Source organism: Vipera ursinii (genome assembly GCF_947247035.1).
Source record: "Vipera ursinii genome assembly, chromosome: 4".
Lineage (NCBI taxonomy): Eukaryota > Metazoa > Chordata > Lepidosauria > Squamata > Viperidae > Vipera > Vipera ursinii.
Window position 1 is genome coordinate 77,091,444 of NC_139514.1, and position 288,358 is coordinate 77,379,801.

At 42.3% G+C, this 288,358-nt stretch overlaps 3 protein-coding genes and 1 pseudogene across 6 annotated transcripts in view; 2 read left to right on the forward strand and 2 right to left on the reverse strand.

The window, feature by feature from the left end:
* Positions 1-25,639: 25,639 nt before the first annotated feature.
* Positions 25,640-149,604, forward strand: LOC310640342 (arylsulfatase H-like; the record flags this gene model as incomplete). The annotated part of the gene is made up of 10 exons (XM_083362556.1): positions 25,640-25,716; positions 32,694-32,831; positions 49,997-50,118; positions 85,007-85,129; positions 85,959-86,376; positions 89,293-89,429; positions 108,724-108,858; positions 116,998-117,160; positions 117,475-117,596; positions 149,252-149,604. 10 exons carry the CDS (start codon positions 25,640-25,642, stop codon positions 149,602-149,604), a joined length of 1,788 nt encoding a protein of 595 aa, XP_083218682.1.
* A 3,676-nt stretch (positions 149,605-153,280) lies between these two features.
* LOC310640343 (arylsulfatase H-like) lies at positions 153,281-186,902 on the forward strand (annotated as a pseudogene). Its single transcript has 5 exons — positions 153,281-153,467; positions 178,894-179,296; positions 179,780-179,917; positions 183,400-183,446; positions 186,696-186,902. The product of its transcript is annotated as an arylsulfatase H-like (transcript).
* A 62,385-nt stretch (positions 186,903-249,287) lies between these two features.
* LOC310639540 (uncharacterized protein) lies at positions 249,288-269,747 on the reverse strand (the record flags this gene model as incomplete). The annotated part of the gene is given in 9 exon segments (XM_083361289.1): positions 249,288-249,340; positions 250,737-250,859; positions 252,745-252,783; positions 253,341-253,397; positions 254,624-254,704; positions 255,146-255,187; positions 259,448-259,486; positions 268,918-268,919; positions 268,921-269,747. Coding segments are annotated over 9 exon segments (510 nt in total). The 5' UTR covers positions 268,995-269,747.
* A 1,422-nt stretch (positions 269,748-271,169) lies between these two features.
* CD99 (CD99 molecule (Xg blood group)) overlaps positions 271,170-288,358 on the reverse strand; it is a 117,886-nt gene continuing 100,697 nt past the window's right edge. Inside the window, exon 8 of one of the 3 annotated variants that reach the window (XM_083361533.1) lies at positions 271,170-275,923. In XM_083361533.1, coding sequence (XP_083217659.1) covers positions 275,895-275,923 — 29 coding nt within the window. In that variant the 3' untranslated portion in view covers positions 271,170-275,894. The remainder of the gene's footprint in view (positions 275,924-288,358) is intronic. The other 2 variants (XM_083361534.1, XM_083361532.1) reach the window with 2 other exon arrangements.

A 288,358-nucleotide genomic window follows, 5' to 3' on the forward strand; every position in this document is an offset into this window, starting at 1 on the left:
TTTGAATTGAATTGGACTCGGAAACGGAATTAGTTAAAGATTGTATGATAAAGTGGGCAAAAAACATACAGGAACCAATTCCGTTGGATACTTGGGAGGTAATCTGGGCCAGAAATATTAAATTTACTCAGGCTCAAAATTTAAGAGAAAATTTTTATAAAATGTTTTATAGATGGTATTTGGATCCCAAAAAGTTGTCTAACATGTATCCTAACCTACAGTCTAAATACTGGAGATGTGGTAGTTTAGATGCTACTTATTTTCATATGTGGTGGACTTGTAAAAATATAAAAGCTTTTTGGATTAAAATTTGGTGGAACATTCAAAAGATTTTTAAGAGAAAGATAAAGTTTTCTCCACAATTGTTTTTATTGGGTATTATTGTAGATTGTGATACTAAAGAAATCAATTTGATGTTGAACTTGATAACAGCAGCACGGTTACTGGTGGGACAATATTGGAAGAAGGATAGTTTGCCTACTATAGAAAAATGGGTACTTAAGGTATCTAATCTTGCAGAAATGTCTAAGATTTCTGCTTATTTGAAGGATCACTCGCAAGAAAGATATATTTCAGTTTGGAGGAGATGGATAGATTATATTCAGAATAAATATGGGACTAAAAAGTTCCATTTAGCTTATGAGTAGATTTTAGATTGTTATGAATTTTAGTATTAGTATTGATTATATTTTTGTTTAAGTTATTACTATTATGTTTTTAATAATTTGAATGCATCTATGTTAAAGGGGAGTTAAAGCACATTATGAATTTGGTTAATTTTATAATGGATAATCTTAGTTAGAACATGATTATTATATCTATAACCCTGTATTCAGCTCTGGGAAGTGGGGGGAAGGGGGGTGGTTTAGGGTAGGTGGGTTTTGGGGATATGTATTGTAAAAAAAATTCTGTAAAACTCTTTAATAAAAAAAAGACACAGGCAGACAAAAAAGAACTGATCCCACACCATTCAGGGTAGGAGAGATGGTATATTTATCCACAAAATACCTGAAATCACTCTAACCCTGTAAAAAACTAGGACCAAAGTATATTGGACCTTTTCCAATTAAAAGAATCATAAACCCAGTAACAATTGAATTAGAACTACCCAAAAATCTTAGATGAATACACCCAACCTTTCACTGCAGTTTAATAAAGAGAGAACAACAATCACCCCTACGAACAAAAATCTCACCACCACCACCACCCCATCATGGTGGAAGGAGAACAACATTTTGAAGTGAAAGAAATCTTAGATTCCAGAAAACACCATGGAATGATACAATATTTAGTGGCATGGAAACACTTCTCCTCCTCAGAAAATGAGTGGGTTAACAAACTCCATGTGAAAGCACCAAAATTGCTTAAGAGGTTTCATACAGAATATCTGAACAAACCAGGCTAACATTTATATGTTTTCTTTTCCCCGCAGATGGACCCATCTTTTTTCTGAAAGTAGAGCTGATTGTCAGAATCCATTTATATCACATTTCATAAATGTATAGGTAAAATATTGTGCTTATTCTGGGGATCTCTCCAAGGGGGGGGAGAGGATGGTTACTCAGATTGCAATAGGCTGTCTTCAAAGACCAGGGAAGCTTTTGATCTGGGGGGGGGACAGGGGGAGAGAGAGATCTGGAATGCATCTCCATTTACAACTAAAAAGGAAGAAGCAATAACAATAAACACAAGGAAAGTTCCCTTTCCCACGAAAGGGCCTGACACCTAAGTAAATGATGGGAGCCTGACCAAATGGATGAGGGTAGGGGGCTGAAATGGGAATGCTTTATATAGGATTGAAATGTAACTCTGTTAGATCCCGTCTTGTATTACCACAACCGATCTCATCCTAGTAAACTTTTTCCTTTTGGACAACCCTGGCTCCAAGAGTTCTTATTTCCTAAGATGTGGATGGGGGTGGGACCTGACAGTATCTTTCTATTTCCTCAAAGATCCATTAACCATTGTAAACAATATTTAAATTTTAATCTATATAAACCCTGTATCATCCCACTATTCTACCTACTTTAATCCATAAACAGACTCTATTCTTTGAGAAAAGCCTCTGTAAATTTCTTTCTCATTAGTCATCTTGGTTTTTCCATCTCTGTCAAGACCATAACCATAAATAGCTAATCTTCAACATTTGCAGTTTATTTTTCCATTTCTGGGTATATAATAATCTTGTCACAGGGATTATGTACAACAGTGGTCTTCAAACATGGCCCTTTTATGACTTGTGGACTTCAACTCCCAGAATTCCTCAGCCAGGTGGCTGAGGAATTCTGGGAGTTGAAGTCCACAAGTCATAAAAGGGCCAAGTTTTAAGATCCCTGATGTACAACAATAAGACACTGTGATTTTTACTCAGTTCTTAAAAGTACAATTCTGGTTTCATCTGAAAGGGGTTTGCTGTCATTTCAACCAATGTCTTATGGATCACTGATGAAAATTTTTGGACACACTTCACAAGACTACCACATATGGTAATAATCCTCTTTTCTACATTTCTAACATTTACTTAAAATATTTTTATATATTTTTGACAGTTTCACATGTCAAAATTCTATTAAATATTTTCTCTCAATGTAATGCACAGAGTAAATTTAATATTTCAATCCATATTTTTTCCAAATATCCATGCCAAATACTGCACCAAAAATTTAGCATTTATCTAATATATTCTTTTTAAAAAAACAAGTTTTATTGGTTTTTCAGTTAAAATCTACATATTTAGAAAGCATCATGGTGGAGATTCAGTAACAGAGTTTTCAGTACATAATTCAGGTTACATTATCAAAACATCCTTCTCTATTTCCCTTAACATTTCATGCAACCAGTTTAAACTAATAAATTTCTAGAAATAGCATGGTCAGTTAAAAAATTTGTCATTCCAATTTCATTGAGATATAACTATGTCCTGTTATTAAATTTTACCTAATTTTAATTTTAAACTATAGCATCTAACATGTACACAGTGGCTGAGTAGCTATATTCTACCTAATAAACACTGTCTGTTTCACATCCTAATAGATCACACGTTACTGACAGGACCACAGCCTATGTTTATCACTCTACAACTATTTATACACAACCAGATTCTGTTTTAATTTTTAGCTAAATAGAATAATCAAACGTCTTTTAACATCAAATGTGGGATCTATAAATCAAATTTCCATTATGTCAGTGCACAAATTATAATGTCTAAAATAAGCCTAATAGATACATAAACACATTCTAGTTCTATCTTATAAATATTTTCTATTTTAGATCCTGATAGATCACTGATTACTAAAAGGATATCCTTTAATGGTTCTCTAAGAACTTACTTTTTAAATCTAACTCTGGCTTTCTTTTTTTGCTAATCAGGTTTCCAGACCAAGGCCTTTAAGTTGCCAGATAGGTCTCCCTTCACTTCAATACATATTATTTGAATCGAAAGAGGCCATCTATCCATCAGTGATCCACAAAATCTAAACCATTTATAATCATTATGTTGTTGCCCTGTTAGTTATTTGCTCTAAAAACTTTATCTTCAGCTCGGTCTGGATTCCTCTTCTGTCTGGGTTCATTTGCTTTAAGTAGAGAGTCTTATCCAGTTTTGTAATTAATGTTTGGCTATCCAGGCTTTCAGGAAACTGTCTTTGTTGATCTTTCACGTCCTCTATGTTAGCATCACTATCTTGCACATAGTATACTTCTAAAGTTATAGGCTCTTTTGATGGAGTCAAAAGTTGAGTATTAAGTTTTTCCATAGTTTGTTGTTGGTCCTTAAGGTTATTTGCCATAGTGATAATTCCTTGTACTTTTAGAGTTGTTGGTTCTTTGGATAGAGTCAAATTTTTTGTATTAGTTTTTTCAATATCTTGTTGTACCTTGTGTTCCTCTATCTCAGTAGTAATTTGTTCCAGTTTTGTTATATTCTGACTTGTAAATTCTTAAGTTGAAGTCTGGGTTACAGCGTGTAAATTGGAGTTGGCACCTAAATTTTCCAGCTTGGAGATAAACATCTCAGAAACTTTATGGATTGTTTCTAATATGAGCTTATAGTAAAGCGAGGTTTGTGGCTGATCAGTCTCCATTTTGAAGTAGTGGTAAATAGTCCTTAAACCTTGAGTTCACCTCCAGCTATTTCAGGTTTTTATCTTTAGCTGATAATGTCAAAGGCAGTTCCAAAATAAACAGGTTTATTTGCCAAAAAGGCCACAAGATGTCGCCAACATACTTAAAACCTTTTTCAGACAGAGAAAATTCAGTTTTGAGTACTTTTAAGTAACTTTTGAGTAGTTTTTTTTCTCTTTTCTCCCTTTTTTTAATCAAATAGACAGAATAGCCACTTTCTGTAAGGGTAGGAGTTTTGGGTCACCAAAAATAGAAAGGAAGTAAGTCAAATTAAATAGTATTATTCTGTTCAAGGTTTTCTTTTTGCTCCTGGCATGATCAAAAGCCACCCTTAAGGAGGATGGGGGAAAAAAACTCCCTTCCCTCTCTTCTTGCTGGGGGAAGCAAATTCAAGGAGCTTTTGGCAGGAAAAAGTAGATAATTGGGAAAGGAAGAAGGCAATTCTCACACAGTTTTCAAGTGCTTTCAAGTGCTTTGTTCTAATTTTGGCTTCGGCAGGAAATAGCTGAAATGATGGGCCATGGGAATGGCTGATCCTTTCTTTGTCAGTTCAGAGAGTTGCTCCAAGCCAACGGGAGGGCTTCCGCCCTTCTACCGCTGACTGGAGAGACCTCTCCCCCACTCGTCACCCTTCCAGGATGACTTTTGTCCCCTTTACAGGGGTCCCCCGATGAAGAAATCCAGACAACGTGGAGAGCATTCCCTCACACGTCTGGTCATGCCGAAAACCGGAACCAGAAGCCCTATCTAATATATTCTTTAACTTGTTCAGCTTCTGTATCATATTTTAATCGCAGTATCTCTATTACTGCTATTACATGTTTGTCACCTTTGCATAATTCTATTTCAGACTGATTCTTACTCCTGTACCTCTTTGTTTCACATCTTTTTCAATTTGGGTCTTTATTTGTGTATAGGCAAACAAGTCAAATATAAATTTTCTGTACTTAACTGTACTCTAGTCTTACATATAAGGCTGCCCCCTATACCGATAGTCCTTGACTTATGATCACAATTGAACCCCACATTTCTGTTGCTAAGTGAGAGGGTTGTTAGGTGAGTTTTGCCCTATTTTAGACCTTTCTTAACACAGTTGTTAAGTCTATCACTGCAGTTGTTAAGTTAGTAACATGATTGTTAAGTGAATCTGGCTTTCCCATTAACTCTGCTTGTCAGAAGATCACAAAAGGTGATCACATGATCCCGGGACACTGCAACAGTCATAAATATGAGTCAGTTGCCCAGTATCTGAATTTTGGTCACGTGACTATGGGAATGGTACAACAGTTGCAAGTGTAAAAAACAAAACTCACTTTTTTCAGTACTGTTGTAACTTTGAATGGTCACTAAATGAATAGTTGTAAGTCAAGGACTTATATCAGCATATATACATGAGTAAATCCTCATAATTTAAACATTGGGAAGGGGGCTGCTGTTCCTTTTCTATGAAAAGCTTGAGTTGAAGTGTATAATGACGTCTCTGAGACAACTTCTTATATTTATTCTAACTTTTAATAGGGTATCAAAACATTTTTGCAATTGTGGGAAAATGGAAGCTCTGTTTTTAATCTGAATGGAAGTACAAAATGTGAGTGTTATAATCATTTCCCCTTTATTGCATTAATGTTAACAATTGTGACAGTTTTTTCCATTTATGATCCTTCTGTATGTCTATTGTAGTAATCACACTCCTCCTCCCTGATTCTGCAACGGTGCTCTTGGCCTCCAGGAGACAGTCTGTTTATCCAAAATAAATAACCTCAAAAGGAAAGTGAAGATAAAAGGTTTGAAAAGACAGATTTTCCCCAATTCCTTTTGTTCTGTCCTCACTACATGTTACTCTGTGTGCAGCTTGACATGTAGCTAAATCCACCTGTTCTCCAATAAAACAGACTGTATGCATAGATCTGGATGTTTTATTAAAAGAACAGGATGGGTGAAACTGGAAAAATGGAAATACACACAATAAGAACCAAAATACAAAATAAGCAGTATTGAGTTGCTGGTGAACATAATAATTAACAGATACAGATAAATTTAAATCTCGCCAGTGATGCTGTGTGTATGCGAAGTGGATTTTGTCCTCAGATGCATACGTGCCACAGATTAGGCTGGATTCTTCCTGATGCTTCTGCTCTTCCAAATGCTAGTTTTGGGAGTGAAGGTTGATGGGTAAAAGGGGTGGATCAGCTTCCAAACAATACAGATTGGTATTTGGCCCCTACAGCTACTAGATGGGGATAGAGAGTGTGTATATATATATATATATATATATATATATATATATATATATATATATATGTATGTATGTGTGTGTGTGTGTGTGTGTGTGTGTGTGTGTGTGTGTGTGTGTATGTATGTATGTATGTATATATGTATATATGTATATATGTATATATGTATATGTGTATGTATATATGTATATATGTATATATATATATATATATATATATATATATATATATATATATATATATATATATATATATATATGTGTGTGTGTGTGTGTGTGTGTGTGTGTGTGTGTGTGTGTGTGTGTGTGTGTGTTGTTGTTAGCTGCGAAGTCGTGTCCGACCCATCGCGACCCTATGGACAACATTCCTCCAGGCCTTCCTGTCCTCTACCATCTTCTGGAGTCCATTTAAGCTCATGCCTACTGCTTCAGTGACTCCATCCAGCCACCTCATTCTCTGTCGTCCCCTTCTTCTATTGCCCTCGATCTTTCCCAGCATTAGGCTCTTCTCCAGTGAGTACTTCCTTCTCATTAGGTGGCCAAAGTACTTGAGTTTTAGCTTCAGGATCTGGCCTTCTAAAGAGCAGTCAGGATTGATCTCCTCTAGGACTGACCGGTTTGATCGCCTTGCAGTCCAAGGGACTCGCAGGAGTCTTCTCCAGCACCACAGTTCAAAGGCCTCAATTCTTTGGCGCTCAGTCTTTCTTTTGGTCCAACTTTCACAGCCATACATTGCAGCTGGGAAGACCATAGCCTTGACTATACGCACTTTTGTTGACAGGGTGATATCTCTGCTTTTTAGTGTGCTGTCTAGATTTGCCATGGCTTTCCTCCCCAGGAGCAAGCGTCTTTTAATTTCTTGGCTACAGTCCCCATCTGCAGTGATCTTGGAGCCCAGGAAAATAAAATCTGTCACTACCTCCATTTCTTCCCCATCTATTTGCCAGGAATTGAGAGGGCCAGATGCCATGATCTTGGTTTTCTTAATGTTAAGTTTCAACCCAAGTTTTGCACTCTCCTTCTTCACCTGCAACAAGAGGCTCTTTAGTTCTTCTTCACTTTCTGCCATTAGAGTGGTATCATCTGCGTATCTTAGGTTGTTGATATTTCTTCCGGCAATCTTAATTCCAACTTTTGATTCATCTAGCCCTGCCTTTCTCATGATGTGCTCTGTATATAAGTTAAATAGGCAGGGCGACAGTATACAGCCTTGCCGGAGTCCTTTCCCAATTTTGAACCAATCAGTGGTTCCGTGTCCAGTTCTCACTGTTGCTTCTTGACCCGCATATAGGTTTCTCAAGAGACCAATAAGATGGTCTGGTACTCCCATCTCTTTAAGAATTTGCCACAGTTTGTTATGATCCACACAATCAAAGGCTTTAGCATAGTCAATGAAGCAGAAGTAGATGTTTTTCTGGAACTCCCTAGCTTTCTCCATGATCCAGCGTATGTTGGCAATTTGATCTCTAGTTCCTCTGCCTCTTCGAAATCCTGCCTGCACTTCTGGTAGTTCTCGATCCACATACTGCTGAAGTCTAGCTTGTAGGATTTTAAGCATGACTTTACTAGCATGAGAAATGAGTGCAATGGTGCGATAGTTTGAACATTCTTTGGCACTGCCTTTCTTAGGAATTGGAATGTAAACTGATCTTTTCCAATCCTGTGGCCACTGTTGAGTTTTCCAAATTTGCTGGCAAATTGAGTGTAGCACTTTTACTGCATTGTCTTTTAAGATTTTGAATAGCTCAGCTGGAATACTGTCACCTCCACTAGCTTTGTTGTTGCTCAGCTTTTCTAAGGCCCACTTCACTTCACATTCTAGGATGTCTGGCTCGAGGTCAGTGACCACCTCATTGTGATTATCAGGGACGTTAAGCTCATTCTTGTATAGTTCTTCTGTGTAATTTTGCCACCTCTTCTTAATCTCTTCTGCCTCTGTTAGGTCCCTGCCATTTTGGTCCTTTATCATGCCCATTTTTGCATTAAAAGTTCCCTTCATTTCTCCAATTTTCTTGAAAAGATCTCTGGTCCTCCCTATTCTATTGTTTTCTTCTATTTCTTTGCACTGTTCATTTAAGAAGGCATTCTTATCTCTTCTAGCTATTCTCTGGAATTCTGCATTCAATTGGGTGTATCTTTCTTTTTCTCCCTTGCCTTTCGCTTCCCTCCTTTCCTTAGCTATTTGCAAAGCTTCCTCAGACAGCCATTTTGCTTTCTTGCATTTCTTTTTCTTTGGGATGGTTTTGGTTGCTACCTGTTGTACAATGTCACGAACCTCTGTCCATAGTTCTTCAGGCACTCTGTCTATCAGATCTAATTCCTTAAATCTATTTGTCACCTCTACTGTATATTCAACAGGGATATGATTTAATTCATACCTGACTGGCCTAGTGCTTTTCCCTACTTTCTTCAGTTTAAGCCTAAACTTTGCAAGGAGAAGCTCATGGTCTGAGCCACAGTCAGCTCCTGGTCTTGTTTTTACTGACTGTATAGAGCTTCTCCATCTTTGGCTGCAGAGCATATAGTCAATCTGATTTCTGTGTTGACCATCTGGTGATGTCCATGTGTAGAGCCGTCTCTTGGGTTGTTGGAAAAGAGTGTTTGCTATGACCATCGTATTCTCTTGACAGAATTCTATCAGCCTGTGCCCTGCTTCATTTTGCACTCCAAGGCCAAACTTGCCTGTTATTCCAGTTATCTTTTGGCTTCCTACTTTAGCATTCCAATCCCCCATGATGATAAGAACATCATTTTTTGGTGTTAGTTCTATAAGGTGCTGTAGTGCTTCATAGAACTGGTCAATTTCATCCTCTTCAGCACTGGTGGTTGGGGCATAGACTTGGACTACTGTGATATTGAATGGTTTGCCTTGGATTCGAACTGAGATCATTCTGTCATTTTGAGGATTGTATCCCAGTATTGCTTTTCCTACTCTTTTATTGACTATGAAGGCTACTCCATTTCTTCTGAAGGATTCTTGCCCACAGTAGTATACCTGATGGTCATCTGAATTAAATTCACCCATTCCTGTCCATTTTAGTTCGCTGATACCTAAGATGTCAATGTTCAGTCTTGTCATCTCTTGTTTGACCACGTCCAGCTTTCCTTGATTCATGGATCTTACATTCCAGGTTCCTATGGAGAAAAAATCTTTACAGCATCGGACTTTCCTTTCACCACCAGACACATCCACAGCTGAGCGTCCTTTCGGCTTTGGCCCAGTCGCTTCATTCTTTCTGGCGCTACTAGTACTAGCCCTCTGCTCTTCCCCAGTAGCATATTGGACGCCTTCCGACCTGAGGGGCTCATCTTCCAGCGTCATATCGTTTTGCCTTTTGGTACTGTCCATAGGGTGTTCATGGCAAAGATACTGGAGTGGGTTGCCGTTTCCTTCTCCAGTGGATCACGTTTTGTCAGAACTCTCTGCTATGACCTGTCCGTCTTGGGTGGCCCTGCACGGCATAGCTCATAGCTTCATTGAATTACGCAAGCCCCTTCACCACGACAAGGCAGTAATCCATGAAGGGGATATATATATATATATATATATATATATATATATATATATATATATATATATATATATATATATATATATATATATATATATATATATATATATACATACACACACACACACACATATATATATGTGTGTGTGTGTGTGTGTGTGTGTGTGTGTGTGTATACACATACACAAATTATATGCTGGGGTATGATATCTTTTTTCCTTCAGGAAATTAATAATAATAATAATAATAATAATAATAATAATAATAATAATAATAATAATAATAATAATAATAATAATAATTGTAGATATCCTAGACTCCCAAAAGACCTTTTTTGATTCCTATATTAAAAGTTACAAAGTTCTCCCTTCCTGTCTCTAGTGATAACATTTCTGCAATTGTAAAATCTGCTTTCCTCTGCCTGCAAAAGACCTTTTTGATTCCCATATTAAAAGTTTAACACTTCTGCCTTCCCCCCATCTGCAATTGTAAGGTCACATTCCTGAATCACATTCCTGCCTCTGGTGATAAAACTCTTTTACAATCACATTCCTGCCTCTGGAGATTCTTCATTTACAAGTATATATAACAAGACTTGTTTCATGTAATTGCCCATGCCTCAAGATATGGCTTCCTGTCTCCTGCAACTGTCTCTGCTTCAAGATTATGTCTTTCAAGTCATGCATTCCTGTGATAACTCTTGTCTTCTCTGTTAGCATTTGTAAATGATAAGCTATGCTTTATTGTTTCCTGTGATGACTTTTGCTCTCTTCATTAGCAGTTGTAACAATGAGTTATGTTTTCCTTTGACCTTCCTCATGAGTGTGTTTCCCCCTCCCTGATGAAACAGCCTAATAAAAAGAGGGTGTGCGAAGCTGTTCGGGGGCAAAAAACATCCACCCCAGGCACTCTGTGCTCTATCACCTTGAACAAACTTGTGTTGGTGCCTCAGTTTGTCCTAGGACTCTGTCCCTGAGCTATCGCAGTTCCCAAGTGTGACCGTTGGAACGTCCGGCACACTGGGTCAGTGGCAAAGGGCAAGATCCTTCCATATTCAAGGTGTTCACCCTTGCGAGGGTCCCTCTAAATTCTCACCCCTGTTACGGGGCTCTAAGAGTTGAGGCCAGAACCCTGATCAGTCGCTCAGCGCAACAAATAATAATAATAATAATAAAGCAGAATGATTATAGGTTAAGAGCATTTGCGGATGTCTCTGTCTCTGTCTCTGTCTCTCTGTCTCTCTCTCTCCCTATCTCTCTCTCTCTCACACACACACACACACACACACACACACACACACACTGTGAGATGGCCTCACGAGACCGATGGTTCATTGAGGTGCTTCCAAGAAAAAGGCAGCATGCAGGGATGCAATCAGATGAAGCTTTATTTAAAGATAAAGTAGAGAGAAAGAGTTCCCTGGCATGGAGGCATCCATGCCTGGATTGAGCCCATGGATCAGTCCCAGAGGGAGCTTGAACAAGAGCTAAAGAGCAGCCCCTGTGCAGAGGTTTTTATGGGGGTCCCCAGCCCCTCCCTTACCAATGAGAGTGAGGGGGCTGGAGGGACATTAACTCTCTCCAATGGGGCTGCAGGGACCAGAGACACCTGACCCACCAGGGCACCTTTGCTCCCATCTGATGACCTTTTGGGGAACTGCCATGGCTGGCACAAAAACATCTAACAATTCCCCTTCTTGCCAGCCAATGACAGGGACCAGTGAATGTATGTGAGGGGGCGAGCAGGTGTCATAGACATGCAGATACACGTTCAGAAGACCAAACACAAACGCTTACACAGAAGGTTGTGCCAGTCAATGGGTACAGGTTTGGTGAACAGGTCAGCTATCTGGTCAGTTGTATTACAATGCTCAACATGTATAAACCCCATTTTGGCAAGCTGCCTGACATTTTTATAGCGAATGTCTATGTGGCGGGACCTAGAGCCCACTGCATATGCCCCTGAGATTGCAATTGCAGCCGTATTGTCCTCTTGAATTTGGATGGGCAGAGGAGGAAGTGCCCAGATGCTCGTTATCAGAGCATCGAACCAAATCAAATCATTGGCCGTGTCCGACAGGCTGGCATATTCCGCCTCGGCCGTGGAGCAAGAAACAAATTTTTGCTGCCTAACATGCCAATGGATAGGACAGCCATTTAGCAATATGAGGAAACCAGAGGTGCACTGTCAACTCTTGGTGTCACCAGCCCAGTCTGCGTCCGAGTAAGCAGAGAGCTGGGCTGGCTTCCCCTTCTCTGGCTCCAGCACAAGGAGAGCATCGGCCGTGCCCCTGAGGTACCTAAGTACCCTCTTAACAGCAGTCCAGTGGAATTCCTTTGGGTGTTCCAAATGCCTGGACAATAGATTCACAGCTAAAGCTATGTCAGGCCTGCTCCAATTGCTGATATATAGCAAGGAGCCAATCACAGATCTGTAAAGCATATTATCTGTGAACTCAGGACCGTCCTCATGAGTGTGATTGTAATAGTCACTTTGTATTGGGCTATGCGTTGGGTTAGATTCTGCCATTTTGCATTTGGCCAACAACTCCTCAATCTTTCTTTCTGAGATAGGGCGAATCCTTTCTCAGTGGCCAAGAGGTGCACACCCAAGTACCTGTCAACCCACCCCAAGGACTTCAAGGTAAACTTTTCCCCCAGGGCCTTGGCAAACTCATCACACCCTTCCTTGTCAGGCCCTACGTATAGGAGGTCGTCCACATAAACAAACACCCGTTCTGTGGTACCCTTGGAGTTGCATGTGAAAACGCATTCATCTGCATGGGATGCCCTGAAACAAACTCGTTCTAAACTTTTTCTAAGGCAGTCGTACCATAGTTTTCCCGACTGCTTGTGGCCATATAACCCTTTTCGGAGCAGCCCATGTTTTTCCCCCCTCCTTCTGGTAGCCAGGAGGGGCCCTCACGTAGATCTGCCGGTCCAAGTTGACGTGGAGGTAAACCGTCTAGATGTCAAATTGGTAGACTTCCGCCCCTAGAGTGGCTGCAGTTACGAGGGTGGCCTTGACACTCTCTGCCCAGACGGTTGGAGAGTAGGTCTCCCGTAGTCCTCCATGTAGCGCTGGGCGAACCCCTGTGCTACCAAATGGGCCTTATACAGGTAGAGGCCATTGGCAAGTGGTTTGGCCTTGAAAACCCACATTGTGCCAATGATTTTCCTCTCATTTGGTGGTTGCTGGGGAGTGAAGACCTTGAGCTATTTCAGGCTCGCCATCTCCTGCTCCATCGCGAGCTGCCATTTCTCTTGTTCTTCAATGGGCAGCTCCTGGATCTCAGAAAAGAATTTTGGGGTGACCACAATGCTGTTGATGGATGCGATGTGCCCAATGTCGATTCTCTTTGGCGGGACCCCTTTGTTGGACCGCTTTGACCTCCTGACCTTCTGCCACTCACCGCCCTTTTCTTCTGCGGGTTCCTCGTCCGCCGGCATTTCATAATTGGGACGTGAAGACCCTCGGTCCCAGGTGCTGGGTATCGGGGGTCTCTGAGGCGGCACTGGGGGCAAAGACGGCGTGTCTTCCCCCTCAAGACTGGACGGCTCATCTTCCCAATCTGAACCAGGTAGGATGACATCTTCGTCTTGTTCCTCACTCTCGTCGGTGGCAGGGTATGTGGTCATCTCAGGTGATGTCGTGGTCGGTGTGTCCTTGCTGGGTCGGTTGACATATGGGCCCAGATCATTTGAGTGGATCTGGGTCCAATTGGAGTCCTCTTCGAAGGAGGCAGATTGGGAAGTCACAGTCCTACCCCCCTCTCCCAGGAAACGGTAGGCCTTGGAGCCAGGAGCATAGCCCAGGAACCTTAGTCTCTGGGAGACAGATCTCCCCTTCTTCCGCAGCTGCTTGGGGATGTGCACCCAAGCGTAGGAGCCAAACACACGCAAGTGTCCCAGACTTGGCTTCCTACTGTCAAGGTAAAAATCACCTTTGTAGAGGGCGAAGGACCGTGCTTCAGAGAATGCATGATGTGAATGCAGGAAGGCAATAAAAACACGACGCATAATCTTACTAAATACCTTTTACTTACAAAAATATAAAAACTAAATATATATTATAAAGAGAGCTAGCTCACTACATTCTAACGTAACAGACAGTAACAGCAAAGTGAATAAAACAATAAACAATAACTCTGAGAACTTTTTCTAGACATGCACACTAAACAGACTGAAACCATAACATAGCTAGTCATATGGGATTCACTATGGTTACTAGATAAGTTATCACAACAGGTGCAGAGAGCAGGGGAAAATATACAGTTAGAAATGAACTTTCTGACGAACAAAAAAAAACATGCAGTGACATTCCACTTCTTTCATCAGCAAAGTGAAGACTCCAGTAAGGCACATCTTCTCACGCAGATACTCATGCTGGGCTGTAGGAAGTGGTTTGTTCAGCATATCAGCAATTTGATCACGTGTAGGCACATACTGTAATGTCACAAAACCTTGTTTAACCAGTTGCCTTATGTTTTGATATCGGATGTCAATGTGTCTAGACCTTGAACCTGTAAAACGTGTTTCAGAAATATAAACCACAGATTCATTATCTTCTATCACTGTGTGTTGTGACTCAGGGCCAGCCTGTGGGTCCGACAGCCGGCTCCGATGTATCGGATGACTCAGATGAGGGGGAGGAGGGAGACGAACCGGCTGATGATGGTTTGGAGGCTTTGCAGAGCCCTCAGCCGGGGACCTCTTCTCAGCTGCGTGAGCCCGATAGTGCGGAGGATGATGACCCACAGCTGGCCCTGTTCAAGGACGCCCGACGCAGGAGGCAGTCGAGCAGGAACAAACAAAGAAAGGCTGTGGGACTCCTCGGGAGGAGGCACAGGGAGACCACGCCCTGAGCTCTCAATAACAGGAGTGTTTGGGGAGGGGCTGGTTGCTGAAAGCAACTCTTCCGCTTGAGGAGTCAAGCTCTAGTGTTTTTGTTAATTAAGTAATAAATCTTGGCAGATGCCTTTTAGCCTTGGACGCTCTCCAGTCTCTTCTTTCTGAATAGGGGTTTGCCTTACTACAAGGCCAGAAGAGGGCTGGTTCAGAACACTGTGATCAGTCGAATCGGATGTGTCCAGATATCTGTGACTAAAGCATCAAACCAGGTTAAAGAATTGCATGCATCAGACACACAAGAATACTCAGCTTCTGTAGAGGAACAGGAAACAAAATTCTGTTTACGCACATGCCAGTAAACAGGACATCCATTCAAGAACATCATGTAACCTGATGTACTTTTCCATGATTTCTTATCACTCGCCCAATCTGAATCTGCAAAACAACATAACTCTGCATAGTCAGTATGTGTTGGTTCCAACAACAACTTCATGTCTTTGGTGTGTTTTAGATACCTCAATAACTTTTTAACACATGTCCAATGAAACTGTTTTGCCTTGCCTACATGTCGTGATAAAAGATTAACACTAAGTGCAATGTCGGGTCTAGTCCAACTACTAATATATAGCAGCGACCCAATGACTGAGCGATATAGTGTTTGATCTTCGAACTCAGGACTTGGTTCATGTGCCAAAATGTGAAAGTGAGTTTGCATGGGTATACTCACAGGCTTAGCGTCCTCCATGTTACAGTGATGTAACAGTTGTTCAATCTTCTCTTCTTGTGTGAGACTAAACCCCTTCTGAGTTTTGGCAATTTGAACACCTAAATAAGTGTTAATACATCCTAAGCACTTCAACGTGAAAAACTTTTGTAAAGCTTTAGCAAAAACCTCACTCATCTGCTTATTTGGACCAATATAAACAATATCATCGACATAAACAAGAATTATCTCATACCTATTACCGGATCTTTTAGTAAACACGCATTCATCTGTTTCGGACTTAATAAAGCCCATTGAATTTAGTTTCTCAGAAAGACATAAGTACCACATTAAACCAGACTGTTTCAGACCATAAAGACTTTTGTGTAGAAACCAGGTATCCCCTTCTTGCTGTTGGAAACCTGGAGGACCTTTGACATAAATTTCTTCATCAAGATCAGCGTGTAGATAAGCCGTTTCAACGTCAAACTGGAAAATTTCCAGGCCAAGGATAGTTGCAGTGGCTAATGCAATTTTCACACTTTCAGTCCGCACTGTGGGTGAGTATGTATTTGTATAGTCCTCAGGATAACGTTGAGCGAAACCCTGGGCTACGAGTCTGGCCTTGTACAACGACTCACCATTCGGCTTCTTTTTGATCCTGTAGACCCATCGAGTACCAATAACTTTCTTGTTTGCTGGAGGGCTTGCAGGCGTAAACACTTGAAGTTTCTTTAGACTGTCCATTTCAGCCTGCATCGCCTCAAACCATTTATCTTGTTCTGAATCAGGAAGATGTTTGATCTGTGTGAACTTCTCAGGTGGAAGTGTAACATTACAAATCAAAGGTACAGGTGTTTTTGTTACTTGCCACGAATAACGTTTTGGAGGAATTCCCTTTGTGGACCTCTTGGAATGTCTCGGGCCAACCGTCCATTCTTCTTCTGTGTCGTCCTCATCTTCATTATCGTCGCCAGCAGCAACATCGGTGGCTTGCGAAGACGGAACAGTAGGTTGAGAAGAACTCGTGGAAGGAACATTATCCTGTGAATCTTGATCATCAGGTTGTGTGGCATCAGCAACATCATCTCTAGGAAAATAAACTCCAGGATCGTTAGAATGAATCCTGGACCAGTCAGCATCTTCCTCAAAAGTAGCAGATTCTGAAACCACAATAACATGATGAGAGTCAATGTATTTGCTCCATTTTGAATTATCATCAATGCCCATAAATCTCATCCTTTTTGCTGCAGGACCCCCTTTCTTTCTTTGGGCTAAAGGAATATTCACCATAGCATAGGAACCAAAAACATGGAGATGTGAGAGATCAGGCTTGTGTCCATACAACATGAAATAAGGGGTCTGATTTATCACACTACTCCATGTGCGGTTGATGATATGATTAGCATATTTGATAGCTTCACCCCAGTATGGAAGACTCAGGTTAGCATCTTCAAGGAGGCAACGCATCATGGTTTGCAGAACTCCATTTCTGCGTTCTGCCACTCCATTTTCAGCTGGAGTATAAGGAGCAGATGTCTGATGTACTATCCCATTCTCACGCATCCAGTCCTGGAAACGCTGAGACATGAATTCAGCACCGCGATCACTCTGGATTCTGGCAATGTTGACATCGAATTGGGTATAGACAAGACTAGCAAAGTCTTTAAAGATCTGAAAGGTCTCAGATTTTTCTTTCATAGGATATACATATCCATATCTAGAATAATTATCAACAATTGTCAAGAAATATCTTTTACAACCAAGTGTTGGTGCAAAAGGACCAACTATGTCAGTGTGTACCAAATCAAAAATGTGTGTTGACAGGCGTGTAGCGCGTTTTGGAATTGCTGCTGCCTTGGATTTGGCTTTCTTGCAGACAGCACAGTCCAAGAACACCTTACACCCCTTTAGATCCAAACCTCTTGCGAACTCTGGCATCTTCTTCAGAACACGGAAACTGGCATGACCCAATCTTCTGTGCCACTTATGGATACACCTGGAATGCAAAGGTTTACCTGTTAGTGAATTCTCAACATTAGCATTTTTATTAGGAACCCCAGGCTTGCTGTGAGCAACCTGTGTTTTTTTTGTATTTTTATCATTACAGTATTAGGAACCTTTGGAGTAGCAACAGGATCTCTCTCTGGGACGTCTCTCTCTGGGCCTGTGCTTTTTGGAACGTGTATACTTGCCTGCTCTTGCTGCTTAGACTTTGGTTTTAAGTAATAAACACCACCAATCAACATGGTTTCAGCAACAATATCTCCGTCTTTGACTATATAACTTGCTTTTTCAAGATGGTGGACCTGAAAATTAGAAAACCTAGACAAATGACTCTGACTAAGCAAATTACTACTGGCAGATGGAACATAGTAAACATTTGGAATGAGAGCACCGAGCTCTTCAATATAAACAGTTCCTTTTCCCATGACCTGAACAGGATGATTGGAAAAAGAGTAAAGTTCACGAAGTTCAGGCTCAGGCTCGTGCATCTCTGTGTAAAGCTCTTTTCTGTAGGTAACATGTAATGCTGCTCCGCTGTCCAAAGTCCAAAGAAGTCGTCTGTCGTACTCTGGTTGAGGCTGTGGATCGTTGGTTACAACCAATGTGGCAAGTGGAGCTTGTGGATCACGCTTGGAACCACGACCACGACCTTGTCGTCCGCCTCTACCTCTGCCTCCTCTGGAATCTGTTCCTCTGGGCTGGTATGTGACGGGCGCTGGAACTCGTTGGGGACAATCCCGGGTGGCATGTCCCACACGATTGCAGATGTAGCATCTTGGCATCCTTGGAACGTAGGTCCTTCCACGGAAGGCACGCCTCGCTGAAGCTCTTGATGCAGGTGGTTCCCTTAAATGTGGCGCAGCTTGCATAAGTGCCTCTTCTTCGGCTAAAATTCTGCATACATGATCCACTGTGCGTTGAGCAATAGGCACTTGATTGATCTTGGAAATAGCATCTTTCCACTCATGATTCAAAGAGTTAATGATAATGCTGATCATTTGAAAATCATCAATAGGATAGCCTTTTTCACCCAGTTCTTTTCTAATACCTTTCATTTTAGTCAAATGTGCTCCAATATGTTCACCAGGTTTTAATCTGGAACCATGGAACTCAGACAAAAGAAAACATCTAGACTCAATTGATGTAGGCTGATAACATGTCTCTAACTGAGTCCAAATTTGTTGGGCAGTTGCATCTTGTGAAAACGTGAGCTACAATTCAGTGTCCATTGACATCAAGAATGTTGTGCATGCTCTATTATCCAAGTCCCATATGTCAGGAGTCCATGGCTGGGCAGGAGGATTAAACACCATCATGTGAGTACCTTCTCTGCGTAACAAAAGTCCAACCTCACTGACCCATGCCCTGTAATTCTGTCCTGACTTCTTCAATTTTGAGTCACCAGCCAGTGGTACAATGGAAGGTGTTTGATGAGGAATATACAATTGGGGTACTGGCTGTGCAGGTTGTGCAATCCGACCATAACCTGCAGGGGGCACCAGTGGCGTCTGTGCCTGTGCCTGGACATGCGGCAGTTGCATTGAAGCTGCCGGTAGTCTTGGTGCTGGCTGTGACTGTCTTTGAGCTGCTATTCCACCCTGGCCAGCAGGAGGTGCTGGCGCTGGGGCTGGTGCAGTAGCATAACCTGCAGATGACACTGGCCTTCGCATATAAGAACCCGGTGGCAATTGCATGTGGGCTAAATATGGCTGTGTTCTGCCAGGTAGAGGGACTTGCATAGAAGCAATATTAACAGGAGAAGCAATAGTAATAGGAATCCTAGCACCATCAGGGGCTGGAGCCTCAGATAACGGCAGAAATCTTGTATCTCTGAGCAAAGACTCCTCCATAGACAATTGCGAGAGTGAAAGCTCCAATTCATGCCTTAATACAGCTTCACCAGTAGATGGTGCTATAACATTTGCTTCAGGCATCACTGTGGCTCTGTATGGCCTTTGGGACAGCCCATAATCATGTGACATAGGAGCCTCCGGTTCCCATTCGTCTTGCATGACACTCAATGATGGGCGTGACTTTGGCTTTGGGAAAGAAGGAGGCAATATGGCTTCTCCTTGTGGGTGTGGCAATATGGCCGGTTCATGCTCATAATTCCTCTCATATTGCTGAACCATTGACACATATTCCTTTGCCTGCTGCAAACGCCTTTCAAAACCCCCAATTTGTTCACAATAGCCTTGCATAGCCCTATCTCGCATAGTTTGCTTGGGGCTTGAAGGAGCAGAAGAAATTTTCTTCGGCTGAACTTTAGGTTTCGCTCCAAGCCTTTGAAATGCATCTTGAGCCCCTGGAGTATGAACATTTCCAAAAGCAGCTGCCAGGGAGCTTGGAAAAGTAGAAAAAGGAGTGACTGAGCTTGCATCGTCGACAGGAGCAGGTGCGTCTTCTCCAAGGTGTGTGGCCGAAGCTATCGGAGTTCTTAAGGTTGAAGGGAGCTGCCCCACAGATATACTCCTTTTTTAGCCATGGCTTCCTTCCTGACATGTTTCAGCAGTTAATCACCGCTGCCTCGCTAGCACTAACTGATAACAGCCGTGGAAACATGCATCTCCAAAAACATAAATCAAACCATGCTCGATACCAAAATGTCAAGGTAAAAATCACCTTTGTAGAGGGCGAAGGACCGTGCTTCAGAGAATGCATGATGTGCATGCAGGAAGGCAATAAAAACACGACGCATAATCTTACTAAATACCTTTTACTTACAAAAATATAAAAACTAAATATATATTATAAAGAGAGCTAGCTCACTACATTCTAACGTAACAGACAGTAACAGCAAAGTGAATAAAACAATAAACAATAACTCTGAGAACTTTTTCTAGACATGCGCACTAAACAGACTGAAACCATAACATAGCTAGTCATATGGGATTCACTATGGTTACTAGATAAGTTATCACAACAGGTGCAGAGAGCAGGGGAAAATGTACAGTTAGAAATGAACTTTCTGACAAACAAAAAAAAACGTGCAGTGACACCTACCGTGGACCAGGAAATATGGGGTCTGGTCCACAACACTGCTCCAGGTGCAGTTTAAGGTGTAATTGGCATATTTCACCGCCTCTGCCCAGTATGATTCCGTGACCCCAGCGTCCGCAATCAGACTACGCACCATAGTTTGCAGGATTCCATTTCTTTTCTCTGCCACGCCATTCTGACCAGAAGTGAAGGGCGCTGTAAGAAAATGGCAGATGCCCTTACGCCTTACCCAGTCCTGTAATTTTCGGGACATGAACTCAGCCCCGCGGTCGCTCTACAGCTGTGCGATCGTGGTCTTATACTGGGTCTCTACAAAGTTGTACAGTGATTTTATGGCATCAAAGGCTTTGGATTTTTCTGTGAGAGTATACACATGGCCGTACCGTGAAAAGTCGTCAACGGCAGTGAGAAAATACTGCCTTTTCCCTAGGGATGGTGTGAATGGCCCAACCAAATCAACATGTACTAGTTGGTACGGGTATTGAGTCTTACACAGTGACACCTTAGGGATGGGAGAAGCCTTCCTCTTTGCCCTCTTACAGATGGCACAGTCCAGGAACACCTCACAATCCTTGAGCTGGACTCCCTCGGCAAACTCTCCCATCTTCTTAACCACGGGGAAGCTTGCATGACCTAATCTTCGGTGTAAGAGATGGGTACACTTATCCGGGAGCGGCTTCCCCACTGACACCCTCTTGGCTCTGGTTGCATTGAGCGGTGCCGGCACCTTAGGCTCCTTTTTGGGCTTACCTGCTTTAGGTGCCTGCTGAGGTTCGGGTGTCTTGTCCACACTGCTCTTGGAAAGCCGTGGGGCTCCCATCCCTGAGGCGGCTTGGGTGCAACCGCTTCGGCCTTGCCCTCCTTAGACAGCCTTGGGGCTGGCTGTGGGGCCTTTCTCTCTTTCCGTGCGCAGGCCCCTTCTGAGGTAGCACCTGGTGGACTGTCCTCTGTGGCTGGGTCCTCAGGGGAGAAGTATAGCAAACCATTTATGATGGCAACACTCCCAATGACCTTCTCGTACCGAGTGACTTGACCTCCCCCTTTGCTAAATAAAACTTCCACCCTGTCATCGTCACATAATTTGATAATGCTTAATAGGTTGTTGGCAATGGAGGGAGCATGCAATACCCCTTCAACATTTCCCAGCCCCAGTACAGAGACAGTGCCCTCCCCAACAACCAAAGCCTTATCACCATTGGCCACCTTGACAGAGGAGTTAATTCTCTTTAACCTTTTAAAACCTTGTTTCATATTGGTAATGTGAGATGAAGCTCCAGAGTCCAGTAACCATAAGCCAGTGGGGCTATCAGCCTTTGTGGTGGGGGTGAGAGCACAAGTACACACAAAATTGCCCTTAGCACCACCTTTGCCCCCGCCATGCCCCCTTCCCTGCCCATTGCCCCTTCCTTGATTGGAACCATGCCTGGGGCCTTGCTGGTGATGGGGGCAGTCCTTCTTCATATGCCCCTCAGAGCCACAGATGAAACACTTAAGTAGAGCATTAACCTGCTCTGAGTTGTGGTGCCTCCTGCTGGCGTGCTGAGTGGTGGCTCTGGCATATTCTCCTACATCTCTATGCCTCCTGTCCTCCTCATTGAGCCTCCCTGTGAGGTAGGACAGAGTCATGGCTTCCTTCCTGGTCCCCTCCAGTGAAACAATGAAATTGCTCCAATTTTTGTCCAGGGAAGCCAGAATGACAGCGATCATGTTCGCCTCAATTACAGGGTAGTCTCTGAACATCAGTGCTGCCCTGAGCGCGTTCAATTTTCCCAGGTGCTCAGCCATGTTAGCCCCAAAACTCAGCTTGGTGTTATAAAACTGAGATGTGAGTCTGGTGGTCGAACCTGTTGTGATTCAGGGTCAGCCTGTGGGTTCGGCAGTTGGGTCGGATGACTCAGAGGAGGAGGAGGAGGAGGGTGTTGAAGAGCTTGCTGAGGGGGTTGGACAGCTTGATGAGAGCCCTCAGCCAGGCCCCTCTCATCTGGTCATGATGCAGACCCAGCTGTGTGAGCCTGACAGCATGCATGAAGATGACCCACAGCTGGCCCTGTTCAAGGACACCTGATGCAGGAGGCAGTCATTCAGGAGTAAACAGAGGAAGGCAATGGGGCTCCTCGGAAGGAGGCAGAGAGAAGCCACACCCTGAACTGTATTTAAGGGAGAATGCGTGGGAGGGCTGGTTTGATGAAGGCAACCGCTTGAAAAACTCCTGTTTCTTGGTTCGTGTCTTGTTCTATTTGTTTTTGTAGCAATAAATTTGGCAGGCATAATTCCAGCCTCTTGCCTTCTTGTAAAAGGGGTTGTCCCTGCTTATTCTGCACGGCCAGTAGCAGGCTGGTACAGAACAGTTTGCCTTCAGCCTCCCACCCCTTACAAATATTATGGAGCAGCTACGTGCTGAGAATGCCCAGCTCTCCCAGCAACTCACTTTGCTGGCAGCTCAGGTGGCTCAACTGCAAGCTCAGGTCCATGCTGCACCCCCACCATCACCCCCACCAAGGAGAAAATGCCAAGTTGCAATGCCGGATAAATTTACTGGCAATCCAGAACTGTTTCCTGCTTTCCTGGGACAATGCCAGCTCTTTATCAGCGTGAGAGCAGCTGATTTCCCCACTGACCGGGATAAGGTGGGGTTTGGTATCCTGGAACAATATCTGCGCTGCTACGTCAATCTGCAGCAAAACAATTGGGTGGACTATCTGGCCATAGCTGAGTTTGCATTTAACAATTCGCAGCACACCTCCACACAGATGACACCGTTCTTGGCCAATGTGGGATATCATCCCCGGTTTTTCCCCCTTTCTCCTGTGGACTCACTGGAGCTGGCAGCAAACGACTTCATGGCAGAGTTACAGGCGATCCATCAATTGGTGCGACGTCAGTTAGAGAAGGCCAAGGCCGATTACAAAAGGTTTGCTGATCGGTCAAGACGGGATACGCCTCCACTATTGGTGCGAGATCGGGTCTGGTTGTCCACCAGGAACCTACCGTCAACACGGCCAGTGAGAATGTTAGATCACCGATATTTAGGACCATTCCCAGTCGAGGCTGTCATCAATCCGGTCGCCTATCGCTTAACTCTGCCACGTTCCCTGCGCGTGCACCCAGTTTTTCATCGGTCTCTGTTGGTCCCCGAGCAACAGGCCTGTCCACTCTGCCGAGCGGAACCTCCCCCATTAGGACCCCATTAGGATGGAGGCAGAACCCCCGAGTACGAGGTCGCCAGCATCAGGGATTCCCGTTGGCTGAAAGGTCGTTTCCAGTACCTGATTGAATGGAAAGGTTACAGACCAGAGGACTTCACCTGGGAAGACGCGACCGCCGTTCATACCCCTGCGTTGGTGACCGCTTTTCATGAAAAATTTCCATCCCGACCGCATCCGGATTGGCAGACCCAGGGGAAGGGCCCTGCGGTGTGGGATAGTGTTGTGATCAGGGTCAGCCTGTGGGTTCGGCAGTTGGGTTGGACGACTCAGAGGAGGAGGAGGAGGGGGGTGTTGAAGAGCTTGCTGAGGGGGTTGGACAGCTTGATGAGAGCCCTCAGCCAGGCCCCTCTCATCTGGTCACGACGCAGACCCAGCTGTGTGAGCCTAACAGCGTGGATGAAGATGACCCACAGCTGGCCCTGTTCAAGGACACCCGACGCAGGAGGCAGTCAATCAGGAGTAAACAGAGGAAGGCAATGGGGCTCCTCGGAAGGAGGCAGAGAGAAGCCACGTCCTGAACTGTATTTAAGGGGGAATGCGTGGGAGGGCTGGTTTGCTGAAGGCAACCACTTGAAAAGCTCCTTTTTCTTGGTTCGTGTCTTGTTCTATTTGTTTTTGTAGCAATAAATTTGGCAGGCGTAATTCCAGCCTCTTGCCTTCTTGTAAAAGGGGTTGCCCCTGCCTTTTCTGCAGGGCCGGTAGCAGGCTGGTACAGAACAGAACCAATGCTGTCGCTGTTGAATAAATTATACAACCACCAAACTTCGCCAGCTGTGAGCCCGTCTGGAATGCTGGGGTACAAGTTAGTATCTAGTGAGTTCAGTAGAGTGGTATATGTTTTTCTATGATACCACTCTTCTTGGGGTCCCCAGGGAAGAGGTGGAGGATCCAGAACCATCTCTAGAGTCCCTTGCTCTAATAGGCATACCTGCACTTCTTTACTCCAACTGCTGAAATTCCCCCCCCCCCAAGATGCAGTTTTTTAAAAATATTTGAGAGGGCAGAAGCAGATGTAGGGCTGTGGGAGTAAAGGGAATTTCCCTCATCTCTTTGTCCATTTCTATACATCTGTGAGCTCTCCATTGAGGTGAATGGAAGAGGGATCCCTTTGCTGGCAGGTGTTGGTATTTTTGTCTGATTTTTAGATGGCCCCGACTGGGCATGCTCAAAATTCATTTGAGCCCAGGAGGTGGAGGGAGCGGATGTCTCTCTCTGCCTCTGGGCCAGGCCCAGGCCTAGGCCTGCAGGCCGGGATTTGGGCCTGAAGAGGGGCTGAAGGCCGCAGAAGCCCTGAAGATTCCTCCTGAAGCCCCCCGGCACTGGAACACTCACCGGGGGGTGAAGACTGCAGGATGGGGCCGGGATGGCACAGAGATGCCGAGGATCACCCGGAGGAGCCCATCGCTGGTCCTGAAGACCCTGGAGGTGGCTGAAGATGGTGCTGGAAGAGGGGGCCTTGTCCGGAGGTCCCCCGAAGACCATCTGGCAAGCAGGGCATCTGGGCGGTGGTGAAAAGTAGGCCAGAGGGCCCGGGGGTTCCCCAGAGGCCCTCTGGTGTTGCAAGACGTAGCTGGGAGGCTCCAGGCCAGACACCTCCTGGAAGTTAGGCCTTGGGGAGAGGGTCGGAGGCCCTGGAGCTCCTTCGGAGGCCCTCTGGAGACACCGGGTGTAGCTGGGGGGCCCCGGACTGGACGCCCCCAGCAGTCAGGCTCCTGGGGGTAGCGAGGGAGGCTGGCTACCCCTAATGTCGAGGACACAGTCATTGTGGCCTCCAGGGCCACAACCAGGGCCTGGATGGCTGTTTTAAGCTCTGTTGTGGCAGGCGCAGCTGGGCAGGGTTCAAGGCTATCATAGGCTTTGAGGCTTTCCGGTGGGGAAGACCGGGCAGTTTGCGTGCCACTTCGGCTGGATGCCACCGGTTGCTGGGCCTCGAGGCTTGACTGAGGCCTATCAAACCACATTGGTGTCCTGGGGGCTGCCATGTTGCTTCCAGTTGGCCCCGGAAGATGCAGATCACAGTTTGGTGGGAATTTCCTGCCAAAAGCTCCGGGGTCCTGGGGTCCCCCAGGGTGGCCAGTGCCATGTTAGGGGGCCTTGTGGGTGCTGGGGAAGGACTTACCCGGTGTCCAGAGGCCCCCTGCACTGGCATCCCTCATGGAGAAGCTTGTGGCGTCCTTTGTGCTGCAAGGAACATTTGGAGCAGCTCCCTGCATTCCCATTCAGTCATCTGGTCCACTCTGCGCTTGGCCCTGACCCGGGCCGCTTCCCTGGTGTCTGGGCAGTCTTGGATGGACTGCAGGCCTTCCATGCTTCCCTCCGTGGCTTGCGGCTGTAGGGAGGCATGTGAAGGGGTCCCTGGCTCCGCTGTGTCCTCTGGGGGAATAGAGGTCATCTGTATTCTCACCTGGACCAAAGCTTGCATCAGGGGCTGGATGCAGGGCTGCCGTCCTTGATTGAAGACTCCTGGTTACAATCGGGGATCTCCTGCCATCCGTCTCAAATGGGTTCTTGCTGGAACCTCCAGGCATCTTGCTTCTAGCTGCTGGCTTGGAAGCATTGCCTCAAACCATCCTCTGCTACCAATTTGTGAGATGGCCTCACAAGACCGATGGTTCGTTGAGGTGCTTCCAAGAAAAAGGCATCATGCAGGGATGCAATCAGATGAAGCTTTATTTAAAGATAAAGTAGAGAGAAAGAGTTCCCTGGCATGGAGGCATCCATGCCTGGATTGAGCCCATGGATCAGTCCCAGAGGGAGCTTGAACAAGAGCTAAAGAGCAGCCCCTGTGCATAGGTTTTATGGGGGTCCCCAGCCCCTCCCTTACCAATGAGAGTGAGGGGCCTGGAGGGCCATTAACTCTCTCCAATGGGGCTGCAGGGGCCAGAGACCCCTGACCCACCAGTGGGAGCAAAGATGCCTCTTTGGGGAACCTTTTGGGGAACTGCCATGGCTGGCACAAAAACATCTAACACACACACACACACATTCCAGTCAGTATTGACTCCTAGTAGTTGCTTGGTCAATTTTCTGTAGTTTTCTTTGAAAGATTTTAGAAGTGATTTGCCATTGTCTCCTTCCTAGGGCTGAGAGAGAGGTGCAAGATAACCTGGCTATATACCTAAAGTGGAACTATAACTCTGCTCTTACCATTTTTAGTCATTAGGTACTCAGTCAGCAAGTTACTGTATCAAACTCTACTTAAAAGTAAATGAATAACCAAAAATGTTTGGGAGACTCAGATAAATGACCCTGCTTTCCCTGCTAACACTCCAGATTAGAATTCCAAAGGTGAACATTTGGCTTTTAAACTTCTTGCCAATGAATGAAGTATGCTGTCCCTAAATATTTGTGTCAGTTTTTACTAGTAGTATTGTCATTAAGCCACAACCTATAAAGTAATCCAAGGTTGGGGAAAGTGATTTCAAAACAAGAAAGAAGTCCTGAAATCTCTTCTAGTTCTGCTTCTGGTTGCATTATGATGCTGCTTAACAGTGGAGGAAATGCCAGGTAAGAGAAGCCTTAAGCAACTTTGTTTCTGATACTCATTTTGAAGATGATCTTCCTTTTTACCACAGGACATATTGTTTGTTGTACTGCTAGATTCTTTAGTTATTGTTTCTATCTGTTTTTGTAATTATGTCTATGAGTACTTTTTCATATAATGGTGGCTATGACTGTCCTTGTAAATAATGGTATGCAAGAACAGTAGGTTGTGTTGACAGTTATCTTTCTAAGGCTTTTATATCCATAAATCCAGTTCAAACGACTTTGCATCTCCATAAGCAGGGATAGGATTATGCTAGAATTTATTTATCTGAGAAGAGTGGGCAGTTTTTCAGCAATCTGAGGAGACAGCTGGGGATGAGAACTGAAATTGAAAAGCTGAATGCTCCTTACAACCATTTTATACAGATAGTGATAGTTTCTGTGATGGTTCATTAATGCCTGACTTGTTTAGGAAAAGTTCTAAACAAGAAGATAATATTGTTAATCTAAGGCTGGTTTTGCAAACCACACTTAACCAAGTTTAAAGACTTGGTGGCTTCATTCACATATTATGCCAATCTTATTTTACCTAGATTTGTTTTGTGGTTTAGCATATTGTGAGAATGATTACTTTAGAGAATGATATCTCAGTGCAAAGGTCTTTGCCTGCCACAGGCCAGATTCTAGTGCAATTTATTGATTTGCATAGCAACATTGTTATACAGATGACTGAGTAAGGAAATTCTGTGATCTGAAAACTCCTGCCAATTATCTAAAAATAAGATCAGAAGGCAATTTTCTTTGGGTTAGTCAGGGAGGAACATAGCAATTCTCTAAGAAAAAAATAAATTTGTTATAATGAGTTTTTTATTGTATTAGACAGGAAGTATAAGATGCTTTGGGAAATATTTTAAGTTTGTAAAGGAAGGAAGGAAGGAAGGAAGGAAGGAAGGAAGGAAGGAAGGAAGGGAGGAAGGAAGGAGGGATAAAAGTATGGTCTCATCCTTCACTCCCAGTAATCTAAGTACTTGTGGCTGCCACTTTCTTCTCCTCAGTATTATTTTTTTCTTTTCCATACTCATGTCATTCTTTTTTCCTCATTTTTCATGACTATCAATTCTTCTATGGTTCATGTTTATTACTACATTTTTATTAAATTTAGACATTACATTTTAAACAGCCAGCTTTAAGTTGGCTTCTTAAATAAGAACATTTTATTTTTGTAATGTTGATATTACTTTTCTAATATAATTCTAATGTAATTAGAATTAAATGTACAATTATATATCTTTATTCATTCATTCATTACAATGATGTCACTGTATTTAGACTTACACCTAAGAAATTAAAACAGAAAAAGAAGAAACTCAGCTTCACCCTGAATAAAACATTTATTTATACTTACAAGAAACTGGGTGTCAAGACTGATTCACCCTTTCACCTACATTTTCTCCCTCCCTCACAATGTGACAAAAAAGGGAAGCATTTGTGGCATGGAATCCAAAAGTGTGGGGGTGAGGGGGGTATCTAGGCAACCAAGGCTTCTTTGGAAGTTTGCAAGGACAACAAGCCTGGCTGTTTTCTCATAACAAAATGAACAGAAGTGATTGGTGGATGTATTTGGCTGTGAGTGGCTTGGAGGGAAATGGGGAAATAACTATGCTTGTGTTTGCATGGGAAATCAGAGCTGGTTTCGCTTCTTCTGTGCCAGTATAGATTTTCAGTAAAGTACAGTATTATACTCTTGGTAAAATTATGTCCCAGGAGTTTTGTTTTGTTTTTTTGTTTGTTTTTTTGGAAATGACAACTGGACAGATTGTCATTTGTGGATCAGATTTATATCAGTAGAAACTAAAAAGGAGTAGCTCCATTAAGTAAGAAATCAATTGGAAGTTGATTATTGATGTGTTTTTATTCAATGGTTTTGATAAGGTTTTATAGCCAAGTGGATGTAAATCAGACATTTTGCACAAATGTTTTACAAATCCTACAGATGTTCCATAAAATTTGGGTAGGGTGTTTAATATAGTTTTGTAGCCATCAATAGATTGAAGTAAAGCTTCCAAGAAAAACTGAATACAGAGTTGCAGTAATATTTGGTATTCATAAATTTAATTTGATTAATCTATGGAGACAACTAAATATAATTGAATGCAGTGCTTTTTTTGTAAAAGAAAAAGGTGCCAGAACTCACACATGTCATACAACCCGCCTTGCCTACCCTACAAGGTTCCATCCAAAAAAGGTGCCAGAACTCTGTTCTGAGCGTTCTATGAGAAAAAAAGCCCTGATTGAATGTATTATAAAAATATCTTCATGGTACATATTCTTATCAGAATTTCAAAAAATATATCTATACCACATTACATTTGACTGAAAATTAATATCTGACCTTGCTATATTACTATTGTTTATTTATATTTGTATGCCTTCAAATTCTCAACAAATAAAAGTTCACCAAAAAAAAACCATTAAAACCAAGGAAAAATAAAATGAGTAAAAATAAAAAATAGAAGATGACAAGAATGAAGTTTTGAAGATTAGTATGACTTTGTTGTTACAGAAATGGCTTGAAATACTCCAGAAATGTAAAGCAAAAGATGGGGTTGTAACTTTTTTTTGTACTCTGCTGCACTGAAAAAAGTCAGGGTATGCCAAGTAGTTGGTCTTGTACCTTGTTTCTTACTTTCTTTCCCCACCGTGTTGCACAGACATCTTGTGATAAATAATTGTGGGTACCCATTCTGCTTGAATTGTTCACATAGATACCTGATCTCCAGCTGTTTGGCTTGCTGGGTACTACAGTAGTTCTCATCCTGCCATATAGTGTTCTGATACAATTCTTTTTGTGTGACAGTGGATGGTTGCTTCTGAAATTCACCATCTGTGGAGTGTTGGTGGCATTGCAATAAACTGTAGTTTCTAGGCTTCCATCCTCTTGTCTGTTGATAAGTACATTTAAAAATGGTAATTGCCTAGCTGTTTCTTTCTCCATTATGAAATGTATGTCAGAGAAGAGTTGAGTATGGTATTAAAATCTTTTAAGTGCATTTTTCTTGATGATGACAAATGTGTCATCCATGCAGCAGCACCAGAATTTAGGTGCATAGTTCAGAAACACATGGTGTTCTAGTTCATGGAGGACATTTTCTGAAATGACTCCTGATATTGGGGGACCCATGGGTTTTCTTTTTATTAGTTCATACATTCACTTTTGAATGTGAAGAAGGTGTGTTGACAGTATTGGAGTAGCTTCATGATTTGTATCCTGGTTAGGTTGTTCTGATCTGTGTTGTACTCTTCTTCTAGTTTCTATCTATTACTTCATATGCTAAGTGGGGAGGGATGGATGTAAATAGAGACACTACATGAAAGGGGACCATAATCTCTTCAGGAGCCACATTTAAGCCTTGTGGTTTTGTCAGAAATTGTATGGATGATGTGACTGTGCTGTTTGAGGGTTGGGTCAGGAAGCTTAAGTGTTCTGACAGCCATTTAGCCAGTGTCTCTTAGCACTATAATAGGTCTGAGAGGGACTCCTACTTTGTGTATCTTGGGGAGTCTATAGAATTTTGCTGGAGCAGCATCTGTTCCTCTCATTTTCCACCATTCCTTCTTCGTTATACAGTTGTTTTGTTGGAGTTGGCTAAAATAAGCATTCAGTTGGGTGATCATTGTTCTCATCTTTGAAGTCTTTGCAAATTGAATGCCTTCATTTCATAATCTATGCAGTTCATCACCACCATTGAGCATAATGATATCCTGATCTTGTTTCAGGTCTTTCAATGTGCATTGCTTTGGATTGAGTGTTTTGTTGGTTTGTGTGAGACCAGCATTGCCTATAATTTTTGTCTGATAGCATGTTTATCTGGCTCTTCTATCTCTACTTTGTTGAATATGAATTCCAATGTGGCTATGAATTCTTTTGGTTTGGCATCTTGTGTGTTGAATCCCTCATCATGTTCAAGTATGTGTAGTTCCTGCTGGCTTAATTGTTTGATAAATTAGGGACCAGGTTTGCACAGGTTTCAGATTTGGCTTAAACTTTTGACTTTTATCTTACAACTATTTCCTTTCTCTTGCCTATTTTTCATTCTCTAAGTGGGTAACTAATTCTTTAAGTTGTGATAGGCAATGCACCTTAGGTATATTGATAGCTCTGTTTATATATGCCCAATTGTAAATAGTAGTCATTGATTAAGACCTCTAACATATATTTGCTGAATGCTTTTGTGGTACATCTGCCCATCTCTGAGTTGAACAGAGGTCGGTATTGTAGGCTGCATGGAATGACCCCTTCTTGAGTGCATCAGTGTAGGAAGTGTAGCTGTTTGTAAATGGATGCCTTGTGTGCTGTGAAGGATTTCAAAAGTGAAACTATTTGAAGCGCTAGTTGCCCAAAGCTTTCACAAATGAAGGTGAATATATGTGTCCCAGGATTATGTTCCAGGATCCAATCTGGGTCAGTCACTGGGACCAGAGATTTTGTCTTCTGAGTTTTGGGATTCTTCAGGGAACTTCTCTCTAGCAAAGTGTGTGGTGTTCTGTGTATGGTATTGAAGGGTTTTGGAACAAAGAAAAATTGTTTAATCTAACTTTTGCTTTCTTGCTTTTTGTAATCAGCTTTTGGACCAGGGAAATCTCATGCAAGCTTGGGAAACATGTACATGGATGCGATATACTGAAGGAAGGATTAAGGAATGATTGATGTCTTCTTTATGATGTAATGGCTCTGTTGTCTGATTTTCATTGGCTTACAAAGTTTATAAAGCAATGCTATCAACTTTCTAAGGTGTACTGCCAGCATTCCAGATTTTTGGCCATCCAGCTGCTTAATTTGATCAAATAAAGTGCTGCTTGATCAAGAAGTCTCCGCTTGGGTTATCTGATTAGATTGATATGGTATCTCAAGTTTAAATAAGGGACTGGGACTGTTATAAGTGGCTTTTTAGATGTTGATTGGGGTGTGTTGATGGCTGGCTTTTAAGTGCTTACCGGTAGCTGTCATTTGCTTGTGCAGCTCAGCCCTTGCCTTCTAAGTACTTGATAGGCTGGTAGTAAATCAGCACTCTTGTTGATGCACCCCAATCAACATCTAAAAAGCCACTTACAGCAGGCACCATAAATACCACACACAGAACAGCATACATTCTGCTAGAGAGAAGTTCCCTGAAGATGGGCTCCAGCACAAGTCTGAAAGTTTGGAAGACAAAACTTCTGGTCCTGGTGACCAACCCAGATTGGATCCTACATTTAATAACTCTGCTCATTGAAAGTTCAGATGTGCTCAAATCCAGCTCAAATTCTCTACTGTCTGGCTGAAAAAAGCAACTTGTTTGTGCAAATTAATATCATATTTCCTGAATAAATATCACCATGGTCCATTTTCCAATTAAGAAAAGAGGCAACCAAAAGTTAGAGAAGAAGCTACAACATTTCATTAAAACTTTGGCATCAGAAGGTCTTTCATTCTGTATGTGATTTTGTTGAAGAAAACCTCTACCTGTGACGATTGTGGGACATTTTCTTTCTGAAAATTCTAACCTACTGGTAATATTGCTCTTATTTTTACAGTTATTCAACTGTTTTGCTTGTTTCCATCTTATTTTTCCAAATCTGGGTAACCAGCATGTCAAAACCTAACATTTTGATCCTAATGGCAGATGATCTTGGAACTGGCGATTTGGGATGCTTTGGAAATGATACTATCAGGTAAATGTTACAAAAAATAAATAAAAATAAAGTATATTTTTAAAATTAGGTTTAAAGAGTTTTTTAAAGACTATTCAAGAATAATGCAGTAATTTTTAATGGGGGATAATAAGAAAGCTAAATGAAGTGACATGAAAATATTGTCTATCAGTGCAAAATATCTAAGAAGCCATATAAAGGATACATATAGATTTAGGCCTACAATATGAATCATAGATACCTAGTACATGTCTCAGTGATATCACATGCATCATGATTGTTATATAATCATGAATATCTATTCAAATATGAATAGATATTTGAATTTAGGAGAGTGATCTCTTGTATTACTATGCCTGTTCACTTAGAAAAAGGGATGAAGAACACAAAAATAGAAGGCACACAACAGAAGCCCCTTAAGCAAAATCCATAGGCCATTCTTGTAGTCAAATTTTAGCCACATAAGGCAAGAATTTTCATAAGTAAACTTGACAAAAGAAATCATAGTAATTTGATTAAGTTATCCAATTATGCATTTCCAGCAGACTTCAAAATGAGCATCAGTTTCCATAACGTATCAGATTTCTTATAGCCCCATTCTCTTTTGCCATCTAGTGGCAACAACAATTGCTGATTAACATCTGACTTGCAAAGCTAAATCAGTCGCACATCTTTGACTTGAAGAAGAAAAAGAGATTATATTTCAGTCTAACCCCTTTCTTTCTAAATGCCGTGTCTCCTTTATATGACAGAGAGGCAGTCATCCACTGATGTCAATCAAATGTCTCCCCACATTCTTACATATTGTCAGGACCACCCCAATCCACATCTTAGGAAAGAAGAACTCTTGGAGACAGGATTGTCCAAGCAGGAACTTTTACTAAAACATGATTGTCAGTGGAAAATCTAGACAGGATCTGGAAACTGTGTTGCAGATTGATACTTTTAAAGTGTCCCTGAGTAAAAAAACCCCTCCCCTCGGTGCATTTGGTCAGTCCCAGATCAATTAAGGTTCAGGTGTTAAAACCTTCCATGGGAAAAGGGATGTTCCATGCCTTTACGACATTTATTTTTTCCACTTCAGATTCCAATCGGAGATACAAACCAGAATCTCTCTCTCTCCCCACCCCTTTCTTTGTTCTTCTCAGTTCAAAGGGTCTTTCTCTGGTCTTTGATGATGGCCTCCAGGCAGGCTGAATAAACAACCTTGCATCTAATAGATAGGGATGGCCAATTAACATCTTCTCTTCTCCTCCTTGGGAATGGCAGAATCCAGTGAGGGGTGAGATTTAGGGGTATACAGATAGGGATTTAGGAATGGGATATAAATGGATTCTGACAATCTGCTCTCCTTAAAAGAAAGATAGGTCCATCTGTACAGAAAATAAAATATAAATGTTAGCCCAGTTTGTTAGGATATTCTGTATGAAACCTCTTAAGCAACTTTGGTGCTCTGATGTGGTGTTTATTGACCCACTCATTTTCTGAGGAGGGGAAGTGTTTCCAAGCTACTAGATATTGAATTGCTCCATGGTGTTTCCTGGAATCTAGGATTTCCTTCACCTCAAAGTGTTGTTCTCCTTCCACCATGATGGGAGGTGGTGGTGGTGGGGTTCTTATTCGTAGGGGTGGCTGTTATTCTCTTTTTAGTAAACTGCAGTGAAAAATTGGGTGTATCTGCATAAGATTTTTGGGTAGTCCTAATTCAACTGTTACTGGGTTTATGATTCTTTTAATTGGAAAAGGTCCAATATATTTTGGTCCGAGTTTTTTTACAGGATTGTAGTGATTTAAGGTATTTTGTGGATAAATATACCATCTCTCCCACCCTGAATGGTATGGGATTGACTCTTTTTTTGTCTGCCTGTGTCTTGTATGCCTGTCTAGCTTCATCTAAAGCTTTCCTAACGATTGGCCAGATGTTTTCTAATTGAGCAATCCATTCCTTCAGTTCGGGAATTACCGGTTCATTTGGGGTTATTTCTGGCATGGGGTTGAAACTTTGACCGGTAGCTACTTGAAAACGAGTGTAACCTGTGCTGGAGTGGACTGCATTATTATATGCTACTACTGCGAAAGGCAGTAGGTCCGTCCAGTTTGTTTGCTGGAAATTAATAAAGCATCTTAAATATTGCTCAAGTTACATTTTTCACATTGACTGATTGAGGATGATGACTAGATGTCAGTCCCTGAGTAGTTCCTAAAAGGGATAAAAATTCTTTCCAAAATGCTGACATAAATTGCACCCCTTTATCAGATATGATGCGTTGTGGTGCCCCATGCAAGCTGTAAATATGCTGCATGAAAAGTTTTGCTAAGGCTTTTGCAGTCGGGATCTTTTGGCAAGGTATGAAATGCACCTGTTTGGAAAACAGATCTGTGACAGTCCAGACTACAGTGTTCCGATTGCTTTCTGGTAGTTCCACTATAAAATCCATGGCTATTTCTTTCCATGGGGCTGAGGGGTTTGCCACTGGTTGTAACAGTCCTGGCGATTTCCCTTGCAGCCTCTTAGCCATCACACAAATTTGACAGCTGCCCACATAGCTTTCTATGTCCTTTTTCATGGATGGCCACCAAAATTGCCTTTTAGTTAGGTGTAGGGTTTTTACAAACCCGAAATGTCCTGCTGATTTTGTATCATGGCACAGTTGCATGAAATTGATCCTCTGGGTAGTAGGTATGTATAACGTCTCACCCACCCAGGGTAGTCCATCTTTAATTGTGCACACATGTCTATTTTTCTGGACCCATTCATCGGTTTCCAAAGACTTTCGGAATTCTATTCCAGTTTGGCTATCCACCTTCGGCTTCATTTTAGCTTGGGCCCTGGTGGTGATTGGTGCTGCCAGTTGTTGTTTAGGCACAAGTGGCTTAGAGTCAGTGGCCCGTGTGCTGTTATATTGAAGCATGCAAGATAATGCATCCACCAGGAAATTCTTCCCCCCGATAAGTGTTTGAGAGTGAAATTGAATTGGTGAAAATGTTGGGACCAGCAGGCTTGCATAGGAGTGAGTTTCCTGAGTGTTTTTAGTGCTTCCAAATTTTTGTGATCTGTCCAGACCTGGAAGGGGATTTTATTTCCTTCCAGGAACTGGTGCCATGTAAGTAATGACCATCTCACAGAATAAGGCTCCTTTTCCCACACGGGCCAACATTGTTCTCTCTCTGTGAGTTTCCTGGATGTATATGCACATGGTTGCAAGGCCCCCTCATCATTTTCCTGTAATAATATGGCTCCCACCGCCACATCGCTAGCATCTGCCTGTATTACAAAAGGTTTATCGGGATCTGGGTATCTCAGGACAGGTTCAGCAGAAAAAACTCTCTTTAGCCTCTCAAATGCTGCTTGACATTGCATTGTCCACTTCAGAGGCTGGCTGGTTTTCATTGGGGACCCCCCCGCTCATTTTCAACAAGTTTGTGAGGAGCAGGGCTATTTGGGCAAATGAAGGGATGAATTGGCGGTAGAAATTTGCAAATCCCAGGAAACTTTGCAATTGCTTCCATGTGCAGGGGGGTGCTCATTCTAATACTGCCCTATCTTTCTCAGGGTCCACTTCGATGCCCTCTGGGGATATGCGATACCCCAGATAGTCTATTCTTTCTTGGTGGAATTCACATTTTGATAATTTGGCATATAGGTGGGCGGCCTGCAACTTTTTCAGGACTGCTCTGACTAGGTTAACATGCTCCTCTTTGGTCTCAGTGAAGATAATCCATCAGTGTCAAACCAACCTTCTGATCTAACTTCCACCTAGCTTGCAGTTGAGTATACTGAAACCAAGACTGTATGATATTTTCTTGTTTTAACTCAGCTAACAATCTTAATTGCCAATCATTCCCTACCAATCTAAGTAATTGCTTATAAGAAATCATATCCAAATTAGATATATACCTTGTATTTTGCTCTGGGAAGTCGGGGGGGGAGGGGGGAGGGGGGGAGGAGGGGAAGTAGAGGGGGGGAGGCAGGGGAGGGAGGAGGGAGAGGGGGAGGGGGGGAGATAGGGGGGAGGTTGGGAGGGGAGGAGGGAGGGGGAAGGGGGGTTTTTCAAAGGAAAATTGTATTTTAAAACTTTTCAATAAAAAAAAAAGAAATCATATCCAAATTCACACCCATAGATACACCCTCTATTGTGTGTCCAGGAATCCCCCAAATTGGTATTTTATAGTTCAACTTATAATAATACTTTTTCCAAACACACAATAAAGCACTTCTTAAAATATGATATTTTGTCAACTTTTTTATCATAAATCAAATAAGCATGCCACCCATATAATAAGTCCCATCCCTCAAGATAAAGTATACTTTTATTTGTTAAATTAAGCCCATCACTAACCAGTGTTAAAACCACTGCATCATAATATAATTTCAAATTAGGCACCTTAAGTCCTCCTCTTTCCCGTGCGTCTTGTAAAATCTTAAGTTTTTCAAAATAGGTATCATTTGAAACAAAAAGAGAAACTTTGGTAAAAACATTCATTTTAACAGCTGCAATTTTTCCCAACAAAGATAATTGTAATTTTTTCCAATTATCTAAATCCTTTTGTACTTTTAACCATAACATCTCATAATTATTCTTATATAATTTCACATTAGAAGCTGTAATATATACTCCCAAATATTTAACCTTTTTCACTATTTCATAACCTGACAATTTTACTAACATTTCCTTTTCATTCATGGTCATATTTTTAGATAATATTTTAGTCTTATTATTATTTACCTTAAAACCTGAAACTTTCCCATATTGAATTATAATTTCCATCAAATCTATAATCGATTGAATCGGTTGGGATAATGTATCAACCAAGTCATCCGCAAATGCTCTTAACCTATAATTTTTTAATTTTTTTAATTTAATTTATATAATCATTCTGCTTTATTTTTATTCCCTTTATTTTAGTTGATTCCCAAATTTTAATCAATAAAATCTCCAATGTTAAGACAAACAGTAATGGTGATAGGGGACATCCCTGTCTTGTACCTTTTTCAATTTTAAATGTGTCTGTTAATCCCCCATTAATTATAATTTGTGCCGATTGTTGTTGATATATGGCCTTAATAGATTGCAAAAATTTATCCCCAAAATTCATCTTCTCCACAACTTTCAATAGAAATTGCCAATTCAACTGATCAAAAGCTTTTTCAGCATCCAAAAATATCAATGCTGTGGGGACTTGGTTGTTCTTATCCAAATACTCAATTAAGTTAACTATTTGTCTTACATTATATTTCATATATCTTCCAGTTATAATTCCAGACTGATCAGTATGAACCATTTGTTTCAAGACTTGCATTAATCTATTTGCCAATATTTTTGCAAAAATCTTATAGTCTGTGTTTAAAAGCGATATAGGTCTATAATTCTTAGGCTGAGTAATATCTTGATCTTCCTTTGGGATCAATGATATAAAAGCCCTTCTCCAGGATGGAGGCACTTCCCCTCCAGCCTGGATATTTTTAAATAATTCCTTTAAAGGTTCTACCATCTCTGCAAGTAAGGTTTTATAATAAATTGCTGTTAAGGCATCTGTTCCAGGAGCCTTACCCACTTTTAACTGTTTAATTGCTAATATAATTTCCTCAGAAGTAATTAAACAATTCATCCCTTCAGGTTGTTCATATGAAAGCATAGGAATATGCGCTTCCTGTAAATATTTATCTATATCTAAGGCTTGTATATTCTCGCTAGCATATAACTTTACATAAAAATCCAAAAAACCCTTTTTAATCAAATTTTGTTCATATGTTTCTTTACCCTTATATTCTATTTTCTCTATAGTACATAACTTCTGTTTTTTCCTTAATTGATAAGCTAGCCACCTACCAGGCTTATTTGCGTTACAAAAGGTATTATGCTTCGCATATCGCAAATTAGTTGCAACCTGATCCACCATTAACATATTAAATTGCTCTTTCAACAAATTTATTGAAATCCTTAGTCTCTTGTCTGATGGATTCAAAATAAAAGCTTTCTCCTTCAATCTAATCTCCTCTTCCAATTCTTTACATTTTTGCATCTGCTTACGCCTATGACCGTTATTCATATGAATCAAAATCCCCCTCATATAAGCTTTACTAGCATCCCAAACCATTTCAATCGGTGTTCCTTTATGCATGTTCAAAACAAAAAACTCTTTCAAATAATCTTTACATTTCTCTGAAAGTACATCATATCTAAATAAATTTTCATTCAATCTCCAAGATCTTCTGATCCCATCTTCCCAAAATAGCTCCATCCATACAGGACTATGATCCGACAATGTTCTAGGAAAAATCTTGACATTCTTGACCCTGGAAATAAGATCACCAGTAATTAAAAAAAATCAATTCTGGAAAACGATTGATGCCTGTCTGAGAAAAAAGTAAAATCCCTGTCCTCCAAGTTTCACTCCCATCAAATATCTCTTAATTCCAAATCATCTTTCAAATAAAAAAAACTTTAGGCAATCTAGAATAGTTAGGAGAGTTTTTAGAAGATCCCTTCTTGTCCTTGCTTGAATCCAAAACACCATTCCAATCACCCATCAAAATAACAGATTTATAATCCAATTGAGTTAATTTATCATGTAAAAACTTATAAAACTTTCTTTGCTGTTGATTAGGAGCATATAATCCAACAATGAGAATTTTCTTGCCTTGTAACAATAATTCAATAATAACATATCTTCCCTGTGGATCAGACTCAATTAATGTTAGATAAATAACCATCCCACTCTTTTTATCTGGAGCAGATGCTATAAAATGTAATCCCAACTGGGAATTAATCAAATTCTTTTGATCTTTTGCACAAATATGAGTTTCTTGTAAGCAAACAATATCATTTTTATGTTGCTTCAGGTAGTGAAATACTTTCCTTCTTTTTTGTGGTGAATTTAAGCCATTAACATTCCATGTCAAAAACTTTATCGCCATTCTTAGCGACCTGGAGCCTCTGGAACACTGCCTGAAGATCCGCAGTTGGTCTCTTCAGTCGCGCCCCTCCCACCGGCTCCGTAGTAACAGGGCCTCGTATCATAGGCCTAGAGTCCATCTTCTGTTTCAGTTGCTCCTTTTCTTTATGTTTATGTGCAGCACACGTTATTCTCCGTTCTTTTGGATCACCCTTTAACAGCAAACTCTGTTCAGTCGATTCAGCCAATTGTGCCTCTCCAACAAAATGTGATGTTGCCCCTTCAACTTGTTGTTTATCTTCCAAGTCTCTTCTGTTCTTTTAAGTAATGGAGATGGTGGTGAACCTGTTTTCAGGACATAGGTATAAAAATCTTTTGCCTTTGCAATCGTATTAAGTCTATATTGTGTCCCTGCATAGTTTACCACTATTCCAATAGGTATCTCCCATCTGAACTGAATCTGTCGGTTTTTAAGCTCATCAGACAAAAAACCAAAATCCTTTCTTTTTCTCAACATTTTAGGAGGTATTTCTTTCAGAATTATAATATCTTGACCTGCAATTTCAAGTCTCTGTTGATAGAAGGCCTGGATGGTTGCATTTTGAAGTGACCTTTTAGAAAAATAAATCACCACATCTCTAGGTAAATTTTTCTGCCTCGCTATCCAGGAATTGACCCTGAAAATTTTATCCACCTCCCTTGATAGCTCCTTAGGATCCCATCCCAAGATGGGGGCTTAATCACCTCCTCTTGTAAATCCTCTCGAGGGTTTTCTTTCAACCCCCTTATTCTCAAAGCAAATTCCATTTTTTTATATTGTGAAATAATCACCTCATCCTCAGTTTTATCAATTTTATTTTCTGCTTTAGCAATTCTGTTTTCAAGTTTTTCACTATTTTCCACAACCTAATCCACACGATCATCTAAACATTCAATATGTGCAGCCAGCCCTTGAAGTGCAAGCAAAATGTCTTCTCTCTATTTTTACACTCAAGAAGATCAGCCACCTCTTCCTTTATTTGTTGAGCCATTTGTTGTGCTTGAAGCTTCAAAGCATCCTGCAGGTCTTTAAGTGTAAGTGCTGGTGGTGAAGGAGAAGGTGGAGGGGATATGGGCTTTGAAGTGGATTGCGTTGCAGGCTGTGTTACAGGAGAGGAAATTAAAGTTTTAGAAACAACAGGAATTGCCTGCCATCTTGAAGCCATTTTCCAACTTGCTACAATTCACTTTCTCTTATCACTTTCACTTTCCCTCTGCACTTCAGAATAAAAATAAAATCGAAAAAAAAAGAAAAAGAAAAAAGAGGAACCTTTAATAATAATAAAAAAATCTTTAAAACTCTATAATCCAATGTACTGTTTAGACTTTAACAGACTCTTCCCACTTTATTCTTTCAAAGAAAAAAAACATTTTGGCGCCATCTTTTCTCTTTCAAAGTCAAATTTGTGTATGGGGAAGATTAAAACACCCCGAGTTAAAGTTTTAAATACTTGCAAATTTACTCCTCCTGGTCAGCTCTGTCTGCTTTAAGATCAATCATAAATCACTACAATCCGCAGATGTGGATGCAGCGTCTGGCTTCGCCCCTGCTTCGGAGCAAAGGCATCCTGGACTCGAAGAAAGCCTCAGGCTCCGTGGGAGCTCTCACCCTCCAACCCCCAGATATTTCTGGGAGGCCTTGGGGAGCTCTACCTCTACCTGAGGGGGAAATTTATGAGCCACAGGACAGCTGATTGTTACCATCTCCACGGATCTAAGGAAGCCTCAGGACGGGCAGCCAGAGAAAGCTGCCATTCAGCATGGCGTTGCCACCGGAAGTCAATATAGTCACTGTCTTAAGGATGGGTGGAATGGATCCACTTACCAATGGATCTGAGCTGTCTTCCGAGGTGTCCATTGCCTCTGCGGTATAGGCCAGAATCCATTCCCAGTTCATGGCAGGGGTTGTGGACTCTACAGCTTCTTTCCCCTTCATGGAAGATTCTTTTGGGTTGCCTTGGGACTTCCTTAGTCTTTTTATTTTTATTTATTTTTATTCCATTTATATCCCGCCCTTCTCCGAAGACTCAGGGCGGCTTACAAGCTTAGCAGTAGCCTTCATTCTATGTATATGCCTGCTTATTAGGGCTTTCACACCCCAAGCGGCATTATTACAAAGTCAGCTTAATTGCCCCCAACAATCTGGGTCCTCATTTTACCTACCTTGGAAGGATGGAAGGCTGAGTCAACCTTGAGCCTGGTGGGATGCGAACCTGCACTAATTGCAGGCAGCTGGTGTTACTTAAGGAGGCATTAGCCCACTGCTCCACCAAGGCTTTTGGAGGGTGATGCCTCTGATTTATGCTGGGGGGAGTTTGAGCGGCATTCTGCAGCATGGTGACCCTCTCTCCCACATTTGAAACAGCCTGTTGATTTTTTAGCCGTGGACGGTGGTTTTTCCCCCTCGCGTGTTTGCTCGGTTGGTGGGTGGCCCGATGGTTTCCCCTGGTGGTGCCTCTTCAGTAGGTCTATCTTCACCTCCTCTGCCAGGACATACCAGTCGTTGAGATGGTGTGGGTCTCCTCGAGGCAGGCAAGCATCATACAGGTCGTAGTTTAGCCCGTCTTTGAAATGGCTAAGGAGGATGTCTTCTGGCCAGTTCAGCTTGCTGGCAATGACTTGGAATTCTTGGGTATATTCAGCCACCGGCCGTCTGCCCTTCCTCACTGTTTTTATTCTCTCCTGGGCCTTACAATCAGCCAAATGATCCTCAAACTGCCTCCTCAAGGATGACGAGAATTGGTTGAAGTCGTTGAGTTCTGGGGCGTTGGAGTCATGGAGGTTCACCACCCCATCTGCAGCCAGTTCATCCAAGGTGGATTGCACAATACGGATGCGGGCTTTGTCACTGGGGATGTCCCGTCCGTATTCTTCCATATAGCTGAGGACTTGGGTTAGGAAAAACCTCAAGTGTGGTGGCTCCCCCCTGAACTTTGCTTCCAGGGGCAGAAGTCTTTGAATGGATCATTGTCTGCACAACGGGTGGTATTGCCCCTTATCCTGATCCCCGTCTGTGGTTCTGGGGTGGGTGGGTACTACTTAGGCAGCAGCTCCTGTTGCAGCAGACGGTCCTGGTGTTGCAGGTACCGGAACCCCCCCCCCCACTGTCTCTCCAGTTGCAGCCCCAGGTGCTGCTGTGGCTGCAGTATTCAGCTTTCTCCTCTCTTAGTGAGCTAAGGGTTTTCTTCATCAGGTCAATAGTTCTTTCTAGGTTCCACTCCTCTTCACTGATGTGCAGGGAGCTCTCCATCTCTTGCCTCCATTCAGGTTGGTGGCTGCCCTGCCTCAGGGTCACTTTCCTCGATGCCTTTTCCCACTCGCTTTTCCTTCCAATGCCCATCGACCACCGCAGTTTGTGGTCATGCCAACACCTCTTCCCTGGAGTGATATGATGCTTCAGCTTCTGACCATTGGTGGGGTTTTGTTTGGGGGAAAAACTCCCTTTCCATGTGGCTTTCCTCCTCCCTTGCTTCATCATTAGACATTGTATTTTTTGCAAAGTCCCCCGGTAAGGTTTTTCCTTCCAGGTTGACTCTTACTGCAGATCCTGTCTAATGGCAGGACCCACCCCAATCCACATCTTAGGAAAGAAGAACTCTTGGAGACAGGATTGTCCAAGCAGGAACTTTTACTAAAACATGATTGTCAGTGGAAAATCTAGACAGGATCTGGAAACTGTGTTGCAGATTGATACTTTTAAAGTGTCCCTGAGTAAAAAAAAAAACCTCCCCTCAGTGCATTTGGTCAGTCCCGGATTAATTAAGGTTCAGGTGTCAAAACCTTCCATGGGAAAAGGGATCTTCCATGCCTTTACGACATTTACTTCCTCCCCTTCAGATTCCAATTGAAGATACAAACCAGGATCTCTTCCCCCCTTTCTTTGCTCTTTCCCTGGTCTTTGATGATGGCCTCCAGGCAGGCTGAATAAACAACCTTGCATTTAATGGATAAAGGTAAAGGTAAAGGTTCCCCCGCACATGCGTGCTAGTCGTTTCCGACTCTAGGGGCCGGTGTTCATCTCCGTTTCATAGCCGAAGAGCCAGCGTTTGTCCGAGGACGTCTCCGTGGTCATGTGGCCGGCATGACTAGACGCCAAAGGCGCACGAAACACTGTTACCTTCCCACCGTAGTGGTCCCTATTTTTCTACTTGCATTTTTACGTGCTTTCGAACTGCTAGGTGGGCAGAAGCTGGGACAAGTAATAGGCGCTCACTCTGTTACGCGGCACTCAGGATTCGACCCGCCAAACTGCCGACCTTCTGATCGACAAGCTCAGCGTCCTAACCCACTGAGCCACCGCGTTAATGGATAGGGATGGCCAATTAACATCTTCTCTTCTCCTCCTTGGGAATGGCAGAATCCAGTGAGCGGTGAGATTTGGGGTATACAGATAGAGATTTAGGAATGGGATATAAATGGATTCTGACAATTATGCAACCCAGATGCATGCAGGTGATTTATGAATGTACATGTAATGCATTTGGTTTCATATGAGCCAAAGCACCTTCTATCTTGCAGAAATTCAGATTCAGTGGAGTAGCTGACACCATGGAAATATGGGAGGGGAGGGCTTTTCAGGAATGATTATGTGGTAAATGCTTGGGATTAATAACAATTGAATAGGGATGATAGGATTGATTCAAATTCATCTTATTTATTACAAGTTAAATTAGCAACAAGTTAAATAAAATCAGGAATTTCTAGTGTTAATTTTATATAAACCTTAATTGTATATAATAATTTAATTGTATTTGACGATTTTACACATTCAGCAATGACTAGCTGCAAAAGAATGATTGCTTTGATAGATATGATCTTGGAAATCTGGTTTGAGATTGGCATTCCTTACTTTTTTTTAATGAAGAATGTAGACAATTGCTATCTTGCTTTTCCCTTCCTTCCCTTCCCCCCCAGTGCTTTCTTCACAGTAACTCAGTGGCCAGAGAAAAAGATATTTAACACATTTTGAAAACAATCGAGCTATCACAAAGGTTGAAATAAGAAATCACAGAGTCAAACTCTTAGGGCTTGGAAAGCTGTTAACCAGGGAGTAAAGAATTGCAGAGTTAGAAAATGTGAGATTCACGTTGATGATCAGAATGGTGATGTTCTGGACTAAGAACCCAGAAGAAAAGAAACACCTGTCCAACACTGCTCCAACAAGAAATCAACAAAGCTGTGATCTCCTCCATCAACCCCCACCCCAGATACTATGCAAAGGCAAAGGCAAAGGTTCCCCCGCACATGCGTGCTAGTCGTTTCTGACTCTAGGGGCCGGTGCTCATCTCCGTTTCAAAGCCGAAGAGCGAGCGCTTGTCTGAGGACGTCTCCATGGTCATGTGGCCAGCATGAGTAGACACCAAAGGCGCACGAAACGCTGTTACCTTCCCACCGTAGTGGTCCCTATTTTTCTACTTGCATTTTTTATGTGCTTTCTAACTGCTAGGTTGGCAGAAGCTGGGACGAGTAACAGGCACTCACTCTGTTACGCGGCACTCGGGATTTGACCCGCCAAACTGCCGACCTTCTGATCGACAAGCTCAGCGTCCTAACCCACTGAGCCACCGCGTCCCTTAGATACTATGAGTACCTATCAAATAAAAATTACCAAGTCTTCTGCTGATCATCAATCAAGGTTGTGAAAAGAGCAAATTTAGCTAATCCAGAAACTCCAAGTACATAATGTAAAGAAACACAATAAAAGATACAAAGGATAATTAGGCTGTTGTCATGGTTCTTTTTTTAATTAAAAAGTTTTAAAGTACATTTTTGAACATACAACCCACCCAATACCCCTAACTCCCCCACCCCCACCCCCCGACTTCCCAAAGCAAAATACAGGGTATTATTTTCACAATCTTAATCTAAATACTGCCGTATTTTCTGGCGTATAAGATGAGTTTTTAACGCATGAAAATCTTCTCAAAAGTTGGGGGTTATCTTATACGCCCAGTCGCCTTATACGCCGGAAAATAGTAAATCCTCGGGAGCAGAGACGTTAGTGGAAACAGACAAATCCAGCGCTCGAGAATGGCGAAATACGGCCTCCTCATAAATAAACTGACCAGCCCAACTGAGGCTGAGGCTCCAGCTTACTGGTGTCCTACGGCAGCAGCCCTTTTCTTTTTTTTTTTGGAAGGGAGCGGGAGTCAAGCGCGTGCCGAGCTGCTGGCGCTCCACGAGCACAAGAGCGTGCGAAGCCAGGCGGAGGCCAACCTGACATGTTCATGCAGAGCTAAGCTTCACCTGACCCTTGGAGTTTGACTTCAGGGTGTGGTGCCATGGCAGACCTACAGCAACACCCGCCCAGGAAGGTGCAGCTCAGGAATTGTGACAGGCAGACCGCAGCGGAAAGCTGGCACTGGGGCTTCAGCAGCCCAGGGTCGCCCCTCCACCCTGAAGTAGAAGGCGACCTTGGGGAGGGTGTGTGTGTGAATCTTAAACTTGTGGCGCAGGGCTGAGCCCGTTTCTTCCACCTCCACCACCACCCTGTTCATTAACTAACCTATGGAAAGAACCGCCTTCTTTCAGACCTGGTGCCTTCCCGAAGTGTTGGGCCACAATGCTCGTCGCTCATGGCTGAAACAGCCAGCGCATGTGGCTGAAGTAGAAGGGGGCGCCAAGGCGAGAGGAGATGAGGTTTAGGCGAGGCAGAGCAAAGCTGATCTCAAGGCCAAAAGCTCTTGATAAACTTTCACCTAATTGAGAAGCAGCCCTGACTTCCTACTTACCCATATTTTCCGGCGTATAAGACGACTTTTTAACCCATGAAAATCTTCTCAAAAGTTGGGGGTCGTCTTATACACCCAGTTGTCTTATATGCCGGAAAATACGGTAACTAACTATGATTACACTTTAAATCCAGTCGCGCTTTAACTCTCCTTAAACATAATATATCTCCATTACAAATATTCTTCACATATTCCAAATTCTACCATTTCTATCTGATTCAAAACTTTCAAAATCCATTCTTCTATAATAAACAAATCAGCCTTCTTCCAATATCTTAAAGATCTTACATATTCCACTAAATTACTTTAACTTTAAAAATTGTAATCTTTTACAATTCAACCATACATTGCATTATCACAACCACATCTTCAACATTTAGACTAACAATTTAAATACGTACATACTAATTTTTAAGATCTACTGTAAATACTATCCCCAAATATCCACCATTATTAGATCTTGATTATCCTACGATCTTTAACAAGTTCCATTTCTAAATCTTATTTCTATCAAAGTCCTCCATTAATCTCTACTGTTATTATTATTGTTGTTGTTAGTTGCGAAGTCGTGTCTGACCCATCGCAACCCTATGGACAATGTTCCTCCAGGCCTTCCTGTCCTCTACCATCTTCTGGAGTCCATTTAAGCTCATGCCTACTGCTTCAGTGACTCCATCCAGCCACCTCATTCTCTGTCGTCCCCTTCTTCTATTGCCCTCAATCTTTCCTAGCATTAGGCTCTTCTCCAGTGAGTCCTTCCTTCTCATTAGGTGGCCAAAGTATTTGAGTTTTAGCTTCAGGATCTGGCCTTCTAAAGAGCAGTCAGGGTTGATCTCCTCTAGGACTGACCGGTTTGATCGCCTTGCAGTCCAAGGGACTCGCAGGAGTCTTCTCCAGCACCACAGTTCAAAGGCTTCAATTCTTTGGCGCTCAGCCTTTCTTATGGTCCAACTTTCACTGCCATACATTGCAACTGGGAAGACCATAGCCTTGACTATACGCACTTTTGTTGACAGGGTGATGTCTCTGCTTTTTAGTGTGCTGTCTAGATTTGCCATGGCTTTCCTCCCGAGGAGCAAGCGTCTTTTAATTTCTTGTCTACAGTCCCCATCTGCAGTGATCTTGGAGCCCAGGAAAATAAAATCTGTCACTACCTCCATTTCTTCCCCATCTATTTGCCCATGCAGCCCATGTCATTCTTTGATTCTTAAGATCTTTAAATAAAACCAAGGATTGGACAGCTTCCGAAACTATTTCTTGTAACTGTCGCTCTCCTTCTTCCTTTCCTTTTTTGACTTCTGAGGATGATGGTAAGCCTGCTTTCAATATATTAGAATAAAAATCACGTACCTTCCATACTGTATTAAGACAATATCTTTCTTCAGAATAATTCACCACAATCCCCATTGGTATCTCCCACCTGAACTGAAGCTGTTGTTTCTTTAATTCATCTGTCAGAAAGAAAAATCTTTCCTTTTACTCAAAATTCTTGGAGGAATCTCTTTCAGAATCAAAACCTCCTGATTAGCCACTTTAAGTCTTTTATTATAAGAGATTTGAATGATCTCATTTCTAATCTTTCTCTTTGTAAAATACACAACCACATCCCTTGGCAGTTTCCTTTGTTTAGCAATCCAAGAATTAACACGAAATACTTTATCTATCTTCCCCAAAAAATCCTCAAGTTGAAACCCCAAAATAGGCACTAGGGCATCCACCAACGTCTCTTCCAGATTCTCCTGCAGATTTTCTTTCAAGCCTCTGATCCTCAAGGCGAATTCCATATCTCTATACTGCATCATCATCAATTCATCTTCAAGTTTTTCCATTTTATTCTCCACTTCATCTATTTTAGCCTCCAGCATCAGATTATTTTGTTTCACTTCTTCCACACATTCATCCAGATTCTCAATACAGCCTGAAAACACTTGAAGTGCTATCAAAGTATCCTCCCTTATTTTCTTGCTCTCCTTTCCAATAAATTCTGCCACCTTCTCAAATATTTTTTCAGACTGAATATTTAAGGCATCGTTTAGAGCATATTGTAAATCTTTTAAAGTCAATACAGATGCAACAGCTTCGGGAGGTAACTTCAAAGACTGTGTTCCAGATTGCTGAACAAACAATGCCTCCACACTTTTAAAAATGGGTCTATGTGGTTTGAGAGCCATTTTTGCAACTAATGACTTTCAATACACACTTTCACTTTCTAGTCCCTTTATTACTTTGTAGTTAAACTGTGAAATAACCAAATCTTGAAAATAACTTTTTAACACCTCCAAATTATAACTAGCTCTTTTAAGGTTTAAAAGTCCATTTTACATATTCCTACTCAGTTCAAACAGTCACTTTACTTTGAAGAAAAACACTTTCACTTCTTGTTAAAAAGAAAAAAATCAGTCAGGCACCATCTTCCCCTTTTTTCAAAATGATCGTTGGAGCAGGAAGAGAGTTTGAGTTTCAGAGTTAAAGCTTTGTATTTGATATTTATACTGCTCCTGCATCAGCTCTGCTGCTACCATCACTCAAGATGTCAATCTGATCTGGCAGGAGTGGATTCAGTGTCTTGTTCTGCTAAAGGAGAAGAGTCCTTCATCCAGAGCATTTCCAGGCTTCAGGTGTGGCTCTCACCCTTCAGGCCCCAGAACAAATGTTCTGGGGCTCTAGGGGAGCTCTACCCCTACCTGGAAGCTCCCTCTCCCCTCTTTGCCCGAGGAGAAGGGTTTTCAAGTGGCAGAACAGCTGATCATCAGCTATTCCGCCGCTTCAACGGGATCGAAGGGCCGGCAGTCGAATCCGACCGTCCTCGCCGCTGAAGCGCCACCCGGAAGTCTGCTGTTGTCATGGTTCTGATTAAAAAACACAACAAAGAGTTCAGCATGATTATTTATTCTAAAAAGTCTATAATGAACAGAAATGGAGCATCAGCACTCATGGATGGATGCCAGAATCTGAATTCTCCTTCCCTTTGCACAACATATTAAACACAATTAAATATACTTCTCTACTCATCTATTTCTGTCATGAATCATATTCTCCAATTAATTTGAAGAATCAGTTTCTCTTCTGTTAGACAACCTGCCAAGTTCTTATCTTCTCTTATTTCAGACAGCCTTGAGGTACAATCTTCCTCCTCCCTCCTCCTGGCAATAATCTAATTCTAACTCTTAAAAAGTAATACACAAGTTTAACACATAAAATAGCTGCTTCTTCATCTCTTGTCAAGCAAGAACATTAGATGCTAACAACATTGACAGCTGTATCACGTAATTTCTATATGTATCTTAACCATATTGAACTAGATGATGGAAAGTCACCAGGAATTAAACCTTAGTAAGACAGTGCATCATTGTTGAACCAGCATCAGTAGGCAATGTTGGGACTTGGCCCCCAGCATATCACTTGAGATAGTGCTTTAGGCCTTATTCTGAAAAGAAGCGCTAATGTTTTGCTTTGTTAGAATTCTTGAAGATGAGAAAGACAATTATATTCGGGTATCATTTTCACTCTCCTTTTTAGGACACCAAATATTGATCAGCTGGCAAAAGAAGGGGTAAAACTTACTCAGCATATTAGTGCATCATCTCTTTGTACTCCAAGCAGATCTGCTTTCCTGACTGGTAGATATCCCATCAGATCAGGTTGGTAAATTTTTGTGAAAATAGCAGACAAGAAGGTTGCTTACTTGTGGATATGCTATTCTGTTTTGAGAACTATATTAGATGGAAAGAGTAGCCAGACCTTCATACTGCATATTAAATATATTTACTGTGTAACAAATAAGTGTTTTGTTTTGTTTAAAAAAAGATTACCTCATAGAAAGAACTACATGCCATTAGCATTAGGTAAAGGAAATGCAGATTTACTATCAATACACAAAGAATAAGTGTTAATTTGCTCCATAATGGGCAACATATGAACACTGCTGTATCCTAGCTGATTATCTATATTTTATTTGTATCCTAATTCTGTTATTTGTCAAGAAGCACAAGCTTATGATAGCTCTTATTCATATGCTATACTATACTTATTCTTATGCTTTTAAGAAGAGATTGGACAACCATTTGTCTGAAGTGGTACAGGTTTCCTGCTTGAGCAGGGGATTGTATTAGACGACCTCCAAGATCCCTGTACTGTTCATGGTTCCTATGTGAAAAGTCTGAACTCAACATAGTATGTTAGCGCAAAAAATCATGTTGAGGTCTTACTAGGGAAACACTGCTATGTCCTCTATGTTAACACAATGGGGAGAAGCAGATTTAAGAGACCCATTTATATTGTAGATAATATAGAGGACTCATAACTTGGGGATATGCAGCTTCCATTTTTGAAATACATAGGAATTTACTTACTGTTTTGACTTAACCTTATATCTCAATGCTATTAAATTTCTATAGAAAAAAAATACTAGCATTAGGTTCAGAATCTTTTTGGGAATTCTCAAGATTTCATGAAAAAGGTACAAAATTCCTCTCAAGACTATTTTCTCTCCTCTTTCATTAAAACACCATATATTTTGAGTTTCAGCCATATTCTGTAGACATTTTGCTGTTGTTTACAACTAGAAATGCCAAGCTATCTTCTGCCAATTTTTACTGATTTAAAATGGATTGTAATGTGAACTTTTTTTCCCTCTGGTGAACATTACACAGTTCATATGGCAGTGGTATATACGGTAGTATCATTTCAAGATGTATGTATACTGTTGTATAATATTTATACAGATTCTACCTCAGTAGTTATAGTGTATACCTTTTTTAATGAAAATTATCAGCACTTTTCATCAGTGATGTCATCAAAGTAAACAAACCCACATGGTGTTTATTATGTCAGCAGATCATGGCCCTATGCGGAAGTAAGCGCCCTATTTTCAGATAAGGCGAGCGGAACTGATGTGTTGGCCTAAGCCCATCAAGATAAGCAAGAGTAACCCTAGCAACCCTATTTTCAGATAAGACATCTTGAACCTATCCCCCATCAATATGTCAAGGCAGTCAAACCTCTGGGTACATGATTAGCTTAACCCTAGACTAATTCTATGGACAGTCAAAACAAACAGAATAAGCTAAATAAAGTAAATAATTAACAGAGTCCGTGTTTTTGGGAAACAAGCCCTACTTTGGGGAGCTGTGAAATAATAATAATAATAATAATAATAATAATAATAATAATAATAATAATAATAATAATAATAATAATAATAATAATAATAATGCTTTTTATTTCTAATCATTCTAGCATAATGATGCTTTTAATTTTTGTGGAGTTTTAGAAATCAGCACCTCAAAAGCAGGGAAAAAAGGAGGCCCTAAAAGGCGGCCAGGGCTTGCATTTAACCCCCTTTTTTCTAAAAGGTATTTATTTCTAGGAAGTTTTAAAATCATTTTCTCGAATGCAGGGTGAGGAAAAAAAAACATTTAAAACCCGCAGCTGGTTTTTACCTTTGTAAAAATCTAAACACACATATTTTGTCAATTGAGCCCTCAAATCCACATGTACATGTAACTGTACGAAGCACGGCCTTAATAAAATTTATTCTGCACCCCGTACAGCAAAAAGACAAGGAATATTAACAGGAATTAAAATGCTCACAAGGGGCAACCAGCCAGGTGGGAAGTAGACTTGTTCGGGCATGTTAGGGCTGCAGATCCGGGCATGCATGTTTGTACCTGATAGTAAAAAAGGGGGTTAGGTCTTGTTTGGGACATGCCTGGGCGTGTCACACCCCGTGATTCTGGACAGGCGCAAGGCTCAAGGACATGTCATAGCATGCGCGTGGGAGATTGTACAGGCAGGTCTGAACAGCTAGCAATTTAATTCCAGCAGTCTTTTGAAGATGGCAAATACTGATGGAGATTTCTTTGATGTAAATTTGACCCCCAAACCTCCCAAGCGTGGGCGTAGAATAAGAAAAGGACCTGAGCTATATGGCTTCATTGAAGACAACAAACTTATAAAGCCTTTTTGTTGCAGATTCTGCAAAGCATCAAATGGTAAGTAAATATAAAAATTAATAAAACAGTATTTTGATTAGTTGAAACAGCAAGCCTAATTCTACCTTATTTCCTGTTTTAGAAACTGTGTAATCTCAAAATGTCAGCATGCCTCAGATTCTGAAAGCGTGTATCATTAAAATATTACACCATTGTTTAATGGGGTGTCTACAATCAGATGAAGACCATGCGGATGGTACCAGTGAAAGATAGCTTATTAACAGCTTATGCTTTAGATTTTTTATACCTCATGTTCTCTGGGTCATCATCAGTATTTCTGACAAAGTGAATAACTTATATTTCACCAGAGATTCCCTTGGTGAGCTCAAGAGATTCATACAGTGTATTGAGAAGAACAGTAAACCACTGTCATTAATGTCAAAGATTGAAGCCGAATTGCCATTGTCTCTGAAGAGGTTCATGTGTCAGAATGTAACAGAAATTAATTACAAGAAACTGTTAACGCTATGAAATTTATAATAAAATGTGCTTTACAAATCACATGAAAGATGTATTGTGTTTTTTTTTCTTTTGCTGGCCCTCTGTTTAACCTTGTTAGGTGTTAAACACAGAGATACAATTTAATCAAAGCTCATGTGATATTATCCAATCAGGTTTTCCTGATGAGGCAGGGGGGAAGTTTTGCAAAAGGTGAAAAGAACTCACTAACTCTGATGGGATTAATTTGTGACATCAACAGCCTGTATAAAAACATGGCCCTTACTGGGACAGTCACGTTTGATGGTTTCTGTCATACCCAGAGGCTAGAGCAATTTGATCTGCTAAGAAGAATCTTTTCAGAATGAATCCTACTAATGTAAGTAGTTTATGCCTAATTCTTGAAACACCTAGATGCAAAATGGGTTTGTAACATTCTTGTATGCTTGCTTGTTTGTCTGATTGCTTGTTTTCTTTCACTAGAATGAATTAACAGACTCAGAATGTTTGAGGGTATATGGAGGTATTTGTCTTTCATACTTTAATACATTTAGATTCTTATAAACATTTCTGCAACAATTCTGAATGTAGGGGTTTTTCTTTTCCTTCAGAATGGGAGGATGACCAGCCATTTGTGGATTTCACAATTCCAACAGAGCGCCAGCCAAAAGCCTTCCACAAGCTACGCAGCATGAATGCTATTAGGAGGTATAAAATCTAGCATTTCATCCAACTACAAAACCATTAGTATTTTTTTTTAGAAACTAAAGAGAGGAGGGGTGGTATTACATTATTAGGAATGTTGGTGATAGCCTTTTGTTTGTTTGTTTGTTTGTTTGTTTGTTTGTTTGTTTAACCAAAGCCAGCCTGCAAAGAAGCAAAAATGCATGGAGGTGAACTTCCCGCATCCCCAGCAGGCAGCAATAGTTGTGAATCTATGCCTGTATCTCAACCAGAAGAGGAGATATGTCATTCTATGCCCCCACTACAAGCCTCTAACTCTGCAAACTCTCAGAATATGAACACTGTTTATCTGGATATGGTACAGGCATGGGAGAAGCCTATCTGAAATTTCAGGGCTGTGGAACACTATCATCGATATAGATTTGATAATCTTGACCGAATCCAGTCTTTTGTAGATGCTATAGAGGCTATTCATAATGTGGTACAGACTCTTTTGAATAATGTTGCCAAGGACATAGGTCCAAATGATTTTGTTCAACTTCAGTTGGATGCAGAAGGTCTAAATCATCCTCTCTTTTCTCTTAGGAGGTGTGTGAATGATTTAAATGCTGATGATTTTCTGACCAGTGTTGAAAATCTGCTTCAAAGCAAGGCAGAGATATTGTGTGTGGGGGAGGGGGGTAATTTACTATTAGTGGTTACTATTGTGAAGAACAGGGAGGGGGTGGGCTTAGGAAGTTAAACACTGTACTGCTCAGCAGAGTGCTGAAGAAAAAAAGACAACACCTAGTAGATTTCAATGTGGAAGGTGAATTTCTGTGTTTTGCCAGCTGTTTGCTCTATCTGATTGGTGTGGATGATAGAAATCAAGAAATTATTACCAGGGCCAGGGAGCTTCACAGCAGGCTGGGTGTTTCCACAGAAAACAGGATTCACTTTTCTCAGATACACCTGTTTGAAGTAGATTTAAGGGTCACTATAAAGATCTTGTTTTGTGTGCAGGGCGGGTGGAGGTTTTTTGTCACAGGTATCCCACAGCAAGAAAAAATAGTGTTTATATTGTTACACAATGAGCATTACTATGGCATCAAAAATATCAAGGGCTTCCTGGGTGAACACTATTTCTGTAAATTCTGCCACACACCCTACCACCACAAATTTAGTCACGGCTGTCAATATATCTGCAGAGCAAGCCTCAAGCAAGAATGTCAGGAGGTGGAGGCAGAGAAGACGCACTGCTGTAGATGCAAAGTGCTTTGCCTGTCTAAGGTGTGTCTTGAAAGACACACACAACTTGCTAGGGAGGGGAAGGTTGACTGTAAGAATAAAGCATATTGTGAAATGTGTGGGGTTTACGTCTTTACCCCCCACAAAAAGTGCAAGGAAATCAAGTGTGGACAGTGCTCTGAGAAGATTAAAAGCTTGGATGGGCATTTATGCTTTCTAAAACTGTTGGTCTGACTGCGAATTGGCGAAAGATACATCATTTATGATTTTGAATGCTGTCAAGAGACAGGCACCCATATACCTAATTATGTCTATGCCAGGGATATGTTGAAGGAGTGGTATGATAAAGACGTTGTGAGTTGGGTTTGTTATGGTGTTAGATGCCTGGAACAGTTTGTAAAGGAGTTTATAAAACTTAAGTTTAAAGATGTACTTTTATTGCTCACAATTCCAAAGGTTATGACGGGTACCTAGTACTGAGACAGCTGATTCATGAAAAGGTTAGGGTTCAACTTATAAGTCAGGGGGGGAAACTGCTGTGTATTACCCTTCCGAATTATAAGATTCAGTTTATTGATAGTCTTTCATTTTTACCCCTTAAATTAAGCAAATTACCCAAAGCTATGGGGTTTCAAGGCAGCAAAGGGTATTTCCCCCACTTGTTCAATACAATGGCCAATCAAGACTACATGGGACCACTCCCTGAAGCCAAGTATTATAGCCCTGAAACCATGATGCCTGGGGAGAGAGAAGTGTTAGGCATATGGTTATAGCCTACCTGGTTGGGTTGGAAATATATAAACCATGATGTTATAACCTTAAGGTGCTAATTGGCCAATGGGTGTGTAAGTTTTTCCAATGGCCATAAGAGGGAGCTAGGAATGTGGCTTCTCTCTCTCTCTTTGCTCTCATTGTTTTGCTTTTTGGCTTACTACCGTGTTAAACCTTAGGAACTGTGTACTTGACCCTCAGACCAGTAAGAAGACATTGTATTTTGGATACTCCCTGGACTGTTGCTGTTGCTTATCTGTTGTTATTCATGTATGACCTGGACTGTTTATTCGGATTGTGTTTTTTGTTTTTACACCTAATAGTATTTTTCTGTTTATCACAACTCAGTGTTTCTGTGTGGTTACTGTGGGACTCTTACTATTCTCAGTACACTTTTGCCTGTGTAGGTTCCTGATAACTCAAGAAGCACTTTGCTAACATTGGTTATGGGCCTAGATACGTACTGAGAGTTAGTACACACAGTATCATAGCTGAGTTTGTGTTAGCTATCTGGTGTAAAAATGGCACAAGAACAGTTGTCAGGCATCTCCTTGATGGGACCAACTACGTTACATGGTCGACAAAGTGTTGCTTGCTGCTGCGCAAGGAAGGACTATGGGCTGTAGTTGATGATCCTCCAGATGTGATTGCTTGGGATCCAGAAGATGAGGACGATGTACAGAAGATAGCCAAGTTTAACCGTGACAATGAAAAGGCTCTATGCATAATTGGACTAACACTGAATGACCAGCAGCTTGTCCATATTCGTGGTGTGGTGTCTGCTGCTAGGTGTTGGGCCACTTTGCAACATATCTACATTCGTGATAGTGTGGGTGCACATATACACCTCACATGTAAACTGTTTAGGGCTCGTCTTCAAAAGAATGGGGATATGTTAGCCCATTTGAACTTCATGAAGACAACTCTGCTAGAGCTACACAAGAAAGAACTGATTTTTTCAGAGCTGCATCAGGTTTATATTATCCTGTCCTCCTTAGACGACAGTTATGATGCATACGTATCTTCTTTGGAAGTCCTGTCCAAAGATGAGATGACACTGCCAGGGATAACCGGAAGATTGCTGGAGGAGTCCAGAAGGAGGCAAGACAGAGACCAGCAGAAAGAGCCATCTCCACAAGAGAAACATCAGTATACTACTGCTTATACTGTTAAGAAATGCTATTCTTGTGGGGCTAAAAGGCATATAGCTAGGTTCTATAGGAAGGGTAGAAAACAGAATGCGGATAGCAGTAGGAAGACAAAGAAGGACATTGGTTTGGCTGTTTCTGGTGAACCAACAACCATATACAACGATCTGTGGGTGGTTGATAGTGGGGCTTCTCAATGTATCACCAAAGAGGGTTTTGTCCATATGAAACACAGCAATCAACATGTATCACTGGCTAATGGTTGGAGGATGTAGGCCTCTGGTGAAGGTAATGCATACTGTCCATATATTGACAAACATTTACCAATGCTGTATGTGCCGAAACTATGATTTAACCTTTTTTTATTAAAAAGTTTTACAGTACATTTTAAACATAAATTGATTCCCCCTCCCCATAAACCTGCCCTCCCCCCCAACTTCCCCCCACCTTTCCATAAAGCCCACCCTTCCCTCCCCCTCCCCCTGACTTCCCAGAGCTGAATACAGGGTATTGCATCTAACAAGCTAGAGCTAAAATATGCTAACTATCTATAAATACAGTTTAAATCCTATTGCACTTTAACTCCCATTAAACATAGCTAAATAACAATGCATCTTATTAAATTCTAATACTCATTCATATGCTAAATGAAACTTTTTAGTCCCATATTTATTCTGAATGTAATCAATCCATCTTCTCCATTCCGAAATGTATCTTTGTTGCGATTGATCTTTCAAATATGCTGAAATGTTTGCCATTTCTGCTAGGTTCGAAACTTTTAGAATCCACTCTTCTATAGTAGGCAGATCCTCTTTCTTCCAATATTGCGATACTAAAAGTCTTGCTGCCGTTATTAAATTCAACATCAATTTAGTTCTATAACAGTACAATCTGTAATAATACCCAACAGAAATAGCTGCAGAGAAAACCTTATCTTTTTCTTAAATAACTTCTGCATATTCCACCAAATTTTAATCCAAAAAGCTTTAACTTTTTTGCAAGTCCACCATATATGCATCATCACAACCACACCTCCAACAATTGGGTTGATAATTTGGATACATGCCTGCTAATCTTTTAGGATCTAAATGCCATCTATAAAACATTTTATAAAAGTTCTCTCTTAAATTTTGTGCCTGTGTAAATTTTACATTTTTTACCCAGATTTTTCCCAAGTATCCATCGTTATTGACTCCTGAATATTCTGGGCCCATTTTATCATACAGTCTTTAACAAGTTCCGTTTCTGAATCTATTTCTATCAATGCATTATATATCCTTCTTATATGCACTTGACTTTAATCTCTAATTTGTTTTACCAAATTTTCATCAATTGTTGTAATACCAATTTTCCAATCTTCTTTCCATCTAGCCTGTATCTGCCCATACTGAAACCAAGTTTGTACTATCTTTTCTTCTTTTAAAATATTAAATGGCTTTAGTTGCCATACATTCCTTTCCAATCTAAGAATTTCTTTATATGAAATCACATCATGTTTAAATCCCAAACTTATATTTTCTATCGCATGTTTAGGTATTGCCCAAATTGGTATTTTATAATTTAACTTATATTGATATTTTTTCCAGACTCGCAACAGGGCATACCTTAATATATGTGTCTTAAAAACATTATCCACCTTTTTATCATACAATAAATATGCATGCCAGCCATATAATAAATCACATCCCTCAATATTCAATATTCTTTTTTCTGTTAAATTAAACTAGTTCTATGGTCATATTTTTAGACAGTATTTTAGTTTTTTGCTTATTTATCTTAAATCCCGAAACTTGTCCATATTGCAAAATTATCTCCATTAAATCTATAACCAATTGAGTCGGTTGACTTAATGTAATAACCAAGTCATCCACAAACACTCTTAATCTATAATCTTGATGGTTTATTTTAATTCCCTTTATTTTATTTGAATCACATATCTTAGTCAATAATATTTCCAATGTTAAAACAAACAGCAATGGTGACAACGGACATCCCTGTCATGTACCTTTTTCAATTTTGCAAGCATCTGTTAAACTACCATTGATTATTATTTGAGCTATTTTATCTGTAAAGGCATTGGTTAAGGCTGGGTTTGTGGTGACGTTCAAGGGGGAGAAATGTATTATGGAGAGGAATGGAACCTGTGTTACTGCCAACCTAAAAAATGGTTTGTTTGTTCTCACTGGCAACCTGGTTAATACGACTAATGGTAACTCTATATGTGAGAACAAGAAGCCCCATGATGAGTGCATACATTTGCTTCATCGACGGTTAGGGCATGTGAACTTTACCGCACTATGTAGGACTATTGAATTAGTGAAAGGAATAAGACTGAAGCCGTGTAAGAGATACCTGAATTGCAATGCATGTAATCAGGAACAGAGCAAGGCAACTCCTGCAAACAGGTTAAACGGTTTCAAGACCACTGTCTCTTTGGAAATTGTATTTGCAGATCTTATCGGCCCCATGAAGCCTAGTTTAGGGGGAACTTATTTTGTCCTAAGCATCATGGATCATTACTCTCGTTATGGGTTTTGTTACCTACTTAAATCAAAGGCAGACATGTTCCAACATTTTTCAAACTGGCTTAAATTTGTAGAGAGAAAAACAAAGCGAAATGTTCAGTGTATAATAACTGATAACGGCACTGAATTCACAGCGTTTTGTAGAAATGCTACAATCAGCCGGCATTGAGCATAAGCATTTAGCCCCTTACAGGCCTCAACACAATGCATTTGTTGAGAGACGTGGGCAAACGTTACAAGCTATGATAAGAACTATGTTAACAGATTCTGGCTTAACAGATAGACTATGGGGGGAGGCAGCAAAATGTGCAAACCATGTCCTAAATGTCGTGGTGAACTCTTCTACCGGTAAAATACCATACACGTTATGGCATGGCAGAAAACCAGACCTGGGTTACCTGCACACGTTTGGCACCCCAGCATGGGTTCACATTTTTGCACAATTCAGGAGTAAAGGCCAGCATACGACAAGGCAATTGTTTTTTGTGGGATATGAATCCAACCATAAATCTTATCGTTTTTGGGAACAAGGCACCACTAATATACATTGTAGTGCAAGTGCCAAATTCCTTGAGCACGTTGGTTGGAGCAAGAAAGCAAGAAAATGTTAATACTGATCCTCTTGTATTTAAAAACTCCCCTGATAACATAACTAGAAATGTTAATACATCTTCTGTACCTGTAAAAGATGAAGATTTGATAGGGGAGATAAAGGAGGAAGAAGAGGAGACATCAATACAAAGCCCTGTACAACTTAGACATTCAACGCGCAACAGACGTCCACTGATCGCTATGAGGCCAGTGTGACATGCCAAATTGACTTAGAGCCTTCTAATTATGATGAAATTAGGATGTATCCTGAAAAGGAACAGAAAGCACGGAAGGCTGTGATGGATAGGGAGTTAAAGTCTTTGCAGGATCTAAAGGTCTACGAAAAAGCAAAACTGCCACCTGGTGAGCATGCAATAGGTTGCAAATGGATATACAAGGTAAAGAAGGGTGTAGATGGGACTGTTACCCATAAGGCACGATTAGTAGCACAAGGTTTTGCTCAAACCACTGAGGACTATGATGAGGTGTTTGCACCTAGTCTGATGGCAACTACTTTAAGAGCAGCTTTAGTGTGGGTGGCTAAAAACCTATATACAGTATATCATGTAAACGTGGAAATTTCATACCTACATGCTCCATTACAACACACCATTTATTTAAGAACACCACCAGGAGTGACCAAGGATATAGAAAACGATTGTTGGAAGTTAAAGAAAAGCCTCTATGGCTTAAAACAATTGAGTTTTGAGTGGAATAAGTGTATAGTTAATGAATTGGATGTGATAGGTTTCATAGCCAGTAATGCTGATCCATGTTTGTTTAGGAGAAAATATAACAGATGCAATAATAACAAAAACTGAGCAAGAAGCACAAAACATCATTTCAAGTTTGCAAAAGAAATTTACAATTAGAAACCTAGGGGAAATAAGCCACTATTTGGGGCTAGATATTGTAAAGACAAATAGAGGTTTCAAGGTTTCACAAGCCAGTAAAATAACTCAGTTGTTAAAAGGATATAACATGGAGCTTTGTAAACCAACAAAGACTCCGATGGCTCTGGATTTTAAGGACACTAATATTGAAAGTCCTGTTTTTGATAAAACTATATACCAATCCTTAATAGGTAGTCTTATGTATCTGAGTAATTGGACAAGACCAGACATTTCTTACAGTGTCAACCAATTATCAAGATACAATAATGAACCAACTGTCAGACACTGGCAAGCGGCTAAACGGGTATTGAGATATTTGAAGCAGTCTAGTCACTACTTGTTATATTTAAAGCCAAATTGTGAGTTAATTCTCACAGCCTATGCAGACGCAAGTTTTGCCTCTGATACAAGCACTCATAAATCAACTTCAGGGTTGGCTATAATGTTGGGTGATTCTATAATTGGATGGAAATTCATCAGACAGAAGCATATAAGCCTGTCTACAATGGAAGCCAAATTTTCATGTTTATCGGTTTTATGTATGGAATTGCTGGTGTACAAACAGTTATTGTTGGACATGGGCTTAACTGTAAAGGATCCATTTATTGTATATGAAGACAACCAAGCTGCAATAAAGATGGCAATTAACGCTGCTGTCAGAACAAGATCCAAACATACAGATCTTCGTTAATTAAATGTCAGACAATGTGTCAAGGACAAACTAATACAACTAGAATATTGTTCAACTGATATAAATATTGCAGACCATTTCACTAAGGTCCAAAGTGCTATTAAACACAAGGCTAGTTGTGAAAAGATTGGCCTAAGATTATAAGAAGTTATATATTAACCTACCCAAAGGGGAGAATGTTAGGCATATGGTTATAGCCTACCTGGTTGGGTTGGAAATATATAAACCATGATGTTATAATCTTAAGGTGCTAATTGGCCAATGGGTGGGTAAGTTTTTCCAATGGCCATAAGAGGGAGCTAGGAATGTGGCTTCTCTCTCTCTCTCTTTGCTCTCATTGTTTTTGCTTTTTGGCTTACTACCGTGTTAAACCCTAGGAACTGTGTACTTGACCTTCAGACTGGTAAGAAGACATTGTATTTTGGATACTCCCTGGACTGTTGCTGTTGCTTATCTGTTGTTATTCGTGTATGACCTGGACTGTTTATTCGGATTGTGTTTTTTTGTTTTTACACCTAATAGTAAAGTATTTTTCTGTTTATCACAACTCAGTGTATCTGTGTGGTTACTGTGTGACTCTTACTATTCTCAGTATGCTTTTGCCTGTGTAGGTTCCTGATAACTCAAGAAGCACTTTGCTAACAAGAAGAATTCATGAAATGGCATGCTGCTAATACAGGTACTGTGTTTAAATTAAAGAAGGCTCTGTGTTACTATTGCAGACAAAATGTAGATATATTAAGAGAGGCCTGTATTCGATTTAGGGAACAGGTGATGGAAATGACTGAACTTCAGTTTCTCAAGAGGAGTGGGGGCGATATTGTTGAGGAGATAGAGATTCGATGCATTGACCCCTTCCAATATATCACATTGGCATCTATCTGCATGGCACAGTACCGGTTCATGTATTTGAAGAGCGATACCATTGCATTAGCACCTTTGGACAGCTATCACAAGACACAGAAAAGGTATTCATCTCCAGCGATTCAGTGGTTGATGCATATAGAGCGCACTGAGAATCTCAGTATTCAGCACACTCTGAAGGGGAGTGAAAAGCAAGTAGGCAAATATTTTTTGGATGGATTTACTGTCATAAATGGAACTCCAACAGCTTTTGAATTTCACGATTGTTTTTTTCATGGGTGCCCTGTGTGCTACTCTGAAAAAGACTTCAACAAATTACTTGATTCAACATATGGTAGCCTGCACAACCGTACTAGGATTAAAGAAGAATACCTCAGGAGCCAGGGTTATGCTGTGCGCTGCGTCTGGGAACACGAATGGAGGGCCTTGGTGGAGGCTGACACCAATTTGAAGCAGTTCCTAGTTCAGAATAAGCTCCCAACTCCTTTGAATCCTCAAGATGCTTTTTTTGGTGGCAGAACAAATGCCACATGCCTGTTGTTGTTGTTGTTGTTGTTAGTTGCGAAGTCATGTCTGAGCCATCACGACCCTATGGACAACATTCATCCAGGCCTTCCTGTCCTCTACCATCTTCTGGAGTCCATTTAAGCTCACGCCTACTGCTTTAGTGACTCCATCCAGCCACCTCATTCTCTGTCATCCCCTTCTTCTATTGCCCTCAATCTTTCCCAGCATTAGGCTCTTCTCCAGTGAGTCCTTCCTTCTCATTAGGTGGCCAAAGTATTTGAGTTTTAGCTTCAGGATCTGGCCTTCTAAAGAGCAGTCAGGGTTGATCTCCTCTAGGACTGACTGGTTTGATCGCCTTGCAGTCCAAGGGACTCGCAGGAGTCTTCTCAAGCACCATAGTTCAAAGGCTTCAATTCTTTGGCACTCAGCCTTTCTTATGGTCCAACTTTCACTGCCATACATTGCAACTGGGAAGACCATAGCCTTGACTATACGCACTTTTGTTGACAGGGTGATGTCTCTGCTTTTTAGTGTGCTGTCTAGATTTGCCATGGCTTTCCTCCCGAGGAGCAAGCGTCTTTTAATTTCTTGGCTACAGTCCCCATCTGCAGTGATCTTGGAGCCCAGGAAAATAAAATCTGTCACTACCTCCATTTCTTCCCCATCTATTTGCCAGGAATTATGCCATGATCTTGGTTTTCTTAATGTTTAGTTTCAACCCAACTTTTGCACTCTCCTTCTTCACCCGCAACAAGAGGCTCTTTAGTTCCTCTTCACTTTCTGCCATTAGAGTGGTATCATCTGCATATCTTAGGTTGTTGATGTTTCTTCCGGCAATCTTAATTCCAACTTTTGATTCATCTAGCCCTGCCTTTCTCATGATGTGCTCTGCATATAAGTTAAATAGGCAAGGCGACAGTATACATGCCTGTACTACAAACCAAAACCTGGTGAACAAATCTTACACTACAATTTCACCAGTTTGTACCCTTTTGTGAATAAGACCAAGGAGTACCCAATCGGCCATCCACAAATCAACTATCAAAACTTTGGGGACATAAAGCAATATTTTGGGTTAGCCAAAGTCAAAGTGTACCTGCCAAGGAATCTCTATTTCCCTGTCCTACCTCACAACTCAGGGGGCAAATTAATGTTTAGTTTGTGCACAACCTGCACAGAAAAACTGCAAACTGCCCCCTGTAAACAGTGATGAGGAAAGAGCTCTGACTGGGACATGGTGTACTGTTGAATTGAATGTAGCTTTAGAAAAAGGTTACAGAATTGTTGAAATCTATGAGATCTGGCATTTTGAAAGAACATCAAATGGGTTATTTGCAGGTTATATGAACACGCATCTCAGACAGAAACAGGAAGCCAGTGGTTACTCTGACTGGTGCAAATCAGAACAGGATAAAGAGCAATATATTCAGGATTATGAAAAGATGGAAGGTGTCCGCTTACAATGTGACCACATTGAAGTAAATCCTACTAAAAGGCAGATTGCCAAACTCTTCTTAAACTCGCTGTGGGGCAAGTTTGGGAAGAGGACCAATAACCTGACCACATCCGTGGTAACAAATCCTGAGGAACTATTCAAATATCTTTTTGTAACCTATTACGATGTTTCCTCATGTGAGTTTGTGGATACAGAGACAGCTGTTGTGATGTGGAAAACAGCCAAGAACCACCCCACCAAAACCACATGTACTAATGTATTCATTGCCACCTTTACAACAGCTTATGCACGGTTTGAATTATACAGGCTACTGGATGGGCTGGACGATAGGTGCCTGTACCATGACACCGATTCAGTCATTTTTATAAGTAGAGAGGGGGTGTAGACACCTCCTTTGGGTGATTATTTAGTTCAACTGACAAGTGAGATTCCGCCAAACACTATGATAACAGAGTTTGTTGTGGCCGGACCCAAAATGTATGCTTATGCTTTGTCCAACGGTGAAGCAGTGCTAAAGGTGAAGGGAATCACACTAAACTGCGGTAATAGCAATAAGGTTAATTTTGACAGCTTGAAAGATTTGGTAGATGATTATTGTCTGTCTGGTGCAGAGAGAAAAAAAGAGATCAGGGTAGAACAGTTGGGGATTGTTAGGGTTAAGAAACAATGGACCCTAGAAATGAGAGTTCTCCATAAAACTCTAAAAGTAGTGTATAATAAAAGATTAATAAAGAGTGAAGATTACTGTATGGTGCCTTACGGCTATTAAGGATGGTGGAAAATATTGCACAATTTGTACACCCCTTCCCCTGTATTATAAGCGGTCTGTCCAATTCTGGCAAATCTTTATCAAACAAATGTTAGAACATGGTGATGTCGCGTTGTCTCAATTGTCTCAAAATATTGTATGGTTTTATAGCTGCTGCCAACCTCTATACAAAGAACTGCTTAATAAATTCCTGTTGTGATTCAGGCTCAGCCTGTGGGTTCGGCAGTTGGGTTGGACGACTCAGAGGAGGAGGGGGGTGTTGAAGAGCTTGCTGAGGGGGTTGAAGATCTTGCTGATGAGAGCCCTCAGCCAGGCCCCTCCCACCTGGTCACGACGGAGACCCAGCTGTGTGAGCCTGACAGCGTGGATGAAGATGACCCACAGCTGGCCCTGTTCAAGGACGCCCGACGCAGGAGGCAGTCAATCAGGAGTAAACAGAGGAAGGCAATGGGGCACCTCGGAAGGAGGCAGAGAGAAGCCACGCCCTGAACTGTATAAAAGGGGAATGCGTGGGAGGGCTGGTTTGCTGAAGTCAACCGCTTGATTAGTTCCTGTTTCATAGCTCCTGTTTCATGGTTGGTGTCTTGTTTTGCTCTGTTTTATCTTAATAAATTTGGCAGGCTTAATTCCAGCCTCTTGCCGTTTGTAAAGGGGTTGTCCCTGCCTTTTCTGCAGGGCTGATAGCAGGCTGGTACAGAACAGTTTGCCTTCAGCCTCCCACCCATTACTATTATTATGGAGCAGCTACGTGCTGAGAATGCCCAGCTCGCCCAGCAACTCACTTTGCTGGCATCACAGGTGGCTCAACTGCAAGCTCAGGTCCATGCTGCACCCCCACCATTACCCCCACCCAGGAGAAAATGCCAAGTTGCCATGCCGGATAAATTTACTGGCAATCTAGAACTGTTTCCTGCTTTCCTGGGACAATGCCAGCTCTTTATCAGCGTGAGAGCAGCTGATTTCCCCACTGACCAGGATAAGGTGGGGTTTGTGTTAAGCCTTCTTTCGGGTGATGCAGCTCGTTGGGGCACGCCTCTGCTGGCTCAACCTAGTCCATTGTTGGACAACTTTGTGGGGTTTTGTGATCATATGCATCTGATGTATGAGGACCCTATTAAGACACAGACTGCTACTCGACACCTGAAAGCTCTGAGGCAGGGTCAACGCCCCCTACAGGGCTATATCAGCGATTTTCAGCTGCTTAGCCAGGATCCCGCCTGGAATGAGGCTGCACTTGTGGAAGCCTTCCAGGATGGATTGTCGGAGATGTTGGATGAGCTGGCCCGTGTGGATATTCCCTCAGACCTGAATGGGCTGATCCATCTCTGCCTGCGGATCGATGCTTGGTTGCAGCAGCGAAGGAGTCGCCATGCCACCCTACAGACCCCTGCAGCCCCTGTTGTGCGTGAGACCCCAGTTCAAAGGGAGGAGCCAATGGAGCTGGGTGCCGCCAGGTCTCGTCTATCGGTGACTGAAATGAACAGACGACAATCGGGGCTGTTGTGTTTTTACTGCGGGGACCCTGGACATTTGGCTGCTTTTTGCCCAAAGAAGCGACAGCGGGCATCATTGACCGAGTCTGCCTCTAGAAAGTCCCCTACTTTTCTGTCGGGAAATGCCCCGAGCCCGATCTAGACGGTGTGATAGATCGGGCGTCCCACAACAACACTGAGCAACGTCTTTCCGATGCTGCCTGTGGACCTCCACGGCATCTGATATTGGAGGCACGTCTGATCCTTCCTGGCAAGCCAGAGGGGATTCCAGTCCATGCCTTAATTGACTCTGGGGCCACTACAAATTTTATGGACTCAGCATTTGTGGCCAAATGGGCTGTTCCCCAGTGCCCGGTGGATCCGCCCATGTTAGTGGAGACTATCGATGGTCGAGTGCTCTGGTCTGAGCCAATTACGGTCACCACGCAACCATTATGTATGGCCATCAGTTCCCATGTGGAGGCCATCCAGTTCTATATCACCTCAGAACTGCATTTCCCTGTGGTCTTGGGACTGGCGTGGCTCCGGGCGCATGACCCACAGATCTATTGGTCACAGAACTTGGTCACCTTCCCGAGCTTGCAGTGCGTGGACCACTCCCGCCATACCTGTGCCGGCCAGGTGGAGGGTTCCCCATAGGTTTCCTTGCCTCCCAAACTGTCCGACGTTGCTGATGTGTTCAGCGAGACAGAGGTGGATCAATTACCCCCGCACAGGCCCTATGACTGCCCCATTGATTTAGTCCCTGATGTGCCTCTCCCAGTGGGGTGTTTGTACTCCATGTCGGACCCCGAATTGGCTGCATTGTGGGACTTTCTGGAGAAGAATTTGGCTCGCGGTTTCATCTCGCCCTCGTCCTCGCCAATGTCTGCACCCGTGCTCTTCGTCAAAAAGAAGTCGGACAAATTGCGGCTTTGGTGCGATTATAGGAAACTCAACACCATCACGGTGCGCAATCGTTACCCGCTGCCCCTCATCCCCAAACTCTTGGACCGACTCCGGGAGGCTAAGATCTTCACGAAACTGGACCTGTGTGGAGCTTACAACCTTGTCAGGGTTCAGCTGGGTGATAAGTGGAAGATGGCGTTTGGCACTCACTATGGACATTTTGAGTACACGGTGATGCCGTTTGGCCTGACCAATGCCCCCTCCGTGTTTCAGCATTTCATGAATGACATTTTCCAGGATTTGTTGGATCATTTTGTCATGATCTACTTGGACGACATCCTGATCTACTCCCCGTCGTGTGAGGTGCACCATCAGCATCTCCATCAGGTCCTGCAGCGTCTCCGAGAACATCGGTTGTTTGCCAAGTTGGAGAAGTGCCAGTACTACCGGGTGATCATTGATTTCCTGGGTCACCGCATTTCTCCTGAGGGCATCGCCATGGAGCCAAGTAAGGTTGAGTCTTTGCAAAGTTGGCAACCCCCGCGTCGCGTGAAGGATGTTCAGCGACTTCTTGGGTTCGCCAACTATTACCAAACTTTCATCCCTGGGTTTCCTGCCTTGACAGCCCCCCTCACCCGGCTCCTGCAGAAGAAGACTCAATTCCAGTGGAACGCTCCAGAACAACAGGCTTTCCAGACTTTGAAGGAAGCCTTCATGAAGGAGCCCATCTTGAAGCATCCTGAACCGCAACGGCCGTTTGTCGTAGAGGCGGACACCTCTGACATTGCCATTGGGGCGACGCCCAGCGGTACCCTCTTCCCTTGCGCATACCATTTATGTAAACTGAACCCTTCGGAGCGCAATTATACAATCTGGGAGAAGGAGCTGCTGGCCATCAAAGTGGCATTCAAGGCCTGGAGGCATCATCTGGCGGGAGCGCGGCATCAAATCGAGGTCCGGACGGACCATAAGAATTTGGAAAGCCTGCAGACCGTTGGGAATTTTAACCAATGCCAGATCCAGTGGTCTCGTTTCTTTGTGAAGTTCAACTTCCGAGTTAGGTACATACCTAGCGGGCACAATCAAAGAGCGGATGGTCTGTCCAGGAAGCCCAAATATTCCCGAGTGGAAGACAAGCTTCTGCACAGAACAGTGATCCCCATTGAGTCTTTTGCTGTGGTGCGGGAACCGGTTGATATACGGGCTCGGATCCGGGAGGCACAGCAGCAGGAGGTGTGGGTGGCTCAGCAGAAGGAGGAGGTGGGGCCAGATTCTCCTTGGACGGTCACGGATGGACTCTTGTATTATCATGACCAGTTCTATGTTCCAGGAGGGCCACTCAGGGGACTCATCCTCAGCCAGTGTCACGATAACCCGGCGGTGGGGCATTTTGGCCTGTTCAAGACCCTGAACCTGGTCTCCCGTACCTTCTGGTGGCCCCGAGTCCGACATGACATCCAGTCCTATGTCACTTCCTGCATCCCATGCAGCAGGCCAAGTCAGTGACAGGGGCCCCACTTGGATTACTGCAGCCCTTGCCAACACCCAAAAGACCCTGGGGGGCTGTGTCCATGGACTTCTTGACAGATTTACCCCAATCCTCTGGTTTTACAACAGTGTATGTGGTGGTGGACATGCTGACCAAGATGGCGCACTTCATCCCCTGTCGCGGCTTACCGTCAGCCCGCGCCACTAGTCGTATGTTCATTCAGCAGGTGTTTCAGCTGCACGGCCTCCCTGATAGAGTCATCTCTGATTGGGGGACCCAGTTTACAGCCCGCTTCTGGCAGGAGTTGATGCATGCATTGGATATCAAGATTTGCCTCTCGTCCGCACATCATCCTCAAACTGACGGGGGAACCGAGAAGGTCATCGGTATCCTGGAACAATATCTGCGCTGCTACATCAATCTGCAGCAAAACAATTGGGTGGACTATCTGGCCATAGCTGAGTTTGCATTTAACAATTCGCAACACACCTCCACACAGATGACACCGTTCTTGGCCAATGTGGGATATCACCCCCGGTTTTTCCCCCTTTCTCCCGTGGACTCACCGGAGCTGGCAGCGAATGACTTCATGGCAGAGTTACAGGCGATCCATCGATTGGTGTGACGTCAGTTAGAGAAGGCCAAGGCCGATTACAAAAGGTTTGCTGAGCAGTCAAGGCGGGATACGCCTCCACTATTGGTGGGAGATTGGGTCTGGTTGTCCACCAGGAACCTACCGTCAACACGGCCAGTGAGAAAGTTAGATCACCGATATTTAGGACAGTTCCTAATCGAGGCTGTCATCAATCTGGTCGCCTATCGCTTAACTCTGCCACGTTCCCTGCGCGTGCACCCAGTTTTTCATCGGTCTCTGTTGGTCCCCGAGCAACTGGCCTGTCCACTCTGCCAAGTGGAACCTCCCCCATCAGGACCTCGTGATGGAGACAGCACCCCCAAGTATGAGGTCGGCAGCATCAGGGACTCCCGTTGGCTGAAAGGTCGTTTCCAGTACCTGATTGAATGGAAAGGCTATGGACCAGAGGAGTTCACCTGGGAAGACGTGACCGCCGTTCATGCCCCTGCTTTGGTGACCGCTTTTCATGAACAATTTCCATCCCGACCGCATCCGGATCGGCAGACCAAGGGGAAGGGCCCTGCGGTGCGGGATAGTGTTGTGATTCAGGGTCAGCTTGTGGGTTCGGCAGTTGGGTCGGGTGACTCAGAGGAGGAGGGGGGTGTTGAAGAGCTTGCTGAGGGGGTTGAAGATCTTGCTGATGAGAGCCCTCAGCCAGGCCCCTCCCACCTGGTCACGACGGAGACCCAGCTGTGTGAGCCTGACAGCGTGGATGAAGATGACCCACAGCTGGCCCTGTTCAAGGATGCCCGACACAGGAGGCAGTCAATCAGGAGTAAACAGAGCAAGGCAATGGGGCACCTCGGAAGGAGGCAGAGAGAAGCCACGCCCTGAACTGTATAAAAGGGGAATGCGTGGGAGGGCTGGTTTGCTGAAGGCAACCGCTTGATTAGTTCCTGTTTCATAGCTCCTGTTTCATGGTTGGTGTCTTGTTTTGCTCTGTTTTATCTTAATAAATTTGGCAGGCTTAATTCCAGTCTCTTGCCGTTTGTAAAGGGGTTGTCCCTGCCTTTTCTGCAGGGCCGGTAGCAGGCTGGTATAGAACAATCCCCTTATATTACATTTTTGCAGGGCCTTCCATCTTCTTTTGAAAATGATGATTTGTTTCCACCAAATCAAATTACTCTAGCCATGATAGATGATCTCATGGCGTCGGCCAGTGAGAGCGATCAAATAGAGAAGGCTTTTACACAGTACATTCATCACAGAAACCTGAGCATTATTCTCATACTACAAAATCTGTTTTTTCAAGGTAAGAAAATGAGAACAATAGCTCTGAATTCCAAATATTTGGTTTTATTCAGCAACCTACGTGATCAGATGCAAATTGTCACACTGGCCAGGCAGATGTATCCCACTAACACAAAGTATTTTTAGAAGTATTCCAAGATGCCACTCGCAAACCACACAGGTACCTTTTGGTAGATTTGGCAGCCACCACTCCAGAATACTACAGGTTGAGAACAGGCCTCTTCCCATCTGATTGGCCTACTGTTTACACAATGAAAAAGAAGTGTAAAAAGCAGTAGCCCGATTACCTTAGCACTAGTTCATTTAAGATGTCAGAGAGGGTACATAGAAATTGGGGGCTTTTAAAAATCTTAGTAAAGGCCGGACCAAGACAGAGAAAAGCCATCTTATGCAATGCTAATAGTGACGGTGGGGGCAATAGCAGAAATAGCTCTGAACACCCTAAAAGGAAACCTTCCTCTGAAACCTTCACAATTCCAGTCTCTAAAGACAAAGAAAGGTGTCATTAAAAAGTTGAGTGATAGAAAGGTCTCACTCAAAAAGAAGAAGCAGATCATACTTCAGTCGGGTGGTTTTATCGGTCCCTTACTAGGGATAGCTATTCTGCTGTTGACTAGCCTGTTAGCTGGATAAACCATGGATCATGCCGAGAAAATGTATCTGGTATCGTGTCATCAGATGGAACAACTACAGGGCAGGCCCCCTACTATGGGGGCTACAGCCACTAACCGTTTGGATGCTGAGATGCATGCCATTCTTCAGAGAGCTGATTTGTGTGAGGATGACAAGATTAAGCTCTGCAGTTCTGCATTGAAGAGGTATCTAAGACTAACCAGGCAAAATGAGTCTGAAAAGGACAGAGTGAATCTCATTTACCCACCGGAAGAAACTCAGCCACTTCCAACATTACCAGAACAGCCGCCACAGCCATCTCTGCAGGACACAGAGCGGTGTGAGTACCCGTTACAGGAAAAATGTGGAACTTTTGCTGAACAAAATGAAACAGCATCAGGACGTCTCAACCTGGCATGATCGCAGTACCTTTTTATACAAAGGGGTCCCTATTCCTGGTTCTAATATTTTAGACTTGGTGAAAGGAGCCTTGCAGCACTGAGCCCCTACTGAGAAGTGGAAACCTAAAGGCTGGGATGACTTTATGCATGCTATGGCTGAGGTGAATGTTCTGACCTCTGTGTTGGGGTCTACAACTGTTAAAGAGCAAATAGAAAAGTTGAAAGATTCTCTGGTTGTTAAGGATGAAACTGCTACTAGCCCCGACTCTGTTATGACAGCCCCTTTTGGGACTCAGAAGTCTCTGCTTACCAGTGCCCCTTCTAGCTCTTGGACATTAAACCCTAGAAGTAGGTTCAGGTTTGGTGACTGGCTCAATTTGTAAAATGAATAAAAACCCAGTGAAACAAGTAAAAACGTTTAAGTCTTTTTGTTTATTTTACAGTAAGGCAGGCATGTCTGCATGCACTGGTGACGGTTACAGGTTCTAAGTCCCCTTCCCACCTTTATAGTTTTTACAAACAGCTTTACCATTTGATCATTTTTATTATTGACATTGGAGTACGTCTTTAAAATATTTTCATAGTTTATTCCTTCAGTCCGGTTCAGTAGAAAAAACGCACAGTGTTGCCCGCAGGTCACAGCGCTGGGGTGTTGCAGTTGGCGTTGGTGAAATGTGTACTTCTCAGCTTGCTGCTCTAAAAACATCACTATGGAGCTAGGAAAGTCAGGGCTATCCGGCGGTCTTCCATAAGAATCAAAAAATTCGCCATACCTGGGAGATGGGAAGTAGAGGGCCAGTCAGTGTTCACCAGGCAGAGTGTGAGGGTGGGTATTTACAATTAATCCAAAAAGTCTTTTGGGGATTTGTGTCTGGGGTAGCAGGTCACAAGGGTAGACCCCTAGAAAGGCTGTATTTCCAGAGATCAAGTGGCGGAGTTGCAATGTGTCCATACTCACATATAATCAAAAAGCACATTCCTTGTGTGATTTACGTATTTCAATAAGGTTTTCAAAGATTGCATAGAGAATCATGTTGACGGTGTTGGGGAGGGGTTGTGGAAATCTAATTTCAGCTCTGAGGTTACCGTTCCTGATCAAAGAATAGTGCTCAGAGCACCCCTGATCAGGACTCAAGTCAAAACAACACAAAGTATACCATCGGTTAAACTCTTCTCGGATGATTAACAGCGACCTGTCTTTCATGCCTTTGCCTGTGGCCTGCACCATCTGCATATACTCTCTCACAAAAAGACCATACTCATAATCAGTCTGAAGAGGCTTTGCAGGAATCTGCTCACCATCACAATGCAAGGCGCAAAAATTGACATTGCAGTGTTGAAAATTGAATGGGTTTCTTTCATAATCCACACTAAAAGATGCATTGTTGACAAACCCAGTCTCTAATTGTTTAGGTAGCTGACCCAGAAATAGATTTTCCTGATTACATACAAGGCTACCTGCAGGAATGCTGTAAACCTTCATCCCCACTCGATCAATGGGGTATTTGGCATTGGAGGTGAGCAAAGCTTCTGCATGACCAAGGTGCACTCCTGGGGCTACTTTTACACATTTACAAAGAGAGAAGCCGCCAAAAGTTACACTTTGTAATTCTCATTGCCATCCTTCAGCACGCAAAAATCATTTCTGCTTCTTGTGAGTTTGACTTTCACATCAACGCCATTAATTATCTTGAAAACACAGATCACTATGCAGAGGCCCTAGCAGGTCCCATTTATGACTACCAGCCATGTGTCTTGCTCTCGCTTTGAAACTGGAGTTCCCAGTGGCTGTCAGTAGAGTACTCTCCATGAGGTCCAAGTCATCTTTGTAAAAACCACCAGCTGTAAATTGAGTACCCAGTGCATCACCACCAAAGTTCAGAATCAGTTCAATCATGGCCCGGTAAGAATAGCAATGATGGCTTTGTGTAATGAGCCGATCTCCCAAGGTAACATCCAGCTGATTAAACAGTGATGCTATGGGGTAGTTGGTCAGGGCCACCCTAGCCCTGTCATCAATATCCGATCTGTCAGCCTTTACAATCTTGCAACTCACATACAGCAGGGTGTTGTTTAAATCCATGTAATGCTCACCATGCCCTGTGATAAAAAAATTCCAGGGGATCATTGGGTGTCAGTGCTGATAAAGGTAGGATCTCGACATAGGTACTGTTTTCAATACTGGCCTGTGTAGGCACCAGTTGAAAAAGATCCAGTTCTGATTTAACACATTCCTCTGAAGCAGAATGAATAAATGCCATATTGTATTAGAATATGTCTTCCTTGTCACAGGGCTTCCTCTTCTGCACACGTCTCCTCTTGTTATGGTGGGGCTTTTTCACAAGTCTTCTCTTTTTAAACAGAATAGGAGGACCCAATGTGTAATTCTTCCTGGCTATTACAGTATCATCCCTGATCCATCCTGCCCCCTCTCAACAACACGGGATACAAGATGCTCCACAACATCTCTGGCAATGTTTTTGGCAGCAGATTTCACATGTGGCTTAATGATTTCTAATCCTCGCCTCAAAAAAGGCATTGCTTTTTGAAAAAGCCCATGGAACAGACCCCTTAAACCTGTCCCATACATAATGGGGGCTCCTCGGAAGCCTGAAGGCCGCCACCAGCTTGTGCCCTGTAGTAAGCCACGTAGTCTTGAGGGTTCCTGTGCTCCTTGATCACAACCATCCTTCACTTTTCCGAGGCCTAAAATGAAGTTTGGCAATCATCTTCCCATGATAAAAATGCATGTTTTTTTTATTGAAAAGTTTTAACATACATTTTATCTTTAACAGTCCCCCCCTCCCCCTCCCCTACCCCTCCCTCCCTGCCCCTCTCCCCCTCCCCCCCTGACTTCCCAGAGCTAAGTACAAGGTATAAAAACAAAAAAACCCAATCATAAACATCCATATGCTAACAACCATAAACTCTAAAATCTATCACTCTCTAGCTCATATAGGATAACTACAAACACTATTAATATTAAATATATAAAAAAAGAAAAAAGAAAAAAGAAAGGAAGACTTATTCAAATGCTACATGAAACTTTTTAGTCCCATATTTGTTCTGGATATACTCAATCCATTTTCTCCACTCCATAATATAACGTTCTTGCGAGTGATCTTTCAAATAAGCCAAAATCTTTGCCATCTCTGCCAGGTCCGAAACCTTTAAAGTCCATTCTTCTATAGTTGGCAGTTCCTCCTTCTTCCAATACTGACCTATTAAGAGTCTTGCTGCCGTAATTAAATTCAATATCAGCTTAGTGTCCACAACCGTAGCATCTGTAATTATACCCAACAAAAAAAGTTGCGGACAAAACTTTATCCTTTGCTTGAAAATCTTCTGCATGTTCCACCAGATTTTTATCCAAAAGACCTTAACCTTTTTACAAGTCCACCATATGTGAAAATATGTTGCATCTTCATCGCCACACCTCCAGCATTTGGGCTGATAATTCGGATACATACTTGCAAGCTTTTTACGATCTAGATGCCATCTATAAAACATTTTATAAAAGTTCTCTCTTAAGTTTTGAGCTTGTGTAAATTTTACGTTCCTCACCCAAATCTTTTCCCATGTGTCCATTGTAATAACTTCTTGGATGTTTTGGGCCCATTTTATCATACAATCTTTAACAAGTTCTGTTTCTGAGTCAATTTCTATCAATGCAAGATATATCCGTTTAATATGTGCTGGACCCTGATTTCTAATTTCCTTTATCAGATTTTCATCAGTCATTGTAAAACCAGTTTTCTGATCTTCTTTCCACCTGGCCCGTAACTGAAAATATTGAAACCAAGTTTGAACAATCTTCTCATCTCGCAAGAGGCTGTATGGTTTCAGACACCAGACATTTCTTTCCAAACTTAAAATCTCCTTATACGTAGTCACATCATGTTTAAAACCAACATTTATATTTTCTATTGCGTGTTTTGGGATTGCCCACAATGGTATCTTACAGTCTAACTTATGTCTATACTTCTTCCAAACTCTCAACAATGCCTGTCTTAAAATATGCACTCTAAACACATTATCTACCTTCTTATCACACAACAAATATGCATGCCAGCCAAACAACAAGTCGTGGCCCTCAAGATTTAATAATCTCTCTTGTGTCAAATTAATCCAATCACTTATTCCTGCTAATGCAGCAGCTTCATAATATAATTTAAGATTGGGCATTTTAAGACCACCTCTTTCACGAGTATCCTGCATAATCTTAAGTTTAACTCGTGGCCTTTTCCCTGCCCAAACAAATTTATTGATACCTCGCTGCCATTCCTCCAGATTAGAATCTTTCTTAAGAACCGGTATCATTTGAAATAAGAATAAAAATTTAGGCAGGACATTCATTTTCACTGCTGCGATTTGCCCCAACAAAGACAATTGCAATTTTTCCCAGCTCTCCATTTCTTTTTGAATTTTTCCCCATAATTTTTCATAATTATTTTTATATAACTTTGTGTTAGAGGGCGACAGAAGCACCCCCAAATATTTGACCCTTTTAACAATCTCAAATCCAGTTAATCCTTCTAAAAGAGCCTTTTGCGATACTGTCATATTTTTGGCCAAAATTTTAGTTTTTTGTGCATTAACTTTAAATCCAGAAACCTTCCCATATTGCATTATTATCTCCATCAAGTCCACAACAGAGGTCTCCGGCTGGGTCACTGTAACAACCAGATCGTCTGCGAACGCTCTCAATCTATAATCCTGATCTCTAATTTGTATACCCTTAATTCTTTCCGAGTTCCATATTTTTACCAATAATATCTCCAATGTTAACACAAATAACAAAGGCGATAACGGACACCCTTGCCTTGTGCCCTTCTCAATATTACATGCTTCTGTCAAGCTATTGTTAACTATTATTCGGGCACTTTGTTTTTGATATAATGCCCTAATTGGTTGCAAAAATTTATCCCCAAAATTCATTTTATCTAAAACTTTCATCAAAAATTTCCAGTTCAATTGATCAAAGGCTTTTTCAGCATCTAAAAAAATTAGCGCCGCAGGGATCTGGTTGTTCCTTTCCAAAAACTCTAACACATCAACTATATGCCTCACATTATTTTTCATTTGCCTACCACTAATAAACCCAGTTTGATCCCCATGAATCACCTGTTGCAGAACCCTCATCAATCTATTAGCCAACACCTTAGCAAATATCTTGTAATCTGTATTTAAAAGTGATATCGGTCTATAGTTTTTTACTTGAGTAGCATCTTGATCTTCCTTCGGAATCAAAGCGATAAAAGCAGTTCTCCAAGACGGAGGCACCTTTCCCCCTCTCTGAATTGTCTGGAACAGTTCCTTTAACGGTTTTATCAACTCTAATTGTAAATTTTTGTAATAAGCCGCAGTCAAACCATCCGTACCTGGCGCTTTGTCCACCTTCAATTCCTTAATTGCTATAAGAATTTCTTCTTCTGTTATCAATTGATTAATCCCCTCTTTTTGTGCTTGCGTAAGAACCGGGATGCTAGCATTATCCAAATATACATCAATGTCTTTTTCATTAATCTTCTCCTTAGCATATAATTTAGAATAAAAATCCAAAAAAGCTTCCTTAATAAGATCCTGTTGAAACACAACCCTTCCCTTATGCTCAATTTTATCTATATTAGAAGCCCTTTGCTTTTTCCTTAGTCTGTAAGCTAGCCATCTACGTGGCTTATTAGCATTGCCAAAAGTATTATGCCTGGCAAACCGCAAATTGGTTGCCACTTGGTCAGCCATTAGTTTGTCAAATTGTCCTCTTAATAGCTTAATAACCTCCTTAGTCTTCACATCCAATGGGTTCAAAATCAAAGCCTTTTCTTTTTCCTTAATTTCATTCTCCAATTCTTTCCTTCTGGCTTCCAAAGTACGTCTGTGTTTATTATTCATATATATCAACACCCCTCTCATATAAGCCTTGCTAGCATCCCAAACCATGTCCATAGAAGTATCCTTATTCATATTAATTTCAAAAAAATCCTTCATCCGCTGTTTACATTCTTCCACATTTCTCTGATTTCTAAACAAATTCTCATTTACACACCACGAGCGCCGATCTCTATTGTCCTTATTGATCTCTAACCAAACTGGACTATGGTCAGAAATAGCTCTTGCACAAATCTTTACCTTCTTAATCCTAGAAAAAAAGTCATTAGTCAGCAAAATAAAATCAATCCTGGAAAAAGATTGATGTCTATCAGAAAAAAAAGTATAATCCTTTTCATGCAGGTGTGTGTCACACCAAATATCTCGCAATTCCAAATCATCCTTCATTTCAAAAAAAGATTTAGGCAATCTGGCATGACTCGGAGCACGCTTAAAAGAACCAGCCTTATCCATCTGTACATCCAAAACACCATTCCAGTCCCCCATAAAAATAAACGATTTGTAATCCAACTGAGTAAGCTTTGTATGAAGTAAACTAAAAAAATCAGCTTGTTGTTGATTAGGAGCATACAGTCCAACTAAGTGTTTTTTTGCCTTCTAGCAACAAATCTATCATAACATATCTTCCATGCTTATCTGCTTCAATTAATTCCGCTGTTAAAGCACTTTTAACATAAACAACCACTCCATTTTTCTTATTCATTGCAGAAGCAACAAATTGCGTGCCCAACCTTGAGTTCGATAAATACTTTTGGTCCATAACCCTAATATGCGTTTCTTGCAAACATATAACATCAATCTTGAATTGTTTTAAATATTGAAAAACTTTCTTTCTCTTCTGTGGTGAATTTAGTCCATTAACATTCCAGGTTACAAATTTAGTTGCCATGCGTGGCATCCCGAAGCTGTTGGAGCACATCTTTAATAGCCCCTCTATCTCCTTTGGGCCGCGCTCCTCCCACTGCTTCACTGTAAGTACGCTGTGAAAGTTCCATAAACTTCTGCTGGTCTTGTTCTTTTATTTCTTTTGCTCGTTTTAAAGCTGCACGCGTCACCCTCTGCTCTCCAGCAACAGCCGACGAGGCTATAATTTGATCCCCTCCAGCACCATTCTCCTCTGTCTGTCCACCTTCGGCCTCTTGAGGTTTTCCTTCTCCAGATCCCTTTGCAGCTTCCAGAAGTGATAGACGGGTTGCTTTTAAAACATTATTGTAGAAATCACGCGCCTGTGTCACAGTAACCAGACGATATCTTTTACCTTCATGCATCACCACCAATCCGACAGGAATCTCCCATCTGAACTTTATATCACGTTGCTTAAGTTCCTGCACAAGAAATGCAAAATCCTTCCTTCTCCTTAAAATCTTTGGAGGAATTTCTTTTAAAACCAAAACTTCTTGGTCAGCAACCACAACTTTAGTATCATAAGCGGCTTGAATAACTTCATCTCTAGTTTCTCTCTTTGTAAAATAAACCACCACATCTCTAGGTAGCTTTCTCTGCCTAGCAATCCATGAGTTTACACGAAAAACTTTATCCATGCATCCCTTTATTTCAGATGCTGGCTGACCCAATACTGCTTCCAAAGCCTCAGAAATCAGCTGCTTTAGGTCTTCTTTAGTATTCTCTTTTAAGCCTCTGATTCTAATAGCATACTGCATCTGATGATACTGGACAAGACTCAATTCTCTGTCCATTTTATCCCTTAAATTTTCATTCTCCAGTACCTTTACTTCTAGTATAGCATTCTTTTGACTCAGGTCCTCCACTTTTTCGTCCAAACATTGCACACATTCAGCCACGCTTTCCACTGTAGACAAAATGTCTACCCTCATCGCACTGAACTTCTCTTCTATCCTCTCCTCCAGTTTCTCCAGTTTCTCCTCCACCTTTGCCAACTTATCACCCAGCATTTCTGATATTACCTGGGATTGTTTTTCAAGGGCATCTTGTAAGTCCTTCGATGTCAATGCGGCAGGAGGAAGCAAAGCTTGCAACGATGTCTGTTGCACCGGGGAAGTTCCTGCACTCCGAAGGGTTTTTGAGGGAGGTTTAGCCGCCATCTTTTTACTTTCACTTGTTGCGCACTTTCACTTTAAGTTTATAAAGTCCATTAAGCTAGAGAGTAAGAATAAAAGTCCTCTTCACCTTAACCTCCTGTACCGCTCTGCCTGCTCCTTTTTATTCCAGGGTCTTTCCTTCTGGCAGGGGTGGTCGCAAACGCCTGGCTCTGCTCCAAAAATCCCGGAGCAGAGACGCTGAACAGCTGGGAGCAACCCAGGCTACGGGGGAGTTCAATCCTTCAGCCGCCCAAGCTTTAAGCTCAGGCGGCCCCGGAGAACTCAACCCCTACCTGGGGCCTCACCCCTCCTCTTCTCCCGAGGAGGGGGCTTCAAATCCACCCGAACAGCTGATCGGCGCTGTTCCGGGTGAAAACAACTCAGCTGAGCAGCGGGCAGCCCGAAACGGCTGTCTTCGGTGCCGCGCCGCCACCGGAAGTCCCTCAAAAATGCATGTTTTTGTCCTGATAGCTTTTGATTTCTATGGTAATGGTATCAATGTGATGTTTGCTGACTGGTACATAATGTGGATGGTCATAGGTCATTGTGACGAAATCATTGTCTTGCCCTCGCACAGGCACACAGCACAGATAGTTGCCCACTATCTGGAGCTCTACAATGTCCGTGTAAATGTATAAGGTGCTGAATCCAGGGAACATACCTAATAGATGTCCAAGTTCTCTGCTAACTAGAATGGTATTTGGTTCATCTCCTTTAAGATTAATTGTTCAACCCACTGAATCATAATGTAGGGTTGTCTTAGGTCCGTCCTTGACGTTTGATATAAGCTTGTTCATATTTTCTAACAGATGTCAGATGCTGTTATAGTACCCACTTCTCAAAGAAAAATGCCATCTCTTTCTCTCATTAGCAATTTCAAAATATCCAGGTGAAGTTAATGTGTGCCAACTATGCGGATAGTGTATCTCTGTTAGCCCTACTTCCCATGATCCTGGAAGATCCAACGATCTTGCTAATTGAATAGTAAAACTAGATTTTTTGTTTTGGGGGAAAATTGCTGCTGATGCATTGCTGGGTAGGGTGATGTAAAACTCCTCCATATCAAAGATGTTGTACTTCAGTCTCCTTAACCCAACTGTTGAACTTCTCTGGCCAGCCAGTCCATTTGACTAGAAACAATCTGTGTCTCCCCCACCCTCTTTTTTGGATAATTTTCTCTATTCTGTATATGCGCTGTTGGTCAGCAGGAACCTTTTGGAGCTCCTCAAAGTAAAAAGCCCCCTTTACAGGGTCACCCGTGTAATCATTTAATCTATACACAACTCTTTCCCCCTTTGTCTCCAGTTCTTTGATGAAGAATATCTCATCTGTATAGGTTTGCTGATAGCCCTTTTCAAACTTACCCCTGAGTCTGGATACTCTGACATGATCTCCCACCTTAAGACATTTTTTTCTTTCCTTTACTTTTTAAAGCTACCCCATAAAGCCTCAACCACACATCCCTTTTGTTAGACAAATTTATGGTATTAGGAGCAGTCCCGATGCTACAATGGTAAATGCTATTGTACCCATATCTGCCAAAATGTCTACATACCGGTTTGTATTTCTAGTTGTGAAATATCTCCAGAGTTTGTTTTTTAAGGTTCTATTAAACCTCTCTATAACGGCTGCTTTAGTTTCACTATGAGTGACAAAATGATGAATGCCATAACATGCTAAAAGTTTCTTCAGAGGGACTTTCAAGAACTCTTTACTTGCATCTGTCTGTATTTTTCGGGGTGCGCGTCCTGTTTCAAAGATATTCTGGAAGGCAGCTGTAACTTCCCTCCCTGTTTTATCAGATAAAGGGGAGGCCCAGGCCTATTTACATAACACATGGATAACTGTTATGATGTACTTTTTTCCATGGTTCTCCTTAGAAAACTTGGAGACATCTATGAGATCAGCCTGCTATTGATGATCTAAGCCAGACACTACTGTTTTATTTCTAGGAAAATTAATTCTTGCAGGCTTATGAAGTGTATAAGCATCTTGCCCTGACAGCCACATTTTGACTTGTTTCATGGTGAGGTTTTTATCATGTTTTCTAGCTTCCTGAAAAAGGCTATTCACACCTCCATAACTACTTACACATCCTGGTGTATAATAAATATGGCTTAGAAACTTTTCATGCATCATTATACTGAAAGAAAAGTGACAAATGATCAAGCGTTGACATTAACACAGTCTTTTATTGGTTATACAGAGTTCAGAGGGGTGGCATGTCTCCACCATCAGAAAAATACCCCTCATCACCACTATCAGAATCAGAAGATAAACCCCCATAACATGCTATTTTACAATACGGTGACCCACCTGTACCCCCCCCAATCCATGTCCGCAGTCACAAGCAAGCCAGTCTTTAACTCACAGGGTTGGTAGCATGGTCTCTGGGATAACTCAGAACCCCAGTTATAGTCTAGATCAGAAAAATCTGCAGAAGCTTTGTGACTGCTGCAATTACCACAGGAATATAAAATCGGGGTGTCTTTTTTGCTGTCTAGGCATTATTAATTTGGAGTTTGCAAAATATAAAGCACATCCTGCTAGTGTCATATCAGCGCCAGCAGCATTTACATTAACATAAATAAAAACATATTTTACTTACCATTGCAGGGAGATAATGTAGCATCATTCATCATTTCACAGGTTGTATGGTAAGTACTCTGCACCTCACCATTAAAGTTACAACACACCATGCTACAGCCGGGCAAAACGGGTCTGAATAAAAAAATTTCTTTATCATAACCCCTGCAACAGATTTTGTCGCATTATTCCTGTGTACTGGCACGTTCACAAACAGAATTTTGTTTCTTGTTCATCTACTGAAGCTAAATATGCTTGTGTGTCAGATGCATGTAATTCTCTAACATGGTTTGATGCTCTAGTCACAGATATCTGGACACAGCTGATTTGACTGATCACTGTGATGGAAGATAATGAATCTGTGGTTTACATATCTGAAACACGATTTACAGGTTCTAGGTCTAGACACATTGACATCCGTTATCAAAATATAAGACAAGTAGTTAAACAAAGTTTTGTAAAATTGCAGTATGTGCCTACACATGATCAGATTGCTGATATGCTGAACAAGCCACATCCTGGGCCCAGCACGAGTATCTGCGTAAGAAAATGTGTCTTATCTGAGTTCTGCCTTACTGACAAAAGAAGGGGTTGTCACTGCGTTTTTTTAGTGTTTGTCAGTAAGCTCGATGCAGTCTGTTTTTTTCAAGCTGTATTGTTATCTTATCATTGTAACCATGGTGAGTGTCACATGTTCAGCCATGTTTTTTGTTTGGTTTTATATTTATTACTGTGTGCACATGTCCAAAAACAAAAGTTACTTTTTCCTTTCCTTTTCTTTGTGCTGTCCGGTGAGATAGACATGTAGTCATGAGTCTTTCTTTGCTTTTACAAGTTTATTTGTAATTAAAAGTTTTATAGTAGAATATATGCTTCGGGGTTTCTTTATTTTTACCTGATATTCACCATGCATCAAATGAACCACGGTTCATCGCCCTCTGATAGGGAGTTTTTGATTTACTCCCTGACATTGTGCCTGTCCAGAATCACGGGGTATGACATGCCCAGGCATGTCCCGAACAAGGCCTAACCCCCTTTTCTACTATTAGGCACAAACATGCGTGCCTGGATCCACAGCCCTAACATGCCTGAACAAGTCTACTTCCCACCTGGCTGGTTGCCTCTTGTGAGCATTTTAATTCCTGTTAATATTCCTTGTGTTTTTGCTGTAGGGGGTGCAGAATAAATTTTATTAAGGCTGTGCTTCGTACGGTTACATGTACATGTGGATTTGAGGGCTCAATTGACAAAATATGTGTGTTTAGACTTTTACAAAGGTAAAAACCAGCTGCGGGTTTAAAATGTTTTTTCCCCCACCCTGCATTCGAGAAAATGATTTTAAAACCTCCTAGAAATAAATACCTTTTAGAAAAAAGGGGGTTAAATGCAAGCCCTGGCCGCCTTTTAGGGCCTCCTTTTTCCCCTGCTTTTGAGGCACTGATTTTTAAAACTCCACAAAAATTAAAAGCATCATTACGCTAGAATGATTAGAAATAAAAAGCATTTTTATTATTATTATTATTTCACAGCTCCCCAAAGTAGGGCTTGTTTCCCAAAAACACAGGACTCTGTTAATTATTTACTTTATTTAACTTATCCTGTTTGTTTTGAATGTCCATAGAATCAGTCTAGGGTTAAGCTAATCATGTACCCAGAGGCTTGACTGCCTTGACTTATTGATGGGGGATAGCTTCAAGACGCCTTGTCTGAAAATAGGGTTGCTAGGGTTACTCTTGCTTATCTTGACAGGCTTAGGCCAACACGCCACCTCTGCTCGCTTTATCTGAAAATAGGGCAGTTACTTCCGCATAGGGCCATGATCTGCCTATGTAATCAAAACCACGTGGGTTTGTTTACTTTGATGACATCACTGATGAAAAGTGCTGATAATTTTCATTTAAAAAAGGTATACACTATAACTACTTACCTCTATTCAGAGTTGAAACCTCTCTCAGGCTGCCTTGACTTGGTGTCTGATGTTTTGTCTTCTGCCTTTTTGCCACAACCTCTTTTCCAAACTGATTCTGCCCACCCTGGTCCCAATGTTCACCACCTGAATGATTGCCAGGGTTGATTCAGCTAACCTGGCTGGCTAGACCAGGTGTCACCTTCTCACCACTCCATGTCCATCTTCCTGAAGGTGCATGCTTAGTGAAGGAGGACAACCAACCCAGACAGAAGTGTACAAATCTTCAGTCAAGGGTATATGATAGTTGCATTCCCCTGCTAGACCCTTCAAACAAGCTGCATCTTCCTTTGCCACTCAACTCTATCAATTGTCTTCTATGAGAAAGTCTTTCTACTGTCAGTTTTTGCTTATCAGCTGACTGTAACAAATGGATTCTTGTCTGCCTCAATGGAATCACACAGAAGTATGGCCTCCTATAGCCTGTCACATCAATATTACTAACACTACTCTCACCAAGATTTTCCTGGTTCACTTCCCAGTGGAAAGAGTTCCTTTTGATTGGAAAGGTTGGAGGGTTCTGAAGATTAGAATGGATATTCAGTTTAGTGGTCTTTTCTAAAGTTTGCAAAAGTCTTCAAAGGTTTGTCAAAGGCTTAAGAGTTTTTTTTTTCAAAATAAATCCTTCCTCCTACATGGATTGCATTTCCAATTCCACGAAGGACAAAGTGGGCATTCATTTATTCTCCTTTTGATATTTTAGGCATGGCAGCTACAACTGAGAGGCGTGTCAAGGCTGGTCCTGGTACCACAGGTGGACTGCCTATAAATGAAACCACATTTGCTACCTTATTACAGCAGCAAGGTTACACTACAGGCATAATAGGTAATGTGAGTTTTTCTCTATGTGTGTTCATAATGACTGGTTTCAGGGTTCAACCTCAATTCAGATTTAAATTCCTTTCCCCAAGTTTTTCAGATGAAAGAATAACATTTTAGGATGGAATAAGCTATATTTCTTTGGATCATTACAGATTTTACTCTTCATATTTGAAAGTATAAAACCTATATTTCCTATTCCAAACAAAAAAGTATACATATTTTAGGTTGATCTGTCCTGACAAAGTAACATACATTTTATTGATCCCAAAGCAAAATGCATAACAGTAGCTACTTAATAAAGGCATAATATTTTATAATCTCGTCTCTTCAGCAATAAAATTGTAACTGAATACAATATAGTTTATTTCACAGTATGCAGATTGCTGCAAAAAACAGCTCTAATGCTAGGTTGCTTCTGCTTCCATATGTTCCAAGAGTTTTCAAAAGTTGAAAAGTCAGGATTTATGGTTTCCCTCTTTAATTCATTTATAACTAGGCACAAAACTGGGGATGTTTTCCTTGGGGAAAATTCCCATGGAACTCAGTAAAATTTCTACCTGTGTCTGAATTGATTTTCATTAGGCTGGACAGCATGAATCCCTCTTAAGGTTGCTGACTTGGGTTGCCATAGCATCATTCAGAATTGGCTCTATTAGCTGTAAATGACAGGAATGGTATTTCTACAAATGTTCTTCACTTCACTATATTATTTTTTTCCACTTTTGAGCATGTGTCCTTTCTAGTAAATGGTTATTAAATTGATTATTATTTTTATACATAAATGTTGAATCTATTTTTGCTATTAACAATAATTTCTGTGTTTGTATTTTCAGGAAAATGGCATCAGGGTTTGAACTGTGAATCTCACAATGATCATTGCCACCATCCCTTAAATAATGGCTTTGATTATTTCTATGGTGATCCTTTCACTCTTGTGAATGATTGTCTGAGTTGGGAATATTCAGAGCTTGAACCAGGAAATAATAATCCATATTACGTTAAAATAGTTGACATTTTGCTCTTTACTCTTCTGGTTGGAAAGATTATTGGTTTGATTTCTTTGAAATGGAAAATAATTTTCATCATTATATTGTGTGGCATTCTCTATGTTACCTATACTTTTGTGCATTATTTATTTCTGAAATCCTGGAACTGTCTGATGTTCAGAAACCATGAAATCGTTCAACAACCACTGAAATTAGAGGATGTGGCTTTTAGGATAGTGAGGGAAGCTGTCTCATTTATTGAAAGGTAACTAATATCCAACTTCAGTAGAATATTCCCACAATATTGAACATGTGTTTGATTCCATCTATCCACCCATTCATTTGTTTGTTTGTTCATTCATTTATTCGTTCATTCAATATATATGTCTGCCTATCTCAAAAAAGTGATTTTCTATAAGAAACAATCATAGAATCAGTTAAGAAAATGCAATCATAACTTACAATCACATATTAAAGATTAAAGTCTTTAATATGTGATTGTAAGTAGCAGGTGAGAAAAATATCACAATCCATTGATGTTAAATATCACCAGAAATATGACCCTTCACACCCTTGGGACTCTGGGCCCAGGCACATAACCAGGTCTCCAAGGCCTTACAAAAGGCCTGTAAAGCCAGGACCATCCTACTCTCTGAAGGGAGGATGTTTCAAAGGGTAGACACAATTGCAAAAAAACCCACATCTCCTGGTCCCTGCCAGCTGATATTCCTTGAGTAATCTCTCAAGCCACAAAGGGCTTTAAAGGTGATAACCAGCACCTTGGATTTCACCAGAAACATACTGACAACTCACAAACCAGTGGGACTACATGTGCTGAGAAACTGACACCATTTACTACCCCTACAGCTGCATTCTGTAACAGCAGAAGCTTTCAAATGCTCTTCAAGGGCAGCCCATGTAGAGCACATTGCAGTAATTTAGACAAGAGATCTCAATGGCATGAATGACAGTGAACCGAGCCACTGTTGATGTTATTTTCTGTGTCAATGTGGAAGAAAATTCAAAATGTGCCCTATAGATGAATCTGTAGATATCTTGCCACAAGTAACGTACCCCTTGTATTTCAACTCAGGATCAGAAATATCCACATTAACTAATCTATACTACCCAATGTGTCTAATGTTGTCTTAGCAATTATTCTTTAAAAAATGATACTGCTACCCAACATAATAATGGAACCAGTGGTCTTAGGTTCTCTGGTTTGTTTTTATGCATTAACACATATGGATCATCTTGTTTGATTTCTGTGCACAATCTTAACAGGGTTGGCAACAAAATAAGATGTTTAAAATAGCTCCATGAATAATATTAATGAAAGCAAATATACATGTGCTAGGATACTGTTGCAGGATCCAATCTGAGGCAGTCAGCGGAACCAGAGGTTTATTATTCCAAGCTCTCATGCTAGAGCCCAAACTGAGTCTGAAAGCTTGGAAGAATAAACCTCTGGTACTGGTTACTGACTCAGACTGGATCCTGCAATAATATTAATAACCACAAAAACATTATACTAACAATGCCATACTTTTCAAGCAGCAGCACCCATCAAACCACTATAGTCTTCATTTTTGCATGTTCCTGAAAGCCTAACATTTCTTGAAAACTGAACATTGATAAGACAGAGAGTATATTCTGTATATAGATTTCTCTAGACCCAGACTTTGCTATGGGGAAATTAGTTTTGCTATAATATTAAGGATCAGAATGCTTTACAAATATATTGGTACATTTCAGCCAAAGATGTTCTTATGACCAGAGATATTTATCTATATCTATAACAAGGGTTCGTTTGAATTTGAAATATGGCTTTATCTTGCACTTTCCATGGAAAAAAGAGATGGAAAATCTATAATCTTTATCCATGTACATGTAGTCATAAGTTATGCATTACACAAATTTAATTTAAACCAGAATCCGCAACAAGGATAATTAATGCTTAGTCTAAGTTTATTTTATTTATTTTTTATTTTAATTCCATTTATAACCCGCCCTTCTCCGAAGACTCAGGGCGGCTTACAAACTTAGCAGTAGCCTTCATTCTATGTTACTAGTTACTAGTTACTAGTTACTAGTTCCGCCCCCCAGCAAGGGTTGTATGGTGACTCAGCAGTTAAGATGCTGGGCTTGTTGGCTAGAAAGCCAACAGCCCAGGTTCAAGACCTGAGCACCAGACAACAAGATGAATTCCTGTCCTTGCCCAGCTCCTGCCAATCTATGTGTGTGAAAGCATGCACTTTTGAGTAGATAAATAGGTACCACTTTGGAGCAAAAGTAACAACACTCTGTGATGTCATGCTGGGTATATAACCACAGAAATGTCTTTGGACAGTGCTGGTTCAGTGGCCTTAAAATTGAGATGAACACTGCCTCCTATGGTTGGCAACAACTAACGGAGTAAAATTCACAGGTATTCCTTTTTTACCACAGCAAAGGAGTAAAAAAATTAAAAAGGAGCATACTGTTAGGCAGACAGGACACTCTTTCTCCATGCTTTTGCTTGGGATCTGCCCTCTAAAACCCCTTCTAAGTGGAGGTGCAACATCCTAGCAACCAAAACATTTGTACGGAGGAAATGCTTTTTCACTGCTGCTTTTCTTTCATCCTTTGTCTCTTTGTTTCCCTATCTAGTTTTCAGCCTACAGCAATATAGCCCTCCATTAGAGAAGAGCAAATACAGTCTGATATCATATAATAGTGTCACCCTTTAATTCCACTTGGCTAAATGACATACAGGTAGTCCTTGACTTAAAACCATTTATTCAGCAACCATTCAAAGTTACAATGGCACTGAAAAAAAGTGACTTATGACCAATTTTTACATTTATGACCATGGTAGCATCCCTATAGTCATATGATCAAAATTCATATACTTGGCAATTGGCTCATATTTATGGTGGTTGCAGTATCCCAGGATCATGTGATCACCTTTTGTGAGAAGCAAAGTCAATGGGAAAGCAAGATTAACTTAACAATCATGTTATTAACTTAACAACTGCAGTGATTCACTTACCAACTATGGCAAGAAAGGTGGGGCAAAATTCACTTAACAACTGTCTTGATTAGCAATGAAAATTTTGGGTTCAGTTTGTCGTAAGTTGGGGACCACCTGTAGTTTTAATGAGAACACCGAGTTGATTTATTTTATCTTTGTTTTTCCCAGAAACAAAAACAGACCATTCCTCCTTTTTGTTTCATTCTTACATGTCCACACACCATGTTATAGCACCAGTCTGTTCCATGGAACAAGCAAACATGGCTTATATGGAGACAATGTTGAAGAAATGGATTGGATGGTTGGTGAGTAATTAAAATTGTTAACTTTCCTGGAACCCTTTTCTTTTTATTGATCTTCAACATCTTTACCATATTCATTTGTTTTTAGTTTTATACCTTATCTGCCAATAATTAGGGACAAAATATATAATTCCTCTTGTATACATACTTTTTAAGACAAAAATTTTTTGTATAGTGTTTCGTATATCAAGTTATTTCCTGTCAAGGAAAGAAAGAGAAATATAACTAAATCTAGTTTTTGCAGAACAAGTAAGAGGAGAAATACCAGGAAATGTTAGAAGCTGGATGCTTCATATTCTTTGGTCTATTGATATCACATTGTATGTTTCATTTATCAAACTTAAGAAGGAAACATGATGAGACTACATATAAGCAAATCTTAAGTTTAGAAAGGAATGTATGGCAATTAAAGCCATAAAATATTCTAAAAGAAGAAAAGATTGTACAAACTTGGTTCCAGTAAGGGCAGTTACAGGCAAGATGGAAAGAGGATCAGAAAGTTGGTTTTTCGATGATTGATGAAAATTTGGTAAAACAAATTAGAGATCAAGGTCAAGCACATATAAAAAGTATATATAATGCATTGATAGAAATCGACTCAGAAATGGAACTTGTTAAAGATTGTATGATAAAGTGGGCCCAGAATTTTCAAGAGGTTATAACAATGGATACTTGGGAAAAGATTTCGGTTAGAAATGTAAAATTTACACAGGCCCAAAATTTAAGAGAGAATTTTTATAAAATGTTTTATAGGTGGCATTTAGACCCTAAAAAATTAGCAAGTATGTATCCGAACTGTCAGCCCAAATGCTGGAGGTGTGGTTGCGAGGATGCAACGTATTTTCATATATGGTGGACTTGTAAAAAAGTTAAAGCTTTTTGGTTTAAAATCTGGTGGAATATGCAAAAGATATTTAAGAAAAGGATAAAGTTTTCTCCACAGTTGTTTTTGTTGGGTATTATTACAGATGCTACTGTTATAGACACTAAATTGATGTTGAATCTAATCACGGCAGCAAGACTTTTAGTAGTGCAATATTTGGAAGAAGGAGGAACTGCCGACTATAGAAGAGTGGACTTTGAAAGTTGGAAATGTTACAAGAAAATGAAAAATTAAAACAAGCTAATCAAAATCTAGAGTGAGCAGTTGCGATTCTGAAAATGGACAAGGCAGAACACTATTTGAGATGTCAAAATATCCCAGAGGAGAGAGAAGAAAACATAGCAGTTGTGATCATTGAGTTTCTGGCAGAAACTTTGAAAGCAGACAGAGCAGAGATACAAATGGAGATAGACGAAATATTTCAAATGAACTCAAGCTACACAAGAAAAAATAAACTACCAAGAGTACATGTAAGATTCATAAAGAAAACAACAAGAGATGAAGTACTGAGAAAAGTGAGAGATGAGCCATTACAATATAAAAATAAAGAAATCGTGGTTTTAAAACAGATACCTAAGAGAGTAAGAGACATTCGAAGATACTACCATTTCTTAACTACAAAGCTGATTGCAAAAGGCATAAACTTTTGGTAGTTAATGCCGGAAGGCTTCTTAATAAACTGGAATAACACAAGGTATCGACTGGATCCAATCTGGAAAGCAGAGGACTTCAAAGCAAGAAATCGAGTAATTCTAGATGAAGGAGTGCAACAATGACAAGAGGAGAGCAAGGAACAGAAACAAATAGAAGAGACAGTCCAAGGAGCAATTATACAAATAGGAGAACAGAAAGAGAAAGATGAACGAGAGGGTGAAGGTGAAGGAACTGCCAGAGAACAGAGGATTATGAGATTGACTAGACCTAAATATAAATAATGGAAATGGAAATGGAGAAAGAAAATGGAATTTTCTCAGTGAACGTAAATGGACTAAACTCTCCATCAAAAAGAAACAAAATGTTCAGGAAAGTACAGAAATTGAATATAGATATAATTTGTTTGCAAGAGACACATATAAAAAAACAACATAAATTATTGGAATATTCAAAACTTGGGAAACTTTATTATGCATCAGCACATCAGAAAAAAGAGACAATAAATTTATTGTCAAAGAGACAATAAATTCTAAAATGGTGTACTCAGATGAAGAAGCAAGAATTGTAATGGTAGAAATACTGTATATCTACACCAAAAACAAACATTGTTAGTAGCAATTTATGCAGCAAACAATAATTAAGAAGAATTCTATCAAAGCCTACATAGAAAAATAATAGAAATGCAGTACCAAAATATTTGTCTAGTAGGAGACTTTAATGTGATAGTAGATGGAACAATTGATTATAAAAGTAGTAAAACAGGGAAAACTGGAAGAAGATTACCTAGGACGTTTTTTGATATGACAGATGAAATTGGAATACAAGATGTTTGGAGGGAAATTAATCCAGAAAAATTACAATACATTTTTTATTCAAACAGGCAAAAATCCTGGTCAAGAATTGATATGATTTGGATGACATCTGAATTGAGGATGAATATACAGGAAATTGAGATAAAAATAGGTACATGGGCAGACCATAAAAGTGACATGGAGAGGAATACAAAAAAGACTAAGATGGACTTTAAATCAATCTATATTAAAAGAAAGAGAGAAAAGAAATGAGCTCTTCTTTAAAGAAAATAAAAAAGATACAACATTACAAAATGTATGGGATACAGATAAAGCATACTTTAGAGGCATAGCCGTAACATATATGGCAAAGAAAAATAAACAGAGAAGACAGCAGTACATAGTACTAAAAGAAAAATTTGGAAAATTAAAATCAGAATTACAAAAAAAATCTACAGAAAAAGACTTTGAAAAGAGAAATGGAAATAATAAAACATAAACTAAACTTGTTGGACTCAGAAAAAGTGGCAGAGCAGATAAAGAGAGCAAAACAGATTTTTTTTTTTGAAAAATGCAAATAAACCAGGAAGGTGGTTAGCTTATAAACTTAAAAAGCAGAAAGAGAAGAAAATGATATACCATTTAGTAGATGAAAAAGGCTGTCTACAATTTAAAAATGAAGAAATAAAAAAGATAATTAAGGAATACTACAAGGAACTGTATGATAAAGACGAAACTTCAAGAGAGAGAACTGTTCAATATTTAGAAAGAAATAATCTTCCAAAAATCCCAGATACATTTAAAACTATGTTAGAGGAAAGAATTACAATGATGGAAATATCAGAGGCCATAAAAAGACAAAAAAATGGAAAAACACTGGGTCCAGATGGGCTACTGGCAGAGCTATATAAAAATCTACAAGATATATTAAGTGAAGGATTTCGAAGAGGTAGAGGAACTAGAGATCAAATTGCCAACATACGCTGGATCATGGAGAAAGCTAGAGAATTCCAGAAAAACATCTACTTCTGCTTCATTGACTATGCTAAAACCTTTGATTGTGTGGATCATAACAAACTGTGGCAAGTTCTTAAAGAGATGGGCATACCAGACCATCTTATTTGTCTCTTGAGAAACCTATATGTGAGCCAAGAAGCAACAGTGAGAACTGGACACGGAACCACTGATTGGTTCAAAATTGGGAAAGGAGTCCGACAAGGCTGTATACTGTCGCCCTGCCTATTTAACTTATATGCAGAGCACATCATGAGAAAGGCATGGTTAGATGAATCAAAAGTTGGAATTAAGATTGCTGGAAGAAATATCAATAACCTAAGATATGCAGATGATACCACTCTAATGGCAGAAAGTGAAGAAGAACTAAAGAGCCTCTTGTTGCGGGTAAAGAAGGAGAGTGCAAAAGTTGGGTTGAAACTAAACATTAAGAAAACTAAGATCATGGCATCCAGCCCTCTCAATTCCTGGCAAATAGATGGGGAAGAAATGGAGGTAGTGACAGATTTTATTTTCCTGGGCTCCAAGATCACTGCAGATGGAGACTGTAGCCAAGAAATTAAAAGATGCTTGCTCCTCAGGAGGAAAGCCATGACAAATCTAGACAGCACACTAAAAAGCAGAGACATCACCCTGACAACAAAAGTGCGTATAGTCAAGGCTATGGTCTTCCCAGTTGCAATGTATGGCAGTGAAAGTTGGACCATAAGAAAGGCCGAGCGCCGGGGGCGGAGCCATCTGTCAGAGCGGGCGGCTGTGTGAACGGAGTTCTCTTCACACACAACCTCTCACCCAGTGTTCGCGGAGGCTTTTCGGAGCTTCAGGAGGTCCTGTAGGGACATCCAAAGTTGCAGGCAGCCCGGAGAACCTTCATGAGCGGCGGTTCGTGTTGGAGATCCGGAGAAAGTCTGATGCGAGCGAACCGGGGAGAAGGAGGCCAGTAATGGCCGACATGAAGATCTGACAGAGGGACGGAGCTAGCACGAACTCAGCGGGACAACGGTAGAGCGGAGCTGACGGAAAGTATATCCGAATATTTACTTTTGGAAATAATAGGAAGCGCTTGAGAAAGAGGTACTGGTTTGAAGTGGGTGCCTCACGGAGAGGGTACAAGCGGTGATAGAAGCCCCGAGGGAGGCGTTAGGCGAGAACGGCAAGAAGAGGAAACCGGAAAACCATATGACTGCATTCTAGCTGGGGATAAAATACAACAGGTCAAAGTCTGATCTTGGAGCCTTGGAGACTGAACTCTTGAATATCGGGCGTGGAAAGTGACCAGCCTGGTTTATCCTGGTAAATTTTGAACTTTTGAAACTTTTGAAACTTTTGAAACTTTACTCTACTTGTTGCGGGCGGCCATTTGACATAGCAATTTAGTAATTGGAGGTCTGTATAGTGGGACACCTACTGGTCTTTGACAGTAGAGGAAGACAAAAAAAGGTGTTAATCTCTGCGCCGGAAACGGGAAAAAAAGAAAGAACGTGATTTTGAATATATTCAGACATATATATTACAGAATTTTATTATATAAATTGCTTAGTTGGTAATAAATATCTGGTTGTAACTGTTATACATACTTTTTGTCATAGAGCTAAAAGGTTCATATAAGATTAAGGGTATTACATATTGATAAAACGCGTTTTACAACCGGGAAAACATGACAAGTATTTCGGAAGTAACTAAGCCTAGCGCTGGCAAGAAGGCGGCAACACAGGGACAAGGGATGTCCTCAAGTCCCTCCAATCAGAAATCTATAGAGGATATGTTGCAAAGGGAAAGATCTAACTCAAATTCTTTTAAAGAACTACATGCCCTTTTGCAAAACTTACACGAGGCAATGGCCAAAAATCACGAGGAGATGAAGAGAGAAATAGGCCAAATAAGAAACGATACTGGGGGGGGCGGAGCCAACTGTCAGAGCGGGCGGCTGTGTGAACGGAGCTCTCTCCTCGCACAACCTCTCACCCAGTGTTCGCGGGGGCTTTTCGGAGCTTCAGGAGGTCCTGTAGGGACATCCGAAGTTGCAGGCAGCCCGGAGAACCTTCATGAGCGGCAGTTCGTGTTGAAGATCCGGAGAAAGTCTGATGCGAGCGAACCGGGGAGAAGGAGGCCAGTAATGGCCGACATGAAGATCTGACAGAGGGACGGAGCTAGCACGTAAGCAGCGGGACAACGGTAGAGCGGAGCTGACGGAGAGTGTATCCGAATATTAAATAGGAAGCGCTTGTGAAAGAGGTACTGGTTCGAAGTGGGAGCCTCACGGAGAGGGAATAAGCGGCGATAGAAGTCTTGAGGGAGGCGTTTGGCAAAAACAGCAAGGGAAAGAAAGCCGAAGACTATATGACTGTATTCTAGCTGGAAAAAAGCTACAACAAGTCAAAGTCTGAGCTTTGGAGCCTTAGAGACTGAACTCTGGATTGTCGGGCGTGGAAAGCGATCAGCTTGGTCTAGTCTGGTCTATCCTGGTAAATTTTGAATTTGTGAACTTTTGAAACTTTTGAAATTCTACTCTACTTGTCACGGGCGGCCATTTGATATAGCAATTTAGTAACTGGAGGTTTGTTTAGTGGGACACCTACTGGTCTTTGACAGCAGAGGAAGACGGAAAAGGTGCCAATTTCTGCGCCGGAAACGGGGGGGGGGGGGAAAGAAGAAGAACGTGACTTTGATTATATTCATACTATAGAATTTTATTATATAAATTGCTTAGTTGGTAATAAGTATCTGGTGGTAACTGTTTTATATATCTTTTGTCATAGAGTTAAAAGGTTTATATAAGACTCAGGGTATTATACATTGATAAAACGCTGTTAAAATTGGGGAAACATGACAAGTATCTCGGGAGCAACTAAGCCTAGCGCTGGCAAAAAGGCAGCAGCACAGGGACAGGGGATGGCCTCAAGTCCCTCCAATCAGAAATCTATAGAGGATATGCTGCAAAGGGAAAGATCTAACTCGAATTCCTTTAAAGATTTACATGCCCTTTTGCAAAACCTACACGAGGCAATGGCCAAAAACCACGAGGAGATGAAGAGAGAAATAGGCCAAATAAGAAACGACACTGGTGAATTAAAGGGGAAAATCCAAGCGATAGATGATAAATTTGAAGGGATTCAACAGCAATTAGTCAAAAATGAACAAAGACTTCAAGATATGGAAGCTAGAATGGAAAAAGAGGAAAAGAGAGTAGATGATTTAAATGAAACACTCCTTCAGGCTAATAAGGAATTAGAAACAACAGTCATTTTTCTGGAAGCAGAAAAGGCTGCTCATTATCTACGCTTCCAGAACGTTCAAGAAAAAAGAGGGGAAGATCTGTTGGTCATGATGGCAGAACTGATGGCAAAGGCACTCGGTGTAGGGAAGGAGGAAATGCTGGCGGAAATTGATGAAACATACAGGGTCCAAACTAATTATGCGAGAAGGCACAACCTCCCAAAAGAAGTACATGTAAGGTTAGTTAAAAAATCAATTCGGGATGAGCTTCTGCATAGATCTAGAGAGGAACCATTAGAATTTCGGGGCCAACCAATCACCATCCTTAAACAGATACCTAAAAGGATGAGGGATCTGAGACGCGGCTATCAATTCTTAACATCCAAACTAATAAGAGAAAATGTAAACTTTAGATGGCTAACTCCAGAGGGTATTCTTGTTACGTGGCAGGATAGAAGGCATAGACTGGACACGATAGAGAAGGCAGAAGATTTTTACAAACGCCACTTCCATAGCCAAGAGGAAGTAGATTTAGAAGATCAAGATGGAAGGGAGGTAAGAGAAAGAGATACAATACGTGTGGCAATGGATGGGAAGATCTTAGCTACAGAGGATAGAAGGAACAAATCCGGTGAGTTAACAGAGAAACATGGAACTAGAGACAAGGAAGAGAGAGAGCCCCGAATCACGAGATCCACAAAAACCAGAAATAAGTAAGATGAAGGGAGGTGAGTGTAGTATTATGTCTGTGAATATTAATGGATTGAATTCGCCAGTGAAAAGGCGGAAATTTTTTAATAGGCTTATTCACCAACAATTGGATATCGTGGCAATACAAGAAGTCCATATAAAGGAACAACAAAAATATTTGTTAGTACAACCAAGAATAGGGAACCTATTCGTTTCCTTAGACCGACACAAGAAAAAGAGAGGAGTGGCACTATATGTAAACCCAAAATTGACTGCAAAACTAATTTATAACGATAAAGAGGGTAGAATACTGATAGTCGAGGTTATAATAAATCACAGGAAGGTCATGATGGTAGAGATATATGCCCCAAACCATAACCAAGAACAATTTTTCAAAACACTTCACAATAAGATATGTAGCATTGATTATGAGGAGATTTGTTTAATAGGAGATTTTAATGCTATCCTAGATATAAATTTGGATTATATGGGAAAGACGCTTAGGAAAAAGAAGAGAAGAACTCTACCGAGATCTTTCCTTAACTTGGCTGAGGAACTAAATATCCAAGATGTCTGGAGGGAAAGAAATCGTAAGGCTAGACAATATACATATTACTCCAACCGACATAACTCATGGTCTAGAATAGACATGGTATGGATGACGAAAGAAATTAGTTCAGAAATAGACGAGGTACATATAGCGACAGGTACTTGGGCAGATCACAATCCTATTAAACTTATCTGGAAAGGTTCCAAAAAAATATCCAGATGGACGCTTCAAAGAGCAATTTTAAAAGAAGACGAATTCAAATCTAAGATGGAGAGAGAACTAAGTTTTTTCTTTAAGGAAAATAAAGCTATAGACACCTCAGTACAAAACAATTGGGATACAGCTAAGGCTGTGATGAGAGGGGTAGCGAGGGCATATATGGTATATAAAAATAAGGGGAAAAGACAACAACGGGAAAGATTAGAAGAGGAATATAAGAGCTTAGAAGTTACACTCCAACAAGATCCACAAAAAGAGAATATCAAGCAATCTATGGATCTGATTAAACACAAACTTAACATTCTAGACAAAGAGAAATTGGCACAACAATTGAGAAACACGAAACAAAATTTTTTTGAAAATGCAAATAAACCGGGCCGGTGGCTCGCATACAAATTGGGAAAACAAAAGGGGAAAAACTGGATTCACGAACTACGAGATGAGGAAGGGAGAATATTCCACCAGGAGGAAAAAAAAAAAATTATAGCCCAGGAATTTTATGAACGTTTATATAAAGAAGATAGCCAGGCAAGTGTGGAGAAAATGGAGGAATATTTTCAAAGAGCCAAACTACCTAAGGTCACAGAAGATACCAGAAATATGTTAAACGAGGAAATTCGACTATCTGAGGTGATAAAAGCTATTAATGCACAAAAGAATAATAAAGCATCGGGACCCGACGGTCTTCCATCAGAGATTTATAAAGAATTACAAAATATCCTAGCTCAACCCCTAGTGGAGGTATTTAACGCAGTATTAGAAGGCGCAAGGACGCCTAAATCTTGGCTAGAGGCAAACATAACCCTTATTCCGAAAGATAACACAGACCATACATTAATCCAAAATTACAGACCCATATCACTTCTTAACTCGGACTACAAGATATTTACATCAATTATAGCGGAACGATTGAAACGATTTCTGAATGATTTCATACACGCAGATCAAAATGGTTTTCTCGCTAAGAGACACACTAAGCACAACATTAGAATAATATTAGATACATTGGAGTACTATGAATTACATAGCGAACAACAGATGGCATTACTTTTCTTAGACGCCCAAAAGGCATTTGACAATGTTAAATGGTCTTTTTTGTGCCAACAGCTTAGCTTTATGAATATGGGTGAAAAATTTATAAATATAATTAGGGCAATTTATGACAATCAGGAAGCAAAAATAATTATTAATGGGGAAGCATCTAGCAAGTTTCAAATTCAAAAGGGAACACGGCAAGGCTGCCCCTTATCACCGTTGCTGTTTATATTGACTCTTGAAGTATTAACGAGAACTATAAGAAACGACCCAAAGATAAAAGGATTAACCATTAAAAAGGAAACCTTTAAATTGCAAGCTTTCGCGGACGATCTAGTTTTTATTATGGAGGATCCATGTCAGACGGGACCAAAGCTATTGGAAGAATTATCTAAATATGGTGAGGTTGCCGGACTGCGAATAAATAGAAATAAGACCAAGATGATTGTTAAAAATATGACCAATAAACAAAAAGGTAATCTGGCCGAAATCACGGATATAGAAATAGTCAAGAAAATAAAATATTTAGGGATTAACATTACGGCTAGATGCACTTCACTCAAAAAGGATAATTATGATAGTGTAGTGAATCAAATAAAAGGTGACCTGGAAAGATGGGGAAACCTAAAACTCTCATTATTGGGAAGAATCGCTGTCATTAAGATGAATATTCTGCCTAAAATCCTGTTTCTGTTTCAGAATATCCCAATTCAACTCGACTCTAAATTTTTTCGAAATTTGGATAAATTATCACTAAATTTTATTTGGCAGGGGAAAAAACCAAGAATTAAATTGAAATATTTACAAGACACGAAGGAAAATGGGGGTTTTGGATTGCCAGACTGGGAATTATATTACCACGCCGCGGCCCTGAGCTGGATTAGAGAATGGGTAATCTTGAGAAATAGAAGACTATTAACTTTAGAGGGTCACGATTTGCAATATGGCTGGCATGCTTTCCTATGGACGGAGAAACAAGGTCTTTTCTCGCATTTTCAAAGACACCGGATCAGGCAAGCGCTACTCAATACTTGGAAAAAAATTAGATCTCACAATTACACCAAAATACCGGTCTGGCTATCCACCCTTGAAGCGATAGTTTACCCAAATCTGTTTGATTTGGGTAACATAATCTCATACAAGGATATTCTGAATGAGGAGGGGGAATTGAAACTTAGGAATGAACTAGAATTACAAGGTATAAAACTCGATTGGTGGGCCTACTTACAAATCCAATCGAGATTTAGGAAGGATAAAAATGAATGGGGGATATATACCTCTGAAACAGCATTGGACAAAATATTATTGGGACCGGACTCTAAACAAATAAGGAATTTTTATAAATTACTTTTGGGATATAAGCTGTTTGAAGAGCAAGTGAAAGACCCCATGTTGATCTGGGCTAACAATTTAGGACATAACATCGACCTAGATACTTGGCAAACAATTTGGGATAGGAATAAAAGGATAACACTGGCCTCATCGTATAAAGAAAATTTATTTAAAATGTTTTACCGATGGCATCTCCCCCCAGCCCGCTTAGCAAAAATGTACACAACAGTATCTCCCAAATGTTGGAAGTGTTCTGAAGAGATAGGCACATACTTCCACACGTGGTGGTCTTGCAGTAAAACACAAAAATTTTGGAGAATGATTTGGATTTGGCTGAAAGAAATATTGAAACAAGATCTGGAGTTTAGTCCAGAACTTTTCTTGTTGGGAATCACGAAAGAGAAATATCCTAAAGATGTGCTATACTTAACGATCCATATTATCACAGCAGCTAGAATATCATTTGCGCAAAAATGGAAAAAGAATGAGATCCCAGGACAAAAAGAGGTTATTAGGAAAATTTGGGATTGCGCTGAAATGGACAGATTAACTTTGGAATTAAAGAATAAAGATCAATCAGACTATTATAGAATTTGGAACAAATTGTATCTTTGGATGGATAAAAAGAAAGGTCTCTATTAGGTTTTACAGACTAGCTCACTGTTTTAAATATTGTGGTATTTCACCGATTTGTAATCTAAGTGTATTTAAGTGTATTTTTGATGTACATATATACATGTATATATATATATATTTAAACATTGTAGACAAAAAGGTTTGTCAGCTCGCTGGTACTGTGTCCAATGTTTTTAAATAATAAATTTAATAAAATAAAAAAAAAAAAAAAAGAAACGATACTGGTGAACTTAAGGGGAAAATTCAAGCGATAGATGATAAATTTGAAGGGATTCAACAACAATTAGTTAAAAATGAACAAAGACTTCAAGATATGGAAGCTAGAATGGAAAAAGAGGAGAAGAGAGTAGATGATTTAAATGAAACACTTCTTCAGGCTAATAAGGAGTTAGAGACAACAGTCATTTTTCTGGAAGCAGAAAAGGCTGCTCATTATCTACGCTTCCAAAATGTTCAAGAAAAAAGGGGGGAAGATTTGTTGGTTATGATGGCAGAACTAATGGCAAAGGCACTCGGTGTAGGGAAGGAGGAAATGTTGGCGGAAATTGATGAAACATACAGGGTCCAAACTAATTATGTGAGAAGGCATAACCTCCCAAAAGAAGTACATGTAAGACTAGTTAAAAATCAATTCGGGATGAGCTTTTGCATAGATCTAGAGAGGAACCATTAGAATTTCGGGGTCAACCAATTACTATTCTTAAACAGATACCTAAAAGGATGAGGGATCTGAGACGTGGCTACCAATTCTTAACATCTAAATTAATTAGGGAAAATGCAAACTTTAGATGGCTAACTCCAGAGGGTATTCTAGTCACATGGCAGGATAGAAGGTATAGACTGGACACGATAGAGAAGGCAGAAGATTTTTACAAACTCCACTTTCATAGCCAAGAGGAAGCAGAATCAGAAGATCAAGATGGAAGGGAGGTAAGAGAAAGAGATACAATACGAGTAGCAATGGATGGGAAGGTCTTAGCAACAGAGGATAGAAGGAATAAATCTGGAGAGCTAACAGAGAAACATGGAGCCAGAGACAAGGAAGAGAGAGAGCCCCGAATCACGAGATCTACAAAAACCAGAAATAAGTAAGATGAAGGGAGGTGAGTGTAGTATTATGTCTGTAAATATTAATGGACTGAACTCGCCAGTGAAAAGGCAGAATTTTTTTAATAGGCTTATTCATCAACAATTGGATATCGTTGCAATACAAGAAGTCCACATAAAGGAACAACAAAAATACTTGTTAGTACAACCAAAAATAGGGAATCTATTCATTTCCTTAGACCGACACAAGAAAAAGAGAGGAGTGGCATTATATGTAAACCCAAAATTGATAGCAAAACAAATCTATAACGATAAAGAGGGTAGAATACTGATAGTTGAGGTTGAAATAAATCATAGGAAGGTCATGATGGTAGAGATATATGCTCCAAATCATAACCAAGAACAGTTTTTCAAAACACTCCACAATAAGATATGTAGCATTGATTATGAGGAGATCTGCTTAATTGGAGATTTTAATGCTATCCTAGATACAAATTTGGATTATATGGGCAAGACGATCAGGAAAAAGAAAAGAAGAACCCTACCGAGATCTTTTCTCAACTTGGCTAATGACCTAAATATTCAAGATGTCTGGAGGGAAAGAAATCGTAAGGCAAGACAATATACATACTACTCCAATCGACATAACTCATGGTCTAGAATAGACATGGTATGGATGACAAAAGAAATTAGCTCTGAAATAGACGAGGTGCATATTGTGACAGGTACTTGGGCAGACCACAATCCTATTAAATTTAGCTGGAAAGGCCCCCAAAAAATATCCAGATGGACGTTACAAAGAGCAATCTTAAAAGAAGATGAGTTTAAATCCAAGATGGAGAGAGAACTAAGTCTCTTCTTTAAGGAAAATAAAGCTATAGACACCTCAGTACAAAATAATTGGGACACAGCCAAGGCAATAATGAGAGGAGTAGCGAGGGCATATATGATAAATAAGAATAAGGGGAAAAGACAACAACGGGAAAGATTAGAAGGGGAATATAAAAGTTTAGAAGTTATACTCCAACAAGACCCACAAAAAGAGAATATCAAACAATCTATGGACTTGATTAAACACAAGCTTAATATCTTAGACAAAGAGAAATTAGCACAACAACTGAGAAGCACGAAACAAAACTTTTTTGAAAATGCAAACAAACCGGGCCGTTGGCTCGCATATAAATTGAAAAAACAAAAGGAAAAAAACTGGATTCGCGAACTACGAGATGAGGAAGGGAGAATATTTCACCAGGAAGAGGAGAAAAAAACTATAGCCCAGGAATTTTATGAGCGTTTATACAAAGAAGATAGTCAGGCAAGTGTGGAGAAAATGGAGGAATGTTTTCAAAAAGCCAAACTACCCAAGGTTACAGAAGATACCAGAAATATGCTAAACGAGGAAATTCGGCTATCTGAGGTGATAAAAACTATTAATGCACAAAAGAACAATAAAGCATCGGGCCCTGATGGTCTCCCATCAGAAATCTATAAAGAACAACAAAATATTTTAGCACAACCCCTACTGGAGGTATTTAACGCAGTATTAGAAGGCGCAAGAACGCCTAAATCTTGGTCTGAGGCAAACATAGCTCTCATCCCAAAAGATAATATGGATCATACATTAATCCAAAATTATAGACCCATATCACTTCTTAATTCGGACTATAAGATATTTACATCAATTATAGCGGAATGACTGAAACGATTTCTGAATGATTTCATACATGTAGACCAGAATGGTTTTCTCGCTAAGAGGCACATTAAGCACAACATTAGAATAATATTGGATACGTTGGAGTATTATGAACTACATAGTGGACAACAGATGGCATTACTTTTTTTAGACGCCCAAAAGGCATTTGACAATGTTAAATGGTCATTTTTGCATCAACAACTTAACTTCATGGATATGGGTGAAAAATTTATAAATATAATTAGGGCAATTTATACTAACCAGGAAGCAAAAATAATTATTAATGGGGAAGCATCTAGGAAGTTTCAAATTCAAAAGGGAACACGGCAAGGTTGCCCCTTATCACCATTGCTGTTTATATTGACACTTGAAGTATTAACGAGAATTATTAGAAATGACCCACAGATAAAAGGATTAGCTATTAAAAAGGAAACTTTTAAACTTCAAGAATTTGCGGACGATCTGGTTTTTATTATGGAGGATCCATATCAGACGGGACCAAAACTATTGGAAGAACTATCTAAATATGGTGAGGTTGCCGGACTGCGAATAAACAGAAATAAAACCAAGATGATTGTTAAAAAAATGACTAATAAACAAAAAGAAAATTTGGCTGGAATTATGGATATAGAAATAGTCAAGAAAATAAAATACCTAGGGATTAATATTACGGCTAGATGCACCTCACTCAAAAAAGATAATTATGATAATGTAGTGAATCAAATAAAAGGTGATCTGGAAAGATGGGGAAATCTAAAACTCTCATTATTGGGGAGAATCGCTGTCATCAAGATGAATATCCTGCCCAAAATTTTGTTTTTGTTCCAGAATATCCCAATACAACTCGACTCTAAGTTTTTCCAAAATTTGAATAAATTATCATTAAATTTTGTTTGGCAGGGGAAAAAATCAAGAATCAAATTGAAATATTTACAGGACACGAAGGAAAATGGGGGTTTTGGATTGCCAGACTGGGAATTATATTACCATGCCGCGGCTCTGAATTGGATTAGAGAATGGGTAATTTTGAAAAATAGAAGACTATTGACTTTAGAGGGTCACGATTTGCAATATGGCTGGCATGCTTTTTTATGGACGGAAAAACAAGGTCTTTTTTCACATTTTCAAAAACATCGGATTAGGCAAGCATTACTTAATACCTGGAAAAAAATTAGATCTCACAATTATACTAAAGTACCGGTCTGGCTATCCACCCTCGAAGCGATTGTTTACCCAAATCTATTTGATGTGGGTAACATAATTTCGTATAAGGATATTATGAATGAGGAGGGGGAATTGAAACTTAGAAATGAACTAGAATCACAAGGTATAAAACTCGATTGGTGGGCCTACTTACAAATCCAATCAAGATTTAGGAAGGATAAAAAAGAATGGGGGATATATACCTCTGAAACAGCATTGGATAAAATATTATTGGGCCCAGACACCAAACAGATAAAGAAATTATACAAATTGCTTTTGGGATACAAGCTGTTTGAAGAGCAAGTGAAGGATCCCATGTTGATTTGGGCTAACAATCTAGGACATAACATTGATTTAGGTACTTGGCAAACACTCTGGGACAGAAATAAAAGAATAACACTGGCCTCATCTTATAAAGAAAATTTATTTAAAATGTTTTATCGATGGCATCTTCCCCCAGCCCGTTTAGCAAAAATGTATACAACAGCATCTCCCAAATGTTGGAAGTGCTCTGAAGAGATAGGCACATATTTCCATACGTGGTGGTCTTGCAGTAAAACACAAAAATTTTGGAAAATGATTTGGATTTGGCTGAAAGAAATTCTAAAACAAGATATTGAGTTTAGTCCAGAATTTTTCTTATTGGGAATTACGAAAGAGAAATATCCTAAAGATGTGCTATATTTGATGATCCATATTATCACAGCAGCTAGAATGTCATTTGCGCAAAAATGGAAAAAGAATGAGATCCCAGGAGAAAATGAGGTTATTAGGAAAATTTGGGATTGCGCAGAAATGGACAAACTAACTTTGGAACTAAAGAATAAAGATCAATCAGATTACTATAGAATTTGGAACAAATTGTATCTTTGGAAGGATAAAAAGAAAGGTCTCTATTAGGTTTTACAGACTAGCTCACTGTTTTAAATATTGTGTTATTTCACCGATTTGTAATTTAAGTGTATTTAAGTGTATTTTTGATGTACATATATACATGTATATATATATATTTGAACATTGTAGACAAGAAGGCTTGTCAGCCCGCTGGTACTGTGTCCAATGTTTTTAAACAATAAACTCAATAAAAAAAATAAAAAAAAGGCCGAGCGCCAAAGAATTGAGGCCTTTGAGCTATGGTGCTGGAGAAGACTCCTGTGAGTCCCTTGGACTGCAAGGTGATCAAACCAGTCAGTCCTAGAGGAGATCAACCCTGACTGCTCTTTAGAAGGCCAGATCCTGAAGTTGAAACTCAAATACTTTGGCCACCTAATGAGAAGGAAGGACTCACTGGAGAAGAGCTTAATGCTGGGAAAGATTGAGGGCAATAGAAGAAGGGGATGACAGAGAATGAGGTGGCTGGATGGAGTCACTGAAGCAGTAGGTGTGAGCTTAAATGGACTCCAGAATGATGGTAGAGGACAGGAAGGCCTGGAGGAATGTTGTCCATAGGGTCACGATGGGTCGGACATGACTTCGCAGCTAACAACAACAACAACATATTAAGTGAACCATTGAAAGTTGTTTGTAGTGGAGTTTTGTTAGAGGCTAAACTTCCACACACATGGATGGAAGCAAACATCACTCTAATACCAAAAGAAGATTCAGATTTGACACAGATTAAAAACTACAAATCAATTTCACTGCTTAATGTGGATTACAAAATTTTCACTTCAATAATGGCAGAGAGATTAAAAAATACTTAGTTGAATTCATACATCCAGACCAAAATGGCTTTTTACTAAAGAAACAAATAAAAAATAACTTTAGTGATAATGGATGTATTAGAATACTATGAACTACATCCTGAGAAACAATTGGCACTAATATTTCTAGATGCCCAAAAGGCATTTGACAATGTTTCCTGGCAATTCATGATTCAGCAATTACAAATAATGGACTTTGGACAGAACTTTATAATATGATAAAAACAATATATAACAAACAGACAGCCAAAGTGATCGTGAACAGAGATTGTACTGAGAGCTTTGAGATAAGAAAAGGTACAAGGCAAGGATGTCCACTATCCCCATTGTTATTCATTTTTACTCTGGAAGTTTTAAACAGAAATATTAGACAAGATACAGAAATTAAAGGACTCAAGATTAAAAGGTGAAGCATACAAACTACAAGCATTTGCTGATGATTTAGTATTTACCTTAGAAGAACCTTCAGAGATGATTCCTAAATTACTGGGAAAGATAGAACAGTATGGAGAAATGGCAGGATTAAAAATAAATAAATAAAAATCTAAAGTAATAGTCAAGAACCTCACAGATAAAATGTCAGAAAAAACAGAGTTACAGATAGTTTAAAAGGTTAAATATTTGTGTATACATTTATCATCAAGATGTTCAACAATAAAAAAGATAACTACATAAAATTATTGAATCAAATAAAGCTGGACTTGGAAAGATGGAAAAATTTGCAACTGTCAATAATAGGAAGATTTGCTACAGTGAAAATGAATGTGTTGCCAAAAAATTTATTTCTATCTCAAACAATTCTGATAAAACCTGAGAAAAAATTCTTTCAAGATTTAAATTCACTAATTTTGAAATTTGTTTGGCAAGGAAAGAAAGCTAGAATTAAAATGAAAACATTACAAGATGCTAAGAAAAATGGAGGTTTGGGGCTACCTGAGTGGGCTCTGTATTATCAAGCATCTGTTTTAACATGGGTGAAAGAATGGATAACTCTTAGAAACAAAAGATTGTTATATTTGGAGTGGCATGATTTACAACTGGGGTGGCACACTTTTTATGGTATGGGAAAAACAGAGTTCATAAGTATTTCCAAAATCACTATATAAGGAATGCATTGTTAATAGTATGGGGAAAAATTAAAAGTAAAATATACCTGAAAATTCCAGGGTGGTTGTCAACTATGGAAGCATTTGTACATCCAAACTTGGTAGACTTTGAAAATAATTGGACATATAGAGATATTCTAAATGCTGAAGGGAATTTAAAATCTAAACAAGAACTGAAAAATTATGGTGTCAACTCGTCGTGGTGGGCACATTTACAAATGCAAAATAGATATGAAAAAACTGTATGGATTTTATAAAGAACAAACTGTATTTGATAAGATTTTGTTAACTTCAGGTGAAAAATTAATCAAGATAATGTATAATTTTTGTTAATTCTGGAAATGGAAAGCGAACAAGTTAAAGAAACAATGATAAGATGGGCGAAAAATTTTGGATATAATATAGAACTAGAAAAATGGCAAAAATTATGGGAGAGAAATTATAAACTGACAATGTCAACTTTGTACAAAGAAAATTTATATAAAATGTTTTATAGATGGCACTTGCCATCAGCAAGATTAGCAAAAATGTTTAAAAACATTTGGATGTTGGATGTTGGAAATGTAAACATAACTCAGGCATGTATTCTCACGTTTGGTGGACATGTGACAAAGCAAAGAATTATTGGAAAAAGATACATACTTGGTTAGAAAAGATATTGGGAGAACATATAGACTTTAAACCTGAATTTTTCTTGCTAGGTATAATGCCAGAAAATATTAATAAACAAAGCCTGTATTTGATTTTACACATCACAACAGCAGCAAGAATAATATTTGCGCAATATTGGAAAAATGAAGGAATACCACCAAAGGAAGAAATAATTAAAAAAATACTGGAATGCGCAGAGATGGACAGATTGACTATGAGACTGAAAGAAAAAGAAGAAACAGAATATTACCAAACTTGGGACTTATTCTATCAATGGCTAGAGGGAAGAATGAAGGATTAAATATGTATTAGCATTTTTAAACCCAGACAGCACATTGATTGAAAAAATATTATATGTAGGTAAAAAAAAATCAATAAAATCTTATTAAAAAAGAAAGCAGCTTCCCTAATTCCTTCAACTGTGAAACAGAGACAATTTTATTTTGTGATTTTAGGACTGAGGGTTATACCATGTTTATTTAAAGTTGAACATACAACAGGTATGTTTATGGTCTGGTAATAAAGCTAACATGTGATGCAAATGACAAATTCTTTTTATTTGTAGAATAATTCATCAGTGGGGAAAAGGATTAAATAAGTTACTTTGATCTTTAATGTAGGGGTTAAAAATGGGATCCTTATTAGTACTTATTGGCAACTATTCCCCACTCCCTTTTTTCTTAATTCCAATGAAAGAAATGTTTTGTAGGAAAAAGACAGCTGGAGACTCTCCATATTTATTTCGAACTAACAGAAGCCAAAAATATTGATATGTACAATAGATAAGTGTATTACTTTTTTATTTGTTCAGATATTAATTTTATTGCTAAATCTCCTGTTTGGCAATAAGCTGTATTTTGCTTAAATTCTGCAGGAAACATTCTTGCTGCTCTCAACAAAGAGGGATTGAAGAATGATACTTTTACATACTTTACTTCAGATAATGGAGGAAGAATAGAGGTTTTTCAATGGGGTGAACGGCTGGGTGGCTGGAATGGTAAATACAAAGGTAAGAGTGTGGGCTGCAGAACTTTCAGCACTGATTGATCAGGTATTATTAGTGAAAAGTACTTCTTTAAAAATCATTCAAGGCACATAGGAAATTTTACAGTATTTTGACACTTCCCTGTAAAATATTGTGTACCATAAAGTAACAGCCGACTCCTGGTGACTCTACAGGTAAAAGCTCTCCAACTCTCCTGCCTCTTGCCACTGTACATAATTCTTGTAGATACTTAACTGTAGCTTCCAATATTTCAGTTATCCATCTCATGTGCTGTATCTTGTCCACTATTATCATCTTTTCTACCAATGCATCAGACCTCATGATGGTTCCAAAGTATGATCATTTTTGTTTCATATTCCTTGTTCAGTGATATTCAGGTTTCCCTAATACTGGACATTTGGTCTTCTAGATTGTCCAAGGAAGTGGCTTCCATCAGCTACTTCAAAGGAATATTTCAAAGGAATCAATCTTTTTCTTTGCACTTTTGCAGAATTCATCCCTCGTGCCATCTGTACATAGCAATAGGAATGACCGGTGAATTACTCATTCTAACTTTTGTTTCAATTGAAGCATCAAATTCTTTTCTGAGTTTATACAGATCCCCAGTTTGGTTTTTCCCATTCTTATCCTTCTCTGAATTTCTTGTTGGAATGTGTTGTTAGGGCTATTTTCCTATAATTAAAGCATTCCTATAAATCTTCCTTTTTAGACATTGGGATATAGATGTATATTTATATTGTTTATTTTCCCTATATTTGTTGGCAAAGGACTATGATGACTTTTGTTGTTGCCACATTGGCCTATGGGGATTTCATATATCCCTGAGGCTTTCCTATTTGCCAGTTGGTGTATATAACTTTTTACTATTTATTGTCCAAAAATTCTTCTCTCTCAAATGCAGTGTCACCTTCGTTGGCCTTCTTGTTCAGATTTTTGAATGCTCCTTCCATTTTTGGTTAACATTATGTTCCATCATTAAAACCTATTTATGCACGTTCATTATGACACTGCTGTTGATCTCCTCTGGCTTACAGCATCTTCTTTTCATAGCTATTTCTATGGCTTTGCTTGATTAACAAAATATACATATTTCTTAAAGGTAAAGGTAAAGGTTCCCCCACACATGCGTGCTAGTCATTTCCGACTCTAGGGGCCGGTGCTCATCTCTGTTTCAAAGCCGAAGAGCCAGCGCTTGTCCGAGGACATCTCCGTGGTCATGTGGCTGGCATGACTAGACACCAAAGGCGCACAGAACGCTGTAACCTTCCCACCATAGTGGTCCCTATTTTTTCTACGTGCATTTTTACGTGCTTTTGAACTGCTAGGTTGGCAGAAGCTGGGACATGAGTAACAAGCACTCACTCTGTTATGCGGCACTCGGGATTCGACCCGCCGAACTGCCGACCTTCTGATTGACAAGCTCAGTGTCCTAAGCCACTGAGCCACCGCGTCCCTCATATTTCTTACTGCTTTCCAACTTCTTTTTTATGATCATTTAGCATATTCCCACAATAGCCAAAACACTGTGTCCTCAAATGCAGATCTTTGAATCTGTTTTGAACCTCAGCTTTACATCTTTATTTTCCACAATATGTGTGAGTTTATATCTCATTGGGATTGGATGCTTTTTAATTTTTCCCAATTTAATGTTTAATTCTGTGATTTGTGGGTTATCGATCAATGTTGGCTGTATGGAGTTAGGTGAACCAATATTCTGATACAGGATAAGAAACTTCTATATTAATATATGTTCAGGTGATAAAAGGAAGAAGGCTTGGTTCTATTCAGGAATGGCCCCACAAAATAAGAAAAGAAAGATGTATAAAGAATCAGATCTATATTTGAATTATAAAAGAATACCCTATTGCAAAAATGATCTGAAATTTGGGCAAGTTTCCATTCTAATAAGATACATTAAAAGGTAAATCAAGAAGCAATGGATGGAAACTAATCAAGAATAGAACCAGCCTAGAAATGAGACATTTCCTGATAGTTAGAACAATTAGTCAATTGAATGTTTTGCCTCCAGAGGTTGTGGGTGTTCCAAAATTGGAGGTTTTAAGAAGAGACTAAACAACCATTTGTCTGAAATGGTTTCCTGCTTGAATAGGGGGTTAGACTAGAAGACCTCCAAAGTCCCTTCCAACTCAGTTATTCTGTTAAAATGTTTGCAATTAAACATCTTAACTGAATTAAAAAACAAACTTGCTTATTTGGTGGATGCTTTTGTTGGTTTGTGTATGCAAAAATTTTCATATTCAGAAGGAAAAAGACACTGGAACTAGTGGTCTCATTTCTCTTCCTTTTTCACCTGTCCCTGGAATCTAGGCTTTATATTAATGCATTGATGAAAGGAGAAATGTAATGGTCAATGCTGCAAACATTGGATGTTTTTGCTCTGACAATATAAGAGGCAGCCTTTTCCTTTAAACTGTTTTGCTTTGAATGAAATGAAGCTGGGGGGGAAGGAGAATGCTAACCCGATTGTTTTAATAAGATAAGGAATGGCACGCTATAGAAAGGAAGTGAAACTTTGCATATTAACCTAATTGGAGAATGTGATTTATGACATGTAAATTAAGGGAGGGAATTGTGTTCAGGGGAGGAGAATTCGGATTCTGGTATCCATCCATGAATGCCGATGCTTTGTTCTCATTATTATGGACTTTTTAGAATAAACAATGCCTGAATGTTCTTTGATCTGTCTCATTAGTCGGAATCATGACATCATGCCAGAATCACCTTTCTTTTCAAACAACCTGGGGGTCCTGTGCCCCAGCTGCTGTCTCTAGCCTTGAGAGAAACTGGCAAAGATTCAGGGAAAAATCTTAATCATGGGAAAAGAGAAATTGCTTGAAGATGGTGACCTGGCAGCTACTGACACCTCAGAGGAGGAAGTAACAGACAGCATGCTGTGGAAAGATGAGTTTGTGCAGGTCTCCCAGTTGTGGGGAGAACGCAAGTAGTTAGGAGAGCATATCTGGTCGTCAGGCTGGAAGCACTCCAGCGGAGACTCCAAACACCTCGAGAGTGCCCTGCCAAAGACTTCAAAAGCAGAATGGTGGAGAGCTACCAGATCATCTGCCACTGAGAATTTGGGTGAGTGGAAAATCCTGTCTGCAGACCAGACAGCCCACCAGCCCCAGGAGCCCTCTGCCATGCCCTCCAGAACCACAGAGAGCCCCAGCCTGGGGCCTGTGCAGCAATGGGAGGTTGGGAAACCCCCACAAGTGAAAGGCCAACAACCTCTGAGCTTGCCACAGGTAATAGAGGCCTTGCAACAGCTTGGGGTGGTGCAGAAGCCTGGAGATCAGAAGCTGGTGGGAGGACAACCACAGCAAGGAGATTGGTCACTGACCCCAAATGTACAGCAACCACTGAGTGGCCCACAAATGAGGGAGAGCCAGCAGCCTTCCCTCAGACAACCACAGCAAGGGTGGCAGCAGCAGGGCCCGAACATGCAACCCTTGGGCATACAGCAGCACCAATGGGGTCGCCAGAAACTGGGGGTTCAACAGCTACAGTGGGGGCCCCAGCAGCCATTGAATCAACAATCAGTTTGGGGCCAGCAGCAACTAGGGTCACAACAGCTGCAATGGGGCCCCCAGCAACAAATGATGGCCCCACCTTTCAGAGCAACCTTTGATGGGGACCCAGAGAAACTGATCTTTTTCCTCAACCAAGTACGCCCTCATTTGACTCACTGGTCCTATCTCTACCCGAATCCAGGTGCTATGGTCGATGTGATTGTGTCCAGCAAGAGGGAGAAGCATCCGAATGGTTAGATAATTTATATAATGAACAAGCCCCTGAATTGGAGGACCCACACCTGTTCCTCCTAGGGCTGAAAGAAAGATTTGAAGACCCATCCATTGCCCTCAAAGCAGAAGAACAAATCCACAAGATAAAACAAGATGGCCGTCCTGCCCTGGAGAGCCCGTCAGATAGAGAGATGGCCTGAGAAATCTATAATTCATCATTTCAGGGAAGGGTTGGATGACCAACTTTTTCAGGCCTGCACCTACCAATATGTACCTGACCAACTGCAAGAATAGTACCGGGCAGTGGTAAGATTAGATGTTCAGCTCACCCACTATAAGAAGCCTCTCCCACCTGAAGCCGAGCCGAGACCAGAACAACCGGAATGGTAATCACCCCCACGAAAATCTCCAACTACTGTGATGGCTGAAAGACCCAGGCCACCTGCAAGCCCGTCAATTAAGTGTTTCCAGTGCAGCGACTTGCCCAGTTCCCTACCCCCAATTGCAGAATAGACCAGGACCAGCAGCGAGAAAGAAACTTGCACAGTGGCTAATGGGAGATAAATCCAACTGGATGACACAGGAACCTGTTGACCAGGTCACATCCCCCACATGGGAGGACATCAGAATTCAGGCTGGGTCTGCCCCCCATTCTACCCTCTTTCACCAGTGATGATGAAGGAAAGAACGACCCAATGGTGAGCCGACACATCCCACCTTTCTCACTACCTGCCAAGCTCATAATCCCTAAGTCAGGTACGCAGGTAGATTTAAAGGGGCTAGTTGATTCTGGATGCTCTACATGCATTATTAGCTTGCCATTTGCCATGAAACGGCATACGAGCAAAACTGCTCTCCAAATCTGTGAGGTTCAAGCAAGCTGATGGCTCCCTGATGGGAGGGACTTTAGTCATGGAATTAACAGAACCCTTATGCCTAGAAATAGGTGAGCACTGGGAGTTTATTCACTTTCTGGTGGCCCCAAAAATGACTGAGGCTGTGATCCTAGGATTTGCCTGGTTGGACAAATGGAAGCTGTTTGTCTGGTGAGAGAAAGGAATGAGAACTGTGAGACTACCTATAAGGGCCTAAACCTCCCACTGATTCAACAGATGTGGCAGGACAATTTAGGCCACCAACTGAGCAAGTGCACATGGCTGCCTCACCACCACCAGGTGAACCAATTGTCACCAGTGAGTACCGGGAGCTGGCGGGGGCATTTAGTGAGAAAGAATGCAACATCCTGCCCCTCACAGACCCAATGATTGTTCTATCGAACTGTTGCCAGGAGCCAAACTCCCACGACCGAGAATGTATGCCATGTCCCCCCTCAAAATGGATATGTGGATAAAAACCTGGCAAGAGGGTTCATTGAGCAAGCCAAATCTACTGTGGGAGCCCCTGTGTTGTTCAAGGGGAAAAAAGATGGGTCTCTTTGTCTCTGTGTAGACTATAAAGGGCTTAATGCGGTGAGTGTGGAGAACAAATACCTCCTGTCCCTCCTGAAAGACTTGTTAACCCACCTAGCTAAGGGAAGCCTTTTCACAAAATTGGACCTGAGAGAGGCATACTACCAGGTGAGAATAAAAGAGGGAGATGAGTGGAAAACTGTCTTTAATTGTCCCTTGGGAAGCTAACAATTCAAAGTCATGCCATTCGGACTGCAGGGGGCCCCATCCATATTCATGCAGCTGATTAATGAGGTCCTACATGATCACTTACACAAAGGTGTTCTGGTGTATCTTGATGACATCTTGATCTACATCACAAATATGACTGATCATATAAAGCTAGCGAGAGAAGTGTTAAAGAAACTCTTGAAGGCCAAGCTATATGCCAAATTGTCGAAATGTGAATTTCATCAGACCCAATTAGATTATCTTGGCTACCGAATTTCCAATGAGGGCATAGAAATGGACCCAGCCAAAGTGAGAACTATAATTGAATGGCAGCCCCCAGAGACTTGCAAACACCTTTAGAGCTTTTTAGGTTTTGCTAACTTTTATCACCAATTCATCCCCTCCTTTGCTGAGATTGCCCTATCCCTTACAGAACTACTCAAGACAGGCAAAGGAGGAGGGAAACTGTGACTGGGCCAACCACTTGCTTGGACGAAGAGCTGTCAAAGAGCTTCTGAAAAGTTAAAAAGACTATTTGCGGCTGAACCAGTCCTAAAGCATCCATGCCCAGGGGACCCCTTCATAATCCAAGCTGATGCCAGTAACGTTGCAGTCAGAGCTGTTGGATACCAGTGATGTTGCAGTCTGAAAGCGAGAGGAGATGGGCAATCTGGGAGAAGGAGGCCTTCACTATTAGATGGACCCTGTTAAACTGGCAACACTATTTAGAGGGGAGCAAGGTGCCATTTGAAGTATAGACAGATCACAAAAACCTAGAGGCACTGAAGACCCCCCACAAACTGTCCCCCCAAAAAGTGCAGTGGGCACAGTACTTTAATCATTTCAACTTCACTTTAAAGTACATACTGAGAGGAAAAAACTTCTTAGCTGATGCGCTATCCCGATTGCCCTAGTACAAAAACAAATGCGAAGAGGTCTATGAGGCAATTATCCCTAGTTCATAACCTGCAGCACAACTCACACTTCACAGAAACCCTAATCCTGAAGACCTGGGAGCGAAGAAGATAAAACGAGAGCTCCTCACCGATCACTGGTTCAAAAATAACATGTAGGGGTGGTTTGGCATACAAGGGGGGGAAACTGTATCTACCTGAAGCCCTCTGTCTCAATGCTCTCAAACACACCCATGATGTAAAACAGGCTGGACACTTCAGATATTTAAAAACTCTACACCTAATCCGCCAGCAATTTTGGTGGCTGGGGCTAAAACGAGATGTGGAAAACTATGTCAGGAGTTGTACCATATGTGCCACCATGAAAACAATTTCAGCCAGGGAAGACCCCTCAGTTACCGCAGTCAGTGGCAGATCCTTCCCAACCATGGGAAGAAATAGCTATGGACTTTATTGTAGACCTACCCGAAAGTAGAGGAAATACTGTCATCTGGACTGTGATAGACCTGTTTTCGAAGCAGGCTCATTTTATTGCCTGCAGAGGACTCCCATACAGTATGCCCAACAAGTGACTAAATTGTTCCTGAAACATATCTACCAACTGCATGGCGCCCCTAAGTGAATAATTTCAGATAGAGGAGTGCAGTTCACAGCAAAATTTTGGAGGAGTTTTCTTAAATTAATTGGATCATCTCAAGGCTTATCATGTGCTTTTCATCCGGTACCAGTGGGGCTGCAAAATCCGCTAACAAAATGATGGAGCAATATCTCAGATGCTATGTTTCCTACCAACAGACAAACTGGACTGACTTCCTCCCTTTCACTGAGGTGGCTTACAATAATTCTGTTCACAGCAGCACCGGCTACATGCCTTTCAGAGTAGCCACAGGAAAAGAGTTCAGCCCAATGCCTGAATACCCTCAGGTGCCCTCTGCTTCCCAGACACTTGATCAGTGGGTAAGGGGGTGGGAAGAAGTTTGGAGAAACATGAAAATGGTGCTAAAAAGACTTCCAAGACTTATAAAAAACAGGCTGATAAAAATAACTCTCCCCAAAGAACATTCCAAGTTGGGGAAAATGTTTATCTGTCAACTAAATATTTATGCCTCAAATTACCCAGCAAGATTCTTGGGGCCTTTCCCCATCATAAGGATCATCAACCCCATCACAGTAGAATTAAAACTCCCTAGGCTTTTAGGGAAAGTTCACCCTGTCTTCCATTGCAGCCTGCTGAAACCTTTTCGGGACTCCACCTTAAGACCTCCCCCTAAGAAGGCACCTGGGCCCCTCGTAGTAGCAGGTCAGACACACTATGAAGTTAAAGGCATTCTTGACTCTTGAATTTTCAAAGGGAAATTGCAGTACCTAGTACAATGGAAGGGGTACTCACTGTCTGAAGCTACTTGGGTGAAATCCAGCGATGTGACGGCTGACTGACTCATCAAAAGTTTAATGAAAAAAACTTTATCGATGTGAAGGCAGCCTTTTTCTTTAAACTGTTTTGCTTTGAATCAAATGAAGCTGGTGGGGGAGGAAAATGCTAACCAGGTTGTTTTAATAAGATAAGGAATGGCACGCTATATAAAGGAAGTGAAGCTTTGCATGTTAAACTAATTGGAGAATGTGATTTATGACATGTAAATTAAGGGAGGCAATTGTGTTTGATACGATGTGTTCAGGGGAGGAGGATTCTGGCATCCATCCATGAGTGCCGATGCTTTGTTCTCATTATTATAGACTTTTTAGAATAAACAATGCCTGAATGTTCTTTGATCTGTCTCATTAGTTGGAACCATGACATCAAGACTGTAATTTAAGATTTAATGATCCATTTTTCCTCTACTGCAGGTGGAAAGGGCATGGGAGGTTGGGAAGGAGGAATCCGGGTGCCTGGAATAGTTAGATGGCCGGGAAAGATCGCTCCTAATACTGTTCTTGAGGAACCCACAAGTCTGATGGATATTTACCCCACAGTGGTGCATTTGGCTGGGGCATCAGTGCCACAAGACAGGTATGCAGTATTATTCTAAAAGTGATTGAGAGGTATTCAATTTTAACTGAGACAAATATGCAAAGTTGCAATCTTTATTATTGTCATCAGCAATTAGGTTAGTATAATCTACAGTATATGCACTTAAATTATATTTTTTACCTTAATAATACATCCTTGTCACTATTTAGCATTGTTCTCAGAGATGATGCATCAGTATGAGCAATATGTGTAATATTATATTTTTCTTCTGATCTGAACTTGTTCTCAAGGTATCACTGATCAAGACTGAGATTAATTCAACTAATAGACTTAAATTTTATTTCTTCTAAAAGGATAATTGATGGCAAGAACCAAATAGAATTATTGCTTGGAATTGTTCAGCATTCAGCTCATGAATTTATGTTTCATTACTGTGGGACATATTTACATGCAGTGCGTTGGCATGACAAGAAGAGTGAGTATAAAGCTGTTTTAGTTATTATTTTTTATCTATTTATTGTCCAATTTGCAAATAAATAAATAAATACTATTAAAAATATAATCAAATAGGTTGGTAAACACTGAAAGAATTGGCCAAATACAAATGCAAACAGAATATTGCCTTTCGATAACTTGATTGTTCTTAATTTATGGCAATTTGTGCATGAAACTGATACATATTTTGCATTTATGTAACTAGAAATAAAAAAATCAGATTTAAACATTAAGAATATCAGATGTGATCTGGAAAACTCTATTCAATTTAATTTAATTCAATTATTTTAAATGGACGTCACTTTTGGCATAGAGTATTTCTTGCTCTATTTGTTGCTTCAATTACAATGAGAACAATTTGGATTATTTATGGAATATATCATAATAGAAAGAGTGCCATAGTACTTTACTTCTATTATTCACATAATAAATAACATGATGTCCAAAATATAAAAATGCATGTTAAATTAAATGAAGGTTTGCACTTCCTCAGCTGACCTGAAAATGTCCATCACCACCACCCATTTGTTAATAAAATAAAATAAAATATATATGAAGATGTGGCGTATAGGAAGTAGGAGAAAGTGGATGGGCTGCAGGAACAAAAAAAATCAACAAAAGGTTTAGGGAGGAAAAAGCAAAATTTAAAGTTCCTGAGTTTCTCTTGATCTCTGAGTTTCCAATATTTTAATTAAGATGGTGATATGTAAACAAATTGATGCCTGTCCAGAAATACAACAAATTATGACATAACATACTAATGACAAACCAACATGTAACATATAACAGTTTATTTCAATGCAAAAATAAATCCCTTCAGAAATCTACCCTTTTAAGAAACTGTCTGAACTCATATCTATAGGCTCCCTTAGCCTTCCCCACTAATCCAATCCTTTCTTTCTTTCTTTTCATCCTGACTTGAATCTCACTTTCTTCTCTTCCTGGGTTCTGCCATACTCCTAGGGGGAAGGGGGGAGTGCTTGAGGGTTATTGCCTTGACTTTCTCTATCTCTACAATGTAACACTTTGCTTTCCTACATTATTCTTCTGTGAACTTTCTTGTCACTTAATGTCAGCTAGCAAAGGGAGGGAAAGAATGGAATGCAACCTCCGGCAACTGGTTTATCTCTGCGCTACCAGGTGAAGGTGCGAAAAGCCGCCAAAATATCGCAGCTACAACCAGAGACGGCCTGATATTATCTCCCCTTTCCCACGAGGAACCTAACACCTGGGGATTGGGTCATTTGAACTGACCGGATGAACTATGGGGTGGGGTTTTGCTTGGGACACTTTAACCTATCAATTTGAGCAGTAAATCTTCAGATCCTTTCTAGTATCCTTTCTAGTATGCCTGCTATCAACTTCTCCTAATAAAAGATCCTTTTGGAAGAAACTGCTTCCATGAGTTCTACTTTCTTGGGATGAGGTTTTGAAGTGGGCCCTGACATAAAAAAATCTCAAAATAGATAGAAACTGTCAAGGTATAGCAAATTAGGTTCAAAACTGAGAGATTTTAATACAGTTCACAAATCTATATTGTGAACCTTGAATATTTTTCATTATCTGTTTGGTCCACCCCTTACTGAAATAAAGTATTTTTCCTATTTATTTGACATAATGGAAGATGAAAATCAAAATGTACAATTATATACTTTCATACAAAGCTGATTATTTAGTTTTTCACATTAACTCTTTTCTGATTGCTTCTCTTAAACATGTAAAAGATGTTTAACTCTAGTTCTTAGAATCAAGTCTCAGGTGTCAAACCCCTCATGGGAAAGGGAGAACCATCAGTCCATTTGCAACATAATTACTTCCTTCCCTTCACATTCCATCCGGAGATACAAGCCAGAATTCCCACCATCACTTTCTTGTTTGATCATAAATCAGAGAGGGAAAGGATTCTTTTCATCAGCAAGAGCCAGAATTCTCCCCACCCCCTTTCTTAATTGCTCATAGTTCAGAGGGAGAGGGTTCCTTTCATTGGTCTTTTTGTGATGGCCAACAGACAGGCTGAATAAACAAAAAGTTACATCTAAGGGAAAGAGATGGGGCAATAAACTCCCCTGTCTTCTCTTTCCTCCTTGGGAATGGCAGAATCCAGTAAGGGGAGGTGTGTTCAGAGACCTATAATCCACACATAAATGAAGTGAGCCTTCCTTCTTCTCCCTGAACAGGACCAGGGCGGCCACTTTGGGTTTGGCAGGCTCAATAAATTCCCTTTCTAGGTTTTTTTTAAATTAATCTTTCCATCTTTGCTGTTTATTTGAGGCTCATGGAGTACATCCTGGGCTTCAGGAGTTTTGCCCTTGGTTTGAATTCTATAGCACAGTCTGTGGGTGAGAGGGAAGCTCATCTGCCCGTTCCTCGCTGAAAACTTCAGCAAAGTCCTGGTATTCTTCCAGTATTTCTGGTAACCCCTTCTCTTCCCCCACTAATCCTCTCTCCTCTCTTTGGGTTGTGGGGGTACTTTGGAGTTTTAATCTCCTATGCTCCCCCTCTGGGAAGTTGAGTTCTGCTGTCCTCCACTTTACCCAGGAGTCCCATTTCTTCCGCCATTCCAGCCCTAAAATCATTGGGCTTTCCATGCATGGGATCACTACAAATGTTATGTCTTCCTCATGGGTCCCCAGGGACAGGTGAACTGGTATGATGGCTAGGGTAGCTGGTACCCCCCATGCTATGGACCCATCTAGCTGGCCAGAAGAGATTGGTTGCTTTAGTCTCCTCACTGGAATGCCCAAATTTCCCACCAGCATTGGGCTGATGAGGCAGCGGGTGCAGCCAGAGTCTATTAGGGCTTTCACTTTAATGGCTTCGGGAATGGAGGAAGCTAATATAGTCACTGTCTTAAGGATGGATGGAATGGATCCACTTACCAAGATTTCTCCCTCTGAGCTGTCTTCCAATGTATCCACCGTCCCTGCAGTGTAGGCCGGAATCCCCTCCAGTCCTTGGCAGGGGTTGGGGACTCTACAGCCTCTGTCCCCCTCATGGCAGACTCTTTTGGTTTGCCTTGGGACTTCCCTGATCTCCTGGATGGTGATGGCTCTGATTTGCACTGAGGGGCTTTTGAGTGGCATTCTGTGGTGCAGTGGCCCACATTTGAAACAGTGTGTTGATTTCTTAGCCATAGTCGGTGGTTTCGCTGGCTCGCGTGTTTGCTCAGGCAGCGGGTGGGTCCATGGTTTCCCTCAGCAGTGCCTCTTCAGTAGGTCTATCTCTGCTTCCTCTGCTAGGACATATCAGTCATCAAGGTGGTGTGGGTCTTCTTCAGGCAGGCAAGCATCAAACAGGTCGTAGTTTGGCCCATCTTTGAAATGGCTAAGGAGGATGTCTTCTGGCCAGTTCAGCTTATTGACAATGGCTCGGAATTCTTGGGTATATTCAGCCACCAGCCATCTGCCCTGCCTCACCATTTTGATTCTCTCACGGGCCTTACAATCAGCTAAGGGGTCCTCAAATCGCCTCCTCAAGGATGACATGAACCGGTTAAAGTCATTGAGTTCTAGGGCGTTGGAGTCATGCAGGTTCACCACCCAGTCTGCAGCCGGTCCGTCCAGGGCGGTTGCATGATGCAGATGCGGGCTTTGTCACTGGGGATGTCCCGTCCATATTCTTCCATATAACTGAGGACTTGAGTTAGGAAAAACCCCAAGCGTGGTGGCTCCCCCCTGAATTTTGCTTCCAGGGGCCAGAGTCTTTGAATTGATCAGTGTCTATACCACGGGCATATTGCTGCCCATCCTGATTTGGGTTTGCACAGAGAGGCAGTTAGAAATGAAATATAAATGGATTCTGACAATACCATTCAGGATTTAAAAAAAAACCCTCTTTGGGATAGAACTATCTTGCTGCAACAATCAGAGACCATTAACAAGCAATTTACTGTTTCTGACAATATTTTTATAATACATTCTTGAAATGAAAAAAGTAGAATTCTACTGCTGTTGACTTCTGGTTTGACAAGTCAGCCGACATTTATTTATATATTTATTTATTTATTTTATTACATTTATATACCGCCCTTTCCCGAAGGACTCAGGGCGGTTTACAGGGTGATTAAAAACAAAAATACAAAAGTTAAAAACAGATTAAAAAAATTATATTCGTCCCTGCATAAGTAAAACCCCAGTTAAAATTAAAATTAAAACTAAAATTAAAATTCTCAGCCTGGGCCAGAGAGCTCGAAGAGCCAGGTCTTCAGGTCCCGGCAGAATGAATGGAGGTCGGGGGCACTCCTAAGCTCCACTGGCAGCTGGTTCCAAAGGGCAGGTGCACCCACTGAGAAGGCCCTATCCCTGGGTGTCATCCGCCGGCAATCTCTTACCGGCGGCACCGTGAGAAGACCCTCCCTGTGGGAGCGCACTGGACGAAGGGAGCTTGATGCTGGCAGCAGGTGTTCCCTCAGATATCCCGGTCCCAAGCCATTTAGGGCTTTATAGGTCATCACCAGCACCTTGAAACTCACCCAGAGGGCAACTGGAAGCCAATGCAGCTCGCGGAGTAGAGGTGTTACATGGGAGAATCAGGAAACCCCCATCACAACTCGCGCGGCCGCATTCTGCACCAGCTGAAGCCTCTGAGTGGTCCTCAAGGGCAGCCCCATGTCCTCAAGGGCAGCCCCATGTTGCAGTAGTCTAAACGGGAGGTCAGGAGCGCATGAGTGACTGTGCGTAGGGCATCTCGGTCCAGATAGGGTCACAACTGGCGCATCAGGTGAACCTGGGCAAAAGCCCCCCTGGTCACGGCTCCTATATGGTCTTCAAGACTGAGTCGTGAATCCAGGAGGACGCCCAAGTTGCGAGCCCTATCAACGGGGGGGTAACACCTCACCCCCCATCATTAGAGATGGAATAGTCTGGTTAACCCGAGATGCCGATATGCACAGCCACTCAGTCTTGGCGGGATTGAGACGAAGCCTGTTTCTCCCCATCCAGACCCGGACCGCCTCCAGGCAACAGGACATCACGGTGAGGGCATCGCTGGGTTGGTTCGGGGTGGAAAGAAAAAGTTGGGTATCATCAGTGTACTGATGATACCCCACCCCGAAACCACGAATGATCTCACCCAGCGGCTTCATATAGATGTTGAACAGGAGGGGCGAGAGAACTGACCCCTGATGAACTCCACAAATGAGAGGCCTCGGGGCAGATCTATGCCCTCCCATCAACACTGACTGCGAATGGCCCAGGAGATAGGAGGAGAACCACCATAAAACAGTGCCTCCCACTCCCAACCCCCTGAGATGCCACAGTAGGATACCATGGTCGATGGTATCAAAAGCCGCTGAGAGATCTAATAGGACCAGAGGAACAACCCCTGTCCCGAGCCCGCCAGAGATCATTCACCAGCGCGACCAATGCTGTCTCCGTGCTGTATCCGGGCCTGAAACCCAATTGGTACGGGTCCAGATAATCAGTTTCATCCAGGAACAGAGGAAGCTGATGCGCCACCACACTCTCAACAACCTTCGCCAAAAAGCGAAGGTTGGAGACTGGACGATAGTTATTTAAAACAGCCGGGTCCAGGGCAGGCTTTTTGAGGAGGGGTCTCACCACCGCCTCCTTCAAGGCGGCAGGGAAGACACCCTCTTTCAAAAAAGCAGTTATTACTGCCTGGAACCAGCCTCGTGTCTCCTCCCGGGCCGCATAAACTAGCCAGGACGGGCACCGATCCAACAAACAGGTGGTGGTGCTCAGCCTCCCCATGATCCTGTCCACATCATCAGGGGAAACAGGATCGAACTCAGTCCAGATAACATGCTCAAGACCGTCCGATTCCTCCACGTCAGACTCTGCCCAGTCAGAATCCAGACCGGTCCAGATCTGAGCGATTTTGTCCGCCAGATGATGACTAAACTCCTCGGCTCGTCCCTGTAAGGGATCCTCCCTCACCTCCTGATTAAGGAGGGAGCGAGTTACCCTAAACAGGGCAGCCGGGCGATTATCTGCGGACGCGATGAGGGCAGCGAAGTAGTTAGACTTCGCCATCCTTATCGCCGCAAGATAAGACCTTATAAAGGTTCTTAGCTGCAATTGGTCAGATTCAGATCGGCTGGACCTCCAACCGCTCTCTAGACCCCGTCTCTGATGCTTCATCTCCCGGAGCTCCGCAGAGAACCACGGAGCCCAGCGGGATCTGTGCCGGGCCAGAGGTCGCAAGGGTACAACACAGTCAAGTGCCCCGGCGGCCTCCCTTTCCCAGGCATCCACCAAGGCATCGACTGGGCTGTGGGTAAGGGTGATGGGTATAGACCCAAGCACCATCTGGAACCGTTCCGGGTCCATTAGGCGCCTGGGGCAGAACCACCTGGTCAGTTCCACAGCCCAGCGGCGGGGGGTGGCATAACGGAAGACCAGCCGCAGGAGATAATGATCTGACCATGACAGGGGAACAATGGTTGGTGAACCCCCTCCCAGATCATCCAACCACTGTCCAGACAGGAACACCAGGTCGAGAGTATGATCCTCCACATGAGTTGGGCCCTCAATAACTTGGGTCAGGCAGATGGCCATCATGGAGGCCATGAACTCCCGAGCTAACTCAGACGACCCTCCCAGTGAAGGCAGGTTGAAGTCACCCAGAACTATAAGCCTGGGGAACTCCACCACCAACCCTGAGAGAGTGTCGAGCAGCTCGGGCAGGGCTGATGCCCCACAGCTGGGCGCCAGGTATGTGAGCAACAAGCCCAACTGAGCCCGAGGACCACATCTCAGGAGGAGGGATTCACTCCCGGCCATCTGGACAATGGTGGTCTCCCGCGGGCATAAAGTCTCCCGGACAACCACCACCACCCCACCACCCCTGCCCTGAGCCCATGGCTGGTGTAGCACATGGAAACCTGGAGGGCATAACTCGGTCAGAGGAACCCCTCCCTCCGAGCCCAACCAAGTCTCCGTAATGCACACCAGATCTGCACATTCCTCCTCAATCAAGTCATGAATGAGGGGAGCCTTGTTAATGATGGATCTGGCATTAAAATAAACCAGCCTAAGCTCAGGGACCTGATCACCCTCATCCCCGGGCAAAAGGGTGCTAACTGGAGGGTCGGAGCGCGCCACCACTCGGAGACAGTGGGGGTGCGATCCCAGATGTTGATATGGCCCTCCGTGTAACCACCTGCTGCCATTCCTTATCGTCGTGGGGATTTAAAGCCCCACCCCAACATTCACAGAACCAGCAACCACCTCCCCCAACCCCGTCCCGTCAGGACCCCTAACAGGCCCAGACTGAGTGCCAGTTAATGATTCCCTCCCCACCCTCCTATCCCTTCCCCTCCCTAACCTTTTAAAATAACCGGCTAAAAATGTATCAGGGGCCTTTTAGCACGTCTCAACTCGAGGCCCCTATCTAAGCCCAGCCACCTCTCAGAGTCCCAACAATTGGGCTCGTCATTAAGGGGAGTGTGGAAACAGGCGGTTGGTTGTGCCCAGGAGGGAGAAACCCCCCTGAGGGCATACAGATCAGCTCCAGAGTAATGGAGACAGACCATGCAGCAATAAAATGTCCACATAGGGCAGATGTTATAAATATTTCCAATGGGTAGTTTGATGGAGTATTGTTATTTAGATGAAGTGATATTGAGTCCAGTAGGCATGTCTCTCGATCCACTAGACCAGCTCAGCTCTCACCTGAGATGGCAATCAAAAAGGAAGCCCCAGCCGTCCTCTCACTCCGGCTGAGGAGTCCAATCTGGGTTGGAGAGAGAAGGGAGTCCTGGGCCAAGCCCACCCCAACTGGTCTCTCACACCAGTGAGGTGGTCAATAACCAGTCTAAGACCGTCCTCCCACCACGGTCAAGTCCCAAGACCAAACTGGAATGTCAATGGGGAGGTCTTGATTCCAGTTGGGCATTGAGATAGCCATACTACCTGCCTGCCAGCACAGGAAGCAAGCCAGGCCGCTACCAATCTTCGGGCCGCTGGCCGCTGGCACCAGTCTGGGGGGGAGGGCAAAAAACATCCTCTCCCCCAAGCGTCCACCCGCCAGTCCAAACGATGATCCAGCGGCGAGCAAAGGCATTCCTGGCAGCAATCTAATATCCAGGCATTCACCAACAAATCCACCGAGGCCGATGTCCAGGCCCACAATCCACTGCCGCCATCTGGAAGGAGAGGGAGGGCTCTGCGCCGCCGAAAATGGTACCTGCCAGCTGATAACAATCCTAACTCCCGATCGAATCTCCAGCCGGTGGAATCATCGTCGCCACCCCTCCGCACAAGCAGAGGGTATCCACAATGAGAAGACAGGAAAAGGACGCCCGCAGCATTATAGTATTGCTCTCCAGGCCGGCAGGCCAGCAGGCCGGCGACATCCGAAGCATCGCTATCCGAAGGGGGGGCTCAGCGCCGCCGAAAACAGCACCCAGCAGCCATCTCTGCATCCACCACCCCCCGGAATCGCCCTACCATACTGTGCCACGGCTGGGCCTTCCTAAACTGACCCATTTAGAGCCCTTGTGGAGCGCCCGAAGCTCAAACTGACATAGACATCTGGAGGATGGCTCTCGTCTTCCATGTCAAGTTTCACATCGCTGGGGGTTCCTAAAAGGGCCGAAGAGTCACCCTGGAGGGGTGACCAGAAAGAAGGGGCTTTTGCAGAAACTCAGGGGAGCTACAACCCCCCTGTTGGTGCCTGCATTCCCTTCGTACTGGTGGATGAAAGTAATATGGCCAGTTCTAGGCTGCAGACAGCCGAAATCAAACTTACCATCAGGAAACATTAAAGCAGCGTGAAAGAGACGGGGGTAAGATTCCTCTCTTATACCTTAATCTTCTTTTCACCTAAATAAGCTGCTAAGTACCTTCCCCCCTGTGGAGAGGGAGGGGGGGAATTCAACCCTTCCTTCAAATAAGCAGTGAGCAAGCCCAGGGGTGTTTTTTTAAAAAACGTTGAAAAAAGAAATGGACTAAAAGAAAAGAATTTTCAAAGAACTTGGGGGACACCCAGTGGCTAAACCTGAAATTGCAATCTGATTTTCTCTAAAAATATCAAGAAAATATTTAAGAAAAACAAGATAAGATTAACCTTGAACACCATATGTGAAACTTCACTATCGAAGAGTTTCAAAAACAAATCTATGCTATGTGGGAAATATCTTACCAAACTTATCAGTTCCTTTCTTCAGCTGGAGATGAAACAAGAACTTTTGTAGAAGAACTAGAAAGCATCTCAAAGAAACAAACTCAAACTGTGACTACAACTAATATTTTATTGGGACAGAACTTAACAGAAGAAATTGAAGAATCAAATACATTGGCAGAAGAATTAAATGTTCAACAAATACAGACTTTTGACGATTATAATGGAAAAAAGGTGGGGAAAAATCTATTCAAACCAGGACAATTATATCAAGAGGTGAAAATAATTAAAAGATTTGTGGCTATTAACAGACTCCTCAATCCTTCAAAAGTGGAGACTGGAGGGCCACTTCAATATGATATAACAACACAAGAATGCTTTGATGATCCTGAGGCAAAGAAGTGAAAAATGACATGACAAAGGAAGAAAGCAAGAATAAGATTGAAGAAATATGGACATTCTTAAGAGGCCTGAAATAGATAATACCAAAATAGACAGGATTGTACTTGGATTACAAGAGATTGTTTTCATAAGTAGATAAAAATACTGACTAATAAAAAAAATAAAAAACACAGATGTATGAATACTAACATTGAAATATTGAGTTCTTTAAATGATATGGATTAAGATGTATATATGTTAAAAATTATAGAATGTAACTAATATACTTGGATGTAGTGACATGGGAGGATGTATGAAATATTGAAACGGAAGAAATTTTGGTTAATTTTTAATATGTGGAAACTATAAATGAAAAACAAGAATATTATATTGTCCTCCTCCTCTTTCTCCTCCTTTCAATTGGTATTCTAATGACTACTATTCTAATATTGTACTACTAATGTTGATACGGAAATGAGATAAATAAGAAGTGTATATTACATTACTAGGTATTGGAGAAAATTGTGTAAAGGGAAAGGAGGTTATTTGTTGTTGTTGTTAGCTGCGAAGTCATGTCTGACCCATTGTGACCCCATATGGACAACGTTCTTCCAGGCCTTCCTATCCTCTACCATCTTCTGGAGTCCATTTAAGCTCACACCTACTGCTTCAGTGACTCCATCCAGCCACCTCATTCTCTGTCGTCCCCTTCTTCTATTGCCCTCAATCTTTCCCAGCATTAGGCTCTTCTCCAGTGAGTCCTTCCTTCTCATTAGGTGGCCAAAGTATTTGAGTTTTAGCTTCAAGATCTGATGGGTTTGATCGCCTTGCAGTGCAAGGGACTCGCAGGAGTCTTCTCCAGCACCATAGTTCAAAGGCCTCAATTCTTTGGTGCTCAGCAATTTTTATGGTCCACCTTTCACTGCCATACATTGCAACTGGGAATCTTCTGTACTAGCCTACTACCGGCCCTGCAGATAAGGCAGGGACAACCCCTTTTACAAGAAGGCAAGAGGCTGGAACTAAGCCTACCAAATTTATGAACACAAAAGCATATAGAGCAAAACAAGACACGGACCATGAAACAGGAACTATTCAAACGGTAGCCTTCAGCAAACCAGCCCTCCCACGCATTCCCCTTTTAAACAGTTCAGGGCGTGGCTTCTCTCTGCCTCCTTCCGAGGTGCCCCATTGCCTTCCTCTGTTTACTCCTGATTGACTGCCTCCTGCGTCAGGCGTCCTTGAACAGGGCTCTCATCAGCAAGATCTTCAACCCCCCCCCAGCAAGGTCTTCAACACCCCCCTCCTCCTCCTCCTCTGAGTCGTCCGACCCAACTGCCGAACCCACAGGCTGACCATGAATCACAACAAGGGAAAACCGGGGGTGATATCCCACATTGGCCAAGAACGGTGTCATCAGAGGATGGGGGTAAATCCATCAAGAAATCCATGGACACAGCCCCCAAGGGTCTTTTGGATGTCGGCAAGGGCTGCAGTAATCCAGGTGGGGCCCCTGTCACTGACTTGGCCTGCCTGCCTGGGATGCAGGAGGTGACATAGGACTGGACATCGTGTCGGACTCGGGGCCACCAGAAGGTACGGGAGACCAGGTTCAGGGTCTTGAACAGGCCAAAATGCCCCGCCGCTGGCTTATTGTGACACTGGCTGAGGATGAGTCCCCTGAGTGGCCCTCCCGGAATGTAGAGCCGGTCACGATAATACAAGAGTCCATCCCTGACCGTCCAAGGAGAATCTGGCCCCACCTCCTCCTTCCGCTGAGCCACCCACACCTCCTGCTGCTGTGCCTCCCGGATCCGAGCCCGTATATCAACCGGCTCCCATACTACAGCAAAAGACTCGACGGGGATCACTGTCCTGGGCAGAAGCTTGTCTTCTACTAGGGAATATTTGGGCTTCCTGGACAGAGCATCCGCTCTTTGATTGTGCCCGCTAGGTATGTACCGAACCCGGAAGTCAAACCTCGCAAAGAAAAGAGACCACCGGATCTGGCATTGGTTCAAATTCCGAGTGGTCTGCAGGCTTTCCAAATTCTTATGGTCCGTCCGGACCTTGATTTGATGCCGCGCTCCCTCCAGATGATGCCTCCAGGCCTCGAACGCCACTTTGATGGCCAGCAGCTCCTTCTCCCAGATTGTATAATTGCGCTCCAAAGGGTTCAGTTTTTGTGAATGGTATGCGCAAGGGAAGAGGGTACCACTGGGCGTCGTTGCCTGGAGTAACACCGCCCCAATGGCAATGTCGGAGGTGTACGCCTCCACGAGAAATGGCCGTTGCGGGTCAGGATGCTTCAAGATCGGCTCCTTCATGAAGGCTTCCTTCAAAGTCTGGAAAGCCTGTTGTTCTGGAGCGTTCCACTGGAATTGAGTCTTCTTCTGCAGGAGCCGGGTGAGGGGGGCTGTCAAAGCAGCTAACCCAGGGATGAAAGCTCGGTAATAGTTGGCGAACCCAAGAAGTCGCTGAACATCCTTCACACGACATGGGGGTTGTCAAGGTAAAAATCACCTTTGTAGAGGGCAACGGACCGTGCTTCAGAGAATGCATGATGTGCATGCAGGAAGGCAATAAAAACACGACGCATAATCTTACTAAATACCTTTTACTTACAAAAAATATAAAAACTAAATATATATTATACAGAGCTAGCTCACTACATCCTAACATAACAGTCAGTAACAGCAAAGTGAATAAAACAATAAACAATAACTCAGAACTTTCTCTAGACATGCGCACTAAACAGACTGAAACCATAACATAGCTAGTCATATGGGATTCACTATGGTTACCAGATAAGTTATCACAACAGGTGCAGAGAACAGGGGAAATGTACAGTTAGAAATGAACTTTCTGACGAACAAAAAAAAACGTGCAGTGACATTCCCCTTCTTTCGTCAGCAAAGTGAAGACTCCAGTAAGGCACATCTTCTCACGCAGATACTCATGCTGGGCTGTAGGAAGTGGTTTGTTCAGCATGTCAGCAATTTGATCACGTGTAGGCACATACTGTAACGTCACAAAACCTTGTTTAACCAGTTGCCTTATGTTTTGATATCGGATGTCAATGTGTCTGGACCTTGAACCTGTAAAACGTGTTTCAGAAATATAAACCACAGATTCATTATCTTCCATCACTGTGATCGGTCGAATCGGATGTGTCCAGATATCTGTGATCAAACCAGGTTAAAGAATTGCATGCATCAGACACACAAGCATACTCAGCTTCTCTAGAGGAACAAGAAACAAAATTCTGTTTACGCACATGCCAGTAAACAGGACATCCATTTAAGAACATCATGTAACCGACTTCCGCTGGCGGCGCGGCGCCGAAGACAGCCTCCCCTGGCTGCCCGCGGCTCAGCTGTTTGTTTTTTCGCCCGAAACAGCGCCGATCAGCTGTTCGGGCGAAATTGAAGCCCCCTCCTCGGGAGAAGAGGAGGGGGTGAGGCCCCAGGTAGGGGTAGAGTTCTCCGAGGCCGCCTGAGCTTCGAGCTTGGGCGGCTGAAGGATCGAACTCCCCCGAAGCCTGGGTTGCTCCCAGCTGGCCGTCGTCTCTGCTCCGAACTTCCTGGAGCAGAGCCAGGCGTCTGCGACCATCCCTGCCTGAAGAAAGGACTATGATTTAAAGGAGCAGGCAGAGCGGTACAAGAGGAAAAGGTGAAGAGGACTATTTTACTGTACTCTCTAACTTGTTGGACTTTTTAAACTTTAATTGAAAGTGCGTCATAATTGAGGATTAAAAGATGGCGGCTAAACCTCCCTCTAAAACTCTTCGGAGTGGAGGATCCTCGCCGGTGCAACAATCATCACTACAGGCATTGCACCCTCCTGAAGTGCTGACATCGAAGGATTTGCTAGATGCCTTGGATAAACATGCCCAGGTACTTTTGGAATCAATTAATCAATCAATTGCTGATAAATTTGCACAGATGGAGGAGAAATTGGAGAAATTTGAGGAAAGAATGGAAGAGAGGATGGAACAGAAGTACAGCGTGATGAAGGTAGACATTTTGACTTCAGTGCATAAAGTGGCGGAATGTGTGGAAGATTTAGATGAAAAAGTGGATGATTTGGCTCAAAGGAATGCTATACTAGAAGTAAAAGCACGGGAGAATGAAATTGAAAGAGGCAAGTTGGAAAGGGAGTTAAGCCATGCCCAATATTACCAGATGCAGTTTGCTGTCAGAATTAGAGGCTTAAAAGAGATTGTTAAAGAAGATTTAAAGCAGCTGATCTCTGAGGCTCTCGAAGGGGTATTGAACCAGCCAGCATCTGAAATAAGAGCAGCTATGGATAAAGTGTTTCGGGTGAATTCATGGATTGCCAGACAGAGAAAGTTGCCTAGAGATGTGGTGGTTTATTTTGCAAAAAGAGAAATTAGAGATCAAGTTATACAAGCTGCCTATGATGCTAAGGTTGTGATTGCTGAACAAGAAGTCTTGGTTTTAAAAGAAATTCCTCCAAGGATTTTAAGGGGAAGAAAGGACTATACATTTCTTGTGCAAGAGCTCAAGCAAAGAGATATAAGGTTTAGATGGGAGATTCCAGAGGGGCTGATGGTGATGTATGAAGGTAAAAGGTATAGGCTGACTACTGTGAAACAAGCACGTGATTTCTACAATAATGTCTTAAAAGCAACCCCATTAACGCTCCTGGAAGCTGGAAAGGGATCTGGAGAAGAAGAACAACAAGAGGAGGAAACAGAGGAAAATGGTGCTGGAGGAGATCAAGCTACAATCTCTTTGGATGATCCTAGAGAGCAAAGAGTGACGCGTGCTGCTTTAAAACGAGCAAAGAAAATAAAAGAACATGATCAGCAAAAGTCTTCAGATTCTTCACAACGCATTCATAGCCAAGCTGTGGGAGGAGCACGGCCTAAAGTAACCAGTCCTATCAAAGCTGTGGTCCAAGAGCTTTTCGGGGATATACATGGCAACTAAATTTTTAACCTGGAATGTTAATGGACTAAACTCACCGCAGAAGAGGAAGAAAGTTTTTCAATATTTAAAACAATTTAAGATAGATGTTATATGCCTGCAAGAAACGCATATTAGAGTTTTGGATCAAAAGTATTTATTGAACTCGAGGCTGGGTACGCAATTTGTTGCTTCTGCAGAGAATAAGAAAAATGGAGTGGTTGTTTATGTTAAAAGTGCCTTAACAGCGGACCTAATTGAAGCAGATAAGCATGGAAGATATGTTATGATCGAGCTGTAGTTTGAAGGTAAAAAGACGCTTTTAGTTGGATTATATGCTCCAAATCAACAACAAGCTGACTTTTTTAGTTTACTTCATACAAAGCTTACCCAGTTGGATTATAAATCCTTTATTTTTATGGGGGACTGGAATGGAGTTATGGATGTACAGTTGGATAAGGCTGGAGCCTTTAAACGCATTCCAAGTCACGCTAGACTGCCTAAATCTTTTTTTGAAATGAAGGATGACCTGGAATTGCGAGATATTTGGCGTGAGAGACATTTGCGGGAGAAGGATTATACATTTTATTCTGATAGACACCAATCTTTTTCGAGGATTGATTTTATTTTGTTGACTAATGATCTTCTTTTGAGAACTAAAAAGGTGAAAATCTGCGCAAGAATTATCTCTGATCACAGTCCACTGTGGTTGGAGATTGATAAGGAAAGAGGAGATAGACGCTCATGGCGCGTAAATGAGAATTTGTTTAGAAATCAGAGAAATGTGGAAGAATGCAAACAGCGGATGAAGGATTTTTTTGAGATGAATATGAATAAGGGTACCTCTATGGATATGGTTTGGGATGCTAGCAAGGCCTATATGAGAGGGGTGTTGATATATATGAATAATAGACGTAGACGTGCAGTGGAAACTAGAAGGAAAGAACTGGAGAATGAAATAAAGGAAAAAGAAAAGGCTTTGATTTTGAACCCAGAGGAGGTGAAGATCAAGGAGGCTATTAGACTGTTACGAGGACAATTTGATAAATTAATGACTGATCAAGTGGCGACCAATCTGCGGTTTGCTAGGCATAATACTTTTTGCAATGCTAATAAGCCAGGCAGATGGTTGGCTTATAGACTGAGGAAAAAACAAAGGGCATCTAATATAGATAAGATTGAGTATAAAGGAAGGGTTGTGTATCAACAGAATCTTATTAAGGATGCCTTTGTGGATTTTTATTCGAAATTATATACTAAAGAGGACATTAATGCAAAAGATATTGATACGTATTTGGAGAAGGCTAGCATCCCGGTTCTTACGCAAGTACAAAAAGAGGGGATTAACCAGCTGATTACAGAAGAAGAAATTTTTACAGCAATTAAGGAACTGAAGGTGGATAAAGCACCAGGCACTGATGGCTTGACTGCGGCCTATTATAAAAACTTACAATTAGAGATGATAAAACCGTTAAAGGAACTGTTCCAGACAATCCAGAGGGGGGGGAAGGTGCCCCCGTCTTGGAGAACAGCTTTTATCTCTTTGATTCCGAAGGAAGACCAGGATGCTACTTTAGTTAAAAATTACAGACCGATATCGCTTTTAAATACAGATTATAAGATATTTGCTAAGGTTTTGGCTAATAGACTGATGAGGGTTCTGCAACAGGTGATTCATGGGGACCAAACGGGGTTTATTAGTGGAAGACAAATGAAAACTAATGTGAGACATATAGTTGATGTGTTAGAGTTTTTGGAAAGGCACAACCAGATCTCTGCTGCGCTAATCTTTTTAGATGCTGAAAAGGCTTTTGATCAATTGAACTGGCAATTTTTGTTGAAAGTTTTAGACAAAATGGATTTTGGGGAAAAATTTTTACAACCGATTAGGGCATTATACCAAAAACAAACTGCCCGAATTATAGTTAACAATAGTTTGACAACAGTATGTAATATTGAGAAGGGCACAAGGCAAGGGTGTCCGCTATCGCCCTTGTTATTTATATTAACATTAGAGATATTATTGGTTAAGATTCGGAATTCGGAAAAAATTAAGGGGATACAAGTTGGAGATCAGGATTACAGATTGAGAGCATTTGCAGATGATCTGGTTGTTACAGTGACCCAGCCAGAGAACTCTGTTGTGGACCTGATGGAGATAATAACACAATATGGGAAGGTTTCTGGATTTAAAGTAAATATACAGAAAACTAAAATTTTGGCTAGAAATATGACAGTTTCGCAGAAGGCTCTCCTAGAAGGATTAACTGGATTTGAGATTGTTAAAAGGGTTACATATTTGGGGGTTATTTTGTCACCCTCTAATACAAAGCTATATAAAAATAATTATGAAAAGTTATGGGGGAAAATTCAAAAAGAACTGGAGAGTTGGGAAAAATTGCAATTGTCTTTGTTGGGACGGATTGCAGCAGTGAAAATGAATGTCCTGCCCAAATTTTTATTCTTATTTCAAATGATACCGATTCTTAAGAAAGACTCTAACTTGGAGGAATGGCAGCGTGGTATCAATAAATTTGTGTGGGCAGGGAAAAAGCCACGAGTTAAACTTAAGATTATGCAGGATACTCGTGAGAGAGGTGGCCTTAAAATGCCTAATTTTAAATTATATTATGAAGCTGCTGCACTAGTAGGAATAAGTGATTGGATTAATTTGACACAATCGAGGTTATTAAATCTTGAGGGCCATGATCTGTTGTTTGGCTGGCATGCATATTTGTTGTATGATAAGAAGGTAGATACTGTGTTTAGGATGCATATTTTAAGACAGGCATTGCTGAGAGTTTGGAAGAAGTATAGACATAAGTTAAGCAGCAAGATACCATTGTGGGCAATCCCAAAACACGCAATAGAAAATATACATGCTGGTTTCAAACATGATGAGACTACTTACAAGGAAATTTTAAGTTTGGAAAGGAATATTTGGTGCTTGAAATCATATAGTTTCTTGCGAGAAGAGAAGGTTGTTCAGACTTGGTTTCAATATATTCAGTTACAGGCCAGGTGGAAAGAAGACCAAAAAAATGGATTTGCAACGACTGATGAAAATTTGATAAAGCAAATTAGAAATCAAGGACCAGCACATATTAAACGGATATATCTTGCATTGATAGAGATCGATTCAGAAACAGAGCTTGTTAAGGATTGTATGATAAAATGGGCCCAAAACATTCAGGAAGTTATTACAATGGACACGTGGGAAAAGATCTGGGTGAGGAATGTAAAATTCACTCAAGCTCAAAGTCTAAGAGAGAACTTTTACAAAATGTTTTATAGATGGCATCTAGATCCTAAAAAGCTTGCAAGTATGTATCCGAATTATCAGCCTAAATGTTGGAGGTGTGGTGATGAAGAGGCAACATATTTTCACATATGGTGGACATGTAAAAAGGTTAAGGCTTTTTGGATAAAAGTCTGGTGGAACATGCAGAAGATTTTTAAACAGAGGATAAAGTTTTGTCCGCAATTTTTTTTGTTGGGAATAATTGTTGACGCTACAGTTGTGGACTCTAAGTTGATGTTGAATTTAGTTACGGCAGCAAGACTTTTGATAGGTCAATATTGGAAGAAAGAGGAACTGCCGACTATACAAGAGTGGATTTTAAAGGTTTCCGACTTGGCAGAGATGGCGAAGATTTCGGCCTATTTGAAAGATTACTCGCAAGAACATTATATTATGGAATGGAGAAAATGGATTGAGTTTATCCAGAATAAGTATAGGGTCAAGAAGTTTTATCTAGCATTTGAATAAGTCTTCTTTCGTTTTCTTTTTTCTTTTTTTATTTTGTCTTCTATATATATTTAATAATGCTAAGTTTTGTTTGATCCTATATAAGTTAGAGAGTGATGGATTTTAGAATTTATAGTTGTTAGTATATGGTTGTTTATGATTGCTTTTTTATATATATATACCTTGTATTTAGCTCTGGGAAGTCCGGGGGGGAGGGGGGTTGGGGGGAGGTGGGGGGGGAGGAGGGAGGGGGGAGGGGGGGAAGGGGGGAGGTAGGGAGGGGAGGAGGGAGGGGGAAGGGGTTTTTTTAAAGGAAAATTGTATTTTTAAAACTTTTCAATAAAAAAAAAAAGAACATCATGTAACCTGATGTACTTTTCCGTGACTTCTTATCACTCGCCCAATCTGAATCTGCAAAACAACATAACTCTGCATAGTCAGTATGTGTTGGTTCCAACAACAACTTCATGTCTTTGGTGTGTTTTAGATACCTCAATAACTTTTTAACACATGTCCAATGAAACTGTTTTGCCTTGCCTACGTGTCGTTATAAAAGATTAACACTAAGTGCAATGTCGGGTCTAGTCCAACTACTAATATACAGCAGCGACCCAATGACTGAGCGATATAGTGTTTGATCTTCGAACTCAGGACTTGGTTCATGTGCCAAAATGTGAAAATCAGTTTGCATGGGTATACTCACAGGCTTAGCGTCCTCCATGTTACAGTGATGTAACAGTTGTTCAATCTTCCCTTGTTGTGTGAGACTAAACCCCTTCTGAGTTTTGGCAATTTGAACACCTAAATAAGTGTTAATACATCCTAAAGACTTCAACGTGAAAAACTTTTGTAAAGCTTTAGCAAAAACCTCACTCATCTGCTTATTTGGACCAATATAAACAATATCATCGACATAAACAAGAATTATCTCATACCTATTACCGGATCTTTTAGTAAACATGCATTCATCTGTTTCGGACTTAATAAAGCCCATTGAATTTAGTTTGTCAGAAAGACATAAGTACCACATTAAACCAGACTGTTTCACACCATAAAGACTTTTGTGTAGAAACCAGGTATCCCCTTCTTGCTGTCTGAAACCTGGAGGACCTTTGACGTAGATTTCTTCATCAAGATCAGCGTGTAGATAAGCCGTTTCAACATCGAACTGGAAAACTTCCAGGCCAAGGATAGTTGCAGTGGCTAAAGCAATTTTCACACTTTCAGTCCACACTGTGGGTGAGTATGTATTTGTATAGTCCTCAGGATAACGTTGAGCGAAACCCTGGGCTACGAGTCTGGCCTTGTACAACGACTCACCATTCGGCTTCTGTTTGATCCTGTAGACCAATCGAGTACCAATAACTTTCTTGTTTGCTGGAGGGCTTACAGGCGTAAACACTTGGAGCTTCTTTAGACTGTCCATTTCAGCCTGCATTGCCTCAAACCATTTATCTTGTTCTGATTCAGGAAGATGTTTGATCTGTGTGAACTTCTCAGGTGGAAGTGTAACATTACAAATCAAAGGTACAGGTGTTTTTGTTACTTGCCACGAATACCGTTTTGGAGGGATTCCCTTTGTGGTCCTCTTGGAACGCCTCGGGCCAACTGTCCATTCTTCTTCCGTGTCGTCCTCATCTTCATCATCGTCGCCAGCAGCAACATCAGCAGCTTGCAAAGACGGAACAGTAGGTTGAGAAGAACTCGTGGAAGGAACATTATCCTGTGAATCTTGATCATCAGGTTGTGTGGCATCAGCAACATCATCTCTAGGAAAATAAACTCCAGGATCGTTAGAATGAATCCTGGACCAGTCAGCATCTTCCTCAAAAGTAGCAGATTGTGAAACCACAATAACATGATGAGAGTCAATGTATTTGCTCCATTTTGAATTATCATCAATGCCCATAAATCTCATCCTTTTTGCTGCAGGACCCCCTTTCTTTCTTTGGGCTAAAGGAATATTCACCATAGCATAGGAACCAAAAATATGGAGATGTGAGAGATCAGGCTTGTGTCCATACAACATGAAATAAGGGGTCTGATTTATCACACTACTCCAAGTGCGGTTGATGATATGGTTAGCATATTTGATAGCTTCACCCCAGTATGGAAGACTGAGGTTAGCATCTTCAAGGAGGCAATGCATCATGGTTTGCAAAAACCCATTTCTGTGTTCTGCCACTCCATTTTCAGCTGGAGTATAAGGAGCGGATGTCTGATGTACTATCCCATTCTCACGCATCCAGTCCTGGAAACGCTGAGACATGAATTCAGCACCGTGATCACTATGGATTCTGGCAATGTTGACCTCGAATTGGGTATAGACAAGACTAGCAAAGTCTTTAAAGATCTGAAAGGTCTCAGATTTTTCTTTCATAGGATATACGTATCCATATCTAGAATAATTATCAACGATTGTCAAGAAATATCTTTTACAACCAAGTGTTGGTGCAAAAGGACCAACTATGTCAGTGTGTACCAAATCAAAAATGCGTGTTGACAGGCGTGTAGCGCGTTTTGGAATTGCTGCTGCCTTGGATTTGGCTTTCTTGCAGACAGCACAGTCCAAGAACACCTTACACCCCTTTAGATCCAAACCTCTTGCGAACTCTGGCATCTTCTTCAGAACACGGAAACTGGCATGACCCAATCTTCTGTGCCACTTATGGATACACCTGGAATGCAAAGGTTTACCTGTTAGTGAATTCTCAACATTAGCATTTTTATTAGGAACCCCAGGCTTGCTGTGAGCAACCTGTGTCTTTTTTGTATTTTTATCATTATTAGGAACCTTTGGAGTAGCAACAGGATCTCTCTCTGGGACGTCTCTCTCTGGGCCTGTGCTTTTTGGAACGTGTATACTTGCCTGCTCTTGCTGCTTAGGCTTTGGTCTTAAGTAATAAACACCACCAATCAACATGGTTTCAGCAACAATATCTCCATCTTTGACTATATAACTTGCTTTTTCAAGATGGTGGACCTGAAAATGAGAAAACCTAGACAAATGACTCTGACTAAGCAAATTACTACTGGCAGACGGAACGTAGTAAACATTTGGAATGAGAGCATCAAGCTCTTCAATATAAACAGTTCCTTTTCCCATGACCTGAACAGGATGATTGGAAAAAGAGTAAAGTTCATGAAGTTCAGGTTCAGGCTCGTGCATCTCTGTGTAAAGCTCTTTTCTGTAGATAACATGTAATGCTGCTCGACTGTCCAAAGTCCAAAGAAGTCGTCTGTCATACTCTGGTTGAGGCTGTGGATCGTTGGTCACAACCAATGTGACAAGTGGAGCTTATGGATCAAGCTTGGAACCATGACCACGACCTTGTCGTCCGCCTCTACCTCTGCCTCCTCTGGAATCTGTTCCTCTGGGCTGGTATGTGACGGGCGCTGGAACTCGTTGGGGAAAATCCTGGGTGGCATGTCCCACACGATTGCAGATGTAGCATCTTGGCATCCTTGGAACGTAGGTCCTTCCACGGAAGGCACGCCTCGCTGAAGCTCTTGATGCAGGTGGTTCCTTTAAATGTGGTGCAGCTTGCATAAGTGCCTCTTCTTCGGCTAAAATTCTGCATACATGATCCACTGTGCGTTGAGCAATAGGCACTTGATTGATCTTGGAAATAGCATCTTTCCACTCATGATTCAAAGAATTGATGATAATGCTGATCATTTGAAAAACATCAATAGGATAGCCTTTTTCGCCCAGTTCTTTTCTAATACCTTTCATTTTAGTCAAATGTGCTCCAATACGTTCACCAGATTTTAATCTGGAACCATGGAACTCAGACAAAAGCAAACATGTAGACTCAATTGATGTAGGCTGATAACATGTCTCTAACTGAGTCCAAATTTGTTGGGCAGTTGCATCTTGTGAAAACATGAGCTGCAATTCAGTGTCCATTGACATCAATAATGTTGTGCATGCTCTATTATCCAAGTCCCATATGTCAGGAGTCCATGGCTGGGCAGGAGGATTAAACACCATCATGTGAGTACCTTCTCTGCGTAACAAAAGTCCAACCTCACTGACCCATGCCCTGTAATTCTGTCCTGACTTCTTCAATTTTGAGTCACCAGCCAGTGGTACAATGGAAGGTGTTTGATGAGGAATATACAATTGGGGTACTGGCTGTGCAGGTTGTGCAATCCGACCATAACCTGCAGGGGGCACCAGTGGCGTCTGTGCCTGTGCCTGGACATGCGGCAGTTGCATTGAAGCTGCCGGTAGTCTTGGTGCTGGCTGTGACTGTCTTTGAGCTGCTATTCCACCCTGGCCAGCAGGAGGCGCTGGCGCTGGGGCTGGTGCAGTAGCATAACCTGCAGATGACACTGGCCTTCGCATATAAGAACCCGGTGGCAATTGCATGTGGGTTAAATATGGCTGTGCTCTGCCAGGTAGAGGGACTTGCATAGAAGCAATATTAACAGGAGAAGCAATAGTAACAGGAATCCTAGCACCATCAGGGACTGGAGCCTCAGATAACAGCAGAAATCTTGTATCTCTGAGCAAAGACTCCTCCATAGACAATTGCGAGAGTGAGAGCTCCAATTTATGTCTTAATGCAGCTTCACCAGTAGATGGTGCTATAACATTTGCTTCAGGCATCACTGTGGCTCTGTATGTCCTTTGGGACAGCCCATAATCATGTGACATAGGAGCCTCCGGTTCCCATTCGTCTTGCATGACACTCAATGATGGGCATGACTTTGGCTTTGGGAAAGAAGGAGGCAATATGGCTTCTCCTTGTGGGTGTGGCAATATGGCCGGTTCATGCTCATAATTCCTCTCATATTGCTGAACCATTGACACATATTCCTTTGCCTGCTGCAAACGCCTTTCAAAACCCCCAATTTGTTCACAATAGCCTTGCATAGCCCTATCTCGCATAGTTTGCTTGGGGCTTGAAGGAGCAGAAGAAATTTTCTTCGGCTGAACTTTAGGTTTCGCTCCAAGCCTTTGAAATTCATCTTGAGCCCCTGGAGTGTGAACATTTCCAAAAGCAGCTGCCAGGGAGCTTGGAAAAGTAGAAAAAAGGAGTGACTGACCTTGCATCGTCGACAGGAGCAGGTGCGTCTTCTCCAAGGCGTGTGGCCGAAGCTATCGGAGTTCTTAAAGTGGAAGGGAGCTGCCCCACAGAAAGACTCCTTTTCAGCCGTGGCTTCCTTCCTGACATGTTTCAGCAGTTAATCACCGCTGCCTTGCTAGCACTAACTAACTGATAACAGCCGCAGAAACATACATCTCTAAAAACATAAATCAAACCATCCTCGATACCAAAATGTCAAGGTAAAAATCACCTTTGTAGAGGGCGACGGACCGTGCTTCAGAGAATGCATGATGTGCATGCAGGAAGGCAATAAAAACACGACGCATAATCTTACTAAATACCTTTTACTTACAAAAATTTAAAAACTAAATATATATTATACAGAGCTAGCTCACTACATCCTAACATAACAGTCAGTAACAGCAAAGTGAATAAAACAATAAACAATAACTCAGAACTTTCTCTAGACATGCACACTAAACAGACTGAAACCATAACATAGCTAGTCATATGGGATTCACTATGGTTACCAGATAAGTTATCACAACAGGTGCAGAGAACAGGGGAAATGTACAGTTAGAAATGAACTTTCTGACGAACAAAAAAAAAAAGTGCAGTGACAGGGTTTGCCAACTCTGCAAAGACTCAACCTTACTCGGCTCCATTGCGATGCCCTCAGGAGAAATGCGGTGACCCAGGAAATTGATGGTCACCCGGTAGAACTGGCACTTCTCCAACTTGGCAAACAACCGATGTTCTCGGAGTCGCTGCAGGACCTGATGGAGATGCTGATGGTGCACCTCACGCGATGGGGAGTAGATCAGGATGTCGTCCAAGTAGATCACGACAAACTGATCCAACAAATCCCGGAAAATGTTGTTCATGAAATGCTGAAACACGGCAGGGGCGTTGGTCAGGCCAAATGGCATCACCGTGTACTCAAAATGTCCATAACGAGTACCAAACGCCGTCTTCCACTCATCACCCGGGCGAACCCTGACAAGGTTGTAAGCTCTACGCAGGTCCAGTTTCATGAAGATCTTAGCCTCCCAGAGTTGGTCCAAGAGTTCGGGGATGAGGGGCAGCGGGTAACGATTGCACACCGTGATGGCGTTGAGTTTCCTATAATCGCAGCAAGCCGCAATTCACCGGACTTCTTTTTGACGAAGATCACGGGTGCAGACATTGGCAAGGATGAGGGCCGGATGAAACCACGAGCCAAATTCTTCTCCAGAAAGTCCCACAATGCAGCCAATTCGGGGTCCGACATGGAGTACAAACGCCCCACTGGGAGAGGCGCATCAGGGATTAAATCAATGGGGCAGTCATAGGGCCTGTGCGGGGGTAATTGATCCGCCTCTGTCTCGCTGAACACATCAGCAAAGTCAGACAGTTCGGGAGGCAAGGAAACCCCTGGGGAATCCTCCATCTGGCCGGCACAGATATGGCGGGAGTGGTCCACGCACTGCAAGCTTGGGAAGGTGACCAAGTTCTGTGACCAATAGATCTGTGGGTCATACGCCCGGAGCCACGCCAGTCCCAAGACCACGGGTAAATGGAGATCTGAGGTGATATAGAACTGGATGGCCTCCACATGGGAACTGATGGACATACATAATGGTTGCGTGGCGGCCGAAATTGGCCCAGACCAGAGCACTCGACCATCGATAAGTCTCCACTAACATGGGTGGATCAACCGGGCACTGGGGAACAGCCCATTTGGCCACAAATGCTGAGTCCATAAAATTTGTGGTGGCCCCAGAGTCAATTAAGGCATGGACTGGAATCCCCTCTGGCTTGCTTGGAAGGATCAGACGTGCCTCCAATATCAGATGCCATGGAGGTCCACAGGCAGCATCAGAAAGACATCGCTCAGTGTTGTTGTGGGACGCCCGATCTATCACACCGTCTAGATCGGGCTCGGGGCATTTCCCGACAGAAAAGTAGGGGACTTTCTTGAGGCAGACTCGGTCACTGATGCCCGCTGTCGCTTCTTTGGGCAAAAAGCAGCCAAATGTCCAGGGTCCCCGCAGTAAAAACACAACGGCCCTGATCGTCGTCTGTTCATTTCAGTCACCGATAGACGAGACCTGGCGGCACCCAGCTCCATTGGCTCCTCCCTTTGAACTGGGGTCTCACGCACAACAGGGGCTGCAGGGGTCTGTGGGGTGGCACGGCGACTCCTTCGCTGCTGCAACCGAGCATCGATCCGCAGGCAGAGATGGATCAGTCCATTCAGGTCTGAGGGAATATCCACACGGGCCAGCTCATCCAACATCTCCTCCGACAATCCATCCTGGAAGGCATCCACAAGCGCAGCCTCATTCCAGACGGAATCCTGGCTAAGCAGCCGAAAATTGCTGATATAGCCCTGTAGGGGGCGTTGACCCTGCCTCAGAGCTTTCAGACGACGAGTAGCAGTCTGCGTCTTTATAGGGTCCTCATACATCAGATGCATATGATCACAAAACCCCACAAAGTTGTCCAACAATGGACTAGGTCGAGCCAGCAGAGGCGTGCCCCAACGAGCTGCATCACCCGAAAGAAGGCTTAACACAAACCCCAGCTTATCTCAGTCAGTGGGGAAATCAGCTGCTCTCACGCTGATAAAGAGTTGGCATTGTCCCAGGAAAGGAGGAAACAGTTCTGGATTGCCAGTAAATTTATCTGGCATCGCAACCTGGCATTTTCTCCTGGGTGCGGGTGATGGTGGGGGTGCAGCATGGACCTGAGCTTGCAATTGAGCCACTTGAGCTGCCAACAAAGTGAGTTGCTGTGCGAGCTGGGCATTCTCAGCAAGTAGCTGCTCCATAATAATAGTAAGGGATGGGAGGCTGAAGGCAAACTGTTCTGTACCAGCCTACTACCGGCCCTGCAGATTTTTTTTTATTATTTTAATCCCATTTATATCCCGCCCTTCTCCGAAGACTCAGGGCGGCTTACAATTTAAGCACAAACCAATGTGCTTAGCAATAGATTTCATTCTACGTATATACCTGCTTATTAGGGCTTCCCCCCCAAGCGGCATTATTACAAAGTCAGCTTATTGCCCCCAACAGTCTGGGTCCTCATTTTACCTACCTCGGAAGGATGGAAGGCTGAGTCAACCTTGAGCCTGGTGGGATGCATTCCCCTTTTAAACAGTTCAGGGCGTGGCTTCTCTCTGCCTCCTTCCAAGTTGCCCCATTGCCTTCCTCTGTTTAATCCTGATTGACTGCCTCCTGCGTCGGGCGTCCTTGAACAGGGTCAGCTGTGGGTCATCTTCATCCACGCTGTCAGGCTCACACAGCTGGGTCTGCGTCATAACCAGATGAGAGGGGCCTGGCTGAGGGCTCTCATCTGCAAGCTCTCCAACCCCGTCAGCAACCTCTCCAACACCCCCCTCCTCCTCCTCTGAATCGTCCAACCCAAATGCCGAACCCACAGGCTCACCATGAATCACAACAGGGAAGACCATAGCCTTGACTATACGCACTTTTGTTGACAGTGATGTCTCTGCTTTTAAGTGTGCTGTCTAGATTTGCCATGGCTTTCCTCCCGAGGAGCAAGCGTCTTGTAATTTCTTGGCTACAGTCCCCATCTGCAGTGATCTTGGAGCCGAAGAAAATAAAATCTGTCACTACCTCCATTTCTTCCCCATCTATTTGCCAGGAATTGAGAGGGCCGGATGCCATGATCTTGGTTTTCTTAATGTTAAGTTTCAACCCAACTTTTGCACTCTCCTTCTTTACCCGCAAAAACAGGCTATTTAGTTCTTCTTCACTTTCTGCCATTAGAGTGGTATCATCTGCATATCTTAGGTTGTTGATATTTCTTCCAGCAATCTTAATTCCAACTTTTGATTCATCTAACCCTGCCTTTCTCATGATGTGCTCTGCATATAAGTTAAATAGGCAAGGCGACAGTATACAGCCTTGCCGGACTCCTTTTCCAATTTTGAACCAATCAGTGGTTTCGTGTCCAGTTCTCACTGTTGCTTCTTGGCACACATATAGGTTTCTCAAGAGACAAACAAGATGGTCTGGTACTCCCATCTCTTTAAAAACTTGCCACAGTTTGTTATGATCCACACAATCAAATGCTTTAGCATAGTCAATGAAGCAGAAGTAGATGTTTTTCTGGAACTCTCTAGCTTTCTCCATGATCCAGCGTATGTTGGTAATTTGATCTCTAGTTCCTCTGCCTCTTCGAAATCCTTCCTGTACTTCTGGTAGATCTCGATCTACATACTGCTGGAGTCTAGCTTTTAGGATTTTAAGCATAACTTTACTAGCATGAGATATGAGTGCAATGGTGCGATAGTTTGAACATTCTTTGGCACTGCCTTTCTTTGGAATTGGAATGTAAACTGATCTTTTCCAATCCTGTGGCCACTGTTGAGTTTTCCAAATCTGCTGGCAAATTGAGTGTAGCACTTTTACTGCATCGTCTTTTAAGATTTTGAATAGCTCAGCTGGAATACTGTTTTCATGGCAAAGATACTGGGTTGCCATTTCCTTCTCTAGTGGATCACGTTTTGTCAGAACTCTCTGCTATGACCTTTCCGTCTTGGGTGGCCCTGCACAGCATAGCTCATAGCTTCACCATGACAAGGAAGTAATCAAAGAAGGGGGGAGGTTATTTAGCAATATGAAAATGAGAAATTTTAAACGTTTAATTTTAATATCAATGTAAAATTAAAGCTAGAAAAATATATAAGGTGTTTGATGTTTTAAAGATGGAATGTTAAAATATAAAATATACTAAAGTATTCATAAATACAAGAAAACTATTAAATGACTGATGGATAGCAATGAGAAATATGTTAATTTAGATAAGAGATAGTATGTATTAAAGGAAAAAAGAGAGAGGAAGTATTGGTTACAACAATTTGGAGATTTGTATGGTAAAGTGGGCTCAAAATATTTTTTTTTATTTAAAAAGTTTTACAATACATTTTGACTTTAATCCCCCCCTCCCCCACCCCTATCCCTCTCCCCCACTCCCCCCCCCGACTTCCCAGAGCTAAATACAGGGCATAAAATCAAAAAACAAACATAAACACCCCTATATTATCAACAATAAACTATAAATTCTATCTCTCTCTAGCTCATATAAAATGAGTACAAACAATATTAATATTACAAATAAAGTAGAAAAGAAAAAGAGGAAAACAGAAAAAGATCTTTACTCAAAATAAATTGAGAAAAGAAAAAAAAACTTTCACCTGCTATTTGCATTCTCCCACCTTTCTCTAATTTCCAAACAAATTCTCAGTTACGCACCAAAAGCGCTTATCTCTATTAATCTTAATAATCTCCAACCAAACTAAACTATAGTCAAAAATAGTTCTTGCATATATCACGCCAAATGTCTCACAGTTCCAAATCATCCTTAAGTTCAAATAAAAGTTCAAATAAAAAGAGTATATATATAAAAAAAATTAGGCAATCTCTAAGACAACTTGTTGTTAATTAGGAGTTTACATACCCACTCTTAGTTCAACACATACTTTAAGTCCATAACCCTAATATACTTTTCTAGCAAGCAAATAACATCAATCTTAAATTGTATAAAATATTAAAAAAAAGAAAAAAAACTTTCTTTCTCCTCTATAATAATTTTACTCCATTGACATTCTAATCTAAAAATTTAATCAGCAATCTTAACGCCCCAAAACCTTTGGAGCACCTCTGTCATGACCCCCAAAACTTCTTTAGACCGCTCTCCTCCTACATCTTCATTGTAAGCACACTTTGAAGATTCCATAACTTTCCGCTGGTCTTGCTCTTGCTCTCGTCTCGCTCTTCTTAGGGCGGCACACATCATCTTCTGGCCTCCTGCAGCAACCGATGAGACTGTAGCTTGATCCCCTCCAACACCATTGTCCACTGTCTGTCTATCTGCAACATCTTGAAACTTTCCCACACCGTATCCTTTTGCAGCTTCCAAAAATGATAGGGGGGTTGCTTTTAACACATTACTATAAAAATCACGTGCCTGAGCCACAGTAACCAAACGAAGTCTTTTACCTTCGTGCGTTGTCACCAACCCAACTGGAATCTCCCATCTAAACTTAATATCACGTTTCTTAAGTTCCTGTACTAGAAATGCAAAATCTTTCCTTCTCCTTAAGATCTTCGGAGGAATCTCTTTTAAAACCAAAACTTCTTGCTCAGCCACTACCAAATTAGTATCATAAGCAGCTTGAATGACTTCATCTCTAATTGCTCTCTTTGTAAAATAGACCACCACATCTCTGGGTAACTTCCTCTGTCTTGCAATCCATGAATTTACACGAAAAACTTTGTCCATATTTCCCTCAATTTCAGATGCTGACTGGCCCAGTACCCCTTCCAGAGCCTCAGAAATCAGCTGCTTTAGATCTTCTTTACCATTCTCCTTTAAGCCCCTAATTCTAATAGCATTCTGCATCTGATTATACTGAACAAGGCTCAATTCTTCGTCCATTTTATCCCTTATATTTTCATTTTCTAATACCTTTGCTTCTAATATAGAGTTCTTTTGACTGAGATCCTCCACTTTTATATCCAGCTGTAGCACACATTCAGCTACGGATTCAACCATAGACAAAATGTCCACCCTCATTGCTCTCAGCTTCTCTTCCATCTTCTTCTCCAATTTCTCCATTTTCTCCTCCATTTTGTTCTCCAATTTCTCCTCCAGCTTTTTCAACTTTTCATCCATCATATCAGACATCAGTTGTGCGTGCTTTCCAAGAGCATCTTGTAAATCCTTAAGCGTCAATACCGGGGGAGATGCAGGAGGAAGCAAAGCTTGCAGTGAGGTCTCTTGCACCAGGGAAGACCCCGCATTCCGAAGAGCTTTAGAAGTTTTAGCCGCCATCTTCCCCCACTTTCACTTATTACGCACTTTCACTTTAAAGCTATAAAATCCATTGAGCTAGAGAGTAAAGATAAAGAGTCCACTTCACCTTGACCTCCTGTACCGCTCTGCCTGCATCTTAATAATCAAAAGTATTTCCTTTTGGCAGGGGTGGTTGCTAAGGCCTGGCTCTGCTCCAAGAATCCCAGAGCAGAGGCGCTGCGCAGCTCGGAGCAACCCAGGCTTCGGGGGGGCTCATCTTTCAGCCGCCCTAGCTCTCAGCTCAGGCGGCCCCAGAGAGCTCAACCCCTACCTGGGGCCTCACCCCCTCCTCTTCTCCCAAGGAGGGGGCTTCAAATCCATCTAAACAGCTGATTGGCGCTGTTTACGATGGAAAAAAACAGCTGCGGAGCGGGCAGCCCGAAAACGGCTGTCTTTCGACGTCGCGTCGCCACCGGAAGTCCTGGGCTCAAAATATTCAAGAACCGATATGGGAGGTAATTTGGGTTAGAAATGTAAAATTTACCCAGGCCCAAAGTTTAAGAGAAAATTTTTATAAAATGTTTTATAGATGGCATCTGGATCCTAAAAAGCTGTCTTGTATGTATCCCAACTTACAGCCCAAATGTTGTAGATGTGGTAGTTTGGATGCTACTTATTTTCATATTTGGTGGACTTGTAGAAATATAAAAGCTTTTTGGATTAAAATTTGGTGGAACATTCCAAAGATTTTTGAGAGAAAGATAAAGTTTACTCCACAATTATTTTTATTGGGTGTTATCACAGATTGTGATACTAAAGAAATTAATTTGATGTTGAACTTGATAACAGCTGCAAGGTTATTGGTAGGGCAATATTGGAAGAAGGATTGCTTGCCTACTATAGAAGAATGGACGCTTAAAGTGTCAAATTTAGCAGAAATGGCTAAGATTTCTGCTTATTTGAAGGATCATTCACAAGAAAGATACATTTTGGTTTGGAGAAGATGGATAGATTATATTCAGAATAAATATGGGACTAAAAAGTTCCATTTAGCTTATGAGTAAATTTTAGATTGTTATAGTTTATTATAATGGAAATTTTTCTTTTTTATTATTAGATTTAATTATATGGTATTATTATTGCATTAGTATAATTTGGATACTTTTAGTTTGCTTGTATTTCTGTTATAGGGGAGTTAAAGCACATTATGTATTTGGTTATTTATATAGTTGGTTAATGTTAGTTAGATTATGATTATATATCTGTAACCCTGTAATCAGCTTTGGGAAGTGGGGGAGGGGAGGGGGGCTTAATGGTGGATTGGGGAGAGGATAATATTGTAATTTTTTATAAAACTTTTCAATAAAATTTTTTGGGAGATTTGTAATAATATGTATTTGTCTGAAATGGAACTATTGTAACCCAGACACCACATTGCTTTTTAAAGATACTATTGTAATATTGGAAAACTAATTTAAAAAAAGAATCCTGCTGCTCTTTAGAAAGAAATAGTTCCAAGCTTGATTTAAAATGGAAAAGCTTTAAGAAAGCTGACATATTTAATCAAGCTAATTTTTTATTTTTAATTGTTTTCTGTCTTTCTTTCTTTCTCCCCCCCTAACAAAAGGTGGAAGTCTCTGGAAGATTCATTATATGACTCCAAACTTTCAACCAAATGGGGCTGATGGATGTTATGGAAAGATTATGTGCCCATGTTCAGGAGACAATGTAACCCATTATAACCCTCCTTTGGTTTTTGACCTCTTAAGAGATCCTTCAGAATCCACCCCACTTTCCCCAACTTCTGAATTACATTTTGACATCATTATAAGGCAAGCTGAAGAAGCAGTGAGAGAACACCAGTTGACTGTTATTTCTGTTCCTAATCAACTGGATCTTCCAAGCAATCAATGGGAAAAAAATCTGCAACCATGCTGTGGAATTTTCCCTTTCTGTTGCTGTGATAAAGAAACCAATTAATTCCTGATAAAACTGTCAAAGAAACAATGTTGTCTATGTATTAAAACATTTTGGATATCTTGAAATCATGTTACCAATGGTTATTTATTTGCTTAAAAATTGGTGAAGAGAACAAAAAAATCATCATCATCATTGGCATCCTTCAGTCTTGAGAGACTATGGTATCATGCTCTGGAAAGAGGTCCTAAAGCAGCATTTGGTGTGGCTAAAAGGGCCAAATCAAGAGTGGCAGTCCCTTCCACACTGAGGGCAGATACAATCTGTCCCCTGTTGAGCCCTCAGATTTCACTGGGATTTCCTCTTTGCCTCAGCCTGCAGCACAAGTGTCTCTTCAAATTGGAGAAGGACATGCTGTGTCTTTAGCCTCCAAGCTGAGTGATCAGAGGTCAAGGTTTCCCAGCTGTTAATGTCCATTCCCAAGGCCTTTAGATCCCTCTTGCAGATATCCTTATATCACAACTCTGGTCTCACTCTGGGCGCGTTCCCTTCACTAGTTCTCCATAAAGGAGAACTTTCAGAACAAAAAAATATTTTATTTTTTTAAAAAACTATAGAATTATGTTATGTTACATTACATTATATTATCATTTAAATTTTAAATGAAAGAGGGATCAATGTTGGTTACTTTTAGCAGCAGAATTTAATTTGCTTTCTCTGTTTCTAAAACATAGTAAGATATAAAAAATCACAACTTGCAAAAAGTTAGGAAACCTTGGAGAACAGAATTCTAGAGGTGGGGCCAGTGGTGGGATTCAGATATGTGAACAACAGGTTCTCTGAGTAGATGCTGCTTCCAGAACATCAATCTGGGCCTGGGCAACAAACAATTAGCTACTGGTTTTGCCAAAGTGGTGGGAACCAGCTGAATTCCACCACTGGGTGGGGCCATCACCAAAAAAACAAGGTTCTTACTCATTGTCACCTTAGGAACACCTGCACTGGAAATTAGACTATCAGCTAAACCCCTAAGCAGGAATGACAAGAGGCATATTTTTTCCCAGAAGGTTTTTGGTCAAGACTAGCTCTTGACCCTTGAAGTAATGTCTTGGTGTTTCTCAGTGCTACAGACTGGATTTCCCCCTAGCCATCCAAATCCTGGAGTGATAGGGTTCTATACCATGTGTTGCTCTGTGGCAATTACTAGGTAGAAGTAAAAATATATAATTGTTATACTACCCCTTGCATTTAGAATGTCAAAGCATGTGACTGGAATATCAGACCTTCCCCCTTGGAAATAAACTAGTGTCAAGGAATAAAGTTTTTTTACAAGAAAAAGATAAATTGATGAGAAAGGAACACATAAATCTAATGAATAAATAAATAGAAATAAAATAAAAATGAATTGTATGACAAATACATTAAGTATTAAACGTTAGAATGCAGGTTTCAGTGCTGGAAAAGACTATATTGTACCACTGAAAGTCCTTTTAGGTTGTGTCAAGGGATAAATGTGATCTGCAACTTCCAATCAATGGAAAAAGAAACAAGATCCAACTAAATACATTAAAGTAAATATAAGAAATCCAGTAGACCACAAGATGGCACAGATTTGCTACTAAGAAGGAGAAATGGTTTTTAAGAGATCTGAGACAAATACCTCTTACAGGCCAGAGGAAATAGAGTAGTAAGAGTAGTAAGTATGCAACCACAGGTGGTGGTTCTCAAATCTTTCTATATATAGGCACCACTAACTTAAAACACACACAGGAGGGAAACCATCAAGACAGAAGTGATTCTATAACAGTTTTAATCAAGCACCTTTCTGTGAACAGAAAGTATACTGAGAATTACAGAAGTTATCACATATCTACATCTATATAATTAAGATTACTTTGTTAACCTCCCAATCTAGTGTGGTTCTTCAGCCTACTCTGACAGTCTTTACTGCCAACAGAAATCTGAAATTCATGTCAATCCTTGTAATGCAGGTATTACCTCATTACCTCAGTCAGACTAAATGATGATGATAACTTTATTGTCACTTTGAATGTACACCAATCGGCATACATCAAAATGAAATTTCGTTGCATACAGCTCTCAAAGGGTCACCACCTCCAATATATGCATGGCATATGGCTTTTTTAAAAACAAGTTTTATTAGTTTTCCAATTTAACATCAAAATATTTAGAAAGCATTATGGTGAATGGATAATCAAAGGTTCAATAACAGAGTTTTTAGTACCTATCTCATGTTACATTATCAGAACATCCTTCTCTATTTCCCTTAACATTTAATATAACATGCTTAAACTAGAAAATTTCTAACAAGCTCAGTTAAAACAATTATCAGTCTATTTTTAGTTATACATATCCATATCCTGTTTTAAAGTTTTTCCTAATTTTTAATTTTGATTATAGTATTCAAATGTAGCCTCTAACATTCATAATAGCATACATAACCCAAATGTCCTTATTTCACTACACAAAATTTATAACATCTAATATAAACCTAATACCTATATAGGTAACTTCTGGTTTTACTTCATAAACATTTCTGTTTCTCATCCCGATACATCACAGCTTACTAATACAATAACCTAAATTTGTCAATCTATTTTTACTTATGCATATCCATATTCTGTTTTGAATTCTATCTAATTCTTTTTTTTTTAATTGAAAAGTTTTAAAATACAGTTTTCCTTTAAAAAACCCCCCTTCCCCCTCCCTGCTCCCCCCCCACCTCCCCCCAACCTCCCTCCCTCCCCCCCTCCCTCCACCCCCCCCTCCCCCCCGACTTCCCAGAGCTAAATACAAGGTATATATATATAAAAAAGCAATCATAAACAACCATATACTAACAACTATAAATTCTAAAATCCATCACTCTCTAGCTTATATATGATAAGACACACCTTAGCAATATTAAATATATATAAAAAACTAGAATAGAAAAAGAAAAAAAAACGAAAGAAGACTTATTCGAATGCTACATAAAACTTCTATCTAATTCTTAATTTTTAGTTAAAGTATTCAAATTTAACCTTTAACATCCATATCATCCATAACACAAATTTCCATTGTTTCTTTACACAAATTATAATATCTAAAATAAGCCTAGTAAATAGATAAACATATTCTAGTTTTATCTCATAATGCTTTCTATTTCATAACCTAATAGATCACTATTGCTATTGCTATTGCTATCAACTCGGTCTCTAAAAGGTTTGCCATCACTGTTCTAAACCTTATTTGCGCATGCCCAAGATAGTGGACGACCTTGCTCAAGCTCCGTGAGGGGCTCTGGCTTTTTGGCGACCCTGGAAGTTACAGAGAGAGACTTTTGCTTTCTTTTGTGGGGAGATGGAATGAGAGAACTGGAGAGGACAGGAGAGAACTGAAATGAACTGTAGAATGACTCTCCATACCTAAAATTGCCTCCGTGAGATCGTCGTTCGCCCCGGAGGACCCGGAAGAGCCGCGGCTTGGGTTGGCTCCTATCAGCTGGTTTTTGGCGGATAATAGCCTGACCAGCTGATTTTCGGAGCCGATGGAGCCACTGCTTAGAACAACGAGGAGGAGAGTTTCACCGAAACAGCGTGCGAAGGGAGCGTTTTGGAACGTTGAACTGAGGAGCAGCGGAGCAGCGGAGGTTCCCGAGGACCCGGAGGTTTGTCCCTGCGAGTTCTGGTGACCCTCGGAGGGGCCTTGGCTGGGCCCAGAAGATCCCGGAAGAGCCATGGCTTTAGCGGTTCCAACCCGCTGGTTTTGGGCCCGTAATGGCTCCGACCGGTGGTTTTTCGGAGCCGTTGGAGCCGTGGCTCGGAGCGACACGCGGAAGAAGGGCATGTGTGATTTGGTTCAGCAGAGTGGCAACGGGACCTGCAGCTGTTTCCCTGAGCTCCGACGACCTTCAAAGAACCCTGGTTGGGCCCGGAAGATCCCAGAAGAGCTGCGGCTTGTAACGGCTCCGACCAGCTGGTTTTGTCATGCTAGGACTGTTGCTAGCTGATTCTCGGAGCCGGTAGAGCTGCGGCTTGGTACGGTCAACACGACTTGTGGAATGGTGGCAAGGTATGGATTAAAATCCTTACATCGGGGACGCCTGCTTATTCTACCATCTAGCAGGCTTTTATATCTACCCCAGTGACTGTCTCTTTGGTTCTCCCTCCCTTTTGAAGACTCAGAAGGCCCCAGGTGTTGTGCCACTGTGAGAGAGTGGCCCGGAACTACCATCTACTACCCCCCTTGAGGTGTCAGCTCAAGGGGGGTAGTAGATGGGGGGGTATCCTGGATGTTTTTTCTATTCCGCTTCCCGGTCATGGCCAGCAAACCGTTGTGAGAGGATGGGGCCTGGCCTGCTCAGCAGTTATCCAACTCTAGTGGCAGTAGAGTTGGTGTGGCGGTTTAGACATTTATTTTCCTCTGTTTCAAGACTTCTTATTAACTATGGGTCTGCCCTGCTGGACTCTCATAGACAATTACGGCTCGACTACGCTACTCCAGCAAGGATTTCTTTGCTCTCAGGGGTGCCCCCCCTTCCTGGGAGCCACCCGCCTGTCTTCTGATTTCTCCTCTTGATGACGGGCCCAATTGTTGGGACCCCGAGAGATGGCTGGGCAGGGACAGGAGCCTCTCTTCCAAATTTAACAAGAGGCCCCTGGTGTGTTTTTTAGCCAAATGTTTTGAGGGGTTAGGGAGGGGGGTGGGTTTACTGGTTCGGTTGGAAACTAGGGGGGTTCCACCAACCGTTTCTCAGACCAGGTCAGGGACTGATCGTGCCGTGGTGGGGGCTGGGCTGGGGGCCTACGGGGCCCCGGGGTGGGGGGTGGGATTATCTATTCCCACGGCGGTTGGGAATGGCCGCAGGTGTAGGAACAGAGGGCCACATCAATACCCGGGGGTACATCCCCGCTGTCTTCAAGCGGTGATGCTCTCCGACCCTCTGATTTCAGCACGTGGTACCGGGAGCGAGGATGAGCAGCCACCTGAGCTCAGGCTCGTGTATTTTAACGCCAGGTCCGTAATGAATAAAGCACCTCTCATTCGTGATCTGATTGAGGAGGAGCATGCGGACCTGGCTTGCATTACGGAGACCTGGTTGGGCCCAGAGCGTGGGGTCCCCCTGGTTGATCTTAGCCCACCAGGTTTCTGGGTGCTGCACCAGCCTAGGGCTCAGGGTAGGGGTGGTGGAGTGGCAGTTGTTGTGAGGGAGACCTTATGTCCGCGCGAGGCCACCATAGCCCAGATAGCCGGGTGTGAGTCCCTCCTCCTGAGATGTGGTCCCAGAGCTCAGTTGGGCTTGCTGCTGGTGTACGTTTCACCTAGACACGTGGCAGCAGCCCTGCCTGAGCTTCTCGATATCCTCTCAGGGTTGGTGGTTGAGTTCCCCAAACTTATACTTTTGGGTGACTTCAACCTACCATCCCTGGGGGGATCATCTGAGTTAGCTCGGGAGTCATGACGGCTTCCATGATGGCCATGGACCTGAAGCAGGTTATTCTGGGCCCAACTCACGGGGGGGGGTGTCACACGCTCGATCTGGTTTTTCTATCCGGACGGTGGTTAGATGATCTTGGGGGGGTTTCTCCAATTAATTCACCCCTGTCATGGACCGATCATCATCTCCTGCAGATGGTCTTCCGTTTTGCCACTCCCTGTCGTGGGGTTGCTGAGCCAACAAGATGGTTCCGCCCTAGACGCCTTATGGACCCTGAGCGGTTCCAAATGGCGCTTGGGCCCCCACCTGCCTCCTTTGCTCACAGCTCGGTCGATGCCCTAGTGGAAGCCTGGGAAAGGGCAGCCACAGAGGCACTCGACCAAGTTGTACCCATGCGGCCCTTGACCCGACGCAATCCCAACGGGCCCCATGGTTCTCCATGGAGCTCCGGGAGATGAAGCGTCGGAGACGGGGCCTAGAGAGCTGTTGGAGGTCCAGCTGATCCGAATCTGACCAGTTACGACTAAGGTCGTTTACGAGAACTTATCTCGCAGCCTTGAGGGTGGCTAGGTCTAACCACTTTGCCACCCTCATCGCATCCGCAGATAATCGTCTGGCCTCCCTCTTTAGGGTAACTCGCTCTCTTCTTAATCAGGAGGTGAGGGAGGAACCCTTGCAGGGTCGAGCCGAGGAGTTTAGTCGATTTCTGTCGGACAAAATCGCTCGGATCCGGACCGGTTTGGACTCCGACTGGGCAGAGTCTGACGAAGAGGATACGGGCGGCCTTGTCGATTTAATCTGGGAAGAGTTCGATCCTGTGACTCCTGAAGAAGTGGACAAGATCATGGGGAAGCTGAGCTCCACCACGTGTTTGTTGGACCCGTGCCCCTCCTGGCTGACTTATGCAGCCCGAGATGGGACACGAGGCTGGCTCCAGGCAGTGATTACTGCCTCTTTGAGTCAGGGTAGTTTTCCCGCCACCTTGAAGGAGGCGGTGGTGAGACCCCTCCTCAAGAAGCCTGCCTTGGACCCAGCAATTTTAAACAACTATCGTCCAGTCTCCAACCTTCGCATTTTGGCGAAGGTTGTTGAGAGCGTGGTGGCGCAGCAGCTCCCTTTGTTCTTGGATGAAGCTGACTACCTAGACCCGTACCAATCGGGTTTCAGGCCAGGGTACAGCATGGAGACGGCATTGGTCATCTGAATGATCTCTGGTGGGCTCGGGACAGAGGTTGTTCCTCTGTCCTAGTCCTTTTAGACCTCTCAGCGGCTTTTGATACCATCGATCATGGTATCCTGCTGCGACGTCTCAGAGGGTTAGGAGTGGGAGGCACAGTTCTCCAGTGGTTCTCCTCTTACCTTCTGGGACGTTCGCAGTTGGTGTTGGCAGGGGGGCAGAGATCGACCTTGAGACCTCTCATTTGTGGAGTTCCTCAGGGATCGGTTCTCTCACCTCTCCTGTTCAACATCTATATGAAGCCGCTGGGTGAGATCATCCGTGGTTTTGGAGTTGGGTATCACCAATATGCTGATGATACCCAGCTTTTTATTTCGACCCCAAACCACCCCAGTGATGCCCTCGACGTGATGTCCCGTTGCCTGGAGGCGGTCCGGGTCTGGATGGGGAGGAACAGGCTTCGACTCAACCCTGACAAGACTGAGTGGCTGTTCGTGCCGGCATCCTGGGAAATTCCGATTATTCCATCATTGGCCATGGGGGGTGAGCTATTACCCCCCGTAGATAGGGCCCGCAACTTGGGGGTCCTTCTAGATTCACAGCTCTCTTTGGAAGAGCATATTGGAGCTGTGACTAGGGGGGCCTTTGCCCAGGTTCGCCTGGTGCGCCAGTTGCAGCCCTATCTAGACCGGGATGCCTTGCGCACAGTCACTCATGCGCTTGTGACCTCTTGTCTGGACTACTGTAATGCTCTCTACATGGGGCTGCCCTTGAGTCCACCCGGAGACTCCAACTGGTCCAGAATGAAGCCGCGCGAGTTGTCTTGGGAGTTTCCCGATACTCCCGTGTTACACCTTTGCTCCGAGAGCTGCATTGGCTACCAGTTGCTCTCCAGGTGAGGTTCAAGGTGTTAGTGATGAGTTACAAAGCCCTTCATGGCATGGGTCCGGATTACCTATGGCAACACCTGCAGCCGGCGTCAACTTCCCTCCGTCCAGTGCGCTCCCACAGAGAGGGCCTCCTCAGGGTGCCGCCGATCAAAGAATGCCGATTGGTGACCCCCAGGGGGAGAGCGTTCTCTGTGGGCACGCTAGACCTCTGGAACCGCTTACCGGTTGAGCTCCGGATGGCCCCCGACCTTCGCTCCTTCTGGCGCGATCTCAAAACTTTCTTTTTCGAACAAGCTGGCCTGGTCTGACGGGATGGGGTTGGGTTTTTATAAATAGTTTTAATTTTAATATGTATTAATTTTATGGGCATAATGTTTAATGGCTTTTTAATTGTTGTATTCTTTTTTATTGTGTATTTATTTATTTTATTTATTTATTTATTAGTTTTTATAAACCGCCCTTCTCCCGAGGGACTCGGGGCGGTGTACAGAGGAAGGAAGGTATACAGACCGAACAATAAAATAATAAGAAACACTAATGAACACAAACTGGGACCCCAATTAACGCTATCATGCCAGGCCAGCCTGCTGGAACAAAAAAGTTTTTAAGTCGCGACGGAAGGTACGGAGGTCAGGGGCCATCCGGATTTCGGTAGGTAAGGTGTTCCAGAGGGCTGGCGCACCCACTGAGAATGCCCTCCCCCTGGGGGCCACCAGCCGACATTCCTTGAGCGGTGGCACCCTGAGGAGGCCCTCTCTGTGGGAGCGCACAGGACGGTGGGGTGCTGACATCGGCAGAAGGTGCTCCCGTAGGTAGTCCGGACCCATGCCATGTAGGGCTTTGAATGTCATTGTTAGCACCTTGAACTTCACACGGAAGGCAACCGGAAGCCAGTGCAGCGCACGGAGGAGAGGTGTGATATGGGAGTATCGGGAGGCTCCCAAGAGTGTCCGTGCCGCCGCACTTTGCACCAGTTGAAGCTTCCGAGTGGATCTCAAGGGCAGCCCCATGTAGAGAGCGTTACAATAGTCTAGGCGAGATGTCACAAGGGCATGGGTGACTGTACGTAAGGAATCCAGGTCTAGATAAGGCTGTAGTTGGCGAACTAGTCAAACCCGGGAGAAGGCCCCCTTGGTCACAGCTCCAATGTGGTCTTCCAGGGAGAGCTGCGAGTCTAGGAGGACACCCAGGTTGCGGGCCCTATCAGCCGGGGGAAGTAACTTGTCCCCAATGTTAAGCAGTGGGACGTTCTGAATCTCCTGGCTTGCCGGTACGTACAGCCATTCAGTCTTGTCCGGGTTCAGTTGAAGCCTGTTTCTCCCCATCCATTCCCGGACCGCTTTCAGGCAGCGGGACATCACGTCTAGGGCATCACTGATATTGTTAGGAGTTGAGATAAAAAGCTGGGTGTCATCAGCATACTGATGGTACCCTACTCCAAAACTGCGAATGATCTCACCCAGCGGTTTCATGTAGATGTTGAACAGGAGAGGCGAGAGGACCGACCCCTGAGAGACTCCGCAAGCGAGAGGCCTCGGGGTCGACCTCTGTCCCCCTGTCAGCACCGACTGCGAGCGACCCTGGAGAAAGGAGGAGAACCAACGCAGAACCGTGCCTCCCACTCCCAGTCCCCTGAGGCGTCGCAGCAAGATACCATGGTCGATGGTATCGAAAGCCGCCGAGAGGTCTAATAAGACTAGGACAGAGGAATGGCCCCTGTCCCGGGCTCTCCAGAGATCATTCATCAGAGCAACCAATGCCGTCTCCGTGCTGTAGCCCGGCCTGAAACCCGATTGGTACGGGTCTAGATAAACCGCTTCATCCAGGATCTGAGGAAGTTGGTGCGCCACCACGCTCTCAACAACCTTCGCAAGGAAGCGAAGATTGGAGACTGGACGAAAGTTATTCAAAGAGGATGGGTCCAAGGTGGGCTTCTTGAGGAGAGGTCTCACCACCGCCTCCTTCAAGGCAGTGGGGAAGTGACCCTCACTCAGAGAAGCAGAGATGACCGCTAGGAACCATCCTCGTGTCGCCTCTCGAGCTGCATAGGCCAGCCAGGAAGGGCACGGGTCCAGTAAGCATGTGGAGGAGCTCAACCTTCTCATAATCCTGTCCACTTCCTTAGGAGTTACAGGATCAAATTCTTCCCAGATGACGTCGACAAGACTGTCCATGTCTTGTTCTTCCATCTCAGCCCAGTTGGAGTCCAGACCAGTTCGAATCCGAGCGATTTTATCCAGCAGATATTGACCAAATTCCTCGGCTCGACCCTGCAAGGGTTCCTCCCTCACCTCTTGGTTTAATAGGGAGCGAGTCACCCTAAACAAGGCAGCCGGGCGATTATCTGCGGACGCGATGAGGGTGGAAAAGTAGTTGGATTTTGCCACCCTTATCGCAGCGAGATAAGACCTGGTAAGGATTCTTAGTCGCAATCGGTCGGATTCGGATCGACTGGACCTCCAACGGCTCTCTAGGCCCCGTCTCCGACGCTTCATCTCCCGGAGCTCCTCGGTGAACCATGGGGCTCGCTGGGATCTGCGCCGGGTCAGAGGCCGCAAGGGTACAACTCGGTCCAGAGCCTCCGTGGCTGCCTTTTCCCAGGCTTCCACTAAGGCTTCCGCCGAGCTGTGAGCAGGGGGTGCATGCGAGTCCCTAAGCGCTGCCTGGAACTTATCAGGGTCCAATAGGCGCCTAGGGCGGTACCATCTGACTGGCACCGTGCACCCACGGTGGGGGGTGGCAAGGGGGAAGTCTAGCCGCAGGAGGTGGTGATCGGTCCATGACAGGGGCGTAATAGTTGTGGCACCCCCACCGACATCATCACGCCACCGTCCAGACAAGAACACCAAGTCTGGGTTGTGGCCTCTCTCATGAGTCGGCCCAGAAATTATTTGCAACAGGTCCATGGCCGTCATGGAAGCCATGAACTCCCGAGCCAGTTCGGACGATCCTCCCAGGGACGGTAGATTAAAGTCGCCCAAGACCATGAGTCTTGGGAATTCAACCACCAACCCTGAGAGGACATCGAGTAGCTCGGGTAGGGCCGCCGCTGCACGATTAGGTGGTAGGTACGCCAGCAGCAGACCCAACTGCGCCCCTGGGCCGAATCTCAGTAGGAGAGACTCACACCCGACCATCTGAGGGACGGTGGTCTCTCGCGGGCTAAGGGATTCCCTGATGATAACTGCCACTCCCCCGCCCCTCCCATGAGCCCGGGGCTGGTGCAGTACCTGGAAACCTGGCGGGCAGAGGTCAACCAGAGGAACACCCCCCTCTGGGCCCAGCCAGGTTTCCGTGATGCAGGCCAGGTCCGCATGCTCACTCTCCACTAGGTCACGAATGAGGTGAGCTTTGTTAGCTGCGGACCTTGCATTCAGGTAGACCAGCCTTAGCATGGGAGGGTGCGCACCTTTGCTCCCGGGTCCTCCGGGGGAGAACAGAGGGTCGGAGCGTCTCACCGCCTGTACAGAGCGGAGATGACACTCCCGGTGACGATACGGCCCTCTGTCTGTGCACCTTCTGCCATTCCCCACCATCCTAGGGATGGGACGTTTGTCAGTACGCCACTGGGTGTTACCGGCGACTGGTCCTCGTTGTACGCCGTCGTGAACGGCCGTGGGCCTGGCATGCGTTATGGTGGCTGGAAGGCGTGCCTTCCCCGCGCAACCATAGTCTCCTCCCTCCCCCCTCCCTAACCCCACAAAAAACTTAACTAAGAACTTAATCAGGGGCTTCTTGTTGGGCTTATGCTGGAGGCCCCTGACCCTGCCTGGCCATCTGTCAGAGGCCCAGTGGTTGGGCCCGTCATCAAGATTGGATGTAATGCAGGCGGGTCGCACCCAGGAGAGTGGGGAACCCCTGAGGGCGTGCAGTGCTATGCTAGAGTATTGAACGAGCATAGTCACAGGTGGTTCCGGGAAGGCTATCCCCTGGATGGTGAATTTGCAGGAGGGTCGAGTCGGGTAGGTGCGTATCTGGATCGTCGCCCTGCCACTGCCACTTGGCCGGGCGAACCCCCAGAAGCAGGCCACTCCTCATCCACTCACGATGGGTTGTGTCTCTGCTTCCGGAGGTGGTCCAGAACGTACTCTGGGTGAGGCATACCCCATAGAGCTCTCACCTCTATGGGGTAGCAGGTGTAAGGCCCAGCCACTCTGCCACTGTGGCTAGCACCCAGGCCCGTTATGTCCTGTGGGGAGAGAATGGGCAAAGATGGGTGAGAGTGGGCAGAAGGCAGGATGGAGGGATCCATTAATTGGCGTCAGCTCCGGTGGTTCAGCCGCCCCAAACAGTTCCCTCCCTGATCCTCTGGGCGTTGTTCCCGGCCGCAGTTCCATGGCCCCTATTGGTTGAGGACCGTCCAGAGCGTGGCCTCCCAGAGGCACGGGAGTCCCTGGTGTCATGCCCCTGGTGTTGCCGTCTCCGATCAAGGTGTCTCGAGGAGGTGGCTCGGGCCGTCGCCTCCATTGTCCAGCGTCTCCTTTGGTGTGAATCTTTCGGAGGCACCGCCGTCCAGGGGCAGCCCACGGTGGTCGAGACGCCGCACCGCTGTTACTAGCGTCTCTGTCAGGGCCTCTGTCAAGGCCCCTCGGAGGACGGTCGACCAGGGCCCAGAGCAGCTGCCTCACCGCCCATGTCTTCGTCGCTGCCGCTACCGTTGTAAAGCTGGTCTGCGGCGTCTCCTTGAGGATTGTTGCAACGGCCGTAGCGGTACAGGGGGCGGGTCGAAGATGCCACGCCGTCAGTGCTACCGCCGCTGTCAAGGCCCCTGGGTGGCGAATGACTAGGCCTGGAGAAGCAGTCCCGGCCGCGGTCGTCTTCGCTGCCGCCTCTTCCACCGCCCAGCTGATCCGCGGCGCCTCGTCTGATCCTCGGAGACGCCGCCGCTGCCCGTTGCTGCTGCTGTTGGTTTCGTTGCCGGCGCCTCCGCCGCACAGCTGATCTGCGGAGACGCCGCCCTTGCCCGGTGATCGGCATCGGAGGAGACCGCAGACCAGGGCTCGCTGGGCTCTCACCGCCGAAGATGCCGCCGCCACCCGGGAGCCGGTCAGGGGCAGAGCAGAGCCTTCGGCCCCTCCTGTATGGCTGCGAGGGCTGCCGTGGTCCAGGGCTGTCGTGGTCCAGGGGCGGGCCTCTCGACGCCGATGCCGCCGCCTCCGCCACCCAGCTGGTCCAGCTGGTCCGCGGCGTCTCCGTCGATAGTCCGGAGACGCCGCCGTCCCCGGGAGCCGGTCAGGGGGCCGGGGCAGAGCAGAGCCTCCGGCCCCTCCTGGATGGCTGCGACGGCTGTCGTGGTCCAGGGGCGGGTCTCTCACCTCCGGCACCGCCGATGCCTCCGCCTCCGCCACCCAGCTGGTCCAGCTGGTCCGCGGTGTCTCCGCTGATAACCTGGAGACGCCGCCGTCACCCGGGAGCCGGTGGGGGGGGCCGGGGCAGAGCAGAGCCTCCGGCCCCTCCTGGATGGCCAGGGGGGGCCTGGAGACGCCCCGCCGCCACCGCCATCGTCATTGCCAGGCTCCCTGGATCAACGACCAGCCTGGGGGCTTGAAAATCATCGCCGCAGCCGCTGCCATCCTTTCCGCCGGGGCCTCCGCCGCACAGCTGATCGGCGGAGGCGCCGCCCTTGCTCGGCAGTTGACAAGCGGCAGAGGCAGGGCGGGGGGTGCTGGCTTCGTTTATAACGGTCGCCAGCGGCCCAGGCGGCGGGGCAGGGATGTGCTGGCACCCCTGCAGTTGTTTCGGGAGGCAGCGGGCGGCATAATTACCCAGCTCATTTGCCCGAAATTCTTGCCCCACCCCAGGGGTCCATTGACGTCCCTGGGGGGCTCCTGGGGGGACGCCTTACTGTTGGGGGCTACGGAGCTCTCCCCAGCGCGTCCGCCATCTTCGGAGCCGGCAAAGATACAATACAACAGATACAAATATGGATGCTACCATTTGCAAGTAAGACTTTGTTAAAAAGTCTTACTTGCAAATGGTTAAATGTAACCAAATAAGTAAAGATTAGGGAGAAAAATGTCAAGTAAAGTATCCTAAGATTACTTTTATATTGCTTTAAAGCTGGTTAAGCAGTTGGCAGTGTGCTTCATTTTAAACTCCCCATATAACTCTTTGAAATATTTTCAATATACAGTAAGATGCCCATAACAGCCTATATCTCCAATTCCAAGATCATCAGCCAACTGCTTAACCAGCTTTAAAGCAATATAAAAGTAATCTTAGGATACTTTGCTACCATTTGCAAGTAAGACTTTGTTAAAAAACCATATAACTCTTTGAAATATTTTCAATATACAGTAAGATGCCCATATACAGAATCAAATGAATTTTGTAATAGATTCACTAAAGTTGTATGCATGTGTTTACTTATTTGTCAAATTTATATGGCCACTGTACTCACAGGGGAGTTTAAAATGAAAGGCTGTTATCATAACAGCCTATATCTCCAATTCCAAGATCATCATTAGTGTTATTATAACAGCCTATATTTTAAACTCCCCTGTGAGTACAGTGGCCATATAAATTTGACAAATAAGTAAACACATGCATACAACTTTAGTGAATCTATGCAGTTAGTTTTAAGATTCAACAATAGAATCATGTTGCTAAAAGACAGTTGTAAAGTATTACAAAATTCATTCATGTTGCCCATATATAGAATCAAATGAATTTTGTAATACTTTACAACTGTCTTTTAGCAACATGATTCTATTGTTGAATCTTAAAACTAACTGCAGATATGTAGAATGGATGCAGTTCTTGATTCTAAGCCAAATATCATTCTAATGTTGACAACTGTCTTTTAGCAACATGAATGCCTGTTAAACAAGCAAGATGCATGTACTTATTCATTTGATTCTATATATGGGCATCTTACTGTATATTGAAAATATTTCAAAGAGTTATATGGTTTTTTAACAAAGTCTTACTTGCAAATGGTAGCATCCATATTTGTATCTGTTGTTGTATATTGAAAATATTTCAAAGAGTTATATGGTTTTTTAACAAAGTCTTACTTGCAAGAACTGCATCCATTCTACAGGTATGAAGCAATATAAGAAAAACCAACAGGGTCACCAAGTAGATTCTGAAATCAAAATTAAGGAAAGCAAATAATATTTGTAAAAAGATGTCAAGTAGACACATACAAACACCCTAGAGAGTACACCAAGTAGATTCTGAAATCAAAATTAAGGAAAGTATATGCATCTTGCTTGTTTAACAGGCATTCATGTTGCTAAAAGACAGTTGTAAAGTATTACAAAATTCGTTTGATTCTATATATGGGCATCTTACTGTGAGTACAGTGGCGGTTTTTCTTATATTGCTTCTGCAGTTAGTTTTAAGATTCAACAACAGATACAAATATGGATGCTACCATTTGCAAGTAAGACTTTGTTAAAAAACCATATAACTCTTTGAAATATTTTCAATATACAGTAAGATGCCCATATATAGAATCAAATGAATTTTGTAATACTTTACAACTGTCTTTTACTTGATATCTGCAGTTAGTTTTAAGATTCAACAACAGATACAAAGTCTTACTTGCAAATGGTTAAATGTAACCAAATAAGTAAAGATTAGGGAGAAAAAAATAGTTAAATTGAACAAGTACATGCATCTTGCTTGTTTAACAGGCATTCATGTTGCTAAAAGACAGTTGTAAAGTATTACAAAATTCATTTGATTCTATATATGGGCATCTTACTGTATATTGAAAATATTTCAAAGAGCAATATAAGAATAAAGTTTAGTGAAACATCTGGATAGATTCACTAAAGTTGTATGCATGTGTTTACTTATTTGTCAAATTTATATGGCCACTGTACTCACAGGGGAGTTTAAAATGAAGCACACTGCCAACTGCTTAACCAGCTTTAAAGCAATATAAAAGTAATCTTTGGATAGATTCACTAAAGTTGTATGCATGTGTTTACTTATTTGTCAAATTTATATGGCCACTGTACTCACAGGGGAGTTTAAAATGAAGCACACTGCCAACTGCTTAACCAGCTTTAAAGCAATATAAAAGTAATCTTAGGATACTTTACTTGACATTAGTGTTATCATAACAGCCTATTTAACCATTTGCAAGTAAGACTTTGTTAAAAAACCATATAACTCTTTGAAATATTTTCAATATACAGTAAGATGCCCATATATAGAATCAAATGTAACCAAATAAGTAAAGATTAGGGAGAAAAAAATAGTTAAATTGAACAAGTACATGCATCTTGCTTGTTTAACAGGCATTCATGTTGCTAAAAGACAGTTGTAAAGTATTACAAAATTCATTTGATTCTATATATGGGCATCTTACTGTATATTGAAAATATTTCAAAGAGTTATATGGTTTTTTAACAAAGTCTTACTTATGAAGCAATATAAGAAAAACCAACAGGGTCACCAAGTAGATTCTGAAATCAAAATTAAGGAAAGCAAATAATATTTGTAAAAAGATGTCAAGTAGACACATACAAACACCCTAGAGAGTAGGTTACATGAGAATCTAGGTTTTGGCAAACCAAAATTTATTTTAGTTGATTAGTACAAATATTATTTGCTTTCCTTAATTTTGATTTCAGAATCTACTTGGTGACCCTGTTGGCAAAGTCTTACTTGCAAATGGTAGCATCCATATTTGTATCTGTTGTTGAATCTTAAAACTAACTGCAGATATCAAGTAATTGTACTAATCAACTAAAATAAATTTTGGTTTGCCAAAACCTAGATTCTCATGTAACCTACTCTCTAGGGTGTTTGTATGTGTCTACTTGACATCTTTTTACAAATATTATTTGCTTTCCTTAATTTTGATTTCAGAATCTACTTGGTGACCCTGTTGGTTTTTCTTATATTGCCGCACCGCTGTTACTAGCGTCTCTGTCAGGGCCTCTGTCAAGGCCCCTCGGAGGACGGTCGACCAGGGCCCAGAGCAGCTGCCTCACTGCCCATGTCTTCGTCGCTGCCGCTACCGTTGTAAAGCTGGTCTGCGGCGTCTCCTTGAGGATTGTTGCAACGGCCGTAGCGGTACAGGGGGCGGGTCGAAGATGCCACGCCGTCAGTGCTACCGCCGCTGTCAAGGCCCCTGGGTGGTGAACGACTAGGCCTGGAGAAGCAGTCCCGGCCGCGGTCGTCTTCGCTGCCGCCTCTTCCACCGCCCAGCTGATCCGCGGCGCCTCCTCTGATCCTCGGAGACGCCGCCGCTGCCCGTTGCTGCTGCTGTTGGTTTCGTTGCCGGCGCCTCCGCCGCACAGCTGATCTGCGGAGACGCCGCCCTTGCCCGGTGATCGGCATCGGAGGACTTCACCGCCCTGAGTCCTTCGGGAGAAGGGCAGTATGCAAATTAAATTATTAAATTAAATTAAATTAAATGTAACCAAATAAGTAAAGATTAGGGAGAAAAAAATAGTTAAATTGAACAAGTACATGCATCTTGCTTGTTTAACAGGCATTCATGTTGCTAAAAGACAGTTGTAAAGTATTACAAAATTCATTTGATTCTATATATGGGCATCTTACTGTATATTGAAAATATTTCAAAGAGTTATATGGTTTTTTAACAAAGTCTTACTTGCAAATGGTAGCATCCATATTTGTATCTGTTGTTGAATCTTAAAACTAACTGCAGATATCAAGTAATTGTACTAATCAACTAAAATAAATTTTGGTTTGCCAAAACCTAGATTCTCATGTAACCTACTCTCTAGGGTGTTTGTATGTGTCTACTTGACATCTTTTTACAAATATTTGCTTTCCTTAATTTTGATTTCAGAATCTACTTGGTGACCCTGTTGGTTTTTCTTATATTGCTTCATACCTGTAGAATGGATGCAGTTCTTGATTCTAAGCCAAATATCATTCTAATGTTGGCTGATGATCTTGGAATTGGAGATATAGGCTGTTATGATAACACTAATGTCAAGTAAAGTATCCTAGAAATGTAACCAAATAAGTAAAGATTAGGGAGAAAAAAATAGTTAAATTGAACAAGTACATGCATCTTGCTTGTTTAACAGGCATTCATGTTGCTAAAAGACAGTTGTAAAGTATTACAAAATTCATTTGATTCTATATATGGGCATCTTACTGTATATTGAAAATATTTCAAAGAGTTATATGGTTTTTTAACAAAGTCTTACTTGCAAATGGTAGCATCCATATTTGTATCTGTTGTTGAATCTTAAAACTAACTGCAGATATCAAGTAATTGTACTAATCAACTAAAATAAATTTTGGTTTGCCAAAACCTAGATTCTCATGTAACCTACTCTCTAGGGTGTTTGTATGTGTCTACTTGACATCTTTTTACAAATATTATTTGCTTTCCTTAATTTTGATTTCAGAATCTACTTGGTGACCCTGTTGGTTTTTCTTATATTGCTTCATACCTGTAGAATGGATGCAGTTCTTGATTCTAAGCCAAATATCATTCTAATGTTGGCTGATGATCTTGGAATTGGAGATATAGGCTGTTATGATAACACTAATGTCAAGTAAAGTATCCTAAGATTACTTTTATATTGCTTTAAAGCTGGTTAAGCAGTTGGCAGTGTGCTTCATTTTAAACTCCCCTGTGAGTACAGTGGCCATATAAATTTGACAAATAAGTAAACACATGCATACAACTTTAGTGAATCTATCCAGATGTTTCACTAAACTTTATTTGATTTACTTAATTTATTTAATCTACTGCATTAAGTCTTATTTGTGACTATCGTTAAGCATTAGGCTTAAATAGCTTCATGTATGATTATTTAATCTGCTGCATATTGCCTTGGTGCACGGGTCGGTAACCTGTGGCTCCAGAGCCACATGCAGCTCTTTCAGCTGTCTCCTGTGGCTCCCAGTCCTCCTCCAACATGTGCAGTCCAAAAAATAAAAGTGGGACTAAAAAAGTTCAACCAATGTATTCAAACTTCTCATGGAAAAAACCTTCCTAAGTTTGAATTGATTGGTTGAAGTTCTTTGGTTTGTGGGACTGCCCACAAACCACTTTTCTTCTTCGGACTGCACGTGGCTGCAGCGGAGGAAGAAACAGGAGGACTGCTGTAAAGGTGAGTGCTGCCTCCTTCTTTCACCCTTCTCTCTCTCTCTCTCTCTCTCTCTCTCTCTCTCTCTCTCTCTCTCTGTGTGTGTGTGTGTGTGTGTGTGTGTGTGTGTGTGAGAGAGAGAGAGAGAGAGAGAGAGAGAGGCACTTGCACTCATCCTGCTCAGCCTGCTGCTTCTGTGCATTACCAAGTGATTTTTTAGTGTTTGTGTGACTTACAGAACAAGTGAGCGACACAGAGAAGTGACTATCAAGCAAAGAGAAGCTACATATACTGGGCTTCACTCTTCTGCCGCTTGCAAAACAGCACTGAGACTGAACTTCTGGCGAACTGGGGCACTGTAGCAGAGAAAGTGTCCCAGAAAGCTGCAGCGCCTCCCAGTCCATTGGTTTACCAGCGAGCCACTGCCTCCTCCTCATCTCATGCCCTTGCTGCATTTCCAGTGGAGACGCGTTTGTGTCTCTCTGTGTCTCTCTCTGCCACTCAAAGCCATCCTGCAGCTCAATCCTTGAAGTGGTTTCAATCGGCCCCTTCATTGCCAAGAATCCCCATGGAAGTCAATGGAGGTTTGCGGTGACTCAGAAGGCCAGAGGACCCACCTGGCTGAGTTTGGACAAAAGATCAGGCAAGGTCCCATTCCAACCATAGCTACTTTGGCCAGGAGAGACCTGCACTCTGATTAGCCAATCCTTCTGCTCAGTGGTCTGTGTTGATGCCAAAGCCAAGGAGGAGGAGGAGGAGGAGGCGGTGGCTCACCGGTAAAACCAACGGACTTGGAGGCACTGTGGCTGGCCTTTTGAGTCGCTGTGGCCCTCCACTGACTTTCATGGGGATGTTTGGCAATGAAGCAGCCAATTGACACCGCTTCAAGGATCGAGCTGCAGGATGGCTTTGAGTGGCAAAGAGAGACACAGAGAGATGCAAATGCATCTCCACAGGATATGCAGCAAGGACAGGAGACAGGAAGGAGGTGGGAGTGGCTCACTGGTAAACCAGTGGACATGGGAGGAGCAGTGGCTGGCCTTTTGAGTTGTTGCGGACCTCCACTCACTTCCATGGGGACGCTTGGCAATGAAGGGGCCAATTGAAACCGCTTCAAGGATTGAGCTGCAGGATGGTTTGAGTGGCAGAGAGAGAGGCAGAGAGACCCCAAAACGTCTTCACAGGAGATCCAGAAAGCGCAGGAGATGAGGAGGAGTCAGCCTATGTCTGTGCACATGCACAGACTTAAACAGAGGCTTCCAAACCTGACGTGCATACACATGTGGATGTTTGCAACTGGTTGTTGCAAAAAATAGGAAAAAAAGGGGGAAAGGGCATGACTATTTAAAGACACCCACTTTTCCTTTCCTTCCTCCTCTTCGGCAGTGTTGACTTCTGCTCCTCCAATCCTGGCTGTTCCTCACAGTCCCTGCCTGCCAGCTGCTACATTTGACTTTTCTTTCATTTGCTTGGCAGACTGGGGAGAGAGGTGCTCCCCCACTTCTTTTGACTCCTGCCATGGCAATTTCTGAGAGCGGGGAGCAGCTGCCTGCTGGGCAAGCCCCGAAAGCTTTTTTCCTCTCCCCGATCTTGCCTTTCTTGCTCACCCCGTGATGTAGGCGTCTGCTGGGTTTCCTCAACTTTCCCCCCCCCCATTTTATTTTAATCCCACTACCGCCTCCCTCTTTTGCAAAGTTGACATTCTGGGGACTCGGACCTCACTTCGCTCCCAGAGTCACTTGGCAAAGCTTGAAGGAGAGGCCACCTGCTCCCACCTCCCATGAAGCAGAACTGCTGCTTCCTCACCCTCCTGTCCTTTCTCCCACTTTCTGCTTCTCATCCTCTCTTTTCCAAGCACCCCTTCCAGAAACCAGTTGGTTTAGATTGCAAACTCCTCTCCATTTTTCCCCTTTCTTGCCACTGGTTCTGGGTCTGTGGATTCTGGCTGGGTTTTCCTCCATCCTTCTGCCAAAGAGGAGGAACAGAGTATCCCTCCCAGAGCAAGCCATAAGCCTCAACTCTGGCCTACCGCAGCAGGCTGAGATAGGTGAGCCAAACGGCCGTCTGCTGCCACCTCAGAAGATTTGTCGCAGCAGCTCCTTCTCCCCATCAGCCTCCTCCTCTGCTCCCTTTGAACCTTTGTGCCAAAAGGTAGAAAGAAGAAAGTCCCAGAGAGGGAGAGCACGGGGCGGGGGGACAGCAGTCTTTTCTGAGGGGAGGAGAAGCCAGGATGGCAGAGCCATCCAAACCAGAGCTGGATAGGGGCAGGGCCAGTGCATGTCTTGCCTTAGGTTCCACTCTTCAATCAAGCCCCCTGTTCTGCACGCACATGCGCACACACATTTTGCGGCTTCCATTTTTTTCTTTTGTGAGGGAAATGGGGGTCCAAGTGGCTCTTTCAGTGTTTCAGGTTGCTGGCCCCTGCCTTGGTGTATCAGAGCTGTCACTCTTAAGTTTTGTTATGCATAAAGTCTATACACAACCTACAGATCTCCTAAATGAATACCCTTTAGATATGTTTGATTTCAATTCCAATTGCACATGAGAGCACCTGGAATCATGGAATCCAGAGAGCAGCAGGGAACATGGCTTCAACCTTCTCAACTTATGCAGTTGCTCATATTTTGTTTTGCTATAATTAATCCTCTTTCAGAGCTTAGGATTTTTATGAATAATTTATGAATAATTTTCAGAAATACTCCTATAAAATTAAATTTCAGCCAATTTAAAGGTTTTAAGTAGATGCCTATTTTTTTACAATATGCTAGTTTATACCTTTTACGCTCTGACTCATGGAGCCAGCCTGATTTTGAAATACTAAACCATAATATGTTTACATATCACACGAACTCAAAAAGGATACTGTGATTTTAAAAGATGTGTAACCCAGTACTTTAAATCTCTCTTGAAACATTGTCTTTAACAACTGTAAGAAAAACAGGAGTTGTTTTTAACCTGTATTTTTAGTACACAAATCAAACAGAGTAGTTTCAGGCCCTTTTTATGTGCTCTAACAAAAGACCTTCTTGAGTGGTGGGAGCTAAAAGCAATTTAGGACAGAGCTCACCAAAGTGGAAAATCATTTTCCTTTCTTTTTTGCAGTTTTCCCCCCTCCATTGTCCTTGATATGCTGATATAATTTATTTAATTTCCCCAAAAACATACTCTGGATTTTTCCAACCAACTGCCATTCCCACTACATTTTTCTCTTTTTCTCCCTTTAAAGCTATAGATGGTGATACAGCTGGATGCTGCCATATGGAGAATTTTCCAAAGACAGCGCACTTCTTCCACTATAGACTTTGTACTCCGTAAGAGGCTAAATACATGCTATATCTTACAGACTCTTCCTTTCTAAGGGATATACATTCGATACATAGATAGCAGAAATGTAGATCTTTTAGAGTAGCAATCAGTGAACCAACCCCACATAGATAGACACAACCTAGTGGACACTTCAGCAGTTAGAGCATCTCTACATACATTTTTCATTTTTTTCCTATGACTAGCTCCTTTTTAGCTATCTACTTATATTAACATTTCATACTTTTATTGTATGACCCCCAACATTGACCAACTAGCTAAGGAAGGAGTGAAACTTACTCAGCATATTACAGCTGCCTTACTTTGTACCCGAAGCAGAGCAGCTTTACCAGATCAGATCAGATCAGGTAGAGAGTTTTTTCATAAAGTTGTATGAATGAAATTACATAAACCAAAAGGTGATATAAAGGAAATAAAAATGGGGCTACCATAACATTTAAAACAACTGGGAAAGGGAAAATGTATTTGATGCCACAAAAACTATGATAACAGATCTGTGGTGGCACAGTTGTTAGAATGCAGTATTGCAGACTAATTCTGCTGACTGCCAGTGGTTCGATCCTGACCAGCTCAAGATTGACTCAGCCTTCAATCCTTCCGAGGTCAGCAAAATGAGGACCCTGATTGTTGGGGGCAATATGCTGAGTCTGTAAACCACTTAGAGAGGGTTGTAAAGCAACGTGAAGCAGTGTATAACTCTAAGTGCTATTGCTATTGCCTAGCAAACAATTATTAATTATTTATCTAAAGGCCAACTTTCTTACTCTCTACAAATGATAGAATGTACATAACCATATTTAAATAAGAACATAGAAAAAACTGTTGTATAAGATTAAAAGCAGTTCTGGTTCCCACCAAGATCAACAAGATGCTGCTGGGGAATCCATAAGGTAGATAAAAAAACAGCTTTCCAAACCTCTTAATTATCTATATTAGGACAAGGCAAAATTTATATACTTTCCTCAACCTGCAGCAGAGTAATACATTAACAACTGGCCATAAGCATAGAGGCAAGACAGTTTCAAGTTTCACATGTATGGATATGAGCATTGTGAGGAATAAGGATAAATTCTATAGTTTTTTTTTATTGAAAAGTTTTAACATACAATTTTTCTTTAAAACCCCCCCTCCCCCTCCCTTCTCCCTCCCCCCCTACCTCTCCCCCCTCCCCCCTCCCCCCCCGACTTCCCAGAGCTAAATACAAGGTATATATTAAAAAACAATCATAAACAATCATATACTAACAACCATAAACTCTAAAATCCATCACTCTCTAGCTTATATAGGATAAAACAAGCCTTAGTAATATTAAATATATATAAAAAAACTAAAAGAAAAAAGGAAAAAAAAAGAAAGAAGACTTATTCAAATGCTACATAAAACTTCTTAACCCTATACTTATTCTGGATAAACTCAATCCATTTTCTCCATTCCATAATATAGCGTTCTTGCGAGTGATCTTTCAAATAGGCCGAAATCTTCGCCATCTCTGCCAGGTCGGAAACCTTTAATGTCCACTCTTCTATGGTCGGCAGTTCCTCTTTCTTCCAATACTGACCTATCAAGAGTCTTGCTGCCGTAATTAAATTCAACATCAACTTGGTGTCCACAACTGTAGCGTCTGTAATTATTCCCAACAGAAAAAGTTGCGGACAAAACTTTATCCTCTGTTTAAAAATCTTCTGCATGTTCCACCAGACTTTTATCCAAAAAGCCTTGACCTTTTTACATGTCCACCATATGTGAAAATATGTTGCATCTTCATCACCGCACCTCCAACATTTAGGCTGATAATTCGGATACATACTTGCAAGCTTTTTAGGATCTAAATGCCATCTATAAAACATTTTGTAAAAATTTTCTCTTAGATTTTGAGCTTGTGTAAATTTTACGTTCCTCACCCAAATCTTTTCCCACGTGTCCATTGTGATAACTTCCTGGATGTTTTGGGCCCATTTTATCATACAATTCTTAACAAGTTCTGTTTCTGAATCAATCTCTATCAACGCAAGATATATCCGTTTAATATGTGCTGGTCCCTGATTTCTAATTTGCTTTATCAAATTTTCATCAGTCATTGTAAAACCATTTTTCTGGTCTTCTTTCCACCTGGCCCGTAACTGAGTATATTGAAACCAGTTTTGAACAACCTTCTCTTCTCGCAAGAGGCTATATGATTTCAAACACCAGACATTTCTTTCCAAACTTAGGATCTCCTTGTACGTAGTCACATCATGTTTGAAACCAGCATGTATATTTTCTATTGCGTGTTTTGGAATTGCCCACAGTGGTATCTTGCAATCTAACTTATGTCTATACTTCTTCCAAACTCTCAGCAATGCCTGTCTTAAAATATGCACTCTAAACACATTGTCTACCTTCTTGTCAAACAACAAATATGCATACCAGCCAAACAACAAATCATGGCCCTCAAGATTTAATAATCTCTCTTGTGTCAAATTAATCCAATCACTTATTCCTACTAATGCAGCAGCTTCATAATATAGTTTAAAATTGGGCATTTTAAGGCCACCTCTCTCACGAGTATCCTGCATAATCTTAAGTTTAACTCGTGGCTTTTTCCCTGCCCACACAAATTTATTGATACCTCGCTGCCATTCCTCCAAATTAGAATCTTTCTTAAGAATCGGTATCATTTGAAATAAAAATAAAAATTTAGGCAGGACATTCATTTTCACTGCTGCAATCCGTCCCAACAAAGACAATTGCAATTTTTCCCAACTCTCCAATTCTTTTTGAATTTTCCCCCATAGTTTTTCATAATTATTTTTATATAACTTTGTATTAGAGGGCGACAAAAGCACCCCCAAATATTTAACCCTTTTAACAATCTCAAATCCAGTTAATCCTTCTAAGAGAGCCTTTTGCGAAACTGTCATATTTCTGGCCAAAATTTTGGTTTTCTGTGTATTAACTTTAAATCCAGAAACCTTCCCATATTGTGTTATTATCTCCATCAGGTCCACAACAGAGTTCTCTGGCTGGGTCACTGTAACAACCAGATCATCTGCGAATGCTCTCAATCTATAATCCTGATCTCTAATTTGTATCCCCTTAATTTTTTCCGAATTCCGTATTTTAACCAATAATATCTCTAATGTTAACACAAATAACAAGGGCGATAACGGACACCCTTGCCTTGTGCCCTTCTCAATATTACATGCTTCTGTCAGGCTATTATTAACTATAATTCGGGCAGTTTGTTTTTGATATAATGCCCTAATCGGTTGCAAAAAATTTTCCCCAAAATCCATTTTGTCTAAAACTTTCAACAAAAATTGCCAATTCAATTGATCAAAAGCTTTTTCAGCATCTAAAAAAATTAGCGCCGCAGAGATCTGGTTGTTCCTTTCCAAAAACTCTAACACATCAACTATATGCCTCACATTATTTTTCATTTGCCTACCACTAATAAACCCCGTTTGGTCCCCATGAATCACCTGTTGCAGAACCCTCATCAGTCTATTAGCCAAAACCTTAGCAAATATCTTGTAATCTGTATTTAAAAGCGATATTGGTCTGTAATTTTTAACTTGAGTAGCATCTTGGTCTTCCTTCGGAATCAAGGAAATAAAAGCTGTTCTCCAAGACGGTGGCACCTTTCCCCCCCTCTGTATTGTCTGGAACAGTTCCTTTAACGGTTTTATCATCTCTAATTGTAAATTTTTGTAATAGGCCGCAGTCAAACCATCCGTACCTGGTGCTTTATCCACCTTCAGTTCCTTAATTGCTGTAAAAATTTCTTCTTCTGTAATCAATTGATTAATCCCCTCTTTTTGTACTTGCATAAGAACCGGGATGCTAGCATTCTCCAAATATATATCAATGTCTTTTTCATTAATTTTCTCCTTAGCATATAATTTAGAATAAAAATCCACAAAAGCGTCCTTGATAAGGTCCTGTTGAAACACAACCCTTCCTTTATGCTCAATCTTATCTATATTAGAAGCCCTTTGTTTTTTCCTCAATCTATAAGCTAACCATCTACCTGGTTTATTAGCGTTGCAAAAAAGTATTATGCCTGGCAAACCGCAGATTGGTTGCCACTTGGTCAGCCATTAATTTATCAAATTGTCCTCTTAACAATTTAATAGCCTCCTTAGTCTTCACATCCTCTGAGTTCAAAATCAAAGCCTTTTCTTTTTCCTTTATTTCATTCTCCAATTCTTTCCTTCTAGCTTCCACAGCACGTCTATGTTTATTATTCATATATATCAACACCCCTCTCATGTAGGCCTTGCTAGCATCCCAAACCATATCCATAGAGGTACCCTTGTTCATATTAATTTCAAAAAAATCCTTCATCCGCTGTTTGCATTCTTCCACATTTCTCTGATTTCTAAACAAATTCTCATTTACGCGCCACGAGCGCCTGTCTCTATTCTCCTTATCAATCTCTAACCAAACTGGACTATGATCAGAGATAGTTCTTGCACAAATCTTCACCTTTTTAGTCCTCAAAAAAAATCATTAGTCAACAAAATAAAATCAATCCTCGAAAAAGATTGATGTCTATCAGAATAAAAAGTGTAATCCTTTTCCTGCAAATGTCTCTCACGCCAAATATCTCGCAGTTCCAAGTCATCCTTCATTTCAAAAAAAGATTTAGGCAGTCTAGCATGACTTGGAATGCGCTTAAAAGCTCCAGCCTTGTCCATCTGTACATCCAAAACACCATTCCAATCCCCCATAAAAATAAAAGATTTATAATCCAACTGGGTAAGCTTTGTGTGAAGTAAGCTAAAAAAGTCAGCTTGTTGTTGATTAGGTGCATATAATCCAACTAAAAGCGTCTTTTTACCTTCTAGCAGCAGCTCTATCATAACGTATCTTCCATGCTTATCTGCTTCAATTAAGTCTGCTGTTAAGGCACTTTTAACATAAACAACCACTCCATTTTTCTTATTCATTGCAGAAGCAACAAATTGCGTACCCAACCTTGAGTTCAATAAATACTTTTGATCCAGAACTCTAATATGCGTTTCTTGCAAACATATAACATCTATCTTGAATTGTTTTAAATATTGAAAAACTTTCTTTCTCTTCTGTGGTGAATTTAGTCCATTAACGTTCCAAGTTAAAAATTTAGTTGCCATGCATATCCTCCCAAAGCTCTTGGAGCACTGCTTTGATAGGACTATCTTCTTTAGGCCGTGCTCCTCCCACTGCTTGGCTGTAAGTACGTTGTGGAAGTTCCAAAGACTTTTGCTGGTCTTGTTCTTTTATTTTCTTTGCTCGTTTTAAAGCAGCACGTGTTACCCTTTGCTCTCTAGGATCATCCAAAGAAGTTATAGCTTGATCTCCTCCAGCACCATTTTCCTCTGCTTCAACCTCTTGATGTTCTCCTTCTCCAGATCCCTTTGCAGCTTCCAGAAGTGTTAATGGGGTTGCTTTTAAAACATTATTGTAGAAATCACGCGCTTGCTTCACAGTAATCAGCCGGTACCTTTTACCTTCATGCATCACCATCAACCCATCTGGAATCTCCCATCTGAACCTTATATCTCGTTGCTTGAGCTCTTGCACAAGAAATGTAAAGTCCTTCCTTCTCCTTAAAATCTTTGGAGGAATTTCTTTTAAAACCAAGACTTCTTGATCAGCAATCACAACTTTAGCATCATAGGCAGCTTGTATAACTTCATCTCTAATTTCTCTTTTTGCAAAGTAAACCACCACATCTCTAGGCAACTTTCTCTGTCTAGCAATCCATGAATTCACACGGAACACTTTATCCATACCTTCTCTTATTTCAGATGCTGGCTGCTTCAATACCACTTCGAGAGCCTCAGAAACCAGCTGCTTTAAATCTTCCTTAATATTCTCTTTTAAGCCTCTGATTCTAACAGCAAACTGCATCTGGTAATATTGAGCAAGACTTAATTCTCTTTCCATTTTGTCTCTTACATCTTCATTCTCCCGTACTTTTGCTTCTAATATGGCATTCTTTTGAGCCAAATCATCCACTTTTTCATCCAAATCATCCACACATTCCGCCACTTTATGCACTGAAGACAAAATGTCTACCTTCATCACGCTGAACTTCTGTTCCATCCTCTCTTCCATTCTCTCCTCCAATTTCTCCAATTTCTCCTCCATCTGTGCAAATTTATCACCCATTGATTCCAAAATTACCTGGGCATGTTTTTCAAGAGCATCTCGTAAGTCCTTCGGTGTCAATACATCAGGAGGGTGCAATGCCTGTAATGATGATTGTTGCACCGGAGAAGATCCACCACTCCGAAGAGTTTTAGGGGGAGGTTTAGCCACCATCTTTTACTTTCAATTGTGACGCACTTTCACTTAAAGTTTAAAAAGTCCATCAAGCTCGAGAGTAAAATAAAATAATCCTCTTCACCTTTTCCTCTTGTACCGCTCTGCCTGCTCCTTTTAATCCATAGTCCTTTCTTCAGGCAGGGGTGGTCGCAGACGCCTGGCTCTGCTCCAAGAAGTCCGGAGCAGAGACGCTGGCCAGCTGGGAGCAACCCAGGCTTCGGGGGAGTTCAATCCTTCAGCCGCCCAAGCTCCAAGCTCAGGCGGCCCCGGAGAACTTGACCCCTACCTGGGGCCTCACCCCCTCCTCTTCTCCCAAGGAGGGGGCTTCGAATTCGCCCGAACAGCTGATCGGCGCTGTTTCGGGCGAAAATCACTCAGCTGAGCCGCGGGCAGCCCGAGAAGGCTGTCTCCGGCGCCGCGCAGCCACCGGAAGTCTATAGCTTTTATCTTATTCAGGTAGGCATGGTCATGATTCAACAAAAAGAGAGGAAAAAGAGGGACAGGGACAGACCAAGAGGTAGTTTCTTATACATTTCAAAAAAGTTTTTATTAGAGGTTAAAAATAGATATGTATGGATATCATCCAAATAAATTGCTTAATGCACAAATCTGCAAGGATAATTTACATGTTTTCTTTTGCTGGCATAGTAATATGAGATATGTTGCAAGAAATTTCACTAAATGCAAACATAATTCTGGGAAAATATTTTAAAAAACCTGTAACTGGTTTATGTTTTGAACTTAATCTAAATTCATCAGATTTAGCATTACCTAAATATAATATTTATCATAGAACTTCTAGAAATATATATCTTTCCAAGTTTTGTCTGTTTTGATTTTATATTCTTGTCATCTGCATAAAAGTGAGTATATCTTTTAGAAGTGGACACTGTAAAACGTTCACTGTCAGTTGCATCATGGAACAACAAGATCATCAAATTTCCCCTGATAATTTCCAGTACAAATATACCTTGTTTACAGGAAATCATGTAAAGGTAACATAGTAGGTTTAAATTATTGTTAAAGGATAATAGAGAAGCAATGCAGTGAGATCATTTCTTCAAGAGCACAGTCCCTGTCATTTTAAATTTAGATTTAAATGGAGAAGGAGGATATTTTCGGAGTACTGTGCTTTGAGGTTATCCCAAAGAACATATTGGACTAAGTAATACTTTCCATTTTGATTTTCAGGGAAATGGCATCAAGGTATAAACTGTGATACTAACAATGATTATTGTCACCATCCTTTGAATCATGGCTTTGATTATGTTTATGGCATGCCCTTCATATTTCTCAACAACTGTCAGGATAACAAATCTCCAAACCTAGATAGAGCCTTTCAAGCTAAACTATGGTTCTATTCTCAAGTCATTATTTTTTCAGTACTCATTGGAAAAATTACTGGGCTGGTGTTCACTCCTTGGAAAGTGGTCCTCTTCCTTGCTTTGTTTTGTTTTGTTTTTTGCTTCATGGTACTCCAGCTATGGCATTGTGAAATACTGAAACTGTGTCTTGATGTGCAACTGTAACATCATTGAACAATGGAAAGAACAACTTTTATTTTACTAAATAAAGCACTTTCATTTATTCAGAGGTAATAAATAGATCTACCGAAATATCAAATACCAAAAGTAGAGGTAATCCTCAACTTAAAATGGTTCATTTAGTGACTGTTCAAAGTTACAACAGCACTGAAAAAAGTGACATGACTGTTTTTCACACTAAAAACCATTGCAGCATTCCCATCGTCATGTCATCAAAATTCAGATGCTTGGCAACTAGTTCATATATTTATGATGGTTGCAATGTCCTGGGATCATGTAATCCCCTTTTATGACCTTCCAACAAGCAAAGTTAATGGGGAAACCACATTCATTTAACAATCGTGTTACTAACTTAACAGCTGCAGTGATTCACTTAACAACTGTGTCAAGAAAGGTCTAAAATGGGGCAAAACTAACTTAACAACTGTGTCACATAGCAACAGAAATTTTGGGCTTGTAAGTCGTAAGTCAAGGACTACCTGTATTGAAATTTGTTAAATGGAAACTAAATACAATCATTTTATTTGTTTAAGCAAGAAACACAAGCCATTTCTCCTGTTTGTTTCATTTCTGCATATCCATACACCTCTATTTACAAGTGAAAAAAATTGTTGGAAAGAGCAAACATGGTATACATGGAGAACAGGTAGAAGAACTGGACTGGTTAATAGGTGAGTTTTCTTCTCCTGCTACAGAACAGAGTTAAACCATTCTCAAGAAGGATTAAAATATGGTTAATCTATGATAATACAATGTTGTGTCCTGGGTTCGTTGCGCAGGAATGAAGACGAGGTGAGTGAGTTCAGCAAAGGTCATGTTTTATTGCTTGCAGAATCTGAAGTAGAGAACAGGGCTGCAGCTGCAGCAATTTATACCCTGGCCCCTAGGCAGCGGCCAATAGGTTTGAAGCAAACTATTGCCGCCCTAGGGGCAACCAATAGCAACGCTGGAGACAGGTTGTCTGAGGAGCTGGGAGCCATTAGCTAGCTTCCCTGCTCAAACAGCCTCCCAGCAATTACCACGTGGTATTTAACAAAACAAGCCCAATACATTACACCCCTCCCCCCTAGAATGAACAAACATTATAGCAACAACAGAAAGTAATTACAGCAATACAAATTACAAAAGGTTTAACACTGGTGTGAAAACAGGTTTCCTCTTAGCAGCACAATAGGGCACTTACAACATCACAGCTTCATTGTTCAGGACAATCTTGTAGGTCAGCAGTCAGTACAAAAAGGTACATACAACATTATAGCTTTATTATTTCAGGACAAAATCTTGCAGATAAGCAGGAGGTTTGCGAGCCCTTGTGGAATGCCTGGGAGACCCAGGCACTTCCTGGCCTACCAGCTTGCCCGCTGGGCTGGGTAGACCAGTGTCTCCCAGTTCAAGTGATTCAGAATGGCTCGGTGCTCTCTGGCTGGCCTTGTTCTGAACCAGCCTGCTACCGGCCTTGCAGAAAGGCAAACCCCTGTATAAACAGTAGAGACTGGAGAGCGTCTGAGGCTGGAAAGCGTCTGCCAAGATTTATTACACAAACAACAGAACAAGAAACAAAACACTGGAACTTGAATCCTCAAACGGAACGATTGCTTTCAGCAACCAGCCCTTCCCCAAACACTCCTTTTATTTAGAGTTCAGGGCGTGGCCTCCCTGTGCCTCCTTCCGAGGAGTCCCACAGCCTTTCTCTGCTTGTTCCTGCTTGACTGCCTCCTGCGTCGGGCGTCCTTGAACAGGGCCAGCTGTGGGTCATCATCATCCGCACTCTCGGGCCCTGGCTGGGGGCTCTGCGAAGCCTCCAAGCCATCATCAGCAAGCTCGTCTTCAACACCCTCCTCCTCCCCCTCATCTGAGTCATCCGAGACATCCGAGCCGGCTGCCGGACCCACAGGCTGGCCCTGAATCACAACAGGCCTTTCCAGGTTGGCCCACCCCAGAGTCAGTTTGTTCAGCAGAGTTAGCAGAGTGGCTGTATAACTCAGGTTGACTTTGTCAATCAGGGGACCTGTGTTACACTTACAGACTTCCCTCCTCTACGGCCAACTCCCTGTTGCTTTGACTGTTTAAGCCTTCAGAGTCTTTGCATGGACTGGCCTGGCTGCCAGTTTGCAGCCCTTGGTGAGGACTTATGATGAAGTCCTCACTTTGTGGCCATTCTGGGCAACGCTTCCTAAGCTGATTGATGTGGCACCGGACAACTTGCCTGCCCTCTAGGCCCACTTCGTAAGTGAGAGGGCCTGACATTTTAGTGATTTTTCCTGGCACCCACAAATTCCCATGCCCATAGTTCCTGGCCCACACCCCGTCACCCGCTTGCAGCCCCCTCAGGGGTTTTGGATGAGAGGCTTCTGCTGCCACTCAGTCTGGGTGCAACCTGTCCAGTTTCATCATCAGTCGCCTCCCCCAGTGCAGCTCTGCTGGGCTTTTCCCTGTAGCCGTGCATGCATTGGCAAAGCAAAAAATCTGCCAGTCTGTGGTGCCAGTCCCCAATCACTATATGCTTCAGTGACTCTTTTGTGGTGCAAACCATGCATTTGGCTTGACCATTAGTAGAAGTGTGAGATGGCCTCACGAGGCCGATGGTTCGTTAAGGTGCTTCCAAGTAAAAGGCAGCACACAGGGATGCAATCAGCCAAAGCTTTATTTAACGATAAAGTAAATAGAAAGAGTTCCCTGGCATGGAGGCATCCATGCCTGGATTGAGCTCATGGATCAGCAAGTAAGCAAGCAGAAGAGAGAACAAAGAGAGCAGAGAAGAGCAGCCCCTGAGCAGAGGTTTTTATGGGGGGTCTCAGCCCCTCCCTTACCAATTAACTCTCTCCAATGGGGCTGCAGGGGCCGGGGACCCCTGACCCACCAGTGGGAGCAAAGATGCCTCTGATGACCTCTTTGGGGAACTGCCATGGCTGGCACAAAAACATCTAACAATTCCCCTTCTTGCCAGCCAATGACAGGGACCAGTGAATGTATGTGAGGGGGCAAGCAGGTGTCATAGATATGCATATACACGTTCAGAAGACCAAACACAAACGCTTACACAGAAGGTTGTGCCGGTCAATGGGAATAGGTTTGGTGAACAGGTCAGCTATCTGGTCAGTTGTGTTACAATGCTCAACATATATAAACCCCATTTTGGCAAGCTGCCTGACATTTTTATAGCGTATGTCTATGTGGTGGGACCTAGAGCCCACTGCATATGCCCCCGAGATTGCAATTGCAGCCGTATTATCCTCTTGAATTTGGATGGGCAGAGGAGGAGGTGCCCAGATGCTCGTTATCAGAGCATTGAAACAAATCAAATCATTGGCCGTGTCTGACAGGCTGGAATATTCCGCCATGGCCGTGGAGCAAGAAACAAATTTTTGCTGCCTAACATGCCAATGGATAGGACAGCCATTTAGCAATATGAGGAAACCAGAGGTGCTCCGTCTACTCTTAGTGTCACCAGCCCAGTCTGCGTCCGAGTAAGCAGAGAGCTGGGCCGTCTACCCTTTCTCTGGCTCCAGCATGAGGTGAGCATTGGTCGTGCCCCTGAGGTACCTAAGTACCCTCTTAACAGCAGTCCAGTGGAATTCCTTTGGGTGTTCCACATGCCTGGACAGTAGATTCACAGCTAAAACTATGTCAGGCCTGCTCCAATTGCTGATATATAGCAAGGAGCCGATCACAGATCTGTAAAGCCCATTATCTGTGAACTCAGGACCATCCTTGTGAGTGTGATTGTAATAGTCACTTTGTATCGGGCTACGCATTGGGTTAGATTCTGCCATTTTGCATTTGGCCAATAACTCCTCAATCTTTTCTTTCTGAGATAGAGTGAACCCCCCCCTTAGTGACCAAGATGTGCACACCCAAGTACCTGTGAACCCGCCCCAAAGACTTCAGGGTAAACTTTTCCCCCAGGGCCTTGGCAAATTTATCACACCCTTCCTTGTCAGGCCCTACATATAGGAGGTCATCCACATAAACTAACACCCGTTCTGTGGTACCCTTGGAGTTGCATGTGAAAACACATTCATCTGCATGGGATGCACTGAAACCAACTCATTCTAAACTTTTTCTAAGGCAGTCGTACCATAGTTTCCCTGACTGCTTGAGACCATATAACCCTTTTCGGAGCAGCCATGTGTTTCCCCCTTCCTGCTGGTAGCCAGGAGGGGCCCTCACATAGATCTGCCAGTCCAAGTTGGCGTGAAGGTAAGCCGTCTGGATGTCGAATCGGAAGACTTCCTCCCCCAGAGCAGCTGCAGTTACGAGGGCGGCCTTGACACTCTCTGCCGGGATGGTTGGGGAGTAGGTCTCTACGTAGTCCTCCATGTAGCGCTGGGCGAACCCCTGAGCTACCAAACGGGCCTTATACAGGTAGAGGCCATTGCAAGTGGTTTGGCCTTGTAAACCCACCTTGTGCCAATGACTTTCCTCTCCTTTAGTGGTTGCTGAGGGGGTGAAGACCTTGAGCTTTTTCAGGCTCGCCATCTCCTGCTCCATCGTGAGCTGCCATTTCTCCTGTTCTTCGATGGGCAGCTCCTGGATGTCAGAGAAGGATTTTGGGGTGACTACAATGCTGTTGACAGATGCGATGTGCCCAATGTCGATTCTCTTTGGCGGGATCCCTTTGTTGGACCGCTTTGACCTCCTGCCTTCTGCCACTCACCGCCCTTTTCTTCTGTGGGTTCCACGTCCACCGGCATTTCATAATTGGGACGTGTAGACGCTCGGTCCCAGGTGCTGGGCATCATGGGTCTTTGAGATGTCACTGGGGGTGAAGACGGCGTGTCTTCCCCCTTAGGACTCCCCATCTGAACCAGGTAGGATGACATCTTCGTCTTGTTCCTCGCTTTCGTCGGTGGCAGGGTGTGTGGTCATCTCAGGTGATGTCGTGGTCGGTGTGTCCTTGCTGGGTCGGTTGATATTTGGGCTCAGATCATTTGAGTGGATCTGGGTCCAATTGGAGTCCTCTTCGAAGGAGGCAGATTGGGAAATCACAGTCCTGCCCCCTTCTCCCAGGAAACGGTAGGCCTTGGAGCCAGGAGCATAGCCCAAGAACCTCAGTCTCTGGGAGACAGATCTCCCTTTCTTCCATAGCTGCTTGGGGATGTGCACTCAAGCGTAGGAGCCAAACACACACAAGTGTCCCAGACTTGGTTTCCTACCGTGGACCAGGAAATATGGGGTCTGGTCCACAACACTGCTCCAGGTGCGGTTTAAGGTGTAATTGGCATAGTGCACCGCCTCTGCCCAGTATGATTCTGCGACCCCAGCATCCGCAATCAGACTACGGATCATAGTTTGCAGGATTCCATTTCTTTTCTCAGCCACGCCATTCTGAGCAGGAGTGAATGGCGCTGTAAGAAAATGTCGGATGACCTTACGCCTTACCCAGTCCTGGAATTTTCGGGACCTGAATTCAGCCCCGCAGTCGCTCTGCAGTTGTGCAATCTTGGTCTTATACTGGGTCTCTACAAAGTTGTACAGTGATTTTATGGCGTCAAAGGCTTCGGATTTTTCTGTGAGGGTATACACGTGGCTGTACCGTGAAAAATAATCAACGGCAGTGAGAAAATACTGTCTTTTCCCTAGTGATGGTGTGAATGGCCCAACCAAATCAACATGTACTAGTTGGTACGGGTATTGGGTCTTACGCAGTGACACCTTAGGGATGGGGGCAGCCTTCCTCTTTGCCCTCTTACAGATGGCACAGTCCAGGAACACCTCACAATCCTTGAGCTGGACTCCCTCAGCAAACTCTCCCATCTTTTTAACCACAGGGAAGCTCGCATGACCTAATCTTCGGTGTAAGAGATGGGCACACTTATCGTGGAGCGGCTTCCCCACTGACACCCTCTTGGCTCTGGTTGCCTTGAGTGGTGCTCTAGGTGCCTGCTGAGATTCGGGTTTCTTGTCCACACCGCCCTCGGAAAGCCGTGGGGCTGGCTGAGGTGGCTTGGGTGCAACCGCTTCGGCCTTGCGCTCCTTAGACAGCCTTGGGGCTGGCTGTGGGGCCTTTCTCTCTTTCCGTGCGCAGGCCCCTTCTGAGGTGGCACCCGGTGGACTCTGTGGCTGGGTTCTCAGGGGAGAAGTATAGCAAACCATTTATGATGGCAATACTTCCAATGACCCTCTGGTTCCGGGTGACATGACCTCCCCCTTTGCGAAATAAAACTTCCACCTTGTCATCGTCACATAATTTGGTAATGCTTAATAGGTTGTTGGCAATGGAGGAAGCATGCAATACCCCTTCAACTTTTCCTAGTCTGGATACAGAGACAGTGCCCTCCCCAACAACCAAAGCCTTATCACCATTGGCCACCTTGACAGAGGAGTTCATCTTCTTTAACCTTTTAAACCCTTGTTTCATATTGGTAATGTGAGATGAAGCTCCAGAGTCCAGTAACCATAAGTCAGTGGGGCTATCAGCCTTTGTGGTGGGGGTGAGAGGACAAGAATGCACAAAATTGCCCTTGGCACTACCTTTGCCCCCACCATGCCCCCTTCCTTGCCCCTTGCCCCTTCCTTGATTGGGACCACACTTGGGGCCTTGTTGGTGATGGGGGCAGTCCTTCTTGAGATGCCCCTCAGAGCCACAGATGAAACACTTAAGTAGAGCATTAACCTGCTCTGAGTTGTGGTGCCTCCTGCTGGCTCGCTGGGTGGTGGCTCTGGCGTATTCTCCTGCATCTCTTCATCTTCTATCCTCTTCAATGAGCCTCCCTGCGAGGTAGGATAGAGTCATGGCTTCCTTCCTGGTCTCCTCCAGCGAAACAATGAAACTGCTCCAATTTTTGTCCAGGGAAGCTAGAATGACAGCGACCATGTTCGCCTCAGGTACAAGGTAGTCTCTGGACATCAGTTCTGCCCTGAGCGCCTTCAATTTTCCCAGGTGCTCGGCCATGTTAGCCCCAAACCTCAGTCTGGTGGTGTAAAACTCAGTTGTGAGTCTGGTGATCGAACCGATGGTGTCACTGTTGAATAAATTGTATAATAACTGCCAAATGTCACCAGCTGTGAGCCCATCTGGAATGCTGGGGTACAAGTTGCCATCCAGTGAGCTCAGTAGAGTGGTATATGCTTGTCTATGATACCACTCTTCTTGGGGTCCCCAGGGAAGAGGTGGGGGATCCAGAATCATCTCTAGAGTCCCATCCTTCAATAGACATACCTGCACATCTCTACTCCAACTGCTGTAATTCTCCCCCCCCCCAAGTTGCAGTTTTTCAAAATTATTTGGGAGGGCAGAAGCAGATGAAAGAGAATTTTTCTTAGCTCTATGTTCATTTTTATATATCTGTGAGTTCTCCATTGAGGTGAATGGAACAGGGATCCCTCTGCTGGCAGGTGGTGGTATTTTTCTCTGATTTTTGGATGGCTCCGACTGAGCATGCTCAGAATTCATTTGAGCCTGGGAGGCGGAGAGAGCGGATGTGTCTCTTTCTGTCTCTGGGCTAGGCCCAGGCCTGGGCCTGTAGGCCGGAATTTGGGCCTGAAGAGGGGCTGAAGGATGCAGAAGCCCTGAAGATTCCTCCTGAAGCCCCCCCAGCACTGGAACACTTACCGGGGGGCGAAGACCGCAGGATGGGGCCGGGATGCCACATGGATGCTGTGGATTGCCTGGAGGAGCCCATCGCTGGTCCTGAAGAACCTGGAGGTGGCTGAAGACATTGCTGGAGGGGGGGCCTTGTCCAGAGGCCCCCCAAAGACCATCTGGCAAGCAGGGCGTCTGGGCAGCAGTGAAAAGTAGGCTGGAGGGCCTGGGGGTTCACTGGGGGCCCTCTGGGGTTGCAGGACATAGCTGGGAGGCTCCAGGCTGGAGCCCTCCCAGCAGTTAGGCCCCGGGGAGAGGATTGGGGGCTGTGGAGCTCCTCCAGGAGCTTCCTGGGGGTAGCGAGGGAGGCTGGCTACCCCCGATGTTGAGGCTGCGGTCGTTTTGGCCTCCAGAGCTGCAAACAGGGTTTGGATAGTTGCTCCAATCTCTGCTATAGCAGTCTCAGCTGGGCAGGCTTTGAGGCCATCATAGGCCTTGAGGCTTTCTGATGGGGAAGACAGGGTGGTTTCAGTGCTGCTTCAGCTGGATGCCACCGATTGCTGGGCCTCGAGGCTTGGCTGAGGCCTATCAAGCCACGTGGGTGTCCTGGGGGCCGCCATCTTGCTTCCGGTTGGCCCTGGAAGTTGGAGATCACAGTTTGGCAGGAAATTTTGCGCCAAAAGCTCCGGGTTCCCGGGGTTCCCCAGGGTGGCCGGTGCCATGTTAGGGGGCCTCGTGGGCGCTGGGGAAGGACTTACCCGGTGTCCAGAGGCCCCCTGCGCTGGCATCCCTCGCGGTGAGGCTTGTGGCATCCTTTGAGCTGCAAGGAGCCTTTGGAGCAGCTCCCTGCATTCCCGTTCAGTCATCTGTTCCACGTTGGGGGTGGACTGGTCCCTGGCAGCTTCCCGGGTGTCTGGGCAGTCTTGGGTGGACTGTAAGCCTTCCATGCTTCCCTCTGTGGCTTGCAGGTGTGGGGAGGCATGTGAAGGGGTCCCTAGAGCGAAGCTTGCATCAGGGGGTGGATGCAGGGCTGCTGTTCTTGATTGAAGACTCCTTGTCACAATCGGGGATCTCCTGCCATCCGTCTCAAATGGGTTCTTGCTGGAACCTCCAGGCATCTTGCTTGTAGATGCTGGCTTGGAAGCATTGCCTTAAACCATCCTCTTTCTACCAATTTGTGAGATGGCCTCACAAGGCCGATGGTTCGTTAAGGTGTTTCCAAGTAAAAGGCAGCATGCAAGGATGCAATCAGCCAAAGCTTTATGTAACGATAAAGTAAATAGAAAGAGTTCCCTGGCATGGAGGCATCCATGCCTGGATTGAGCTCATGGATCAGCAATTAAGCAAGCAGAAGAGAGAACAAAGAGAGCAGAGAAGAGCAGCCCCTGAGCAGAGGTTTTTATGGGGGGTCTCAGCCCCTCCCTTACCAATTAACTCTCTCCAATGGGGCTGCAGGGGCCGGGGACCCCTGACCCACCAGTCGGAGCAAAGATGCCTCTTTGCTCCCATCTGATGACCTCTTTGGGGAACTGCCATGGTTGGCACAAAAACATCTAACAAGAAGGGTGAAACTGGCCGACGTTGCATGCCTAATGAGGTTCGTTCTCAAGAACACCTGAAATTCTGCCACAGGAAATTGGGCTCCGTTGTCGGACACTACGACGTCCGGCGGCCCATGCGTGGCAAAGAGTTTCCTAAGCACCTGGATGGTCCTATCAGTAGTCTGTTTGCAACTGGTATTACTTCTAGCCATTTATAGTGGCTGTCGACCACTATGAGGAAGAGCTGTCCCTGAATGGGCCCAGCGAAGTCTATATGAATTCTAGACCAGGGAGTGTGAGTCTCCTCCCACCTGTGAACTGGAGTGTGTGGCATTTCAGGCCTTGATTGCTGGCATGTGTAACAGCCATGCATCTGGGCCTCAATGGCCTTATCTAATCCTGGCCACCATAAGTAGCTTCTAGCTAAAGCTTTCATACAAACAATACCCGGATGGCCTTCATGCAGTGACTGTAAAACCCTGTCTCTTAGTGAGGTAGGAACTATGACCCTGTTCCCCCAAACAATACAACCCTTGTGAGCTGATAGTTCATGTCTTCTTGTAAAATAACTCTGAAATTCAGGTCCTGGGCTTTTATCCAGCCACCCTGTGTGTACCCAAGAAAGCACTCTTCTTAGTGTCTTGTCAGCCACCATTTCTGTGGCTATGTCCCCTGCATGGAGGGGAAACTCTGGCAATTTCTGAATGGACAAAACGCAGACCACTGGGGCTGGATCTGGTTCGATTTGTGGCACTGGAAGCCTGCTCAGGCTGTCTGCATGGACCATCTCTTTGCCAGGTTTGTGAATCAGCTTAAACATATAAGCCGATAAAAAAATAGACCATCTCAGCATTCTATGGGATAATATATGGGGTGTATGTCTGTCTGTAGTGAATAACCCCAATAGTGGTTTGTGGTCTGTGAAGACCATGAAGTCCCTGCCATATAAGTAGTCGTGGAATTTTTTAACTCCAGCTACAATGGCCAATGCCTCTTTGTCAATTTGAGCGTAATTACGCTCTGCAGATGACAGTGTCCTTGAATAAAAAGCAATTGGAACTTGAGTTCCATCTTTCTCTAAGTGACTCAAGACTGCACCCACCCTGTATGGGGACATGTCACATGCTAAGCAAACTGGTTTAAACTCTTTGAAATGAGTGATGGTGGAACTGACTGACAGAAGTGCCTTCAGTTCCTGAAAACATTTTTCATGAATGCTGGTCCACTTCCAAGAAGCATTTTTATCTAGGAGCCTGTGAAATGGCTCTGCCACTGTGGCCTCGTTAGGAAGGAACGCGTGGAAGAAGTTGAGGAGGCCCAAGAATGCTTGTAGCTCTCCTTCTGTTTTAGGGCTAGGTGCCATCTGAATGGCTCTTACTTTAGACTCAGGGTGGATGCCATCAGCATCAATGCAAAACCCCAAAAATTCAGTTGAAGGGACCCCAATACTGCACTTGTTCTTTTTGAGTTTGAGGCCTGCTTCTTGCAGTCTTTGTAGGACATCTCTGAGCCTCCTAGCTAACACCTCAGTGGATTCTCCAGCAATAAGCACATCATCAAAATAGGGGCAAACCCCTGGGATGCCCTTGAGTGTGTGTTCCATGATGCCCTGAAAAATTCACGGGGCTACACTGACCCCAAACTGCAGGCACTTTACTTTAAACGCCCCCCCTGTGGGTCACAATGGTTTGCACCATGGCCGTGGCCTCATCAACAGGCAATTGCTGATAGGCCTGAGCCAAATCTAATTTCACAAAAATGGTGCCACCCTGCAAGGATGCCAGGATGTGGCTTACTACTGGGACTGGGTATGCGTGTTGTTTGAGGGCCTGATTAATTGTGCATTTATAATCTGCACAGATTCTGACTTCCCTATTGGCTTTAAGTGGTGTTACAATAGGAGTTTCCAACTCCCCACCATCTACTGGTTGCAAAACGTCCTGTTCCACAAGTTTGTCTAATTCTGTGCCTATTTTGTGCTTGAGGGCAATTGGGACCTTACGAGGCTTAATCCTGACTGGCACTATCTTTGGGTCTAGTTTGAATGTTATAGGTGGGCCCGTGTATGTTCCCAGAGCTGAATCAAACACATCTGCAAATTCCTCACATACTGTCACTAGGTTTGCAACTTGTGTCTGGTTGATTGCAGTTACTTGGATGCCTAGCGCATCCAACCAATTGAGTCCAATTAGGCTCGTTCTTTGGCCTCCTACTACAACATCCAGGTGCCCTGAAAACCCCTTAAATTTAATGGCCAAAGTGGCTTCACCCTTGACTGCGACTCTGGCATTCTGAAAATCAGTTAGAATGATATCAGAGGGCCTCAGCTTAGCCCATCTCTTACTGCGACTACAAACGAAATTAAATGTTTCAAGGGAAATAATGGAAACGGCAGAGCCTGTGTCCAGCTCCATCTTACAGGGGACCCCTTGCAGCTCCACCTGAAGTCTATACTTGGGCTTAATCAGGTGATGGGCCCCGGTACGGCAGATGCTTCTGTGGCTTGAGCAAAACCTCATACTGTACAGACCCAGGGCCCTGGTATCTCTCCTAGTCGGATCTTCTGACTGGCGATTCGCTGGCCGGTCCCTCTGGCGATGTCTGCAAATGGATGCAATGTGGCTGGTCTTTCTGCAGGCCCAGCACATGGCTGTCCGGAACCTACAGTCTGAGTGTTGGTGGCGGCCGCCACAACCGGAACATCTAGGCAAGGGATCTGCCTTGTAAGTAGTCTCTTGTTGCTTGCTGCTGCGGTGCTGTTGGTTGGGTTGTCTGTGCAATTTGTTGACTTCAGTTTCTTCTTCGGGGCCTTCTGTGTGTTCTGCATCCTCATAGTAGACAGCTTCTTCGCGCTGCGCTGTTTTGGCAGGCTGGATAGCTCAGACGGCTCCTCTGGCAGCTTTGTCCACCATGACTTCCTTTTGTGTGTCTGAAAACGATAGCACCGCTCTGGCAAATAGTTTCTGCTGTAGCTCTCAGTTGCAGAGGCCACAGACAAGCTGGTCTCAAAGTCTCTCTTCAACATTTGAGAATTGGCACAGGCTTGCAGCCTGCCTCAAGGCTGCGATGTACTCGGATGCGGTCTCTCCCAGTTGCTGTATTCTTTGCTCGAAGGCGTAGTGCCATGCAATCACTGACATCTTTGATTGGAAGTGTTATCTGAGTTTCTTTTTCAATTCTGCGTAGGAGACGGACTCCAATGGCGTTGGTGCGAACAGGTTCTCGGCTAAATCGTACGTCACTGGGCTGCACACACAGAGTAGCGTGGTGGCCTTCAGTCTGTCCTCGGTGACCTGGTTCGCTCGAAGGTAGTTCTCGACCTGGGACCAAGGGCCACTCTTCTGGTTGCTTGATGTTAAATTCTCGCAGCCTTCTGACCTTGGGCATTATGCTGGTCTTCGCAGTTGGTTCTCAGCATCTTCAAATCCTGCCTCTCCATTGCCCAGGGACTGGTCCTCTGAGCGTGTGGTTGCTAGCGTGTCTGAGCTAGCCAAACATAGGGGGGGATTTGCTTTTCCCGCCAGGCATGCTCTGCCTCTCCCCTAGTGACTTTCAGCTTCGACGGAGAAGCAGGATCTCATCCTCGTCGCCAGTGTTGTCTACTAGGTTCGTTGCGCAGGAATGAAGACGAGGCGAGTGAGTTTAGCAAAAGTCATGGTTTATTGCTTGCAGAATCTGAACTAGAGAACAGGGCTGCAGCTGCAGCAATTTATACCCTGGCCCCTAGGTGGCGGCCAATAGGTTTGAAGCAAATATTGCCACCCTAGGGGCAACCAATAGAAGTGCTGGAGATGTGTTGTCTGAGGAGCTGGGAGCCGTTAGCTACCTTCCCTGCTCAAACAGCTTCCCAGCAATTACTACGTGGTGTTTAACAAAACAAGCCCAATACATTACAGTTTGCCCTTTGCTTATAAAGTGATATAATTGCAGACAAAGGTTCAGCATGACATGTTTATGGATAGATATAGCAAAGTAATAAAGAAAGAGACATGGTGGATGGTTGATGGAGAGGAGGGAGCGGTGGTGAACCTATGACACACACGCCAGAGGCGGCATGCAGAGCCCTCTCTGTGGGCACACATGCCATCACCCCAGCACACTTGGTCTCTAAAATGTTCACCATCACTGGGCTATTCCCTGCCTGCTGCACCTGACTCTGGTCCCCATCTTCCAGGAATCAGCTGCTCCCCCACCCCCAGTGACACTGCCAAAACTGCACATGCCCCTCTCACTGCACGGGGCTGCTGTTGTTGCTGCCGCTGTTAATGACCACTCCATGCACACATACATGCATCAGCTGGCCTACCGCTTCCATGTCTCCATTGCTAGCCCACTGGTCCCACCCCCCTGTGACAGTCTCAATGGAAGCAGTTTTTTTGGTGCCTTGAGAGCAGAGGCAGGGCTGGAAAAGCCCTGGCTGGGTGGGGTAATATCTGTGTGCTCTTCTTCTTGAGGAGTTTCTCTCCGAACACTCATACTTCCATGTCACCAGACCATGTGTGAAGGCACACACAGGCTCACTTCAGGAGAGGCGCTGCCCATGAGGGAGGTGGGAGAGTTTCATCATCATGGACATGGAAGCAGTAGGCCAGCTGATGCATGCATGGAGTGGTTATCAACAGCCATAGAGGTGAAGGTGCCAGGCAGCTGGGTATTTCAACGTGCCCATTTTTGTTGCTTTGGCTGCCACTGTGACATTGGACATGTTGCTAGAGAACTGCGGCATGACAGCCAAAGTATTTTGTGGTCCATAGCAGGTAGTCTTTGACTTACAACTGTGGGAAGAATCCAGAGAAAGAAATATTCTGGGAAATATTAAAAAGGCAGAATGCATTTCCCCAAAGGATTTTAAAGGCAGAAACCAACTCCCCCCTCCCCAAGTCTCTCTGCCCCAGACAGAAACCAGGTCTGCAGAAATGCAGATGTGATAATATTGTCAGAAAGATTGGAGTCAGGAAGCTGGGATTAGAAAGAAAGATCCTTAGAATTAACAATCCCTCACACCAAAAATTCCAACAGTCATCAGCCACAGCCACATGGAAGCAGGATATGACCTTTGAGACATAATAGAGAAGGGGAGGACCTCCCAGAAATGATGACGGACTTGCTAGCAAGGGCCCTAGGGACAGGGAAAGAAGAGATGGCAAATGAGATAGATGAGATATATAGAATACACACAAATTACGTGAGAAGAAATAACTTACCGAAGGAGGTACATATCAGATTTGTTAAGAAGTCAATTAGGGATGAAATTTTGCACAGAACAAGGGATGACCCAATAGAATACAGAGGTAAACAACTAACTGTCCTCAAACAAGTCCCTAGGAGGGTAAGAGACCTGAGAAGGCCCTACCAAAATATTACATCAAAATTAATAAGACAAAACATTAATTTTAGGTGGCTGATGCCAGAAGGGATTGTGGTGACCTGGCAAGAAAAAAGATATAGGTTAGATTTGATTGATAAAGCAGAAGACTTTTTCCAGCAGCATCTAGGCCAGGGGTAGGCAACCTGAATTGGTGAAAGAGCCACTTGGAACCGGTTCTCTCACTAAAAAAACCCTGGGAGCCGCAAAATACGCATGCGCATGCGCACGTGCGCGCACGTGCGCAGAACAGGATTTGATTAAAGTGGAGCTTACCTAAGCAAGACATACACGGGAGAGGAGGCCGAGCAAATTTCCCCCGCCTTGCCAGGCAGGCAAACGGAGGCTTCAAACACACACACACACACACATACACACACACACAAGGAAAAGGTGCAGAGCCCCACCTGCACCTCCTTACCCAGGTTCTTAAGGTAAAATCCTTTTTAAAAAGCCAGCCTTGCACACAGGTGGCTGTGAGCAGCTCCAAGACCATTTCCCCTCAGCTGCTTCGGAACAAGTAAACGCCCCTCCCATTTGGTGACTGTTATTATTCATTTATAAGCAAAAGAAGAGGAAAAACAGAAAAATCAAAGAGATAAGGGGGGAAAAAACAAAATACACCTTTGAAAATCTGAAAAGGAGGGAATGGGGAAGGGGTTCTCTGAAGGATTCCGAGCATGGGGGAGGGGGGTGCAGACGGAGAAGAACGGGGAGACACCAAGAAGGGGAGATGAGAGAGAGAGAGAGAGAGAGAGAGAGAGAGAGAGGAAGGGGGGAAACACCCAAATATCCCCACGGGGTTACGGAACCTCTTTACAGATCGAGGAGGGGGCAGGGGGCTGGGAAAAAGGGGAAGAAATATACACTACGCGGGCCTCCCACCCACAAGCCGGCCTGTGCGCCTCTCCGGTCTATGTACAATGTATGTGCGCGCGCACACGCACACACAGAGATCCCATGTCAGCTGCCAGGACCACCCAAAGCCATCCAGCCGAGCCTCACAGCCTGATCCAAGAGCAGAGGGTGAGAAGGAGGAGGAGAAAGAGAGAGAAAGAGTGAGGGATGGAGCCAAGGGTCTTCCTGCCCCACTCCCGAAGCCCACCAAGCAAGAGAAGCTGCAATTCCATCTCTTGGGGGGGGCAGGGGGAGAGGAGGAGCTCCCCCTGCAGAGTCTGAAACATTTATTAGAGGGTTGCACAATCTGTGTGAAATATAAAGTCCCTTATAAAATACTCGGTTTGCAGCTCTCTAGAAATCCCTTTACCAACTCAAGACCACAATCCCAAACAAGGATAACCTCTCTGCAATAATAGTGGTAACTTGCTCGTAAGGTCTGCTCTAGAAGCTTCACAAGATAGGAATTTTATAGCTATGGAAACACTTGAAAACTGGACCTAATAAAAATATCAATCATATAACATTTGGATTTAAGATGTTAAGAAGTAGGTCCAGTGACCCAAAATACCAATGGAAAAGCTTTTAAGAATAAATGTGCTTTAGCTATACAACTAAATATCACAATAAACAGAAGGGAGGAATTAAAAGTAGTAAAGTCAGCTCAAGATCGGCTCCAAATATACATACAAATTTAATACAGTAATTGCACAAAATGAAAAAGCAATGTTAGCTGCTTATGATTATCAAGGTTAAAGTTACATGCTTCACAAATGAAGTTTAAATAAAACTCTTAAAATTTGGATATGTCTTCTTTGCTTCCTTAGTGGAAAACCAAGTGCAGAACATTTTTATGAAGCTAGAAACTAATGTGCAAACTTGAGATTAATGTATTAGTTTTTGTGAAAGAGTCAAGTAATGATTCAGTTGCATGTTTATGGAGGAACTGTTTCAAGCCTCGCAGAGAGAAGGGGAGGAAATCGCCCCTTCCTTCTCCTTGCAGAGGCTGCTAGCCAGGGCAAGGGAGAAGGGGGGGGGGAGAAAATCGCCCCTTCCTTCTCCTTGCCAGGCTGCTAGCCATGGCAAGGGAGGGGGGAGAAAATCGCCCCTTCCTTCTCCTTGCCAGGCTGCTAGCCATGGCAAGGGAGAGGGGGGGAGAAAATCGCCCCTTCCTTCTTGCTGAGGCTGCTAGCCATGGCAAGGGAGAAGGGGGGGGAAATCGCCCCTTCCTTCTTGCCGAGGCTGCTAGCCACGGCAAGGGAGAAGGGGGGAAGAAAATTGCCCCTTCCTTCTCCTTGCCAGGCTGCTAGCCACGGCAAGGGAGGGGGGAGAAAATCGCCCCTTCCTTCTCCTTGCCAGGCTGCTAGCCACGGAAAGGGAGAGGGGGGGAGAAAATCGCCCCTTCCTTCTCCTTGCCAGGCTGCTAGCCATGGCAAGGGAGAAGGGGGGGAGAAAATCGCCCCTTCCTCCTTGCCGAGGCTGCTAGCCACGGCAAGGGAGAAGGGGGGAGAAAATCGCCCCTTCCTTCTTGCCGAGGCTGCTAGCCACGGCAAGGGAGAGGGGGGCTAGAAAATTGCCCCTTCCTTCTTGCCGAGGCTGCTAGCCGCGGCAAGGAACAAGAGGGGGAGAAAATCGACCCTTCCTTCTTGCCGAGGCTGCTAGCCACGGCAAGGGAGAAGGGGGGGAGAAAATCACCCCTTCCTTCTTGCCAAGGCTGCTAGCCACGGCAAGGCAGAAGGGGGGGAGAAAATCGCCCCTTCCTTCTCCTTGCCAGGCTGCTAGCCACGGCAAGGGACAAGAGGGGGAGAAAATCGCCCCTTCCTTCTCCTTGCCAGGCTGCTAGCCACGGCAAGGGAGAGGGGGGGCTAGAAAATCGCCCCTTCCTTCTTGCCGAGGCTGCTATCCGCGGCAAGAGAGAAGGGGGGAGAAAATCACCCCTTCCTTCTTGCCGAGGCTGCTAGTCACGGCAAGGGAGAAGGGGGGATAAAATCGCCCCTTCCTTCTTGCCGAGGCTGCTATCCGCGGCAAGGGAGAAGGGGGGGAGAAGATCGCCCCTTCCTTCTTGCCTAGAATGCTATCCACGGCAAGGGAGAAGGGGGGGAGAAAATTGCCCCTTCCTTCTTGCCGAGGCTGCTAGCCGTGGCAAGGGAGAAGGGGGAGGGGGAGAAAATCGCCCCTTCCTTCTTGCCGAGGCTGCTAGTCACGGCAAGGGAGAAGGGGGGATAAAATCGCCCCTTCCTTCTTGCCGAGGCTGCTATCCGCGGCAAGGGAGAAGGGGGGGAGAAGATCGCCCCTTCCTTCTTGCCTAGAATGCTAGCCGTGGCAAGGGAGAAGGGGGGGGACAAAATCGCCCCTTCCTTCTGCTTGCCAGGCTGCTAGCCACGGCAAGGGAGGGGGGGAGAAAATCGCCCCTTCCTTCTCCTTGCCAGGCTGCTAGCCACGGCAAGGGAGAGGGGGGCTAGAAAATCGCCCCTTCCTTCTTGCCGAGGCTGCTATCCACGGCAAGGGAGAAGGGGGGGAGAAAATTGCCCCTTCCTTCTTGCCGAGGCTGCTAGCCGTGGCAAGGGAGAAGGGGGAGGGGGAGAAAATCGCCCCTTCCTTCTTGCCGAGGCTGCTAGCCGCGGCAAGGGACAAGAGGGGGGAGAAAATTGCCCCTTCCTTCTTGCCGAGGCTGCTAGCCGTGGCAAGGGAGAAGGGGGAGGGGGAGAAAATCGCCCCTTCATTCTTGACGAGGCTGCTAGCCGCGGCAAGGGACAAGAGGGGGAGAAAATTGCCCCTTCCTTCTTGCCGAGGCTGCTAGCCACGGCAAGGGAGAAGGGGAAGGGGGAGAAAATCGCCCCTTCCTTCTTGCCGAGGCTGCTAGTCATGGAAAGGAGAAGGGGGGGAGAAAATCACCCCTTCCTTCTCCTTGCCGAGGCTGATAGCGAGCCTTCTCCCATGGCGAGGAGAAGGAAGGGCGGGAAAAACTCCACCCTACTCACCTTTTTAGTTCTCCCGTCTCTTCCTCCACTCTGCCAAGTGCAGTTAAGAAAACAAAGAGGTTTGTGGGTAGTCCCACAAACGGTTTGTGGGTAGTCCCACAAACGGTTTGTGGGTAGTCCCACAAACGGTTTGTGGTCCGTCCCACAAACCAATCAATCAATTTAAACTTTTCAAGTTTTTTTGTTAGAAGTTTAAATTGATTAATTTTTTAGTGCCACTTTTTTTTCAAAAAAAAAAGAGGGAGGAGGCCTGGGAGCCGCATGGGACGGCTCAAAGAGCCGCATGTGGCTCTGGAGCCACAGGGTGCCGACCTGTGATTTAGGCAATGAAGATGAACTAGAGGAAAGAGAATTAAGAGAAGAGAACAATACAGAGAGATATAATAGAAAGACATGGGAATCACAAGGTAAAGAATGGGAAATGGAGAGAAGAGAAAAAAATAGAATGAACTATAACAATGATGATGAGAGTAGACACAAAGAACTCAAGGAAGATAGACCAACAAAGGCAACAAGATCAAAACAGAAGCAGTAATGTAGAAACATTAACAGTATTATCATTAAATGTGAATGGACTAAACTCCCCAGCTAAGAGAAATATAATTTTGAATAAGCTCAGTAAGAAAAACTTAGATATAACAATTCTACAAGAAACACATATAAAGACTCAAGATCAGGATTTATTAAACTACCCTAAGTTAGGAATCAAATTTGTATCGCTTTCACAGCAGAAGAAAGGAGGAATTGTGATATATATTAAAGAAAGAATCCCAGCAAGACAAATCTATCAAGATGAGGAAGGTAGAATACTGAGTATTGAAGTTTCCCTGAATTACAAAAAGGTCGCCCTGGTGGGAATTTACACCCTCAATGAAAAACAAAGACATTTTTATAAGAAACTGCATAAAGTTATTGCTGATATGGAATATGAGAACATTTGTATAATTGGCGATTTTAATGCAATTATAGACAGAGAATTAGATTGTAAGAGTGAGGAAGTAAGGAAATGAACCAGAAGAATATTACCTAGTACTTTTTTTAAAATGGTGGAAGAATTAAATATTCAAGATAGTTGGAGGGAGAGAAATTTGAATGAAAAGCAATTTACATACTATTCAGGGCGGCATCAATCATGGTCCAGAATTGATATGGTCTCGACAATGAAAGAATTAAATTCAGATATTGATGATATAATAATAGACATTAATACTTGGGCAGACCATAATCCCATTGTAATTAAATAGAACAGAAGACAACAACAAGGAGTGGACTCTAAAAAAGGCAATCCTAAACCAAACAGAATTTAAGCATAAGATGGAGGAACAAATGCGGACATTCTTCCAGACAAATAAGAAAGAGGAGACTTTTTTCTCTTCTTTTTTCTTTTTTTTTCTTTTCTTTTTTTTTTAAAGCTGGAGTCCGAGATGGCGCTGCCTTGGGAGGAGAGGCGATAGACGGCCGAGCCTCTTGTTGTTTTTCAGGCCTCCTGCGGTGATATTCTGCCATTTCCAGCCCTGGAGAGGCTGGGAGAAGAGGAGGAGGCATCCTTGGAGGCGAGGTGTGATGCAATCACCTCGCTGGAAAAAGGAAAACACCCCGAGGATCCGGAGCCTTGAAAGAGGGCCGCAGTTTGGCAGCCCCGAAGCCAATGACTCGGCAGTTTGAAAAAAAGCAGGGAAGTGAGAAAGAGTGGAAGTGAGTTTAAAGACTTTCTGAGCAGGCGCGCCGGCGGGATGCTAAGCAGAAGTGAAAGGAGCAGCAGCCAGTTATCGGGGGTGGTTTTGGCAACAAATATTTTTTTCCTTCTTTTCTTTTCTTTTTTCTTTTTTTTTTTGTTACCCCTTTTGTCTTTTGCTGCCGTGAATGCTGATTAGAGGCTTAAATGGACTTGTCTACAAATATGACATAATTGGTAGAAGCTTTCTCTTCCCTGAAAAAGTTAGTGTATTGCTTTGCGGACTTATAGAAACTGACAGATATTGATGTGACTCCTTCTTTCTTTTTTTTCTTCTACCTAAAGAGCGGAAGTAAAATTATTAGAAGGAAGTACGGGGTTTGTGATAAAGTTTCTGGGAAGGAGTCAACCTGTGGTGTACAGTAGTGTGGCGAAACCTCCTGGGACAAACTGAAATGTCTTTAACGACAACGTCAACTAAAACCTTAAGGAAGGCCCCTACCTTGATAGCAGCGGCCTCTCCGGTTACAACGCCACCAGGGGTTAGGAAGTCGATGGAGAACCTACCAACGACAGAAAAATCTGCTACAATTCAAGGGATTTATACAATGTTACAAAATATGCAGGACATAATGGAGAGGAATTTTGACAGCTTGAAGGCTGAGTTGGGGGACATGAGACAGCAGATGAAGGAAATGAAAGGAAAATTGGGTGCAGTCCAGGTGAAAAAGGAAAAGGACTCTGAGAATATGGAGAAGCGGATGGAGAAATGGGAGCACAGGTGCACGCAAGCATCCAAGAAGCTGGAAGATGATATGGTGTACCTGGAGATGGAGAAAGCGGCCTTTTTTTGCGCTTCCAAAATGTTATGGAAGACAGAGAAGAACAGCTGGAAGAAGTGGTAGGAGAAATGATTGCAGACCTGGTGGGGAAAGAGAAAAAAGAGGTTCGGTGCAATATTGATGAGGCTTTTTGAGTTTATACCAATTATGCCAGGCGATACAGCCTCCCTAGGGAAGTGCATGTTAGGTTTACCAAAAAGGTGCTTAGAGATGAAGTGCTTCATAGAGCTAGAGATCAACCAATTCAGTATAAAGGCCGTCCGGTTACAAATCTTAAGCAACTGCCAAGAAGGGTCCGAGAGCAACGTCAACGCTATCAATTTGTTACTTCGCAATTGAGGAAAAAAGGTGTGACATATAAATGGCTGCTTCCAGAGGGGCTCCTGGTGATGTGGGAAGACCGAAAGATAAAGATTGAGAGTCTACACGACGCACAAGATTTCTATAAAAAATTTTGTGGGACTAGTGATCAGGAGAGTGATGGAGAAGTGGAGAGTAGAAGTCAGAGGGAGGAGAGGAATCTGGGGGGAGTGGAGGGGGGAGGGGGGTGGAGAGGGAAAGGGAGAAGAATATAAGAGGGTAATTAGACAGACTACCAAATCTAAGGCCCCACGTAAGTAAGGATGTGTCAAGGGGTGAATTTTTTGACAATCAATGTTAATGGTCTCAATGCTCCTGTTAAGAGAAAAAATATCTTAACTAGATTAAGGAAATGTGGAGCTGATGTATTATGCCTTCAGGAAACTCATATTAAGAAAAGCCAAATTAATTTGTTGAGTTACTCTAAACTAGGGAAATTATTTGTAGCATCTGCTGAGGAGAAAAAGAAAGGTGTAGCAATGTATGTTAAGGAGTACTTGTGTCCTAAAGAATTATGGGCAGACCCGGAGGGGAGAAGCCTGATGCTGGAGATAGAAATGGTGGGAAGCAAAGTGTTACTGGTAGGCATATATGCACCTAATAATAATCAGGAAGACTTTTTCCAGAAAATATATCGGAAAATATTAGATCTGGAGTATGAGCAGATGTGTCTCTTGGGGGACTTTAATGCGGTGGTAGATAGGGCTAAGGATTACAAAACAGGGAGGGTTGATTTGAAGAAGAAAAAAGGGAAAGATAGGAGGGTCTTACCCAAAGTATTTAGGGATATGTGTGAAGAATTTGGCCTTAGGGATATATGGCGTGTGATTAACCCAGCCTCTCAACATTATACCTACTACACCCCTAGGCATAACTCATGGTCTAGGTTGGATATGGTATGGTTGTTGGATGGGCTGATACCTTATGCAAAAGATGCCATGATTTTGACGAACGAATGGGCGGACCACAACCCAGTGGCTATTACATTGATAAGGGGGAGTAGAGTGAGGAGTAGATGGATGATGAGCCTGGAGACCCTGAAGGATACGGTTTTTGTACAAAAAATTTAAACAAGAGATGAGTCTGGTTTTTTTAGAAAATAGGACAGAAGGGATGTCCCTACGAATAGTTTGGGATACAGCTAAAGCTTATTTGAGAGGCTTGATAATAAAACAGATGGCAGTTAAACGTAGGAAGGAGGAGGAAAGTAGGAGGAAAAATGTTGAGCAACTTACTAAGGCAGAGAAGGCTCTCCAGGTAAACCCACAGAAAGTTTACGGGAAGGAGCAGGTGGATTTTTGGAGGCATAAACTCAACCTTGTGGACCAAGAGAAAATAGCACGTCAAATTAGGGTGGCGAGGCAAAACTATTTTGAATATGCCAATAAACCAGGGAGATGGCTTAGCTATAGAATAAGGAAAGAGAAGGAAAGTAGAAGAATTGAGCAGTTAGAGGATAAGAGGGGGACACTGATAGTGGATAAAGAAGGGATAGAAAAGATAGCAATGGAGTTTTTTACAGAATTATATCAGGAAGAAAAGGTTCCTGAGGAGAGGATTAAACAATACCTGACGGAGTCAGACCTTCCTAAGTTATTTCCTAATGAGAAAGAGGCCTTAGATCAGGAGATAACAATAGCAGAAATTGAAAAAGCGGTCAGACAACAGAAATGTCAGAAAACCCCAGGCACTGATGGAATGCCTGCAGAATTGTATAAGGTATTAGTGGAATCATTGGGAAAACATATGAAAGATCTATTTAATGAAATTTTGGATGAGGCTATAGTCCCGCAAACTTGGTTGGAGGCAAATATTAGTTTGATTCCTAAGGATGACTTCCCTTCAAAGCATATTAAAAATTATAGGCCAATATCCCTTCTTAATTCAGATTATAAAATATTTGCAACAATAATTGCAGATAGATTAAAAATTTACTTAAACCAATTCATACATACAGACCAGAATGGGTTCCTTCCCACTAGACAAATAAAAGATAATCTCAGAATTACATTAAATGTTCTGGAGTATTATGAAAGCCGACCAGATAAACAATTAGCTTTAATATTTATCGATGCTCTAAAAGCATTCAATAGGGTTAATTGGGATTTCCTAATGTGTCAGTTGGAACATATGGAGTTTGGGGCTAAATTCCGTAATATGATTAAAGCAATCTATACTAAGCAGGAAGCAAGACTGTTGATAAATGGGAATTTAACTGACAAATTTGATATCTGTAAGGGCACTAGGCAGGGTTGTCCACTCTCCCCACTTTTATTTATCCTAACCTTAGAACCCCTACTGAGAATAATAAGGAAAGATGAGGAGATTACTGGGCTTCAGATAAGAGACCAAATTTATAAACTGCAGACATTTGCTGATGATATGGTCTTCATTTTGGAAAACCCTCTGGAATCCAGCACGGCATTACTAAAAAGGATTGAGGAATTTGGAAACGTGGCTGGTCTGAAAGTAAATAAAGATAAGACAAATATATTGACGAAAAATCTTTCAAATAGAAGTAAACAGATGTTAGAGGACACTACAGGGTTTAAAATCGTGAAGAAGTTGAAATATTTAGGAATCTGGTTGACCGGAAGATGTTCACGTATTAGGGAGGATAATTATTCTAAATTACTGATACAAACAAAAATGGACCTGGGAAAATGGGGTAGGATACAGTTGTCATTATTAGGAAGGGTAGCCACGGTGAAATCTTATGTTATGTTTTGCCGAAATGGAATTTTCTTTTTCAGACAGCACCACTTAAACTTTTGCTGAAATTTTTAAAAGAGTTAGAGGGGGTAGTTTCTAGATTTGTTTGGCAGGGGAAAACAGCCCAGGATTGAAAAAAAAATGATGCAAGAAATTAAGGAAAGAGGGGGCCTTGGCCTACCGAACTGGGAACTTTACTATCAGGCTGCCCTCTTAGTTTGGGGCAAGGAATAGATAAGTCTAAGGAATTGGATTGTTGAGTTTGGAAGGATTTGATTTGCTGCAGGGATGGCATGCAGCTCTTTTGCGGGAAGGTACTCCTCCAAGCAAACAGTTTACTTGCCACTACATAAGGGATATACTGATTCGGAATTGGGATAAGATAAGGGCTACGTACTATGCGCAAATTCCATGTTGGTTATCAACTTTGGAAGCCTTGACTCATCTGACCCTACTCAAGAAGGGAAGAAGACCAACTTATAAAGAACTTTTAGATAGCAGGGGAGAACTCAAAACACGACAAGATCTGGCTCAGCAAGGGTTTCAATTGGAGTGGTGGGCCTACCTGCAGATCCAGTCAAGGTATAAGAAGGATAAGGAAGGAAGGGGTATTTATATGAATCTGCAGGAATTAGATAAGATTCTGCTGGGTCCAGAGAAAGGGATGATATCTAAGTGCTATAAATTGTTGCTAACTAGGGTAGTAGGGGAGGATGTGGTAAAAGATGCGATGATTGCCTGGGGGAAGAATTTTGGTTATGCACTTCCACTTGAAAAATGGGAAGAGATTTGGTGGACTAATATGAGGCTGGTGATTTCCACATCATATAAGGAGAACATATACAAAATGCTTTATAGATGGCATCTCCCTCCGGCTAGACTTTCCAAAATGTTCCCCGGATTGTCGGCCCATTGTTGGAAGTGTGGTGAAGGGATTGGCACATACTATCACTTATGGTGGACATGTCCGGAAGTGGTTAGATATTGGATGAGGATCCAAAAATGGATAGAGGAAATCACAGGGTGTTTAGTTGATCTTAAACCAGAGACGTATCTGCTTGGCTCCAGGCCTGGAAATATTAAGAAGGAAATATGGTATTTGGTTTTACATATCTTAACGGTGGCAAGGATGGGGTATGCTCAATTTTGGAAGGCAAATCATACCCTGCCGGATGAAGTTATAATTAGGAGAATACTTGATTGTGCAGAAGCAGACACATTGACCAAGAAGTTGAAAGGTAAAGAAGAGACACCAGCATTTCTATCATGGAATAAATGGTATATTTGGATGGATAAAAGATTAAAGAAATGAGGGTGGCTTGGAGGTTGGTCAAAAATAAAGTGATATAGTCTTTGTTAATGAATAAGCTTCGGAGTTGAATAGTTATAAGAGACTTAATGAGTGGAATATAATTGTTAGTTTAGAAGTAGATATGTGAAATTTTTGAAATGGTTTTCAATTTTTTGATTTCTTCGTTTTTGGTATATTGTAATTTTTTTTGTCTTTGTTGGTGTATGGTGTGTTTTTAACACGAAATGTAAATAAAGATTCATTTATAAAAAAAAATATGGGACATGGCCAAGGCAGTTATGAGAGGAACTGCAATTGCATACGTGGCCAATGAATATAAAAAGAAAAGGTAATATCGAAAAAGTTTAGAGGAAGAACACAAAAAATTAGAATTAGAACTACAAAAAAACCCACAATGTAGAGATCTAAAACAACAGCTAGATTTAAATAAGCATAAATTGAATATTATAAAAAAGGGAGAAATGGCACAAAAAATAAAAAGCATTAGACAAAAAATTTTTGAACAGGCAAATAAACCCGGGAGATGGCTGGACTATAGATTGAAAAAACAAAAAGATAATAGATATTGTGTAATCAAGCAGGGGAGATAGTACATCAAAATGAAGGGAATAATGGGTGATGTATGAATTCTATAAAAATCTTTATAAAGAGGATGAAATGATTACTGAGGAAAGAATATCACAATATCTTATGAAAGCACACTTACTGAAGGTTTCAGAAGAATTTCAAAATATATTAAATAAAGATAGAACAGTCCAGGAAATTATGGAAGCCATTAAAAAACAAAAGAGTAATAAAACACCTGGCCCTGATGGATTACCGTCCTAAATATATAAAAACCTCCAAGAACTTTTGGTCCCAACCCTATTGGATTTATTTAATGAGGTACTAAACACAGCAAAAGGAACACGGTGGCTCAGTGGGTTAGGACACTGAGCTTGTCGATCAGATAGTCAGCAGTTTGGTGGGTCAAATCCTGAGTGCCGTGTAACAGAGTGAACGCCTGTTACTCGTCCCAGCTTCTGCCAACCTAGCAGTTCGAAAGCACGTAAAAATGCAAGTAGAAAAATAGGGACCACTACGGTGGGAAGGTAACAGCGTTCCGTGCGCCTTTGGCGTCTAGTCATGCCGGCCACATGACCATGGAGATGTCCTCGGACAAGCACTGGCTCTTTGGCTTTGAAACAGAGATGAGCAGCGGCCCCTAGAGTTGGAAACAACTAGCATGCATGTGTGGGGTAACCTTTACCTTTAAACACAGCAAAAAGTCCAAACTCATGGAAAGAAGCAATCATCTCACTAATCCCTAAAGAAAACTCTGATTTGACCTGTATTAAAAATTATAGGCCCATTTCTTTACCGAACACAGATTACAAGATTTTCATGACTATAATGGCAGAAAGATTTAAAAAATATTTAGCTGAATTTATCCATACTGACCAAAACGGCTTCTTGCCTAAAAGACAAATTAGACATAATGTCAGGATCATACTAGACATCTTAGAATATTATGAATTACACAGCAAAAAACAAGTGCCATTAATTTTTGTTGATGCTCAGAAAGTGTTTGATAATGTCAAATCTCTTCCATTGCCTCCAGGCTCTTTCTCCTCCATACATTCGCACATTTCCCCCCCCCCCCCCCGCATTCGCTCCAAGCTCTCTCTTCCATTCCCTCCAGGCTGTTTCTCCTCCATACATTCGCACATTTCCCCCATTCACTCCAAGCTCTTCCGTTCCCTCCAGGCTCTTTCTCCACCATACATTCACACATTTCCCCCCCATTCACTCCTAGCTCTCTCTTTCGTTCCCTCCAGGCTCTTTCTCCTCCATGCATTTGCACATTCCTCTGTTTGCTCCAAGCTCTTCTGTTCCCTCCAGGCTCTTTCTCCTCCATACATTTGCACATTCCCCCCCCCCCGTTTGCTCCAAGCTCTTTTGTTCCCTCCAGGCTCTTTCTCCTCCGTAAATTCGCACATTTCCCCTGTTTGCTCCAAGCTCTCTCTTCCATTCCCTCCAGGCTCTTTCTCCTATGGGGGGAGGGTGAGCGCTGGGCCACAGAGCCCAGACAGCCAGCAGCGATGAGTGAAAGCTGGGCCATCTCCTTGCCACCACCCGGTGGCCATCCAGGGGTTCCAGGCATGGGCCACAGCATGGTGAGTAGCCACCTGTGCAGTGGGTGCAAAGATTGTTGCCCCAAGCTGCCACACAGATCGCCGTGCTGCCGCTGTTCCCACTACCCACCACATGGATCTCCTTTCCCCCACCGCCATTTCTCCCCACACTGCACGAATTGCCGTGCCACCACTGTTGTTCTCCCCCACCACACAGATCTCCTTGCCACTGCCACCACCACCTTTTCTTTCCCCTGCACAAATCACCATGCCACCACTGCCATTTTCTCACCCCCACCCCTTGCACAGATCGTCCTGCCTTCCTTCCTGAGCTTAAATCCACAGCCACAGGGCAATTTTGCAGCACCCCAGCGGCCCAATCTGAGCTCCATAGGCTTGTAAAAGGCCTCTGCTGCCCGGATTGGCCCCCGCAAAATCATTCTGCAGGCTTACTTGGACTCACGCTGGCAACTGCTTCCAGGATCCAGCCCTGATCCGCCCAGCTCTTGCACCTGCTCTGACTCAAGAGTGCAGAGAGAGAGAAAGAGAGTGCAGGCACACGTGGAGAAGTGGAGGGGAGGAGCCTGGCCCTGCCTCCTTCCGGGGTGATGGCGTGCATGCCCACAGGGACAGCTCCACATGCCGGCTATGGCATACGTGCCATAGGTTTGCCATCCCTGGCCTAGATGCTGCTGGAAAAACTCTTCTGCTTTGTCAATTGAATCTAGCCTATATCTTTTTTCTTGTCAGGTCACCAGAATCCCTTCTGGCATCAGCCACCTAAAATTGATGTTTTGTCTTATTAATTTCGATGTGATATGTTGATAGGGCCTCCTCAGGTCTCTTACCCTCCTGGGGACTTGTTTTAGGACAGTTAGTTGTTTGCCTCTGTATTCTATCAGATCATCCCTTGTTCTGTGCAAAATCTCATCCCTAATTGACTTCTTCACAAATCTAATATGTACTTCCTTGGGTAGGTTATTTCTTCTCGCATAGTTTGTGTGGAATCTGTATATTTCATCAATCTCATTTGCCATCTCTTCTTTCCCCATCCCTAGGGCCCTTGCTAACAAGTCCATCATCATTTCTGGAGGTCCTCCCCCTTCTCTTCTTTCACGTTTTGGAAATGTAGATAATGGTCTGCTTTCTCAGTTTCAAGCAGGATGAGTTTTTTTCTAATTCTTTGTTTGCTTGCAAGAGTTTTTCATTCATTTCATCTACTCTTCTTTCCTCCTTATTCATTCTGTCCTCCATTTCTAATAATTTTTGTTCATTTTTCAATATTTGTTGTTGGAAACATTCAAATTTTCCATCCATTGCTCCCATCTTCTCTTTAAGTTCTCCAGTATCATTCCTTATTTCACCTATTTCTTTTTTTAGATCCTCATGATTTCTCAGCATAACCTCTTGCATAGATTGTAGCATTGCTTGTAGGTCTTTAAGTGAGCCTGCTCTCTCCCATGGCATCATCTCTTCTATGGATCTTTGCCCTGTTGGGGTTAATTCTGCCGATGAGGCTTGGGTTATCTGCCTTCTTCCAGTCCCAACTCTTGTTAGATTTGGGATGCTTGTCATCTTTCTAAATGATGTCAACCAACCCTCCCACTTATATACCATCTTTGTCTTTTCCTCCACCACACCTGGAGAATTTATTATTCTTCCAAGGTTATAATATGCTAAACTGCTAAGCTTGTAAGCTGCCCTGAGTCTTTGGAGAAGGGTGGAATATAAATGGAATTAAAATAAAAAATAAAAAAATAAAAAAAATCACTAGTGCCTTATATCTTAACAATGATATATTTTGTTACTAACACAATATGAACCCTATTACACTAACACTTCTAATACACAGTAATCAATATTAATCAATTTCAAGTGTTTATATTCCACCACAGTCCTAATTTATCTATATAATAACATGTAGCAATAATATAAGCATTAAATTACCTCAATATTGTAACTAGTATTCAGTTCATTAGCAATAAAGACCAGGTTTTACAGACAATCCCTTGACAGTTATAAATATTATTGTATTCAACAAGAAGACAAGTAAATAAATTTTCTCACCCTCCTTGGGCATTCAACCTTTTATTGCTAGTTAGCCTCCTCCAATTCAATCATACAATAGGTTATGTTCAATTAATTCTTATTGGTCTAAGCTCTCAAATCAATTACAATTTATCCCTTTTGCTTTAGAAACTTTTTAAAGCAATTAATTCACTTCTTAAGTTATGAGTATCACTCTTCCCTCATTTAATGCTAATTGCTCGTCAGTTCTTATTCAAGATGTCCACTCTCTCTGCTCAGTCCACACTGTCACTCTTCAAGTTTATTTTGTTTTTTGTTAAACTTCTTGTCTTTGCTGCAAGAGCCCTTGATCAGAAGTACTTACAGCCTGTGAGTCTGTTACTTTAAGGTCAGTTCTCTTTTTTCTCCTGTCTCCTTTTCACCGCTATCTGACAGGGGAGGTAATTTCCCCCTTTCACTCTGGAGCTTCTCCTCTTTTCTTCTCTCTTTTGAAATTCTCTGGAATGATTCCACGATCCAGAACACTTACAAGAGTTCACTGAGTGTTCACTCCACCAGGTTAGTTGAATTCCCATCCCACTGATGCACCGCTATTTCTGACAGCTGTCATTTCTTCACGGCCGCCATAATGGGCTGTCTTCTTCACTAGCCTGCTGCCTTCTGTACCAAATTGGCTATACTTATTTACTTACTGTTATGTTTGGGTGAAAGTAAATCCACCATATTAAAATACATATTCATTTTTGTAAACAAAAGTTTCATGACAATATTTCAAGTTCCTAATTAAAATAAAGCACAAACTCTAAACATGGACTAAAGTAATATATTAAGGACTAAATTTACAATTCTTGTAATGTAAGCTCATTCTGAATGCAGAGTTACAATCTAAGTTACAAAATAATCATATGGAATGAAAGAGATCTATCATGTCATAAAAGTCAGTCAATCCTTCCTACCAAAACTGTTTTATCTCCTTTTGCTGGATTGGAGGCTCTTGCCATTTTTCCAGTAATGGCAATGTCAGAATCCATTTCTATTTCATTTCTAACTATCTCCTCTGTGCAAAAACCAAATCTCATCTTCCCCTGGATTCTTCCATTCACAAGGGGAAGAGGTAACAGGCATGGGGCTTTATTGCTTTCACTTCCTTCATTTTTTTTATTCCGTCTGTCTGCTATCCATTACAATGTAACCAATTGCTTTCTTACTAGGCATTCTCTTTGAACTTACTGGGCAACTAGAAAAGGGGGTGGGGGGGGAAAGAATTATGACCCTCCAGTATCTGGTTTGTTTCTCTGAAGGAAGTGTGAGGAGCTGTGGAAATGATTGTGCTGCAAACAGATTGTTATCTTTCTTTTCCCACGATGGACTTACCACCTGGAGAGTGGCTTATCTGGAACTGACCAAATGAACTGTGGGGGGAATTTGCTTAGCGGCACTTTAAAATTATCAAGATGTAAGAGAATGCCTCAGATCCTGTCTATTATGCCTGCTATCTCCTATTTTTTAGTAAAAGATCTTGCTTGGAAAACCCTGTCTCCAAGAGTGCTGCTTTCTTAGGAAGTGGGAAGAGGTGGGTTCTGACATTAGACAGGATCTGCATTAATAGTAAACCTGGAAGGAAGAACTTTACCGGGGGACTTTGCAAAAAATACAACATCGAACAACGAGGTAGGGAAGGGCGAAAGCCCTATGAAAAGGGAGCCTTCCCCACCACTGAGATCCCACCAGCTATTGGGATCTGAAGCATCATATTGCTCCAGGGAAGAGGTGGTGGAGATGCGTGACCACAAACCATGGTGGTCAATGGGCATTGGAAGGAAAAGCGAGTGGGAAAAGGTATTGAGAAAAGTGACCCTGAGACGGGGCAGCCACCAACACGAATGGAAGCAAGAGATGGAGAAATCCCTGCACATTAGCGAAGAGGACGGGGTTATGCACAAAACTCAGACTGGATCCTAGAGAAAACTATTGACCTGATGAAAAATACCCTCGGCTCTAAGGGAGGAGAAACCTGAGCCTCGAAGCCACACTAGCAACTGGAGCTGCAGCTCGAGAGACAGTGGGGGGGATCTGGAACCTGTAACACCAGGGATGTTCGCTGAACTGGTAGCTACCACCTCAGCAGCCCCCACCTCCTGCTGACCCACAGATGGGGATCAGGATGGGACACAATACCCTCAGCAGCAAAGGCACTGATCCATTCAAAGACTCCCGCTACTGGAAGTGAAATTCAGGGGGGAGTTGTCACACTTGGGGTTTTTCCTAACTCAAGTCCTCAGTTACATAGAAGAATACAGACAGGACATCCCCGGCAACAAAGCCTGCATCCATATAGTGCAATCCACCCTGGACAGACCGGCTGTAGACTGGGTGGTGAACCTGCATGACTTCAACGTCCCAGAGCTCAGAGACTTCAACCATTTCATGTCCTCTTTGAGAAGGCTATTTGAGGACCCCCTGGCTGATCACAAGGCCTGTGAGAGAATCAAAATGGTGAGGCAGGGCAGATGCCGGGTGGCTGAATATACACAAGAATTCAGGGCTATTGCCAACAAGCTAAACTTAGCCATTTCAAAGATGGGCTAAACTGTATGATGCTTGCCTGCCTCAAGGGGACCCACACCACCTCGATGACTGGAATATCCTGGCAGAAGAGGAAGAGATAGACCTACTGAAAAGGTACCACTGAGGAAAACCATGGGGCCGCCCACCTCCCAAGCAGATGCGCGAGCCAGCTAAACAACCAGCTATGGCTAACAACTCAACGGGCTGTTTCAAATGTGGGAGAGAGGGCTACTGCACTGTAGAATGCCACCCAAAAGGCCCTCAGTGCAAATCAGACCCATCACCACCCAGGAAATCAGGGAATTCCCCATCCAAACCAAAAGAGCCTATCATGAGGGGGAGAGAAGCTGTAGAGTCCCCAACCCCTGCCAAGGAATTGGAGGGAATTCCGGTCTACACTGCAGAGGTGGTGGACACCTCGGAGGACAGCTTGGGGGGTGAAACCCTGGTAAGTGGATCCATTCCACCCATCCTCAAGACAGTGACTATATTACCTCCCTCTATGCCCAAAGCTGTTAAAGTGAAAGTCTTAATATATTCTGGCTGCACCCGCTGCCTCATTAGCCTGATGCTAGTGTGGAACTTGGGCATTCTGGTGAGGAAACTAAAACAACCAATCTCCTTTGGCCAGTTATTTATTTATTTATCTATTTATTTATTTATTTATTATATTTTTATACTGCCCTTCTCCCGAAGGACTCAGGGCGGTGTACAGGGCAATAAATATGAAAACAGGATACAAAAGTTAAAAGCGATTAAATAAATGCCCAAGGTTAAAACAATAATTAAGATGTATTAAAACCCCAACCCTAACCCATCAGACCAGGTCAGACTGCTCAAATAGATACATTTTTAGATCGCGCTGGAAGGAGCGAAGATCGGGGGCTGTCCGGAGCTCAACCGGCAAGCGGTTCCATAGGTCTGGTGCGCCCACAGAGAACGCTCTCCCCCTGGGGGCCACCAATCGACATTCTTTGATCGGAGGCACCCTGAGGAGGCCCTCTCTGTGGGAGCGCACTGGACGGAGGGAAGTTGATGCTGGCCGCAGGTGTTGCCATAGGTAATCTGGACCCATGCCATGTAGGGCTTTATAAGTCATCACTAACACCTTGAATCTCACCCGGAGGGCAACCGGCAGCCAATGCAGCTCGCGGAGCAAAGGTGTAACACGGGAGTATCGGGAAACACCCAGCACAACTCACGTGGCTGCATTCTGCACCAGTTGGAGCCTCCGAGTGGACTTCAAGGGAAGCCCCATGTAGAGAGCATTACAGTAGTCTAGATGAGAAGTCACGAGCGCATGAGTGACTGTACGCAAGGCATCCCGGTCTAGATAGGGTCGCAACTGGCGCACCAGGCGAACCTGGGCAAAGGCCCCCCTAGTCACAGCTCCAATATGCTCTTCCAAAGAGAGCTGTGAATCTAGAAGGACCCCCAAGTTGCGTGCGCTATCTACGGGGGGTAATAGCTCACCCCCCATGGCCAGAGATGGGATAATCGGAATTTCCCGGGATGCCGGCACGAACAGCCACTCAGTCTTGTCAGGGTTGAGTCGAAGCCTGTTCCTCCCCATCCAGACCCGGACCACCTCTAGGCAGCGGGACATCATGTCGAGGGCATCACTGGGGTGGTTTGGGGTCGAAATAAAAAGCTGGGTATCATCAGCATATTGATGATACCCAACTCCAAAACCACGAATGATCTCGCCCAGCGGCTTTATATAGATGTTGAACAGGAGAGGCGAGAGAACCGATCCCTGAGGAACTCCACAAATGAGAGGTCTCAAGGTCAATCTCTGCCCCCCTGCCAACACCGACTGCGAGCATCCCAGAAGGTAGGAGGAGAACCACTGGAGAACTGTGCCTCCCACTCCCAACCCCCTGAGACGTCGCAGCAGGATACCATGGTCAATGGTATCAAAAGCCGCTGAGAGGTCTAAAAGGACTAGGACAGAGGAGCAATCCCTGTCCCGAGCCCGCCAGAGATCATTCACCAGCGCGACCAATACCGTCTCCGTGCTGTACCCGGGCCTGAAACCTGATTGGTACGGGTCTAGATAATCAGCTTCATCTTCATCCAAGAACAAAGGGAGCTGTTGCGCCACCACGCTCTCAACAACCTTCGCCAGAAAGCGAAGGTTGGAGACTGGACAGTAGTTGTTTAATATAGCTGGGTCCAAGGCAGGCTTCTTGAGGAGGGGTCTCACCACCGCCTCCTTCAAGGTGGCGGGAAAACTACCCTCGCTCAAAGAGGCAGTGATCACTGCCTGGAGCCAGCCTCGTGTCCCATCCCGGGCCGCATGAGTCAGCCAGGAGGGACACGGGTCCAACAAACACGTGGTGGAGCTCAGCTTCCCCATGATCTTGTCCACTTCTTCAGGAGTCACAGGGTCGAACTCTTCCCAGATTAAATCGACAAGGCTGCCCGTATCCTCATCGTCAGACTCTGCCCAGTCGGAGTCCAGACCGGTCCGAATCCAAGCAATTTTGTCCAACAGAAATCGACTAAACTCCTCGGCTCGACCCTGCAAGGGTTCCTCCCTCACCTCCTGATTAAGGAGAGAGCGAGTTACTCTAATTATCTGCGGACGCGATGAGGGTGGCAAAGTGGTTAGACCTTGCTACCCTCATCACCGCGAGATAAGTTCTCGTAAACAACCTTAGTCGTAACTGGTCGGATTCGGATTGGCTGGATCTCCAACAGCTCTCTAGGCCCCGTCTCCGACGCTTCATCTCCCGGAGCTCCATGGAGAACCATGGAGCCCATTGGGATCTGCGCCGGGTCAAGGGCCGCATGGGAAAGGCTGCCCTTTCCCAGGCTTCCACTAGGGCATCAACCGAGCTGTGAGCAAAGGAGGCAGGTGGGGGCCCAAGCGCCGTCTGGAAACGCTCAGGGTCCACCAGGCGCCTAGGACGGAACTATCTTATTGGCTCAACAACCCCACAACAGGGAGTGGCAAAACGGAAGACCAACCGCAGGAGATGATGATCGGTCCATGACAGGGGTGTAATAATTGGGGAACCCCCCCCTGAGATCATCTAACCACCATCCGGATAGAAAAACCTGATCGAGCGTGTCATCCCCCCATGAGTTGGGCCCTGAATAACCTGCATCAGGTCCATGGCCATCATAGAAACCATGAACTCCTGAGCTAACTCAGATGATCCCCCCAGGGATGGTAGGTTGAATTCACCCAAAACTATAAGTTTGGGGAACTCAACCACCAACCCTGAGAGGATATCGAGAAGCTCAGGCAGGGCTGCTGCTATGCGACTAGGCGAAACGTACACCAGCAGCAAGCCCAACTGAGCTCTAGGGCCACATCTCAGGAGGAGGGACTCACACCCGACTATCTGGACTATGGTGGCCTCCCGCGGACATAAGGTCTCCCTCACAACTACTGCCACTCCACCGCCCCTACCCTGAGCCCGAGGCTGGTACAGCACCCAGAATCCTGATGGGCTAAGATCAACCAGGGGGACCCCGCCCTCTGGGCCCAACCAGGTCTCCGTAATGCAAGCCAGGTCCGCATGCTCCTCCTCAATCAGCTCACGAATGAGAGGTGCCTTATTCATTCCAGACCTGGCATTGAAATACACGAGCCTGAGCTCAGGTGGCTGCTCATCCTCTCTCCCGGTACCACGGGCTGAAATCAGAGGGTCGGAGCGCATCACCGCTTGAAGACAGCGGGAATGAACTCCCGGATATTGATATGGCCCTCTGTTCATACACCTGCGGCCATTCCCTACCACTGTGGGAATAGGCGATCCCACACCCCGCTCCGGGGCCCCGTAGGCCCCCAACCCAACCCCCACCACGGCACGATCAATCCCCGACCTGGTCTGAGACATGGTCTGAGTTAGATGGGTCCATAGCAGAGGGGGTACCAGCTACCCTAGCCACCTTACGAGTTCACCTGTCTCTTGGGCCCATATGAGAAAGACATAACATTTGTAGTGACCCCAGGCATGGAATGCCCAATGATTTTAGGGCTGGAATGGTTAAAGAAATGGAACTCCTGGGTAAATTGGAGGACAGCAGAACTCAACTTCCCAGAGGGGGTTTGTGGAAACTTAAAATCCCAAAGCCCCCCCCCAACTTTAGGAGCAGAGAAAGCATCAGTGGGAGAAGAGAAAGGGTTACCAGAAATACCGGAAGAATAACGAAACCTTGCTGAAGTTTTCAGTGAGGAACGGGCAGATGAGCTCCCTCCTCACTGACCCATGGACTGGGCTATAGAAATCAAACTCGCGGCAAAACTCCCGAAGTCCAGGCTGTACTCCATGAACCCTAAGGAGACAGAGGAGGTGGAAAGATTCATAAATAAAAACTTAGAAAGGGCATGTATTGAACCTGCCAAACCCAAAGTGGCTGCCCCAGTCCTATTTAGGGAGAAGAAGGACTGTACTTTGTGTTTGTATGTGAATTATCACACCCTGAATGCAATTAGTGAAAGTAATCTGTATCCCCTACCCCTCATGAAGGACCTCTTATCCCATCTATTGAAAGGAAGGATTTTTTACCAAACTAGGCCTAAGAGAAGCATACTACTGTGTTAGGATCAAGGAAGGGGATGAATGGAAGACCACATTCAATTGTCCAATGTCCAGTTCAAAATTTTGCTGTTTGGACTGCAAGGGGCCCCCGCAGGTTTTATGCAATTACTCAATGAAGTGCTAAGAGGGCACCTATTTAAGGTGGTCCTGGTTTACTTAGATGACATCTTTATCTTCACCGAGACCAAAGAGGAGCATATTAATCTAGTCAGAGCCATTAAAAAAAAAACTGCTGGCTGCCCACCTATATGCCAAATTATCAAAATGTGAATTCCACCAGGAAAGAATAGACTACCTGTGGTATTGCATATCCCCACGGGGCATCGAAATGGATCCCGAGAAAATCAGGGCAGTATTAAAATGAGCACCACCCTGCACAAGGAACCAATTACAAAGTTAGGGTTTGGGGAATCTGGGTAAGAATATTGATTTTCTCTATCCTACCTATTTTCCTGAAGAAGAAAGTCCCCAGAATAAGAGATCTCTGAAGAAGGAAAAGGGGAGGGGGACTCTGCTCCCTCTCTTTTAGTTAAGTGGTGAATCTTACTTTTTAGAGAAAGAAAACAGACTAGAAAGACATGAAAAATGAGCAAATGCTGACACCTGCTAGTGGATGAGGATTTTTTTGTTTTTCTCTCTGAATCTCAAAGCTTTTAGAAAATGCAGCTGTGTAAACAAAATGAGAAATAACAAATCTGAAGCAATGAATACTTTACAAAAGGAAACATATGATGAGCAACAACAATTCCAAAGGACAATGATTTTAAACTACATAGAAATCCAGAATAACTTTGAGAGCATGAATCAACTCATTTCCAACTTAATTTCACTCCAAGTAATTTCCCAGCAAAATACAGTAGAGATGACTGAAGAAAATTCTGAGGATAGAGACTTAAAGAAGGAACCTTGTAAAATGATCACAAAAGGAAGCATATGATAAGCGGCAAAAATTTCAAAGGACAATGACCTTAAACTACAAGGAAATGCAGAATAACCTTAAGAGCATGAATCAACCTATTTTCTTTCTTTTTTTATTAAAGAGTTTTAAAGTTTTACAATACATTTTTAAACATTAACATAACATACATTATCCAATACATTTAAAACATAACCCCAATTTCCCTCTCTCCCCCTCCCCCCCGACTTCCCAGAGCTGAATACAGGGTATTGCCTTTAACAAACTTGAACCAATATATGCTAAATAACTATAATTAAACTTCAAATCCTATCACACTTTAACTCCCTTAAACATAACTAAATAATAACACATCTTATAATTCTAATAATAATTATACTAATACTCATTCATATGCTAAATGAAACTTTTTAGTCCCATATTTATTCTGAATATAATCAATCCATCTTCTCCACTCCAGTATTTATCTCTGTTGCGATTGTTCTTTCAAATATGCTGAGATTTTTGCTATTTCTGCCAAGTTTGAAACTTTCAAAGTCCATTCTTTTATAGTAGGCAGTTCCTCCTTCTTCCAATATTGCGATACCAAAAGTCTTGCTGCCGTTATTAAATGCAACACCAATTTAGTCTCTATCACAGTACAATCTGTAATAATACCCAACAAAAATAACTGTGGAGAAAACCTTATCTTTTTCTTAAATATCTTCTGCATTTTTAATCCAAAAAGCTTTAACCTTTTTACAAGTCCACCATATATGACAATACAGTGCATCATCACAACCACACCTCCAACATTTAGGCTGATAATTTGGATACATACATACTATTTTTTTAGGATCTAAATGCCATCTATAAAACATTTTATAAAAGTTCTCTCTTAAGTTTTGTGCCTGTGTAAATTTTACATTTCTGACCCAGATTTTTTCCCAAGTATCCATCGTAATTGGGTCTTGAATATTCTTGGCCCATTTTATCATACAATCTTTAACAAGTTCCATTTCAGAATCTATTTCTATCAATGCATTATATATTCTTTTTATATGCGCTTGACTTTGATCTCTAATTTGTTTTACCAAATTTACATCTGATATCGAAATGCCAATTTTCTGATCTACTTTCCATCTAGCTTGTATCTGGCCATACTGAAACCAACTTTGAACTATTTTTTCCTCTTTTAAAATATTAAAATGGCTTTAATTGCCATACATTCCTTTCCAGTCTAAAGATTTCTTTATATGGACTTCCGGTGGCGACGCAATGCCGAAGACAGCTATTTCGGTGGCTGTCCACTCCGCGGCTTTGTAGAATCGCCGAAAACAGCACTGATCAGCTGTTTCGGCAGTTTGGAAGCCCCCTCCTTGGGAGAAGAGGAGGGGGTGAGTACCCAGGTAGGGGTTGAGCTCTCCGGGGCCGCCTGAGCTTAAAGTTCAGGCGGCTGAAGGATTGAGCCCCCCCGAAGCCTGGGTTTCTCCAGGCTGCGCAGCGTTTCTGCTCCGTGTTTTGGGGAGCAGAACAAGGCGTTAGCAACCATCCCTGCCAGCAGGAAAGGATTTTGGAGTGCGAAGATGCAGGCAGAGCGATACAGGAGTTCAAGGTGAAAGTGGATTTTTGTTCTTTAGCTAAACAGACTTTGCAGGCTTTGAAAGTGAAAGTGCGTAACAAGTAATAGTGGGGGAAGATGGCGGCTAAATCTTCCAAAGTTCTCAGGAGTGCGGGGGCTTCTCTGGTGCAGCAGTCTTCACTGCAAGCTCTATTGCCCCCTCCACCTGCTCCAGCACTGACAGTTAAAGATTTGCAGGATGCTTTGGAAAAACACTCACAGCAAATAGCAGATATTATAGATGAAAAGCTGGATGAAAAGCTGCCAGAAAAGTTAGCTGAAGTTATGGATGAAAAGCTGGAGGAGCAGTTCACAGAAATGAGGGCAGACATCTTGCTTGCACTTCAAGGTATGGCTTTATGTATTGAACGCTTGGACGAAAGAGTGGAAGATCTCAGTTAAAATAACTCCAAATTAGAAGCCAAAATGTTAAAGACGGAAAATGTGGTGGATAAAATTGACAGCGACTTGACCTTGGTCCAGTACCATGAGATGGAGTTTGCTATCAGGATCAGAGGTTTAAAAGAGAATCCTAAAGATGATTTGAAGCAAATAGTCTCTGAGGCATTGGAAGGGGTACTGGGACAGTCAGCAGCTGAAATTGTGGGAGATATAGATAAAATCTTTCGTGTTAATTCTTGGATTGCAAGACAAAGGAAGTTACCTAGAGATGTGGTTGTTTATTTTACAAAGAGAGCAATCAGGAATGAAGTCATCCAAGCTTCTTATAATACTAAGCTTGTGGTTGCTGAGCAAGAAGTCCTGGTTCTAAAAGAGATCCCTCCAAGAATCTTAAGGAGAAGGAAGGACTTTGCTTTTCTAGCACAAGAGCTTAGGAGACGTGATATCAAGTTCAGATGGGAGATACCAGTGGGTATGGTGGTGATGCATGAAGGCATGAGACATCGTCTTATTACAGTGATGCAGGCATGTGATTTTTACAGTAATGTTTTAAAAGCACCCCCCTTACCACTTTTGGAATCTACAAAGAAGAATGGCGAGGGAAAGCCTCAAGATGCTGGAGGAACAACGCAGACACATGAAAAAGCTATAGGAGTGGATCAAATTACAGTTTCATCGGAAGATGCCAGAGACCAGAGGATGACGCGTACTTCTTTGAGACGAGCGAGACGAGAGCAAGAACAGGACCAGCAGAAAGTTATGGAACCTCCAAAGCATACCTATAGCGAAGCTGTGGGAGGGGCGCAGCCTAAGAACATCAAGAGGCTTCTGGAAGACGTGCTCCAAAAGCTTCGGGTCACTAAGGATACTGATACTGTATTGCTTGTAGTCATTTTATATGAGCTAGAGTGCTATAGACTTAATACTTTATTATTGTTAGCATAGGGTTGTTTATGATTGTTTTTATTTTTATACCTTGTATTTAGCTCTGGAAAGTCAGGGGGGAGGGAGGGGGGGAAGGGGAGGGTGGAGGGTTGGGAGGGGTTGGGTGGGGGTGGGGGGAGGGGTTGTTAAAGATAAAATGTATTGAAAAACTTTTCAATAAAAAAAGATTTCTTTATATGTAGTCACATCATGTTTAAATCCCACATTTATATTTTCTATCGCATGTTTATGTATTGCCCAAATTGGTATTTTATAACTTAACTTATATCAATATTTTTTCCAAACTCGCAACAGTGCATACCTTAATATATGTGTCTTAAAAAAGTTATCCACCTTTTTATCATACAATAAATAAGCATGCCAGCCATATAACAAATCACATCCCTCAATATTCAATAATCTCCCTTCTGTTAAATTAAACCAATTACTAAACACAGTGCAACCTACCAAAATCAGTGCCATAAAAAACAGAATAAAAATGCAAGTTAAGATAGGCAAGAAAATGGTAACTAAGCACCTGTCCAGCCTAGACGAGTTCAAATCACCAGGACCAGATGGATTACACCCCAAGGTTCTCAAGGAACTGGCAGATGTGATCTCAGAACCACTGAACTATATTTTTCAAAGATCCTGGAACACTGGGGAACTACCAGAGGACTGGAAGAAAGCTGATGTAGTTCCCATATTCAAAAAAGGGAAAAAAATAGATCCAGGAAACTACAGACCTATCAGCCTGACCTCAATACCTGGGAAGATTCTGGAAAAGATAATCAAACAACAAATCAGCAAACACTTTGAAGCGAACAAAGTTATCACTAAAAGCCAACATGGGTTTGTCAAAAACAGATCATGCCAAACAAACCTTATTGCATTCTTTGACCAAGTGACAAAACTAGTGGACCAGAGGAATGCTGTAGATATAATTTACTTGGACTTCAGTAAGGCATTTGATAAAGTAGATCACAACCTACTACTTGATAAGATAGAAAAATGTGGGTTAGATAGCATCACCACCACATGGATTCGTAGCTGGCTGACAGGCCATACTCAGCGTGTGGTCCTCAATGGAACTGCATTTCCATGGAAGGAAGTGTGTAGTTGGGTGCCCCCGGGCTCTGTTCTGGGCCCAGTGCTCTTCAACATCTTCATCAACGATTTGAATTAGAGGATAGATGGGGAACTAATCAAATTTGCAGATGACACCAAGCTGGCAGGAATAGCCAATACTCCAGAAGATAGGCTTAAGATACAGGAGGATCTGGACAGACTCAAACACTGGGCACTATCTAACAAAATGAAATTCAATTGTGAAAACAGTAAGGTTCTGCATTTAGGCAGGAAAAATCAAATGCACAGGTATAGTATAGGTGGTACCTTGCTCGATAGCAGTAACTGTGAGAGAGATCTCAGAGTCCTAGTGGACAATCACTTAAATATGAGCCAGTAGTGTGCTGCAGCTGCCAAAAAAGCCAACACAGTGCTAGGCTGCATTAACAGAGGGATAGAATCAAGATCACGTGAAGTATTAATACCACCTTACAATGCCTTGGTAAGGCCACACCTGGAATACTGCATCCAGTTTTGGTCCCCACGATGTAAAAAAGATGTCGAGACTCTAGAAAGAGTACAGAGAAGAGCAACAAAGATGATTGGGGGACTGGAGGCTAAAACATATAGGGAATGGTTGCTGGAATTGGGTATGTGTAGTTTAATGAAGAGAAGGGTGAGGGGTGACATGATAGCAGTGTTCCAATATCTCAGGGGCTGCCACAAAGAAGAGGGAGTCAAGCTATTCTCCAAAGCACCTGAAAGCAGGACAAGAAGCAACGGATGGAAACTAGTCAAGGAGAGAAGCAACCTAGAACTAAGGAGAAACTTCCTGACAGTTAGAACAACTAACCAGTGGAACAACCTGCCTACAGAAGTGGTGAATGCTCCAACACTGGAAGTTTTTAAGAAGAGACTGGACAGCCATTTGTCTGAAATGGTATAGGGTTTCCTGCCTTAGCTGGGGGTTGGACTAGATGACCTCCAAGGTCCCTTCCAACTTATTATTTTTATTATTATTATTATTATTATTATTATTATTATTATTATTATTATTATTATTATTATTATTATTATTATTATTATTATTATTATTATTACGCCGCAGCCTCATAATATAATTTAAGATTGGGCACTTTAAGACCACCTCTTTATTTTATTTATTTTTTTTATTTAAAAAGTTTTACAATACATTTTGACTTTAATCTCCCCTCCCCCACCCCTATCCAACCCTCCCTATCCCTCTCCCCCATTCCCTCCTCTCCCCCCCGACTTCCCAGAGCTAAATACAGGGTATAAAATCGAAAAACAAACGTAAACACCCCTATGTTATCAACAATAAACTATAAATTCTATCTCCCTCTAGCTCATATAAAATGAATACAAACAATATTAATATTACAAATAAAGTAAAAAAGAAAAAGAGGAAAACAGAAAAAGAGCTTTACTCAGAATAAATTTTCTTAATCCCAGTCCTTATTCATATTAATTTCAAAAAAGAAAGAAAAGAAAAAAAACAACTTTCACCTGCTATTTACATTCTCCCACCTTTCTCTAATTTCCAAACAACTTCTCAGTTACGCGCCAAAAGCGCCTATCTCTGTTAACCTTAATAATCTCCGACCAAACTAAACTATGATCAAAAATAGTTCTTGCATGTATCACGCCAAATGTCTCGCAGTTCCAAATCATCCTTGAGTTCAAATAAAAAGAGTATAAAAAGAAGGTTTAAGCAGTCTCTAAGACAACTTGTTGTTAATTAGGAGCTTGCGTATCCATTCTTAGTTCAACACATACTTTAAGTCCATAACCCTAATATACTTTTCTAGCAAGCAAATAACATCAATCTTAAGTTGTGTAAAATATTTAAAAAAAAACTTTCTTTCTCCTCTATAATAATTTTACTCCATTGACATTCTAATTTAAAAATTTAATCAGCAATCTTAACGCCCCAAAACTTTTGGAGCACATCTGTCATGACCCCCAAAACTTCTTTAGACCGCTCCCCTCCCACATCTTCACTGTAAACACGCTTTGGAGATTCCATAACTTTCTGCTGATCTTGCTCTTGCTCTCGTCTCGCTCTTCTTAGGGCGGCACGTGTCATCTTCTGGCCTCCTGCAGCAACCGATGAGACTGTGACTTGATCCCCTCCAACACCCTTGTCCTCTGTCTGTCTATCTGCAACAGCATGGAGACGGCATTGGTCGTGCTGGTGAATGATCTCTGGCGGGCCCGAGATAGGGGTTATTCCTCTGTTCTGGTCCTATTAGATCTCTCAGTGGCTTTTGATACCATCGACCACGGTATCTTGCTGTGTCATCTTGAGGGGTTGGGAGTGGGAGGCACCGTTCTGTGGTGGTTCTCCTCCTATCTCTCAGGCCGTTCGCAGAAGGTGTTGGCAGGGGGCCAAAGGTCAACCCCTAGGCCCCTTAGTTGTGGGGTGCCTCAGGGGTCGGTATTCTCACCTCTCCTGTTCAACATCTATATGAAGCCGCTGGGAGAGATCATCCGTGGCTTCGGGGTAAGGTATCATCAATATGCTGATGATACCCAGCTTTTCATCTTCACCCCAAACCAACCCAGTGATGCCCTCAATGTGATGTCCCATTGCCTGGAAGCGATACAGATTTGGATGGGAAAGAACAGGCTCCGGCTCAACCCGGTCAAGACTGAGTGGCTTTACGTACCGACATCTCGTTTAGTCCAAGAGGTTCCATCTTTGGTTATAGGAGGAGAGATGTTACCTCCCGTTGATAGAGCACGCAATCTGGGTGTCCTCCTGGATTCATGACTCAGTTTTGAAGATCATATTGGAGTCGTGGCTAGGGGGGCATTTTCCCAGATTCGCCTGGTATGCCAGTTACACCCCTTCCTGGACTGAGATGCCCTATGCACAGTCACCCACGCACTCGTTACCTCCTGTATAGATTACTGCAATGCTCTCTACATGGGGCTGCCCTTAAAGACCACCCGGAGGCTTCAGCTGGTGCAGAATGCGGCTGCACGGGTAGTGATGGGAGCACCCCGATACTACCACATTACACCCCTCCTGCATGAGCTGCATTGGTTACCGGTTGCCCTCTGGGTGAAATTTAAGGTGCTGGTACTTACCTTTAAAGCCCTACATGGCTTAGGACCGGGATACTTGCAGGATCATCTGCTGCCAGGAACGAATTCCCATCTCCCAGTACGCTCACACAGAGAAGGCCTCCTCAGGGTACCGTCGGCTAAATAATGTTGGCTGGCGACCCCCAGGGGGAGGGCCTTCTCTGTGGGAGTGCCAGCCCTGTGGAACCAGCTCCCCCATGAGCTTCGGATGGCCCAAAATCTCCGGTCCTTTCGCCGCAGCCTCAAAACACTCCTTTTCCATCTGGCTGACCTAGACTGACAGGGAGTTTAATTATGTTTTTAATTTTAACTCTAACTTTTAATTTATTTTAATTTTAATTTATTGTAATTTTAATTTTAATTTATTGTACAGAGGCCTTTAATTTTAATTTTTATCTTAACTTCTGTATTTATTATATGTTACTGTTGTTATCCGCCCTGAGTCCTTCGGGAGATAGGGCGGCATATAAATCCCAATAATAAATAAATAAATAATAATTTGAAAGAAAAATAAAATTTTTGGCAAAACATTCATTTTTACTGCTGCAATTCTTCCCAATAAAGACAATTGTAATTTTCTCCAGCTATCTAATTCTTTTTGTACATCCCTGTCTTGTACCCTTTTCAATTTTACAAGCTTCTGTTAAACTACCATTAATTATTATTTGAGCTGTTTGTTTTTGATAAATTGATCTAATAGGTTGTAGAAACTTATCACCAAACTCCATCTTCTCTAAAACTATAAATAAAAATTGCCAATTCAATTGATTGAACGCTTTTTCAGCGTCCAAAAAGATCAAAGCTGCCGGGACTTGATTATTTGTTTCTAAATATTCCAATAAGTTTACAATACATCTCACATTATTTTTCATTTGCCTACCACTTATAAATCCTATTTGATCAGTATAAATCATTTGTTGCATAACCTTCATTAATCTATTTGCTAAAATCTTTGCAAATATCTTATAATCATTATTTAAAAGTGATATAGGTCTATAATTTTTTGATTGAGTAAGGTCTTGATCTTCCTTTGGAATCAACATTATAAATGCTGTTTTCCATGATGGAGGCACTTCTCCACCAGATTGAATTGTTCTAAAAAGTTCTTTTAAAGGTTCCACTATTTCTAACTGTAAATTTTTATAATAAATAGCTTTTAAACCATCTTCCCACTTTTTTCTAAATCTTGTTACAAAGAATCACTCAGGTGCCATCTTCCCCTTCTTTTTAAAAACGATCATTGAAACAGGAAAAAAGATTGAGATTCCAGAGTTAAAGTCTTATACTTGCTATTTATACAGCTCCTGCATCCGCTCTGCCTGCTTCAGTTGCTCAAGATAACAATCAAATCCAGCAGGAGTGGATTCAGCATCTTGCTCTGCTTAAAAGCAGAGAAGTCCTCCAATCTGGAGTATCTCTGGGCTTCGGGGGAGCTCTACCCCTACCCAGAACACTCCCTCTCCCCTCTTCACCCGAGGGGAAGGGCTTTCAAGCCGCAGAACAGCTGATTGTCACTGCTCTGCGGCTTTAACAAAATCGAGAGGCTGGCGGTCGATCCTGACCATCCGCGCAACTGAAGAGCCACCTGAAAGTCTGAATCAACTTATTTTCAGCTTAATTTCACTTCAAGACCTTTCTCAGGAAAATGCAGCAGAGATGACTAAATATAATTTTGAGGATAGAGACTTGAAGATGGAATCATATAAAATAAAAAAATATGATTTAATTCAAATGGAAAATATTTTAAGACATCTAAGCAAATATGAAGATAAGGAAAAGAATGAGAAAAAATTCCCTATAGGGCAGGGGTCAGCAACCTGAAACAGTGAAAGAGCCACTTGGAACCGGTTCCCTCACAAAAGGAAAAACTGGGAGCTGCAAAAACTGTGTGCGCATGCGCGTACATGGGCGCATGTGCAGAACAGGGTTTGACTGAAGAGTGGAGCCAAGGCGAGATATGAACCTACCCTTCATATTTGAATTGATTGGTTGAACTTTTTTAGTCCCACTTTTTTTTTTTGGACTGCACATGGCAGAGGACTGGGAGCTGCAGGGGATGGCTGAAAGAGCTGCATGTGGCTCTGGAGCCATGGGTTGCAGACCTTTGCTATAGGGAAACAAATGATGCAGCAAAACATATTGATTAAGAAAGGCAATGACCAGAGAAAAAAGACTAAAATGAAATTTCAGGAAAAAGAAGTTGGAACATATCAGAAAGAATACTTTAAAAGGAAATGTTTATTTGAATATGGCTAAAGAAATGGAAAAACTTTGAAATATACTACTCTTAGAGGGATATTTTTCCCCTTAACTAATATAATATGTTTTTTTTATTCTTCTGAAAAAAAGTTGAAATGATTTAAACAAAAGCAAATGTTTTAGTTATTTAAATGTGATGATAAGAAAAGCATAAAAAATGTGTTTTGAATGAGAATCAAAGGATTTGATGATTAGAACTATTGAATGGAATGCTCAAAGTTTAAATAGATTAAATAGATGCTTAGCTATGGTCAAAAAGAATAAGAAATTGAGGGAATAAATGTATATTAAATTAGGAGAGACATATTTTAAGTCATATGTTATTTTTTGTATCTTAGTGCTCTTGTCTTATTTTTCTTGTTTCCCTCTTCTTTCTTTTCATTTTTTGTCTCTCTTTTTCTTTTCTCTTGCTACTTTTTTACTTAATAAGAAATCTAAAAGCATGAGAGGTTTTACATGGAAAAAACAGAATTAAATCCACCAATGTAAATATGGTTAAATGTTGAAAAGATTGTCATTTGTAAGAATATTTAGAATTTGGAGGGAGAAATAAGCTGAAATAAACACGGTAACAGGGTCTATGATAAGGCAACTAAAATGACAAATAGGATTATTGAAACTATATACTTAACTGTTGTAAATTAAAATAATGAGATTTGTCTTAATCTAATGTTTTGCAAAGAAACTTTGGGGAAAGGGGAAATCAAATGAAATTAACATAATAGAATATAGATCATAGAAATTAATTGTTAAGGATAGTCTTATAAATGTTACCCAGACAACATTCTGTTTATGGACTTCCGGGTGGCAAGGCGTCACCGAAGACAGCCATTTCCAGGCTGTCAGCTCCGTGGCTTTGTAGAATCGCCGAAAACAGTGCCGATCAGCTGTTTTGGTGGTTCGGAAGCCCCCTCCTCAGGAGAAGAGGAGGGGGTGAGTACCCAGGTGGGGGTAGAGCTCTCCGGGGCCGCCAGAACTTAAGGTTTTGGCGGCTGAAGGATTGAGCCCCCCCGAAGCCTGGGTTTGCTCCGGGCTGCGCAGCGTTTCTGCTCCATGTTTTTAGGAGCAGAACAATGCGTTCACAACCATCCCTGCCAGCAGGAAAGGACTTTGGAGATCAAGGATGCAGGCAGAGCGATACAGGAGATTAAGGTGAAAGTGGACTTTTGATCTTTAGCTCAATGGACTTTGTAGACTTTGAAAGTGAAAGTGCGTAGCAAGCAATAGTGGGGGAAAATGGCGGCTAAATCTTCCAAAGTTCTTAGAAGCACGGGGGCTTCCCCGGTGCAGCAGTCTTCATTGCAAGCTTTATTGCCCCCTGCACCTGCACCTACGCCAGCCCTGACAGTTAAAGATTTGCAGAATGTGATGCAAGAAGCTTTGGAAAAGCAATCGCAGCAATTAGCTGAGATTATAGATGAAAAGCTGGATGAGAAGCTAACAGAAAAACTAGCTGAGGTTATGGATGAAAAGCTGGATGAGAAGTTAACAGAAATAAGGGTGGACATTTTGCTTGCATTTCAAGGCATGGCTATATGTATTGAGCGTTTGGATGAAAGAGTGGAAGATCTCAGCCAAAATAATATCAAATTAGATGCAAAAATGTCAGAGACTGAGAATGTGGTGGATAAAATCGACAGTGACTTGACCTTGGTGCCGTATCACGAGATGGAGTTTGCTGTTAGAATCAGAGGCTTAAAAGAGAATTCTAAAGAAAATCTGAAGGAAATAGTCTCTGAGGCTCTGGAAGGGGTGCTGGGATGGCCAGCAGATGGAATTGTGGAAGACATAGATAAAAATTTTTGTGTTAATTCATAGATTGCAAGACAAAGGAAATTACCCAGAGATGTGGTGGTTTATTTTACAAAGAGAGCAATTAGGAATGAAGTCATTCAAGCCTCTTACAACACTAAGCTTGTAATTGCTGAGCAAGAAGTTCTGGTTTTAAAAGAGATCCCTCCAAGAATTTTAAGGAAAAGGAAGGACTTTGCTTTTCTAGCACAAGAGCTTAGGAGATGGGATATCAAGTTCAGATGGGAGATACCAGTGGGTATGGTGGTGATGCATGAAGGCATGAGACATCGTCTTATTACAGTGATGCAGGCACGTGATTTTTACAGTAATGTTTTAAAAGCAACCCCCATACCACTTTTGGAATTTACAAAGAAGAATGGCGAGGGAGAGCCTCAAGGTGCTGAAGGAACAACGCAGACAGATGAGAAAGCTACAGGAGTGGATCAAATTTCAGTATCATCGGAAGAAGCTAGAGACCAGAGGATGACGCGTGCTGCTTTGAGACGAATGAGACGAGAGCAAGAACAAGACCAGCAGAAAGTTATGGAACCTCCAAAGCGTACCTGTAGCGAAGCTGTGGGAGGGGCGCGACCCTAGAATGTAAAGGGGATTTTGGAAGAAGCACTCCAAAAGCTTCGGGGCACTAAGGATGGCGACTAAGTTCCTAACTTGGAATGTTAATGGCTTAAATTCACCACAGAAGAGAAAGAAAATCTTTCAATATTTAAAACAATTTAAGACTGATGTTATTTGCTTACAAGAAACACATATTAGAGTTATGGACCAAAAGTACTTATTAAATTCAAGACTGGGTACACAATTTATTGCTTCTGCAATGAATAAGAAGAATGGAGTGGTTGTTTATATTAAGAATACTATGACAGCGGAGTTAATTGAAGCAGATAAACAAGGAAGGTACGTTATAATAGATTTGTTAATAGAAGGCAAAAAAATGCTTCTGGTTGGATTATATGCTCCTAATCAACAACAAGCAGACTTTTATAGTTTACTACACAGCAAGATCACTCAGTTGGATTATAAATCTTTTATTTTTATGGGAGACTGGAATGGTGTCTTGGGTGTACAAATGGACAAGAGTGGTTCTTTTAGAAGTACTCCAAGTCATGCGAAATTGCCTAAATCCTTTTTTGAGATGAAGGATGACTTGGAGCTGCGAGATATTTGGAGAGAAAGGAATTTGCAAGAAAAGGATTATACTTTTTTTCCGATAGACATCAATCTTTTTCTAGGATTGACTTTATATTAATTACTAATGATTTTTTTTCTAGGATTAAGAAGATAAAGATCTGTCCAAGAACTATGTCTGACCATAGTCCAGTCTGGCCAGAGATTGATAAGGATAACAGAGATAGGCGCTCCTGGCGTTTAAATGAGAATCTGTTTAGAAATCTGGAAAATGTGAAAGAATGTAAAAAACAGATGAAGGTTTTTTTTGAAACTATTATGAATAAGGGTACTTCTATGGAAATGGTTTGGGATGCTAGTAAGGCTTACATGAGAGGTGTGTTAATATATCTGAATAATAAATACAGACGTAATTTGGAATTTAGGAGGAAAGAATTAGAGAATGAAATTAGGGAAAAAGAAAAGGCCTTAATTTTGAATCCATCTGATGTGAAGATTAAAGAGGTTATTAATTTATTAAGGAGACAGTTTGATAAGTTGATGGCTGATCAGGTGGCAACTAATTTACGGTTTGCTAGACATAATACTTTTTGTAATGCCAATAAACCAGGTAGATGGCTAGCTTATATGTTAAGGAAGAAGCAAAGGGCTTCTAATATAGATAAAATAGAACACAAGGGTAAGGTAGTGTATCAACAGAACCTTATTAAGGAAACTTTTGTTGACTTTTATTCTAAATTATATGCTAGAGATAAGATTAATGAAGCAGATATTGATGTATATTTGAGGAATGCTAGTATTCCGGTTCTTACACAAGAACAAAAGGAAGAGATGAATCAATTGATAACTGAGGAAGAAATTCTTTTAGCAATTAAACAATTGAAAGTGGGTAAAGCGCCAGGGACAGATGGACTGACTGCTGTGTATTATAAAAATTTACAGTTTGAGATGATAAAGCCATTAAAGGAATTGTTTCAGACAATTCAAATGGGAGGAGGGGTGCCTCCGTCTTGGAAAACTGCTTTCATTTCTTTGATCTCGAAGGAAGATCAGGATGTCACTCAAGCAAGAAATTATAGACCAATATCACTTTTGAATACGGACTACAAGATATTTGCTAAGGTTTTAGCTAACAGATTAATGAGGGTACTGCAACAGGTAATTCATGGTGACCAAACTGGGTTTATAAGTTGTAGACAAATGAAAAATAACGTGAGGCATATAGTTGATTTGTTGGAATTTCTGGAAAGAAACAACCAGATCCCTGCTACGCTGATCTTTTTGGATGCTGAAAAAGCCTTTGATCAACTGGATTGGCAATTCTTGATGAAAGTATTAGATAAAATGAACTTTGGGGATAAATTTCTACAACCAATTAGGGCATTATATCAAAAGCAAACAGCCCGTATAACAGTAAATAATAGTTTGACCGAAGCATGTAATATTGAAAAGGGCACAAGGCAGGGGTGTCCGTTATCACCTTTATTATTTGTTTTTAACATTGGAGATATTATTGATTAAAATACGGGATTCGGAAAAAATTAAGGGAATTCAAATAAGAGATCAGGATTACAGATTGAGGGCATTTGCAGACGATCTGGTTGTTGCGGTGACCCAGCCAGAAAATTCTGTTGTAGGATTGATGGAGATAATAATGCAATATGGGAAAGTTTCTGGATTCAACGTTAATATACAAAAAACTAAAATGCTGTCTAAGAACATGACAGTATCACAAAAGGCTGTTTTAGAAGGGTTAACTGGATTTGAAATTGTCAAAAGGGTTAAATATTTGGGGGTATATTTGTCACCCTCAAATGCAAAGTTATACAAAAATAATTATGAAAAGCTATGGGGAAAAGTTCAAAAAGAATTGGATAGCTGGAAAAAAATTACAATTGTCTTTATTGGGAAGAATTGCAACAGTGAAAATGAATGTCTTGCCGAAATTTTTATTTTTATTTCAAATGATATCTATTCTTAAAAAGGATTCAAACTTAGAGGAATGGCAAAAGGGTATTAATAAATTTGTTTGGGCAGGGAAAAGGCCACGAGTCAAATTTAAGATCATGCAGGACACGCGTGAAAGAGGTGGTCTCAAAATGCCCAACTTTAAATTATACTATGAAGCTGCTGCTTTGTCAGTGATAAGTGATTGGATTAATTTAACACAAGGAAGATTATTAAATCTTGAAGGTCATGATTTGTTATTTGGCTGGCATGCATATCTATTGTATGATAAGAAGGTGGATAATGTGTTTAAGGTGCATATTTTAAGACATGCTCTGTTGCGAGTTTGGAAAAAGTATAGACACAAGTTAAATTATAAGATACCTCTATGGGCACTGCTATCATGTCACCCCTAGTCCTTCTTTTCGTTAAGCTCGATATACCCAATTCCAACAGACATTCTTTTTATATTTTAGCCTCCAGTCCCCCAATCATCTTTGTTGCTCTTCTCTGTGCTCTTTCTAGAGTCTCAACATCTTTTTTACAATGTGGTGACCAAAACTGGATGCAGTAAGGCATTGTAAAGTGGTATTAGTACTTCACGTGATCTTGATTCTATCCCTCTGTTCATGTAGCCTAACACTGTGTTGGCTTTTTTGGCAGCTGCAGCACACTGCTGGCTCATATTTAAGTGATTGTCCACTAGGACTCCGAGATCCCTCTCACAGTTACTACTATTGAGCGAGGTACCACCTATACTATACCTGTTCATTTGATTTTTCCTGCCTAAATGTAGAACCTTACTTTTTTCACCATTGAATATCATTTTGTTAGATAGCGCCCAGTGTTCGAGTCTGGCCAGATCCTCCTGTATCTAAAGCCTATCTTTTGGAGTATTGGGTATTCCTGCCAGCTTGGTGTCATCTGTAAATTTGATGAGTTCCCCATTTGTCCTCTCATCCAAATCTTTGATGAAGATGTTGAAGAGCACTGGGCCCAGAACAGAGCCCTGGGGCACCCCACTACACACTCCCTTCCATGTAGAGTAAACTACACACTAACTAATGATGTTAGTGTGTATTCTAAATGGACCAAGCTCGGAAAGAAAGCCTTACTCAAAGCATTTTATTCAATTTATGTGGTGGAACAAAACTTAATATCACATGCAAAGTCATACAGACACACAAAATATTCTGTTTTCAGATCATATAAATGTGTCACCTTTTACTAAAGAAATGCAAGCAATCCTCATTATTTGTGGGCTTTGTATTTACACAGTTGCTTATTTAGAAAAATCATTTTGTCACTCCCAAATCAGTACTCATGGCACTGTTGTACTTATTTGAGGACATGCAGAGTAGTTGTCAGAATCCATTTATATTTTATTTCTAACTGCAAGTCTAAATGTCACCCCCTTACTGGATTCTGCCATTTTTCCAAGGAGGGGAAGAGAAGGCAGGGTTGTTAAGAGTCATCTCTATCTCTCAGATGAAAGGTTTGTGTATTCAGCCTGCCTGGAGGCCATTACAAAAGACCAGGAAAGAAACCCTTTGAACTAAGAAGAACAAAGAAAGAGAGAAAGGGCAGAACTCTGGGTGGTATCTCCGATGGGAATATGAAGGGGAGGAAGTAATAATGTTGCAAATGATACTGGGGGTCTCTTTTCCCACGAGGAGTTTGACACCTGAAACGTAACTGATCTGGGACTGACCAAATGGACTGAGGGGATGGGTTTTACTCGGGGACACTTTAAGGTATCGACCTGTGAGACAATTTCCAGATCTTGTCTAGATTATCCACTGTCAACCATGTTTTCGTAAAAGTTTCTCTTTGGACAATCCTGTCTCCAAGAGTTCTTCTTTCCTAAGATGTGGATTGGGGTGGGTCCTGACATTAGACACGATCTGCATTAAGAGTCAACCTGGAAGGAAAAACCTTACCGGGGGACTTTGCAAAAAATACAATGTCTAACAATGATACAAGGGATGAGGAAAGCCCCATGGAAAGGGAGTTTTCCCGCCGAATGAAACCCCACCAACGGTCGGAAGCTGAAGCATCAATAAATATTAAAACCATCTGTTTCCCTGGATGAATTTCATAGCACTCTCTAGAAGAGCTAGAATCATTCTTAAATTATTTTTTATTTTTATTTTAGGTAGAAAGCCATTTTGGTCTCTATGTATAAATTTGGTCAAAAAATTCTTTTTTTTATTGAAAAGTTTTATAAAAATTACAATATTATCCCATCCCCAATGCACCCCTAAACCCCCCCTCCCCAACTTCCCAAAGCTGATTACAGGGTACAGATATATAATACATAATCTAACTAACATTAACCAACTATATAAATAACCCAATACATAATGCACTTTAACTCCCCTATAACATAAATTCAAACAATCTAAAAGTATCCAAATTATACTAATGCAATAGTAATACCATATAATTAAAACTAATAATAATAAAAAAGAAAAAGGAAAATTTCCATTATACTAAATTATAACAATCTAAAATTTACTCATAAGCTAAATGGAACTTTTTAGTCCCATATTTTTTCTGAATATAATCTATCCATCTTCTCCAAACCGAAATGTATCTTTCTTGTGAATGATCCTTCAGATAAGCAGAAATCTTAGCCATTTCTGCTAAATTTGACACTTTAAGCGTCCATTCCTCTACAGTAGGCAGGCAATCCTTCTTCCAATATTGCCCTACCAATAACTTTGCAGCTGTTATCAAATTCAACATCAAGTTAATTTCTTTAGTATCACAATCTGTAATAACACCCAATAAAAATAATTGTGAACTTTATCTTTCTCTTGAAAATCTTTTGAATATTCCACCAAATTTTAATCCAAAAAGCTTTTATATTTCTACAAGTCCACCAAATATGAAAATAAGTAGCCTCCAAACTACCACATCTCCAACATTTGGGCTGTAAATTGGAATACATACAAGACAGCTTTTTAGGATCCAAATGCCATCTATAAAACATTTTATAAAAATTTTCTCTTAAATTTTCAGCTTGAGTAAATTTTACATTTCTAACCCAAATTACCTCCCATACATCCAATGGGATTGGTTCTTGAATATTTTGAGCCCACTTTACCATGCAATCTTTAACTAATTCCATTTCCGAATCCAATTCTATTAAAGCATTATAAATTCTCTTTATATGCACTCGAGTTTGATCTTTAATCTGTTTTACCAAATTTTCATCCATCAGTGTCAAACCAACCTTCTGATCTAACTTCCACCTAGCTTGCAGTTGAGTATACTGAAACCAAAACTGTACAATATTTTCTTGTTTTAACTCAGCTAACAACCTTAATTACCAATCATTCCCTACCAATCTAAGTAATTCCTTATAAGAAATCATATCCAAATTCACACCCATAGATACACCCTCTATTGCGTGTCCAGGAATCCCCCAAATTGGTATTTTATAATTCAACTTATAATAGTACTTTTTCCAGACACGCAATAAAGCACTTCTTAAAATATGGGATTTAAATACCTTGTCAACTTTTTTGTTATATATTAAATATGCATGCCACCCATATAATAAGTCCCATCCCTCAAGATAAAGTATTCTTTTATTTGTTAGATTAAGCCAATCACTAACCAGTGTTAAAACCACTGCATCATAATATAATTTCAAATTAGGCACCTTAAGTCCTCCTCTTTCCCGTGCGTCTTGTAAAATCTTAAGTTTAACTCTGTTTTTTCCCCACCCAAAATAAATTTATTAATACCCTTCTGCCATTCTTCCAAATTAGCATCCTTTTTCAAAATAGGTATCATTTGAAACAAAAAGAGAAACTTTGGTAAAACATTCATTTTAACAGCTGCAATTTTCCCCAACAAAGATAATTGTATTTTTTTCCAATTATTTAAATCCTTTTGTACTTTTAACCATAACATCTCATAATTATTCTTATATAATTTCACATTAGAAGCTGTAATATATACTCCCAAATATTTAGCCTTTTTCACTATTTCATAACCTGTCAATTTTACTAACATTTCCTTTTCATTCATGGTCATATTTTTAGATAATATTTTGGTCTTATTATTATTTACCTTAAAACCAGAGACTTTCCCATATTGAGTTATAATTTCCATCAAATCTATAACCGATTGAATTGGCTGAGATAGTGTAACAACCAAGTCATCCACAAATGCTCTTAACCTATAATCATTCTGCTTTATCTTTATTTCCTTTATTTTAACTGATTCCCAAATTTTAATCAATAAAATCTCCAATGTTAAAACAAACAATAATGGTGACAGGGGACATCCCTGTCTTGTACCTTTTTCAATTTTAAATGCATCTGTTAGTCCCCCATTAATTATAATTTGCGCTGATTGTTGTTGATATATAGCTTTAATAGATTGCAGCAATTTATACCCAAAATTCAATTCAATTCGATTCAACTGATCAAATGCTTTTTCAGCATCTAAAAATATCAATGCTGCAGAGACTTGGTTATTCTGTTCCAAATATTCTATTAAGTTTACAATTTGTCTTACATTATATTTCATACAGTCATGGCCGAAATTGTTGGCACCCCAGAAACTTTGACCAGTGGCTACCTGAAAGGAAGTGTAGCCTGTGCTAGAGTGGACTGCGGTATTGTAGGCAACTTCTGCAAAAGGGAGTATGTCTGTCTAGTTCATTTGCTGAAAATTAATAAAGTATCTTAAGTACTGTTCGAGTACTGAGTTGGACCATTCAGTTTGGTCGTTACATTGAGGCTGATGACTAGAAGACAGTCCCTGAGCGGTTCCTAAGAGGGATAAAAATTGTTTCCAGAATTCTGATGTAAATTGCACTCCCCTATCTGATATGATGCGTTGGAGTGCCCCATGCAGTCTGTAGATGTGCTGCATAAATAGTTTTGCTAAAGGTTTTGCGGTGGGGATCTTTTGGCAAGGTATAAAATGCACTTGTTTTAACAACAGGTCCGTAACCACCCAGATGACAGTGTTTCCCTTGCTTTCTGGTAATTCCACTATAAAATCCATGGGTATTTCCTTCCATGGGGCTGAGGGATTTGCCACTGGTTGTAGCAGTCTGGGCAATTTCCCTTGCAACCTCTTGACAGCTGTACAAGTTGGGCAGCTGGCCACACTGCTTTCTATGTCCTTTTTCATAGATGGCCACCAAAATTTTAATTAAATGTAAAGTTTTTACAAATCCAAAAATGCCCTGCTGATTTTCTATCATGGCACATGTCATGGTTCTGATAAATGAGATAGTTCAAACAAAATGCAGGCATTGTTTATCTAAAAAGTCTTAATAATGAAACGAAACATCAGCACTCATGGAGGGTTGCCAGAATCTGAAATCTCCTCCCCCCAAACCCATCGTAACACACACAATCCCCACCTTATCTACACATCATAAATCACATTATCCAATTAGTTTTACACATAAAGTTTCACTTCCCATTCTGTATGAGGGCTTTTCTTATCTTCTCAAAACATCCGGCTGACGTTTCCCCCCAAAGCAAAGCAATTAAAATAACAGTCTGTCTCTTATATTGTCAGTGCAAAAATATTTAATTTAATTTAATTTAATTTATTAATATTTCTATACCGCCCTTCTCCCGAAGGACTCAGGGCGGTGTACAGGGCAAGAATAAAACACAAAGCTACAAAAATTAAAAAGTAATTAAATACATGCCCATAAAAAACAATAAATACATTAATAAAACCCCAATAAAATGATAGTAAAAACCCCACCAATCCCCCCTCAGGCCAGGCCAGCTTGTTCGAACAGGTATGTTTTCAGATCGCGGCGAAAGGAGCGGAGATCGGGCGCCGTCCGGAGCTCAACCGGTAACTGGTTCCATAGCTCCGGGGCGCCCACAGAGAAAGACCTCCCCCTGGGGGCCACCAATCTACATTCTCTGACCGGTGGCACCCTGAGGAGTCCCTCTCTGTGGGAACGCACAGGGCGGAGGGAAGTTGACGCCGGCAGCAGGTGTTCCCTAAGGTACTCCGGACCCCTGCCATGTAGGGCTTTAAACACCATGACTAGTACCTTGAATCTCACCCGGAAGGCAACTGGCAAACAATGCAGCTCACGGAGCAGAGGTGTGACATGGGAGTATCGGGAAACTCCCAACACAACTCTCGCGGCTGCATTCTGTGCCAGTTGGAGCTTCCGGGTGGTCCTCAAGGGCAGCCCCATGTAGAGAGCATTGCAGTAGTCTAGTCGAGAGGTCACGAGCGCGTGAGTAACTGTGCATAGATCATCCCGGCTTAGATAGGGCCGCAACTGGCGCACCAGGCGAACCTGGGCGAAAGCCCCCCTAGTCACAGCTCCTATGTGGTCTTCCAGGGTGAGCCGTGAATCTAGGAGGACTCCCAAGTTGCGAGCCCTATCTACGGGGGGTAATAATTCACCCCCCATAGCAAGAGATGGAATGTCCGAATAAACCCGGGATGAAGGTATGCAAAGCCACTCAGTCTTGTTGGGGTTGAGTTGAAGTCTGTTCCTCCCCATCCAGACCCGAACCGCCTCCAGGCAACGGGACATCACGGTGAGGGCATCACTGGGGTGGTTTGGGGTCGAAAAGAAAAGCTGGGTATCATCGGCATACTGATGATACCCAACTCCAAAACCACGAATGATCTCACCCAGCGGTTTCATATAGATGTTGAACAGGAGAGGCGAGAGGACCGACCCCTGGGGAACTCCACAAATGAGAGACCTCGCGGTCGACCTCTGCCCTCCTGCCAACACCGACTGCGAGTGTCCCTGGAGATAGGAGGAGAACCACTGTAAAACCGTGCCTCCCACTCCCAATCCCCCGAGACGCCGCAGCAAGATACCATGGTCGATGGTATCGAAAGCCGCTGAGAGGTCTAATAGGACCAGAACAGAGGAATGCCCCCTATCCCGAGCCCTCCAGAGATCATTCACCAGCGCGACCAATGCCGTCTCCGTGCTGTACCCGGGCCTTAAACCCGATTGGTACAGGTCTAGATAATCCGCTTCATCCAGGACCAGAGGGAGCTGATGTGCCACCACACTCTCAACAACCTTCGCAAGAAAGCGAAGGTTGGAGACAGGACGAAAGTTGTTCAATACAGCTGGGTCCAAGGCAGGCTTCTTGAGGAGAGGCCTCACCACCGCCTCTTTCAAGACGGCGGGGAAGCTACCCTCACTCAAAGAAGCCGATATAACTGCCTGGAACCAGCTGCGTGTCCTCTCCCGGGCTGCATAGACCAGCCAGGAAGGGCACAGGTCCAATAAACATGTGGTGGTGCTCAGCCTCCCCATGATCCTGTCCACTTCCTCCAGAGTCACAGAATCAAACTCCTCCCAGGTGATATCGACAAGACCACCCGTGTCCTGCTCGACAGACTCTGCCCAGTCAGAGTCCAGACCGGTCCGAATCCGAGCGATTTTGTCCGACAGATGCTGGTTAAACTCCTCGGCATGACCCTGCAAGGGATCCTCCCTCACCTCCTGATTCAGGAGGGAGCGAGTCACCCTAAACAGGGCGGCCGGGCGATTATCTGCGGACGCGATAAGGGTGGCGAAGTGGTTAGACCTCGCCTCCCCTATCGCAGCGAGATAAGACCTAGTGTAGGTTCTTAGTCGCAATCGATCGGATTCGGATCGGCTGGATCTCCAACCGCTCTCTAGGCCCCGTCTCCGATGCTTCATCTCCCGGAGCTCCACGGAGAACCATGGGGCTCGACGGGATCTGCACCGGGTCAGGGGCCGCAGGGGTACAACTTGGTCAAGAGCCTCAGTGGCTGCCCTTTCCCAGGCTTCCACTAAGGCGTCTGCCGAGCTGTGAGCAAGGGAGGCAGGTGGGGACCCCAGCGCCGCCTGGAACCTCTGGGGATCCATTAAGTGTCTGGGGCGGTACCATTTGATAGGTTCCACACACCCACGGCGGGGGGTGGCAAAACGGAAGACCAGCCGCAGGACATGATGATCGGTCCATGACAGGGGCATAACAATTGGGGAGCCCCCACCAAGATCATCTAACCACCGTCCAGATAAGAAAACTAGGTCAAGGGTGTGGCCTCCCTCATGAGTCGGTCCCGAAATTACTTGCGTCAGGTCCATGGCCATCATGGAAGCCATGAACTCCCGAGCCAACTCAGATGATCCTCCCAGAGATGGTAGATTAAAGTCCCCCAAAACTATAAGTTTCGGGAACTCAATCACCAACCCAGAGAGGACATCGAGAAGCTCAGGCAGGGCTGCTGCTGCGTGACTAGGCGAAAGGTACACCAGCAGCAAGCCCAACTGCGCACCAGGGCCGCATCTCAAAAAGAGAGACTCACACCCGACTATCTGGGGAACGGTGGCCTCCCGTGGGCACAAGGTCTCCCTCATAACAACAGCCACACCCCCACCCCTACCCTGAGCCCGAGGCCGGTGTAGCACCCGGAAACCTGGTGGGCAAAGATCAACCAGAGGAATACCACCCTCTGGGCCCAACCAAGTTTCCGTGATGCAAGCCAGGTCCGCCTGCTCACCCTCGACCAAGTCACGGACGAGAGGAGCTTTATTAACGACAGACCTGGCATTCAAGTACACCAGCCGGAGCTCAGGAGGCTGCACATCCTCACTCCCGGGACCTCGGGGCGGAGCCAGAGGGTCGGAGTGCCTCACCGCTTGTAGGTAGCGGAGAGACCTTCCCTGAGATCGATACGGCCCTCTGTTCCTACACCTGCTGCCATTCCCTAACGTCGTGGGAATAGGTAATCCCACGACTGGCCCTGGAGCCCCAGAAGCAACCGACCCCCGCTCCTCCCCCCCGTGATCCGCCTCGGCACTGGCCTGAACAGAGGTTGTTGGACTGCCCCCCTCGTCCAAACAACCAAAAGAAGTACCCTCCCTCCTCCCTAACCCCCAAAAAAATTTCGACAAAAAACAAACCAGGGGCCTCTTGTTAGGTTTACGTCGGAGGCCCCTACCCGTGCCCAGCCATCTCTCAGGGTCCCAATAAGTGGGCCCTTCCTTGAGATTGTATGCGGCTGGAAAGGCGGGTCGCCCCCAGGAAGGGGGAGCACCCCTGAGGGCGAGCAAGTCCGTAGAGGAATACCTAAGATAAGGCATAAGAGCAGTCCAGATGCAGGCAGTCCATAGTCAGTAAGGAGGGTCTAAGCAGAGAACAAATATGTCAATGTTTGCAATGTTGACAGCATATCTGCATGAAATTGATCATCTGGGTGGCTGGTATATATAAATTCTCCCCCACTCATGGCAGCCGGTCCTTGATCATTCACACGTGTCTATTTTTCTGGAACCATTGATCTGTTTCTAAAGTCTTCAGAATTGATTCTGGTTTGGCTATTCAGCTGTGGCTTTATTTTGGCTTGGGCCCTGGTGGTTACTGGCACTGCCAGTTGTGGTTTGGGCATGAGTGGTTTAGAATCGGTGGCTCATACGCTGTTATATTGGGGCATGCAAGACAGTGCATCTCCTAGGAAGTTCTTCCCCCTGGCAAGTGTTTGAGTGTGAAACAGAATTGGTGAAAGTGCTGAGACCACTAGACTTGCTTAGGAGTGAGTTTTCTGGGTGCTTTTAATGCTTCCAAGTTTTTGTGGTCCATCCAGACCTGGAAGGGGATTTTATTCCCTTCAAGGAAATGATCCCTTGTAAGTAATGACCACCTCACAGCGTACACTTACTTCTCCCACACAGCCCATGGTTGTTCTGTCTCTGGGAGCTTCCTGGATGTATACGCACATGGTTGCAGTGCCCGATCATTGTTTTCCTGTAATACTACAGCCTCTACCACCACATCGCTTGCGTCCACCTGTATTACGAGGGTTTATCCCGGGTCTGGGTGCCTCAGTATGGGTTTGGCAGAAAAGTCTCTTTAACCTCTCAAATGATGCTTGGCATTCCATTTTCCAATTCAGTGGCTGGCTGGGTTTCATTGAGACCCCTCCCCTTTGTTTTTAACAAGTTCGTGAGGGGCAGGGCTATTTGGGCGAATGAAGGGATGAACTGGCGGTAGAAGTTTGTGAAACCCAGGAAACTTTGTAGTTGCTTCCTTGTGCAGGGTGGTGCCCAATCTAGTACTGCCCTGACCTTCTCAGGGTCCATTTCGATGCCCTGTGGGGATATACGATACCCCTGGTAATCTATTCATTCCTGGTAGAATTTGCATTTTGATAACTTGGCATATAGGTGGGCAGCTCGCAGTTTTTTTAAAATGTCAATCTAACATTTTTTTATTTTTTTATTTTAATTCCATTTGTATCCCACCCTTCTCCAAAGACTCAGGGCGGCTTACAAGTTTAGCAATAGCCTTCATTCTATGTATATGCCTGCTTATTAGGGCTTTCACACACACCCCAAGCGGCATTATTACAAAGTCAGCTTAATTGCCCCCAACAATCTGGGTCCTCATTTTACCTACCTCGGAAGGATGGAAGGCTGAGTCAACCTTGAGCCTGGTGGGATGCGAACCTGCACTAATTGCAGGCAGCTGGTGTTACTTAAGGAGGCATTAGCCCACTGCTCCACCAAGGCTCTTCTTTGGACATGCTCCTCTTTGAACTCGGTGAAGATAAGGATGTCATCTAAATAAACCAGGACCCCCTTAAATAGGTGCTTCCTTAGCACTTCATTGATTAATTGCATAAAAACTTGTAGTCCAAACAGCAAAACTTTGAATTGGTAGCATCTCATTGGACAATTAAATGCGGTTTTCCATTTGTCCTCTTCCTTGATCCTAATGCAGCAGTATTTTATTTTTTATTTTTTTTATTTTAATTCCATTTATATCCCGCCCTTCTCTGAAGACTCAGGGCGGCTTACAAGCTTAGCAGTAGCCTCCCTTAGGTCTAATTTGGAAAAAAAATCCTTCCTTTCGATAGGTGGGATAACATCCTTCATGAGGGTTAGGGGATACAGGTTACTTTCACTGATTGTATTCAGGGCACGGTAATCCATGCACAAATCCAAAGTGCTGTCCTTCTTCTCCCTAATTGGGATATTTTGAACATGGATGGTGAATTAAAATTGAAAAAAGCAAAAATAGGATATAGACTGAATAAATGGATATTGAGTGCAAATGCAATTAAGATATGCTTTGGTTAGAAAAGATATTCTAAATTGATATTATTGACACTATTAGAAAAATGCAACAAATGTTGATAGGCAATTGTATTTTTAATTATAACAATAAGAATTGTATTTGCCTAGTGTGGAAAATGTCTATTAACAGAAGAGAGGATGTACTGGAGGGCGTAACATTGGATTTAGTATGAAGAAGCTTACATGTACCACGGAATCACTAATGGACTCAATCATCACGTTGTCTATTAGGCACTTGATTGTAAAAATAGAAAATTAATAAAATTAATAAAATTGTTAAAAAACAACCAATTACTCTTTAAAAGATTAAAATAGTGTTCAAATAAGGACATTTATGTTAACACTGAGCTGCCCTCTCTTTCAAGCATTTTTTCCATTTCTCACTATTTATTAGTACTGTCGTTTCTTCTTTCGTCACTAGATGTCCTCCTCAGCTTATTTATCAATGTCCAATATTCTTTAAAAAGAGCACTTCCCCTTCTTTATAATTACTTGTTGCTTTTAACTTTAGTCCTTCTGGGGGTCTTTACTTTTCAGCCGTTTCCCATCAGGGGCTCAACATTTATAATCCTCAAGGACAAGGAAAGAAAATTATGGCTCACCCAGCCTCAGCACACAGTTGAGAGTCAGTTGTTTTGTGGTGCTTCCCTTCCTGCTGGAGATGACTAGGGCTGCCTTGGCTCACCCAGCAGCCTTTCCTCTGCCTTTTCAGAGAGGTCTGCAGTCTGCTCCAATCAATCACCACCTGATCTGAGCTCCTGAAGTGTCCCTCCTTCTTTGTTGCCCACCAGGGCAACTTTCCGACCCTTTAAGGGTCACTGGGCAAAGAGATAACAGACTGGAAAGCCAGAGCACCGGCTTTTCCCAGTCATCCTGTTGGCCAATGAACAGGAAGTCTCAATTCCAGTTGCTTTCTACTTCCACCAAGATAAGCCGCTCTGCCTTACTGCAAGATTCTGGTGCAATGTGTGAATTCTTGTTCTTTGATTGACACAGGAGGGAATCGGTGCTATGCAGCCAGAGGAGGAGCCACCAACTGGGACAATGAGGGGACAGCCTCACTTGCTCCCGGGCTGGTGCAGGAAAGGTTGCTGCTCACCCTTTGCCTGGCTGGCCACATCAGTGACTGAATCACAATTGAGCTTGTTGCCTGAGCTGAGTATGAAGTCCCAAGGGCAGCTGGAGGATTTGAAAGGAGAGCAGGAGCACGGCGTCACCTTCGAAGCTCGGCTTCCCTCGTAAAAGGTGTATGCAGTTGGTGTTGCACCTTGACTGGAATTGAGAAGGAGAGGGAAGAGGTTTAAACAGCTTGTTCCTGCAAAAGGGGCGGGAAGAGGAATTGTGGTGCAGCAGGATAAGGGGGGGAGAAGGAGGAAGGCTTGGCTCAGATTGGCAGGAGAGGCTCTCTTTGCAAGGAAGAAAATGTGTCAGACTCCTAAGAGAAAGCCATGCTTTGCTAAAGGTTTTTGGGCACTCAGTCTCTAAAAGGTTCGCCATCACTGCCATCCAGATGGATTTTGACAGACTTGAACATTCGGCCCTATCTAACAAAATGAAATTCAATGTAGAGAAAAGTAAAGTCTTACACTTAGGCAAGAAAAATCAAAAGTAGACATATAAATTGGGTGAAACCAGGCTTAACAGCAGTAACTGTGAGAAGGAATTTGGGGTCCTGGTGGACAATCAATTAAATATGAGTCAACTGTGCAGCAGCAGCCAAAAAAGCCAATGCAATCCTAAGTTGCTTTAACAGAGGGATTCAATCAAGATCATATGAGGTACTATTGCCACTCTATAAAGCCTTAGTAAGACCATATCTAGAATACTGCAACCAATTTTGGTCTCCACGCTATAAAAAAGATGTTGAGATTCTATGAAAAGTGCAGAGAAGAGCACCAAAGATGATTAGGGGATTGGAGGCTAAAACATATGAAGAATGGTTACAGGAATTGAGCATGGCCAATCTAGTGAAGAGAAGGATCAGGGGAGATATGATAGCAGTATTCCGATATTTGAGGGGCTATCCCAGAGAGGAGGGGATCAACCTATTTCCCAAAGCACCTGAAGGCCAGATAAGGAATAATGGATGAAAACTGATCAAGTAGAGATTCAACCTAGAAATAAGGAGAATTTTTCTGACAGTGAGAACAGTCAACCAATGGAACAATTTGCCTTCAGATGTTGCAAGAGTTTCATCACTGGAAGCTTTCAAGAAGAGACTGGATTGCCATCTGTCAGAAATGGTGTAGGCAGGATCTTCTGCTTGGGCAAGGGGTTAGACTAGATGACCAACAAGGTTCCTTCCAACTGTTATTCTGATTCTGAAATATACATCATATATAGCCTTCCCTAGTTTGCATCTAATTTACAATGCCCCAGCATCCCACTGTATTTTCTAGTGTGCCCTTATGTTCCTGATCTGATCACCAGCCCATATTACAAGCAGCCTTAAGTGACCTTTAATTCTGCATCAGAACTGAAATATTTTTTTCACTCTTAAAAGGCAACAGGTTTTGCATTCAATCTGATGTACTTCAACCATTCTCAGGTGACTTCAGGCATTTTGGTGCTTTTAAGCTAATGTGGTTGCCTTTGCCTTCAGTTCCTGGGCACTGAACTTTCAAGTTTGTTCTGGGCAGCAGGAGAGTCCAGTTCTTTTAAATTGGTCTCTTCCCCATCTGTATGTTGTTTCTGTGCTGATTCTGAACTCTGGGTCACCTAACCAGAGAAATTTCAGCAGTTGAAGTCCACAGGTCTTAATATTGCCAAGATTGGACACTCCTGCATTAAAGGCATGTTTGTTTGTTTGTTTGTTTATTTATTTATTTATTTATTTATTTATTTAATTATATTTTTATACCGCCCTTCTCCCGAAGGACTCAGGGCGGTGTACAGGGCAATAAATACAAAAACAGGATACAAAAGGTAAAAGCGATTAAATAAATGCCCAAGGTTAAAACAATAACAAGATGTATTAAAACCCCAACCCTAACCCATCAGACCAGGCCAGATTGCTCAAATAGGTACGTTTTTAGATCGCGCCAGAAGGAGCGAAGGTCGGGGGCCATCCGGAGCTCAACCAGCAAGCGGTTCCATAGGTCTGGCGTGCCCACAGAGAACGCTCTCTCCCTGGGGGCCACCAATCGACATTCTTTGATCGGAGGCACCCTGAGGAGGCCCTCTCTGTGGGAGCGCACTGGACGGAGGGAGGTTGACGCCGGCCGCAGGTGTTGCCGTAGGTAGTCCGGACCCATGCCATGTAGGGCTTTGTAAGTTATTACTAACACCTTGAATCTCACCCGGAGGGCAACCGGCAGCCAATGCAGCTCGCGGAGCAAAGGTGTAACATGGGAGTATCGGGAAACCCCCAGCACAACTCGCGCGGCTGCATTCTGCACCAGTTGGAGCCTTCGAGTGGACTTCAAGGGCAGCCCCATGTAGAGAGCATTACAGTAGTCTAGACGAGAAGTCACGAGCACATGAGTGACTGTATGCAAGGCATCCTGGTCTAGATAGGGTCGCAACTGGCGCACCAGGCGAACCTGGCAAAGGCCCCCCTAGTCACAGATCCAATATGCTCTTCTAAAGAGAGCTGTGAATCTAGAAGGACAACCAAGTTGCGCGCCCTATCTACAGGGGGTAATAGCTCACCCCCCATGGCCAGAGATGGGATAATCGGAATTTCGCGGGATGCCGGCACGAACAGCCACTCAGTCTTGTCAGGGTTGAGTCGAAGCCTGTTCCTCCCCATCCAGACCCGGACCACCTCTAGGCAGCGGGACATCACGTCGAGGGCATCACTGGGGTGGTTTGGGGTCGAAATAAAAAGCTGGGTATCATCAGCATATTGATGATACCCAACTCCAAAACCACGAATGATCTCGCCCAGTGGCTTCATATAGATGTTGAACAGGAGAGGCGAGAGAACCGATCCCTGAGGAACTCCACAAATGAGAGGTCTCAAGGTCGATCTCTGCCCCCCTGCCAACACCGACTGCGAGCGTCCCAGAAGGTAGGAGGAGAACCACTGGAGAACTGTGCCTCCCACTCCCAACCCCCTGAGACGTCGCAGCAGGATACCATGGTTGATGGTATCAAAAGCCGCTGAGAGGTCCAAAAGGACTAGGACAGAGGAGCAACCCCTGTCCCGAGCCCGCCAGAGATCATTCACCAGCGCGACCAATGCCGTCTCCGTGCTGTACCCTGAAAGCCGATTGGTACGGGTCTAGATAATCTAGATAATGTTGGCCTCCTTTTGATCAGATGTTTAGCACGCTATACCAGGATAAGAAATAAAAATTATCAGCCAATACAGATAGTGTGTAATTTACAACCAGTTAAGGGTAGGATTAAGAAGTTGATAAAACAACTTCTGGTTTGACATCACGGCATAACGGATGCAGAAGATGAGGCTCCGTCTTCTGTGTTCTATTTTGCCCCACTGGGTACCCTAAAAAGGCTGAAAAGTTTCCCTGGGGAGGTGACAAAGATTTCAGGAGGGCAGCAACCCTTCCATTTGATCTGAGGAAGCCTTCCAAACCAGCAGGGGAACGACTGGCTACATTCATGTGGCCAGTTAGAAGCTGCTGACAACCAAAGAAAATAATCACTAACGAGCAACTTTTGAGCAATGTGGATGGAACTGGGTGAGACCCTATCTTCTTTTTATGACTTTAAGACTTTTTCCTGGAAAAAACTGCCCAAAGCAAGGAATCCTACCTGAGGAGAGAAGGAAGGGGAATTACCTTAGCTCATGATGAGACTAAAAATAACACAAAGGAGATAAATGAACAATTTTCCAATCTAAATTCACAAATTGGGAAAATGACTATAAAGAAGGAACTAGTAACCCAAAAAATAGAAGGAAAATTAGAGGAAGCAGATCCAAAGATGGAGGATCTAAAGAAAGGAACTAACAGACAGACTCAGACAAATGAAGAATTAAAAGACGTAGTGATAATACTGGAAATGCAAAAGACATCTTACCTGTCAAGATCTCAGAACACTCTTAAGGATAAGGAAGAAGAGCCAATTAAATGGAAGATAGAGCTGTTAGGAAAATTGTGGGAAATTGGAGAAGGAAGGAGGCTGTTTAATGAATATCAATGGGCTGAGCATTCTTCCAAAAATACCTTAACCAAATTGTCTTTCTTATTCCAAGCTATATACGTAAAAATAGAGGAAGAACTACTTGATGATTCAAAGGCATTGACTTGGAAAGTTAGTTGGCAAACCTAGAATAAGACTGAAGAAAATAGAGGTCCTGAGCCATTAGATGGGATATTATATTATTAAAGAGATGTCTGAACATGGCTAAGAGAATAGATAATTGTTAAAAATAGAAGTGTTATTAGAACTAGAAAGACAGGATTTATAACTAGAATTTTATATTTTGGTATGAGAAGGGAAATATGAAAATGTTAAGAGGGTTTGAACAAGGGAAGCCCTTGTTTGCCCAAATATAATTTATTATAAGAAAATTATAAGCGATAAAGACACTTTGAACACTGATGGGAAATCAATTTTTTTTAAAAAAAAGTGGGAAAACAGGATATTGATTGAACAAATAGATATTAAGTGCAAATGCAATTGAGATATGTTTTAGTTAGAAAAGATATTCTAAATTGACATTACTATTATAATATTAGAAAAATGTAACAAAGATGCTGATATTCAATTGTATATGTATTAACAGCAATAAGAATTGTATTTGCCCAATATGGAAAATGTATACCACTGGAAGAAGAGAGGAAGCACTGGATGGTGTAGTATTGTACCTAGATTGAGGAGGTTAATATGTACCACTGAATTACTAATGGACCCAGACAAGATGTTGTTTATTAAGTATTTATGATTGCAAAACTAGAAAATTAATAAAATACCTAAAAAAGAAGAAGTTGATAAAACATTACGAAAATAGGCAAAAGCAAACTGCTTCCATGGCATGGATATGCCCATATAAGTCACTTGGAGTCAATTTTTTATAGGCATAAATTTTATTAAATTTTTTAAACAGAATATAAAAATTAACATAACATAGAAGAAGACAAGACAAAATTGCAGAAAAAAAGAATAGAAAAAGCTTCCAATTTCCTTTGCAGCAAATGCAAGTATAGTTACAAAGTTATCTCATTCTTTTATGATTACAATAAAAAGCTCATTTTTTATTATCCATTTTTTTCTAATCATCAAAATTAAAAGTACATTTTTTCAGTTTTGTGCAAAAAATGGTCTATAGGGGTTTTCTAGTCAGTAGGTATTGTCTTTTCTCTAATCAAAGAAGTTAATTTAGCTATTTCTGTTAGGTCCATCATCTTCACCAACCATTGCTTCCTTGTAGATAGTGTAGAACCTTTCCATTTTGAAGCATATAATCATCTCACTGAAATTGTCGTATACAGAAACAAAGCACCATACATTTTTTCTAGTTGCTTGTCTATCATTCCCAAAAGAAAAGCCTCTGTTTTCAATTGTACTTTAGTCTTTAAAATATTCTGATTTAATGTATATACATGTATTTGTATCCTCAATTTTATAATCTTTTTACATGTCCACAAATATGATAAAATGTCCCCTTCATGTTGTTCTCATTTCAAACAAAGATTTAAAATACCTTTATACATTTTAGATAATTTCTTAGTGACAGATACTAATACATCATTGATCACTTAGAGTCATTCACATGAGATGGCAGTGTGTAAAAAATTTAATAAATAAACAAATAAATATAATTTTGGAAAAAAATATCTTCTACATCAGAATTATAATATAATTTTCAATCCTTCTAACCACATACAGTATTTTCCCATTAATCCATTTGTATATTGGAAAATTAATATACATGCCAATATATTATATATTAGAATTGAAGAAAGAAGGGAAAAATCCCCTTAATTAAAGAGAAAAAACCATACACATATTCCAGTGTTTTCCTGACTCTCCCTTTCCCTTTAAATATAATAACTCTTATTTGGAACTTCATGAAGATCACCACAATCTATGTTTATTTCTCAGCACTTGGTATTTTATCACCAAATTAATATTTCAGCTAGTCACACTCCAAAATAGGTGAACTATTCCTTGACCTTTAAACAATATAGCAATAGCATAAATTTCCATATAAGGTTAAATGCTAAAAGGAATTTGGGTGCACAAGCCTGACTTCGTTGCTGGTTTCAAGTAGTTAATGTAGGAAGCTACCCAATCACGTTTGCTTCAATGAAATTTAATTTATAAATTAAGAGAAGTACAATGTTTCCCTGAACATTGATGCAGTATAACTAAATTAGAGAAAGGACATGATGTTCATCTTTCAATATTTCAGTGCAACTATCACCCCATAGATTTTTAAGTAGTCCTGAAGATCTGAAAAAGGGTACATAAAGAGCCTTAACTATAAACCAATGGCTGTATACTAAGAGTGAAATTGAGTTTCTGATCATTTGGATCCAATGATTTTAAATAAACAGAATGTAAAATTTTTCTAAACTGTATGAACTGAAAAAAAATAATAGTGTATGTTTACTATTCATACACTGTAGAAGCAGTGTGTATCATTAACCAATCTCTTGTTTTGAAAGTTTGTTCTTTAGTTTTTATACACAAAAACATAAAATCTTAGCAACAGCATCATAGATATTACAGTATGCAGTTCGTTCATTTGTTGATGATTTTGTGGAACTCAATATTTCTTAGATCATTTTTGACTGGTTTAGGCAACTGCTCCATCTAAAACGTAAGTGTGCATGTAAAAAAAGGTACTATGTTACAAATAGTGCAACACATTACAAATAATATGCAAAATATATTCCTAGATGCTTCTATTGTGCTAGTTCAATCAAAAACATAATTTCTTGGTAAGAAAACAAATGGAAAAAATAATGGACTGGGATGGAAGGTAATTAAGTCTGGCATTTATAAAATTTTGTGAATGAGACAGACTAAGTGCATTGTAAGAGGCTTTTCTAGAAAACACCTTCACTCTCGAGTAAAAAATGCACTGTAATATAAATATAAAAGAGAATAAGTAGCATTGATACAGTGGATCTTACTTCAGAGTAAAGGCATAGGATTGTTGCAGTAGCCTTTAGGGATTAGACCCATGCAGGATGGAGAAGTGTAAGATAAGTTTGTCTTGGATTTCAATCTAAGAGAGTACCTGAGAGAGAACACATGCTCAAGAAGCTTAGGCACAAAATCAGTCAAATGTCCTTATTAATGGTTCATATCTAAAACATATTTCTGACACCTCTCAATTCTTTAAGGAGGCATATAAAAAACTATTCAAATGGACTAGACAGAAATTTTAACTTGACAAAAGTATTTAAAATATAATTTACAGAAAGAAAAAAACAACATTCTTTACAGGTGGATCTTAAAAATTAAGCTTTTATTTATTTTTTCTTAATAATGAGTTGTGGTTACTGAATGAAATTTTATTATTTGTTTCTATAGCAGCAGACTAAAAAATAAAAGTATTAGCACAGAATCTTGATATTTTTTCTTCTAGAAAACATTCATAGAAAAAGGCTAGCTTTTTATTTTCTTTCATCCCTTCCATCATAAAAGTAAGACTAACTAAAAATGATTGATTGATCCCATTGGAAATACTGTAAGTCTTCCCTAATTGTTGTGAGAAGAGACTGGTCTCTAATATAACATGTCCCATATATAATTAAAATATCCTCAAGTCATATCTAAGCTATGTCATCCAGTATTGATTTTACTGAGACTTTATAACACTTAAAGCAATCAGTTTTACCTCTTGGTTTAAAACAGTATCTTTTCTGCTTATAAGCAGTATAGCCAGCTATGGCCCCAAAGGTCAGCATCACAGCTACAGCAACAACAGGAGATGTAATCTGAGCTGTCGTAGCAGAGTCAACTAAGGAGGGGGGAAAAATAAGTTAAGAATACCACCACAAGTAGTCCTCAACTTATGACCACAATTGAATCCAAGATTTCTGTTGCTAAGTATTTCAGTTGTTAAGTATGTTTTACCCCATAGTATGATCTTTCTTGCCACAGCTGTAAGTGAATCACTGCAGTTGTTAAGTTAGTAACATGCTTGTTAAATGAATCTGGCTTTTCATTGACTTTGCTTATCAGAAGGTCGCAGAAGGTGATCACATGATCCTGGGACACTGCAACTGTCATAAATATGAGCCAATTGCCAAGCATCCAAATTTTGATCATGTGACCATGGGGATACTGCAATGGTCGTAATGTGAAAAATGATCATAAATCATTTTTCAGTGCCATTGTAACTTTGAATGGTCATTAAATGAATGGTTGTAAGTTGAGGACTGATGATGAAATTTCATCATTACCCAAATCATGTAAATATCAATAAATTAGAATGATGTTGCCATTTGAGATTGAGAGAATAAAAAACAGAAAAACCTTACAACCCAAATGTTTGACTAAGTCTAGTGGCAAGAAATTACTTTGTCTACAACTCAAACCCATTTTTCCCTGATGATTTCTTTTCTTTTGGAAACAATATGTGAGAAACCAGAGGATCAGCGGTTTGGAATCTGGTTTCTCAACCTGTCCACAAGATATATCCTGATCTTTCTTTCTTCCTGCATTAAAACAAACAAACAGAGCAAAATCTTGGGTGTTGGCTGGATTTCAACTGGAGACTGAAATAAAATGATATAAATATGATGCTGCTTATCTGCTTAGTGAAAGGACTGAACTTAATTTTGCAAGCATAGTAGTTTTGAAAAAAATTAAGGAAGTACTTTGGGGCTTCCAGTTTGTGTGCAGGGCGCTTTTGGACGCACAAGGGAGAGCTCCCTCCCAGCCGTTGGTTCTTTCTTCTTTGGAGGACCCTGAAAAGGATCGAAAGTCACCCTGGAGGGGTGACCACCACAAGGAGACCCTCCTGCGATCGTGGAAGGGCGGCAGCCCTCTGCTTGTATCCAGAGCAACTCCTTTTGGCCCGAAGCAGAAGAGACCGGCCATCAACATGGCTGATCACTAAGCCGCTCCCTGCTGAAAGCCAAAAGCACCAACTAGCACAACGAAGCAATTTGGAGGACCTGGGTGAGACCTTTCCTTTTCTATCCCCCTAACTGCCTGCCTGTGGGACTTTTTTGAAAATTCTCTCCCCCCTTTTTTTGAGAAAACAGTTTCTCTATACCTGGGGGAGCAACATTTTAAGCCTTAAAGTATTGAAGGGAAAAAAACCAGCTGATTAAACAAAGAAATTAAATAATCTCATTCATACTTACTAAAAAGCTCCTATTTCTGTGGGGATCTACTACCCTATTTTTTGTTTAATATGTGAACTAAGGAAAAAAGAATGGACTGATATTATTGATATTATTAGAAAAATGTAACAAATGTTGATATGCAATTGTATGTTTACTAACAATAATAAGAATTGTATTTGCTTAATGCGGAAAAATTGTTATTACCAGAAGAAGACAGGATGTATTGGTGAGTGTAACATTGGACCTAGTTGAAAAAACTTACATGTATCACCAAATTATTAATGGACTCAGTCATCACGTTGTCTATTGAGCACTTGTTTGTGAAAATAGAAAATTAATAAAACATTTATAAAAAAAATAATCTTTTTCCAACTATTCCAACTAAGTGGTCCTCTGCCACTTCCAGACTAGGAACCCCCAGTTACCTTTTCTTTTAAAGTTACTTTATAAAATATACTTTAAAAATATACAGTATTTACTATTTACAAATTTCGACTCTAAATAATCACAGAGACACAAAAGCAAAACAAAACAAATACAAACTCTTACCCATATTTCCACCCTGATCTGAAGTTTGTTCTCTCTCGCCTAAAATAGAGTCAATAACATGGTTATTTCAGGAACAGAAGCATTAAAAAAACCAAAAATATCACACTACCACAAGTACTAAAAGTACCAAATATCAAAAATATTCAAAAATATATTACAGAAAATATATCCTCAAAATAGAGAATAAAGAAAGTTGAGGGAATAAAAAACAATTCATGGGGGCACTCTAACCTGTGTCAGATATTGGGACCTAAGGACATAAGTGCAGCATTCATGTGGCAATATGAGCATGCATGTTATTTCAATGACATCGGACACCATTTCTGAGCTTTCCATTTCATCAGTATGTTATTCTATTGATGCCGTAATATGTTATGATCTGTTTACATATTGAATAGTAGACTATAAAATGATAATATTGAGAATCTTGGCAATTTTTCCTATATAACAGACTTCTATAAAAGTCAAAGTATGAATTTCAAACTGCCTATTATGGATTAAAATGTTTGTTAAAAGCAAATCTACCAATTAAATTATTTTGTCACATTGCAAAAGTAGAGGAACATGAATCATCTGAAAAAAAATCTATACACAACCTGCTGGGCGTGAAGGTAAAGATTTCCCATCATTAAGATCTAGGTCATTAAAAGCACCTAAAAGGAAAAAAAATATGTTACTCTTTTCCCTGTCTTTCATACTCTCCTTTTCTCCATCTTGAGGAATTCAGAATCTATCTGAAATATAAGCTGATGTACCAAAATGCATCTTGAAGTGTCTTGTAAATGGTTTGATGGTATTTGATGTGAAACTACCTATCAGATCCCTTAGGAAAGAAAAGCCTTTGACTCCATTTGGTTAGAGCAAAGGATTCTTTTACTAAGATTGTTGGTTGTAGTAAAGTCAAGCTAGCTCTGAAATTGCCATGCTCGCTGGATACAAAAATAAAATGTAGGTTTGCCCCAGCCCATCACTCCCCCATGATCAGACCGTTTTCAGCCAACTGAAGCTCACCAAGATGTTTTGAGAATTCTGAGATGTTTGGGGGTAATCCGCATATTTCTCAGGGTGCCTGGCCACTGGATGCTGGTACAAACAGGATCCAGCTGCTCTGCTCCTTCTCACCTGTCATTCACCCCCTCCCAATTTCCTATCACGTATACAAAGCTTTATTGTTCTTTCATTCTTCCTCCTTTCATCCTCCTCCCCCTCTTCTTTTAATGGCAGGATGCTTGTGAAGCCCCCAAGACAAGCCAGGCAGAGCTGACATTACAGATATCTAAAAATGTAAATGGTCAAAAGCAAAGTCTTAAGCAATCATGCAGAACACCAAAGCAGATTCTTATGCATGATAACTAAAATGAAAGAAAGGTAAGGAGGAATCTTGCAAGAAAGCAGCACCAAAAGAAATTGTTGTGGCCTTGTTACACAGCTTGGTCTTTCCAGGTCATGCAAATTCCTGCAGCCAACTGCCACACAGGCTTTCTTCATAGACATTCATATTTCACATGGATACTATTCAATCTCAGGAGAGGTTTAGCTCAACTTGACATACTATTCCCTTTATCTGATGACATACATCTACTTTACAACCTAGTTAATATAGATTACATGAACAGTACTTTATTTAAAGTACTAAAAATTAAATTAGAACTGCTGATCAATATGTTCCAATAATATTGATCAATGGATTTAAATGAAAAGAGTGGAAAGGTAGCTAAATATTTCAAAACTTAACAACAAAACCAAATGTTACCAGTTCCAATGGTGCCTCTACTGACATTGCCACCATTAAAGGAATTTCTTAAATCAACATATTACAAATCAATAAACACAATCAAACCAGTGGAAAGAAAAATAGATAGATAGATCTAAATAACACAAATTCCTTTCTTACCACCATTTCCATGATTATCTGAATATGGTCTAAGGTCAGGATATAAGAGAGGTCGAGGTTTGTTACCTAGGATAAATATTTCCAGATATACAGTAAATTTCCTTATCACACATTTTATTTCTTTAGGAAAAATAAACATTTCTTTAATCTATTCTTATCCAGAAAAATACCTTGAATTACAATGCCCATAAATGCCAATTATTATTCTTGTTATCAATACTGGAAGATTATTTTTACCTTTCCTTACAATAACTATTAGGAATGGGCAATTGATGGAAAGGGACAGGAAAAAATGGCATTCATCTTTAAGAATTAAGAAGGAGTTGCACTCTGGAAAAAACAGAAAACCACTCCAAAAAGGGTTACAATGTTCAAACCAGCAGTATACAGTATTAGGAAAAACTCGTTAAAGGGCATTGGGAACATTTCAGTTATAGTTTTAGATCTGGCACAAAGAAAGCTTTAGCATTGTGGTATTTATTTGAGCAGCTGCAATTTAATGCTTACCCCCTGGTGGCTTTTTGGTTGCTTCAGAAGGCTTCTTATCATCTAAGCAAAGTAAATGAACATTACTGTATTATTAAGATTATCAAAAAAGAGGCTAGTTGTCATTTCTAAAACTCATTGTGATGTTAACAACACAATCCTATCCTCTCCTTATTGGAAATAAACCCTCAGAATTAGCACAAGCTGGGCAACTGAACTCCTCTTCACTTTTAAGGTCCCCTAAATTCCCACGGTCACATGTCTACTAATTCCTATTAATATACTATTTATATTCATTATTTTCAGGAGGAACAAAAATAAAAGAGGTATTTCAAGCTTCCAATATTCTTTACAAACTTATCAATGGCTGAAAATCAAGCCAGAAATCACACTCCTATTCCCTTTTGCTCTCTTGGGTAAAGTTTTTAAAAATGCAGAGTAAAGGTTGCTTGTTCCTAAACCTATTCTGTGGGATTGAGATGATATTTATATAATTTCCTGTGAAAAAAGTTCCTTTCAAAGAGATGCAATTTTCAGGTGTCTTAATTTAAAAAAATGGCAAGAATCAAATACTGAATATCTGAAAGTTTAACCAAAGGGAATTTACCTTCAAGATATATTCAGTTCCACAAATACTTTATCTCTAAGATTGCCTGGACAAATATTTTTTTGTATTTGATAATTGTTCCTAAATTAATATATTAAATGCAGTATTGCTTAGTAAAGAATGTTATGAAGTATGCTATATTACTATCACTCTAATTAGATGCATATGAATATGCAGGATAGATAGATAGGGCACTCATCAAATTTGCCGACGACACCAAGCTGGCAGGAATAGCCAACACTCCAGAAGACAGGCTTAAGATACAGAAGGATCTTGACAAGCTTGAACATTGGGCGCTATCTAACAAAATGAAATTCAGTGGTGAAAAAAGTAAGGTTATACATTTAGGCAAGAAAAACCAAATACACAGGTATAGTTTAGGAGGTGCCCTGCTCAATAGTAGTAACTGCGAGAGGGATCTCGGAGTCCTAGTGGATAATCACTTAAATATGAGCCAGCAGTGTGCTGCAGCTGCCAAAAAAGCCAACACAGTGGTAGGCTGCATTAATAGAGGGATAGAATCAAGATCATGTGAAATGTTAATACCACTTTACAATGCCTTGGTAAGGCCACACTTGGAATACTGCATCCAGTTTTGGTCACCATAATGTAAAAAAGATGTTAAGACTTTAGAACAGACATGTCTAACTCGCGATGTCATGTGATGTTGTGCAACGTATCAGAGCTTTTTTCCCATTGCTGGCAATGGGGTGGGCGCGGTTTTGTCATGACGCGTCCGGCCCATGGGCCGGCAGTTTGACACCCCTGCTCTAGAGAGGGACAGAGAAGAGGGACTGGTGATGGTTAGGGGACTGAGGCTAAAACATACAAGGAACGGTTGCTGGAATTGGGTATGTTTACTTTAATGAAGAGAAGGACAAGGGGGGGGACATCATAGCAGTCTTCCAATATCTCAGGGGTTGCCACAAAGAAAAGGGAATCAAGCTATTTTCCAAAGCACCTGAAGGCAAGACAAGAAACAATGGATGGAAACTAACCAAAGAGAGAAGCAACCTTCCTGACAGTTAGAACAATTAATCAGCGGAACAACCTGCCTCCAGAAACTGTGAATGCTCCAACACTGGAAGTCTTTAAGAAGAGATTGGACAGCCATTTGTCTGAAATGTTATAGGATTTCCTGCCTGAGCAGGTGGTTGGACTAGATAACCTCCAAGATCCCTCCCAAATCATCATCATCATCATCATCATCATCATCATTATTATTATTATTATTATTATTATTATTATTATTATTATTATTATTATTATTATTATTATACAACAATATGAATAAATAAAGATCATTTTATGAAGAGGTATGTATTTATATTCTTTGGAAGCAAGTGTGTACAGCTTACATTGGCTGGTCTTGAAATTTTAAATAGGGTCAGCCATTGTTCATATTTGGCTGTACATATGTGGTAACATACTAGGAAAAAGCAGAGCTTTAGGGCTAGATCACTGTTTTCTAAACTTGGCAATTTTAATATGTGTGGACTTCAACTCCCAGAATTCCACAGCTGGCTTCTGGCAGCTGAAGTCCACATTTCTTAAAGTTGCCAAATTTGAAAAACATTAGGCTCGATCACTGGTGTCCAACCTTTTGGCTTCAATAGACCATACTAAGTCTTGGGCTCCAAATGAGGAGCCTTGGTGGAGCAGTGGGCTAATTCCTCCTTAAGTAACACCAGCTGCCTGCAATTAGTGCAGGTTCGCATCCCACCAGGCTCGAGGTTGACTCAGCCTTCCATCCTTCCGAGGTAGGTAAAATGAGGACCCAGATTATTGGGGGCAATTAAGCTGACTTTGTAATAATGCCGCTTGGGGTGTGTGTGAAAGCCCTAATAAGCAGGCATATACATAGAATGAAGGCTACTGCTAAGCTTGTAAGCCGCCCTGAGTCTTCGGAGAAGGGCGGGATATAAATGGAATTAAAATAAATAGAATAGAATAGAATAGAATAGAATAGAATAGAATAGAATAGAATAGAATAGAATAGAATAGAATGGAATGGAATGGAATGGAATGGAATGGAATGGAATAGAATAGAATAGAATAGAATAGAATAGAATAGAATAGAATAGAATAGAATAGAATAGAATAGAATAGAATAGAATAGAATAGAATAGAATAGAATAGAAATCTGGAAGGGATCTTCAAGGTCTTCTAGTCCAGGCCTCTGTTGTGATTCAGGGTCAGCCTGTGGGTTCGGCAGTATGAGGTCGGCAGCATCAGGGACTCCCGTTGGCTGAAAGGTCGTTTCCAGTACCTGATTGAATGGAAAGGCTACGGACCAGAGGAGTTCACCTGGGAAGACGCGACCGCTGTTCATGCCCCTGCTTTGGTGACCGCTTTTCAGGAACAATTTCCATCCCGACTGCATCCGGATCGGCAGACCCGGGGGAAGGGCCCTGCGGTGCGGGATAGTGTTGTGATTCAGGGTCAGCCTGTGGGTTTGGCAGTTGGGTCGGATAACTCAGAGGAGGAGGAAGGGGGTGTTGAAGAGCTTGCTGAGAATAATATTGAGGCTCCACAGAGCCCTCAGCCAGGCCCCTCCCATATGGTCACGACGGAGACCCAGCTGTGTGAGCCTGACAGCGTGGATGAAGATGACCCACAGCTGGCCCTGTTCAACGATGCCCGACGCAGGAGGCAGTCAATCAGGAGTAAACAGAGGAAGGCAATGGGGCACCTTGGAAGGAGGCAGAGAGAAGCCACGCCCTGAACTGTATAAAAGGGGAATGCGTGGGAGGGCTGGTTTGCTGAAGTCAACCGCTTGAAAAGCTCCTGTTTCATGGTTCGTGTTTGCTCTCTTTGCTCTGTGTTTTTATGTTAATAAATTTGGCAGGCTTAATTCCAGCCTCTTGCCTTCTTGTAAAAGGGGTTGTCCCTGCCTTTTCTGCAGGGCCGGTAGCAGGCTGGTACAGAACACCCCCTGCTCAAGCCGGAGAATTTATACCATTCCAGATAACTGACTGTCTAGTCCAGGGGTCTTCAAACTTGGCCCTTTGATGACTTGTGGACTTCCACTCCCAGAATTCCTCAGCCAGGCACGCTGAGGAATTCTGGGAGTTGAAGTCCACAAGTCATCAAAGGGCCAAGTTTGAGGACCCCTGGTTTAGTCTCTTCTTAAAAACCTGCAGTGATGGAGCACCCACAATTTCTGAAGGCAAGCTGTTCCACTGGTCTTTAACAGAATTAATGTATATAAATATTGCTAAAATCACTTAATAATGTTAAAAGTTTACAATCTTATGAGACTGCATTAGTGCATTACTCGGTGTCCAGTGCAGCATGCACGGTCACATGTTTAAAATGTTGTGACATATTAATGGTATTGACAGAATAAATATTGATTGATATCTGATTTGGTGGGAATACATTGTTTAAACAAAGGTCTAGTTGTAGTCATTCATCATTTTAATTTTCTAAGAATCCTTATGGGATGCACATGTGGTGAACCAGTATTGAAAATTATTAGGATGTTATACGACTAAGGGTTGGATTTGCAACATGTCAAATCCCATTCATTTTAAAATAAATAAAAATAAAAATCAAGTGATGCAGGAAGTCTAGTGGGCATGAAAAGAAGTATCTATCTGCTGGTTGCCATGAGAATAATGTTACCCACCTTTGACATAAGCTGAAACAAAATTCAGTTTAATGAAAACATTTAACTTGTTCAGTAAGAATTTTTTATTTTCTAATATACTTACTTGGGTCAAGAGCATCTTTTAAGTCAAAATCGCCATTGTCTATCAAAAGAAACACAAACATTGAAGAGTTTAAAAACATCTTGTTCCCCTTTTTCCATAGGTTGACCTGTAAAAATATTGCCATATTGTATATGGTAATATATGGTAATATCTCATAGTGAGATGGCATCCTAGGAACAATGCATTGTTTACTCAGTTCCTGAATATATTTTCTGATGGATCCTGTTCCTTTTTTGCCCATCTTAAAATCTAGTCTTAAAATCTCATGTCCAAAAGATTTTTGATCAATAGCAGATAAATTCAAAACACGTTCAGTGAGCTTTCAGTAGCCAACAACTCAGTTATATGAATATTAAACAGATACTGCATATCATATAGAATACATCTGAGACATCTGAAATAAGCAGCTGGAATTCACTGCAAATTCACTTTTTGCAGAGCAAAAAAAAACATACTTTCTGATTATGGATGCTGGTGAGAAAATACCCACTATAGTTTTTCCAAAAAGAATTACATCTTATTTTTTTGTGACAGGTCATATACATGATTGATGGACCCAGAGTATGGTATTCTGTAATAACAGTGTGACTGAGGTTAGGGGTATGCAGAGTGTTGTGTATTAATATGTTATGTTAATGGTTATGTACCACCTGTAAATAGTTATGAGGTAAAACACTTCGGCAGCTTTTGACAGCTGTCAAAGCTGCCGGTAGCCACTGCGCAGGCACAACCGCTTGACAGCTCCCAGTTGTCAAAGTCACAGGAAACTGTGCAGGCGCGACCCAGCTTGACAGCCGAAGGCTGTCAAAAGCTCACCATCGCCGATTGGCCCGCGCGACAAGCGGGAAACCGGCACAGCTCTGATTGGTCGCCTGGCGGCCAGCTGGGGGTATAAATAGAGGCGCTGCGAGTCCGTTCCTCACCCGGTTCCTGACAATAAAAGGTTTTCGTTAGCCAGCTGTCTCGCGTGCTTCTTCAGCGGACGAAGCACTGGCGACGAAGGTGGGATATACTGCTTCGCATAGCTGAAGTCACTAGCCGAGGAAAAAAAGAAATTTTTTTCCACGGCTCGGAGCTAGTCACAGCTGAAGTCACCGGCGGGAAGTACAACTTCCTCAATGCCCGCGAAGCAGTACCCACAACCAGGACAGTATGGCCAACCTCGGCCACATCCATGAGTTCAACATTCGCCATCCTGAGTGCTGGGAGTCGCATTGGGCCCAGGTAGAAGGGTTTCTGCTGGTCAACAAGATCACGGACGACCGGGCCAAGGCAGCGGTGCTCCTTTGCCTCAGCGGACCAGCCGTGTACGACGTGGCCGTAGGACTTTTCAGTCCAGAGCACATCGCCACCATACCATATGCAGAACTCACGGAAGGACTGAGTAAGCATTTCATGCCAAACAAATTAGAACTATTTATTTATTTATTTATTTATTTTATTGTATTTGTATACCGCCCTTCTCCTAAAGGACTCAGGGCGGTGAACAGAGCACATATAAAAATACAGAGTACAAAAATTAAAAAAGAATTAAATAGGAGCCCGAGCTAAAACAATAGAATAATATAAAAATCCACAATAAAAACCCCAACACGGCGGGGGCGGTCCATCTAGTGTTAAAGACAAAGGTCAAAATCAATGTCCTGCTACACGGGGTTCCCTGTGAAATGGAAGTTGATTCAGGGTCCTCGGTCTCCCTCATTTTGTGGAAGACTTATAAAAGCATTTGCAGCCGCAGCCGGCAGCAAATTTCCCTACAACCCACCAGCATACACCTTGCCGACTTCTAAAAAACCCCGATCCTACTTAAGGGAAAAGCCAAGATTCTGGTGGAATTTAGGAAGTTCAGGGGACTCCTAACGATTCTAGTAACGCAGGGAAACCGAACCAGTCTGCTAGGTCTTGACTGGTTCGAAGCTTTAGGAATCGCGTTAACAGGAATTAACACAACTCAGTCCACAAGCCTTGAAGTTGTCTGCCAGCAGTTCGCAGACGTCTTTGATGGCTCGTTAGGAAAATATACAGGCCCCCCAGTATCACTAAAATTAAACCCTGAAATATTACCGATAAGAATAAAAGCTAGGAGAGTTCCGTTCGTGCTCAAAAACAAAATTGAGAACGAACTGGACTGACTCGTTAATCTAGGAGTTTTAGAACCGGTCGAAGGGGGTGAATGGGAAACACCAATTGTGACCCCAATTAAATCTAACGGCCAAATAAGAATTTGCACCGACTATAAGGCCACCCTAAACCGAGCGTTGAATTCGCACGCTTACCCCATCACAGCAGTGAAAGACGTCCTCGCAGCCATTAGGTCCGGCGCCATTTTTGCGAAATTGGACTTGGCGCAGGCGTATTTGCAACTACCTGTCACCCCGGGAACTGCAAATGCACAGACCATCGTCACGCACCGCGGAGCTTTCAAAGTAAATCATTTACAATTTGGCATATCCGCAGCCCCAGGAATTTTCCAGGAAATTATGGAAAAGAACCCTTAAGGGAATCCCTGGGGTCTGCCCTTACTTCAATGATGTACTTATTGCAGGAGAATCAGAAGGGGATTTGGCAAACAAATTGCGGGAAGTTCTAAGCAGGTTCAGGGCAGCAGGACTTAAATTAAAAAGAGATAAATGCTCTATTGGGGTACCATCAACAGAGTTTTTGGGATACAAAATTGAGTCGTGGGGAATTCACCCCACTGACTCAAAAATCAAAGCCATCAAAACTGCACCCACTCCTAAAAACAAACAGGAGCTACAAGCCTTTCTGGGGCTACTAAATTTTTATCATGCCTTCTTGCCCCACAAGGCAACCATCGCTGAACCCCTGCACAGATTACTTGACAAGGGTACCCCATGGTCCTGGTCTCCTCAGCATGACTCCAGTTTCCAGCTCCTTAAGAACTTGCTCACCAGTAATTCCACTGTAACACTTTACAAAGATGAATTGCCCCTATGTTTAGCATGCGAAGCTTCTCCTTACGGGATCGGGGCAGTTCTAAGTCATTTAACTCAGAATGGAACCCAAATGCCAATAGCGTTTTACTCCAGAACGCTTTCCAAACCAGAGCGCAATTACGCTCAAATTGACAAGGAGGCTTTAGCGATAGTTGCCGGAGTGAAAAAATTTCACGACTACCTGTACAGACGGCAATTCACCATCTTCACAGACCACAAACCACTACTGGGAATTTTCACATGGGATAAGCAGACGCCCCAAATTCTATCCCCCCGAATTCTTAGATGGTGTACCTTTTTATCTGCTTATTCATTCAAATTGATCCACAAGCCGGGGAAGGAAATGGGGCATGCTGACGGATTAAGCAGACTTCCCCTACCGATAATAGACCCCGACCCCACTCCAGCTGGCAACATCTTAGCAATCTTAGAATTACCAGAATGCCCCCTCACAGCTAAAAACATCGCTGCCGCCACAGCTAAAGATAAGATCCTCAGCAGAATATTAACCTGGATTGCCTCTGGATGGCAATCCAAATCCCCCGGTCCTGAGTTCCAAGCATATTTCTCGAGGAGAACGGAACTTTCATCACACCTGGGGTGCATACTGTGGGGGAATAGGGTCGTAGTTCCCGAAAAACATAGACCCAAGGTTTTGAACACATTACATGACGGGCACCCAGGTACAGTTAAAATGAAGGCGTTAGCAAGGAGCTACGTCTGGTGGCTGGGCATAGATACAGAAATCGAGACACATGTAGCCGGCTGCTACCCCTGCCAGGTTGTCAGACCTGCACAACCACAAGCCCCCGTCCACAGATGGGGGACAACCAAAAATCCCTGGTCCCATGTGCACTTAGACTTTGCGGGGCCCTTTCAAGGACAGGTATTTTTAATAGTAGTTGACTGCTACTCCAGGTGGCTGGAGGTCGTGCCAGTCAGTAGCATGACTATGACTGCCACAGTACAGGTACTAAGGGGGCTTTTTGCCACACATGGCCTGCCCAATGTCTTGGTATCCGATAATGGCACCCAATTTACTTCCCGTGAATTCCAGACTTTCACCACGGAGAACTCTATTAGACACATCACCACGACTCCGTTCCACCCCTCGTCAAATGGCTTGGCTGAGGTTATGGTAAAGTCCACCAAAGATGCACTTCGGAAAATCGTCATGGGAAACTGGCACCGCAAGTTAGCGCAATTCTTACTGGCACAACACACCACCCCTTTGACGACCACCAGAAAATCACCAGCGGAACTGCTTTGGGGGAGACGACTTATGACTAGACTTGACAGATTACACCCGGATAGGACAACGGCAGAACCAGACCAACCCATTCCTCATAGAACCCTGGCCAATGGTATGGCGAAGATTTCGGCCTATTCGGTCTATTTGAAAGATTACTCGCAAGAACATTATATTATGGAATGGAGAAAATGGATTGAGTTTATCCAGAACAAGTATAGGGTTAAGAAGTTTTATGTAGCATTTGAATAAGTCTTCTTTCGTTTTCTTTTTTCTTTTTCTATTTTAGTCTTCTATATATATTTAATAATGCTAAGTTTTGTTTGATCCTATATAAGTTAGAGAGTGATGGATTTTAGAATTTATAGTTGTTAGTATATGGTTGTTTATGATTGCTTTTTTATACATATATACCTTGTATTTAGCTCTGGGAAGTCGGGGGGGGAGGGGGGTTGGGGGGAGGGAGGGGGGGAGGAAGGAGGGGGGGAGGGGGGAGGAAGGGGGGAGGTGGGGAGGGGAGGAGGGAGGGGGAAGGGGGTTTTTTAAAGGAAAACTGTATTTTAAAACTTTTCAATAAAAAAAAAAAAAAGAACCCTGGCCAATGGCCACACTGTCTGGGCAAGAAACTATGGGGTAGGGAACAAATGGATTCAGGGGGTTGTAATTGAACAAACTGGACCCTTATCATACATAATTGATGCCGGTAATAACTGCCACCTACGACGACACATCGATCAATTGCGACAACACAGCCCAAAAAACTAGGGGGAAAAGGGGAGTGGGGAAAATTCAATGCATTGCACCACTCCAGGAACTAACACTCACCCCCCACTGAACACACTTAACGAAGGGGCCCATGAAGCCCAGGATCCAGACCCGGACCAAGAACTAGCGCATCCAGAACCGGGGGAAAGAGAGCTGACTACAGCAGCGCCCCTCCATCGTTCGAAGAGAACCAGGATACCGCCGGCCTACTTACAAGACTATGAATGGGGCACGCGACTAAAAAACAACCAGAAGGACTATCCCACCAGTTCGGGGAAGGGTTAAGGGGTGTTGTGTATTAATATGTTATGTTAATGGTTATGTACCACCTGTAAATAGTTATGAGGTAAAACACTTCAGCAGCTTTTGACAGCTGTCAAAGCTGCCGGTAGCCACTGCGCAAGCGCAACCGCTTGACAGCTCCCAGCTGTCAAAGTCATAGGAAACTGCGCAGGCACGACCCAGCTTGACAGCTGAGGGCTGTCAAAAGCTCACCACCGCCGATTGGCCCGTGCGACAAGCGGGAAACCGGCACAGCTCTGATTGGTCACCTGGCAGCCAGCTGGGGGTATAAATAGAGGCACTGTGAGTCCGTTCCTCGCCCGGTTCCTGACAATAAAAAGTTTTCGTTTAGCCAGCTGTCTCGTGTGCATCTTCAGCTATTAGGGGGGAAAAAAATCTGATTTGTGAAAGAAACTCCAAAGAAATATTTCTCAACTGGCTTAAATACAATATAAGTTGAAGTCAGGAGAGGTTTTGGCAGGCTTTCAAAATTCTGTGGGAATCCCTTAATCTCAAAATTCTAGATTCTATTTCCAAGGGTTATCTGTCAGCCCAATGATTTCAGTTATATTATGGACATGTAGAGACTGTATCAGAGACAGGCCTATTCCTATGTCCCCACCATGTCAAGTGTGACTCCAGTGTTCTATGAACATCTTTGCCAGTTAGATGCTGCACTAAAGAAAAGTGCAAACTTCTGAAGTTGAGGGATGGATGGTATCCTATTGGATCAAAGTTACTCTTCTTCTCAACTCCCTCTGCCCCAAATTGAAGTCAGGACACCATTGTGTTTTGCCACTATCTCCTCTTTTCCAGTCAGTCTGACTCTTTGCCATTTGCCAAACACTGGCTGCCTTTTTACCCCCTCCAGTGTCCCTATTTAATAAATTGTTTTTTATTGCAAAAGCAAATAAAAAGCAAGGATCAGAATTGGTCAAGGAAATACTGTTTGGAGTTATATATTTTTTTGTATTCCCTTATTGGCTAGTTGAATGATGTATTGGTCTATTTAGACTGCTTACTCAACACCAAGGTGACAGCACTCACAAGATGGCATGAATGAGGCTCATAAAATATGGAATTGACAAAAATGTGACCTATATAATTGTACCCAATGCAGAGGCAAAAAGCATTGGTTACTGGACTGAGAAAATGTTGGCCAGCACTATAATCTGGAATTGAACCCTTGAAAAAAGTGTTAAATGAAAAACTAATGCTGAATCTTCATAACTGTGGGGAAAGTTGCTGCATAGGACACCACCAATAACAGTGCAGTTCTTCCCTATTACAAAACAATAATGGACTAGAATTGCAGCATGGAGAGACACAAATACAATAATAATTAATAATGGGCTCTGGAAGAAATGAGGAAGAAAAAGTTGATGGTGAGTATGAAAACACTGATCCTGTGAAAAATTGGTCTAGTTAAGAGAAAGCTCTGGGATTAAAACAGGACTAAAATAATAATCAAGCTGTCAGGTACCAAAACTCAAAAAGATTATAGAAATGTGGAAGGAATAAATGGGCACTGATGTAATTGGAGGGAAAGCAAATAAAATTTCTACATAGATTTAAAAATTACTAGAGCAATCTTTGGCACAAATAAAATATGACTGTGTATACTTAAACATACGGTATCTATTAATAACACTGGCATGTTATCTGAGTCATGCCTCATTATGATTTGGGGAGGAGTCGTGAACATATCAATATGGCATAGAAGCTATAAAAATAAAATGATGTGATTTTATGATAATATAATTGATATTTTCAAAGTTACAGATCACATGATGTATCGTGACATATCGCAACTTTTTTGCCTTTGAGGAGCCAGGGTGGGCATGGCCTATGCATGACACATGCAACCAATGGACCACCAGTTTGACACCCTTGTGTTAAGGTATTATTGGGAGAGATAATGAATACTTTGGGGCATTATCTTTAATAGTCAAGACTGAATCAAGGATAGAGGGTGGGAAATATAAGATATACAGCAAATATGAGAAGTATTTTTGATATATGGCTCATGTGTAGAAAAGGAAGGGAAATGGAAATTCCCTACCAAACGTACACCATTTATTATGTTTTATAAGAAAGAATATATCTTGTAAAGCACACTGCCTGCATGCAGATCTGTCTCTGCATGTGAAATTCACAACTGTAGTTACATAAAAAGGCAACTCCCAATGCAATTATTTTGGAACTAGAAAGTCCACATACTTGACTTAATGAGTGTTATGCTTAAAGGATGAAACATTTAGAAATAAGAATCTAGATTCATTTGGCTGCAGATTACTTTTTACCAAATTCACATTAACCATCTTCTCTTCTTTAACATCCCCATTCCTCATTCTCATCCACTGTAGATAAACAGAAACAGCTGCAATACTTTTCCCATATTTTTTTCTTTCAGCTTAGAAAAAAGTTGAAATTCCAAAACACTTTAGTAATTTAAACTTAGTCATTAAATGTTTCAGACTGTGTAGTTAAAGAAACTTGATCAAAAACTTCAGATTTCCAATCAAAGCTGTATGCTGAAATCAAACTTATACAATCTATCAATATTTATTATGGTCACAGACCAACAAATTTACACAAAGATTAACACTTTTTAAATTCAGAGGGCACTGAGAAGCATTTACCTTTTATTCAGAGACTTTTTTTTTGGAGATTTTAATAATTTACTAAACTTGTCATATCTTCCATTAACAAAATTGTAGATGAGCAGGCTGACCCAATGGTGAGATCAACTTGCATCAGTTTGGAATCTTTGGTCTTCCATAAAAAAACTATATTCAGCCCCGTGTGAATCCCGTTGACCATTAGTGCCATTTTTGCTTGACCATTAGTGGATCAGATTCTTATGTATAGGTAGCATGTAATAAATTTTTAGTGCTTGAATTCAATTCCTGTTCCTGGTTATTTGTATCTGACAAAAATAACTACGAATTGTAATCAAGAGAAGACAGACGTGAGTTATTTCTTTTTCTATCACTGCTAGTAGAAAAGCTGTAGCTTTGCTGAATGGAGAAGATACTACAGTCAATATGTAGATACTACATATTACAGCTGTTAACGTTATTATTTGAATAAAACTCTCATGATCACCTACTTGAGGTAAGTTATGGGAACTAAAATTCTTTAATATCTGGAAAGGTACATTTGTTTTGGCACTTTTGTTTATGCCTATTAACTTGGATTGTGTTCCAAAGTTCTAATAAAAACTAAGATAATTTTGTAAATTATACATGAATGTATTGTTATAATTTGGGAATCAACTTGATAATTTTAAGTAATGAATATATCATGAGGGGATTGTTTGCATTGTAAAATACAATATCAGCTTGAGTATTTCAGTAGCTAGGCTTACAGTGAAATAAAACTAAATGAATATTGCCTGTACTGTATAGGTTTCCAAAGATGATTGAATTCATTCGAAAGATATTCATAATTTCAGTTTATCTTCTATTTAGCAGATATTCTGACATGCCATGTTAAAACATCATAAAATCTTATCCTGAATAAACTTGGTACAAAAAGGAAATAAAATGATCCCAACATCAAATTAGAGATTTTTATTTCTACAGGGGAAAATATGAGTGCAAATTGTATTCATACGAAACAAGATTGCGATCGTTGGCACCAAAAGTGTTGAAAAGTTTAAGTATTGAAGGGCTTTTGTTTTACAACAGCTTTATTGTCTATGCAACCAAGATAATTTTCATTCTAAAAATCTAAAATATAGATAAAAACTATTTTAAAAATCAGTAGCATCCAATTATGCCTGCAGTTGTCTAGTTACTACTTTTTTAAATAATTGCTTCAAACTAGAAGATTAGAAATTGTCATGTAATGGTGTGAACACCAGAAACAAATGACAGATCACTTTTTAAAATTTACAACTCATTTTACTGATTTTCATTCACAGCTTCACCTACACATAATTAAACATATACATACATCTGAAGTCAGCTATGGAAGGCATACAGTCTCTGACAATAGTCTCACTCAATATTGGTCAGTGGTTAACAAATGCCATAGGTTCAATTGTCATATTAATGCTATTGAGATAAATTAACATACGACTTGGTACATCAGTTTCCTATCAACCTTGAAATACAGAAATGGGATTTTGATATAACTTGAGTCTAAAATAATTTGTTTTAGAAAAACACTAGAATTACATCAATATTACACATAGTATCCTTCACCAAAACCAAAGAATTAATAACTTACCTGCAAGAGTTAACAGAATGTATCCAATGCACAAAAAAACAACTGGCAGCTTCACCATGTCTTGGCTTTTACTTTTATAATATGAAGCAAAGGTATTAGAATTAAACAAAAAAATTCTTAGTAAAGTATGTATCTCTCCAACTACAACACCTTCAAACCTTGTAGATACCTTAAATGTCCAATTAACAAGGAAGGTGGGAACAAAACACAATCCAGTCACAAACTATTTTAACATTTAGCAGCTGTTTAATGCAACACCCACACATAGATGTTGCAAGAATCATCCCTTAACTAATACGTAGTAAGAGGCATTTACATTGAGAAAGTGGGAGGAATCAAACTGCTAGCAGCCCTGAAGAGAGGCCTGGATCAAATTTTTTCTTTACTCATCTCCCTTCAAAGAAAATTCCCAACTTTTAGAAATTTGTTTTTTAAGACTCAATACAGACAAGCTTGATATGGTATAAAAACATACGTATACCTTGCACTCATCCTGAAGAGGATAATATTCTATTGGCTATCAAATCTCTGGAAATTAGGAACTGTTGTTTTTATTGGAAATATGTTGCACAATACTTTGATACTTCAATAATAAGAGCTTCTTCTTTCATTCATTAAACCAAGTATTAAACCTATTTTCTGTCTTTAAATATTGTAAAATATCTGGATGTCCCTAGGTGAAGTTGTTTATCAGTGCTGAAAGACACAAAGAAAAATGCTAAATTTCAAGAAGCCAGAATCTTTCCCAGACTTTTAATTCCCACCTTTCCAGTAAGTTGCAGACTCATACATCTATAGTGCAGACCATGGAAATTTGATATAGAACAGACATGTCAAACACAAGGCCCGGGGGCCGGATCCGGCCCGCGAAGTGGTTTCATGTGGCCCGCGAAGCCATCCTGGAAACAGGGAGGGAACGGCCCCCACTGCCTTGGCCCTGGCCCAGAGACCCTCCTTCTGCCAAAGACCCTCAGATCTGTCCCACTCCTGCCCAGGCCCCCATAGGCACCCTTGATGCCCACCCAGTAGGCCATACGCACTCTAGCCACGCCCACCCAGTAGGCCACACCCACCCAGGCCACACCCACCTGGCCCCCTGAGGGCAACTGCATTGCTGATGCGGCCCTCAATGAAATTGAGTTTGACACCCCTGATATAGAACTTTAGAACTGCTGAATTATCCCACACTTGCAAGATTCTAGGCATAGTTAGTGCTTCCAGAGTTAAATCCAGAGTTAAATAGTTTCATCTGCACAATGGACAGTATTTTACTAATTTATACTTATTTGGCATACAAGTAGTCTTTGATATATAGCCATTTGCTTAGTGACCATTCAAAGTTATGGCCACTGAAAAAAAGTCTTATGACCATTTTCACATTTATTTATTTTTATTTATTTATTTTATTACATTTATATACCGCCCTTTCCCGAAGGACTCAGGGCGGTTTACAGGGTGATTAAAATACCAAGATACAAAAGTTAAAAACAAATTTAGAAAAAATTATATTTGTCCCTGCATAAATAAAAAGCCAGTTAAAATAAGATTAATCCTCAGCCTGGGCCCGAGAGCTCAAAGAGCCAGGTCTTCAGGTCCCGGCGGAATGAACGGAAGTCGGGGACAGTCCTCAGCTCCACTGGCAGCTGGTTCCAAAGGGCAGGCGCCCCCACTGAGAAGGCCCTATCCCTGGGTGTCGTCCGCCGGCAATCTCTTACTGGTGGCACCCTGAGAAGACCCTCCCTGTGGGAGCGCACTGGACGAAGGGAACTTGATGCCGGCAGCAGGTATTCCCTCAGATATCCCGGACCCAAGCCATTTAGGGCTTTATAGGTCATCACCAGCACCTTGAATCTCACCCGGAGGGCAACTGGAAGCCAATGCAGCTCGCGGAGTAGAGGTGTTACATGGGAGTATTGGGAAACCCCCATCACAACTCGCGCGGCTGCATTCTGCACCAGCTGAAGCCTCCGAGTGGTTCTCAAGGGCATCCCCATGTAGAGAGTGTTGCAGTAGTCTAAACGGGAGGTCACGAGCGCATGAGTGACTGTGCGTAGGGCATCTCGGTCCAGATAGGGTCGCAACTGGTGGACAGGCGAACCTGGGCAAAAGCCCCCCTGGTCACGGCTCCTATATGGTCTTCAAAATTGAATCGTGAATCCAGGAGGACGCCCAAGTTGCGAGCCCTATCAACGGGGGGGGGGGTAACACCTCACCCCCCATCGTTAGAGATGGAATAGTCTGGTTGACCCGAGATGCCGATATGCACAGCCACTCAGTCTTGGCAGGATTGAGACGAAGCCTGTTTCTCCCCATCCAGACCTGGACCGCCTCCAGGCACCGGGACATCATGGCGAGGGCATCGCTGGGTTGGTTCAGGGTGGAAAGAAAAAGTTGGGTATCATCAGCGTACTGATGATACCCCACCCCGAAACCACCATTTATGACCATTGCAGTATTTCCATGGTCACATAATCAAAATTTGGATGCTTGCAAGTGGCATGTATTTATGATGATTGGTGTCCCAGGGTATGTGATACCTTTTGTGATCTTCTGAAAGCGAAGTCAGCGGGGAAGCCAGTCACTTAACAACTGTGTTACCAACTTAACAACTGTAGTGATTCAGCTAAGAACTGTGGCAAGGTCATAAAATGGGGCAAAACTGACCCAACAACCATCTTGCTGAGCAACAGAAATTTTGGGTTCAATTATGGTCGTATGTCAAGGACTACTTGTATTTATAGCACAAACATGAACCAAGTTTCCATGATTTATAAACTGCACAATTTAGTAGGGCTACTACACCTGAACTGCAGAAACCTAGACCACTAAATAGCTATAGAGGTAAAGAAAGTTCCAAGCCTTTGCTGCCATCTTGTATTCCTTTTCTGGAAGCTCTAAATTTGAAGCATCGTCATATAATTAGCTTTTTTGCATACATCTTTACATTTTGTTGCAAAAATTACTTTGTCAAATGGCATTGATTTATCTTCTATAAGAGGATTTCCTTGAACTGATGATCAAATGAAAAATAAATATCTTGCTTTGTCTTGGATTGCTTAGCCTTCACAATCCTCTAAGTGTGAATACATTTGAGAAGTAATACCATTTTCTAATTTCTCAAAGGAATCATTGCTGTAAACAAAATATTGTTCAAAGTTGTTCAATATAGCATTCCTAGAAGAAACATATTGTGTTAATGTAGCTGCATTTATACAAATATATTTGACTTGAATCTATCTGAATTACCCTGTGTTTATCTTGGAATATGTTTGTGCTGGATATTCCATTATCTGCCTTTGATCTTTTCATCAAAATGAATCCAGGTACCTATCTGGTCAAAAAACAAATGTTCATATTTCATAAACCACTTCTACTTGATCTAGATCTCAAATCCTCTTCTAAAAATAGAAAATTCTATCCTGCAATGACATTTTCTCAAAATAATCAGGCAAACAATAATTTTAGATTTCTTTATTAAAAGCAAATGACAAGTTTTAATTACCAAATATTTAGAGATTCTCGTAATCTAAAAGAACCATAAATCTATTTAAAAATTAAACATATTGAATTATATATTTCATATAGTGTACATGAATCATATTGTCAACACATGGTAATGATTTGCTTTAAAGAGATTAATGGCCTAATCATATGCATTTTTTTCCAAAGAACAATACCATCTATTTCAATGGTATTTACATCCAAATACATGCAGAACAGCAGCCACTTCTGCACATGCACATTTACATGGAATAGTCTGTAAAGTACTATGTGAAAATTTATTCCATTTTTTAAAAATGTATAGGATACTCTATTAAATGCATATTCCAAACATGTTCTCATTATTTATATAACAAAGTGTGGACACAATGGAATAACATGAGAACTCCTGGCTAAAGTATTGTTATTACATCTGCTGGTTCTTCTCATCCTCAATAGTTCACAGATGTCTTGATTTGTTGATTTAAATTCTGCACTCACTGGTGGGTGAGGAAGAACAAATAGATGAAGACAGCCCATTCAATAAACCATGCTTAGTTTGCCACAAGTAGTTCAGTGTATTTATGATTTGAATTAGTCCTTCTGTTCAGTAACACATGTAAATATCTTTATCAATAGCAATTATTTTTTGCATCAGTCCTGGTTCACAAAATAAGGATTACCGTGTTTCCCCGAAAGAAAGACCTGCCCTGAAAATAAGTCCTAGGTTGATTTTTGGGGGTGGGTGTAATATAAGCCCTACCCCCAAAATAAGCCCCAGTTTTAGGGCAAAGTGTACCCTAAAAATCAAGCTAGGGTGAGGGTGGGTAGATCTTACCATTGCAGCCAGGCCTCCCATGGATGCCTCACCAGATTGAATGGATTTTAATGGATTTAATCGGTAGCTTAGTTCTCAGCTGCAGAGGCCCTTCCAGAAGGCCTCTGACTGCGAAATGCAGGCCAGCGTTCCATTCTCAGCTGCAGAATGAAGCTGCTCCTTCAGTTGCAGAAGAAGTGGGCTGGCTGGGCGGGCCTGTCGGTACTGCTGCTGTGAGGTGAGTGGAAAAGACATCCCACCAAAATAAGACCTGGTGCCTCTTTTGGAGGCAAATAAATAAATAAGACCAGGTCTTATTTTCGAGGAAACACGGTATATAAAAATATTGTAATTGCTAATTGCAATCATCTAATTCATGCACACATTTTTCTTTAAAATGTAGGTTCTTGCTGAATTTATTAAGATTTGGTGTTGAATGTATGCTAGATTCACATGACAGAAAACTGATATTTCATTTATTGAAGTGCAAAGGGCAACTTAGAAATCCAGCATCACTTATGCAGCTAACCTGCATCTAATTTAAATTGGAAGTTGGCCTGATATTCATTTCTAGAAGGCTATGAATACACATATCAGATTATGCCAACATTTACTTAATTCACTTTGGCAAGATGCTTAACTTGAAATAAGAGTTCCCCTTAAATAACATGATACCCTCATTTTTGTTTTCAGTTTATCACCAATTTAAATTATAGTAGGATATTTAACTCAGTTTACATGGTCTCAGTGACCATTTCCAAACCTCCTTTTAATGAAACAATATAAAACACTCAGCTCACATTCCTACTCAATTCATATATTGGCACTTCAAGATATTGTACATAAGGCATCCACAACTGAAGTTTATTGTCTATTTTTTGAAAAATATTGCACAAATACGTCTTTGTGAAATGCAAGGCACAGAACTAGTAGGGCACTTTTGAACTGTAAGGTAAATTCTTAAATAGAGGCACATGCAGTTTTAAATAGTTTTAAGCAGCAACTCCATTACTGAAAAGTTACTTTATTATGGAATAAAGGGCAAAAGAAGATCTAATTATGGACTAGTTCAAATGCTTATTTTAGTTTAGTTCAGCAAGGAATGTGCCTGCTCCTCACCTTTATTCCCCCCTCTGAAAGGAACAGTAAACAACTCCGACAAGTTACTTTAAAATGGCCAAGTAGCATCCACTGCGTATGATTTCTCCAAAGTAGCGCCCTCAAAATAATGTCATCAAAATTTTGTGGTAGCTCTGAATTATTATAGTGCAATTTTATCATTCTTAAAAAAATCACAGAATTGGAAGTTAATTTTGACCAACGTTTTTCAAACTTGGCAACTTTAAGATGCGTGGAGTTCAACTCCCCAAATTTCCCAGTCAGAATGCTAAACCTAAGCAAGCTTAGCCCACTGAGTTTCTCCCATCACTTAATCTTAACAAATTCTTAACTTCCCAATACCAAGAGGTTCCTTGTTGAACTGACAGTGTAAGGGGGAGGAGGCTGTGTCCCAATATAATTGTTGCACATAGCATGTCATTGAAATCCAGGATCCACCATATCCATATCATATTTGGTCATCATTGGCCTAAGAACCTAAGCTACTATATAGCTTGGCAATGTCCTCACATTTAATTAAGGGCTACCAATGGCAGATATTGGTAATAGGAACCAGGATGGCATATCAAACAGTTCCCACACTAACCCTAAGCAAACTTGATCTTAAGGCTATAAAGTGTTTTGGATTCCATTTCAAGGAAGTATTGTATAGCCTATAGGGTTCTATAAAATCATATTTATTTCCATCATCATGCAGCTCAGAAATATAGCCTTACTACACACAAGTAATAAATCTTCAGATGCAAACATGTTCAAGATAAGGATTATTTTAAGATTATTTTTGAGTCAAAACTTAAGGCAACTTAGATTTTTAATGCCTTTAATTCCTATGTACTTGTACACAATGATAAAATTTTAAAAGGTTTGCTAATCAGATAAGGCATTTAACTCCATATCCAATTTTTTAAATGTGATCAAGAACATGTAGAAGCAAAAAGGGTTATTCAAAAATTTATAAACTAAAGATTCAGGGACAAGGGGACTTAGCCCTAAGTCGATTCATACATATTTATAACACGTAACTTCAATTATGAAGTGAGCAATTGTACTGTATTAAGAGCTACTCATCTGGTAAGAGCAAACTTGTGCTTTGCCCCAATATCTAAATAGCTGGCCTTATCCATATGGTGTGATATGCATCAGTATGTAAAGACAAACTGTACTTCACAGAGATATCTATAATCAATATACCTTTCCTTAGTGAACAACCTGCCTGAAGGTATTTTACAAGTACACCTATCTCTCTTTTCAAGGTTCTTGCTAAAAAAAATATCGAAAAGAGAAAAAAAAACTTTAATCCAATCAACAAATGCCATAAAAATATGTTTTAAAACAATAATCACCCTGCATATAATTGAACTTCAAAGGGTAAATGGTGGAGGAAAATATTTTTCATTGGTTAAAAACATCACACTCCCTTTCTAAAGATGTTTCAACAGGCCTATTTTAAAGATCTACTTTGCAATTTCATTGCGTTGCTCCTTCGGGGAATTATGCAGGCTATAAATCCAGTTTCTGGTCTTCTCTTCGTATCAAATTCTGTTACTGTCTCTGCAAAAGTGTATGTTGAACTAAAAGGGGAAAAATAATGAGAAAAGTTATATTCTCTGCTACTATACTACCTGAACAGACAGAAAATGAAAAACATATAGGCCACAACTGAAAGTTGTTATAGCTCATGCTAAATATAATACTTAAAAACCTCCTGCATTGTTTTAAAGAGTTGTTGAGGCCACTTGGAGGTTTATCTGTGTCCTCAAGGTCAACTGTGGTAAGATTTATGGGGTATAGTCAATTTTGACATGTTGAACAACCCTCCCTCAATAGAAGGGGAGGGATATGACATCATCTAACACCAGTCTACAACACAGTCCTTTCAGTGATTCCAAGAAGGCTTCATACCCATTTGCAACACTCAGGTGATCTTGAAGACATAAATAAACCTCCAAGTGGCTTCAACAACTCTCTAAAAAATGCAAGGAATACAAATCCTTCCATTCCCCACCATCCAGTCAGAGCTGAAGAAGCTTCTTGGATGAGAACAAAAGATCTTCAAAGAAGCACAAGAAAGTCCAGTTACCCTCTTGAAAAAGCACATTTGACACATACTGTCAAGTTTCTGACTCATTTCACCCATAGCCAATTTATAATTGTATATATAATTACGTATTAATTTTTCCAGTTAAAGTTGTAATCCTGAACACACTTGGAAGTAAGCATCACTAAATGCATTTGGTTCTTACCAGATTTAAACAGATTGTCCTAAGAAAGTATTTAAAGAAAGAGCAAATGCTCGTCTAAGGTTTTCACTCTCTTCCTTTTTTCCTCAACCAGATGGGTTTTAAAATATTTCCAAAGTCTCTCACTCACTTTCCTTTAAAAGGTCTTTGCAAGTCTGAGGTATAATTGTAAATGAAGAGGTTAGTGGTTGGTACTTACCTTATTTTTAAGTTAAAAAGTAAACAAAAAGTCAAGACAGAAATGGCAGTTTTGCCTCTCTTTTCTTTATATTAAATATAACCGCTTGGGCTTCATCACTGTGTGTTGGGGGGAGAGAGAACGGGGGGAAGCTCAGCTAATCTCAATGTACACATGTTGTACTTTGACAATAAAGGTTTATTATTATTATCATCATCATCCCAGTTCTATTATTTCCTTATAGAAATTATTCCTTTAATTTTGGAAATTTTCTTCATTAAAAAAAATCCTAAAATGACTTATATTTCCTAATTTCTGACATATATCAGAATTCTTAGATTTCAGGATTCTGATTAAACACTGAAAACAACATTAGGAAAAAATTAATATGCTAGAGAAAGCTATAAGTAAAGATAAAATGATAAAGGACAAGTATGCATATATATCCCCTTCATGGATTACTGCTTTGTCGTGGCGAAGGAGCTTGTGTAATTCAATGAGGCTATGAGCTATGCCATGCAGGGCCACCCAAGACGGACAGGTCATAACAGAGAGTTCTGACAAAATGTGATCCGCGGGAGAAGGAAATGGCAACCCACTCCAGTATCTTTGCCATGAAAACCCCATGGACAGTATCAAAAGGCAAAAAGATATGATGGTGGAAGATGAGCCCCTCAGGTTGGAAGGCGTCCAATATGCTACCTGGGGAAGAGCAGAGGGCTAGTACTAGTAGCACCAGAAAGAATGAAGGGACTGGACCAAAGCCGAAAGGACGCTCAGGTGTGGATGTATCTGGTGGTGAAAGGAAAGTCTGAAGCTGTAAAGAATTTTTCTCCATAGGAACCTGGAACGTAAGATCTATGAATCAAGGAAAGCTGGACATGGTCAAATAAGAGATGACAAGACTGAACATCGACATCTTAGGAATCAGCGAACTAAAATGGCAGGGACCTAACAGAGGCAGAAGAGATTAAGAAGAGGTGGCAAAATTACACAGAAGAACTATACAAGAACGAGCTTAACATCCCTGATAACTACGATGAGGTGGTCACTGACCTCAAGCCAGACATCCTAGAATGTGAAGTGAAGTGGGCCTTAGGAAAGCTGAGTAACAACAAAGCTAGTGGAGGTAACAGTATTCCAGCTGAGCTATTCAAAATCTTAAAAGACGATTAAAAGACCACCTTATTCTAATAATATGTGAAATCAGCATCCTGTGTGTTTCTGTTGTGACCTTCCTTTCTGATCCTACCATGAGTAAAACTTATTCCAAATTTTGTAGTAATCTGACTGGCCTTTATTTTTAATTTCCAAAGTTAACTTGTCCATTTCTGCACACGCCCAAATTTTACTTATCACTTCACTCTTTTCCGGTATTTCACTGTTTTTCCATTTTTGGGCGAACGTCATTCTCACTGCTGTGATGATACGTATTATTAAATATAACTCTTCTTTGCTATGTTTCTCTTTTGTTATGCCAAGCAGGAAAAATTCTGGTCTACATTCGACTCTCTGACCTAATATTTCCTCTAGCTATGTCCGAATCCTTTGCCAATACTTTTGTGTCTTATTACAGGACCACCAAACATGTTCTTCGGAACACTTCCAACAGCTAGGGGATATTGTCTTGTACGTTTTGGCTAATCATGCTGGGGGGAGATGCCACCGATAAAACATTTTATATAAATTTTCTTTATAAGCTGAGGCCAGCGTTATCTTTTTATTTCTATCCCAGAGAGTTTGCCAGATATCACAATCTATGCCATATCCCAAATTTTTAGCCCATATCAGCATTGGTTCTTTAACGTGTTCCTCAAACATTTTGTACCCCAATAGCAAACTATACAATTTCCTTATTTGTTTCTCATCTGGCCCCAATAAAATTTTATCCAATGCAGTTTCTTGAATATTTATCCCACACTCTTTCTTATCTTTCCCATATCGTGTTTGTATCTGTAGGTAAGCCCACCATTTTATCCCTTGTTGTTCCTTGTTTTATCCCTTGTTTCGGGGTGGGGTATCATCAGTACACTGATGATACCCAACTTTTTCTTTCCACCCCGAACCAACCCAGTGATGCCCTCGCCGTGATGTCCCGGTGCCTGGAGGCGGTTCAGGTCTGGATGGGGAGAAACAGGCTTCGTCTCAATCCCGCCAAGACTGAGTGGCTGTGCATATCGGCATCTCGGGCTAACCAGATTATTCCACCTCTAACGATGGGGGGTGAGGTGTTACCCCCGTTGATAGGGCTCGCAACTTGGGCATCCTCCTGGATTCACGACTCAATTTTGAAGACCACATAGGAGCCATGACCAGGGGGGCTTTTGCACAGGTTCGCCTGGTGCGCCAGTTGAGTCCCTATCTGGACTGAGATGCCCTACGCACAGTTACTCATGTGCTCGTGACCTCCCGTTTGGACTACTGCAACGCTCTCTACATGGGGCTGCCCTTGAAGACCACTCGGAGGCTTCAGCTGGTGCAGAATGCGGCCGCGCGAGTTGTAATGGGGGTCTCCCGATACTCCCATGTAACACCTCTACTCCGCAAGCTGCATTGGCTTCTGGTTGCCCTCCGGGTGAAATTCAAGGTGCTGGTTATCACCTATAAAGCCCTACATGGCCTGGGTCCGGGGTATTTGAGGGAACACCTGCTGCCGGCATCAAATGCCCTTCGCCCAGTGCGCTCCCACAGGGAGGGTCTGCTCAGGGTCCCGCCGGTAAGAGATTGCCGGCGGGTGACACCCAGGGATAGGGCCTTCTCAGTGGGGGCGCCTGCCCTCTGGAACCAGCTGCCAGTGGAGCTGAGGACTGCCCCCGACCTCCGGTCATTCCACCGGGGCCTGAAGACCTGGCTCTTCGAGCTCTTGGGCCCAGGCTGAGGAGTAATTTATTTTAATCGGGGTTTTAATTGCACAGGGTTAGTTTAATTTTTTTTAAAATTGGTTTTAACTTTTGTATTGCTGGTTTTTTAACTCCCTGTAAACCGCCCTGAGTCCTCAGGGAAAGGGCGGTATATAAATGTAATAAAATAAATAAATAAATAAATAGTTCCTGTCTAGATTTCAGTTCTCCCATTTCATTCATAATATCCTTATATGTAGTACTGTTTTCCAAATTAAACAAATTTGGGTAGACTATCGCTTCAAGGGTGGACAACCAGACTGGTACTTTAACGTAATTTTGTTTTCTAATTTTATTCCAAATTTTAAGTAGCGCTTGTCTAATCCGATGGTTTTGAAAATGTTGATATAACCCTTGCTTCTCATTCCATGGGAATGCATGTCAGCCTAACTGCAGATCGTGGCCTTCTAGAGTTAATAATCTTTTATTCTTTAAAATTATCCATTCTCTAATCCAAGTTAACGCTGCTGCATGATAATATGTTTCCCAGTCTGGTAGTCCAAAACCCCCATTTTCTTTAACATCCTGCAGATGTTTCATTTTAATCCTTGGGTTTTTCCCTTGCCATATACAATTTAATGTCAATTTGTTCAGGTTCCCAAAATTTTTTTGATCAAGTTGTATAGGAATATTTTGGAAGAGGAATAGGATTTTAGGTAATACATTCATTTTTATGACAATGAAAGGCTCAAATTTCCCCATCTTTCCAGGTTTTCTTTTATTTGTTTCACTATTTTGTCATAATTGTCTTCTTTGATTGAAGTGCATCTGGCCGTAATAGTAATTCCTAGATATTTTATCTTCTTAACTATTTGTATATCCATAATCCTAGCCAAGTTTTCTTTCTGTTTATTCGTCATATTTTTAACAATCATTTTAGTTTTACCCTTGTTTATTTTCAGCCCAGCAACTTCTCCATATTTATCTAATTCTTCCAACAGTTTCGGTCCCGATTGTTGTGTATCCTCCATAATAAAGACCAAATCGTCTGCAAATGCGTGAAGGTTAAAAATTTCTTTTTTAATTTCTAATTCTTTTATATGTGGTTCGTTCCTAATTATCCTCGTTAGGACCTCTAGCATCAGTATAAATAGTAATGGGGATAAAGGACATCCTTGTCGTGTTCCTTTTTGTATTTGAAATTTCCTGGTTGCTTCTCCATTTATTATTATTTTAGCTTCCTGATTAGTATATATTGCCCTTATTATATTTATAAATTTTTCACAAATATCCATATACCTAACTTGTTGATATATAAATGGCCACTTAACGTTATCAAAAGCCTTCTGGGCATCTAGGAATAATAACGCCATTTGTTGTCCACTATGTATTTCATAATATTCTAGGGTGTCCAATATTATCCTAATGTTGTGTTTAGTTTGTCTTTTGGCTAGAAATCCATTCTGGTCCACATGTATAAAATTATTTAAAAAACCTTTTTAATCGCTGAGCTATAATTGTTGTGAATATCTTAAAAGTCGTTGGCGCTGTTTGAATTTGTTCTACCAGCAGCAAGTTCTGACTGCTGGCCCAGTGATGGATTCTATTGCAAATCAGGGCTGTTTCCAGAGGAGGCGAGGACCTGGAGCTTATGGAGCGAAGGAACTGGATGAAGCTGTCGGCAGGCCCAGAGGAAGAGAGAGAGGCTTTTGGAGGAGTTGGTGGCGGTGGCAGCAGCGTGCTCCAGGGGCGAAAAGAAGCAAGGCCTCTTTAAGGAAAGGGTGGAAGAGTCAGGATCAGAAAAAGGAAAGAAGATAAGGTTGTCAGAATACAAGCTAACTTGAGGGCTAATCCACATGGAGCCCCATTTCCATCTGTCCTGTTTGCCATCACTCACTCCCTAGAGACTAAAATGGACAATGTGAAATTTGAGCGGGCCCCGAACAAGGAGTATATATCGGAGGTGGTGACCCTTTGAGAGCTGTATGCAACGAAATTTCATTTTGATGTATGCTGATTGGTGTACATTCAAAGTGACAATAAAGTTATCATCATCATCATCATCATAGTCAGAATTAAGTAAAGATATTGGTCTATAGTTTTGAATTGATATATGGTCTGGTGTTATCTTTTGGAATCAGGACAATATTCGCCTTTGACCATGACTTTGGGGTTTTTGCTTCATCCAGGACCGTGTTAAACACATCCAATAAAGGTTGTCCTAAAATGTTTTGTTGTTCCTTATAAATTTCTATTGGGAGGCCGTCAGGACCCGATGCTTTGTTATTTTTTTTTGTTAATGGCCATTATCACCTCTGACATCCTAATTTCTTCGTTTAACATATTTTTAATTTCCACTGTAACTTTTGGTAGTGTTGCTTTTTTGAAACATTCCTCTGCTTTCTCGTCATTTTCCTGGCTATCTTCCTCATAAAATTCCTGGGCTATAATTTTTTTCTCCTCTTCTTGATAGTGTATTCTCCCTTTGTCATCTCGTAATTTACTAATCCAACTTTTCTCCTTTTGTTTTTTTAAATTTGTGTGCAAGCCATCGACCAGGTTTGTTTGCATTTTTGAAAATGTTCTGTTTTATACATCTTATCTGTTGTGCTAATTTTTCTTTTTCTAAGATGTTAAGTTTATGTTTAATTAAATCCATTTGTTGTTTTACATTCTTTTTTGTGGTTCTTGTTAGAGTATTGTTTCTAATCTTTTGTATTCCCCTTCTAACATTTTCTGTTGATTTTTCTCCTTAGTCTTTTTCGCCATATATGCTATAACTACTCCTCTCATAATAGCCTTAGCTGTGTCCCAATGATTTTGGATAGAGGTGTCTTTAGCTTTATTTTCTTTAAAAAAAGAAGTCCAATTCTCTCTCCATCTTTAATCTGAAGTCATCTTCTTTTAATATTGATCTTTGCATCTAGATGTTTTTTTGGACCCTTTCCAGCTAAATTTCACAGGGTTGTGGTCTGCCCAGGTGCTTGTCTCTATGCACACGTCTTTGACTTCAGAGTTAATTTCCCTTGACATCCACACCATGTCAATCCTAGACCATGAACTATGTCGATTAGAATAATATGTATACTGTCTAGCCTCACGATTCCTTTCTCTCCATATGTCCTGGATATTTAGATCTTTGGCCAATTTGAAAAAGGATCTTGGTAGTGTTCTTCTTTTCCTTTTCCTGGTCTTATTACCCTTGTAGTCCAAATTATTATCAATAATAGCATTGAAGTCTCCTAGCACACAGATCTCATCGTACTCTATATCACATATCTTATTATGTAACTTTTAAAAAAACTGTTCTTGGTTTCCATTCAGGGCATATATTTCTGCAATCACTACTTTCCTATGGTTTATTTCTACCCCAACTATCAATATTCTACCTTCTCTATCTTTATAAATTTGTTTAGCTACCAATTTCTCATTCACATATAATACCACCCTCCTCTTTTTTTGTTGATCTAATGATAGAAATATATTTCCTAATTTTGGTTGATCTAACAGGTATTTTTGTTGTTCTTTTATATGAACTTCCTGAATTGCAATTATATTTAATTTTTGACGAATAAGTTTATTAAAGATTTTCCATCTTTTCATTGGCAAGTTTAAACCATTAATATTAAAGTGACAAAATCCTGCATTCATCTCCCTTTAGTTTACTTCTATCTGGGTCTTGTGCTTCTCGTTGTGCGGATCTCTCATTTCTTTGTCTCTGCCTTCATATTTCTCTGTAGTCTCTCCAGATTTATTTCCTCTATCCTCTATTCCTAGTACTTTCCCTACTATAGCCATCTTTCTTGCATCCCTTTCTCTTATGTCCCCTCCATCTTGGTCTTCTACTTCATCTTCATTGTTAAAGTGGAGCTTATAAAAATCTTTGGCCTTGTCTATCGACTCTAATCTATACCTTCTATGTTGCCATGTGACTAGAATGCCTTCTGGAGTTAGCCATCTAAAGTTCACAATATAATCAATTTCGATGTCAAAAATTGGTAGCCTCGTCTTAAATCCCTCATTCTTTTAGGTATTTGTTTGAGAATTGTTATTTGTTGTCCTCCATAGTCTAGCAGCTCCTCTCTTGATCTATGTAGTAATTCATCCCGGGTCGATTTTTTAACCAATCTCACATGTACTTCTTTCAGAAGATTATGTCTCCTCGCATAATTAGTTTGGACCCTATACGTCTCATCTATTTCCGCCAACATTTCATCTTTTCCTATGCCTAGTGCTTTCGCCATTAAATATGCCATCATGTCCAGCAGGTCTTCACCTTTTTTTTCCTTAACGTTTTGAAAGCGCAGATAGTGGGTGGCTTTCTCTGCTTCCAGGAAGATCACTGTTGTTTCAAGCTGTCTGTTCCCCCAGATTAGTGTTTCACTTAAGTCCTCTACTTTCTTCTTCTCCTTCTCCATTCTTACTTCCATTTCCTGTAATTTTTGCTCGTTTTTTTATTAATTGTTGTTGGATCCCCTCAAATTTACCATCAATCACTTGTATTTTTGCCTTTAGCTCAGGGCTTTTCAACCTTTTCACCCATTGTACCACTTTTAGGATAAGGCAATGTCCGAGTACCACCAGTCACTCAGCAAGGTGTCAAAAACTTGACCAAAAAAAAAAGAAAAAGAAAAAACAATTCACTTAGTGACTGTTCAAAGTTACGACGGCACTGAAAAAAGTGACTTGTGACCATTTTTCACATCTATGACCATTGCAGCATCCCCAGGGTCATGTGATTTATATTCAGATGCTTGGCAACCAATTCATATTTATGATGGTCACATTGTTCCAGGGTCATGTGATCGCCTTTTGCAACCTTGTGACAAGCACTTAACCACCATATTACTAATTTAATCTCTCTCCCTCTCTCTCCCCTCTCTTTCTCTCTGTCCCTCTATTTCTCTGTCCCTCCCTCCCTTTCTCTCCTTCTTTCTCTCTTCCTCCTTCTCCCTCTTTCTCTCCCTCTATTTCTCTCTCTCTTTTTCTCTCCTCTCCCTTTCTCTCTCTATTTCTCTCTTTCTCTCCCTTTCTTTCCCTGTCTATTTCTCTCCCTCTCTCCCATTGTCCCTTCCTTCCTTCTTTCCTTCATTTCTTCCTTCCCTCCCTCTTTGTCCTTTCCTCCTTCCCTCCCTCCCACTGTCATTTCCTTCCTTCCTTCCTTCCTTCCTTCCTTCCTTCCTTCCTTCCTTCCTTCCTTCCTTCCTTCCTTCCTAATCCATTTTTACCAAGAAACCTGATGCCCACTTAACTCTTTATGAAGCACCCAAGGAAAGTTAGGGAAGATCTATCAACGATACTCGGAGGTTGCTAGCTCATTTAATAAGCTTTATTCCATCAACATAAACACCTCGCATTCGCTCACAGTCTATCCATGCATGCCAACAATGCTGCTGTGGACCACGGGACAGGAAGGCGCCCTTCACACGGGATGGATGGAAGACACGCCAAAGCACCCTTCGCCCAGCTGCCTTCTGCAGACGCATCCAGAGTCCCCGGTGGGGGGAGATCTGGGGCTGAGGCGCACTTGGGGAAGCACACGGCAGCAAATCACAATCAGCTGCTCTTGGGGGACGGAGGCACAAAGCCGGCCAAACAGGGCTCGGAGCGGTTGACTGTCCCGGACCACAACTGCACTTCCACATTTCCCAAGGCAGCCCCCACAGACAGAGTGCAGCGCAGGGAAGACACACCAAAGCTTGTCCCGGAGCCTCCCACTGCCGGAAGCCTGCGGCGGCGGCATAACGGGACTTGCAAAAAGCGGGGTGGGCAGCGGCGGCTGCTCATGGCGCTGCCCAAAAGCAAACAGAGCAAAAGCAAGCAGGCGGAGCCTCCCACTGCTGGAAGCCTGCTTGCAAAAAGCGGGGGGGGGGGGGCGGCGGCAGCTGCTTACAGTGCTAGCTAAAAGCAAGCAGGGCAAGGCTGCTATCAAGCCCCAGGCTCCACAATCAACTTGGTGGATGTGTGGGGAGGAATCCGCACAGCAAACCAGCTGATTGGCAGAGCAATGAGCAGCTGCCTTTGGTGCATCTTCCCTGCGCTGTGCTTTGTCGGCAGCTCAAATCCGGAGTCTCAGCCTCCCAGCTGATCGGCGGAGCAACAAGCGGCTGGCAGGCCAGGTAGCCGGGTTGCTGCATGGATTCCCCCTTCACAACCAGTTGATTCTCGAGCCCGGGGCTTCATAGCAGCCTTGCCCTGCTTGCTCTTGCCCGGCGTTGTGAACAGCTGCTGCCGCCTGTCCTGCTTTTTGCAAGTAGGCTTCCGGCAGCAGAGGCTCCGGGGCGAGCTTTGGCGCGTCTTCCCTGTGGTGCGCTCTGTCAGCGGCTCAAATCCAGAGTCTCAGCCTCCCAGCTGATTGGCGGACCAATGAGCAGCTGGCAGGCCAGGTAGCTGGGTTGCTGCACGGATTCCCTCTCCCCAACCCAGTTGATTGTTAAGCCTGGGGCTCGACAGCCGCTCCTGCTCAAAAGGCAGTGTTTGGCGGCTGGTAAGGCACTCGTGCGGGGCTCTCCCGGGGATGGCGGGCCAAACGGGGACCAGCCTCGCCCTCTCCGCATTAGAGCAGCACCCGCGGAGGAGGCCAAGGGCAAGCAGGGCATGGCCACTCCTGCTCGACAGGCAGGGTTCGGCGGCTGGCGAGACGCTCGTGCAGGGCTCTCACGGGACTGGCGGGCGATGGGGAAGGAGCAAGCTAATCGTCTTACCGGTACCTGGGATTCCGACACGCCTTCCCGGCCACATGTGCCCTGAAGAAGTGCCGATCAGAAGTCAATCCGGTTGCTGCACAACAAGTCCCTGGGGAGGGCAGGGTCTCACTCTGTGCCTGCGTGTGCCCTCTGTAGGGTTCCTGCAGGCCACTGCCAAGCAGCATGCTTTCCGGAAGCAAGTGAGCTGGGAAGGAGCAGAGCGTGGGGGTGGGGGGGAGGCGGCGTGAGGAGGCAGGCGATGCCGCGTACCACCAGCCAGGTGCTCGTGTACCACTAGTGGTACGCGTACCACCGGTTGAAAAGCCATGCTTTAGCTTACCAGTATCATTTCTCACTTGGCCTATCTCTTTCTTCATCTCTTCATGATTCTTAGTCATTGCTTCTTGCATATTTTGCAGAAGGGCTTGTAAATCTTTAAAGGAATTTGACCTTTCCCTTTGTAGCATGTCATCAATGGACTTCTGACTAGAAGGGCTTGAAGACATCCCTAACCTCTGTTGCGCTTCCCTCTTTCCTGCATTAATCTTTGTTAAGTTCAGTATGCTTGTCATATTGAACCAGATTTTTATAAAAATACTCTTTATGGGGTATTTCCACCTTCTTTTTCCCCCTCTATCTCCCTCCACCACTACCTCCTTTTCTATTTCCTAATTTGGGGGAAGATATATCAAAATCAACAGCCACCCTGTCCTCTATCTCTAATCTGCTGTGGCTCTTATAATATTAATAAATCCAACCAAACCCTTAAGACATTACTCAATTAATACCACTCTTTACAAATACTTATATATCTTTAACAATCAAGTGATTAATTCCTTAGCTAATTGATTATTTCAATTCTATCCAATTCTAGCAATCGACAATCACAACAATATAGTTATTTCACAAATATAGCATGCAATCAGTCTATATATTTATATTTATGTGTGTCTTTTTATCTATATTTATATATCACCTTTATCTTCCTGTCCCATCAAAGTCACTTTCCTTTCCATCTTATTTATCTCTTGAGAAACCTCTATGTGGGTCAAGAAGCAACAGTGAGAACTGGGCACGGAACCAGTTTGATTGGTTCAAAATTGGGAAAGGAGTCTGGCAAGGCTGTATACTGTTGCCCTGCCTATTTAACTTATATACAGAACACATCATGATAAAGGCAGGGCTAGATGAATCAAAAGTTGGAATTAAGATTGCCGGGAGAAATATCAACAACCTAAGATATACAGATGATACCACTCTAATGGCAGAAAGTGAAGAGGAACTAAAGAGCCTCTTGTTGCAGGTGAAGAAGGCGAGTACAAAAGTTGGCTTGAAACTTAACATTAAGAAAACCAAGATTATGGCATCCGGCCATCTCAGTTCCTAGCAAATAGATGGGGAAGAAATGGAGGTAGTGATAGATTTTATTTTCCTGGGCTCCAAGATCACCGCAGATGGGGACTGCAGCCAAGAAATTAAAAGACGCTTGCTCGTGGGGAGGAAAGCCATGGTAAATCTAGACAGCACACTAAAAAGCAGAAACATCACCCTGCCAACAAAAGTGTTTACAGCATGCAATGTTTTTTAAAGAAAATATGATGAAGATGATGTATAGGTGGTATGTAACACCGGTTAAACTTGCAAAGGTCCGGATTACCTTAGGGAGCACCTGCTGCCAGCATCAGCTTCCCACCATCCTGTGCGCTCCCACAGGGAGGGCCTCCTTAGGGTTCCGCCAGTTAGGGATTGCCGGCGGGTGATTCCCAGGGGGAGGGCGTTCTCTGTGGGCACGCCCGCCCTTTGGAACGAACTGCTGATGGAACTTCGGACTGCCCCCGACCTTCGCTCATTTCGCCGGGACCTAAAAAACTGGTTGTTTGAACTGTCTGGCCTGGACTGAGGGGTTTTAAATTAAATTAATTTTAAATTTTAATTTTAATTTTGTCTTAATCCTGTGGGCTAGTATTAATTTAATTCTATTTTAACTTTCCTTTTTGTATTGTCTTAATTCGCTCTGTGAACCGCCCTGAGTCCTTCGGGAATAGGGCGGTATATAAAATCA